General features: G+C 42.7%; 3 protein-coding genes across 5 annotated transcripts in view; 2 read left to right on the top strand and 1 right to left on the bottom strand.

Moving 5' to 3' along the window:
* The window catches only part of dmgdh (dimethylglycine dehydrogenase), a 106,791-nt gene extending 26,501 nt beyond the window's left edge, over positions 1-80,290 (bottom strand). Inside the window, exons 1-9 of one of the 2 annotated variants that reach the window (XM_067982658.1) lie at positions 79,975-80,290; positions 78,961-79,138; positions 75,003-75,101; positions 70,447-70,611; positions 66,668-66,872; positions 19,862-20,110; positions 14,075-14,273; positions 7,357-7,526; positions 4,580-4,733 (exon numbers count right to left, since the gene is read on the bottom strand). In XM_067982658.1, coding sequence (XP_067838759.1) covers positions 4,580-4,733; positions 7,357-7,526; positions 14,075-14,273; positions 19,862-20,110; positions 66,668-66,872; positions 70,447-70,611; positions 75,003-75,101; positions 78,961-79,138; positions 79,975-80,114 — 1,559 coding nt within the window. In that variant the 5' untranslated portion in view covers positions 80,115-80,290. Of the gene's footprint in view, positions 1-4,579; positions 4,734-7,356; positions 7,527-14,074; positions 14,274-19,861; positions 20,111-66,667; positions 66,873-70,446; positions 70,612-75,002; positions 75,102-76,658; positions 76,774-78,960; positions 79,139-79,974 lie in introns of those variants that run through there. The other variant, XM_067982659.1, reaches the window with a different exon arrangement.
* Positions 80,291-80,365: 75 nt separating this feature from the next.
* Positions 80,366-98,508, top strand: bhmt (betaine-homocysteine methyltransferase). Of its 2 annotated transcripts, XM_067982661.1 has the most exons (8): positions 80,369-80,474; positions 81,760-81,892; positions 84,580-84,698; positions 87,116-87,307; positions 92,432-92,579; positions 94,795-94,977; positions 96,767-96,995; positions 98,260-98,508. In XM_067982661.1, the coding sequence occupies exons 1-8, from the start codon at positions 80,433-80,435 to the stop codon at positions 98,450-98,452; spliced, it is 1,239 nt and encodes a 412-aa protein (XP_067838762.1). In that variant the 5' UTR covers positions 80,369-80,432; the 3' UTR covers positions 98,453-98,508. The 2 variants fall into 2 exon arrangements, with proteins under 2 accessions (XP_067838763.1, XP_067838762.1); XM_067982662.1 differs by lacking the exons at positions 96,767-96,995; positions 98,260-98,508 and adding an exon at positions 95,099-95,333 and having other exon boundaries at positions 80,366-80,474.
* A 38,764-nt stretch (positions 98,509-137,272) lies between these two features.
* Positions 137,273-270,770, top strand: jmy (junction mediating and regulatory protein, p53 cofactor). Its single transcript, XM_067982657.1, has 10 exons — positions 137,273-138,835; positions 145,234-145,407; positions 196,565-196,715; positions 211,354-211,523; positions 212,198-212,363; positions 214,980-215,167; positions 244,861-244,947; positions 250,470-250,559; positions 256,895-257,432; positions 261,087-270,770. The coding sequence occupies exons 1-10, from the start codon at positions 137,855-137,857 to the stop codon at positions 261,395-261,397; spliced, it is 2,856 nt and encodes a 951-aa protein (XP_067838758.1). The 5' UTR covers positions 137,273-137,854; the 3' UTR covers positions 261,398-270,770.
* The last annotated feature ends 17,588 nt before the right edge of the window (positions 270,771-288,358 follow it).

The raw sequence follows: 288,358 nt of genomic DNA, 5'->3' as shown, positions 1-288,358 counted from the left end.
AGACAAGGTTCCTGCTCATGATTGCTATCCAGCAACTCCTGGTGGAAGTGTACCTTCGTGGACTGCTGGTGAGGACAGGGCCAGGCAGTACTGCCATGTCGAAAACCTGTTGTCACTCAATGTCAAAGTTAATACAATGGCCACTTGAGCAAAGTGGATGACTGCCACCCATGGAACTGTTCCCTAGTAAGGGAGTCAGTGCCTTCAGGGCAGGAGAGAAGAAAACTGCAGAGGAAAAATAAATCTCTTTCCTGATGAAGAAGGATTAAAGGACCATTTACCCACACACGCAGGAATCTTAAAAGGAGAATTTCAAAGCCAACTTGACATTCACCAATTAATCATTAAACAGATAACACGGCTCAGCAAATTTATCAACTGATGTTTTCAAGCTCCCCATGCCAGCTTTGTTTTCTGATTTAACAGAAATGTATAACTGTTAATTACAATCCCAACTATTTGACAAAGACCTGTCACAAAAATCAAAGCAGATTAACGTGCTAATTTTATTTTTCCTCAACAAAACTTTGTTTCTCCAAAATTGCACTTGACAACAATCTAGAAATGGCTGAGTACCAACTTCTAATCCTGACTCTAATCTCACTACAATTCTTCCTTAAGCAAATAGTTCCAAAAAATAAAACAAATCAATGATGAAAGTCAAAGAGAGCATGGTGGAGGCATTAACTCATAATGGACTGAAAATCATGGGCAGCATGCCTGCGATTTCCTGATATTCACTGCTGGCGAGTGAGCTGCCCCACCATTAGCACAAACTCATAAAATTATGCCGTTTTCAGCCTCATTCTTAAGGGTCACACTAAATATGGTAACCTTACTATATATTTACAACTGCTAGTAATTAGTGAATTTTTGCACAAAACAAAAAATTGAGCTCGGCAAACCTGGGTCAGGGAGGGGAAAATCAGCCATTGATCGCACTCCTGATCGTGGATATCGAGTGATTGAGTGATGTCAGGCTTGGCTGTGATACCCTCTCCATAACTATATAGACAGCCAACACTCACAGTGAAAGTTCATGAATATTGACCATTTGGGAGAGGCCCGGTGCCTATGTAACCGAATCGTAGCAATGAGTTAATGATTTCAGGAGAGAATGGGAAGAAAAGGGGAAAACTTGGGGAGGAAAAAAAAAGAAAAACTCTAATTTATATTTATATTATACCCCCCCCCACCCCACCGAAGACTCCATCTAGTTGCACTGGATAGGGATCAAGAGCAGGAACCTCGCCTGATTCCCTCGCTAACCCAGGGGCACTGAGACCAATTACAGCATCCCTTCTACTGTCCCAGCTGAGGTCAGCTAGATCATTACATGCCAGAGATCAAGTTGGAACTTTCTTGGTCTGCATGACTGAAATCCATAACTGAGCTATCTGCTTTTTTTTAAATTGGAACCAGACATGCCAACTTTTGCATTAGGAAAACCTGGGCTCACAGGGTAAAAGACTGTTACATGCCACAGAACATTCCAGAAACTGAAAGCAGAGAACATAAATGGGAGAACATCATGCCTGTGTAGTACATGTAATATTGTGTTGATGTTATATATACTGGTGGATCTAGTCCAAACGTTGTGTTCTGCCCGAGGTCAGGTCTGAACTCAAGTCTCACACATTGGAGATTCTTGAGCCACTTACTAGGGAAGAGTAGCTGAGGTGGTTTCCTGTTGCCTTCCTTGCAGTTTTTATCTTCGAATCACCTTCTCCTAAGTGGGCTGCATCCAAGGCTAAAGAGCCCCACCTACACTTTACGATGGGGGGAGGGGACCACTCACACCCATTGGATGCAGGTTTTCTTGTTGGACGTCAACCCAGTATTCAGGACAGCGCTCTGTTCTCTGTTCAGTGGTGCTGTCTGAAGTGGGGCCTGAACCCAACCCTTGTGACTAAGAATCGGGAACGCTACCACTAAGACAAAGGATCACTCCCCTGTGGATCTGATAAGCCAGAGCAAATGCTGTTTCACAATCATTTACCCTTACAGCAATGATACCTTCCACTCCCTGCTCAACAAAGTCTCTCTATTCCCCCATCCACAACAGAGCCTTTATCCATCTCCTTGTAAAACTGTCTTCCCTCCCTCAACAGGATCTGTTCCAGCAACGACAACAGGGAATTTCGCCCCCATTCTTGTCCCCTGTTTAACAGGATCTCTCTCATTTTGTCTCTTCCCTCCTTCTCAAATCCAAATAGGGTATCCTTCACTCTTTCACTGCTACCCAACATAGTGGGGGTGAAATTCAACTTCGGCAGGGGGGGGAGGGGGGTGCAAAACTAGCAGTAGCAGTAGCCTGTTATACTCCCCACCCGATCTGAAGTCAATGGAAAGGGAAATCGGGCAAGGTGCTTAACGGCTACCACCCGTTTTGCGTCCTCACTGAAGTTGAATTTCACCCCTAGTGTCCCTTTCTTCCCCCTCTAAAGAACATGTCTCTTCCTTTCCCTCCCCTCCCCAAAATATCTGTCTCCTTTCTCCCTATTCCGCAGACCGCAGTATGGCTGAAATAAAGTTGGGAGTTCTTTCAACAGAGACAGACTTCCCCATATCCATATATTGTTCGCCATATCATTGGACTTCTTCAGGCCAGACCCCAACATTTTAAATTTTGTTGGATTCAGCCCCACCATAGTCTCTCACCCCCTTCTAACTATGGATACTGTTACTGCAAAAAAAAGGTCTCTCTCTCTCTCTTCTTTACTTCTGTTTCTTTCTTTCTCTCTCCTCCTCTTCTGTTTCTCTCTCTGTCCTCCTCAGAAACCACAGTGCGTACATCCCTGTCTTGGGATATAGCTAACTCATCTGTAAACATACAAATGTAGAAATAATGAATTTATAACCCTGAATGATCAGTTAAAAAAATTGTGTTTAAACTTGGTTAAAAATTCATATTCATGGACTGTAGATACAAGAACAATGAACAAATAACCCTACAAAAATACCATATGAAGTGACATTGCCTTCCATGTAATTTGAACCTAAGTTACATGTAGGGAGAAAGGTTTACATTTTATCATTCCCCTTCTCTCTTGAGGATGTTGACTCCTTGATAGGATTCAGTTCCACAAGCGCTAGGTTCCTTACCCAAGTGGCCATTATTCACGTGAGCCGATTGTAAGTGTTGTCAGTTCATTCATCCTTACCCAAAGTCCACACGCCCGTGCACTTCACTGGATTGAGATCAGAGATGGAGAACCTGGCCAACATTTTCCCTTCCTCGTCCACTGGTACTGAGGCCAACTGTAGTGCCTCTTTTGTTGTTTGGCTGAGATCAGCTAGTTCAACACAGGTTGGGGATTGAATGTAGTCCCTCCCTGATCTAGATAGCTCAACCGCCCATTAAATAAACTGGCTGAGCCATGGGAGAGCCTATTGCTTGGTGTTTAATTACATGTATATTGTGAAGAAACTTACCAGGATTGCAGCAGTCTGATGATTTATGTTCCCACCTCCCTAATAATGAAGAACTGATCATGTTTTAGGTTGACCACAGCTCCAGCCTACCCCCTTAACCTTTTAGCAAACTTCCATTTCCATGACTCAGGTCTCAGTATAACCCTCTGAGGTCTGAATGTTATTTGCAAGTTTCAAATGCACTCTTTTGGTCACATTCTAGGCGGGATTATTCTCTACACCTAAACCGTTTTCCTGGCGGTTCTGGGGGAGGTAGGTGAACAAAATGGATTCGTTATTCCAGAACCCTACCCATTTTTGAGTCTGATATATTTTCTGCCAGGAGGACAGCGGAAGCACCCGTCCAAATGGGAGCAGGTGCTTTCAAATGATGTTTTAATGATGGAGTGATGTCATAGGTCACATATACCGTCATTATTGTCCTAGCAACACTGCAGCAGCGGCAGCATTTCCTACCTTCCACCCAGTGGCGAACTCCCAGGCACACTTCCAGGAGCCTGCTTAAAAAAATTTAAATAAAACTGACCCCATCAAATTCTCCAGGATCAGCGCCAGGACACTCAAGTGGGTGGCAGTCCTGCTCTATGCCACTTTCAACAGCATTGCTGCCAGGGAGGAAAATCCCACCCACCCTCTGCAGAAATTACTGCACATTTTTCTCCCTGTTTAGATAATAGAATTCCAGATATGAATAACACTTTTCAGTTCACTGTACTCTCAAAGATAAATGAATACATCTTTATATTTTAAATTAAATTGCTGTTGAAATTCTCCTTCAGTTTCCAGACGATGAGTTTTTCTTATAGGACCATAGTAATTTGTTTCTACTTCACATCTAAAAACAGGGCAAGAAATTATCGCTATAAACAGTATTATGTACACGGCCTATAAGCACAGTTCTCATTATATTCAAATGGTTCTAGAGTATGATATTAAAAATCTTCATATATCATCAGCAACATACTGTGCTGAGATGTTCAAACTGGGCTGAGCTTTGCCAGTATATGTCAGCTTCATCCAATACATTTGTTTCCATGTGAATAGTACACATGGAAAAAACAGATCCCGAGACAAATCACTGGTTCTCCAGCCACATGTATGGTTTATTTTTTCATTGACACTCAGTCATAATGTTCCCTCTTACCTATATCCAGTGTCGTCTCCAGGTTTGTAGAACCAATGTGGCTGCTCCCAGCCGGCATGGAACCCCATGGATGCCTGGGTTTTCAATGTTTCATAAATTCCACTTACTCTTTCTGTTGGCCTTCCTCCAAACCTCTCTTCTTTGGGATATCCAACTAAGCAAGGAAAAAAGAAATATGTCAGGTAATTTGCAAATACAACTACCATTAAACCCATTAATGACAATCACTGCTCTCTTTTTAAGTTCTGATGAAAGGTCATCGACTTGAAACGTTAACCCTACTTTCCTCTCTCTACAAATGCTGCCTGACCTGCTGAGTGTTTCCAGCATTTTCAGATTTCCAGCATCTGCAGTATTTTGCTTTTTTTTCTCCCTTTTTGGTGACCATGCCTGTTTTGTTTGCTGAATTATGCAACTCTCTCTCATTGATCTGTTCTTCAATATCTCCTCACGTCTTTTCCATCCTTGATCTCTACTCTTCAATGATTTACAATTTCACACCTACTTTTTTTCAGTACCTATTTTGATAGACAGGATTGTGCGATATATCAGGCAAGCAGCAATCACTGAGTTATGCAGACCTGCAGAAATTTAATCAAAAGGAAGTTTATTTTCAAAATCCAGTTGAAGACAAACAAGTGGGAAAGTAGGGAAAACAGCAATTACCTACTACCCCCGTCCCACTGTGTACACTATCTACATCTGTAATAATCCTAATAATTATTGGTGGTTCCTAACTAGCTCTAGTTGTTAGTGTTGTCAAAAAGAAAGAGTTGCATTTATATAATGTCTTCTCACATCTCTCAGAAATATCTCAAAATATGTCACATATAATGATTTACTTTGAAGTGCAGTGACTATTATTATGTAAGCAAACATGACAGTCATTTTGCACACAGCAAGATCCCACAAACAGTAATGTTATTAATGACCAGTTAATCTATTTTTGTTGGTGTTGGTTGAAGAAGAAACTTTGGCCAGGACAACAGGATAACTCTCTGGACTCTAAAATGCCATGGGTTTTTTTAACAGCTACCAGTACATCAAAAAGGTGGTACCTCTGATAATGCAGTACTTGAGTATCAGTCTAGATTATATGCTGACATCCTGGAGTACGATTTAAACCTAAAACCTTCTGCCTCAGAAGCAAGAGTGCTACTAACTGAGCTAAACTAAAATGTCAATTATTAATCAAAACATAGACAAAGGAAGCTTTTAAAGGTCATTTTATCTCATCATGTACTGCACATGAAAAACCTCCAAACACATAATTTTTAATAGAGAATTTTGATAATCATATCCAAACTGCCACCAGAGAAATTGAGCAAAGTAGTAACTTAGGTGGAGCGCAGCAGCTTATTCCTATTGAGAAACCAAGGTCAAGAGCAATAGTGCAAGGCAGCAGAAAAGTGTAGAGCCTTTAAATCGTGGTAGAAGTAAATATGAAGAGAATTAAGGAATGCTACAGGTTTGAGATCCTAGGCAAGAATAAGTTGGAGGTTTTTGATTTTAATACAATGATGATGTAGACAAAAGGTAGAGCATGTAGGAAGGCATATTTGGAGCCTAGAAGAAACAAGACAGGAAAGTTTAAAGCAGCATTGACAATAGTATAAACAAAATAAAGAAGGACTACCAGGTTATGACAGAAAAAGAGGAGAAGGTTAGAGGTGAGAAAGACTGCAAGCTTTTTCTTGTATCCTGTCCAGGAGTTCACGAGAGTTGCCAGAATAGGCGCACCAGATATGGGAACAACATTTTTGGAACGATCTGGGCTTCATAGAAAGTTAAGAGTTGTTGAGGGGGAAAGTATGGAATAGAACAGGAAACTAAGCTTCTTGAGACAGTTTCAACAATGGAAGAGATGTGGCATTCTAATTGAGCTTACAGAAGATAGTACGGCCAAGGATGTCAATAGATTAAATGTGGTTGTTGTTGCTTAGACACAAAGAAATGGAGTTTTTAAAGAATTGAAAGAAACAAGATTTTCATCGCCTCTTCAAAGGGCATGGAGGAGGCTGTGAAAACTAATAGCATAGCAATAGGCCTGTTAAATAAAATTAAACACTTCAAGCCTAATTGATTAGTCATGGTATCAGCTCTTCAGAAATGCTACTGATTTCAGGAGTATACATATAGAAAGCTTCTAATCAGTTTTAAATTATGTTACAGATCACCAAAGAAGTCTGTTAAAATCCTTAGATTGTCCTCACATGTGCACTTTTCATAGTAGTCACTGGATATGGATTAGAAGTGTCCTGTCCCCTCCAAGCTCAGGGAGCAGAGGCCAATGTATTGTATTATTGCCCACTCTAACAGGTTTAAGATCAGCTAACTCAGCATAGGTCAGGGAACAAACTTGGGGCCTTACTGTGTGTCACAGTTTCACAATGGCAGCAAATTTACCAGCTGAGCTATTGGCAGTGTCCCAAAGAAGTTTAAAAGGGAACTGATATTGCATTGGGGATTCAGTTCTTGGAACAGATTGTTCTAAAAACTCCATTCATATAGCTCTAGAGCACAAATGCACGACAGCAGGGTGGCAAATCTGCTCCAGGATGGAGCTTTCATGTTTTCATTGAAATTACGACATGTAACCAATAGCAGATACGGTAACGTAATCACAACATAATATATTCCTCTATATGTAAACACAGTAAAGTTTTACATTAGAACTACTGACATCTACAAAATCACCTTGGATGAAATTTGAATCAGAAATGGTCAAAGATAAACTTATTAATTAAATCATACCCAATCTTTTTCATACTTCTTACCAACGTTGTTGAACCCATATGACTCTCTTGCTTTATCTATTGTGAATTTGGTTGTCGTCCATTTCCCATAGCGATTGGGATCCAGTTCAATTAGGTCAAAATCAGGTTCCCCATCCATGATCCAGTCACTGAGATACTTTCCAATCCCACCAGCATGAATGATTCCATACCTGAAAATACACATATCTTTTCATTCAGATAAAAACAATTATAAAATTATGGTCAATTGTTCACTGGGATTTTTTTTAATAAAAGCTCCAGCCACTTTAAAATTTTTCCATTTGACGTCTTCCTGTGCATGTACCATTCCGTTGGAAGGATATGTTTGAGACTTGCTTTGAACAGTTCACCAATGCTGCCCTGTAATCAGCCACAATCAGTTATGCAAGAGCATCTTAGGGTGATTTTCCTCCAATTATTTCTCCTTGTGGGGAAGTGCCTGGCCTCCAGTTGGTGCCTCCTTACGTGGGGAATCATGGATGGGAATCTGTGCTCTACCCCGCTGTGGTAAAGCCAGGTGGACACTCATAAGTTTAAATGCTGTCCATTTAAGTCAGCAAACAGTGAAAGGTGGAAGGGATGCAATGAGGCGACATCAACCCAAGGCTCCCACTGGAGCTCATCCATCCCATCAGAGTCAATCTGTTCAGAGGCCAACCATTGGCCATCTTCTCCCCCTCCTAGCAAAACTTTAGTAAATGTTGGGAGGAATGCTTCCCAATGACAAAGTCAGTAGGTACTAGAGAAAAAACATATTACAACAGACGGACCAATAGACTATGGTTGGTCTCTATTAGGAGCGGATATAAGAACATTAAAAAGTCGAGCATGAGAAAAGATCATCCAGCCCATCAAATACATTCCAGTCAGAGTCCATGCATGGTTATTTTGTCACGGACTCTTCCCCAATTTTCTGCTAATTTTCTACTTAAGGAACCGTGGTCTCAAAATTGTTTGTGGACGAGAACCTGGCAATTATACCAGGACTGCATATGCTGGTGCCCTCAGCGCTGACCCTACTAGAGTATGTGGGAACAGAGCATTTAATTAGCATGGTCCCACTATGGGTGCATCTCGCAGGTTTGACAGTCACACAGGCCGGAGGTTCTGTTGCCTGCTGCTGTCTGGGGTTGGGTGCCAGGTTTCTCCCCCCATCCCCCGACAAATGATTTCCCTTGCCCTTTCTACTCCCTTACAAGAGGACCGATAGTAATTATTTTTTTTTAAATTATCTTTTCTTCTAGGGGTTCAAATTCCTTCCCTAGCCTGGACAACCCCCTCCCCCTACCCCGTGGTGCCCACTTGGTCCCTTCAGGAACTGGCACACCTCATCTTACTGGGTGTACTTTCACCGGATCTCATTAAGGCTAGGGAAGCAGGAACTCCGAGGGTAGTGGGTCTCTGCCCCTAGGTCCGTTCTCTCTGATGTGATGATCCATTTTGGGGCAGATGTTCATTCTGCTCCAGACAAGAGCCTCCAGAAACTACCAGTGAAGGCCAGGACCAGGCATATCTGGGTCCAGGCCTATCTTGCAGCATTATGCTGCGTAGTAATGGCAGGAGTGCATTGGAAGGCATACGCAATTTTGAGGCCAGTAAGTTTTTATCCCCTTCCTCCCCTGAAAAACAAACAAACATTGCCATTAATATCTTTATAACCCTCAATCCCCCTTCTCAATAGACATATCAACTTTTTATGCTGCTCATAAGAAGCTCCCAGTATCTGCTGCCCACAAAGTGAGGACTCAAAAGCACACTTCTCAGATGTCTAATGACCAACTTGCATGTATTCTCTTTGGGGAGAAGGTAAGCATAGTATCTCTGGGGTTCCAGGATCCAGCTGGTAATGGTAGATAGGAACAAGTCAAACATTGGTCATAGATTTAACATTTGAACCAGGCAGGTCCACAGTACTCCAAGGCACTGCTGATGATTAACTGGCCAGCTTGGCTTATTAATTGGAGCTGGTTGGGTAGACCTGTCACTGGGGACTTGGGATTCTTCCTATGTGGCATCATATAACCCTGCAAGACAATACCTGATTGATATGGTGGTCCTAGCCAGACAAATAGTGGGAAGTTAACTGGGGTTCTGTACCAGTAAGCTGTGCAGGTTTAGTTAGTTAAACAGCATCAGTATCCCTGGGCACATTTGAGGTCCCTAAATCTTGGCTGTTGCCAATTTGCACATCCCTCTGGATTTAGGTAAGGGAGGGGCTTGTGTCCCAATGGAGAGAGTGTGCACTCCACATCAAGACAAACAGAAACTCTAGCCATGTAGATTTCTCAGTAGCTTGGTTTGGAGAATCTTAAGCATGGTGATGGGTATCTGCGCATATCAGATATGTGGCTGATCACTAAAAAAAATCCTGATCCAGCTCCCTTTTAAAGGTGTCAAATGACCCTCAATCACCTGTCATTGCTGGAAGTCTGTTTCATATGTCCATTATCTTCTGGGGAAATAAGTTTATTTTAATATAACTTTGCTAATTTTGTACTTGTCTCATCCAGTCCTAAGGCCATTGTTCAAGTTAAATAACTTGCTTACTTCAACACTTTCCATACCTTTTATTATTTTGAAGACCTGTATCATGTCTCCTCTCAGCCTTCTCTAACAAAAATAAGTTTGCTCACTTGAGCCTTTCTTCATAACCTAGTCCTCCAAGGCCTGGAATCACTTAGATCACTTGTCTCAAACTCTTTCTAATCCTTTTTGAGATAGGTGACCAAAACCACATCCCACAATCCAGAACTGATCTCATTGTTGATCTGTGCAGTGTCAGTATAAATTATTCTGACTTATGATCCAGTGATATCCAGATTGAATTCAGTGTCCAATTTGCTTTATTGTTAATTTTTGTTCACACTTCTGATCTCAATTTAATTTGTTATTTTTTTGTTTAAAAATCGGTTTGAGTGGACCAAAACGGTCTTGCCCATTCATGGGGAGGTATTTAAATGATTCCCTGAGGGGCTTTGCTTATCTGACTCTAAATTTGACTAACCTATCTCAGAATAGGACCCTATTTGTGTTGGTTGACAAATTTTGTTATTTTAGTTAAAAATCAGTTTGTGTGGGACAACACAATTCCGAATTGTTTTTTATTGGTGTGGTCTCTTCAAGAGGGGGCACTTAAGTTTTCCTGACCTGTTTGCGGGGTGTTTCCAGCATTTTCTGGTGTTATGTGGCCATGCTTGTCTGGCGCTTCATTGAGATGGATCTATCTGCAAATAGGACCCTTTTTAGTTTAAACTCTTTCAAATTATCAGTTTAGGTGGAGCAACCCTTCCTTGAATTTTTAATGATGTTGCTCTTTTAAAGGATGTACGTATCCCAGAGAGAATAGGTTTGTCTGGCCCCACAATTCCATTGCCTACTTAAATAGGACCCTGTCATTTATTGATTTTAGCTACTTTCGTTAGTTTGTTTTGTCTAAAATGCATTTTGGGTGAGCCATAAAACAGTCCTTGAGTTTTTAGTAGGGCTGCTCCTTCAAGGGAAATCACTTGACGTATCCCCATGCAGTTGGGCTCACTTGGCCCAATCCCACAATTCAAACTGGTCTATCTTCAGATGGGATCCTTTTGTGTTGCCACTTTGGGTGGGTCATCCCTTTCCTGAATTTTTAATTGTGTATCCCCTGCAAGGGGAGGCACCCCATGATGTATCCCATAAGATTGGGATGCACTTGGGGTGGAGGATATTACACAGCGCAGCAACCTAAAACAGACTGCTGAGATGTTTCACAGACTCGTCCCCTGATGGACCATTTTGGGCAATGATTAATCCATATTGCACCTTTACGTGCCATGCAAGAGATTGCATCCTCTCTTCCATTGTTTGAGAAAGTTCCTTTTAAATTTTTGGTTAGATTTTCCACTGACCCCCTGATACAAATGCTGCTGGATCTGGTTAAGTACTATCCACAAGTCCAGGATGGCAAAAGATTGCCAGGTAGGCTTCCTCTGAAAGCCTGCCCAGATCGAGCTACAGATCATGCATTGGTGACTCTCGAACGTCAACTTGCGGGGGCCAATAATCCGACAATGGGCATCCAATGCAGTAAAATGCATTGGGTGCCCGCTCCCATATTATCGGCCGTGGAAACCTGAGCCCTGCAATGGCCCAAGGCACCTAGCAAGCCCCCATGTGGGTGACCAGCACGAAGGGTGCTGGGAGTCCACACACAAGGCTCATTAGGCCACCAAAAAATATTAAAATTAGGAGTCCACCCCATAATGCAACTGGAGCATCTGAACGGCACTCCAGCTGCACAATGCCCATTTCAAATGGTGTGCTGAAAGGGAAGATCCAATGAAGAAAATCTCTAACGCCCCTGCCTGGTATCACCCTGCACTACCGCCCCCCACCCGCCCCCCACTCCCCCACCTTTACCTCATGCCTCTTCCCTTCACGCCAGAAATTTCCCCGGTGAAGAATGAGCAGCCAGCAACCCTTCACTGCTTCTCACTATAATAAGTTTGCTAGCCATCTCACGGGAGTTCAGGAATCAAAAGTCCTCTTCCATGTGTGTTTTCAGCCAGAATAACGTATTTAAGATTCATGTCATTTGATGTACTCTTCACTTCAAACTCTCTAGGCTTGTGAAGTCGTTCTGCTGATAAATCAAGATAAATAGAGATTTGCTTGACAGTATGGTAGATATCTTTCTGTTCAAACTTCAAACTGCAAAGCTTCCTGGAGGCCTTATTCTACAAATAGGGGTGACTACAAGTCTCTGTTTGCATTCTCAGGGATATCAGGCATGCTAAGATTATCATGCCATTCTCAATTATCAAGAATGTCAATCTGTGCTTCAGGGATTTCTCACTTTTAGGCATAAGAGTGAACGTGTCTTTGACTTCAACCAACTGGAATCTGTTGCCACGTAACAATTCCTCCACTTCAGTTCCTCATTTTTTCAGCTTGGGTAACCACTTCTGTCGCTTTGTTTATAGACTCTTGGAATCCTGACATTGACAACATAAGATTCCTCTGAGATTCACGATTTCGGTGAGTATCTCATGCATGAAGCTTGTCCAAGGATGTATCAGAGCCAGTTTATCTCTGTTGTTTTGAATGTCTCATGGTTGATTTGCAGGCATGCTAAAATTGGCTGAGTCTTTTTATGTACTCAGGTTTGGACGGGAGACTCTGTCCATTGCAGAGGAGACCCGGGAGTTAAAATCATAGAACCATAGAAAAGATACAGCACAGAAGGGGGCCATTCAGCCCATCGTGTCCAAGCCGGCTCGAAGAACAACCAGGTGCCCATTCTAATCCCACCTTCCAGCACCCGGCCCTTAGCCCTGCAGCTTACAGCACTTTAGGTGCAGGTCCAGGTACTTTTTAAAAGAGTTGAGGGTCCTTGCCTCTACCACCAATTCGGGCAGCGAATTCCATACACCCACCACCCTCTGGGTAAAAAGGTTTTTCCTCATGTCCCCTCTAATCCTTCCGCCAATCAGCTTAAATCTATGTCCTCTAGTTCTTGAACTCTCCGCTAGGGGAAACAGGTACTTTTTTGTACAGGTACAAATCGCCCGGTATATTGGGAGGCCGGCACCATGGCGGGAGTCATCGAAGAGGTCAAGGTAAGTACTTGAACTAATTTTCCTAAGGATTCCTTTGGACCAGGAGAAGCAACAGGAGTCTTCGGGCATTCCCAGCCACGGCCTTGCCTTGCATAAAAAGTTGCCTTGCTGAAATATTCAAATGAGGCCCGGGAGTTATAATGGCCCAGGCCTCATGCTCAACTCTCGCCAGGGGTTTCCTTTCTAACAAGTCCTGCCTGCCCTAAAATTGGCCCCAAAATTCCCTGAAAGTACGAGGCCAGATAGATAAAATCATAAAAAAGATCAATAGTATTCTGGGTTCTATAAACAGGGTAATGGTGTACATAAGCAAAGCGCTCATGACAAATTTGGTTAGGCCAGAGTTAGGGTAGCGTGTGCAGGTTTGAGCACTCCATTATGGAAAGGACAGTAAAGTCATAGGCAGTACAGCACAGATATCGGGATGAGGAATTATAATCAGAAGAGACTTGAGATACAGGGACTGGAGCAGAGAAGGCTAAGAGGAAATTTAAAAGACGTTTTTATAATTATAAAGGATTTTGATGAGATGAACAGGGAAAGGCTATGGCCCCAAGATGGCCTCCCTGGGAAATCAGTCGAGGAGCTGCAAGTGAGGGAGGAGGAAACTAAAATGTGCGGGCATATTCAAAGGGAATGCAAATGTCGTAAATATATAATCCAATATATTTCCTGTCATATGCACCCCAGCAACAGCGGCTGCTCAGAAGCCTGTGTATTCCTGGTGTGCTATGTCACGCATGGGGACGGGGAATTTAAATTTTAGAGAATCAAGCCCTGTAAAATGTCATTTTTTTCCCCCAAAAATTCATACTGTCCTCTTCAATGGCTCCACAGGCAAGTGGCCCTACGACCCTGCGGATGGGCCCGAGGCCTGCTGCAGTCACTTCCCACACCTGCCCCGCCACCCCCGCCCGTGTGGGCTACTACTGGGGGATCCTGACCCAGGAAAATCTTCCAGGATCAAGGAAAGGCCATTGGGACAGGTTGAATTCCTGCCCTGTTAAAGATGGGCCAGAATTTCCCCATAACGGGAAAATCCCTGTCATTGTGTCTGCAGTCACAGAAGAATGAATGAAACAATTAATGATGTTGGTTGAAAAGGAACAGAAAAATGTACATACCCAAAGCCAATAGCCACCCAGTAGTTCCGGACGCCCTGGTGTGGTCCAGCCATAGGAAGAATGTCTGGTGTGTACGTGATAGGACCTGATATTATGTTAATTATATCTGCTTTTTTCAAAACTGGGACCATATCCATAGCACTTTCAACATTGTCCATGATTCTATCCAAATCTGATTCAAAAAGTTCCTTCCCAAATCCTGGAACAGATAATAATACAGAAACCCCTGAGCACATACACAGCGTCTGGATTATGATACAGTATATCTGATATGTGAATAGTACCAGAGGGAGGACTGAATGTTGCTGACAGTCCACATGCTCATGGAAAAACAAAATGTCTTCATGCAGATTATACACTCTCATACTGATGGGTCCCAGCAGAAATCAATCCTCGAAATTAGTTAAGAAGTACATAGGATAAGCACAATCATTTCTCAGCAGAGTTCAGTGGCAAGTTAAAAGAACAATAACTCTGTGTACCCTCACTGAAAATTAAAATGATCTTACTCGTTAAATCATGCAGGAACATCAGTATTCGTATGGACTATCTGTAGCAGGGCCATAGAAATAGATGTGAGCAGCCACGATTCAGAAAACAATAAAAATAATGAATTCCAGGGCTTTTTAAAAATGAAATATAAGAACATACATCTTCCATATCTGCAAATAACCACACACAACTTAAAATGCCATTTCACGGGAGCTAATATTTTTTTTTATTCGTTCATGGGATGTGGGCGTTGCTTGCGAGGCCGGCATTTATTGCCCATCCCTAATTGCCCTTGAGAAGGTGGTGGTGAGCCGCCTTCTTGAACCGCTGCAGTCCGTGTGGTGAAGGTTCTCCCACAGTGCTGTTAGGAAGGGAGTTCCAGGATTTTGACCCAGTGATGATGAAGGAACGGCGATATATTTCCAAGTCGGGATGGTTGTGATTTGGAGGGGAACGTGCAGGTGGTATTGTTCCCATGTACCTGCTGCTCTTGTCCTTCTAGGCGGTAGAGGTCGCGGGTTTGGGAGGTGCTGTTGAATAAGCCTTGGTGAGTTGCTGCAGTGCACCCTGTGGATGGTGCACACTACAGCCACGGTGCGCTGGTGGTGAAGGGAGTGGATGTTTAGGGTGGTGGATGGGGTGCCAATCAAGCGGGCTGCTTTGTCCTGGATGGTGTCGAGCTTCTTGAGCTGCACTCATCCAGGCAAGTGGAGAGTATTCCATCACACTCCTGACTCGTGCCTTGTAGATGGTGGAAAGGCTTTGGGGAGTCAGGAGGTGAGTCACTCGCCACAGAATATCCAGCCTCTGACCTGCTCTTGTAGCCACAGTATTTATATGGCTGGTCCAGTTAAGTTTCTAGTCAATGGTGACCCCCAGGATGTTGATGGTGGGGGATTCGGCGATGGTAATGCCGTTGAATGTCAAGGGGAGATGGTTAGACTCTTTCTTGTTGGAGATGGTCATTGCCTGGCACTTGTCTGGCGTGAATGTTACTTGCCACTTATGAGCCCAAGCCTGGATGTTGTCCAGGTCTTGCTGCATGCGGGCTCGGACTGCTTTATTATCTGAGGCGTTGTGAATGGAACTGAACACTGTGCAACCATCAGCGAACATCCCCATTTCTGACCTTATGATGGAGGGAAGGTCATTGATGACGCAGCTGAAGATGGTTGGGCATAGGACACTGCCCTGAGGAACTCCTGCAGCTTCCGTGTCCCTGGGCTACTGCTCTTGATTATTATCCAGTGATTCCTGCATCTGTGTTGACAATGGATAAGGACAGGATCGGGCTCAACCGTGATGCTCTTTGCGAAGGAACGACCCACTGCCTAGATTCACACATGAAGAATGCCACTTGTGGAAAGATACCACAGGGCAGCCTGCATACATGGAACTGTGCACCAGGATAAGTAAGTGTTTTCAGAAGAGAAGGGGAGAATATTATACTACTAAAGCTGGTGGGAAATTGGTCAGGTTCAGGTGGGGGTGTCAAGGTCCCCACTCAGGAAACACAGAAATTCGCCCCCAAGTGGCCCCCTTTACAATTGGTTCTTCAGCCGGCTGTGCTGTCACCCGTTTTACACAAAGTCGAGATCTATCCCATGGAGTTGAATGTGTGAATGTGTAAGATCATCCACCTTGGATGTCAGCAAGATTTTTCCATTACTGCTGGCTGTCAAATTGAATAAGCCCAATTTACAGACATGAACATGGACATGGAAGGTGACTGTAGATTTTGCCATGGAGATTCTGTACTCACACTGACAAATGAAAAAACAATTAGCATGAATAGAAAATCACTTTTGGAGTGCCAGCGGGAATAGGGCCACTTTGGGATGTCAGAAGGCGTTGGGTTAAATCGGGATGCCAGCGAGATTAGGGTCGGGTTTGGGTTGACAGTGGAACTCAGTTAGTTCGAGTTAAGGCTGCCAACGAGAATCAGCTCAGGTCAGAGTGCCAGTGGGAGTTGGGTTGGATCAAGGATACCAGAAGGTGTCAGGTTGAGTCAGAGCTGCCAGCAGGAGCCTGGATGGGACTGCCAGTGGGATTCAGGCCAATAAAGGAAATATGGCTTCATCCTTCACATTTATCACAAATACCCCACCGATTATTTTTAAACTTAAGTACTAGCTGTGCTGAACTGACCTTCCTTCATACATGTAACCATTGTTTTGAAGGCACACTTATTTATATCTCTCCCATGCAAAACTGCACAACTTCATCATGAGTGACCTTGAATAAATCCTTCACAGTCCTTAATAAGCTCTTATTAAACACATACGAGCTGAATTAACAGGGACACCCTTGGCCGGATGCTGGACAAGTGGAGCGTATGTGGTGTATGCTCCCATCTAGGTCTAAGAATTACCGTATTGGTGGGCCAGGTCCTGGCCGCAGGCCCATGTCTCTGGCAGGACCTTACATCAGGAAGTGAGGGTGGAAACAGAATTGCAACCACAAGCTTATCTTCAGGCGCACTTATCTTCATGGTTTCCCTTGCATTCCTGCTTGTCCGACACCGTTACCTCTGGAGTCCCTCAAGAATCTATCCTTGGCCCTGTCCTGTTTCTCATCTGCATGCTGACTTCAATGGAAGTAAAAATCGAGAGAGATGTAAAACCGGCTGCTGACTTGCGATCACCCGTTTTACAGTAATGCACAAAGTCGGGATCTACCTCATGGAGTTTAATGTGGGGAAGTGTGAGGTTATCCACTTCGGATCTGAGAAAGACAAACTGGAATATTTTCTTAATGGTGAGAGACTAGAAGCTGTGAAGCACTAAAGGGATTTAGGTGTCCATGTATACAAATCACTAAAAGATAGTGCACAAGTACAAAAAAAATCAAAAAGGCTAAAGGAATGTTGGCCTTTATCTGAAGGGTGATTGGAATTCAAAAGCAAAGAGTTGATGCTTTAGGTGGAAAGAGCCTTGGTCAGACCCCATCTAGAGTACTGTGTTCAATTTTGAACACCAAATCTCAGGAGAGATATATTGGCCTTGAAAGGGGTACAGCACAGATTCATCAGAATGATACCAGGGTTTAAAGCCTTAAATTATGAGGACAAGTTGCATAAACCTGATTTGTATTCCCTTGGTTTAGAAGATTGAAGGATGGTCTAACTAAGGTATTTAAAATGATTAAGGGATTTAATAGAGTAGATACAGAGAAACTATTTCTTCTGGTGATGGAATCTAGAACGAGCATAATCTTATAATTAGAGCTAAACTATTTAGGAATGAAATTAGGAAGCACTTTTTTCACAGATAGGGTGGTGGAAATCTGGAACTCACTCCCCCAAACAGCTGTGGATGCTTAGTCAACTGAAACTTTCAAGGCTGAGATCGATAGATTTTTGTTAGGTAAGGGTATCAAGGGATATGGAAGAAAGGCGGGTAATTGGAGTTGAGGTACGGATCAACCATGATCTAATTGAATGGCAGAATAGGCTCGAGAAGCTGAATGGCCCACTCCTGTTCCTATGTTCCTATGATCTAACCGGGAAATGGAATTCAACCCAGGGGCCAGCAGAGCAATGGGGCTAGGCCATGGAAACTAGTGGAGTCTGGGGCGATGATTCCAGCCTGCTCTCTCCCATCGCCCTGTATCTTCTCCTGTTTCAAATATTTATCTTTAAAACTTGCAACAGTCTCTGTCCCAACCACTCCCTGTGGCAAAGTATCCCATGCTCTAAGAACATTCTGCACAAAAAATTAAATTTCTCCAAACCTCTCTCTTAGTAGCCCATCACAATTGTCAGTGCCTGAGGAAATAGATCCCAGAAGCAAGTAGAGCAGTGGTTCCCACTCAGAAGCCAGGAAGCAGCAGTCAATACAAGAGCCAGAAAAAACAGCATGCTTTGATGTTATGGTGGTAGGCTTTCAAGTCCCTGGGTGAGGGTTGGACAATAAGGCTGGGAAGGCAGCAGGGCAACGGACTAAAACTGAGTAGGGTCAAGACGATGGTGGGACATCAGCCGAAGAGGTGCCAACAGCAGTGGAAAGACCAGGAAGCTGATAAGCAGCAGTGGACAACAGTCCTTAGGTAGTTGATGTTGGGATTGGCATCAATCGCGCATCTAAGTCAGAGAGCCAACAAAAGTTGGAAAAACTGCTGCGCCAAGTCTAGGAGGAAAGATTTAACTTTTAAAAGGATGAAGATGCCTTGCACAGCTAGGGAATGGACAAAGAGAAAGAAAAAGCAGCGGACGGAGCTCATTATCGAGACAAGAGCATAGTTTTGGCAGCAGAGGGAGGGACAGAGGTGGGTGATGTTGCGGTGATGGAAGGAAGTAGTTTTGGTAGCAAAGTGGATGAGGGAAAGATGCTAATTTTGAGGTCGAGCAATATGTCAAGTTTCCACACTTCTTGACCCAACCTGATGTTGCAGCCAGGCTGATGGAATCAAAGCCAGAGGAATGTAGGTTTTGGCAAGAACCAAAAATGGCATTGTTTTTGCCAACATTAAGCTTTAGGAAGTTTGGGCTCATGCAGATTTTAAATGTTGATGGGCAGCTTAAAAGCATGCGTAGCCTTTGGATTAATGGAGGAGGCAGAAAAGCAGAACTTGGTGTCATCAGCATATATGTACAGGGCTCGACAGGGTAGATGCAGGGAGGATGTCTCTCCCGACTGGGGAGTCTAGAACCAGAGCTCACACTCTCAGAATAAGGGGTAGGCACTTTAGGACAGAGATGAGGAGGAATTTCTTCACTCAGAGGGTGGTGAATCTTTGGAATTCTCTACCCCAGAGGGGTGTGGAGGCTCAGTCATCAAGCACATTCAAAACAGAGATCAAAAGATTTCTAGATATTAAAAGCATCAAGGGATATGGGGATAGTGCAGGAAAATGACGTTGAGGTTGGAGATCAGCCATGATCCTGTTGAATGGCGGAGCAGGCTTGAGGGGCCAGATAGCCTTCTCCTGCTCCTATTTCTTATGTTTCTTAAGTGAAAGCTGACTCCATGCTTCCAGTGATAGTGCTAAGCAAATATATGTAAATGGTGAATCAATAGTACACTGAAGTGTCAGTCTAGATGATGTGCTCTCAAGCATTGGTCTGAGGTTTCTAAGAATGCTGCCAACTAAACCCAGCTGACACACAGAGGTGAGTAAGTAAATTTCCTTTGTAGGTTAACTGTAGCAAAATTGTAAACCGTTCTCTATAAACAGGTTTATGGTTTCACTCTATCTAGTGCAGAATTATCCTCTCCTTTAAGTGTACTTCAGCATTTGTAGGTAATACAATATAAAACGGATCTTTTAAATCAAATTACGATATCCTCTTTGTACCTGGTGGGACACCATCTGTTAACCAAGAGTCCTGAATCTTCATCTTCTCCTGATCTTCATAGGGACCAAACAGTAGACCATCACGCTCCTGGCGCAGGTAGTATGACCCTTCCATGTCACGGAGAACAGGAAGCTCTTGTTTCAGTGATTTCACCTCTGGGACTGTTGATGTGATGACATATTGATGGTGGACAGGGACAAGGGGGTGCTCCAAACCAATCATCTTTCCAACTTCACAAGCCCAGAATCCTGCAGCAAACACAGTAGGAAATATGAGCTTTATCTTTGTCTTCATCAGAAACCATTTGGCAAAAGGTTCTAAGCTACCACCAGCATTTATACAGTTTTATGAAAGGGAAATTGCGTTTGACAAATCTATTAGAGTTTTTTGAGGGTATAACCAGCAGGGCAGATAAAGGGGAACCAATGGATGTAGTATATTTGGATTTTCAAAAGGCATTCGATAAGGTGCCACACAAGAGGTTGTTACACAAGATTAAGGCTCATGGGATTGGGGGTAATATATTAGCATGGGTTGAGGATTGGTTAATGGACAGAAAACAGTGGGTAGGAATAAACGGGTCATTTTCGGGTTGGCAGATTGTAACTAGTGGGGTGCCACAAGGATCAGTGCTTGGGCCTCAGCTGTTTACAATCTCTATTAATGACTTAGATGAGGGGACCGAGTATAATGTATCCAAGTTTCCTGATGCCACAAAGCTAGGTGGGTAAGTAAGCTTTGAGGAGGATGCAAAGTGGCTGCAAATGGATATAGGCAGGTTAAGTGATTGGGCGAGAAGGTGGCAGAAGGAGTATAAAGTGGGGAAATGTGAAATTATCTACTTTAGTAGGAAGAATAGAAAAGCAGAATATTTTTTTAAAAGGTGAGGCACTAATAAATGTTGGTAGTCAGAGGGATTTGGGTGTCCTTGTACATGAATCACAGAAAGTTAACATGCAGATACAGCAAGCAATTAGGAAGACAAATGGTATGTTAGCCCTTATTGCAAGGGGATTGGAGTATAATAGTCAGGAGGTCTTACTGCAATTATATAGAACTCTAGTGAGACCACATCTGGAGTATTGTGCACAGTTTTGGTCTCCTTACCTAAGGAAGGAAATACGTGGCTTAGAGGGGGTGCAACAAAGGTTCACTCGATTGATTCCTGGGATGGGAGAGGGTTGTCCTATGAGGAGCGATTGAGTAAAATGGGCCCATATTCTCTGGAGTTTAGAAGAATGAGAGGTGATCTCATTGAAACGTATAAAATTCTTAGAGGGCTTGACAGGGTAGATGCTCAGAGGCTGTTTCCCCTGGCTGGAGAGTCTAGAACTAGAGCTCATAGTCTCAAGATAAGGGGTTGGCCATTTAAGACCGAGATGAGGAAAAATTTCTTCACTCAGAGGGTTGTGAATCTTTGGAATTCTCTACCCCAGAGGGCTCTGGATGCTCAGTCGTTGAGTATATTCAAGACTGAGATCAATGGATATTTGGACACTAAGGGAATCAAGGGATATGGGGATAGGGCGGGAAAGTTTAGTTGAGGTTGAAAATCAGCCAAGATCTTATCGAATGGTGGAGCAGGCTTGGAGGGCCAGATGGCCTACTCCTGCTCCTATTTCTTATGTTCTTATTTATAGTGTTTTTCACGACCTCAGGATGTCCCAAACAGCTTTACAAGCAATTAAGTACTTTTGAAGTGTTTTCACTGTTGTAATCTCTCTCCTTGGCCACTGTCAGAGGCTGAACCAGACCGTTCACAACCTTGGAGTCCTATTTCAGCATCCAAGCACATATCTGCTCCATCACCAAGACCGCCTACTCCACCTCCGTAACATCGCCTGTCTCCATCTTTGCCTCAGCTCATCTACTGCTGAAACACGTTTAACATAGCAAAACATCTCGCAACTCTGCCATCGATTGTAGAGCAGAGGGACAGTGGGGAACATACAGCAGGTTAAAATCAATAGCGTGGCGGGTGGAAGATCAGATTAATAGTGATACACTCCAGCAACAGCAGTGAATCTTGAGAACTAGGGTTTTTTTCCTGAAGATGAAGATGCTCCCTTTCACTGAAGAAATGAAAAGGAAAATCAGCTCAGGTTCTTGCCCCTATTCCAGCAATCCTTGCTGTAAGTGCACATGTATGAATAGAATCAGGCCTGGCTGAAATGGCTGCTATGGTCAAATGGCCTATCAACACTCACTGTCAAGCATCACACATGAATAATGACCACAGGAGTGAGGTACCGGGGGGGTGACTGGTACCTTTGGGACCACACCCTTACCCAGCATGGAGTTGACAATTAAAGGAAAGGAGAGCAGGGGTGATGATTGGTGAGAAAAATAGTACCAATTGCCAGCACTGGTCAAAATAATATCACTTTCAGGGAAGTGGAAATGGAGAGATGAAAAATAAATAATCTTAAGGGCACTAGAAGGCCCAGCAGGCCACAGACCCACATATGTACACTACATTGTTTTTAATAAACAGTGGCTTGCATGGATGGTTTAGAAAAGGAAGAGGCTTATTCAGCAACTTCAAGACATACAGCAGCAGCACACGGCATACCAGCAGCTGGCATTCCCTCTTAGCTGGACAGGCATAGAGCCAGGACATGTTCACAGAGCAGAAAAATAAATAAGTAGCCAAAAAAATGCATTTTCCAACATTTTTAGTGGCTGTTTTGTTACAAAAATAAGAATGATTTTATTTTTCTTCAGTTTACCTTATCAAAGAAAACAATGATGCATTGCGATCCTGTGTTCTCTGATAGGCCAAAATGAGTCAGAAAATTGTGGGTTCTAATTCCACTATGCATTTGAGCATATTATCTGGGCTGACACTTCAGTGCAGTACTGAGGGAATGACGCATTGTCAGAGGTGCCGTCTTTTGGATAAGATGTTAAACCGAGGTTTTGTCAGCTTACTGAGTGGATATAAAGGTACCCACGGCATTATTCAAAGAAGAGCATGGAACTCTCCTGATGTCCTGATAATTCCTCCATCCACAACTGATTAACTGGTCAATCATTTATTTGCTATTTGTGGTACCCCGCCGTGCACAAATTCGCTGCTGCAATTGCCTACATAACAACAGCAAATTTATGTAGTGCCTTTAGCGCAGAAAAAAAAATCCCAAGGGATTTCATAGAGACATACGGTAAAAATGGTGGGTTTTAAGGAGGGTGTTGAAGGAAGAGAGGGGGTGGAGAGGCAGAGGGGTTTAGGAAGGGAATTCCAAACCATGGAATCTCAGTGGCTACGCAACAACAGTGACTGCGCATCAAAAGTAATCCATTGGTTGTAAAGTACTTTGGGATGTCCTAAGGAGGTGAAAGCTCCAATATAAATCCAAGCTCTTTTCTTATTCCAATGCCTCTCTGAGCCATAACGACCCATTTCTATCACAAGGCTGAATGCATCCATTTGAGGAGGGGGAACAGGCAGCATCAACCCAACCTCTCCCTGAGTATGCCTTTGGCCAATGGTATGGCCTCATGGAAGAGGCTAACATCAAAGGATTGATGTGGTATTTTGGAAAGAACAAGAGATCCAGTGGAAAAAAGACAAGTTAGCAAGTCTGGGGCAGATGGGAATGAATTCCAGTCCAACACTGTTATAGAATTAATATTCCAGTTATTCCTGTGTACAAAACGTTCTTCCTTGAGCAAAACGCCAATAATCTTATCACCAACGCTGCTTCTGAAACACCTGGTAAATACTGTTCTTTTCAAAAACAATGTTTACTTTTGTCAAAGAACAGAATTTAAAGACACAAGAAAAAAAGAGAAAAACCAGACCGTTTACGCACATTCACCTGTCAGTTACTGTACACTGTGTTCACACAGTATTTGTAGAGACACATTCAATCGTATACATTGTATGTGGCGCTTCTTGGTAAAATTATATATTGTTGCATGATATCGCACACTGAAGTACCGGAGTCTGGCTATGGCCTGGGCAGCCAGGCGACAGAAGGAAAGTTGCCTTTGGTTAAATGGGTGTTGCTCTATTCAGTCGCTTCAGTATGCTTGTCAGCTCCTTTTTATGAGGGCAGTGAGACTCAGTATTGAGTGTGTCTCCAAGAAGGTGGGCCACATTGCCAGGTATTTCTTCAGTTCTAGGCAGAAGTTGCACATCACTTGTTCAGACACCATATATATTACAAGGCCCGGAAATTCTGCTGGGGTTCTACCGTAACTCTGGCAGGAGGCCAGTGGAACCCTAAAGGAAATGGTGTAAGGGCCACGTTCAGCCGTTTGAGCTGTTTTCTGAGGTTTGCGTGGATGTACCGCTGGAGGTACGGTGGGAGTACTCTTGCAGAATTTCAGAGCCCAGTGTTTTACCCATATATTCAGTATGGGGAAATCTGGGGTTGGGGGAAATGTCTTATTACTAACAGCAAGAGCTGGGTTGTTCTGTGTGCGAAGGAGCAGTCCCAGCAGGCAAGGAACTGGATCTGTGTGGATAATATGGTCGATTCCCTGCTCGTGGTGAGAATCAGAATACACTTTTTGCGTACTGCACTATTTGAGCGTCTCCGTATCTCAGTGGAAGGTGTGGGGCTGGGCCATTTAGATGATTTGCATATGTGCGAACGCGATTTGCCCGCTACATATGATGGCCAGTATAACGCGGTAGTGCTAATAAAATTAAAAATCATTCGTTAGTTGCCCTTGAGTTCTGCTGTTGCTGCTGAGCAGAATTTGTACCTAAGGAGTAATTTCAGAACTAAGACAAAAGTATCCTGGGAGAACAAACAGCTATTATCAGGCAGTTTTAGGGCTGCAGTTATCCCTTGGTCTCGAATCAGTGTATAGAATGCAATACTCATTTAGCAGACCATCCTTGGACACATGCACGGAACTCTACTCCCCAGACAATACTTTTTCCATGTTAGGAAAGCATAGACAAACTGTCCGATTTATTACAGCACTAAAACAATTCCATACAAAGTTTTATAAGTTTATAGATAATCCATTGGGTCTTAAAATGGAGCTTTGGGCTACAGTTTTACTAGACCAAACAGACACCAGAGCCTCCTGGCTTTAATGGGCTTGGGAGCCATACTGGGATTAGCTTCTCAAGTTACGATATACTTTTATTTAATTATACGAACGAGTGAGTAAACACAGCTGTTTCTGTTTGAAATAACTGAGCACTTAAGATGCTATAACGGGCAACTCTGAAATTGACATTAATGCAAATGAATAATGGTTATGGCTTTTTGGCCGATATATGCAACTGCCCATTTTAAACGTGGACGTTTTAAGTGGTGGGGACTGTAACAGATTTACAGCAGTGTCACAAAGTGTAGCCTGTCAACCTGTCCATGTTTATAACTTGACAATAGCCAGGCCTCACACAACTTTACAGCTCCTTCCTTGAGGGTGATTTTAACAGAGGGCTGAATCCATGCGGGTGGGGACGGAGAGTATGCGCACCCAGAAGACGTTATCGGAGCGAGGCCTGGCCGATTTTAATGGCCAGGACTCATTGTCATATGATTGGCTTGCTGACCGGCCAATTGCAACAGCAGCGGGCCACGCAATTTCCGGCGGGACTCCTGAGGCAGCATATTTAAAGGGTGAATGCACCATTTAAAGGGAGGCTGCATTCAATACATTTAATCACTGTATTGGGATCAGAGTTTCATTCTGTTGGATGTTGGAGAACGCAGCAATGAGAGGACAGGTTCTCAGAGGTGTTGTTGGCAGAGGTCAGGGCCAGAAGGGAAGTGCTTTTCTCACAAAGTGGGAAGAAGATGTCCAACAACCACACTGAGAAAGCCTGGAGAGAGGTGGTAGATCAGGTGAGTTCCACTAGCATCACCCCAAGGACTTGGATTTAGCACAGGAAGAGATTCAATGGGGGAGATTTTAACGGACAGCGGGATCGGTGTGTGAGGGCCCCGAGGCGGGCAAACAGCACACCCGAACCATGTCATCGGAGTGAGTCCCAGCCAATTTTAACATCCGAGCCTCATTATAATATGATTGGCAGGTGGCCTACCGATTGCTGCCCGTCCACCATTGTCGCGCACATTCCACGTAATCCCAATTCTGAAACTTTTAATTTTTACTTAGTTTCTCTGAATTCCATTTGATCTAAATATTATTTGCTCAAATCCTCTGCAAATACTGTGTTGTGATGGATGGCAAATATTGGGAGGTTAAAAACCTTGCGGTGGGTACTTCTGAAATTTGTCAAGGTAAATGGAAAAATGCCATAATGACAGAATCCCCTATAGGACACTTCAACAGACACTGTCACTGTATGATCCCAACATCAGCTTTGATCAAAATACTGCATATATTAAACTTATAAAGTATGTCAAAGTATTAGCAGGTTTTTCTTGTCACCTCAGGATTTTTAAAGAATGAATTAATTACGCTATGAACAGGGTTTGATGAGACTGCGATGTACTTGTTCCCATTAGCTGCCACTATGTCTGGAAGTGTAACACAAAGGAGTCATACTGGACTCTGATCAGTCTGTCTCTAAATGGATTGATTTTCTTTGTTTGCACAAACTGAGCTATAAGTTAGCTGCACCACTATTTTAAGAGAAACACCACTGTTAATTGAATAGTAACCAGCTAGGTAGGGATTACGTGACAAGGGTAAGAGTCCAACTCAGGTCAAGTTTTTAAACCAAGGTAAATGTAGTTGAGTGGCTTATATTTCAGTATATTTACTATTTTATTTTTAAGTTTTCTTAACTTAGAAAGCTATCCCCCACCCCCCCGCAAAGAATCTGTAGAAGTAAATTGTTTAAAGCTCTGAAAATGTGACATAAGTTTTTTGTTCCATTAGATTTCATTAATATTTTATTTAATTATACAAACTAGTGAGTAAACACACTAAACACAATAAACGGAGCACTTAAGACGTTATAACGGGCAACTCTGAAATTGACATTAATGCAAATGAATAATGGTTATGGCTTTTTGGCCGATATATGCAACTGCCCATTTTAAACGTGGACGTTTTAAGTGGTGGGGACTGTAACAGATTTACAGCAGTGTCACAAAGTGTAGCCTGTCAACCTGTCCATGTTTATAGCTTGACAATAGCCAGGCCTCACACAACTTTACAGCTCCTTCCTTGAGGGTGATTTTAACAGAGGGCTGAATCCATGCGGGTGGGGACGGAGAGTATGCGCACCCAAAAGACGTTATTGGAGCGAGGCCTGGCCGATTTTAATGGCCAGGACTCATTGTCATATGATTGGCTTGCTGACCGGCCAATTGCAACAGCAGCGGGCCACGCAATTTCCGGCGGGACTCCTGAGGCAGCATATTTAAAGGGTGAATGCACCATTTAAAGGGAGGCTGCATTCAATACATTTAATCACTGCATTGGGATCAGAGTTTCATTCTGTTGGATGTTGGAGAACGCAGCAATGAGAGGACAGGTTCTCAGTGGTGTTGTTGGCAGAGATCAGGGCCAGAAGGGAAGTGCTTTTCTCACAAAGTGGGAAGAAGATGTCCAACAGCCTCACTGAGAAAGCCTGGAGAGAGGTGGCAGATCAGGTGAGTTCCACTAGCATCACCCCAAGGACTTGGATTTAGCACAGGAAGAGATTCAATGGGGGAGATTTTAACGGACAGCGGGATCGGTGTGTGAGGGCCCCGAGGCGGGCAAACAGCACACCCGAACCATGTCATCGGAGTGAGTCCCAGCCAATTTTAACATCCGAGCCTCATTATAATATGATTGGCAGGTGGCCTACCGATTGCTGCCCGTCCACCATTGTCGCGCACATTCCACGTAATCCCAATTCTGAAACTTTTAATTTTTACTTAGTTTCTCTGAATTCCATTTGATCTAAATATTATTTGCTCAAATCCTCTGCAAATACTGTGTTGTGATGGATGGCAAATATTGGGAGGTTAAAAACCTTGCGGTGGGTACTTCTGAAATTTGTCAAGGTAAATGGAAAAATGCCATAATGACAGAATCCCCTATAGGACACTTCAACAGACACTGTCACTGTATGATCCCAACATCAGCTTTGATCAAAATACTGCATATATTAAACTTATAAAGTATGTCAAAGTATTAGCAGGTTTTCCTTGTCACCTCAGGATTTTTAAAAAATGAATTAATTACCCTATGAACAGAGCTTGATGAGACTGCGATGTACTTGTTCCCATTAGCTGCCACTATGTCTGGAAGTGTAACACAAAGGAGCATGATGTGGAGATGCCGGTGATGGACTGGGGTTGACAATTGTAAACAATTTTACAACACCAAGTTATAGTCCAGCAATTTTATTTTAAATTCACAAGCTTTCGGAGGCTTCCTCCTTACCTGAGGAAGGAGGAAGCCTCCGAAAGCTTGTGAATTTAAAATAAAATTGCTGGACTATAACTTGGTGTTGTAAAATTGTTTACAAAGGAGCATAGTGGACTCTGATCAGATTGTCTCTAAATGGATTGATTTTCTTTGTTTGCACAAACTGAGCTACAAATTGGCTGCACCACTAATTTAAGACAAACACCAAGCTGGACATGTTAATTGAAGAGTAACCAGCCAGGTAGGGGCTACATGACTTGGGTAGGAGTCTAACTCAGGTCAAGTTTTTAAACCAAGGTAAATGTAGTTGAGTGGCTGATATTTCAGTATATTTACTATTTTATTTTTAAGTTTTCTTAACTTAGAAAGCTATCCCCCACCGCCCCCCCGCAAGGAATTCATAAAAGTAAATTGTTTAAAGCTCTGAAAATGCGACGTAAGTGTTTTGTCCCATTAGATAACTAATTTACAACATGTTCTTGTTACTCTTGATTCACGAAATGCCATCTGATTCAAACTCCAAGAGGAGTTGCAGCTGTTGGCTCACTTTCTATTTACAGCTGAAGACTGCCGCAGTCCAAGAAACAGCCCTCAGCAACGTTCTACCCTTTCATCCTTACAGCCAAGGCACCCTTCCATCACATTTCTAAACGGACAGCATATTCCAGATAGCCTGCACTTGTACTTGTTTACTTCTGGTGCTGCATAAGTCACTAAATTGTGAGATGTGTTTATGGAAACTTTCCCTCACAGCTATTGGCACTGCCTCCTTGCTACAGTAACATATTCTTTTGTTCAATATTACACACAAGGATGGGAAACTAAAAGCCAAACCACACATATTCCCATAGAGACAACTTAATCCAGATCGCATAAATGCAGTGGAATGTCCTGAGGCTCAGTTTTAGCTTGTCATATCCTACAATCCTCACAATTCTTAGGTACTAAATCTGGAATAATGATTAGCAACAAAAGCTGAACAAGCCATAAAGAACAGCCATCACACCGCATTTGCCAAGAACAGGATAGTTTGCGGTTGCAAGGATAGCTTCAGAACTCATTATACATAAAGTCAATAGTTCAACTACTGTTAGGAGTTTTTCTAGTGGCCCAAAGAGTAACACAGACAGCAGCAGCAAAACAACGGGCTAGTAATTACTGCCCGTGATAAAAAAATTAATGCTTAACGCATTCATGTTACACTCCTTTATCTTCTACATTAGCCTAGGTATTAACCAGATTGGATTAAATGGGTTGATGCTTCTGTTAAAATAGTCGCCAGAATTACATAGAAATGATAACAAGGATGTCACCATCCGTTGCCGTAGAGAAATCGCCTCTCACTTGGTGACATCCCCCTTCGTCTGCCTCAGAGAGGCCACCCTAGCTTAGTAACATCATCACCTGGCACCTCCCAGTTAATGGCCGTCGCTCCACACTGCGCGTGCCCGCCTAGTGTTCATTCTGCTTGAAGAATATTGGGAGGGGTTAATAAGTGGACATAGAACGTTACACCCCAAAATTGGTCCTTTTTGCCCCCATATTCACCCAGAAAATGGGCACAATGAGAACCAATTTCTTTCCCTTAGTCTTTTACAACATCAGAGAATCATTTATCTGCACTAAGGTGAAATAATAGAGACTTTTTAGGATCTTGAAACAATCTATGATAAATAAAATCCACTAACAATGGGTACAGTTTCTGATCAGCTGTGTCAGTTGTGCAAGTGCTGGTCAAGTGAACAGCTTTGTCCTGCTTGGTGTCAAGCTTCTTGAGTGTTGTTGCAGCTGCACCCATCCAGATGAATGGAGAGCATTCCATCACACTTCTCAGTTGTGCCTTATATGCTGTGGAGAGGCTTTGGGGAGTCAGAAGGTGAGCCACTTACTGCACAATACCCAGTCTCTGAACTGCTCTAGTAGCCACAGCATTTATGAAGTTGGCCCAGTTGAGCTTCTGGTCAATGATGAGCTCCAGGATGTTGATGGCGGGGGACTCGATGATGGTAATGCCATTGAATGTCAATGGAAGATGGGCAAGATAATAGCCAGGAGAGGAGTTTGAGATAAATGGGGTTGCTGCTCTGGGAGAGCCAATTATGGTGCCATGGTAGGCAGAGCAGAGAATACCAAGAGAGGCTTAAAGGGAGGCTGTGGGATCATTCAATGAAGGCTCACGCCTGGGATTGTAGGAAGAGAAATGATAGGCTGAGGAATAGTGTCGAGTGGGAGGAACGAACAAGGGAGAACATGGTGCCGGAAGAAGAGAAGATGAGAAAGTGGGTACAGCTGGATGAGAAACAGAAGTGGAAAGCAGGGCCCAGAAATTTCTTGGACAGCACCTCACAAACCCACGACCTCCATCAACTGGAAGGACAAGGGCAGCAGATGCATGGGAACGCCATTACCTCCAAGTTCCCCTCCAAGTCACACACCATCCTGTTCTGGACATATATCGCTGTTCCTTCATTATCGTTGGGTCAAAAACCTGGAACTCCCTACCGAACAGCACTGTGGGAGTACCTTCACCACATAGACTGCAGCAGTTCAAGCAGAAGGCCCACCACCACCTTCTCAAGGGCAACTAGGGATGGGCAATAAATGCTTACTAGCAATGCCCATATCCTAAGAATGAACAAAAAAATGTCCACAGGAAATATGCGAGGTATGGGGTATAGGTCCGGAGTGGCAGCCAAAATGAGCATGCAAATGGACATTCAGGCAAGCCTTAAATTATATGAAACCCAAATTCCACTCTTTCAACATATCTTGGATAAATTCCACACAACAAAGAAGGAGCAGAAGCTAGAATTGTGTATTACAGAAAAATTGAAAGCAAGCATAATTGCTCCAGACAAGTTAATATTTCAGGTATAACTGTTCACAGATCATTCTACTTTGTGTGTGTGTGTGTGTTTTTTTCACTCTCTCTTCCTTTGCTCTGCTCCTTATTAAATGCTGTTCGTTTCTGATTTTTTTCCACCTCTGACTTCATTTAAATATGAGTGGTAGGCTGCCTGCGTGTTTTGAGTGCTGACCGGCAGCTCACTGATCTGGTGGGGGAGGGGCGGGAAGCCAGAGGGTTCCTCCACGGAGTCGAGCCAATGGTATTTAATTAAGGAGGAGGGGGCAGGGTGCAGAGGGTCCAGTACTGGGCAGGACAATTTCTGTGGCGCCAGGAGGAGCACTCATGCAAACAGTGCGTACACTGGCTAACCCTCATTCTTTTGAGTCTTATGTGACACTGCTGTCATTTCTCACAAACAGTCAAATTTGTTTTTTCTTTAAGTGGTAAGAATAATAACAGTAGCATTTGAGCACCAAAGTGTGAAGGAAACCCAACTACAGCTTTGTTACTGTAATGACAGGCATCGCCCGACAAAAAGGGAAGTTAGGAGCAAAGATGTCCCTAAGCCACTTTCACACACGTTCTTTGAGTCAGTCCTGGTCAATACTTATCCGTCAACCAACACCTAAAACAGATTATCTGGTCATTCAATTCATTGCTGTTTGTGGGACCTTGCTATGCACAATATCACTGCCACGTCTCCTATATTACAACAGTGATTACACTTCAAAAGTACTTAATTGGTTGTAAATTGCTTTGGAACGTCCTGAGGTCTTTCTTTCTTTCAGAGGTAAGAAAGCAGATTCACCTGCCCACTTGACTACAGTTGGTAACTGATAAGAAACCATGATGAAAAATTGAGAAAGTTTGCAACTGAAGTGTGAATTCTTTTATACAATGCTCTACAATTTTACTGTTGAGTGTGGCAAGGAATAGCATGGAAGTTATGGTACGTGCATCAACTTTAAAACAAAATTGCTTGTGTTGGTTAGTCAATCGTTGTAACACAACTGGCCATCATCACCATCATGTTCTCCTCGCTGCCACCTCCTGCAGATATCTGCCTGTTTCATTCTGGTCTTCCTGCACATAGCCCAGCCACCTCACTTTTGACCTTTCATCACCTCCAGCCATACAGCATACATGTATGCCAATTCCAATGGTTTTGCGATTCTCCAGTCCTCTGGCACCACCCCCGTATCTAGGGATGTCTGGAAGATTATGGCCAGTGCCTCTGCAATTTCCCCCCTTACTTCCCTCAGTATGCTAGAGTGCATTCCATCCGGATCAGATGACTTATCTATTTTAAGTAAAGCTATTTAAGGTGTAACTAGCAGGCTAAATAAGGGGGAACCAGTGGATGTACTACATATGAATTTTCAAAAGGCATTAGATGAGGTGCCACACAAGAGGTTGTTACACAAGATTAGGGCTCGTGGGATTGGGGGTAATATATTAGCGTGGATTGAGGATTGGTTAATGGACAGAAAACAGAGATTAGGAATAAACGGGTCATTTTCGTGTTGGCAGGTTGTAACTAGTGGGGTGCCGCAAGGATCAGTGCTTGGGCTTCAGCTGTTTACAATATATATCAATGACTTGGATTCATTACACTCGGTTCCCTCATCTAAGTTTGCTGATGATACAAAGCTAGGTGGGAAGGTAAGCTGTGAGGAGGATGCAAAGAGGCTGCAATGGGATATAGACAGAAGGTGGCAGATGGAGTATAACGTGGGGAAATGTGAAATTATCCACTTTGGTAGGAAGAACAGAAAAGTAGAATATTTTTTAAAAGGTGAGAGTCTAAGAAATGCTGGTATTCAGAGAAATTTGGATCGCCTTGTACACAAATCATAAAAAGTTAACATTCTGATACAGCAAGCAATTAGTACGTTAGCAAATGGTACGTTAGCTTTATTGTAAGGGGGTTGGAGTATAAGAGTAAGGAGGTCTTGCTGTAATTATATAGTGCTCTAGTGAGACTATATAACAAAGGTTCACTTGATTGATTCCTGGGATAAGAGGGTTGTGCTGGGATGAGAGGGTTGTCCTAAGAGGAGAGATTGAGTAAAATGGGCCTATATTCACAGGAGTTTAGAAAAATGACAGGTGACCTCATTGAAACATATAAAATTCTTAGAGAACTTGACAGGGTAGATGCTAAAAGGCTGTTTATCCTGGCTGGAGAGTCTAAAACTAGGGGTCACAGTCTCAAGATAAGGGGTCGGCCATTTAGGACTAAGATGAGTAAAAATGTCTTCACTCAGAGAGTTGTGAATCTTTGGAATTCTCTACCCCAGAGAGCTGTGGATGCTCAGTCATTGAGTATATTCAAGACTGAGATTGATAGATTTTTGGACACTAAGGGAATCAAGGGATATGGGGATAGGACGGGAAAGTGGAGTTGAGGTAGAAGATCAGCCATGATCTTATTGAATGGCGGAGCAGGCTCGAGGGGCCGTATGGCCTACTCCTGCTCCTATTTATTATGTTCTTATGTCTATAAACAAATTGTTTATGCTGTTTTCCCAGCTGGTACCGAAAATGCTTTAGTGGTATGTTAAACCAGACTTTTCACTCTACCTTCATGGCATGTCACAAGCGGAATATAGAATCATAGAATTTTACAACACGGATATAGGCTATTTGGCTCATCATACCTCTGCCAGCTCTCTGAAAGAACTATCTACATAGTCCGACACCCCTGACCTTTCTCCATACTCTTCTAAATTTTCCCTTTTCCAAACATTTATTCATTTCCCTTTTAAAAGCTATTATGGATTCTGCTTCCACCAACTGTTTCTGGTAGGACATTCCATATCCTAAAAAAAAATTCTCCATATTTTAAAAAATTTCTCCTGACCTCTCCCTTTATTCCTTTCATGACCATCTTAAATTTTTGCCCTCCAACTTTCTTTGTTCTAACAAAAAGAGAACCAGTTTCTCTAGTCTCTCCTTATAACTAAAGCCTCTAATTTCTGGTATCATCTTAGTGACTCTCTTCGACACCTTCACCAGGTCCTTGACTTAGGAACAGGAATAGGCTATTATACCCCTCAAGCCTGTTCTGCCATTCAGTTAGATCATGGCTAATCTGTATCTCAACTTCACTTACCTCCCTTTGTTCCATATTCCTTGATATCCTTAACTATTAAAAATCTGTCAATCTCAGCCTTGAAAATTTCAACTGACCCAGCATTTACAAACTCAAAGGCACTCAAAACTGAACACTATATTCAACTGCAGCCTAACCAATAATTTGCATGGGGCCAATTTTCCTAGACAGAGCTGCACCTGAATTTGGTTGGCTGGGTTATTTACATGGCCAGTCCTTGGCTGGGCCTTGCAGCACAAAATGGGGACAGAAACAGGCTGCAGGCTAGAACAGCTCCTTGTTGGAGAACTGCAGTCAGAAGATTTGAGGAGCCGAAAATTGATATGTTGCTGTTATAAAAATTAAGCCACCAACCTTCTGGCCTTTATTCACCTTGCTGCATGACCCCTCCAATTTGAGAGCACCAGCTTCTTGGCCACCACTAGAAATGGGTATTCCTGGGCCAAAGGAAATTGATTCAAGGGGGCTGGGAACCTGCTCTCCAACCACATTACTATAGGAACGCTGGTCCTGGTCCTATTACGGGCAAGAGCCCTGCTCTGCTCCTCAGGGGAAGCCCCAGAAATCCAAAGGCAGTGTAAAGGGGGTTGAGCGCTAGTATAATAGCCTTCCATACTTTTCAAAACCCTCTTTGCACCCAGGGGACAGGTGTTCCCCAGGGGCAAAGGTCAGGATAATCAGGCCCTGTAGTTTCACCATTATCTTTTTGCTTTTGTTCTCTCTGCCCCTGTTCATAAAACAAGGATTCCATATGCATTTTTTGTCCTCTCACTTTTAAAAATTGTTTATATGAACCCTTTAATCTCCTTATGCTTCTTTCCAAAATGTATGCCATTGCAAATGGAACAAGCAGAAACACAATGATTTTCATAATGCATCTGCATTGTCAAATTTTGTACAAATACATTTTAGCCACAAAGAATTCAGGCTGGTGTCTGCGAATCTATGTTCAAACATCAACCAGACTTTTCATCCACTGATCATGAATGGACAGAATTCAGTCCTACATTCTTCACTTATGCACAAGCATGATAGAAAACAGTTCAAGCAGATAGTTCCAAATTTGGTCCCTGTTTAGAAGACAGCCAATCACACATTACATACACGATAAAGTCACAAGTGTATTACAAAAGTTGGGCCATGAGTTTTGAAAGAAAGTGGTGGAATTGTAAGCCGTCACTTCCTTGGAGGTGTCATGGTATCGTGGTAGTTCCCTGAGAAGTGCAGTGTTGTCATGGTTTTATGCTAATACTATGCCCTCATCAAGTATGTTACTGTATGAGTTGCAGAACTCTTTTTCTTGTCATGAGGGAGTTGTCTTCAGTGAGTTATGTCACCAGGTGATATGTGTAAAATATTTTTAAAAACTACGGACCACTTATAACAGAAAGCAGACTACAGTCTGCATAAGTACATATCAAAATAAGTGGAAGCATTTATCATTTTAAAAAAACTTTGATCAACAGTCTATAGTAAAACCTTCTTATAATGAAACTTCTTTAATATTGAAATGTTTCAATGAAACTCTCCATTCTCAATATTCCAAGTTTGCTGTTGTGAAGATTGTATAAGGGATATATAATCTGCAATAAAACAACTATTATTTGCAATGTTTGAGCATCATCATCCTCACAATATCAGTTTATTTCAATAGCTTTAAATTACCACAATATGAAACCTTTTTCCAGGGACAGAAAACACTCTAATGAAAGGAAGTGAAAGTCTTCCCAAGGGATCAGAGGGTTAAACACTATTCATATTTGCATATTTAAGCAACAAGTATATCTCTATAATTTATGAACAAGCATTTCATAAAACACCAAGATTATGCAATCTCTCATGCATGGCAACGAAATGGTTTCTTCAGTTGTTTGCAAGAACCTTCTAAAGTACTCTGTCAATCGGTAAAGTAAACTCTCATTAATTGTCTTTGTTCATTGAGTGCCTCAATTCTGTATATGACAGTCAAAAGTCTGTTTTTAAATTGACTTGGACAATTAGGGATGGGCAATAAATGCTGGTCTTGCCAGCGATGCCCACATCCCATGAACGAATAATAAAAAATAATTACTAGCTATGAATACTGAGAAGATAATGTACAAGGGCCATATAATGGAATTTTCTAATGTATGAGAACACATGAATGCATTGTGGTCAGTTAATGAATGGATAAAAAGCCACATTATGCGGTTCCTTATCAATTATTCAGCATGGATTCCTAAAAGGAAGGTCATGTTTAATCAACCTTATTGAATTCTTTAAAGATTGAACAGAGAGAGTAGACAAGGGCAATGCAGTATCCATGGACTTTCAGAAGGCCTTCGATAAGGTGCCACATAAGACTCATGACAAAGGTCAGGCTGTGTGGAGTCAGGTAGCAGAAGAATGGATTGAAAGATGGCTACAAAACAGAAAACAGAAGGGTAGGAGTTAAGGGAAATTTCTCAGACTGGCAGAAAGTGGGAAATGTTGTCCCACAGGAATCCGTGCTTGGATCACTGTTTTTCACCACATACAGAAATGATTTGGACTCGGAAATTGGAGGTATGATGTTGAAATTTGCAGATGATATGAAATTGGGGTTATAGCTATTAATGTGGAGCAGTACACCAAAGTACAGGAAGATATAAACAGGCTTGCAGAGTTGGCAGATAAATGGCAAATGAAATTTAATATAGCTAAGTGTGTGGTGGTTCATTTTGGTAGGGAGAACAAGGAAACCACTTATTCCTTGGAAGGTAAGAAACTAAATGGGGTAGAAAAACAAAGAGATCAGTGAATGTTGATACATAAATCGCTAAAAGTAGCAACATATTAATAAGGCCAAAAAGAATGCAAACAAAGTACTGGGGTTCATTTCTGGATTTTCATTTAGTCACATATGGCCAGTGGCTAATGTATTGGACAACACTGTTCTACAGAAATAGAGTACAAAAGGAGGTAATATTAAATTTATATAGAACCTTGGTTGGAACCATATTTGTGGAGTACTGTGTGCAGTTCTGGTCTCCATACTACAAAAAGGTACTGGAGACAATGCAGAAAAAATTTAAAAGGATGTTACCAGAATTGAGTGGATACAACTATCAGGAAAGATTGAACAGGCTGGGACTCTATTCTCTGGAAAAGAGAAGACTAAGAGGAGACCTGATAGAGGTTTTTTAAATTCTGAAGAGGTTTGATATGGTGAATGTGGAGAAACTGTGGGTGAGTCCAGAACAAGTGGACATAAATATAAGATGGCCACTAACAGATCAAATAAAGAATTTTAGGAGGAATTTCTTTACACAGAGTGGTGAGAATGTGGAATTCGCTGCCACATGGAGTGGTTGAAGCAGATAGCATTGCTGCATTTAAGGGAGGAGGGAATTGAGTGAGATGGGGGCAGGGTGGGAAGAGGTATTTACAGTGGGAAGAGGCTTGTGTGAACTATGAACACTGGCATAGATCAATAGGGCCAAATGCCCTGTTTCTGTGCTGTAAATTCTATGTAATTATTCTGTATATATAAAAAAATGTTTTTTTATGGTTTGCAGGACAGAATTTAACCAGAATGGAGGAGGATGCATTTTGGATAAGTTTAGGGTAAAGCAGTTCTGCAATGTAGAGCTTGCATTCGTCAGTTGTACCCTGAATATAGTCACTTGCAGATGGAGTACCAGGGAAGGATGAAGAACAATGCGTGGAAAGGAACAAGAAGGTGGCCATCAATATGATCAGGGCACTGTTTCCCACATAGTTTGAAGCTGTGAACAATGCAAATTAGGGAAGAGTGTCAGGAGTATCAGAGACTGTTTGAGCATGTAAGGCTGCTTGGTGTTTTAGGATTTATCACGTTTTTGTGCAGTTCAGCTGTTAAGAGTAACAGTTGCCTGGGAAAATTAATGCTGGTAGAGCAATTACGTCAGAAATGTGGAAATATAAAAATGATTCTGTATTTATCACAGCATTATAAATTGGTCTGAACAGTCAACAGCAAGCGCTTTTTTTTCCACGTAAACACTGATCCTGATCACTAGTAGCTATGTGTTCTCAAGTCAACGTACTTCTGTGGAGTTGAATAAACAAGGTTTCCTGATAGCAAGTATTAAAAAAAATGAAGGTTGACATGAGCTACAATATGGGAACAAAAATGCAATAAGCAGCTGCTGTACCATTGGCTGGCTCATCCCTCTGATATCCTGTTGGGATAATTCTCTTGCTGAGTCAGGAAGGCCCATGTCATTCAATTGTAAACAATTTTACAACACCAAGTTATAGTCCAGCAATTTTATTTTAAATTCACAAGCTTTCGGAGGCTTCCTCCTTCGTCACCTGACGAAGGAGGAAGCCTCCGAAAGCTTGTGAATTTAAAATAAAATTGCTGGACTATAACTTGGTGTTGTAAAATTGTTTACAATTGTCAACCCCAGTCCATCACCGGCATCTCCACATCATGTCATTCAACACCAACAACAGTAACAAGTTCAGTATGTTTTGCTGAAAAAATAGTGGCAGCGTGGAGGGGAGAGGGCCTGTATGAGAACATCCATTTGATTCTAATCGAGTATATCATTAATAAGTAATTGAGTATATCATTCCAAAATGCTGCTCTTGAGAAATTTCAACCATTCGAGCAAACCTTGGGTATGAAATCTCAAGATGTCACTGAATATCAAGGAAAAAACAAAATCCTGCAATAACTTCAATGTTTTGCTATTTTTTTACTATTAGTCACAAAAGCAACAAAGTATTTTCCAAAGCTCTGTTGTAAATTATTATCTGCTTTGGTAATTTTCAATCCATTTAGAACACAGATCAGCTCCTAATGTAAATTATGTAACTGATACCTGGAAATGATTACAAGGCAGTAACATAATCAAGGAGTCCATATATATCCAAAGCCTTTTTGTGCTTCTGGCAATCACGAAGATCAGGTCCCTGAGATCTGCCTTGTTGCAGTTGTAACTGGCTTCAGCCTGCTCCAATGCCACCAAACAACACAAAAAAAACACCCCCACGAGCAGCTCTCATCAACCCTGAGTTGGGGTTACAGCCTTGACATTACTGAATCTGTTGTTTATTGTACTATGGACTGTAAACTTGGTGTATAGCTTTATTCGGTTGTGGACATGTTTTTTGCTGCCGGTGGTCAATGTGCTCCATGCCACTGATGCATGATTAACATCCAGACTGAAGGATTAATGACTGTAATTTAATCACTGCCTGTTTATATGGAAATAATTTATAGCTCATTCATTCTCAGCAAACATTTTCCCAGTATAAAAATAATCTCTAATCATGTAATTTTCACAGACTTTAAGTGGATTGTTCAATTCTCTAAAGTAGTAGAAATGTTTACTGTCGAGAAAGAAAATTATAACAGTAAAAACGTTTTGAATTTTAAATGGTGCAATTTGAAAAGTTGTTTTTTCTTCTGGAGTCTAAAGTTTTTTTGTTAAAGTTTAGTCTCTCTCACTATTCATTTCTGGCTTCAAGAACAAGGGGGTAGCTAATGTGGAGAGGGTGGGGTGGAAATGAGAGTTTACGGTTGGCTGAAATTGATACTGTAAGAGGCCAAAGTAACGTCCTTCAAGATTTCTGACCAAGAATCAATGGGCACTGTGACACAGACATTTAAAGGGGCATTGCCATAATGGGCTCGATTTTAGGAGGGAGGCGGGTTGGCAGTGGAGGGTCGACTGGGCGCGTGTGTAAAGTGCCCAGTAATTTCGGGGTGCTCCGCACGGGATCGCAGCCTGATTGAAGGTACTTACCTTGGCTTCCGGGTTTCGCGCTGGAAAGCTGCGCAGCGGGTGGACTGCGCAGCCGCATCATAGGCTATCAGCTGGAGGAGCCCTATTTAAAGGGGCAGTCCTCCACTGACTGATGCTGCAGAAAGGAGCCAAAATTACAGCACGCAGCAGCCCAGGGGAAAGGTTGCTCCCAGGTTTAATGATGCCTCACTCCAGGTCTTACTGGATGGGGTGAGGAAGAGGGGGAGGACAGAGATCTTCTCCCTGGCGGACGGGAGGAAGTGGCCTGCCTCTGCCACCATGGAGGCCTGGCTCGAGGTGGCAGAGGAGGTCACCAACACCAGCAACATATCGCGCACCTGCATACAGTGCAGGAAGCGCTTCAATGACCTAAGTAGGTCAGCCGAAGTGAGTACACTTACTCATTCCCCTACACTCCGTCTGCCACATCACCGCCCCCACCCCATATCTCCTTCTGCACTGCCAACACTACTCTATCACATCACTCCTCACACCCACTCAAAGCTCATCCTCATCTTACCTGCACTTACTCACCTCGCCAGTACTCATCCCACCACTACCACTCAACCCAATCCTCATACAATCTCATGGCTCTATCTCATACTCACCCTCTCATGCATCTCTTTCATGGTCAGCCTCACTCAACCTGCCACTACCTGTGCTGCGGCCACAGGGCATGCATCATATATGTGCAGTAGGAAGCGTAAGGCAAACGTGTCGTGAGCGTGAAGGGGATGCACAAGGGTGTTTGAGGGTTTGTCATGGTTTTTACTTATATTTGATTTCTGATCAACTCACATTACATATTATATTGTCACCACTACTGCCACGTCTTTGCAAATCTTGTCTGGTTTGTGCAATAATGCCCTTTCCTGAAGATCACAATGAAGACCCACAACTGATTGTGTCACTGCAGAGTGGGTGTAGGTGTATTTGCAGGGCTCTTTTGTGCAGACAACTGAGGGACATCGGCGATGCCCCCGGTGGCACCCTGGAAGGATGCGGAAGAGAAGTTGTTGAGGGCAGTGGTGACTTTGACAGCGACAGGTAAAAAGATGGTGCTCGAGCCAGCTGGGAGCAGCTCGGCATGAAGGAGGCTGCAGATGTCCACGACTACATGTCGAGTGACTCTGAGCCTCCATATGCACTGCTGCTCAGAGAGGTCCAGAAAGCTGAGCCTCGGTCTGTAGATCCTGTGGCGAGGGTAGTGCCTTCTGTGACGCATCTCTCTCTGCGGTTGCCCTCCCTCCTGCTGTGCAGGTGGATGTGTCACAGCACCATCTTGTGGAGCTCCACGTGTCACAGCTGGACGGTGTGGCTGGCGAGGCTGGTGATGCTGTTCGTCCTCCGAGGAGGTCATAACTGCAGCTATGGCGGCCCCCATCCGGAAGATGTACGTTTGAGGGGGTCCGCAAGGTAGGTAAATGTGTCTGCACACCGTGGTTGAGGTTCCAAGTTTGTGAATTTTATTGTTAGGAGGAGGGTGGTGGAGGCCAAACTTTGTTCAAAGTGACAGTGTGGCCTCCTGCAATGAGTGAGGGTCTCCCCCCACACCTGTCAAATGGACCTTTGCAGCTGCCACAGGCTGGTGGCTGCAACATGTCCATTTCAACTGGGAGTGTTTCCCCCAGTACGGGAAACAGTCTCAGTTGAGTTGAAAATCCCACCCCTCCTAAAATATCATGTCAATCAGGTCTGCTAACGACCTGAAGTATCTACTTAATTAGTTTAAGTGGCATCCCAGCAGCTTTAATTGCATCTAAGCGCGTCACTGGGGAACCTGGAAGTGGGCGGGTTGGAGCCGGGCTCCGGACCCGCCCCGAGAATCCCCGATTTTCGGAGTCCCCCCGCCACGAACCCACCGGCTCGGAGGTCCGAAAATCGAGCCCAATAGAACCATGTTTGGGAAATATGTTCTCCCCTCCCCTTATTTGCCAACACACTATACAGAGATAAAAGTTGCATGGAAGAAATATGCGCTGTAGTGTGAGAAAAACATCACTGTGCCTCTTGTGCTTGATGTCGTTGTAATAATAATGCCCAGGGCCATTGGTTTTCAGTGGCTGAAGAAGTCAAATTCCATTTCTATCACATGGAGTTTCAAAGCTTTTCCAGAGTGTTCTGGGAATTGTATTCTGTCCATTTATAATTAGGGCCACTAGTTTACATTCTGAAATTCCATCCGTTTTCCTCAAAACAGTAAACCAATGGTCTTCAAAATGTCACATGCATATTCTGGGTCTTCTTGCTCCCCTTCTATACCTAAGCTCATTCCAGGCACACAGAGAATGAAGTACTATAAACAATTTATTGGGTTCAAATGTTCTTCTGTTAACATTTAAAGAACTTTACTTGCCTTCAGCATGGAACTATTTTTTTCAAAGTTTTTCTTTTGATACATTTAAAACTCCACTGTAAAAATATGAAGAATGGAAAGGTTTCTTTTGAAACGGTATTCTGAATTAAGAGCAGATTTTGCTAGGGTTGTACAGCAACACTGTACATTGGGTTATCACTGTGCTGTGCTACATTGTAGTAAGATGTGGTTTTGTGTTTGTGTTCAACAAATTATGAATTCTTGATTCTCAATCGTGTTCTCAGGGGCCCACGCTAAGTGGAGATCAGGCACATTTCCATAGGAATGGCAGAAGCATCAAAAGGAAAGATCATGAGATAAATACAGATGAGGCAGGCCATTTGGTCCATTTCAACTCAACAATCCACGAAAAAAAATTACAGTTCTCCCCATCAAGTCAACTAACTGTACCTTGCATAAATCTAATGCTGTGGCTTCCACTATAGAAACTTGTAAACAATTTTACAACACCAAGTTATAGTCCAGCAATTTTATTTTAAATTCACAAGCTTTCGGAGGCTACCTCCTTCCTCAGGTGAACGATGTGGAATTCCACATCGTTCACCTGAGGAAGGAGGTAGCCTCCGAAAGCTTGTGAATTTAAAATAAAATTGCTGGACTATAACTTGGTGTTGTAAAATTGTTTACAATTGTCAACCCCAGTCCATCACCGGCATCTCCACACTATAGAAACTGGCAGACCATTGTAAATGTTTTTCACTCGTTGGATGAAGTTCTTCCTGATATCTATCCTAAATTGGCTTTTCATTAGTTTTAGCCACCCGTATCCTTGGTCTACCTTAAAGTAGTGTTGAGATGTGCTTTATCTACAGCATTTAAGATACCTGTCAATCACTTTCTTTCAAAGATTAAAGCCCCGATTTTAACTCTGCCTGCCTGGCAGGAATAGTGTGTGTGGGGATTAAAATTGCATTTGGGTACTCACCGTACTGTTCCCAAATCGTTTACACTGGTTGCCATTTTAACTGGCAATATTTTTTCCATTGGGGACTGGCACCCAAGCGAGTAGGGGCCTATTTAAAATATAAAAGTTGTGTTCCGATGACATCATCCAGATCTGCACGCCATTTTAATCTAAAATTGACGAATCACCACTCGGTCCCAGACCCGCCAGCAAAATCTGGCAGGGTTGGTGTGTGGGAGCTCCTGAAAGTGTTTAGAAAGAGGCTCTCAGCTGCAGCTCCCTGAATCAGAGGGTCTTTTGCTGTTTGGTTTGCTAGAAGATTTTCCAGATTGCAAATCACTTTTAAAAAAAACATTCTGCCCTTATCACCCTCAGTAAGCTTTACCTGTTTATTCTGGGGGCGATTGTTGCTTCTCTCGTCAGGAAAAGAAAGAAAGAGCTTACATTTATAAAGCACCTCAGGACACCCCAAAGTGCTTTACAGCCAATGAAGTACTTTTTAAGTGTAGTCACTGTTGTAATGTAGGAAACGCAGCAGCCGATTTGCACACAGCAAGGTTCCACAAACAACAATGTGATAATGACCAGATAATCTGTTTTAGTGATGTTGGTTGAGGGATAAATATTGGCCAGGACACTGGAGAGAACTCCCCTGCTCTTCTTCGAAATAGCACCATAGGATCTTTTATGTCCGCCTGAGAGGGCAAACGGGGCCTCGGTTTAACGTCTCATCCGAAGGATGGCACTTCCAACAGTGCAACATTCCCTCAGTCCTGCAATGGAATGTCAGCCTAGATTGTGTGCTCAAATCTCCAGAGGATGGAGGAACATGGAGCAGCAGCAGTTTAGCAGCCTCAGAAGACAGCAGGTGAGGGGGGCTGCTCATAGAAGGCCATAACCAGCACACAGGGTATACAGGTCAAGTTAACCTTTTTGGACCTAACTGAGGAGAAGTGCAGGGGGTGGCTGCGCTTCTCTAGGCAGGTTGTCGCAGACCTCTGCAGCCTCCTGTAACAGAACCTACTGCCTGCTGGACCAGGGACCACACTTTGCCAGTAACTCTCAAAGTCACCAAAGCCCTGAATTTTTTCACCATTGCATCCTTTCAGGCTGCTACAGGGGACGTCAGCCGTATATCACAGTCTGCAATACACAGCTGTATTAAGCAGGATACCAAAGTCCTGTTCACCAGGGTGGAGCAATACATCTCCTCGGATACATCTGTCAGATTGTCACAAAAACCCAACTAGTTCATTAATGTCCTTTAGGGAAGGAAATTTGCTGTCCTTATCCGATCTGGCCTAGTGACTCTGGTCCCACACCAATGTGGTTGACTCTTAAATGCCCTCTGAAGTGGCCTAGCAAGCCACTCAGTTGTATCAAACCACTACAAAATGCTTCTCCCATGGCATTATGCGTGGTCTGATCCTACGTACTTAAATTTCTCTGCACGTCATTGCTTCAGATGACTGCACTTCCCCTAGGAGGTTATTGGGGAGATGTCAGTTGCTGGCTGAAAACCTGCAGCCCACTTCTATCAAAGAATGGCACTGTCTATACCAGTCAAAGTCACCACTACCTTAAATTTCTTTGCCACTGCATCCCTCCCAGCAGCATTTAGTGACCTTTGCCACATTGGTCAGGCAGAAGCTCACCATTGCATTATGAAGGTCACAAATGCTATCTTCAGGCAGTTCACACAGTTCATTTCTTTCTCAATGGAAGCAGAAAAATAAAGAGAGCTATCCAATTTACAGACAAGTAGGGTTCCCAGAAGTGAAAGGAGCAATTGATGGAAGGCATGAGGCATTCAAAGCCCCATGTGGCAATCTTCTCAATTTCATAAATAGGAAAGGCTTTCAATCCACAAATGTGCAATTAGTGAGAGATGCCCATTAAAGACAGATGCAGGTGAGACTATAATTAACAATAAGGAAATGGCAGCCTTGTTAGCTGAATACTTTGTATCCAATTTGACAGTGGAGGAAGAGGACAAAATACCAGCAGTAGAAGGGAATCTAAAAGATTAAGTAAAAGGGAGGAACTTAGCGAATTTAATATAAGTTTTTAAAAAATGGTGAAGGGGAAAGTAATGGCATTTAATATAGACAAATCTCCAGACCTAATGGTTTCTACCCCAAGTTATTAAAGTAATAGGTGAGGAAATTGGAGATCCGTTAATCATAATTTTCGAATGCTCTTTAGATTGGGGAATTGTGCCTTTGGATGGAGTATTGCAAATGTCACTCCATTTCAGCTTTTGACCATGTATGTCAATGACCTGGATGAAGGAATAGAGAGTTGTCTATCCAATTTTGCAGATGACACTAAGTTAGGAGGCACAGTAAGCTGTGTAGATGGGAGCAGGTAGTTACAAAGGGACATAGACAGACTAAGTGTGTGGACAAAACTGTGGCAGATGGAGTTCAATGCGGGGAAGTGTGGGCTGATCCACTTTGGATTTGAGAAAGATAAATCATAGGCATGGTGGCGGGATGTCAGCGTTGGGGGGCGGGGGGGGTTCAATGGGCATATGGGAAACGCCCCGTGAAAAAAATTTCCTACTTTTTCTCAAGCGATCGCGGCTTCTGGATTTGGCGTCTCCAAGCTGCGCAGCGGCTGCACTACGCACCCGAATGACGTGCTGGAGTATTTAAAGGGCCATTGCATGAATTGCTTTCGTGGGAGAGAGAAGTCATTGATGAAAATGGAGCAGCAGAGGACTAAGCCGACGCCAAGGTTCAGTGACACCTCACTTGAGGTGCTGCTGGGGAGGAGGAGGGAGACGCTGTACCCGGCAGACAAGAGGAAGCACCCTGCCTCTGCCACCAAGAAGGCCTGGCTCGAGGTGGCAGGGGAGGTGACCAGCAGTGGCATCCTCTTCCGCAGTCGGGTACAGTGCAGGAATCGCTTCAATGACCTAACCAGGTCAGGAAAAGTGAGGACAGTTACTGATTCACCTGCATTCCATGGTGCTCATCATCCCCCTCACACTCTGCCCTGCAGAGCTTATTCCATCACACCCACTTAAGGCTCATCGTCAATTTACCCTCACTTTCTGTGCACTTCCTAACTTCCCCTTTTGTGTACCCACCACAGCCACTCACCCCAATCCTGATGCAATGTGATCAATCTGTCATGTAGTCACCCTGTGATGCATGACTTTCATGGGCAGCCTTACCCAAAGTAATTCATCCATCGGGTGACGCCGTCACCCTCATTTACTCACACGTCTGTACCTTCTCCCCTTGTAGGAGAAGAAAGCGCAGAGTGCCAGGGCGAGGACGAGGACTGGAGGGGTACCTCCACAAATCGTGGCCCTCACAGAGGCGGAGGAGGAGGTCTTGGACATCAGTTGCACGGTCGAGTGCCTGGCCGTCGCAGATGCCGAGACTGGCACCCCGCAAATGTCTGGTGACAGAACTTTAACATCCATCACACACAACATGCGCTGATATTATTAATGATTGGCCTGTTGCACACCTCAGTATGCTCATCATAACATTACTTCTGCGATGATTCTTAATATTGCTATATGTTCTCTTCCAGGCCCTTCAAGGAATGAAGAAGTGGTCAAGGGCGATTCCTCAGAGGAGCTCCCTGCCTCTGAGGGCGCACCGTCACATCTCAGCAAGCCATGCACCGGTGCAGATACTCACACCTTGGTGGATCCTATTAGTGAGTTAGTTGGGTTGTCACCTGGTGAGTCACCACACACAAGTGAGCACAAGCAGACACTGGTGGCAGGAGCAGTTGCGGAGAGTCCGTGTTGGTGGGCGCACTCCTCTCCAAACTCAGCTCAGCTGGACGCAGATGCTGAACCTCAGGGTCCATCCTTGAAAAGGAGAATGATCGAGGGACAGCGGCACATTTACGAGGTACTGGAAAACGTGCCACGCACACTCTTCACAATAGCGGAGAGGATGGAGGAGTCCACCTCCAGCATTAGTAGAATTGGGACACAGATAAGTGCAGGAATGTCTGCGATGAAGAGAATGGCAACCTCCATTAAGCTGCAAGCACGGCTCATAAATTAGTCCATTCAGGCCCTGACAACAGTCGTGCGGATTCTGGACACCAACACGTCTGCCGCCTTAAATGGGCAGACAGGTACTTTAGCCGTGGCCTTAGAACGCGTCACAGATTTGCTCCAAGCTGTTGTCCAGTGGAGTGGTAGGAGTGATGTGGCCCTGGCCCAGGAGAGGGATGATGGCAAAAGGAGACACAGAAGTGGGGATGCCACTCAAAGAGCTCCCATGTCTCACCCGTTGCCCCCCACAAAACCAGTACCTGCAATGCCACCTCCTCTCCAGATGGCTGAGTCACGCACAGGTGCAAGTGGAGCAATCTTTGGCTGGGTCCTTCACGGGCTCCAAAGCCCAGAGGGTGTAGGCCGAAAGCATCTAAGCAGTCAAGGCAGGGACCTGAGCAACCTGCCACTACCTCTGCTTCAGCCACAGGGGATGCACCCTGTAGTAGTAGGAAGTCAAAGGCTAAGGTTTTGTAATCACAAAGGGTATGCACAAGGGTGTCTGACAGAATGTCATGTTTTTCATTTTTTTTTGTTAGGTGCACATTAAATGTTATAATTCTCACCACCACTGCCAGGTCTTGCCCATTCTTGAGTCCCTTTGGTGAAAACGTCCTTTCATGTGCTTCATCATGAACAGCGAGCTTTGATGCCACCCATTGGGTGCGTTTACAGTGGGTTTATGTGTGGTTGTAGGAATGTTTTGTGCAAGGGGCAGTGGGGGGGGGGGGTGCTGGTGTTGGGGGTGTTCGTTCCAGGTGGTCTGAGAACTTGGCTATCTTCACTTTGCAGATCTCCTTATGAGAATCTATCAAATATGAATGAGCAGTGGCTCACCTGGCATCACGAGCAGCCAGTTGAGCCACTGCTCTGCCAATGGGTTGCCCATCGTCCTCCTCCTCGTCCTCCTCTTCAACGTTGATGGCAGATGCGAATGCTTCATGAGTGCATGGGACCACGTCCACCGGTAACCCTCTCTGTTGAGTGATGTTGTGCAAGACGCAACAGACGTCTATTATCCTACACACTCACTACTGAAGGGCTCCCCCGGATCGATCCAGGCACTGGAAGCACATCTCGAGCAGTCCTATGGCATGTTCAATGACAGGCCTGGTGGTGATGTGACTGTCGTTGTACCGGTGCTGTGCCTCGCTGGTGGGGTTTCTCAGAGGTGTCATGAGCCACCTCTGCAGGGGGCATCCCTTGTTTCCAAGAAGCCAGCCCTTAAGTCTGTTTTGTGCGTGGAAGAGAGCTGGGATGAAGGAATGATGGCAGCTGCCAGGGAATTTGGCACAAACCTGCAGAAATCTCTTCTGGTGGTCGCAAACCAGCTGTGCATTGGTGAAGTGATATCCCTTTCCGTTGATGAACAGTCCTGGCTCATGTGGAGATCCTCGGATTGCTGCATGTGTGTAATCAATTCCGCCCTGTACCCGTGGGAAGCCAGCCAGAGAGTGCCCTCTGAGACTGGCTGATGTCGTCGATGGAGAAATTGACGTAGTGGGATGTCCTGCAAAACAATCCATCCATAGCCTGTAGTGTACACTTACGAGCAAACGACTGAAAGACCCCGGCAATGTCACCTGTGATGCCTTGGAAGGATCCGGAGGTGAAGAAATTGAGGGCAGTAGTGACTTTAACTGCGACGGACAATGCGTTGCCACCAGGCCCAGCCGGGAGCAGCTCTGCATGAAGAAGCGTGCAGATGTCTGTGACCACCTGCCAACTCAATCTGAGCTCTCGTAGGCACTGCTCCTCAGAGAGGTCCAGGAAGCTCAGTCTCTGCCTGCAGACCCTCTCACGTGGGTAGTGCCTCGAGCGACGTCAGCCCCTCCGTTGTTCCCTCTCTCTGCTCTTCTGCATGTCATTATGGCGCACCCCTGTCTTGAGGAGGTGCAAGTCCCAGAATTGCACGCTGTGTCTGATGTGCCTCCTCCTCGGATGTACTGCTGATTACAATCATTGTGCCCCCCAATCCTGATGTTGTCAGTTTGAGGGGGTCCAAAATGTAGGTAAATGTGTGTGAACACAAGAATTCTGAGTGTGAACAAAGAAATCTGAGTCTAAACACAAAGAACTCCCCGCCAAAGGTTTGTCTGAGAGAACTGCTTGCCCTGCTGCAAAAACTCCCCTTTTATCTCCATCTTTCAAACACTGATTTAAATATCCAAATGGCTGCTGGCTGCAACTCGCTTCTGTTTCCATGGCGTCTTTCAGAGGCCATGGGAAACATGTTGAGGCAGAGTTAAAATCCTTTCCCTGCTTCAATACACATAAAATTAAACACTTCAACAAGTCTAATTCTCTTAATTACTGCTTTAAGTATTGGCCCGCCAGCTTTAATTGCCAGTGGGACCTCCGGCTTCCTGAAGCACGCGCGCACTCAGATGCGTCTGTGTTGAACGCAGAAGTCGACGGCTTGGAGCCAGGATTCATTCCCACTCCGGAATTCTACGATTTTATTTGCCCCCCAGACCCAACCCACCCGATCTTGGGGGCTAAAACTGTGCCTCATAATATTTTCTTAATGGTGAGGGACTAGGAACTGTGGAGGAACAAAGGGATTTATTTGGGTGTCCACATACACAAATCACTAAAAGCTAGTTCACAGGTAGAAAACTTATTCAAAAATGGAATGTTGGCTTTTATCTCAAGGGGGGTTGAAATACAAAAGTGAAGAAGTGATGCTTCAGTTGCACAGAACCTTAGTCAGACCCCATCTGGAGTACGGCAGTCAGTTTTGCTCACCTCACCTCAGGAAGGATATATTGGCCTTGGAGGGGGTACAGTGCAGATTTACCAGAATGATACCAAGCATTAGAGGTTTAAATTATGAAGACAGGTTGCATAAACCTAGTTTCTATTCCCTTGAGTTTAGATGGTTGAGGGGTGATCTATTTGAAGTTTTAAAATGATAAAGGGATTTGATAGGTTAGATACAGAGAAACTATTTCCTCTGGTGGGATAATCCAGAATAAGAGGGCATAATCTTAAAATTAGAGCTAGGCCATTTAGGAGCAAAATCAGGAAGCACTTTTTCAAGCAAAGGGTAGTGGAAATCTGGAACTCGCTCCTCCAACAGTCTGTGAATGCTGGGGCAATTGAAATTTTCAAGACTAAGATCAATAGATTTTTGTTAGGTAAGAGTGTCAAGGGATATGGAGCAAAGGTGGGTAATTGAAGTTGAGGTACAGATCAGCCATGATCTAATAGAATAGCAGAACAGGCTTGAGGGACTAAATAGCCTACTCCTGTTCCTACAATAACTCCTGAAACTCTTGCTCGGCCATTTGGCAGGGTTCCTATGTGTACCTTATCCTGTATGATAATGCCAGATACTCAAGAAACTGTCACGATGCTTTCATCACATGCCAATCCATCATACCATCCCTAATAATTCAAGCCATAATACAAATAAGGCTTCTGCAGAGAAAGGGATGCAACAGATATAATGAGGTTCATGGCATTACAAGAAGTGTGATAAAGCAGACTATAGACATTCGCCTGAATAAATCTTGGTGGAACCCTGCCAAATGGCCCAGCAAGAGTCTCAGGAGTTATTGGAGCTTGCTGCATATTACATAATCACAATGTAGGAAAGCTTTCTGCTTCCAGAATCTGAAGGGGATGATGATGGGGAGGAAGGACTTCCATTCCCACAGCATGAGGAGGGTGGACTGGAAGGGGAGGGCGTGGAACAGGAGAGCCATGACCCAGCAGCCATAGAAAGGAGAAAACAACTTATAACCCAGTGCTTTCAATGACTGAACATGAGTACACCAAATAAAGACACTTCACAGCTGCCTGCTCTTCCCTTCTCACCCTCACAAGTCCTTCACTTTAAAGACACTCCAAAAGTCTGTGGATGCTGGGGCAATTGAAATTTTCAAGACTATTTTCTTCATAAGACAGAAGTCTAAAATTCCCCTGTCATCATCCAACTCCAAAACATTGCAAACATACACTGAAATTTACTAGGATGCTACCGGGACTTGATGGTTTGACTTATAGGGAGAGGTTAGACAGACTGGGACTTTTTTCCCTGGAGAGTAGGAGGTTAAGGGGTGATCTTATAGAAGTCTATAAAATAATGAGGGGCATAGATAAGGTCGATAGTCAAAATCTTTTCCCAAAGGTAGGGGAGTCTATAACGAGTGGGCATAGATTTAAGGTGAGAGGGGAGAGATACAAAAGGGTCCAGAGGGGCAATTTTTTCACTCAAAGGGTGGTGAGTGTCTGGAACGAGCTGCCAGAGGCAGTAGTAGAGACGGGTACAATTTTGTCTTTTAAAAAGCATTTGGACAGTTACATGGGTAAGATGGGTATAGAGGGATATGGGCCAAGTGCAGGCAATTGGGACTAGCTTAGTGGTATAAACTGGGCGACATGGACATGTTGGGCCGAAGGGCCTGTTTCCATGTTGTAAATTCTATGATTCTATATTTACTTTACAGAACAACATTCACCAAAAGGTCATATGTTTTATCTAAAACTACTTCTTACCAGTTTCTACCCTTTACACCAGCCAACTTCAACTTCTAATCTTATGCTTCTACAAGGTGAGATAAGGTTAAGCAACGGGCAGTTGAGAAAGTTGCCCTGGAGCCTTAGAGGCTTGAGGTGACTTTTGCCTCAGTGAAGCAGCTATCCCAGAATGACCAGCTTCTGGTGCCCTTTTGCTTGCAGTAACAAGAGATACCAGGCCCATGTCCGAAGCTCCCTTATATCCAACCACTGGAGCAAGCTTAAGAACATAAGAACATAAGAAATAGGAGCAAGAGTCGGCCATATGCAATCAGATCATGGCTGATCTTCAACCTCAACTCCACTTGAGCTTAAAGCTGAAAGAAGCAGGCTCTGCCACTCTCTGGCAACATCTGTAACCAGTTCTTGCCATACACTGGTAAAGTGCACAAGCTCAGAGGTGCTACTGGTCACTGTCATTACAAGCAAAATATTCCCAATCAGATTTTGGAAGCCCTGTGATAGTGGTGCGTTCAGGGTGACTCTCAAAGCATCAATTGGAATAATGTTAGCTGCTACTCCAGAAGGCCACCAATGTCCTTAGAAGCACTTCCTGGCACTTTGCTGCCATAGAAATCTCCTAGACTGTCACTCTGCAGCTCACAAAAAACTCTTTTGCAATTTGTTACAGATGCACATAGTGGACTCCTCCCACATCTCCATCATTTCAACTCTATGCAGGAAAACCTATGGCCCCGAATCATTGTTCGTTTGAAGAATAGGTCCCTGAGATCTGGGTCCTTAGGTGCCTGAGCCGAGACCGGTCATTTCTCCACCCACCATGGAGAAAGGGCATTAATAGCCACTAATGGCAAGGTATGTATACGTAAATGTATATGAATGATAGAGGCTTCACTTGCCTCTTTTTCTCTCATGCTCTTTCTACGTCATCACCTGGGTGTCAGAGACTGAACCCCTTTCTATGTGGCAGTTTCTGGGATGGTGGAGGTTGCACTGACTGCTTCAGCAACCTCCCTTCATACAGCCTGAACCACTCTTATGGGGCTTCCTGACCTCATTGACCAACAGTCTTTTCCTTCTAGCCCTAACTTTAGCAAGTAAAACATGCACAAATGTATCTGAGAAATCTGGGATCCCTTCCTGATGCTGACACATCTGCCATCAAGGCTGCTGCTCTCTTAAGCCATTGTGGCCCCTGCTCTCCAAAAATACATGCCTCCCCACCCCCCCACCTAGATTCAGGAACTGTCTCTCTGGATTGGAAAATTGCACATGTCACTCTGCTTTTTAAGAAAGGAGAGAGAGGGAAACCAGGGAATTATAGACCAGTTAGCCTAACATCTGTTGTGGGGAAAATGCTGGAGTCTATAATTAAGGATAGGGTGACTGAACACCTCGAGAATTTTCAGTTAATCAGAGAGAGCCAGCATGGATTTGTGAAAGGTAGGTCGTGCCTGACAAACCTGATTGAATTTTTTGAAGAGGTGACTAAAGTAGTGGACAGGGGAATGTCAATGGATGTTATTTATATTTATATGGACTTCCAGAAGGCATTTGATAAGGTCCCACATAAAAGACTGTTAGCTAAGAAAGAAGCCCATGGAATCGAGGAAAAAGTACGGACTTGGCTAGGAAATTGGCTGAGCGAAAGGCGACAGAGAGTAGGGATAATGGGTAGGTACTCACATTGGCAGGATGTGACTAGTGGAGTCCCACAGGGATCTATCTTGGGGCCTCAGTTATTCACAATATTTATTAACGACTTAGATGAAGGCATAGAAAGTCTCATGTCTAAGTTTGCCGATGACACGAAGATTAGTGGCATTGTAAGCAGTGTAGATGAAAACATAAAATTACAAAGCGATATTGATAGATTAGGTGAATGGGCAAAACTGTGGCAAATGGAATTCAATGTAGACAAATGTGAGGTCATCCACTTTGGATCAAAAAAGGATAGAACATGGTACTTTCTAAATGGTAAAAAGTTAAAAACAGTGGATGTCCAAAGGGACTTAGGGGTTCAGGTACATAGATCATTGAAGTGTCATGAACAGATGCAGAAAATAATCAAAAAGGCTAATGGAATGCTGGCCTTTATATCTAGAGGACTAGAGTACAAGGGGGCAGAAGTTATGCTGCAGCTATACAAAACCCTGGTTAGATCGCACCTAGAGTACTGTGAGCAGTTCTGGGCACCGCACCTTCGGAAGGACATATTCGCTTTGGAGGGAGTACAGCGTAGGTTTACTAGAATGATACCCGGATTTCAAGGGTTAAGTTACGAGGAGAGATTACACAAATTGGGGTTGTATTCTCTGGAGTTTAGAAGGTTAAGGGGTGATCTGATGGAAGTTTATAAGATATTAAGGGGAACGGATAGGGTGGATAGAGAGAAACTATTTCCGCTGGTTGGGGATTTTAGGAGTAGGGGGCACAGTCTAAAAATTAGAGCCAGACCTTTCAGGAGCAAGATTAGAAAACATTTCTACACACAAAGGGTGGTAGAAGTTTGGAACTCTCTTCCGCAAACAGCAATTGATACTAGCTCAATTGCTAAAGTTAAATCTGAGATAGATAGCTTTTTGGCAATCAAAGGTATTAAGGAATATGGACCAAAGGCGGGTATATGGAGTTAGATCACAGATCAGCCATGATCTTATCAAATGGCAGAGCAGGCACGAGGGGCTGAATGGCCTACTCCTGTTCCTATGTTCCTAATTAGCTGCAATGTTATAAATGCTGCAGCACCACTCTATTTTCCTCCCTCCCATCAGCAGTAACTCAATGAGGAGCTCTGCCCTGCCACTAACCCAAAATCCAGCCAGTGGAAATATTAAAACCTTTGTGGTGTTGGCAATAGTGGGATACTATCAGATGTAAAGATAGGTAACCGCTGATACTACTGTCTTCTCCCATACAGCTTTAATACATTTTCACACAATGATACTCATAAACATAGCAATGTGCCCTGCAGCTAAGGCAAGGCAAATACAAGAAATTATATTATCATCTTACTAGGAGTGGCCAGAGCCTGAAGGCTACTAAGAAGAACAGAAGAATGTACAGCCCTGATATTTACGGGAAGGCGGGGATGAAGTGGGGGTGAGGTGCAGCAACCAGGAAACCAAGAAATATGGGTTTCTGGGAGGTCCTGCCAAATTTAAGGCAGGACCTGATTTAAATATTTGGACTCTGTTTCCCGGCCATAGCCAACCAGATTGAGAGTCAGGCTGGGGTCGGGTTTCCCATTTTTGAAATTTTAACCACCCCTCCACCCATCCTGGGGGGTTAAAATTAGCCCCTATGAGTTCAGGCATGCTCAATGTGTGTTATACAAAACTTGAAAAGCAGTTTCACCCATATTAAGGCTCACAAGAAAGAAATGCTAATTGGATTTGCTCCTCAGTGTAAGTGGAATAACTCTAAAGCAGAGCAGTTTCACCTGCACAAAGGACTACAAATAAAAACTGTGGTATTTGGAGCTCCACATAGTGACGGTGAAACCTGTCTATAATAGCGTGGGTTTTCCAGTGTTCCGGAGTAGGAATAGAGGAGGTGGTGCATTGGGTAAGACTTTCCCCTCCATGACCTGGGTTCAGACCAATGGAATGAAGGTCTCCACTTTCTACTGGTTATAAGGGTCCTATGATGGATGGGAGCAGTCTCAATCCAATTCCTAGCCGTTTGGGTCCACAGCATTAACTGCCCCAAAATTAATAATTTAATTTAGAGATGTCACAGGGCAGCTAGCATGGGAAATGAAAAAAAAAGACATTGGCACAGTAGGAAGAATTTTTCAGAGGGAGGGACTAAGGCAAATTGCCACAGCATTATAAAGGAAGCTTTACTCCACAACTAACTATGCTATATTTATCTGGGAATGCTTGATGCTGAAACTGGATACCGAAATGCTCCATTTTAATTTCCTATTCCATTTATATTTCAGAAATGAAACATGTTCCATTCCCCATTACTAACATCCCTCACATAAAAGATTACTGCACAAGATAAGAGCTTATGGTGTTGGGGGTAATATACTGGCATGGATAGAGGATTGGCTAACCAGCAGAAAACAAAGAGTTGGGATAAAAGGGTCATTTTCAAAATGGCAATCTGTAACCAGTGGGGTGCCACAGGGCTCAGTGCTGGAGCCTCAACTATTTACAATATATATCAATGACTTGGATGAAGGAACAGAGTGTCTTGTGGCCAAATTTGCTGATGATACAAAGATAGGTGGAAAAGCAAGTTGCGATGAGGACACAAAGGGCCTGGCGGCGGGTTCGCAGCAGGGGGGCGATTGGGCGCGTGGGTAACGCGCCCGGTGAAATCAGTCTGCCCCGAACGCAATCGCAAGCTAATTGGATCCACTTACCTGTTGTTCCGGGCTCCCTGCTGCTAAGCCCTCCACTGACTGATGCTGCAAGAAATAGGAAAAAGTACAGCATGGAGCAGCCCAGGGGGAAGGCTGCTCCCAGTTTAATGATGCCTCACTCCAGGTATCATTGGATGGGGTGAGGAGGAGGGAGAGGACAGAGATCTTCCCCCCGGGGGGCGGGAGGAAGCGGCCTGCCTCTGCCACTAAGAAGGCCTGGCTCAAGGTGGCAGAGGAGGTCACCTGCACCACCAACATATCGCCCACCTGCATACAGTGCAGGAGGCACTGCAATGACCTAAGTAGGTCAGCCAAAGTGACCTACACTCCGTCTGCCACGTAACCGCCCCCACCCCACATTTCCTTCTGCACTGCCAACACTACTCTGTCACATCACCCCTCACACCCACTCAAAGCTCATCCTCATCTTACCTGCACTTACTCACCTCGCCAGTACTCATCCCACCACTACCACTCAACCCAATCCTCATACAATCTCATGGCTCTATCTCATACTCACCCTCTCATGCATCTCTTTCACAGTCACTCAACCTGCCACTACCTGTGCTGCAGCCACAGGGCATGCATCACATATGTGCAGTAGGCAGCGTAAGGCGGACGTGTCGTGAGCATGAAGGGGATGCACAAGGATGTTTGAGGGTTTGTCATGGTTTTTACTTATATTTAATCTCTGATCAACTCACATTACATATTATATTGTCACCACTACTGCCACGTCTTTGCAAATCTTGTCTGGTTTTTGAAATAATGCCCTTTCCTGAGGATAACAATGAAGACCCACAACTGATGCCACCCATTGTGTCACTGCAGAGTGGCTGTAGGTGTATTTGCAGGGCTCTTTTGTGCAGACGACTGAGAGACGTCAGCAATGTTCCCGGTGGCACCCTGGAAGGATGCGGAGGAGAAGTTGTTGAGGGCAGTGGTGGCTTTAACAGCGACAGGTAAAAAGATGGTGCTGGGGCCAGCCGGGAGCAGCTCGGCGTGAAGGAGGCTGCAGATGTCCACGACTACATGTCGAGTGACTCTGAGCCTCCGTGTGCACTGCTGCTCAGAGAGGTCCAGGAAGCTGAGCCTCGGTCTGTGGACCCTGTGGCGAGGGTAGTGCCCTCTGCGACGCATCTCTCTCTGCAGTTGTCCTCCCTCCTGCTGTGCAGGTGGATGTGTCACAGCACTGTATTGTGGAGCTCCACGTGTCAGAGGTGGACGGCGTGTCCGTCGAGGCTGGTGATGCTGTTCGTCCTCCGAGGAGGTCATGACTGCAGCTAAGGCAACCCCCATCCGGAAGATATACATCTGAGGGGGTCCGCAAGATAGGTACATGTGTCTTGACCCCGGGGTAAGTGTGCAAGTTGGTGAATTTTATTGTTAGGAGGAGGGTGGTGGAGGCCAAAGTGACTGAGTGGCCTCCTGCAATGAGTGACCTGTCAAATGGACCTTTGCAGCTGCCACAGGCTGATGGCTGCAACACGTCCATTTGAACTGGGAGTGTTTCCCCCAGTACAGGAAACAGTCCCAGTTGTATGTAAAATCCCAACCCTCCTAAAATATCTTGTTAATCAGGTCCGTAAATGACCTGAAATACCAAAATAAATAGCTTAAGTGGCACCCCGCCCGCTTTAATTGCCGGCGGGAGTCCCACATGCGGGGGCTGCGCGCGCATGTCAGCGCGTTTGTGGGAAACCCGGAAGTGGGCGGGTTGGAGCCGGGCTCCCGCCCCGCCCCGGGAATCCCCGATTTTTGGAGTCCCCTCCCGCCAGGAACTCACCCGATCGCGGGTGCTAAAATCGACCCCAAAGTGTCTGCAAAGGGATATTGACAGGTTAAGCGAATGGGCAAAAATTTGGCAGATGGAATATAATGTGAAGTCATCCACTTTGGGAGGAAAAATAAAAAAGCAAAATACTATTTGAATGGAGAAATACTACAAAATGCTGCGGTACAGAGGGATCTGGGTGTCCTCGTACATGAAATACAAAAAGTCAACATACAGGTGCAGCAGGTAATCCGGAAGGCAAACGGAATATTGGCCTTTATTTCTAGGGGGATGGAGTGTAAAAGCAGGGAAGTCATGCTACAACTGTACAGGGTGCTGGTGAGACCACACCTGGAGTACTGCGTACAGTTCTGGTGCCCTTATTTAAGGAAGGACATACTTGCATTGGAGGCAGTTCAGAGAAGGTTCACCAGGTTGATTCCGAGTATGGAAGGGTTGTCCTATGGGGAAAGATTGAACAGGTTGGGTCTATACTCATTGGAGTTTAGAAGATTGAGAGGAGATCTTATTGAAACATACAAGATTCTGAGGGGAATCGATAGGGTAGATGCTGAGAGGATTTTACCCCTCATGGGGGAATCTAAAACTAGGGGGCATAGTCTCAGAATAAGGGGTCGCCCATTTAAGACAGAAATGGGGAGGAATTTCTTCTCCAAGAGGGTCGTGAATCTTTGGAATTCTTTACCCCAAAAAGCTGTGGAGGCTGAGTCATTGAATACATTCAAGGCTGAGTTAGACAAATTTTTGATCAGCAAGGGAGTCAAAGGATATGGGGAAAAGGCAGGAAAGTGGTGGTGAGGTAAAAATCAGATCAGCCATGATCTCATTGAATTGCGGAGCAGGCTCAAGGGGCCAAATGGCCTATTCCTGCTCCTATCTCTTATGGTCTTATGGTCTCACGTTGATGAGCACAAAAACATTTACATACAAAAAAAAGGTGCAAAAATAATTAAAATCATGGCTCAGGTGAGGCTAAAACCTAATGATGAACAGAATGGGCCAGGTTTCCACAAAACACAGAAGATAAGAATACAGACCACATCTGAAGCTATGGCCCTAAAATTCAGTGAGGGTTCTCACAATCCCCTGCCATAAGTACACTGGAAGACTGGTGGAAGCCCCAAGAAACAGCGTAGGTCCGACATGACCTAGTTACATAATTTTTCGAGAGTTCCACCCATCTCCCACCGGGAATTTCAGGGCCTATTGACTTATCAGGGCAAGACTGTGAAAATTCTGCCAGAGAGGACGCATCCACTTGAAGAAACATAAAAATAAGAAACATAAGAAATAGGAGCAGGAGTAGGCCATACGGACCCTCAAGCCTGCTCTGCCATTCATTAAGATCATGGAGAAGGGTCATGAAGAGTTCGTTAGTACAAATAAAAAGGAAACCATGTGCTGATTTGAAATTAGTTATTGCTTGAAAAGTTCCCATGTCAGTTAACCACTTAAATTCTGCACTAGCGTCATTCTTGGCTCAAGGGTAGTATTCTCGCCACTGAGTTAGCACATCATAGGTTCTAGATCCCATGCCAAAGACTTGAGTGCATAATCTTGGCTGACATTTGAGTGCAGTATCGAAGGAGCACTGTTGAGGGTGCCATCTTTCGGGTGAAATGTTAAACCGAAGCCCCAACTGCATGCTCAGGTGGATGTATTCAAAGAATAGCAAGGGAGTTCTCCTGATGTCCTGGCCAGCTAATGCTCGTGAAACAGATTAACTGGTTATTTATCTCATTGCTGTTTATGAGATCTTGCTGTGCACAAATTGCTGCTGCATTTGCCTACGTTACAACAGTGACTACACTTCAAAAGTACTTCAGTGATTATGAAATGTCTTAGGCTGTCCTGAGAACATGAAAGGCGTTATATAAATTCAAGATTTTCTTTTGTGACATTATTCTTAATTCTGAAGCATTGAAAGCACCACTGTAGGTTTAAAAGAGAAAATGAAAATGATTCACTGTATAAGTCTGCAATGAAGTAAGCCCATGCTCTGTATTGGAAAATATACAAAAAGCATTATTACAGTGAGGACTGTGTTAAGGGAACATTATTTTCTACATGTTCCCTATTAATAACATTGACAGTTTTTTTTCCTTTTTTACATATTCATGCTGGTTTTGATGAAAATTCTCTGCCTTCCCCCAGTCAAAAAAGTAATTTTTAATCGTAGGCAGATAAGTTGACAATATATGTGACTCTGTTATGCCTATCATTTATCATTGTCTGCATTAATGAGAGAATTGGATGCAGGCTGTTTGATCAATCCAAGTATGCCATCCTCTTGTAACATATTTTTGGGAAAGTGAGAGAAATCAGGAAAAATGAATTTACTGTTTCTGGAATCCTGTTTTCCTAGGGAAAGGAGAACACTTAGTTAAAACATTCAGCTTTGTGAGGAGAGAAAGTCAGCTTTTTACTGGTTTGTGCAGTGATTATGTGAAGTAGTGGGAGGGTTTTTTTTTATTGGCCATGACACAATAAAGATATATTTTTCATTTAGCATCCTTGGGAAGAGTACAAGAGCCTGAGACCATCATGTTGAAACTGTCCAGGTCACACAATTCTGTTTACTGAGGCACAAGATTAACAATCAAGCTCTGGAGGTGATGTAGAAAGGGCCACAAAGCTGAATTCTAGTATCAGAGGATTGATTTAGGAGGAAAGATTAGAAAAACTTGGACTCCTTAGTCTTAAATAGGATGAATGAGAGGGGACCTTACAGAGATGTGTAAGATATCAAGTAGAATAGAAAACAATAAGCCTGTAGTGCTATTTGAACTTAAACTGCAATCACAAGGGGAACATAGATATAAACTGGCAAGTTCAATCTGATATCAGCAAGCACTTCTTTACACAGAGAATGATTAATATCTGAATGGTCTTTGTTTAGAGTAGTGGAGGCAATAATTCAAGGAACAGTTCAAGATGAACGTAGGTGTTAATGGAAGGAAGAGCTAATTGTGTTGAATGGCCTCCCTCATATGTATTTATCTCTGTGATAATATTTTTTTAGGAATAGGAAAAGGCCACTAAGCCCAAACAAGTCTGTCCTTTTCTGATAGATCAACCCAGAAACCTGCCTTCTCATCATATTCTGCAATCCTTTCTCTCTCCAGAAACACATGCAATTGTCTCTTGATCTCATTTATTCCAACAGTTTCAATGACCTTCCCAGATAACATATTCAACAGCCTTTGGGTTAAATAGTTCTACTTGATTTCAAGCCTCCTCATTTTTAACTTATATTCTCTAGTATTTGAAAATAATATTTTGGGATACAGAATGTGAGTAATTTGAGAAATGACAAGTAGCAACTTGGGAGGAACAGGTGAACTTGGACCTATGGTTCCCAAAGCTCTCCATCACTGGGAGGTTTTCTCGACACATGTCTGGGTCTATTGTAGACTATTTGATAAAGATTGATTGCCATGATTAGTCAACTGCACATGGTACTCCAAGTATGGTCTAACCAAGGTTCTACAAAAAAATTAACATTACCTCCCTGCTTTTGTATTCTACTCCTCTAGAAATGAACTCCAGTACTTTGTTTGCACTCTTTATGGCCTCATCAACTTGTGTTGACACGGTTAGCTAGCCAGATCTGGCTGGATCGCATCAAGTGCTATCGAACTTCACTCTCCTCTGCCAACACTGCCCACTGCTCCAGGATCATTCTGGAGAGCAAACAAAACTCATGGCTTCTTGTCTATACTACCAACCATTTCTGTAAACTCCTCTCCCTTGCCCCATCCACATTCACCTCCAACGACATGTGCAAGGAACTCAAAGACTTCTTTGTCACTAAGATTGAGGCCATCAGTTCAGCTGCCTTTGCTGCTTCCCCCTCCCCTCCTAGCCCTGAACCCATGTCTTTCTCTAGTTTCTCTCCGATCGCCCCTCATCTTGTCCATGTGACATACTTCCTGCTCCCTTGACCACATTCCCACTAAACTGCTGACCATCCAACTTCCCTTCTTGACCCCATGCTAGCTGACATTGTAAATGGTTCCCTTTCCTCAGAAACTGTCCCCTACCTTTTCAAAACCACCGCCATCATCCTCCTCAAAAAACCTAACCTCAGCCGCTCTGTCCTTGCAAACTATGGCTCATCTCCAACCTCCCTTTCCTCTCCAAAGTCACTGAACGTGTTGTCACCTCCCAAATCCGTGCCACTGTTTCTCATAACTCTGTTTTTAAATCTCTGCGATCAGGTTTCTGCCCTTGTCACAACAATGAAACGGCATTAATCAAAGTTACAAATGACCATGGTGTATTATCCCTCCTCGGCATCCTTGACTTCTCTGCAGCTTTTAACACAGTCGACCACACCATCCTCCTCCAACACCTTTCCTTCATTACCACAAACTCTGTACCTTCACCACCGATTTCATCCCCCTCTTAGAATCATAGAATCATAGAAAGGTTGCAGCACGGAAGGAGGCCATTCCGCCCATCGAGTCCGCACCGGCTCTATGCAAGAGCAATCCAACTAGTCCCACTCCCCGCCCTTTCCCTGTAGCCCTGCAAATTTTTTCCTTTCAAGTACTTATCCAGTTCTCTTTTGAAGGCCATGATTGAATCTGCCTCCACCACCCCTTTGGGCAGTGCATTCCAGATCCTAACCACTCGCTGTGTAAAAAAGCTTTTCCTCATGTCACCTTTGGTTCCTTTGCCAATCAGCTTAAATCTATGTCCTCTGGTCCTTGACCCTTCCGCCAATGGGAACAGTTTCTCTCTAGCTACTCTGTCTAGATCCTTCATGATTTTGAATACCTCTATCAAATATGCTCGCAACTGTCTCTGTTCCAAGGAGAACAACCCCAGCTTCTCCAGTCTATCCAAGTAACTAAAGTCCCTCATCCCTGGAATCATTCTAGTAAATCTCTTCTGCACCCTTTCTAAGGCCTTCACATCTTTCCTAAAATGCGGTGCCCAGAACTGGACACAATACTCCAATTGTGGCCGAACCAGTGTTTTATAAAGGTTCATTGTGGCTTCCATACTTTTGTACTCCATGCCTCCATTTATAAAGCCCAGGATCCCGTATGCTTTTTTAACCACTTTCTCAATCTGCCCTGCCACCTTCAACGATTTGTGCACACATAACCCCAGATCTCTCTGTTCCTGTACCCCTTTTAGAGTTGTGCCCTCTAGTTTATATTCCCTCTCCTCGTTCTTCCTACCAAAATGTATCACTTCGCATTTTTCGCGTTAAATTTCATCTGCCACGTGTCCGCCCATGCCACCAGCCTGTCTATATCCTCTTGAAGTCTATCACTATCCTCCTCACTGTTTACTACCCTTCCAAGTTTTGTGTCATCTGCAAATTTCGAAATTGTGCCCTGTACACCCAAGTCCAAGTCGTTAATATATATCAAGAAAAGCAGTGACTCCTGGGGAACACCACTATACATCTCCCTCCAGTCCGAAAAACAACTGTTCACTCTGTTTCCAGTCCCTTAGCCAATTCTGTATCCTATTGCCCCCTTTATTCCATGACCCGTAATCTTGATGATAAGCCTACCATGTGGCACATAATCAAACGACTTTTGAAAGTCCATGTACACACATCAACTGCATTGTCCTAATCTACCCTCTCTGTTACCTCATCAAAAAACTCTATCAGGTTAGTTAGACATGATATGCCTTTAACAAATCCATGCCGGCTTTCCCTAATCAATCCACCCTTGTCCAAGTGACTGTTAACTCTGTCCCAGATTATCGTTTCTATAAGTTTCCCCACCACTGAGGTTAAACTGACTGGCCTATAGTTGCTGGGTTTATCCTTTCACCCTTTTTGAACAAGGGTGTAACATTTGCAATTCGGTCACTGTCTCAGGATAGATCAGGCTGTTCGCAATTTCGGCATCCTATTTGACCCTGAGCTGAGCCGCCGACCCCATATACTCTTTATTACAAGGACCGCGTACTTCCACCTCCATAACATCGCCTCAACCCATCCGTTGCTGTCATCTCCAGGCTCGACTATTCCAATGCTCTCCTTGTGACCTCCCAACCTCCACCCTTTATAAACCTCAGCTAACATCCTGGGGTCGTAAAAGACACTATATAAATGCAAGTTCGTTCTTTCTTTGTTTTCTTTCTTATTATTCCAGCCACAAATATTTTATCATAATCATTTTTTAGGTCCATAGCTGCCTCCTTGAACTCAACTGTCCCATCCCCACTAGTTTGACATTATCATTGATCATGATTCTATTGAAGCAAGCCTCTAGCCCATCGTCTTGGCGGTTGGTTGGGCAAGGTGAGTAGTACTGGACGATGAGACTGCCACTATGTTATATGCAAGCAAACTTTAGAAAAGTCGTTTATGGAAACAAATAATGACAACCTAGTTCAGAAAATAGTTAACATTATGTACTACATCCAGTGTTAAATAAAAAATGTTTTGTGTTCATGCTTTGTTGTTTTTGGATTTTGGTTGCCACAAGCACATTTTACTATAGATATGTGTGGTATTGCCGACATTTTTTTATAAACAAGATGGCAATGGAGTTGGAAGACTTTAAAAATGTGCTCTACGGTGCCACCTACTGGCCAGAGCCTAATTCTACATTGATACAGGCAACCGTTTACATACAGGATTTCCATTCAAAATGTTTACACAGGCAGCTTCAATGTTCGATGTTGACATAAAAGTGTGACCAAAAATTGTGACAACAGAAAGTTGAACAGTAACTGTGAACATTTACAAAATTTTGAATACTATACTAATTGATTTCCCGTGGCGTTGCCCACATAAAGTCAATACCAAATATAGCCTTCAGGTGCAGAAGGGTTAGAGGGTGGGGATAACTGGATAAAGACACACAGACGTAATTAAGTCTCCATTTTAAAATCATATATTCAGCCCTTATTTTTAATATATTCCATTCTAAGTTCCTATGTTATCATTTATAATGGAAACCGACTATGTAAACTTGTCAGGCTGTAATTATACTCTCCTCCAGTGGCAGCACTGCAGCACCTCCATTGGCGGAAGAGTGTAACTACAGCATCACAAGTTTACATACATAGTTTTCACTGTAAATATGGATATAGGATTTCACAATGGAAACAATTGACAGGAAGTGCGTGCAGTCTTAAGACTTTTAATATATAAATTATTGATGTATATCGCTCTTGTTAAAAAGTAGCACAAGGAGATCCAAGTTCCCCTCCAATTCACACACTATCTTGACTTGGACATATATCGCCATTGCTTCATTGTCATTTGGTCAAAATCCTGGAATGCCCTACCTAACAGCAAATGGGACTACATTCACCACACCGACTCAGTAGTTCGAGAAAAAGGCTCACCACCATCTTCTCAAGGGCAACTAGGGATGGGCAATAAATGCCGGCCTTGTCAGCAACGCCCACATCCCGAGAATTAATAATAAAAAAAAGTTGCCTTACATTGGATTTAGAAAAGTGGTCCTTGAGCGAGTATCGGCTTGTGACTGTGACCTTCTGTCAAAAATTAGAAATACTTCCCCATCAAGAAAAATATCTGTCTGGTGTTACGTTGCCATTAATATTGTCACAGAGTGAATTATCACCCTCTTGATATTTATCCCTATTTCTGTGTAATGGCCAATTTCATTCTGGACATCAAGATTCCTTCTTTTGGCACTGGAGATAATACTATTTACATCAATGAAAATTGCATTTGTGCCATTGTGCTGAAATAAAAATTAAGGGCCAGGGAGTAAGATACGAAAGATTGCTTTATAATTGTTGCAGAATAATCCATTTGTATAGGTGTACTAATATCCCATTAACAAGGTTACGTTTACTCATGCTCCACTGCAAATTGATGTCACTAAGCCAATAATGATGACTCTCTGTATCAATCTGCTCTGATTAGTGGATCAAAATGGTCACTGTTCACAACTCATTGTAAAATCGAACTTTTGAAATATTTTTTCATTCACCTTTCAGATTTCAGATCACGGTTAATGAAAGGGCTTCATTAGATATATCAACAAAGAACATCTGATTGAAAATTTTCTTCCAAAATATCTAATTTGAAGACATGAGGGTTGAAAATCCTTGGCATGTCTAACACACTCTTGCCATTACCTCCGACAGCAGTGGGCAGACGGGCCATAAACTAGGCCAGGATTGGATCCCAGCATTCCCCAGAGTTTCCTATGACATTTGTTTGGAGCAGAATCTCCGCCCGCCTCAAACGAGGGCACAGACATGGAGTGGGCAGGGCTAGGGACTCCCTACATTGGGGGTTCTCGTTTTCCTGCCCTAGAAGCAGGTTAGGACAGGGTTGGTGGCCGCTACATCTAATGAGAAGAGTTGAACGGCGATTGTGAAACCCACCTTGGAGATCCTGGCCAAGGATCATGCACTGAACCCCCAAAGAGGTAGGCTTTTTATTCATATTTCCCCCTTACAAAGGGGACTGGGGAAGCACATTCATCTTCTTTCCGATGGGGTATTGAACCAGCACCACAAATTGCAATTTGTGGACTCCAGCGGAAGGCAGGCACCCAAGATGCGCCCCTAGTGGTACTGGTGCCTTCCAGGAGCATACTCCAGTGAGATCAGAGACGGTGGTCCCTGGTGGGCGGAATCCTAGCACGAGTATCAAGATCACTGGCCTATAGGTTTTCAGGACCATGAGAACTTTGTTTACTGCCGGATCAGTATACAAACACGTGAGTAGACTGTGCACATTATTTCATGTTGCCATTTTAAACAAATGTGCGCTAAAATACTATGAAACACTGCAGTTTGTATGATTGCATTCTAGGTTGTACTTATTCTTTAATATGGAGACAGTACCATACCTGCACAGTTCACAATTCGGTTAGCTCGAATAACCCCATTTGGTGTTTCCACATCCCATGTCCCATCAGATCTTGGTGTAAGGCCTGTTACTGCAGCAGGATAATACAGCTCAGCTCCGTAGCGCCTTGCCCCAGCTGCCAGAGCCATGGTGAGAGAATAAGGATCAATGTGGCCATCTCCAGGGTTATATAATCCAGCCAGGACCTAGAGAAAAACATGTCACATATTCATATCAATCTAAAATATGTCACATATAAACATCATTCTAGCATTAGGATCTTGACACACTTTTGTGTCAATTTTTTCCTATTAAAAAATTTTCTGTCCACATTTGTAATGGGTTTTGTCTATGCAAACTCACCATCCTGTGATTGTACGATCTGGCAACTGGATTCCCACAATTTATGACATTTTTTTGAGCTGCCATTATTTTCTCACTAACTGAAATTTCTAATCTCCAACATAAGGAGTTAACAAAATAAAAAGAAATTACATATTTCACAATAACATGATTTATCAGCCAGTTCTGCTGAAACCACTGGGTGATTAACATGTAAGGGTGAAAGAGCCAGGGAACGTTCTGTGCAGAATGCAGCACACTACTACGATATGACCCACTTTGTTTGGGGCATATTTCATGGAGCCTTCAAATCGATCAAGGCACTGGAACCTTAGCTTCATGTCAATAATGTTCCTGTTGGCCCTATGGCTATTATTGTACCTGAGCTGCTTTGATGTGGTGGGTTTGCGGAGGGGTGTCATCAGTCAGGTTTGGAGAGGGTGTCCCTTGTACCCTAGCAGCCATCCTCTGACATTCTTGGAGGGATAGAATAGTGTGGGGTGGGGGGTGGTGGTAGATGAGTGTCTCCAGATGAAATCATCATGGCAGCTACCAAGGAAACTTGCATGATCCTTCGGTGGTGATCACACACCAGTTGGACATTAATGGAATGATAGCCCTTCCTGTTGAGAAAAGCTTCTGCTCATCCTCTGATGCCCTAATAGCGACATGCATGCAGTCAATGATGCCCTGTACACAAGGGAAGCCAGACACTCCTGCAAACCCCAGAGCTCTCTCATTCTGTATAGTGGGGAAAGAATATACTGATTGTCTCTGATTAAGAGGGCATTGGTGACGTGCTTAATGCAGATGTGTATCGCAGACTGGGAGATGTAGGTGATGTCTGTTGTAGCCTGGAAGGAGCCTGAGGTAAAAAAGTTCAGGGCAGTGGTGACTTTTACCATAAAGCTTGGGCCCCTGGTCCAGCAGGCAGCAGGTCCTGCTGCAGGAGACTCCACAGATCTGTAACAGCCTGACTGGTGAAGAGTAGCTTCCTGACACACTCCTCCTCTGAGTTGTCCAGACCTATTGGCCCTGTGGGCCAGATAAGGCCATCTATTAACAGCCCCTGCAGCCCACCCTCACCTGCTGTGCCCAATCTGTGCCAGCTGCTGCAGCTGCTCTTGTTCCAACTGTTCTTCCACCCAGAATAAGGAATAAAAATGGCTCTCGTAATAAGCTGAAAATGCTTAAATACTTACTCAGGATGAGTAAGGCAAACAAATGAAAAAGAAACAATCTCCAAGCTCTGAAATACATTTCGAAGGCATTAATCAGGAAAGCACAGAAATCACAATGATCCATATTAATGGAGTTGAGTGCCCCTTTAAATTTTCCAGCAGATTGTGTCAGTTTCTGAGACCAATACCTCACGGGTTGGACCCCAATTTGAATATATTCATTAGGCACCCAGAGTTTCCAGCGGGTGAGTATCGGAATGGAGACAGCCACTCTGTTAAAATTGGGCCTGGTCACTTGAGGACAGGAACGGGGCAGTAAGTAGATTTTGCTGATTTTAACCGCTCACACGCCCCATCCCCTCTGGGCGGGAGGGTTAAAACTGGGACCTTGTGAGTCCTGAGTACTGGCAGAGGGTAAGTCAATAATTCAGTCTTTTTGTGCCACGTTTGATTTCAAATTAACATCTCAGGCAGCAGCTGTCAGGTAGGGAGTTTCATTTCTTTTCAGATGGCTTTTTACCTAAAGCAGAGAGTCCTTTTGTCTGGTCAACTGTCAGAACTTCAGCAAAGAGCTGAAGAACTGCAGAATGCCCCTGTTACGATCTATCTAATTTGTTTGAAGTGCAGTTGAACGTTAGCATTTAAAGCTACACTAGGATGACACTTGGTGTATTTAGAACATTTAACAGCTGCTTTCCGACATACCTGTCAGATACCTTTAACACTGAACAATAATGGCCCAGATTTTCCTGGTGACTTATCTCCGTCATCCGCACCCTTGCAGTAAATGACTTAAGCCTTCACTCATGGCGCTCCATATTTTCCTGTGACATTTGCCCCGCTCCACTGTTATCCCTCATCCATAACAGTTAGAAGCTCATTTGCATAGCCGAAAACAACAGCGATCACAATTTGGCTGGATTCTCGCCACTTTTCATGCCGCTGCCACTTAGATTTAAAAATAATGGCACTGTTGGCCTGGCATGTTCTACAGCTCGTAGTTCTTATATTTTTTTTTAAAAATTGCTCAAACAATTAAACATGGGCTGCAGAGCAGGCCGAGCACGCCCGTGGAATCTTCGCATTCAAATTCATGACGCGCTCTAAACGGAAGCGGGTCGACCGACTCCACCGAGAAGAGATTGGCCTGGTGGGAGTAGCACTTTGGATTTGCATTAAAAGACGATTTTTAAAAACTTAAAATTGCCACCTAGTTGATGTGTTCATGGAATGGCTGGGGCAAAACTGGCTGCACTGCTTTCGATATACGGCGTACTCCAATTACAAATACGGAGGGACTTATCGACAGCAAGGTTGACGTGCTAGACGGCGAAACTTACAGTCTCACCGTTGCAAGAAAATCTGGGCCAATGAAACCACACTGTAGATTGACATTACACAATGAAAAAAAATTCATCTAAATATAATTACCATCAACTGAATTGAATGGCCTGGTCACTTTACAAAGCAACACTGATAGATACAAAACATAGGAACAGGTATTTGTGCTGAAAGTTGCCATTAGCACTTTAAAATAGGTAATTTCATAGGAACAAAGCTAATTAACCTCCTTTGAAATGAAAAGCAAATACCAACATCTTTTTAGCCCTTGCGTGGAAGAATATTTTTGGAGTGTTTTGATATTAAAAGTAAACAGAACCAATTTCACAATTTGTGACCAATGATGTGATGGAGGAGGGCGGTGGATTTGTCTCAAATTCAGTAAAATATCAGAAATAAATATACCAAAACATTTTTTCTAATGCAATACAAATGCCAATAATTTAATAAACACATCAACAATTGTGAAGGAATATTTAAGAAAGCTGTGGTCACTTAAACAGACGTAAACTGGCAAAATGGCGTTTGAAAAAAGATTGGCACAAAAGATTGGCTTCCCAAAAAACGACTGTACCATACATGATTTATGAGCAAAATAAAAGTGATCACATGAGGGTATTCTGCTCATTTGGAAGATACTCAAAACTTCTCATGCAGCTAATCTCTGTATTAATGTAATAAACCTCAATTTTAGAAAAAAAGGAATTGACGAAAAAGATCACTGCTAGAAGGGTAGGTGAGAGATGTGCAAAGTAGTGCACTGACAGTTCTGAGTTCTAACGCTTTTTTACATATTGGCAATGATCTCCAAACTGGTTACATAACTTAAATAGTTCAAGGTAAAAGGGTTACAGAAAATAAATGATACGTCAACAAAATGATCGACTAATACGAAGTCAACCAAGTATCAGTTTACCTTGTCAATATTTATCAGAGGGAAGAGTTCCTGCACCTTCTCAGGACCAATCATAAACTGTGGTGTCACATTCCAACGTGTCCGGGTCATCTGGTAATGAAATTCATCCACTCGGGTAGGGGTGGTAGCAATTCGAATACTGCCAGGTTGATGAAAGCCAACTGCCTGTGGAATTGTTCCCAACATAACAGCCAAGAATGTCTCAGAGGTTAATTCTGCTATGTCACAAATCTTTTGAGGAGACTATTAACAAGACTTTTCTGTCCAAACTGGTCTTTCTCTTCTTTTTTATTAATTTAAAAAAACAGTTGGCTAAGCATGCGCAATATCAGTCTCTGCTGTATATTTTAAAAGTCCCCACAAAACTAGATGATAATTTACATGCTGTAAATGTAACAGATGGTTTCTTCACCAGTTCTACTGTTAGCCGGTTTACACTGTCAGAGGCAACCACTCTCATATTCCAAATGCAAACAAGCCTAAAGAATCCTGCATCTGAAAAGACATAAAGGAACTGATTTGCAGGATTGGTTTCATGTTTCATGGTAATACCAATTCAGGGGTGGTGCACTATAAAGGCATGTTTATATTTTGTGAAATTCTTCCACTGTTTCTGTAGTCTGTGAAGCTGCTGGTGCTCTGAATTTAGCCCGCTTACGTTGGATTCAGAGAATTGGCAGCAACACTGATGCAAATGCTCATTCATAAGATCACACAAATAAAGTTGCTCAAAAGTCACAATTGAGACTTTGAAGGCTTGAAATTCCATGGATCCTTTTGAAGGGCAGAAGTGCGATAGGGTGGGACCTCCACTCATAGGAACATAGGAACAGGAGTAGGCCATTCAGCCCCTCGTGCCTACTCCGCCATTTGATAAGATCATGGATGATCTGTGATCTAACTCCATATACCCGCCTTTGGCCCATATCCCTTAATACCTTTGGTTGCCAAAAAGCTATCTATCTCACATTTAAATTTAGCATTTGAGCTAGTATCAATTGCCGTTTGCGGAAGAGAATTCCAAACTTCTACCACCCTTTGTGTTTAGAAATGTTTTCTAATCTCGCCCCTGAAAGGTCTGGCTCTAATTTTTAGACTGTGCCCCATACTCCTAGAATCCCCAACCAGCGGAAATAGTTTCTCTCTATCCACCCTATCTGTTCCCCTTAATATCTTATAAACTTCCATCAGATCACCCCTTAACCTTCTAAACTCTGGAGAACACAACCCCAATTTGTGTAATCTCTCCTCGTAACTTAACCCTTGAAGTCCGGGTATCATTCTAGTAAACCTACGCTGCATTCCCTCCAAGGCCAATATGTCCTTCCGAAGGTGCGGTGCCCAGAACTGCTCACAGTACTCCAGGTGCGGTCTAACCAGGGTTTTGTATAGCTGCAGCATAACTTCTGCCCCCCTGTACTCTAGTCCTCTAGATATAAAGGCCAGCATTCCATTAGCCTTATTGATTACTTTCTGCACCTGTTCATGACACTTCAATGATCTATGTACCTGTACCCCTAAGTCCCTTTGGACATCCACTGTTTTTAACTTTTTACCATTTAGAAAGTGCCCTGTTCTATCCTTTTTTGATCCAAAGTGGATGACCTCACATTTGTCTACATTGAATTCCATTTGCCACAGTTTTGCCCATTCACCTAATCTATCAATATCGCTTTGTAATTTTATGTTTTCATCTACACTGCTTACAATGCCACCAATCTTTGTGTCACCACTTTGTCCTGCAGCAGACCCCATTCCAAATCCAGGGGATGGAGCTAACACCAGTGAAGAGGCAGACCTCAATCGGGCCGAAGTAAAATGACCACCAATTGTTTAACATTCCTCTCAGGGAAGAGAGGGGAGACTTTGAGGGACCAATTACCTTTCTTTTCGGCTTTGATGGGCCTACTATTTCAAAGGCACTTTGGGCAGAATTCCCAGACAAGCCTCGGAACACTCCCAGACAAGCTCCCAAAGTCTCAGGCCTGCCTGCCCAGAGTTAAAATTGATGCTTAAGTGTTTAAAAGTTTTAGCTTTTGGGGGAGGCAACAAATTTCTGACAAATTTGACTTGTTCCTAACAAAATGGTATTGCATGCATTTTTTATGTATGTTATTGCAAGGGGGTTGGAGTATAAAAGTAAAGAGGTCTTGCAGCAATTATAGGGCTCTGGTGAGACCACATCTGGAGTACTGTGTACAGTTTTGGTCTCCTTACCTAAGGAAGGATATACTTTCCTTAGAATGGGTGCAACAAAGGTTTACTAGATTAATTCCTGGGATGAGAGTGTTGTCCTGTAAGGAGAAATTGTGTAGAATGGGCCTATATTCACTGGAGTTTAGAAGAATGAGAGATGATCTCTTTGAAACATATAAAATTCTTAGAGGGCTTGACAGGGTAGATGCTGAGAGGCTGTTTCCCCTGGCTGGAGAGTCTAGAACTAGGGGGCATAGTCTCAAGATAAGGATCTCAAGATAGGACCGAGATGAGGAAAAATTTCTTCACTCAGACGTTGTGAATCTTTGGAATTCTCTATCCCAGAAGGCTGTGGATGCTTAGTCATTGCGTATATTGAAGACTGAAATCGATAGATTTTTGAACACTAAGGGAATCAAGGGATATGGGGATAGGGTGGGAAAGTGGAGTTGAGGTAGAAGATCAGCCATGATCTTATTGAATGGCGAAGCAGGCTCTATGGGCCATATGGCCTACTCCTGTTCCTATTTCTTATGTTCTTAATAAGCAGTAACCTACAATTAGCATATAACATATCAAATCCACCACTGCAACACTGCATAAGAAAGCTGACCAATGCCCTCTCAGATAGGCCACGCAGGAAAATTGGGCTAAGTGTATAATGGGCGGCCAATCCGATATCGCCTGTTTTATACCATTGCTCATGGTTAAAATTACCTCCTGTGAGTGGCATAAACAATGGTTTTCTCCCTTATGAGCGCATGCATTCTATAATGAGAGAGGTGCATTGTCCCTTTAAATGAACTGTCCTTCAAGACTAGTAGAATCCCTTGTGGCAGGCTATATGAGTTCAGAGAGTGGTTGTGAATTCACAAGATACGGAGGAGGATATGGCCTACTGCGCAGTGCCCTTCTCATCCTCCCTCTTGTGGCAGCTGCTCCTGCTCTCTGCTGTCATCCTTGCTGCTCCCCCTCCTCCTCCAGCCCCAAAGGCAGCAGTACAAGACCACCTATGACTGCAATCAAACTGTTTATAAGGCATCTTACAACACCAGGTTATAGTCCAACTGTTTTATTTGAAAATCACAAGCTTTCGGAGGCTTTCTCCTTCGTCAGGTGAGCGAGTGTGGGATTCCATGGAAGGTTACCGCATTTATAGTCAGAGAACAATACCTGGTAATTACAGATAATCTTTCCAACTGCCCATTGTCAAGGCAATCAAAGTGTTCAGAGTGATGTTACCTACAGGACCACCGAATACACAAACGGCCAGAACAAAAGACAGACAGAGAGAGAGAGAGAAACATCCGAAAGGAAGAGAAAGACAGAGCATGGCCCGTTGTGTTAAAAACAGATAACTTTTTTTCGCTGGTGGGGTTACGTGTAGTATGACATGAACCCAAGATCCCGGTTGTTATCTGTTAAAAAAAAGTTATCTGTTTTTAACACAACGGGTCATTCTCTGTCTTTCTCTTCCTTTCGGATGTTTCTCTCTCTCTCTCTGCCATATTGGAGGCTTACCCATAACTTATGGAAAGCTTTATGGCCTGTAATTTCCTTGATCATCCGAATGCTCCTTTCTAAATATTGGTGTTATGTTAACTATTTTCCAATTGTTTCTCATGACAGTGGTAAGGATATGATTAGTTTTGTGGTGACTTCTTACATTATTCTTATATGAAATCCATCCACACCTGGTGCCTTTACTTTCTTTAACGTCCTCAACCTATCAGTGATCCCCTTATTTTTCTATTTCCTTTACTACTTCCTCCACACTTGGAAATTCAACTTCTGTGCTGGAGAGAGCGCTCATGGTCTCCTCCATGAACATAAGCCAGAAGAATTAATTTAATTTATTTGTTATTTTACAAATGTTCACTTAATATGATGGCACCTCTGGAAATTGCACTACCCTTTCCTTTTTTACCTGCTTGCTGCAAATGAACTTAGATTTGCCTGACATTTCATCTAATTTCTCCTTCTATTCTAACCTCAATTTCTATTTCAGCTCTAGATTAAAAAAAAATAGAATTCTACTGGACCTTCTCCCTCCAAAAAAAAATTAAAATTTAGAACTTCATAAAGGCTGTAACCCCTTAAGTACTTCTGATGCAACTAAAATGGTTCTAAAATCACCATTTCCTGTAACAATGACAAGCTAGATCATTCCAAACACTGTGATTGAAGTTGACAATTTCGACCCACCATGACTTTCCATTTTTTTCTTAAGTGAAACTGTCCAGGATTTACTGGTTGATCTTTTGATGTGTCCCAGGTTGTGATCAACAATATGGTATGGATATAACACAAACACTGCAATGGATGGTGGAGTAAAGTTACAGGTTAGTAAAGCCACTTACCTGTCCGGTCTCTTCCTCCAAAGTTTCATACAGTTTGATGCTGTAGTGATGAATTTTCTTCAAATTGATCCCAGGGTGAAAGTATGTTGTTAAACCAGCCTGAAGGAAGATAAAATATTTGGATTCAAGACCCAAATAAGAATAAGCAGACATGAACAAAAAGTGACTAAAAATCTTAAGGGGCATGAACAAGCATCTAATTCAACAGGAGTGAACTACTGAAGTAATATTGATATTAAAATGAACTTTGCAACTGTTCCAACTTCTCTCTTTATTTTAGAATGCAGAAAATTTGGCAGAGGTTATAATTTATTACTCTAATCTAGAGATTCATTCTGTTTTGCGTCAATTTTTATTGACAGTGGTTTTCTCTAAAGGTGACTGTCCTCACCCTTGATGCATGATAATACCCACGTCAGGAAATTCATTATCGTGATGTACTTACTGCTTGTTTAAATTAGTTAAAGCTGAATGTTGAGAAATTCTGTATCAAAGATATTTGTTGGGACATCCTGAAAGTGTACCTACAGTGTTGTGAAATCCTTACTGAGAACTGTATCATGATTGTTTCTATCCCTATAAAATAACGCATAGTTTTGACTTGCCAGCAACTGGTAACGTTGCCAGTCTCAAAATCAAATGTGTACTGTAATTCTGTGTCAGCTTGGCCCAGTGGTGGCACGCTCACCTCTAAGTCCAACAGTTATAGCCTCAAGACTTACACCAGGACTTCAACATAATCTAGATTTATACTTCAGAGCAGTGCTGTGTTGTCGGAGGTGCCATCTTTTAGAAATGTTAAGTTGAGGCCCCATATGCCTATTCACATGGATGTAATAGAGCACATGATACTATTTGAAGAAGAGTAGGGGAGTTCTGCTGGCATCCATCCCTCAATCAATGTCCCCCAAAACAGATTATCTGGTTGTTTATCTCATTGGTGTTTGTGGGACCTTGCTGTGTTGAAATTGGCTGCTGCATTAGCCTACAAAACAGTTACTGTACTTCAAAACCAATTTATTGGCGTTAAAGCATTTCAGGACATCCTGTGGATGTGAAAGGCACTATATGAATACAAGTTCTTTCTTTCTTTTAACGTGTGAACAAAACAGAAAGCGCTATATATTAGTATCTGTAGATCACAATGATCCTGCAGTTCCAACCTCCTTACACTGTAAACTTTATAACAAAGATGAGACTTCATCAACATAAACCCTGTCAAAACTATTATTCGAGCTTGAAACTAATGTAAACTCATGCCAGGTACTTTGGGTTCAGTACAGCAGATTTAGGCAGCCTAAATAATTCAAACAAGATTCTAATTAATGTTATATCTAGCCATGCAAAGAGCTTAATGGACAGTTGAAACACATCATAGAGAGAATCAAAGGCCAAAAATAAAAAGGAAAAGTTCCTGGTGCATTGATGATTTGTCACTAGATGTCATTAGCACAATTAATAAACATTAAATCATCACATTTACACGTATGCTAAAAATACCTAAATTTCATTAGTGCACCAACTTTTCCTAATGCCTTGAGTCCAATATATATGATTCCTGAAAATTGGACATGGTTGGAATCCATTTTTAGAATCTGGATCTAATAATGACCTATACCTAATATTCAATATTACTACAGAATGATTGGCTCTCACCCTTTTAAAGTATTTTTGTTAATTTTCTCTCATTCCTTTCCTCTATGTCTCGCCATCATGTGGTGACCAAAGGGACATCTTGGTGACCTGTTCTTATGCGTCTTCCAATTCCATTCTATAGATGGTGATATGGAGTAATTCTAGCATTATTGGCATTCTGAGTTTCCCTCTCTCCTTGTGAGGAAGCTTGGGTCACATTCATTTCTTTATCTGAGCTGTCTCTCATTGTCATCACTTGTGTAAAAAAGTTAGGACTGTCTGGAGTTATAATTATCGGGGAAGATTTTCTCTGTTTACAATTTTTCTACAAATAGCAAACACAAATGCACTCTTTATGATTTTGCTACAAATGACAAATAAAAATTCTTTGCCTATGTTGGAACCTTGTTTAAACTCCCTATGTTGTGCTGTATTTGTAGAGTTTTAGGAAAGTACATTTTGGTAAACATTTTGTATTGTAGAACTGTCAATTTTCCAAGAAATAACCAAACACTTTTTTTCACTACCTGCAGCAGCCTTTATTTACATTTATTTATTTAACTGGCCACCGTACTGATGGCAAAAAAGTTTTAGGATACAACTAAATATATATTCAATTGTGTAGAGCATGGGAAAGAATCAAATACCAGGTAATATTTCAGCACAAATATATATTGCACTAATAATGATTTTCCAGAAGTAGTACAACTTATCTTGAAAAGGACCACATTTAACATATGCTGCAGTTGAAAAATTGCATTATTTAAAAAAATAACAATAATACAATTTAATTGATACATTTTATCTGAGTAATGAATGGATTAGTAATTGTAATGGAGAAATGGGGCATTTCATGTGTCATTGAGCCATGCAATGTGTACATACCGCAAAACTACAAAGAAATAAAAATGCCACTATACAATGTGCATTTGACATAGAAATCAATGGAGATATTTTAAGAAACTGTACATTTACAATAGGTCTACACTAAATGCAGTAAACTCGATTAACAAAATGCATCAAATTCAAGAGAATATATATATATACTCTTTTATATAATATAGTGGAATATAACAACTATCATATATATGTCAGTCAGTAAAATAACCAAATATCAATGTTTGTCAAATTGCATAATAGTAATGATCGTAAAATTATGTGATTCCATCGGGGGAGCCTGTTGTCTGCCGTCGTCCCCATGACACCCCCTCCAAAAAAAACAGAAAACAGTTTAACAGAAAACAACAAGAAATCACTGTTTCCATATATTATATAGAATACCACTCATTAAGTGTGCTTCAAAGCATATCTTCAGAACGAGATGACATTAAAACACAATTCAAGCTTTTCCATCGGGTTTATAACATAATTTCAACTCTTTGATATATCCCTGCAGCACTCTACAAAAATTTCCCTCATATCTCTGGTTCTTTCCTCCTAAGATGACTGTGATATAGGAGGGGGAGTTTTGTCATATATTATCCCTTCCTTCTGTCAAAATTTTTTTTGTCCCAAGTACAAAGCTCTGTGCCAGAACCAGAAGATAGGAAATTGGTTGTTAACAGTAGCACGAATGAAAGCTATGAACTGGTGAACCACTCAACCTCTACCCTCATGGTTTGTTGTATTATCTAAACCTCTTTGATAATTAGCACATTCCCAAGCATTATCCAGGATTCAAGCATTCCAGAATCCCTTCTCATCTGAAAAGGGCACACTGCAAAATGAGCTGCATATTACAGGGCAATATTTTCTGGATGTTAAACTGATGTTCTTTCTGTCAGGTGATATAAAAGATTTCATGGCACTTGTTCAAAAGAAAACTAGATTCACTAGGTTCTCCCAGTGTCCTGGCAAACATTTGCCTGTCAGCCAACACAACCAAAAAAAAATCAATCATCTCATAGCCTGAGGATCTTGCTGTAAAAAAAATTGGCTGCTCGTTTGCTTGCGCAACAGTGACTACAGTTCAACAGTAATTTATTGGCTGCAAGGCACTTTGGGATGTCCTGAGGATGTGAAATGCACTATTTGAATGCAACTTCTTTCTTACTTACAGCCCTGTCTATTGCACAGTCATCATTCTGACAGCCCAACAGATGTGCTCAATCATATTATCTTTAATAAGCACAAACAGCAATTATGTGACTTAAATTCTGTTACAATGCATACATCCCTAAACTGACACTGATTTGTAACTTATGCTAATTAAACTATTGTACTAATCACTTTACCTTGAGAACTTACATTTGTTTTTACAAGAAAAAAAGTCAGAAATGACAAAAGTCACTTTTCACAGCAAATTAATGAATAATGTCCTTACTGCATGCCATGTAGAGCCAGCTGTTAGCTCCGATTTTTCCAGCAAAACCACATCTTTCATCCCAGCTTTGGCGAGATGATAAGCCAGGCTCACTCCAACACAGCCACCTCCAATAATCACTGTTTCCGCACTCTCTTTCCACCTTTTCTCAGGGGATTGTGACCGTTCATTTTCTTTGCTAATATACAAAAGAACACAAAGAATTAATCTCTTTGTTTCAACTTTTGCCACTAGTTGTACATGTTCAGCATTGTATCACATGAAAGCATTTAAAGTATTAGGAAACTACATATATGTATGTATACACATAGAATATATTATACATGTCTTGTGCATAGCTCACACTTCCTTTAGTGTCACAACTGCTTCCTTTAATATGTTCTCAATCATACTTTGTTGATAACACCCCTATTGATATAAATATATATTCTCTGACTCACTGAAAGGAATGCCACTGCAGATCTGCTAGTCTGTACAGAAATGCACTTAGCATCTTATTGTAAAAATGTAAGCAAGTCCAAGGAATGCCTGAAGGCAATTGTCCATCTCTGATTGAGCTCAGAATCAAAGATATCTACACAATGAGAGTGGCTTGGATTTTCTCCCTCTCCTGTGAGTAAGCACCTAGTTTACACTCAGTACTTCCCCACAGTGGGCTTCCCATGACTTACCTGGCCATTTTCTGAACACATTCTAATGTTATAAAGTGAAATTAGAGGTGGTGGGGGAACAAGGATAAATAAAAATGTGATAAAATTCAGTCTTCAAACGATTAAACATGCACGAGTATAAATGATCAATAGTTCAACAAATGTACACAAGTTGTTTACATCCACAATACGGGCAAGTGGCTTCAGCACGGCCAGAATTTATTATAACACTGATTAAATATGCAGTTCTTTTTATTTGTACCGAATGAAATATGATCACGCCCGCAAGATTATACATCCAAATGTCAGAAATTGCATATTTTCAGACGTGCAAACACAAGGCTGGGTTTAGGAAAACACTCACCCCTCCTTGGATGGTTTGGTGGGTGACGCGCTGCCTAGAGGACGGATAGGAATCCAACGGGAGCGCTGTGCTAAAACAGGCAGTAATGCCAATTTTCGACGAAGAATATGAGACTGAAAAAGTTTTAGCAGCCGCGACATGGTCAGATCCTAAAATACTGTTAATTTTAAAATAAATAAATCTATTTGGTTGTCTCTCTCTCTCTCTCAGTGCCTTTGTAGCCTTAGCCCCCTTATCCCAAACTCTCCCACTCCCAGACACTTCGCAACTTTGCCCACTCTATCTCCACCCAAGAAAGCGACAGCCGGCGGAGACCAATGAAAGCGGAGGAGGCGGATACCTGCAGCCCTCCCCCTACTTCGCGGTCGGTATAAAAATGTGTGAAGAAGCGCGATCTGAGGAGGAGTTTGGTGAAAGCAGCGTAAAAAGCGAAGTCAGGTGCGAGTGCTGCTGTCAAAATGCCACACGCGGGGAAAGACGGAAAGGACGCTGCAAAAAAAGTAAAATTAAAATCCTTAATTACTTTTAAGATTTTTTTTTTGTTTGCAAACGGTTGTCACCAAGTAATGATTGGGTTTGTTGCAATTTTTTTTTGTTGCTTGCAGGAAGCAAAAAATGCAACAGGCCGCTGGCTTAACGGAGGTCTCTCGATCGATGGGTGCCAAGTCCTGTCATGTTTAGCTTTTTTTTCTCCTGCCTTGCCCGCGACGTCGTGGTTTGCAGGGTCTCCGAGTGGCACGTGCCGCCTTCCGGGGGACGGGAGCAGCACGAGGTGTGCCCTGGGCAGCCGCTTGCTCCGGCGCCCTGTCCACCGCAGCTGCTTTTGCAGCTGGCTGCTGCAACTCCCCCCCCCCCCCCCCCGCCCTCACACTCCAAGCCGTCGTCGTTGTCCTCGGCAAAAGGCAATGCACAGGGATCGGAGCAATGCAGTTGGGCCAGATCAGTGGGTGCGAGACAAATGTGGGCAGCAACGGGGGCGCCTCCCTGCCCTGGGAGTGCATGCTGTCTGTAAACTGGCACTCTTGCAAAAAAAAAATATCTTCGCACTGTACCACCACTCCTGCAGTTTTTTAAAATTAAATTCAATTTTTGATTGCGTTGGTCATTTGGTTCGATAATATCCCAGTTTCACCCCTTTTTCTTTACACAGGTCTAAATTTACTTACACCATGGCGTGATGCGGGTTAGGACAGAAAGCGAGTCTGCTCCAACAGCATTGGCCCGTTCCTAGTCCTCTAACAAGTCTACTCATGTTCCAAATTAAGTGTAGAGCTCCACCTGTAATATCTACATCAGTGTTCTTTATTCAGTCATAACCATGGAGCAATTTTTTTAAGTGTACATTATCCCCCATTGGAAAGGGGAAGAATGGCTCAATTAATTTAAATCAGTTGAGAAGCATGTTCAGTGTGAGATTCTCTCTGAAATGTTTGTTGGGCAAGGATTGTCGAACACTCTCAATGATGTTCACATACTTTTTAACCGAATGATTATTGATGTCTCCCATGCTTAAATATGGAATGAATGCATAAGGCAATTAGGTGACACATCACTTATTGACATGATTACTCAATGTGATCTACCCGAGAGCCTAAAACTTAGATTTTCTTGCTGTGGTACCTTTTTTTAAATTATGTGAGCTTAGGTATAAAGTATTGTTTTTATTCTTGGGTGCAGTGAACCTCATGATTAATGTTGGTTATTGTAACACTAACCTTTCCAATGATCTATATTACTGTTTACTATCTTGAATCTTTGTGGTTAAGATATGAAATTTTATTGCAGGGACTTCTGGAGCGTTTGGCTTCTGGGGAGGTCCTCATTGGAGATGGAGGATATGTTATTGCTCTTGAGAAGAGGGGATATGTCAAAGCTGGTCCCTGGACTCCAGAAGCAACAGAAGAGCATCCAGAGGCTGGTAAGGCCATAAAACAACTAGAAACTTAGGTGATGTATAAAGTCTTATGGACAACCTACACTCTGCTATTGCACAATATCTTTCCCACATAGCATGGTCCCTTACTATCATATGCAGTCCTAATAACTTCAGGACTGAAATCTAATAAAGTGAAAGGAAGTCACTGAAATCAGGGTAAAATACTATTTGAATTTAAAATAGCATTAGATTTTTTTTTTAAAAATGAAGCCACTGGATACCCCTGCCCCCCGCCCCCCCCCCCTACCAAGTAAAGTCGCCTCATAACTATTGACTTTCCACCTGTATAACATTGCACAGTTTACATTGTTGCAAAGTGAAAACCACTCACTTTTAAACTGTGTAGTGTTACTGGTCTATTAAATATTATATGATCAGACTCGCCCACACAAGATTGAAATGAATTGCTAATTCTAAACTTAGCAGCCTAGAACTCTGTATGATACTAATAAGCACGGTTGCTTGAAGCAATGAATGTTAACATGACCGTCTGTCTTCAAGGAAGAGGACACAAATAACTTCCCAGAAATGCTAGCGAACCAAGGGACTAGTGAGAAGGAGGAATTAAAGGAAATTAGTATTAGTTTTTTTTTAAAGTGTTGAAGAAATTAATGGAACTGAAAGCCGATAAATCCCCAGGGCCTGATAATCTGAATCCCAGAGTACGAAAAGAGGTAGCCATGGAAATAATGGATGCATTAGTTGACATCTTCCAAAATTCTATAGATTATGGAACAGTGCCTGCAGATTGGAGGGTTGCAAATGTAATCCTGCTATTTTTTTCTTAAAAAAGAAGGAGGGAGAGAGAAAACAGGGAACTACAGACAGGTTAGCCTAACATCAGTAGTAGGGAAAATGCTAGAATCTATTATAAAGGATGTGATATCAGGACACTTAGAAAATATCAACAGGATTAGACAAAGTCAACATGGATTTATGAAAGGGAAATCGTGTTTGACAAACCTACTGGAGTTTTTTGAGGATGTAACTGGTAGAATAGATAAGGGAGAACCAGTGGATGTGGTTTATTTGGATTTTCAGAAGGCCTTTGATAAAGTCTCAAGAGGTTAGTGTGCAAAATTAAAGCACATGGGATTGGCAGTAATATACTGGCATGGATTGAAAATTGGTTAACAGACAGGAAACAGAGAGTAGGAATAAATGGGTCTTTTTCAGGTTGGCAGGCAGTGACTAGTGGGGTACTGCAGGGATCCGTGCTTAGGCCCTAGCTATTCCCAATATATATCAATGATTTGGATGAGGGAACCAAATGTAATATTTCCAAGTTTGCTGACGACACAAAAATAGGTGGGATTGTGAGTTGTGAGGAGGATCCAAAGAGGCTTCAAGGCGATTTAGACAAGTTGAGTGAGTGGGCAAATATATGGCAGATGCAGTGTAACGTGGATAAATGTAAAGTTATCCACTTCGAAAGGAAAAATAGAAAGGCAGAGTATTATTTAAATGGTGATCGATTGGGAAATGTTAATGTACAAAGGGACCTGGGTGTCCTTGTACACCAGTCACTGAAAGCAAACAGTTAGGAAGGCAAATGGTCTGTTGGCCTTCATTGCAAGTGAATTTGAGTACAGGAGCAAGGATGTCTCACTGCAGTTATACAGGGCCTTGGTGAGGCCACACCTGGAGTATTGTGCGCAGTTTTGGTCTCTTACCTAAGAAAGGATATACTTGCCATAGAGGGAGTGCAGCGAAGGTTCACTGGGATGGCAAGACTGTCGTATGAGGTGAGATTGGGTCGACTCGGCCTGTATTCACTAGAGTTTAGAAGAATGAGAGGGGATCTCATTGAAACATACAAAATTCTGACAGGGCTAGACAGACTGGATGCAGGGAAGTTGTTTCCCCTGGCTGGGGGGGTCCAGAATGAGGGGTCACAGTCTCAGGATACAGGGTAGGACATTTAGTACTGAGACGAGGAGAAATTTCTTCACTCAGGGTGGTGAACCTGTCGAATTCTCTACCACAGAAAGCTGTGGAGGCCAAGTCACTAAATATATTTAAGAAGGCGCTAGATAGATTTCTAGACACAAAAGGCATCAAGCGGTATGGGGAGAGAGCGGGAATATGGTATTGAGATAGAGGATCAGCCATGATCATATTGAATGGCGGAGCCGGCTCGAATGGCCTACTCCTGCTCCTATTTTCTGTGCTTCTATGAATAAGCAGCAACATGTTACGCTTTCAATTAAAACTCCTTCAAACTCTAGACTGGAATTTTTAATTCCATCAAACCATTTCAGTAGATACATTTTGAAGCATACACCTAATTAAGCACAAGACTGTGAATTGCAGAATAAAGATTCTAGAGGGGTCTGCTCGTCTACTCAGTAAGATAACAGACTAACTCATTGATCCTGGTAAGGACTACTTTGTACTTGTGTTGTACTTCATTCCATGCTAATCTAGTACTGACAAGTGCTGTTTCTTTGTAATGTGCAGATGTGAACAACATTAAACATTATACAGTTTGGAGGGTATGATTTGACTGACAAATGTTTGTAGGGTATCTAAATACTAACAATACCAGAATGGCATTTGTGCTGTTCAAAAACTGAAATCCTATGCAATATCCAGCCAGTTGGTAGGTATCCTCAATATGGTCTAAGATTAAGTATTTTAAAGTTGTGATTTTGTTACTTTTCTTTCAGTTAGACAGCTGCACCGTGAGTTCCTCAGAGCAGGTTCCACAGTCTTGCAGACTTTCACTTTTTATGCAAGCGAAGACAAGTTGGAGAACAGGGGAAATTACATGAATCAAAAATTTACAGTAAGTCTCCACTTTGTACTATGATCCCATATTTTAGTTGTAAGTTTCTGTCCATTTCCACAGACAAGTAGAGAGCTCTTAACTGCTAAATAAATAGCTTAACTGCAAATAGTTTTGGACATTCCCAGTAAAATACAACTTTCTACAATAACTCACTTTTATATGTAAGGAATCTTACAACACCAGGTTATAGTCCAACAAATTTATTTTAAAATCACAAGCTTTCGGAGATTATCCCCTTTGTCAGGTGAATGAGTGAAAGGTTCTCAAATCGCATATCTTATATTAGGCTGAGACACCATCACACCAATCAGAAGGTGTCGTTGGTGTTCAGACAGATTAGCCACGGAGAACAGTATGTCCCAGTACACTGAATATACATTGTGTCAAATTACACAGACAGAGAAAGAGACCCAAATGGCAGAGAGAGAGAGAGAATATTAAAAACAGATAACTTTTTTTTCCCCCTTGCTGGTGGGGTTACGTGTAGCGTGACATGAACCCAAGATCCCGGTTGAGGCCGTCCTCATGAGTCTCTTTCTCTCTCTCTGTGTAATTTGACACAATGTATATTCAGTGTACTGGGACGTACTGTTCTCCGTGGCTAATCTGTCTGAACACCAACGACACCTTTTGATTGGTGTGATGGTGTCCCAGCCTAATATAAGATATGCGATTTGAGAACCTTTCACTCATTCACCTGACAAAGGGGATAATCTCCGAAAGCTTGTGATTTTAAAATAAATTTGTTGGACTATAACCTGGTGTTGTAAGATTCCTTACATTTGTCCACCCCAGTCCATCACCAGCATCTCCACATCATCTCTTTTATATGCTACCTGTAACAAAATGTCTGTATTTCAGGCATAATCAAAAAAAGTTCTATCAAAGAAAGATATTCGGATGGTGACCAAAACCTTGGTAAAGAGGTGGGGTTTAAGGAGGATCAAGGGAGGTGAGATGCAGAGTGGTTTAGGGAATTCCAGAGCATGGGCCTAGGCGGCTGAAAGCGCAGCAATGAAGAGTGAAATGAGGGAGGAGGGATGTACAAAAGGCCAGACTCAGGAAAGGAGAGTTCGGGGGGATTGTAGGGCTGAAGGAGGTTAGAGATAGGGAGGGGCAAAGGAATTAAAGACAAAGAAGAGAATTTTAAATTTAAGACTTTGGGGAACCCCGAGCCAATATAGGTCAGTCAGCAATGACCAGGGTGATGGGTAGGCGGGACTTGGTGCAGGATAGGAGAAGGCAGCAGAATTTTGAATTACCTGAAGTGTGCGGAAGATTGGAGGCCAGCTAAAGAAGCTTGGTCAGAAGTTCACTTCAAGGCTGTGACAAAAGTTTAGTGGGTAGAAGGAAGTTGGCAAATATAAACTTTAACTAGCTCACTGGCAGTAACACTCAAACAAAAGCAATGTTGATGTGACAATGGGGACTAGAAATGCATACTGACCAACTGAGACAAATGTGGCTACTTAGTTTGTGTAGACTGAAACTAAGTCATAATCTTCTCCTAGAATATGACCTTAAAGTTAACTTGACCCTAGTAACATTATTCCAGTTAGAAAATCTGTATTTGCATACTGAGTGGCAATATTATGCCTTTTGTATAAGCCAAAGGGTAGATTTTATTGAACTCTCACGCTTGACGTAGAGCTTCACAGGCTGGGAGAGCATAGTGCTGAATTTCCTTGGCCTTAAGAATAGACTCTCTCCATATCTCTGGCAGAACAGCTCAAACAGGCTGTTGTCCTGGATATCCTGGGTTCATCTCCAATTAGTGGCCAGAGCTTTGGGCTGCATGGGTCTGGCAGATGCCTGTAGTGGCTGTATGAAAATGATGTGGTCTCTCATTGACCCTGTATACTCTGGTAGTATCAATGCTGGAGGGCACCAGCAGGTGTGATACTAGCATCACTGCCGAGATCAAGACCTGCAGATTTTCAGGCTCCATATTGGGAATTCAGATGCAGAGATCAGTGGGCCCCTTTAGGATTTTCAATCCATCAATTTTAATGAAGAGTAAAACCCTGCAGGATCTACTGACTTCTGTGCCTTAATTCCCAACGTACACTTGCAGTCTGAAACTTCATGCAGGGTGTACAAATTCATAAATTGTACCTTTTGACTGTCTTGAAACAATGTTGGTGCGCAAACTTATGAAATTAGTTGGCCATTAAAGTTTTTCAGTTCATAGAAAATAGGAGCAAGAGTAGACCCTTTGGGCCTACTCTGCCATTCAAAATGATCATGGCTGATCGTCTCAGTACCCTGTTCCCACTTTTTCCCCATATCCCTTGATCCCATTAGCATTAAGAAATATAATATTTAAAGTTGTTTTTCAGTTCAGTAGTTGCAACATTTGTTCGTTCATTGTAGCTGGTCTACAAAATAGCGTAATTGGTTTTTTTTCCTTTCAGGGCGAGAAAGTGAATGAAGCTGCTTGTGACATTGCTAGGGAGGTGGCTAATGAAGGAGATGCCCTAGTCGCAGGAGGAGTCAGCCAAACCCCTTCGTACCTCAGCTGCAAAAGTGAGACTGATGTGAAGGCAATCTTCAAGAAACAACTGGATGTCTTTATCAAGAAGAATGTAGACTTCTTGATTGCTGAGGTATATGGTCTTTGCACTTAACTGGATTCTTAAATATTTATTGGCGTTATATTTTAAATGGTATGCATATTTAATTTGTCTGTATTTCTAAAATCTGGATTGCAACAATGCATTACAGCATAGTAAAACTATTCAGAATATATTGGGTGACTTGCTTTTGGCATGTTCAGTTGTTTTTAAGGTACTTATTTGCAGGAAGCTGCCTAACCAATCATAATTAGTTTACTAATTCATGTGAGTCATGCCAGCTGAACAACTGTAGGCTACTCTGCATTTTGCTTTTTTTCCCCCCTCATACTTTTTAAGTTTCCTAAGAAAACCAAGTTGCAATGCATTTCAACAATATCTAATGATCTTGTTCCCTTTTCTGGTAAGTGCGCATCAGTTTCCTTAGTTATTCTTGGCTTCAGCACACTTAACTATGCCAAATTCCAGATTTTTTTAGTACTCCTCATGGAGGTAGTTCTAGTTTAAAAACCAACAGCTATGTTTTCCTCTTTTTACTTGACAATTAGAAGTGCCCGTTTCTGTTTATTTTCAATCCACTAACAATCATAGAATTGTGTGGTTTGGAAGTGTGATTTTTGAATGCAGTTTCTTTTAGTAGTTTTAAAAAAAGCCAATCACCATACACCTTAACACTTCTTAAACAAGCTACTTAACCAGTATATAAATATTAAAGTTTCAGCTGTGAAGTGCACAATATTTGTGTAAAATGGCTTAACGAAGATTGAGAAGCACAATTTAGTGCCCAAGCCCTGCAGGTACTGGTAACCTCTGGATTGAAGCAAACCAATCAGATTTTTGGTGGGGGACGATGACCCCAAATATGCTGAGTAAACAAGTGGCAATTTCCCACTGAAGGAGAGCTCCATATCAACTACTCAAGGACCCAGCAGGAGGTCCAGAAGAATTTGCACAACTTAAAGAAGAGTACAAAGGTAAGGTGCAAATAATGCTGTAACATAGCACAGCACAGGACATAGATGGACATGAAGGAAAGCAGTTGTTCAAGATATGCTCCAAAATTGCTGCACTGATGCAGCAAATAGAGCAGTAGCTTTTTGCCTATGTGCATTATATGGCAGAGAATATATTTTTTATATTCCATTACCATCTCATGCTCTCATGTTTAAAGGCAAACCCCTACATTATAGGAGTGCATGGTATGGACCAATATGATCAGAAACCACTCGCTACACATGAGCAAGGTAATAACTGATTTATTCGGGAAGGTGAGTCTGGAGCGTGTTGGAACCATGGAGATTGGAGGGGTATGTACTAGATTAATATGATCATGATGTTACATTCACAGCTCTAGATATTGAGGGGCCAATGCCCCTCAGAGGACAAATCCTGTAATGGGACTTAAGTTCTCATTGAAGGGGTGATCTGCAGCAGTGAAGTTTTCATTGCTGTTGACACTACCAATGTGTGATGTATTGCACACTGAAAGAGCTGTCAAATTTTGTGAATGAGCAGACTTCATTATGGGAGACATGCACATTCAGATGCAGGCGTGACCAGCATCTCTGGAGCAACAGTCTTGTTCTGCAGCCAGGATTTCCCTTGATCGTGCACAACTGTATAGTAGTCCATGTAATGACAACACTATACTCAAATGGGCAGTTGTGTTTGTGTACTGAATGTCCCATCTTCTGCCTTTGGAGCAAGAAGAGCCCACTGGTTCAATAGGCATAACTGAAGAGCATTACTTAACCTGAGTGCCAACTATCACCTCTCATTTTGAAGAAGGCACCAGTATATGGTGGGAAAAATGCAGGGTGAGATATTGAGCAATGATAGATATAGCAGTGGTGTCAGCTGATGTGCCAGCTGATCTAAAAAGGAGGCCCAGCATGCTGAGTGTTTGCGACCTTAATGGCATCTTCAAACAAGATGCTGAACAGTCACTTGCCTCCATACAAATAACACTGGAAGATGGTATGATAAGGCTGAACCAGTAATTGTCTGCAACACCATTTCACATTGAGCATCTGACTAGACCAATAATGTTTGAAGTAGAAGCCTCAATTGTGCAGGCGTTGGCTAGTAGGAGCATCTCCCATGAATGGTCCCACTACTGTTATGGAGGTTTTGGATTTCAAACTCTAAAATGCAATCATGGCTAGCTTCAACTCACTTGGAGAACTGTTGCAGGCAGTCATACAGGCTGTAAATAATTCAGAAGACCTGGAAATCTGATCGGGCACAGCACAGGCAGGTCCCCCAGTGAGGGGGACTGATGCAGAACCTGATCTTCCATGTTTACTCTGCAAGAGAAATTTCTGTGGGTGAAGGGTGACTCCCCACCTTCATGTCTGGGGAACTCCTTGGGCTGTCCCAGGAATTCTGTCCATTACACCCTAGCTATGCCTCAATGGGACTCATCAGCTCAGCTGCCTAAAGTTCCATCGAGGCCCCAAAACTTTAGAAGACAAAGGTAATTGATCCTGGAAGGGATTCTTTACCTTTAATTTATAACCCAAGGACCTTTTTTAGTAAAATTTTGCTGACCTGCCCTTCCTGGACCAAAGAGAAAAAAGAAGTTCCCCCCCCCCCCCCCCCCACCCATTTATACCAAGGATGAAGATAGCTCCTGCTCTCGTCCCCTCACATGCGGGTTGCCTACCCTGACCATGCAAATGGATCTGTCCCCACAATGTAGGACGGGATGTTGGTCGCCCAACATCAGTGGACTTGAGGCCCACTCTACCACACTTCTGGCAATGAAGTGACCTAATTAAAATTTTGGGCTCACATGGTTCATGCTCACAAAGGTCTGATGGTATCATGAAGAGATGCCCTCCAAGAGTGGAAATTCATGGAGTAGCATAGGCATAACCAGTTGACATAAATATTGGTATTAATTCTGTGCCATCATAAAAAACGCAGTAGCTGCCACCTCCATAAGCAATGAGCTATCAGTGATTATAGCAGAGGAGCCCCTTGGCACTGATGCAGGCAGTGGGCCCTCTATTCACTGCAGCTCACTGGTTAGCAATACACCCATTCACTGGTAGTACTGCCTCACTTAGGGGAGCAATTAGTGGTTGGGTGCATTCAGAAGCAACACAAAGGACAAACAAGGTAACAAAATGCGTTTAAACCCCTACACCACTAGCATTGCACAATTTAATAAAATTCATTCACTTTTACTACATTGCAATCTGCTGTTTTTTCATTGTGCAGGAAAAAGAATTGTCAGATCTCCATGCAAAAAGTGACTGACTCCTGTGTTGTCCCTGTAGGTGATTGGAGACTCCCCGTGGCATACACGTCGAGAGATTCGTGGCCTTCATTGCTACAAATAGTGATTGGTGGTTGGTTAACTGTCAGTGCATATCTTTGTGACACACCTCTCTCACTGCCTCCCCAGTCAGTGTGAGCCTCCTTGAGCACTGCTCCTGTATCATGCCCAAAAGGCTCTATGTTGCAGTAGAGCTGCTGCATGAGGTAGTATCTCCCAATCCCTCTGCCCCTAGCAGCCATCTCTTCATCCTCCTTCTGCTGTTACCAAAGCAGCAGCTCCCATGCTCTTGCTATAAAATTCCTCTATTGGTCACTACTTTGATTGCTACAATGATGCTTTGAAATCTCCCTTTATTAAACTCCCTAATTGTTCAATCTGAAGTCCATTTGACTCCATGGCTATGAAATGCTGAACGGATTCATCACCAAGAAGCTCGTAAGGGCTGTGTTGCAATTTGAACTCGCTCGCTTTTGTGTATTCCTAATGCAAAATTCCAAGTAAGTCCACGGGCAATCTATGCTCCCAGTGAACCAAAACATGGCTTTATATGCTAAAATAATCTGAGAGCAGGCTGCAGGACAAATAATGATCTCTTGCCATTAAGATAGGTACTGGAAATTGTCTTGTATCACCATGCCTGCAATCTCTCTGACTGATGCACAGATAACATTGACTATATCTCAGGCTACAAATGCAAATCAAGTTTACTAAGTAAAAGTAAACAGAAGCATAGCAAACACAGTAGATTGCAAGAAATTCTCAGAAGTAATAGCCTTTGTTTAGACCAGGCTTTATATCGGGCTGGATGCTCACACAATGCTCTGCTGGTCTAACTTGTTAATCACCCGACAAAGTAATAATACTGAAAAAAGTAGTCGCACTCTGTGTCATATCCCTTTCTTGCCCTGTATAAATTGAAGATTAAAAAGATATCCAAATCAGCCCATTAAAGTAGGTTTCAAAGGCATGAGGATTACCTGATCTGTTTCTTGACTGGTTTTGTAACACCCTATAAGGTCTACTTTTCTTAATCAAATGATCTGTTGATTCAAATTGAAATCATTCCAAAACACCCCTCTGCGCTTTCTTAGTAAATTTGGTCAATTTCTGAATTTTTTTTTCAAGCAAATCATTTCAGCTTAACGGGAGAAGGCTGTAAGTAATGTCAAATAGACGAGAGTCTTTCCAATTCCCTGGGTGCACTAGCCAATACAGATAATGGATGTTATCTGCAATACTTGTGGATTAACATAAACCGAGGTTATACAAATCCCTGTTAAGTCGCATTTACCTACCCTGACTTTACATACTCAGCTACAGAATCAGTAGCTTATCCTAAAGAAATTTTGGGAATCCATTTTAGAAAAGCAACCAAAATTTGGACTAGTAAAAAAAATTAATTCAAAAATATAATATGGAGATTCTTAAGATTCTCTGATTTGTCACAAAGAGCTTGAGCAAAAATCAACCTTCTGCTCCAACATTTTTTGAACCAAGCTTTTGGTCACCTCTCCCAAACCACCCACTGTGTTTTCTGTTCTCTGAAGCGCCTTGGGTCATTCTACATGAAAAGCACTACATTTTTTCTTTCACACATTTCGGTAATCTATATTTGAAGGGGTAGAAATCCTTAAAGCAGTACTAAGCACGGATGCATAATCCACTAATTTCTATCAACGTTACACACTTTTTGCTTGTATCTAATTTTTAGCTAAAATTAGCAAAGAGGAAAATATGGGCCCACGGTTTTTGTTGGAAAAACTTTACGGAAAATGAATAGGCTGCCGTTTTATTTTGCAGGAAGCTTGTTAAAGACGAGCAGACTGATGATATTAGTCTTTGTATTTAAATACTGGTGCTCTCTCTTGCAGTACTTTGAACATGTGGAGGAAGCAGAATGGGCAGTTCAAGTTTTGAAGAAATCTGGCAAACCAGTTGGTGCCACCTTGTGCATTGGTCCAGAGGGTGATCTGACTGGAATATCGGCTGGGGACTGTGCAGTTAGACTCGTAAAGGCTGGTAAGGCAATTTCTTCCAACTTTTTTTGGCAGACAAAGCATTCCAGGGTTACAGTTAGTCAGAATATTTTCCTTGTTTTATATTTTTTTTGGTCTGGGTAAGAGAATTAAATTATGTATTGAAAGTGAGGAGCTTCACTGCTAGTTTTGGCACCCAGTGTCAACATTAAGCATGCCCAAGCCTGCGTGGACTAGATACGTAATACAGCTTCCCTCACTCTGCCTCCATAAGTGTTTTTAACCCAACCTCTGAATATTGCTATTCTGTGTTGCTCCGTACCAGGAAAAGTTTCTTCAAACTTAGTGTTGAGTTTGACACCTCCCTGCATTTTTAAAAAAACATTAATTAGCTAAATTAGTTTTCTGCAAATTCTTGGTATGGACAAGTTTTGTCACGGATACTTTGATTAAAGCACAAAAAGCCACACTTTCAAAGTTTTTTTTTATTTTGCCAGTTTAAAAACTTGGGCATACAATGTATGGATCTATGTCTAGCGCTCCTTCTAGATCTTCTCAAGTCCATTAGGTCAAGTTCATCCAAGTCATCAGATTAGTGGTAAAATAGGTGCAGCCCTTTAGAAGATTGTCAAGTTACCAAATTTACAACAGTTCATAGTAGACGCCTTTTTGAAGTGGGATGTGGATTACAGCTAAGATTATCTTGCACTCAATCAGGAGAAATCCCAGCTACAGTCATTTTAAGATCTGTCCTTCAAAGATGTTTGGTTTAATACATCACTGAACTGAATAATCCTAAAACTATGTCAAAACATCTTTAGTAAAATGATCTGGTCTTTATTATCTCAAATTGTGGTCCTTTAAGTTTCAACCATCCTTTTTGGGAGAAAATATAACTTGTGCTTGGACAGCCATGGCACTCCATATGGATACCATGAAGGTAACAGAACCAAAAGCGGGTAGTCTAATATCTTGTGTTCAGTTTCTCATGCTCCACTATGTAACATTAAAGCCCATTCTACTCTACTTTATGTTTATCCCTAAGCAATATCCTGAAGATTTTTCTTTTTGAACAGCAACTAAGTGAACTAATCTGCATTTGGAAAGCTCAGCCATTCCAAGGGACTCCTGCTGTAACTCTGGCTGGAGTCCGACAGAATGGCCGGAAATTCCACCGGGACACACATACATTGGGCCTCTTCGATCACAATGCCCTCCCACTCCTTCTCCCAACTGACTTAACTGATTGCCGGGGACTATTCCTTTGGGTTGGCGGCAGCCTTGTGCCGCCCAAAATCCCACTCCAGCCAGCTGACACTTCTCACTGGATTTTGGCGGGAGACAGTGGTGGCCTATGCAGTTAAAATCTCCCGGGCCTGACTCTGCATCAGGGCCTGGCTGCTGGGAGTTAAACCGGCCCTTATGTGTTTGTCTTTCTCCACACATCTAGAGAGGAATAGCTACTACTTGATGACTTCCCAGTGGCCCAGCTAAGATCAGAAGCCATTTCTGGTAAATCTAAGGGATGAATCATTGTCTAGTACAGTCAAAGTAATTTAATCAGGACACTTTGGTAGAAACTGTTTTCTCCCAATTAACCGATTGTTCTGCCTGACAGACATCACAGTTGACTGTTCTGCTTATGCAATTCCCTTTCCCCAGTTCACTGATACTTCAATTGGCTGTAAGATTCAGCTGTTTGTTTGCTGGTGGAACAGGTGAGTTTCACAGCTCACTGAAATGCTGAAAGACTGGAGAGATGGCTGAGAGTCATGCAAACTAAACCGTCAGCCATGAGCTTTAGTTCTGTTTCACAGTTGACTATTTGTATGCCTCTCCAACTCATTTGATTTCACTGTCATTTGTCAAGACTTGACAGCAGTTTTCCATCCCACTTAAGCAATTTGGAGGCCAAGGGTGGTTGGGGGGGTGGTGAGTTGAAGAATTCTGCCAAATGGAAGGTCAAAGGAATTGATTAAAAGTATTCAGTCCAAATAGATTATCCATATAGAGTAGACATCCTGCTTCTCTGTTTCTGGCTTAAGTGGTTTATGCTATACTGTGTGTGGTGCAGCACATTGGCAAAGCAGCTGGAATGGGCTTGAATGTCAGATTAAGGAACTACAATTTTTTTTCAGCCTGATATCTTGTATCAAAACAAAAAAATAGAAATTAAGAGAACTAGCTGATGTTGCAACCTGCAAGCTCCACTGTCTTTTTTTCCCCTGCTAAATGATGTTTAAATTCTTGTTTGATAGGTGCTGACATTGTTGGAGTGAACTGCCATTTTGACCCGACCATTAGCCTCCAAACTATGAAGCTTATGAAGGAAGGTTTAGAAGCTGCAAATCTAAAAGCACACTTAATGGTGCAGCCTCTTGCTTACCACACACCTGACTGCAACAAGCAGGGATTCATTGATCTACCAGAATTTCCATTTGGTAAAAGTTTAAATTTCTCTCTTCAATGCATTCTGATAAAATTCAATAGGCTTTATTTAGGCTGAGTTTTTTTGTTGCATTTATTGGAATTTTAGAATCTGTTTTTTCTATTTATATGTAGTTGCTGGTAGGCCTTGAGTCAAACCTAGGCCCTTCCTGCTTGTTACTCTGCATCTCTGACTTCAATTGCACATGTACAGTTAAGATGGGACAGAAAGCTGGAGAAAGATGAAGCAGGAAAATTTAAAAGATCTGTGCTAGCAAATGTAGAAATTCTGTGTTCTGTCAATTGGAAAACATCAACAAAATCATATTCTCACCCTGCTGCTGAGAAACTTCCTTGGCCTTAACCCTCTCTTACAAGGTGATCTTCAATAAATATCTAACTTTTTTTTGTGCATGAACTCTGGGCACATTAATTTTGGGTTAAGTTTCAGCAACCTTTTTTACAGTGCTGCAGCCTGTAATTCAAGAAGTAGCACAGTGAGGATTAACATTTTAAACCAAAAGTGGTCCTACCTACACATCGTTGGATTTGGTTGCTAGCTGGCGTCCTCACTCAGATCTAGCTGATCTGTGTGTGTGGCTTCTGCCTGGTCCCAATATGCTGAATCTACAATTGATCTTCTAGCTATAATCTTGGTGGCACAAGAACTGTCCAAGGGGAAAGTCTCTCCTGATGCTGCCCTATGGCTCCCTGCTGGTTTCTGAGGTCGGAGCCAAATCCGAACATATGCAGTGCCAGCCTGCTTAGTCTGGAGCACATTGTAAAGACTTCATTGCCCACTTCTAATGACCTGGATCATTCAGTAGGCAGCACTGAATTACAGAAAGGTTCAGATTAGTGTGATAGATGGGAACTGGAATTCCAGTCCCAGCGATTTTTGGAGAAGAAGGACCTAGAAGTGCTCCCAGATAGTTTTGCTGGAGTGAATGAGGGTATGTGTACTGGTTACATATGACCATCTTGGCCCTTTTCCATGAACATAAATTATTGAAGTTGACCAAGTATAGGAGGGCATGATTGGAGGTTAATGCAAATTTTGCAGCACAACCTGTTACTAAACGGAAGTGTAGAAGTGGAGACCCTGAAATTGTCTGGAACATGATCGGGTGTTTAAGCCAGGATTGCACCCTCCATTGCTGACCCTACAGCAGTTTGCAGGATCAATGGAAGGGCACCAAATTTGCGTGGAGTGGGTGGGTGCAAGAACCACTATGGGTTCACCTCAGCGATTGTTGTGGGGGGGTTGCGCAGACCTGTGTTTTGTTTTTGAAAAAAAAATTGGGTCATTGGGAGTCCAGGCCACTATCCGGGCTTAGACCCTACGAGTGGGGTACACCTCATCTTGGTGTACCGGCCTCCAGAATTACAGTACTGTAGGACCCTGCCCCTGATTCTGCCACACAACAACTTTTGGCCTTGCAAGAGACGGGTGGAGGTTCCCCCCCACCCCCCCCCCCCTTTCAAGGCAAGTCAGAAACTTCAGAGACCTGGCAGAACCGGGGTTACAGTGGGAGATTGGTGGATCCCCACCACCACCAAAAGGAATTTCAGTCCCCTTAGAAAGTTAGATTGCAGAATGGTGCAAAAATTAAGCTGAGGATTGCAAATTTATTCTACCTACGGCATTTTGTGTGGTTTATATTCAGGGCAGAAGCGGTCTGGGAAAGTTTAAAAATTGAGTTATAATAAACGTAGCATTTGTTTTTATTTTGAAAGCAACATAAAATGGTTTCATTGTAGTTGGATCATGTGATTTACTACCTGATTCTGTTCTCTTAAAAGCTCTGGAGCCACGAGTTCTCACCAGATGGGACATACATAAATTTGCAAGGAATGCATATGATCTGGGAATCCGGTACATTGGTGGCTGCTGTGGATTTGAGCCCTATCACATTAGGGCTATAGCAGAAGAGCTAGCTGCTGAGAGGGGCTTCCTTCCACAAGCCTCAGAGAAACATGATCCCTGGGGAGGTGGTCTTGCCATGCACACAAAGCCTTGGGTGCGAGCAAGGTATGAATAGGTAGAACATGTGTGCGATTGTATATAACGTAACCTATGGGGAGGCCATTATAAAACGGGCGATATCAGCCGCCCATTACACATCTCGTTTGTTTGTTTTTGTTCATTTCATTCCATTGAACACGTTTCCACCAAAGTCAAAACTACCCCCATTGAGTTTAATGTTTTTGAAGAACTGAGGAGCTAACTTTTTTTAGCTTCCCTGACTTTGGTACAAATTCCAAGCCAAAGTCAGATCACTTAAGATAAACTTTACAACAGCAGGACCCGAAAATAAATATCCAATTCACAACTAATTTAGTCAATACATTTCAATGCTTCGACTTCTTTTAAACAAATGTTAGTACACTTTCATAGTAAAACGTGGCAAAAGTCTTAACTACCTTTGCCTCTAAACTGAGTTACTTATATATGGAATTTAAAACCCAGAAGGCCATTACGCCAATTGTGTCTGTTCCAGTATCAGCTCTACAACTGGAGCTACCTATTCTGATCTCATTTCACTGCTCTTTATTTGTATCATTTTATATTTTTTTAAATGCTTACCCAATTCCCTTTAAATGTTATTAAAGGCTCTGGCCTCCTAAGTTCCTTTGATCACACCAGCTGGAGTTTGCATATTGGCATGGACCAGATGGGCACAAGTGCCACTCGTGTACATCGCTGACTCCAACCTATCTGAAACTCCAGCACACGCCCATTTGGGGGGGTGGGCAGACTCTATTCTGGCCATTGTCTCTGGCTACGCTGCCTGGCCTGGGCCCTACTAATGGAGCCCACATATTCCCATTCTGGAGGCCGTTACACCTACTTGGCATATCAGTTGCCACTGCAACGCCAGGTCACAACTGAATATCAGGAGTTGGGTCTCCATCTTGGGGAGTGCCTGTCATTTGCCTTGTAAGGGGTGGGCACAGGTTCCACCCATACAAGGCAGTGTTGAAACACCTGGAAATAGAAGATCTGCCAGTGTCCCTCTAGAGTTACAGTGGCAGACCAGCGGAACCCATGCAGAACTTAAAGGCTTCTATCTCAGAACGCTTTATCCAATGTGGCTACTATCAACCCTCTATGGAGGGGGGTGGGGGAAGAAACAGTTTTCAAAATCCCCATTGTTCTTCTGATGATGATCTGGGGTCAATACTGCTTGCTAACAATTCCATCAACCAGTGGAAACAATCATCAACAATAACTTTCACAGAAATTGTGCCCTGTTCCTCACAAAATAGAACATTTTCTTTGCCCTGTTTTGCAGAGCTCGGCGGGAGTATTGGGAGAAACTGGTGCCTGCATCCGGCCTACCCTATTCACCCTCCCTCTCAAAACCAGACAGCTGGGGCGTGACCAAAGGAGACAAGGAACTAATGCAACAAAAAGAAGTGACATCTGACCAACAATTGAAAGAGATGTTTGAGAGGCAGAAGAATGTTGGTGGATTGGTAGCGTAATGCACCATGCAAAAATTGTTAAAATGAGTGAATAAAGTTTGAGTCCAGTGAACAAATGGTCTCTTATTTACTTTTAAAGAGCTTGTATCAGTTGTTAAAATGTGGGAGTAAACTTCACTGTGGCTTCTCCCACTCCGCCACCTTAACTTCAGTGGAATTCAGCGGAAGCCCCACTTACGTACATAAACGAGAGTTTCTGCCAAAGTTATGGCAGAGGAGTGGGAGATACCGCAAAGAAATTCTCCACCTCCCCCTCCCCCAATCTGGTCTTTGGCAATCACATAATAAATAATTGCCTAAAGTTTAACCGGCTAATTTTCCTGGCCCTTGCCCCAGGGGAATGTTCAGGCCATCAAAAAGGGGCAGAGACCCAGCTTGCTGGGACTTTGCCACTTTAACATCGCCCTGGGTTTTGCTGAGCTTTCCTCAGGAGGCAGAGCTTGGCCTGCACTTTCAGTGGGCGTAGACCCAACAGTACTATTTAAATGAGGGGGGAAGGGAAGGGACGTTCCTGACCTGCCACATTCTGAAGAATCTCCTGCTTGCTGAGCACACCACTGCTCAGGCAGCCGACAAAGATGACACTGTGCCCTGGTCCCAAACTGCTACTAACTGGATTTTCTGCAGGGGTCCCAGAGGCTAGGTTGAAAATATTGCGGTGTGCCTCCACTAGTTTTTTTTTCTTTATCCCCTTCCTGGGTTTTTCAGGATTGTTTGATTGTCAATCACCATGGTCACACTTGCAACTGCAGGCCTGAGTCCCGAATCTGCCCTTGGTGTTCCTGCTATCAGTGCTCCTAGGTCCTGCCAAGGGGTGAGCTGGTAACAGATGCCTCCAGATCACTTAAATGTTCCAGAACAGGAAATCCTGGCTATCGCAGAAACTGGCTGCAGCAGGTGCATTGCACTATTGTTTAGTACCCAGGCAAGGGAGGGAGTGCCCTTAAATCTTTGTTTCCAATTCCCAGACCTAGACGAATGTCACATGTTTGTGAGTTTATTAGAGGAAAGAATGGGAAGATTCAGGACTGTTTGTTTTATAGTTTAAAAGCATATTCACATGTTCCAGAAACCTGAAAGTAATTGCTGCATGTTTTCAGTATTATGGAAAACTGCTGTACTTTTACTTGGTTTATTGATAGTTACTTTTAGTAATTATCCTTTCTAACCTCAACTGGGCCACTAGATGTCTGCTTCAATGTTATCCTTATTAACCTCACTCAAATTAAAAAACAAACTGCAGTAAATGATGGAATGGCAAAAAAAATGCATTAATATTTCAGCTATGCAATCATGGAAAGATACCAAGTGTTAATTGGACACAAGTTGCCCAAGCTTCCCTTTGGTGGACAATTTTAAAGTAACATTAATGAAAGCCTGGGAGTAGTGTAACAAATCTCAGGCCTACTCTAGATGTTTTCTTGGGTTCAGCATAATTGCTGACTTCCATAAGTGGATCCAAGCTCCCTTAAGATTAAGAGTTTGCCTTTACTACCCACATACAATAGCACACCCTTGGGGCTGTAGCAATAAAAGTCCCATGTTATATGCACTGGCCACTATAATCTCTCTTGCAACCACCTAATCTCTTGTGTAATCCCCTATGTTTCTCTCATCTTCCAAGAAACATAACTGGTGAGACAAAGCTAATAAAAAATCAAGCTGGTTTATTTTATGGATTACAACTGACCAAAGAGTAGCAAATCCAGAATTTTAATATTCTGTAATGTTCCTACAACATATAGAATAATACAACACAGAAAGAGCCTGTTCTGGCTCTTTGAAATTAGTCCCTTTCCCCATAGCTCTGTAAATTTTTCCCCTTCAAGTATCTATCTAATTGCCTTTTGAAAGTTATTATTGAATCTGCTTCCACCACCCTTTCAGGCAGTGCATTCCAGATCATAACAACTCACTGCGTAAAACAATTTTTCCTCATCTCACCTCTGGTTCTTTTGCCAATTACCTTAAATCTGTGTCCTCTGGTTACTGACCCTTCTGTCACTGGAAACAGTTTCTCCCTATTTATCATAACCCTTCATGGTTTTGAATACCTCTATTAAATCTCCCCTTAACCTTCTCTGCTCTAAGGAGAACAACCCCAGCTTCTCTAGTCTCTCCATGTAATTGAAGTCCTGCATCCCTGGTACCATTCTAGTAAATCTATTACGCACTTTCTCTAAGGCCTTGACATTCTTCCTAAATGCCCAGAATTGGATACAATACTCCAGCTGAGGCCTAATCAGTGTTTTATAAAGATTTAGCATAACTTCCTTACTTCTGTGCTCTGTGGAGGGTAATTTTAACCCCTCGGTGGGCGGATTAAAAATTTTAAAATGGGAAACGACCCCAACCCACCTCCAACACGCCCACTAACGGGGTTGGGGGTGGGCAACTAACCTGCTCTCCGGAGACAGATCCATAATTTAAATATTTTAATGAAGCGCCAGTCCTATCCCACTGCTTCCTTTCTGTGCACCCTCCTCATGCTGTGGGAAGGAACATCTTTCCATCCCCCTTCATCTTCATCGTCTTCAGGTTCCAGAAACAGCAAGTCTTTCTTCATTGCAAGATCATGCAGATGCAGCAAGCTATAATGATTCTTCAGACTCTCACTGGATTATATTGCAGGGCTCCATCAAATTTATCCAGGCACCTAAAACATTACATGATGATTCTTATAGTCTGTTCTATAACACTTGTACTGGCATAGATTTCATTATATGTTATCCCCCTCTGTCTGCAGAAGCCTTACTGAGTCATTCGCTATGACTGCAGGAAATACCCCTCATTACCAACCAACCATCCTGAGACATGGCTTTGAATCATGAGGATTGGCATGGTAGATTGTGTAAGAACACTGATTGATACCCTGACAAGAATATCCACCAAGAGCACCAGACAGTTACCTTCTTAACTCCTTGTGAATGATCTGTCAGGGGTTTACCACTACGTCTATGCCTAGGGGTTAATGATCCCTAAATTTGACTCAACCGAACTGTCTTACATGAATCAGTTTGGAACATATTAGCATTTGCACTATCAACATCCTATCACGATTTGCACAAGATACTGAGCGATTATTGCCAATCAAGAAATCAGACAAAAAAGACATGAACTAACAATTGTTTATTAACCTTAGAATCATAAAGCCCGGTTTTAAGCACCCACGCCCAACAAGAATGAGGCGTGCGGGAGTTTAAAATATTGGCAGCGTGGTACATACCTTGTTCGTGCACACTCATGCCCCATGCCATTTTAACAAGCGCATTTTGAGCAACGTAGAGGCCCTCAATGCAGTCAGGCTATGGGCAAACGCCTCATTAAAATGCAAAAATTCAGGGTCTGATGATATAATTTGGACCACTACAAAATTTTACCGTGCAGTCGCATGTTAGGCGCCACGCATGAACAGGCCCAGAAGAGAGCCGAGAAGGTGAGTAAATTTAATTTTTTATTGTTCTCTAGTAGGCCAGGAGGAACAGGAGTGCTCCTTCGGGCCCGACAAGGAAACCTTGGGCCTTCCCTGTCCCAGGCATATACCCCTCCCCCAGCTGTGTTCCCCTGCCAACCTCCTCCACCACCACAACCCCCCACGCCCACACCCTGATGCACTTACCTGACTGCCAGGACTGTTTCCATGGGTCCCTGGCAGCGGCCTTCTCCCGCCCGCTGGCCTCCAAGTCAGTCCTGCAAGGTTCGGGCAGAAGTCGGACCTTGTCTATGGTAATGAGGTCTGGGAGTTAACATGGCACGGACCTCATGTTGGCGGGTTGGAGCGAGGGCCTCAGTTAAAAAACTCATCAATCTTCAATCAGCAATGCAGTACTACCTCAGTACTACACTGAAGTGTCAATCTTGATCATGTCTTCAGAGGTGAGAGTGCTACAACTGAATCAAGCTGACACCATTAAAGAAAACCATTGTAGTCCATCTGGCCAGTGTGGTTTCCTCCGCATTAGGGGAACCAAACACAGATTAGGTGACAGCTTTGCAAAACCCTTCTGCTCTGTCCACAAGTGCTACCCTGAGCTTTCTGTCGCTTGTCACTTCAATTCTCCATCCCATTTCCAATCTGACGTCTATCTTTGCCCTTCTCACACAGCTCCAGTGAAGCTCAATACAAGTTCAAGGAACAGCACCTTGTTTTACTATTAGACACTTTTGCAGCCTTCTAGACTTAATAGTGACTTTAATAACTTCAGACCTTAACTTTAGCTCTGAATATCTTTATGGCAGGAGATGCTGGCGATATGGGACGAGTGTGTTGATGTTTTGGCAGGGGGAGTTGGGATGGTACTTAGAGTGGGGATCCTCTGTCAGAGCACTGTGCTGGTGGGGCAGTCTGCACCTGTATCAGCCTGCTTTGTTCTTAGGTTGCTGCATTCTGTTTGCCAACTTTTCTTATTTCCATTTCGGACCTGCCTTAACCCCATTGCCTTAACTATTCTCATTTTGTCTGTGTCTCTTAAATGTCTTTTATTTTTTATATTATGATTCTTCCTATTGTTACATGTTAGTATCACTTCAGCAATTTAGTCATCTCCTGTTTTCTTCTTAAGCATTTTACAGGCCATTCCATTTCCTCTCTCATATGTGTTTCTCTTCTTTCCTCTCCTTTCCCTTTATTCTTTTCCTTTTTAAAACCTGTTCATCTATAATTTTTTCCAGTTCTGTTGAAGGTTTACACCTGAAATGTTAACCTATCTACTCTGTCCACAGATACTGATGGACCTACTAAATGTTTCTAGCATTTTCTATTTGTCTTTCAGATTTCCCGGGCCTTCTCGTCATCAGTGTAAACATTCCCAGCCTCTGCAGCCTTTCTTCCTAACATTGGTGTCTAATCCTAGCTATCAATTTAGCTATGTAAGGAATCTTACAACACCAGGTTATAGTCCAACAGTTTTATTTGAAAATCACAAGCTTTCGGAGGCTTTCTCCTTCGTCAGGTGAGACTCACCTGACGAAGGAGAAAGCCTCCGAAAGCTTGTGATTTTCAAATAAAACTGTTGGACCATAACCTGGTGTTGTAAGATTCCTTACATTTCTACACCCCAGTCCATCACCGGCATCTCCACATCATCAATTTAGCTACCCTTTGCTGCAACCTGTCAATGTCTGAATGTCTTTCTTATACTGTAATACAATGACCAGAATTGTGCACAGTATTTCAGGTGGGGCCAGACCAGCACTCCGTACAAACTCAGAATCACTTCCTGACATTTGTGTTCTATTCCCCCGGCTTTACAGTCCAAGATCATACTTTGTCTCTTTACTGCTGCTGCACACTTTTTTAAAAGTTTGTTCTCAGGATGTGAGTGATTCTGGCAAGGCTGTATTTATTGCCCATCTCTAATTGCCCTGAGAAGGTGGTGGTGGGCCTTCTTTTTGAATTGCTGTGGTCCTTGTGATAATGGTACTCCCATAATGGTACTTGAAGGAATTCAGGATAATTAACCCAGCGACGTCGAAGGAGTGCTAATATATGTCTACAATAGAATAATGTGTGACTTGGTGGTGAACTTGGAGGTGAGAGTGTTCCTACGACATTGCTGCTCTTATTCTTCTTTGTGGTAGGGATCACAGTCAAAGTAACTTTGGTGAATTGCTACATTGAATTGCTACATCCTGTAGATAATATCTACTGCAGCCACATTGCGCCAGTGATGGAAGAAGTGGATATTGAGTACAAAGGCAGGAGCACCAATCAAGCAAGCTTTCTTTCTGTACTTGATTGGCCCATTCCCTGCTGTTTACAGTCATTCTCAGTTTGAGCGTTGTTGTGGCTGCACCCTTCCAGGCGAGTAGTGAGCATTCCATCACACTCTTGACTTGTAGATGGTGAAGAGGCTTTGAGGAGTCAGGAGGTGAGCTATTCATTACAGAGTACCCAGCTTCTGCCATGCTCTTGTAACCATGGTATTGATATAACTGGTCCAGTGAATTCTTCTGGTCAGCGGTGACCCCCAAGATATCTATGGTGGGAAACACAGTGATGGTGGTGCTATTGAAGGTCAGGGGAAGGTGGTTGGGCTTTACCTTGTTGGAGATGGTCATTGCCTGGCACTTATGTGGTGCAAATGTTACCTGCCACATGTCAACCCAAACCTGCTTTAGGCTAGCAGGTGCTGCTTCATTATGGTATTAGCAATCTATCCCCAGTACCCGAGTCCCTCTTATGTCCTGTAGCATAATACTATTTAGCTTATGTTGTGACTGTTTTGTATCCTTTTTCAATCTCATGATTTTGCCTTTATCCACATTAAGTGACATCAAACACTCACCAGCCCAGCTCCCCAATCTATCCGGGCCCTTCTGTACATGTTCCCTGTTGTTTGCAGTTACTCCCAGTTTGTAATCATCTCCAACTTTGGAAAGTTTTATTTTTGTCCCCACTTTCAAATCATTTATGTACATTGTAAACCACAATGTTCCCAGCAATGCTTCTTGAGCCACCCTGCTAATTACTTCCTTCCATGTCAATTCAGGTCCACATACAACCTTTTGTTTCCTCTGTTTCAACCAATTTTCAACATGTTTCAGCATCACTCCACTGGATTAGAGCTCCTTTCTGTTCATATTGGCCATTACATTGTGCGTAGGGCCCCAGATAGTGTCATCAATGACTCCTATACTTTGTAAAATACAGCTATACAGTGGAATATGGCAGCCCTGTGATGCTGCTGTTGTTATTTAGTGGGAAAGGAGATGAAGGTGTTGGTCCTGCTGAATAAACCATCAGACACTTGTTTGATACATTTATGGACAGCAACTTGGCTGATACTGCCGAAGTCCCTAGTTCGAGCCTGGAAGAAACTGGAGGCATAAAATTGAGGGCTGTGGTCTGCTTAATTGCTACCGGCAGTGCCACCCAATCGGGGTGGAGCTTGGATGCAGACTACTTGAAGCAGATAGCATTGCTCTGTAACTGCCTCCCTTTTAAACCAGAGCCTGAGGAAACCGTCCTCCTCTATCACTGTTAGGGAGTTGGGCCTGTAGATATGATGGTGGCATATCGGTAAGTGTGTGCCCTGGCATCCCTTTCTTCCTCTTCATCCTCTTCCATTAAATGAAGTGAGAGAGGAGCACTGAATGCAATCCTCATAACCTACAGGTGCAGCAGGAAAAAAGAATTACAGCCTGCTGTTGTTAAGCTTCAGTTCCCAGCATGTCCATTTGAAATAGGTGACAATGGTATACTGCACATGCAATGTGTGAAAACAGGAAAATTGCAGGCTCCCCATTAAGCAGTATTCAGTAGTAGATTTGCATTGCTAATGAGATCAATGCATGTTCTGTGCGAGAAGGTACACCACTGAGAAGGAAGCAGTGCAGAGATTTCAAGCACTGCAGGAAGCGAGTGGGTTCAGCAGCTTGCAATTTTATGACCCCAGCATACACAGGAAGCATGTATACCAATAAGAATTTCCAGGCTATATTTACAAACCTCAGATGTAATATCAATGAGGAGGGGGTTTGAGAGAGGCCGACTGTAGCATCGTAGATCAGTTACACACATTTAAGGATAGGAGTACTTGGAGCAACAATTAAAATGAGGATGTTTTAAGATATCTCGACAATTTTATGAAATCCCTGAAAATGATTATTTAAGTATTTTGAAGAAGAGTAACATTTTTTAAAAATTCCTCCCATTTTACACAATTCTTCCATGGCGAGTGAGTAGCCAGGACTGAAAATAATATTTCATAGCATGCTAACATGCATCTGCTGGTAGCCTGAATTGCTGTTTCTGCTCCTGCTGATTCAGCTGTAATTGGGAACTTTCCACATATTAACTCTGCCGTTTCCTGATCATTAAACTGTGCCTGTATATTTACTACAATGGCTCTGGATAATCCGTAGTTAACCCCAGATTGTAAATAGTTAACTGGTTCATAAAGGCTATTATACATGACTAGCCAGCTAACATTGTGGACTTTTCACAAAATGGAAGAGATAAGCAAGCAATTACCGTCACTTCAGGTGATCTTAATAGGGAAGCCAGAACTTGGGGAAAAATGTCACTTCAACTTGATAGGACTTGGATTCAAACCGGTTTGACCCAGTTTGATCCAGCCTGATCAAGTTAGGTTTCTGAAATGAACATGCAGTTCAGAGGTTCAGCATTGGCTCTATATTTAGCTTTTACATCAAAGGAACAAGTGTTTATGTCTCACTTGATGGAAGGAAGGCCTTTGGCCAAATCTGATGAAATGCATTCTGAGAACGTTAAGTACAACAGCCCAAATATAGCACCTCCATGGAGAGGTCTCTGTGTAAATCATGGGTAAGCAGAATTGAGAGGCTGTGATTGGTTAAAGGCCTTGTGAAACTCCAAAAAAATGCAATTTTATTTAGCTTCAGATAGTAAGTTCTGTCCTACAACTGCTGTACAACTTCAACCGAAAATATCAGTTTGAAAATACACTTCCATAATTTGACACAAAAGTTTTTCTGGGTTTTAGCTAGGACTCAACACTAGTGGGCGTCTTATAATCAATGGGCATGTGGATTGCTTCAGACACATACCTGATTGATCCTTATGAAACTGCGTTACTCCCTGTCGGTCTTGCAGTAAGATTTGGCAAATATTGCTGGAAGATAAGGTCATCTCATGCTCCCAAACTGATCTATCACTAACGGCCCAGCCTTACATTTTCTGAATATTTTGCTGTAAATAAATGCAAAGCACCGGCACATATTTACAAAGGGAAATAGCTCAGGGATTAGGAGAAAAAGAATATGTACCATTTTCCATTTTCCCAATGAACCATATTTAAGAGTTCAGACACTGTCTCGTGTCACTCTGCTACACAGTAAGTTTGTTGCCATTGGTTCATTCCTACCTTATGAAATGCTGCTCTTTTAAGGAAATATTCCAATCAAAATGAAAATTAATCCTCATTGTCTTAACTTTTAAAACTATTACTAATTAGCTGAGGACATTCAATGTTTTGATTTTTTTTTTAAATCACTACATTGAATGTTATTTTCAAAATTTTTCATTTATATATGGACAACTCGAATATTACATGTATACGTGAAAAGGGCCATTTAATGGTGATTCCTAAAAGAAGCTTAAAATTTAATTCTTCAGTGCACCTTCAAAAGGCTTATTTTAAAATGTTGCAGGAAAAAACCTTGGATGTTACACAAAAACTTAGATGATCTAAATTAAAATTATACTAGGGTGGAGATGTGAACTTTTAAAATGTTCATGCAATACTGTACCCGGCTCAGGCTGTTGCTAGCAATGTGAACCCACCAAAATAATTTTATCACATACTTGTAGAAATTTCATAACCTGACAAGATTATTAATAGCCTACAAATGCCTCATGATTAAGAACTTTAGCCTTTTCTGTGGAACTGTACACAACATTTTATATTTAGAGCTCTAAGGCATGTAGGATAATGTACCTCTCTAATAGCAGCTGCAAGATGGGACTGCAGACCAGTGCTTATCTCTAATCTGATCATACTAATCCATGTTGTTCCATTTGTGTATATATTTGAAAATAAAATAACATCAAATTCCTAATTATGAAGTAGTTCACTGTAACCCTATTCCTAAAGTACTCTTAAAATGATTAACATGTTGTTCAGATAACTTTGAATTCCAAGTGATTTATGTAACATCTAAGGGTTTAATTTGCTCTGAGTGTCAGAGCTAACACATTCACTAATTGCACACTGAGTTGTAATTTTGTTAGTGTTAATTCAATAGCCACTAATCTTTGCCCACTATCCTAAAATTGCTCCTGGGAATAAACAGGTATAATGCACATTCACCCAGGTAATGTTTTATTTTGCTTTTTAAATGCTTATGAAGCAATCATTTCCTTGATTCCCTCATCATCTTAATTTTACAAAATCGAAGCTGCCTTAAAAGTTAGAGTTCAAGAGAAGAACAAACCAGGAGATAGTTTATGGAAGTAGTCAAAGCTGAGTCTTTTGGCAAACAGCATGGCATAGCATTAAGTGTGCCTTTGCCTGACGCTTTAGAGGAACAGGAACCGAAGATGACCATCACCTGAAAGATTTGAGAGCATGGCAGGCAGACATTCAAATATAGCATGAGCATAATAGATCTATTACCTGGACCTTACTGAGAAACAGTGTGTAAGAAAGTAACACCCTTATCTGTGTTAGCTCTTGGAACCAACAACATTTGATTCCCTTCAATACTTGTGAGCAATCTAGGCCTATTCGCACGGCACTTTTATGTTAGCAACTGCCTGAGAATCCCAAACAGCACCTTGTGTTCTTCTACCAGATCTTCTCACATTAGCTTGTATGGTATTTTTTTTCCACTGCCAGTGTTCTTTTGCAGGTGGCCTATGTGCATGGTATTGTTCCCTATTGCAAGTGTGCTATGCAGCTTTTATTGAATAAAGGAGTGTTGGAAAAGGAGACTTATGTTGTGTCCATGCTTTGTAACTCATCTCCCCAGGGGTGCAACAGATGAACATTTAAATTGATTGCATGCTTGTGTAAGGGAGAGTACACATGTACGCAAAAGGCAGTTAAACTTAACTTGAAACTTTTCCTGAATTTCTTCATTTGCTCCCAGAGACAGCAAACTTGGGAGACTGCATACAACAAGTCAACAACCTCTGTCCAAGCAGCTTACACCTGGGATTTTTAGAAGTGGGTGTCCTTTGGCACGAATCAGGGCCAACCTCCTTTGCTGCATTTCCTGCAGTAACACCTCCAACAAGTCATTACTGAAGGCAGGAGTATTTTGTGCCACTTTTATCATGTACGTGATGATGAAAATCTGTTGCTCCCCTCAGCAATGCAATTGCAAGCAATTCCCCTTTAAGAGTGAAAAGCAGTCCTTTACGAGCTGCAGGTTTACCCAATTTTCCAATTTGCAGCTAACCAGTTTAAGGGTGTGCCTCTTTCCGCAGGGAGTCATTTTATCAACAAGACTCATGGCCTGGGCTAGGAATCTGCCAAGTTTGCAAACCTAGTTTTATTTACATTCCATGTTAGCTGTGAGGGGACATGTAGCTCTTCTTATGTCTGTCCAGTTACACAACCCTAACGAGAAATCCATTTTTTAGAAAAATGGTATTATTCCAGCCTGACAATTGTTGGATTCATAAGCCTTGATTCATTATAGTCTAGATTCCTGGATTAATCATACCAAAAAAAAACTTTCTTGTTGTTCTGTACCTGAGGCGTTGCTTTGTAGGATTTCCTTGGCAGCCTCCCGTAGCATATTTGAGGACATCGCTAATGTTCTTTTTATAGGAAGAATAAGGAGGCCACGTACTACTTGGATAAAAGTCTAAATGTGATAGAGGAGCAAAGGGATCTAGGGATACAGATACCCCTAAAAGTAGTGACGCAGGTTAATAAGGCCATAAAAAAGGCAAATCAAGCACTGTTGTTCATTTCCAGAGGGACAGAATTGAAAAGCAGAGAAGTTATGTTAAACTTGTACAGAACCTTGGTAAGGCAACACTTGAAGTACTGTGCACATTTCTGGTCTCCATATTATAGAAAGGATATAGAAGTAAAGAATCTTACAACACCAGGTTATAGTCCAACAAATTTATTTGAAAATCACAAGCTTTCGGCGGCTTTCTCCTTCGTCAGGTGAATGTGGAAATGAAATCCTTGAACGTTTCGCATTTATATTCAGAGAACAATACCTGGTGATTACAGATAATCTTTCCAACTGCCCGATTATCTGTAATCACCAGGTATTGTTCTCTGAATATAAATGCGAAAAGTTCAAGGATTTCATTTCCACATTCACCTGACGAAGGAGAAAGCCGCCGAAAGCTTGTGATTTTCAAATAAATTTGTTGGACTATAACCTGGTGTTGTAAGATTCTTTACATTTGCCAACCCCAGTCCATCACTGGCATCTCCACATCAAAGGATATAGAGGCATTGGAAAGGGTACAAAAAAGATTCACAAGGATGATACCAGAACTGAGAGGATATACTTATCAGGAAAGGCTGAACAGGCTGGGGCTCTTTTCTCTAGAAAAGGGAATGCTGAAGGGTGACTTGATAGAGGTCTTTAAGATAATGAAAGGGTTTGATAAGGTAGATGTAGAGAAAATGTTTCCAATTGTGATGGAGTCCAAAACTAGAGGTCATAAATATAAAATAATCGTTAATAAATCCAATAGGGAATTCAGGAAAAATTTCTTTACCCAAAGAGTGGTAAGAATGTGGAACGTGCTACCACAAGGAGTAGTTGAGGCAAATAGCATAGATGTGTTTAAGAGGCAGCTAGATAAGCACATGTCGGAGAAAGGAATAGACGAGTTAGATGAAGTAGGGAGGAAGGAGGCTCATGTGGAACATAAATGCCGCATTAACCAGTTGGGCCAAAGTTTTGATGTAACTCAATGCAAGAAGTTACTGCTTCCATTTTAGATAGTTAATCAACTGGATGAGTGTGTATGGTAAGATCCTTCCCTTCCTTTCCAGTAGACAGTTGAACATTTTAATGGTTATGACTGAGACAGCAGAGACTCCTGGGGCTCGATTTTAGGGTCGGGTTACCTGCGGGTTTCCAGCGGGGGGGCCCCGAAAATCCCGATCTCCGATCACGTGACCGGATTCGGACGAAATCCCGGCCACTTCCGGGTACCGCGCTGACGTGCGGGGCTGCGCGCGCAAGCCCCGCTGGTGGGAATCCCGCAGGCAATTAAAGCCAGCGGGGTTCCACTTGAGAGCACTTAACTTGCTCGTTGTGGTCAGTTAATGAGCTGAAGCAGCTGTCAAAAGAGGAAGTGTGGGATTTTACGTTCAAAGCAGTCAGTTTCCCACACTGGGGGAAACAGGACCCTTCAAACCAGGCGTGTTGCAGCCAGCAGCCTGTGGCAGGTGCCAAGGTGCGCTCCACGGGGGAGCGCCCTCACCCACGCAGGAGGCCACCGCGTCACATAGGGCAACCCCTGCCCCCCACCACCCCCCGGCCAAGCCAGAGGACAGACCGACATGAAACCGCAGCCCCAGTCCGAGGACCCACACACCTACCCTGCACAACCCCTCAGACCAACACCTGCCAGTTGGGTGGTGTGTAGACACCCTCGGAGGACGAAGAGCATGACCGCCACCAGCAGCCTCGCAGTCCACGCCGTCCGCCGCAGAGACGTGAATCCCCCCAACACGGTGTGGTTGCACGCCCACCTGCACAGCAGGAGGGAGGGCTACCGCAGAGAGAGACGCATCGCAGAGGGCACTACCCTCGCCACAGGGTCCACAGACCGAGGCGCAGCTCCCCGGACCTCTCCGAGCAGCAGTGCACAGGGAGGCACAGATTCGCTCGACATGTAGTCGTGGAGATCTGCAGCCTCTTTCATGCCGAGCTGCTCCTGGCTGGCCCCAGCACCAACTGCTTACCTGTCGCTGGCAAAGTCACCACTGTCCTCCACACCTTCTCCTCCGCATCCTTCCAGGGTGCAGCCGGCAACACCGCCGATGTCTCTCAGTTGTCTGCGCGGACGAGCCCTGCAAATACACCTGCACCTACTCTGCAGTAACACGATGGGTGGCATCAGTGGTGGGTCCTCATAGTGATACCCAGGAGCGGGCATTATTGGACACAATGGACAGGATTCGCGGAGACATGGCAGTGGTGGTGTCAATATAATGTGTATTGTTTGTGGCTCTGAAATTCAATATGGGTAACACCCATGACAAACCCTCAGACACCCTTGTGCACCCCCTTCATGCTGACGAGACGTTTGCCTTACCCTGCCTACTGCACATATGTGATGCATGCCCTGTGGCTGCAGCACAGGTGGTGGCAGGTTGAGTGAGGCTGGCCGTGAGGGAGATGCACGAGAGGGTGAGTATGGGATGGAGCCATGAGATTGTATGAGGATTGGGTCGCGTGTTAGTGGCAGGATGAGTACTGGCGAGGTGAGTAGGTGGAGGTAAGATGAGGATGGGGTGTGAGTGGGCATGAAGGGTGATGTGACAGAATAGTGTTGGCGGTGCCGAAGGAGATTTGGGGTGGGGGCAGTGTTGTGGCAGACGGAGTGTAGGGGAAAGACTTCGTGTTCTCACTGTGGCTGACCTACTGCGGTCATTGCAGCGCCTCCTGCACTGTATGCAGGTGGGCCATATGTTGGTGGCGCAGGTGACCCCCTCTGCCACCTCGAGCCAGGCCTTCTTGGTGGCAGAGGCAGGCCGCTTCCTCCCGCCCACCGGGGGGAAGATCTGTGTCCTCCCCCTCCTCCTCACCCCATCTGATGATACCTGGGGTGAGGCATCATTAAACTGGGAGCAGCCTTCCCCCTGGGCTGCTCCATGCTGCAATTTGTCCCATTGGTTGCAGCATCTGTCAGTGGAGGACTGCCCCTTTAACTAGAAAGCCTCCAGCTGACAGATCGTACTGCGCATGCGCAGCCCGCCCGACACGCAGGCCAGCGCTGTGGACCCCGGAGGAGCAGGTAATTGGATCCTATTAGTGGATTGCCTGCTACGATCGCGTGGGCAACCCACTAATTTCGCCGTTCGCGTTTTCGACGCTCCCGGAGGACCACCCGCTGGGAACCCGCAGGCCTGCTAAATTCGAGCCCCTGGTGTTTGTTTCCTATGTCCTTGGTGGGGACATTTCCCCCTCAAGGCATGACAAAGGTCATAAACTCATAGTATAGGGAGTTGCAGGTTTGATCTATTGCTGTGTGACCCACTAAAATTTTGCACCATTACACTGCCCTGTATATTCAGGGAAAGCTTTCTTGCTATTTTAATGATGAGAGCTAAAAGTTACAAGATCTGGAGCATGGATTGGAATGAGAAGAAGTCATCTAAAAAGTTGGAAAATGTGAAGCAGAAGATTTCAGATGGATGAGTTTCATAGACACTAGTTATACGCAATAAACTGCCACCAAGTGCAATGAACATTAAAATTATAGAGTCATTCAAAAACAACTGGGGATATGTATATTTTGGTAAGTTATTTTGTACTTTTTTCCATCTCCTTTTATCTGAACTCTGCGTCATGATGGGCAGGTGACTGTCTCCCAGACCTCTACCAAATGTGTTTATTTAAACAACTGCTGATTATTAGACAAGAGGAGCTATTTGGAGGGACCAGCAATATGCTGCCCACTATGGCAACTGAGCTGAACATATTTTAGAGAAAGCAGGAAATAGGAGGATATGGGCCTAGCATTGGAATAATATAAGGTTAGTCACGTGAACAATTGGGATGAAAGGGATTTACTTCTGCTGCATCAGAGATGCTTTGTTTAAAAGGTACAACATATCATTAATCTACCAACCTAGACTTAGATAATGAATTAAGACTTTATGTATTAGAAATAGATAGGAACTTAAATTGCCCCTTGTGTCTCAATTAAAAAACAACAGGTCCGATTTTAGTTTTGTCCACCAGGCGGGGATGGGGCAGTAGAGGCCCGAAAATAGAGTGCTGCACTTACCACCACATTCCCACTCGCCGCCATTTTGCAAAAGGCCTGTACAAGGCTCCAGATACCCACCTGAATCAAGCAGAAGCCTCAGTCAGTATCTGTAAAGAGAAAAAGACAGGTTAACATTTTGGGTAGAGCCAGAGTTCTGAAGTCGGTTATACACAAAACATTAACGTGTATTTTCGCTTTAAAGATGCAATGCTCACTGACCCATGGAGTATATCCAGTATTTTCTGTTTTATGCTTCATATAAATAATTTCTGAATTGAATGGCTAAGACCAATTTGCAGAGCCCCATCTTTCAAATTCCCAACTGTCTCGCCTTTGGCCCTCCATTCACCATGACATTTCTGCAGCTACCTATTTGTTCAATCACACCCTCACCTCCCACCTTTGATGCACGTCCCCATTAAAACCGTAACTCTCTCCCCCTGGTCATTCCCCTTGGTACTGCCCTCATCTCCGCTCCTTTAAATCCAAGGGACGCAAACTTGAACACTTATGGCGGACAACTGGTTTAGCCATTCATCGCCAGATCTAGCTGGACCACATAAAGCACTATCAAGTCCTGCTCTCCTCTACCAAAACTGCTCACTATTTCAGGATCATGCTGGAATGCAAAGGTAACCCCCAGCGTCTTTTCTCCACTACAAACCGTCTTCTTAAACCCCTCTCCCCGTCTCCTCCACCCTCACCTCCAACAACAAGTGTGAGCAGCTCATGGACATCTTTGTCACTAAGATTGAGACCATCTTAGTTCGGCTGCCTTTGCCGCTTCCCTCCCTTTCCCTAGCCCACCGAGCTAAACTTCCCCTTAGGTTCTCCCTTGTCCTAGCCCTGACCTCTTTCTCTAGTTTCTTTCCTATCTCCCCTCATGCCCTCTCTGAGCTCATCATGTCCATGAGACTCACCTCCTGCTCCCTTGACCCTATTCCCACCAAATTGCTGACCCCCCAACTTCTCTTCCTGACCCCCATGTTATTGTTAATGGTTATTGTTAATGATATTGTTAATGGTTCCCTCTCCTCCGGTACTGTCCCCCTCCCCTTTAAATCTGCCGCTATCACATCCCTCCTCATAAAACCCACCCTTGACCTCTCTGTCCTTGCAAACATCCACCCCATCTCCAACCTCCTTTTCCTCTCCAAAGTTCTCGAACGTGTTGTCGCCTCTCAAATCCGCGCCCATCTTTCCCGCAGCTCCATGCTTGAATCATTCCAATCAGATTTCCACACCTGCCACAGCACTGAAACGACCCTTATCAAATTCACAAATGACATTCTATGTGACTGTGACCGTGGTAAACTATCCCTCCTCATCCTTCTCGACCTGTCTGCAGCCTTTGACACGATTGACCACACCATCCTCCAATGCCTCTCCTCCATCGTCCAGCTGGGTGGGGCCCTCGCCTGGTTCCATTCTTATCTATCCAGTTGTAGCCAGAGAATCACCTGCAATGGCTTCTCTTCCAGCTCCCACATTATTACCTCTGGAGTCCCCCAAGGATCTATCCTTGACCCCCTCCTATTTCTCATCTACATGCTGCCACTTGGTGACATCATATGAAAGCAGATTCCACATGTACGCTGACGACACCTAGCTCTACCTCACCACCACCTCTCTCGACCCCTCCACTGTCTCTGATTTGTCACACTGCTTGTCCGACATCCAGTACTGGTTGAGCAGAAATTTCCTCTAACTAAATATTGGGAAGACCAAAGTCAGTGTCTTCAGTCCCCGCCACAAACTCCGTTCCCTAGTCACTGACTCCATCCCTCTCCCTGGCCACTGTCCGAGTTTGAACCAGACTGTTCGCAACCTTGGCGTCCTATTTGACCCTATTCGACCACATATTCACTCCATCACCGAGACCGCCTACTTCCACCCCCGTAACATCACCCGTCTCTGCCCCTGCCTCAACTCATCTGCTTCTGAGACCCTCATCCATGCCTTTGTTACCTCTGGACATGACTATTCCAATGATCCCCTGGCTGGCCTCCCATCTTCCGCCCTCCATAAACTAAACTTGAGTTCATCCAAAACTCTGCTGCCCGTTTCTTAACTCGCACCAATTCCCGTTCACCCATCATCCCTGTGTTCGCTGACTTACATTGGCTCCCGGTCCGGCAACACCTCGATCTTAAAATTCTCATCCTTGTTTTCAAATCCCTCCATGGCCTTGCCTCTCCCTATCTCTGTAACTGCCTCCAGCCTTACAACCACCTGAGATCTCTGCACTCCTCCAATTCCTGCCTCTTGCACATCCTCGATTTTAATAGAATCATAGAATCATATAAGTTTACAACACGGAAACAGGCCCTTCGGCCCAACATGTCCATGTCGCCCAGTTTATACCACTAAGCTAGTCCCAATTGCCTGCACTTGGCCCATATCCCTCTATACCCATCTTACCCATGTAACTGTCCAAATGCTTTTTAAAAGACAAAATTGTACCCGCCTCTACTACTGCCTCTGGCAGCTCGTTCCAGACACTCACCACCCTTTGAGTGAAAAAATTGCCCCTCTGGACCCTTTTGTATCTCTCCCCTCTCACCTTAAATCTATGTCCCCTCGTTATAGACTCCTCTACCTTTGGGAAAAGATTTTGACTATCTACCTTATCTATGCCCCTCATTATTTTATAGACTTGTATAAGATCACCCCTTAACCTCCTACTCTCCAGGGAAAAAAGACCCAGTCTATCTAATAGCTCCACCATTGGCAGCCGTGCTTTCAGCTGCCTAGGCCCTAAGCTCTGGAATTCCCTCCCTAAACCCCTCCACCTCTATCTTCTCCTTTAAGACACTCCTTAAAACCTAACTATTTGACCAAGCTTTTGGTCACCTGTTCTAATATCTCCTTATGTGGCTTGGTTTCAAATTTTGTTTGATAACACTCCTGTGAAGCAGCTTGGGACGTTTTACTACGTTAAAGGCACTATATAAATGCAAGTTGTTGTTGTAACATCAGCAAAACATAGGACCTGCCATTTACACTTAGCACTTTAAACTAACTAATAAAGCTAGTTCTCCAACAGGCAAGGAATGCTGTTTGAAATAAAATAAACTGTCACCTTTTTCGCCTTGTTTGGAAGTTTCCTGAAGATCTGCTTTTGTATAATACATATATTATATATAAAATCAAACAGCACAAGTTTGATAATTCTGTTCCTACCCTATCAATTCCTTTCAAAATCCAAAAAACCTCAATCAAATCATTCCTTAACCTAGAATTCCCTACCTGACACCATTGTGGTATCACCATCACCACAAGGACTGCAGTGGTTCAAGGTGAAGGCCCATTAACTCCCTCTCAGGCCAACCAAGGATGGACAATAAATGTGGCCCTGCCAGCATTGGCCAATTCCTGAGAACATATAAAAAAAACTCAATTGTAGCTACTGACCTTTATTGCCTACAGGTTATGAATTATCACAATGCAGCACATTTTAGGTGTGAGAAAAGAATGAGTTTCAGACTCACTGCAAGTTACTTCCACGCTCTCAGAAAGACTATGAAGTGAAATAAAGTTATTTTTTAATATTGCTTTCTTATTTTTACATGAAGTACCATAGAAAATAAATAAGGAGTTTTGAAGAAGAATATGCACCCAATTGGCTCCGATTTTAACCAGATGCGCATTTTTGGCGAGTGAGTTTTGATTTCAGGTCTTATTTAAATGGACACAAGGTTGCGTGGCCCGAAAACCACCCGCCAAGCAGGTGAGTTTAAGCAGGGTTGGCTTCCAGGCAGTCCTGCGGGTTCCCCGTGATGGAGATGGGGTGGGTTTGGAGGTGCGATCGCAGCAGGGGAGGCCTCTGATTTCCTTGCTCCTCCGGGCCTCACAAGGAAATAAAAAAAGATTTACAAAGTTACCTTTAGGGGCCTCTTCTGGCCCCGATCCTGTCGTGCACTGGGTAGGCCTGAGCTGGGAATCAGACTGCCATTTCCTGCTCAGGCCGCATAGTAAATATTGCAGTTGGATACGATGATATCATCAGGATCCAACTTGCATATACTAAAAAGGATCCTGCTGACTTTGGGTTTCTGCCAAGCATGTAGGGTTAAATCACCCCCATTGACTGGCTGTCCTTTCTGTACTTGCTAATTGACCTGCTGTGTGTTTACAGCTTTTTCTGTTTTTGTTTCAAATTTCCAACATCTGCAGTATTTTTCTTTTTACTACAAAATAAAAACAATGGGACAGATTTCCTTTGTTCATTATTTATAGTGAAATCATAACCACATTTGGGCAGATTTCCTCTTCTATTTGTAGTAAAAATGTGAGCACAAAGAAAATGTTTAGAATTTACTACAAATAGCAAACATAGGAAATTTCCACCTCTATTATTTAAATATTGTGTTCTTTTAACATTCTTGCATTCTTTTATCATTAACACAATGCAAACCCGATTACTCATGTAAGATGTGATAATTCACAAATTGTTCTTTCACAGTCCCGGAGTCTTTGATTAAAGCATTTTCCGGCACACACAATTCAACATTACACAACTTCCTTAAAGTTACAAAGATTTAAAAGTGATGATTGTCTTTTTCCAGAACCAGAATGCAGTATGTTTTTAAAATGTCTTGAGCACAAAGGCATCAACATCGTTAAAATAGGTTAAATTAGAGATACTGGTTCTGTTTTTATCTTAATTGCTTCCTGTTCATACCACATTGAGGACATTCGGAGCCAGCAGGGCTTCTAATTGCAGGAATTAAATAGGAGAAATGATTGTATCATTTGTATTACAGTCAGTTTACAAGTGAAGTCAAATACAGCATGGCAAAGATATGATCTGCTGCATATACGTGAATAAAATTCCCAGATCGTCACATCAAGATTGGCCATATAGTACACCCAGATCATGATCATATGTTTCCTTACAGCTCTGGCAGCTCGCTGTACTGCTGCGCCGTGCTCTTCTTCTGCATCATCTGCTCATCGTCCCGCTCCACTTCTTCCTCCTGAGGCCGATCGGCAAGCGCTGGCAATGGGCCAGACGCCAGCAGGCAGCAGGCAATATAGGACCCAGCACCAGGAATGGAACCACAGCTGCAGTCAGGCTGCGAGAGGTGGAAAAGATAAAGAGGAAATGTCTGTCTTAAAGGCTGGGGGGAAAGTATTGGCAGCTGGTTGGAGGCCTAGAGAGAAGAATCAAAAATAAATGTGCGGGAGAAATTTTCCCTGGAGAGGAAAAATGACAAAGATTGATATTATTTATGCAGTTAAACGTAAAAATAAAAAGTAAAAAATTAACAAAACTAAAGATCGCACCTGGTTACTCGCCTAGCAGAGCAGAAATTTATCATGGTAATGAGGTTCAGAGCTAAGAAAAGAACTTTCTAGCGCTCCATAGTGTCACCCAATAGCTACAAGCTAACCTGAAACAGTTTTTAATGTGGCACAGCTATCACATTAACGGGAAAATGTTATTAAAATTGTGACAGGACAGGCGTCACCAAATGTGGATACAATTAATAGTGAAAAACCCATAGGGCCCGATATTAGGAGGGAGGTGGGTTGGCACCAGGGGGTTGACTGGGTGCGTGGGTAACGCGCCCAGTGAAATCGGTGGGTTTGGCACGCGATCGTAAGTAAATTGAAGCCACTTATCTTGGCTTCCGGGTTTTGCGCTGGAAAGCTGTGCAGCAGGCGGACTGTGCACCCGCATCATAGGCTGTCAGCTGGAGGAGCCCTATTTAAAGGGGCAGTCCTCCACTGACTGATGCTGCAGAAAATAGGCAAAATTACAGCATGGAGCTGCCCAGGGGGAAGGCTGCTTCCAGGTTTAATGATGCTTCACTCCAGGTCTTACTGGATGGGGTGAGGAGGAGGAGGGAAATCTTCCAACTGGCGGACGGGAGGAAGCGGCCTGCCTCTGCCACCACGAAGGCCTGGCTCGAGGTGGCAGAGGAGGTCACCAGCACCGCCAACATATCGCTCCGTCTGCCACATCACCGCCACTTCCTCCCGTCCGCCGGTTGGAAGATTTCCCTCCTCCTCCTCACCCCATCCAGTAAGACCTGGAGTGAAGCATCATTAAACCTGGAAGCAGCCTTCCCCTGGGCTGCTCCATGCTGTAATTTTGCCTATTTTCTGCAGCATCAGTCAGTGCAGGAGGCGCTTCAATGACCTAACCAGTTCAGCCGAAGTGAGTACACTTACTCTTTCCCCTACACTCCGTCTGCCACATCACCGCCCCCACCCCACATCTCCTTCTGCATTGCCAACACAAGTCTATCACATCACTCCTCACACCCACTGAACCCTCATCCTCATCTTACCTGCGCTTCCTCACCTCGCCAGTACTCATCCCACCACTACCACTCAACCCAATCCTCATACAATCTCATGGCTCTGTCTCACACTCACCCTGTCATGCATCTCTTTCACGATCAGCCTCGCCCAACCTGCCACTACCTGTGCTGCAGCCACAGGGCATGCATCATATATGTGTAGTAGGAAGCGTAAGGCAAACGTGTCGTGAGCATGAAGAGGATGCACAAGGGTGATTGAGGGTTTGTCATGGTTTTCACTTATATTTGATTTCTGATCAACTCACATTACATATTATATTGTCACCAGTACTGCTACATCTTGGCCATTCTTGACTGGCTTGTGCAATAAGACCCTTTCATAAGGTTCTCCATGAACACCCTTGATGCCACCCATTGGGTCACCCTACAGTGGGTGTATGTGTTGTTGCATGTTTACTTTGTGCAGGTGCCTGTTCCGCAGCACTGTGCTGTGTAGCTCCACATGGCAGAGGTGGACGGTGTGCCTGGCGAGGCTGGTGATGTTGCTCGTCCTCCAGTGGAGTGATGAATGCAGCTATGGAACCCATCCCCCCATCATGCTTAACAAATCTACTGGAGTTTTTTGAGGATGTAACTAGTAGAATAGATAGGGGAGAACCAGTGGATGTAGTGTACTTGGATTTTCAGAAGGCTTTTGATAAGGTCCCACACAAGAGGTTAGTGTGCAAAATTAAAGCACGTGGGATTGAGGGGAATATACTGGCATGGATTGAGAATTGGTTGACAGACAGGAAACAGAGAGTAGGAATAAATGGGTCTTTTTCCGGGTGGCAGGCAGTGACTAGTGGGGTACCGCAGGGATCAGTACTTGGGCCCCAGCTATTCACAGCATATATCAATGATTTGGATGAGGGAACTAAATGTAACATTTCCAAGTTTGCAGACGACACAAAGCTGGGGTGCAATGTGAGCTGCGAGGAGGATGCAAAGAGGCTCCAATGTGATTTAGATAAGTTGGATGAGTGGGCAAGAACATGGCAGATGCAGTATAACGTGGATAAATGCGAGGTTATCCACTTTGGTTGTAAAAACAGGAAGACAGATTATTATCTGAATGGTGATAGATTGGGAAAAGGGGAGGTGCAACGAGTCCTTGTACACCAGTCGCTGAAAGCGAGCATTTAGGTGCAGCAAGCAGTTAGGAAGGCGAATGGTATGTTGGCCTTCATTGCAAGAAGATTTGAGTACAGGAGCAGGGATGTCTTACTGCAGTTATACAGGGCCTTGGTGAGACCACATCTGGAGTATTGTGTGCAGTTTTGGTCTCCTTATCTGAGGAAGGATGTCCTTGCCATGGAGGGAGTGCAACAAAGGTTTACCAGACTGATTCCTGGGATGGCAGGACTGACGTATGAGGAGAGATTGGGTCGACTAGGCTTATATTCACTAGAGTTTAGAAGAATGAGAGGTGATCTCATCGAAACATATAAAATTCTAACAGGACTAGACAGACTCGATGCAGGGAGGATGTTCCTGATGGATGGGGAATCCAGAACCAAGGGTCACAGTCTCAGGATACGGGGTATGCCATTTAGAACTGAGATGAGGGGAAATTTCTTCACTCAGAGGGTCGTGAACCAGTGGAATTCTCTACCACAGAAGGCAGTGGAGGCCAAGTCATTAGATGTATTCAAGAAGGAGATAGATATATCTCTTAATGCTAAAGGGATCAAGGGATATGGGGAAAAAGTGGGAACAGGGTACTGAGTTAGACGATCAGCCATGATCATTTTGAATGGTGGAGCAGGCCCGAAGGGCCGAATGGCCTACTCTTGCTTCTATTTTCTATGTTTCTATGTTTCTGACGGTGTGAGTGTGAGGGGGTCTGCAAAGTAGGTAAATGTGTTTGGACAGCAGAGTTTAGGGTATGATGTAATAATTTTGAGTGTGGAGACAACGGTGTGGCAGGCAAAACTTTGTCTGAGGTGACAGAGTGCCCTCCTGCAATGAATGAGGTATTCCCCCCAACTGCCAAGGAATCCTCTGCATCTCCCAATAGCTGCTGACTGAAACACGTCTGCAACAACAGGGAGTGTTTCCCACAGCATGGGAAACACGCTGAGGAGAGTCCAAAATCACATCCCTGCTGAAATCTCTTCCCAATGAGGTCTATTAACGACCTCAAATACCTCCCTAACTATCTAAACTGTCATCCCGCCGGCTTTAATTGCCGGTGGGAGTCCCGCATGCGGGGGTTGCGTGCGCACTGATTCGAGCCATTGGGGAACCCGGAAGTGGGCGAGTTGGAGCCGGGCTCCTGACTCGCTCCGGGATTCCCCAATTTTAGGAACCCCCCCCCGCCACGAACATACCTGTTCGGCCATCCTAAAATTGACCCCATAGACTCTGTTCATATAGAACTTTTGAATTCAAAGGAGGCAGGACATACATGCTCTATAACACATAGGGCTAGGCAGAACAGTTTTTGCAACAATGCTACAGTGGTGAAGCACAGACCCAGTTAATTATGTTTTGTAGGTTATAGATGAAATTATCTTATCAAAATAAAGTGCATTTTATATCTGTACCCAAAATAGGGAAATCACTGAAAGACTACATAGGATCAAATTTTCTCAACAGTTCCATGAGACACATATGTCCAGTGGGAGTTTGGCAGGACCACTTAGATCAGGACCTAGATATGTGAGTTCTAGACATTAGTTAGAAAATCCTGGTTGGCCTTGTAAAGGGCAAAGCCTCCACCCGCCCCTTACAAGGCCAGTTAGGCGGAAGGAAATGGACTGGTGATGGCGACTCCCAATGTTTGAGTTCTTGCTTCCTCTTTGGGACCCAATGTAAGATTGGAGGTTGGTATGCTGAGTGAGAGGAGTACCAGCCTCCAGCAGGGTGAAAGTGGGCCCCAGAGTAGAGGGGAGGGGCATGCCAGGGAAACGTCCTTAGGCCCTCTTACAGAGGGTTCCAAGGGAGGGAATGCATGGATGCTCCTGGTGAGGAAGGGGGCTTGGGCCCCGCCTCCCCTCTGATGGCCAGTGGCCAGGCATTGAGGTTTCCAGCAGCATGGGGCAGGCAGGCACCCGAGATATGCCCTTAGTGACATGGGGGCCATTGGTCACATACAAATGAGGTGCCCTTCCCTGACCCAATAAACTCCAGCGAGGACAACACTGAAGGAGATCAGCAGGCACGATCCTGGCCTAATTTGTATTCCATGGATTTTTTTTGGCTTGAATACTCGTTGAATCATAAAACAGGGAGATGATGAATGTTTTGTTAGTTACACCCATAGGGTGTTGTCATAATTTACACTAAGTGGAAGTAAGATACATAGAAAAGAAACTAATAAAATTCAATGAAGGATAGGTGAAAACATGCAGTATTTATGTTGACACTTGATCTGAAGCAAATCTAACATGTTGCTTTAACTTCTTGGTATTTTTGTTTTATTTGATTAACTTTTTTTTATTCTTTCCTTTTCTATCTTCCTTCACTTTTTCATTGGTTTGATAAATGAGATTTAGCTGTGAGCCTTGACAATAACAAGTTGTATTGATGTAGAACACTGCCCACTTAAAGCAGCAACTTTCACTTTATAATCAAGCTACCATCATCTAGTGGCAGGAATAGAGTACTACAAGAGTAAAATGGAAAACAAATCGTCATCTTGCCTTCACAGTACAGCGCTGAATCCAATTTTTCAACAACAACTTGCATTTATAAAGTGCCTTTAACATAGAAAAATGTTCAAAGGCGCTTCACAGAGTCATAAAGGAAAATAATGGGCTTCGAGCCACAAAAGGAAATACTACAAGGGCCGACCAAAAGTTTGGTCAAAGAGGTGGGTCTTAAGAGGAGAGAGAGGTGGAGTGATTTAGGAAAGATTTTTAAAATCAAAATGCTTATTTACCCTTATTTGGTTTGTGGGTTTTTTCACATTTTTAAAATTAAAGTATTTATTTACACTGAATAGGGAAGCAGGGATTAAGGTTACGCCCTCAATGCCCGTGAGCGTTCTGTTAATCCGACATTGCCCAGAGTCAGGTGTAGTACCAGATGCCATGTCAAGTCTATTGTATTTGATGCACTTGATCAGGGAGATTGACTCAGATTGCAGATTAAGGCTGGAAAAAAATGCCAACTATACAATTCAAATTAAATGGTACAAGTTGATCTCCCTAAAATGGGTCATGGGCAAAAATTGTATAAATTGTCTCTCTGCATCCCACTCTATTTATTTCTGTATGCCTCTGTGTTTCTGTTTCTCTTTCAATTTTTCTCTCTCTCTCTCTGGCTTTCACGCACTGTCATTGCAATCTCTATATTGCCATGTTTGTCTCTGACCCTTTTTAGCATTACTTCAGTCTCCTTCTTTACGGGGAGGGCTCAAACTAATTTGGCAGGGGGAGGGGCATCAGGATGAAGCATTAGAGAGGAGATACAAGTTGCACAGAGGACTGGGAGAGACAAACAGTATTAGAATAAAGAGTAGTTCAGAAATAGGAGTAATCGGACAGGGGGGAATGCAAGGCAGACTAAGTTGGGTTTGGAGTGCATGGCCCTGATATTTATTCGGAGCCAGGAAGAGAGTGGGGGGGGGGGAGGGAGGATTTTCAGATGGGAAACCATCTTTTCAATACTACCACCAACCCTCATTTTGTTCCTTCCCTATCTTTCCTGAATACATTGTAGCCAGGAATATTGGGGACGTCTTTTCAATTTTTTCAACAGGTTTCCCGCACGACAGCAAGCCAGATTGACAGGCTGACTGTCTGTCAGGCTGGAAAGCAGCCATGGAGAGGATGTCAGGTAAGTCTGACATCGCGGTGGGGGGGTCGGACATCGCGTGGGGGTCGAACATCATGAGGGGGAGGGGGAAGTGGGCACCTCGGGGGGGAATTCGGACATCGTCGGGGGGAATCAGACATTGTGGGGGTGCAGGGATACAGATGTCGTGGTGGGTGTTGGGGCGAATTGGACATCTCTGGAGATGGGGTTGGGGGTCATCAGACATTGTGGTGGGTGTTGGGGCGAATTGGACATCTCTGAGGATGGGGTTGGGGGTCATCAGATATCGTGGGAGTGGGGGAAGATCGGCTGATCGCAGGGGTCCGATGGTGTTGGCCGGGGGAAGCACACCTGCTCCTCCTGACACAAAAGCAGTGCAATAAAGGCACTTACCTCATGGATTTGGCTCTTCTCACCTTTGTTTACCTGCATGAATACCTCCATGCGTTAAAAATAAAAATTGAGTTAAAATGGGAGACACGCAGTCGCCTTAAAAGATTTTAGTGACCGACTGGCCTCCTGAGAACGGATTGGTCACCCGCCCCCCCACCTCCCCCCGCCAACCCACCTCCGTTAAAACCGGAAGTGGGTGGGTTGGGGTCGGGTTTGAGAATTTAAAACATTTTTACCTTCCCATCTGCCCCCAACCCACCAGCCCTTGGGGGTTAAAATTACCCCCCCATGTGTGTAAATGCATGGAGCATGGTAAACGAGGTTGGTGAGCTCCGGACATAAGTAGTCACATAGGATTATGATATAGTGACAATAATGGAGACCTGGCTCAAACAAGGGGTGGAATGGGCACTTAATATTCCTGGCTATAATGTATTCAGGAAAGATAGGGAAGGAACAAAATGAGGGTTGGTGGTAGTATTGATGAAAGATACTGTTACAGCACTAGAAAGGGATGATGTACTTGAGGGTTCAAAGACAGAATCTACTTAGTTAGAATCAAGGAACAATAGTGGGGCTATCACTCTGTGGGTAGTGGGAAGGAGATAGAGGAGCAAATTTGCAGGCAAATTGCAGAAAGATGCAAGCTCTTTAGAGTAGTGATAATAGGGGACTTCAATTATCCTAATATAGACTGGGGAAATAGCAGTATAAAGGGCAAAGAGGGGGAGAAGTTCCTGAAATGTGTACAACAGAACTTTCCTGATCAGTATGTTCCCAGCCCAATAAGGAAGGAAGCAATGCTGGATTTAGTTCAGGTGAATGAAGTGGGGCAAATAGAGCATGTTTCAGTTGGGGAGCATTTGGGAAACAGTGATCACAACATCATTAGGTTTAGAGTAGTTATGGAAAAGGAGAAGGAAAAATCAAATGTGAAAATACGCAATTGGAGGAGAGCTAATTTCAGTGAGTTGAAAAGGGATCTGGCCCAGGTGGATTGGAATCAAAGATTGGCAGGTAAAACAGTAAATGAGCAATGGGAGGCCTTCAAAAAGGAGATAGTTCGGGTACAGACTAGACACATTCCACTAGGGGGAAAGGAAGGGCATCCAAAGCTAGAGCTCCCTGGATGACTAAAGATATAGAGATTAAAATGAAACAGAAAAAGGAGGCTTATGATAAATGTCAGATTCATAATTCAGTAGAGAAGCAAGCTGAATACAAAAAATACAGAGAAGAACAGAAAAAGGAAATAAGAGGGGCAAAGGGAGTGTAAGAGAATAGATTATCAGGTAACATAAAAGAGAACCCAAAAGTCTTTTATAAACATATAAATAGTAAAAGGGTAGTCAAAGGAAGGGTGGAGCCGATTAGAGACCAAAAAGGAGATGATCTTGTGGAGGCAGAGGGCATGGCTGAGGTACTAAATCAATACTTCGCATCTGTCTTCACAAAAGAAGAGGATGTTGCCAAAATCATAGTAAAGGAGGAGGTAGTAGAGAAATTTGATAGGATAAAAATGGATAAAGAGGAGGTATTTATAAGGTTGGCAGCATTCAAAGTAAACCTGGCAACTACAAACCATTCAGCCTAACATCAGTGGTGGGAAACTTTTAGAGACAATAATCCGGGACAAAATTAATTGGCACTTGGAAAAATATGGATTAATAAATAAAAGCCAGCATGGATTTATTAAACGCAAATCATGTTTGACTAACTTAATTGAGTTCTTTGATGAAGTAATGGAGAAGGTTGATGAAGATAGTGCGATTGATGTGTAAATGGACTTTCAAAATTTGTTTGATAAAGTACCACATAAAAGACTTGTTAGCAAAATTAGCAATATAAACTAAATGATACAATTTTAAAGGGGGTGCAGGAACAGAGAGACCTGTGGGTGCACGTAAACAAGTCTTTGAAGATGGCGGGACAAGTTGAGAAAGCTGTTAAAAAGGCATAGGGGATCCTTGGCTTTATAAATAGAGGCATAGAGTACAAAAGCAAGGAAGTTATACTGAAACTTTATAAACATAGAACATAGAAACATAAAACAATGGTTAGGCCCCAGCTGGAGTATTGTGTCCAATTCTGGGCACCACACTTTAGGAAGAATGTCAAGGCCTTCGAGAGGGTGCAGAGGAGATTTACTAGAATGGTACCAGGGATAAAAAACTTCAATTACGTGGAGAGACTAGAGAAACTGGGGTGTTCTCCTTAGAGCAGAGATTTGATAGGGATGATCAAAATCACGAAAGGTTTTGATAGAGTAAATAAGGAGAAACTATTTCCAGTAGCAGAAGGATCGGTAACCAGAAGACACAGATTTAAGGTATTTGGCAAAAGAACCAGAGGCGACATGAGGAAAACATTTTTTACGCAGCGAGTTGTTATGATCTGGAATGCACTGCCTGAAATGGTGGTGGAAGCAGATTCAACAATAACTTTCGAAAGGGAATTGGATAAATACTTGAAGGGGGAAAATTTGCAGGGCTATGGGGAAACAGCAGAGGAGTGGGACTAATTGGATAGCTCTTTCAAAGAGCCAGTACAGGCACAATGGGCTGAATGGCGTCCTTCTGTCCTGTATCATTCCATGATTCTATGATTCTATATCGGTCTCCTTTCATTCATCTTCGCTCTCTTCTCTATGTGTCAGACTCTGTACATGTTTCATGTGTTTTTTAAACTGATTTATTCAATTTGTATCTGTTATTGTTTATGGAAGTTTAGGGCATGCAGCAAACCAGCCTCCAATATGCTGGGGATGTGTACTGGGACTGGGCAAGGAGAGGCTGGAGATCAAGGCTGGAAGAAGAGAGCTGTCCAGGAGCTGCTACGGGATAGAAACTGGCTGCTAGCGCTTGGGTAAGTGGAAGCATGAGGGAAAGGCTCAGAGCAGGGCATGAAGCTACTTGAAGGCATTGAAGTGGGCCTGAAGTTGTTAATGCAAAGCAATGACGAAGCTCAGTTGGAATATTGAGGCTGGGCCTTGGTGTGACGGAAGCAGTGGGATCAGAACTGGAGTACTCTGGGTGGGCCTAAGTGGGAACAGGAGAGTGGAGCCAGACCGAAAGCACAAAAGGAAGGATATTGAGATTTTAGAGAATGTACAATGCAGGTTCACTCGGATGTTGCCTGGTATGAGGAAATACAAATACGAAAGACTTGAAAAGTTGCGTCTTTTATCATTAGAACAATGCAGATTATGGAGCGATTTAATATGTCTTTAAAATTATGAAAGGATGGGACAGGAAAGATAGAAGCAGACTGTTTCCAATAGTTTAAGGGTCAAGAACGAAAGGCCATAGATACAAAATGTAAGAGATTTAGAACAGAGGGCAGGAGATATTTCTTCACGGAGAGAGTTGTAAGGCTGTGGAATTCATTTCTAGGGTTAGTGGTTGCAGCAGAAACTTTGTCAACATTCAATATTAGATTGGATAGATGGACAAAGGAAAAAGGGTTGAATGGATATGAGAACAAGGTGGGTAAATGTGATTAGAACTATTTGCTCATGTGGAGGGCAAATGCCGATTGCAGGCCTCAGGCTGATCGGGGTCGGGGTGGGGGAACCTGGAGGTCGAGGATCTTAGGGCTGGGTGGGGTGAGAGATCAGGGGTCGGGGCCGAGGAACCTGAAGATTGGAGGTTGGGGATCTCGAGACCGGGGGGGGTGGGAGGGAGATCAGGGGTCAGGGCCGGGAATCTGGAGGTCAGGGGTTGGGGATATCAGGGCAGGGGGGAGAGAGATCAGGAGTTAGGAATCTCGGGGCCGGGGTGGGAGGGAGATCAGGGGTTGGGATCGGGGAGCCTGGGCTACGGGATCTCGAGATCGGGGTTTGGGGCTGGGGAGCCTGGAGGTCAGGGGTTGAGGATCTCAGGGCTGGGAGTGCAGATGGGGGGTTGGGGATTTTGGGGATTTGGGGGGGGAGATGGGGGTCGGGGATCTCGGAGCCGGGGTGGTGAGGGAGATCAGGTGTTGGGATCAGAGATCCTGGGGGTTGAGGATCTTGAGATCAGGGATTGGGGCCGGGGAGCCTGGACATCTTGCGTCTGGGATCTTGGGGCTGGGGAGCGGCAGCGATCAGGAAGGTGGTGTGTGGTCGAGAGGAGCACTTCTGCTCTTCCCAGCTCCACATTCAGAGGTAAGTAACTTACTTTTTTTATTGCAGGTGGCCTCAGGACAAACCAATCTTGCAGCGGGGAACTCAAACAGGCATATGCAAAGGACCTAATGCCTGCTTCAGGCGTTGGTAAAGGCTGCCTCTTGTTTGTCCTTACCCAATATGGCGGGTGGCAGCTCGCACTTCCTGCCCAGCATTTTGGGGACTTAGGAAGCCACGTAGCACCTGAAAAACGGGCACTACACGAACCAATTTCTAGGCTGTTGAATCTTACCCGCCCTCTGAAGTGGCCTACCGACGGGCAATAAAAAAAATGTTTTAACAGTCTGGTGAATAGACAAATTAAATTACTCTGAATGCGAATTTACATTAAAGCGAGATGTTTCCAGGAAGATATCTTGACAGTACAACAATTTACATATCTATGGTGTTCCTAACACCTCAATGATTTACAGAGTGATGGACATTGTGTAGACAGGGGGGAGAACAGCAAGAGAGGCGTGGGGGGGGGGTGCAAAAGAACAGTTGAAGAGAAGTTGTCTTTAGGAATGTTTTGAAGGCAGGATGGAGGTCACAAATGAAAGATGCTGACAGTGTGATTTTCAGAGGGCTGGGGCATAGTGGCTGAAAGAGTGGCCACTGATGTTGTTGTGGAGGGAATGGGAAACAAGAAGTACACTGGTGTTGGTAGTTTGGAGAGTGTGCACAGGAATATATAACTGGAGGAGATTGTGAAGGTTGGGGAAACTGGCCATGGAGGGATCTGAAGCTGAAGATGAAATTATTAGATAACTCTCTCGGGCAAGAGAAACCAGTGAATAGGGAGGAGAGGATATGGGGTTGGAAGTTGAGGTTGTGAACAGCTTGAGACAATGGCAGGTGAGAGAAAATGAAGTCAGTGGCCAGGGTATAGAGCTTGTGGCAGGGAAAAAGATGATGGCCTGTACTGCCCAATATCTAATTACCTGATAGCATAATCCATGGCTGTAACAATAGGAACCCCTTGTGATCTGAACTGAATGTGTGTCTTTTGCACATGCCCTCTTTTTGAAGGTGAATTGAGAAACACTTAATGAGACAAGGCCAGATACGAATCATTAAACTGCTTTATTTCACAGAGAGCAAGTGAACGTACAGAGTAACAGTCAAAGCAAATTCCATTTACCCAAAACTCAACCTCACCTCTATTTGAAAAAATAATAAACCACCATTCTGATCCATTTGTGGGTTGACTTATTTGTTTTTGGACAACTTCCAACTGCAATAACTGGCCATCTGTATTTTATCTTCCAGTTCCGGGCCAAGGACTGTGCCTCGCAATCCTTTGTTCTAAACCCAACTGCCTATGTGTTCCTTTGTCCTTTTCTTTCTGTATTCCCAGCCAGTTTTCAGGAAAGGATATAATTTGTAAGAGGAAATTTTAAAAACATTTCATTTATAGCTCAGCGCTCTTTAAATGTAGTCTTTGATTAATTATTGCTACTTCTGGCTTTTATTCCTTCCTTAGCTTGGGTGGTGGGTGAGCAGCATTGTATTGGTGGGAGAGGTATGTACACTAAATCAGGTGATATCAAAAGGAATCAATTATTGTTGAACATGTTACTTATATTTGTTCTTTTCTTAAGTTACTCTTCTTCTTTTATTTAGGGGATGCATGAAGCAGCCTGAAGAGATTTTTCCATCCTTCCTATGAGGGAGTATGAAGTTGTGACTCCTTCTTGCTGAAGATTCAAGATTGGATGCTTCCTTCATGGAGAATTCTGGGGGAAAGCTCATATCTTATTGACTGCGTGTGAAGGTCATTAAAATATTCAGCACAATAAATTATTTTTCATTATATTGTTAACAGCAAAGGCTATGGGCCCCGACAACATCCTGGCTATAGTGCTGAAGACTTGTGCTCCAGAACTAGCCGCGCCTCTAGCCAAACTGTTCCAGTACAGCTACAACACTGGCATCTACCGACAATGTGGAAAATTGCCCAGGTATGTCCTGTCCACAAAAAGCAGGACAAATCCAATCCAGCCAATTACTCTCAATCATCAGCAAAGTGATGGAAGGTGGCGTCGACAGTGCTATCAAGCGGCACTTACACACCAATAACCTGCTCACTGATGCTCAGTTTGGGTTCCGCCAGGACCACTCGGCTCCAGACCTCATTACAGCCTTGGTCCAAACATGGACAAAAGAGCTGAATTCCAGAGGTGAGGTGAGAGTGACTGCCCTTGACATTAAGACAGCATTTGACCGAGTGTGGCACCAAGGAGCCCTAGTAAAATTGAAGTCAATGGGAATCAGGGGGAAAACTCTCCAGTGGCTGGAGTCATACCCAGAACAAAGGAAGATGGTAGGGGTTGTTGGAGGCTAATCATCTCAGCCCCAGGACATTGTTGTAGAAGTTCCTCAGGGCAGTGTCCTTGGCCCAACCATCTTCAGCTGCTTCATCAATGACCTTCCCTCCATCATAAGGTCAGAAATGAGGCTGTTTGCTGATGATTGCACAGTGTTCCATTCACAACCCCTCAAATAATGAAGCAGTCTGTGCCCGCATGCAGCAAGACCTGGACAACATTCAGGCTTGGGCTGATAAGTGGCAAGTAACATTCGCGCCAGACAAGTGCCAGGCAATGACCATCTCCAACAAGAGAAAGTCTAACCACCTCCCCTTGACATTCAACGGCATTACCATCGCCGAATCCCCCACCATCAACATCCTGGGGGTCACCATTGACCAGAAACTAAACTGGACCAGCCACATAAATACTGTGGCTACAAAAGCAGGTCAGAGGCTGGGTATTCTGCGGCGAGTAACTCACCTCCTGACTCCCCAAAGCCTTTCCACCATCTACAAGGCACAAGTCAGGAGTGTGATGGAATACTCTCCACTTGCCTGGATGAATGCAGCTCCAACAACACTCAAGAAGCTTGACACCATCCAGGACAAAGCAACCCGCTTGATTGGCACCCCATCCACCACCCTAAACATTCATTCCCTTCACCACCGACGCACAGTGGCTGCAGTGTGTACCATCCACAGGATGCACTGCGGCAACTTGCCAAGGCTTCTTCGACAGCACCACCCAAACCCGCGACCTCTACCACCTAGAAGGACAAGGGCAGCAGGCACATGGGAACAACACCACCTACACGTTCCCCTCCAAGTCACACACCATCCCGACTTGGAAATATATCGCCATTCCTTCATCGTCGCTGGGTCAAAATCCTGGAACTCCCTTCCTAACAGCACTGTGGGAGAACCTTCACCACACGGACTGCAGCGGTTCAAGAAGACGGCTCACCACCACCTCCTCAGCTGTCCTTGCCAGCGACACCCACATCCCATGAACGAATAAAAAAATTTTTTCCCATGTTACAATATCTATTGAGACCTAGCCAATATTTGTGTTCTTCCTATTTATGCAAAATGACTTTCTGATTTCCATGTGTAATTTTAGGGATATTATCATATTCAGCTAATTAAGCACTTTGTTGTCATAGCGTGTGTAGAGGAATTTAATTCCCTTTTTCCCACCTCCAGTTTTTCCACAATTGTCTCCCCTTACCCCTCCCTTCCTGGACAAGCTGACTTGTACTGAGGTACAATTTGATGGGTGCCAGTTGCGCTCCAAGACCTCGGCCAAATGGCATTCTTCATGTGTGTTCTGGGATGGTGAGCCCTGATGGCCTGGTCGATTATAGTCTATGGGGCCATCGGAGTTGACCCTAATCCTTTCTTTACTTGGTGTTATTCTATGCATTTGTTTCAGTGATGGTTGAATAGTGATCAGGGGAAGGAACTTTGGCCAATTCTTCTATTACTCCCAAATGTAACATCCCCAACATTGCCCAGATGCCTCAACACATACTAGGGATTGAATATGAGATCACCCTAGCCTCTAAGTGTCAGCCTTGGCGCAGTGGTAGCACTCTCATCTCTGAGTCAGAAGATTCTAGTTTCAAGTTCTATGTCAGCAACTTGACATGTAATCTAGGCTGACATTCCAATATACTCCGCTGAGGGAATGTGGGAGGTGCTGCCTTCAGATAAACTGAGGCCCCTTCTGCCCTTCCAGGTGGATGTAAAAGATCCCAAGGCACTATTTGAAGAAGAGTAGGTGAATTCTCCTGGTGTCCTGGCCAATATTCACCCCTCAACTAATACCACAAAACAGATTATTTGGTCATTTATCTTGCTGCTGTTTGTGGAACCTTACTATGTGCAAATTGACTGCTGAATTTCCCTACATTACAACAATGAATACAATTCGAAAGTACTTCATTTGCTGCGAATCACTTTGAGGCACCCTGAGGTCATGAAAGGTGCTATATATATATTTTATTCTTTCTATGGCTGAGACACACTGTGCAGATAGTGCAATTACTCACTGAGTAATGGATGGGGCCTTCAGAAACTTCACCCCTTATTAAATATTACACATGGACATGCTGGAAATGTCTATGTGTGGAGGTTGGATGAGCACAAGATGGGCATAGCTGTGATGCTTCCCATGTTGAATAGCCTGCTATTATCTAAGCTCACTATTGGGTGACAAACTGTGAAACCAGCTCCTGTGGAACTGTACCACAGAAAGGAGTCAGCACCTTCAGGATGTGAGGTGGGAGGGGAGAAGATTGGGGGAGAATGGGGGAGGAACCAGCAAAACAATCTAATTTCACTATTATAACATCATAACCTAATTCCATGCCAATAGCTAATGTGGTGATAGCTTTTAAGTACTTGGGCAGACGGAACATAGATTCCAAGTGATCTTTCATTTAGGGCCCACAATTAGTTTCAAAGTTAAAAAAAAATAATTGTTTTCACATCATGCCTTTAAGCAGTGAAGCATTGTTGGTTTAAAACTTTATTATAAGTATATATCTACAAAGCAGCATATAATACAAGCAGTATGATGAGGAGGAAGTTATTGAAATCTATTTTCTTTCAGTAGAGTTCATTTTCCTTTGACTATAACCTTTGAACACTCCTCTCACAACTCAGGGTGCAGCCTGCTTTGGGTGCCTGGAGGCATTTAGGCACACAGCTTTACCGGTTACATTCAATACAATTTTGCATAATATGTTTCTGAAATGTTCTTGTACTCTAAACTCTAGTAACAGTGAAGTACCCTACATTAAAGATTTGAATGGTTAAGAAAGAAGAAATAAAATAGTGCTTCATATTTACCTCGCCTTCTCTGTTTATCATTCGCTCCCCAGTACCAAAGCAATACCTTGCAGGCAGGGAGGATAATAGTCTATAATTATCATGATGGTTGCATGAATTGGCATAAAAATGTTCCCATCGCTACAGCAACAATAAAACCACCATCATCAAATTTGCCAAATAGTTAGTAACCTCAGACTGGGATCAAAAACTTAAATGAATAATGCTGAAAACAAGTGTGATCTGGTGATGGTCCATTTTGGTGTAATGTGCTGTCAGAATGTGGTTGCATTTTCTTCTGCACTTCCTTCAAACTACTTGGAGACATGCACTGGCACAAACCTGTGCTTAGCTAAGGTTGGGGGGGGAGGGCGGTCCTAAGGAAATTGGAGAAAATAACTTTCCAGACTGTCCACTAACGAGTGCATCAATATGATGGTATGCTCAAAAAGTACTTTATTCCAAATTAGAATATTTTTGTTGATTCTGAACTATCATGACTACATGTTTATATAACTAGAATCATAGAATCGTTACATCACAGAAGGACGCCATTCGACCCATCGAGCCTGTGCAGGCTCTTTGTAAGAGCAATCCAGTTAGTCCCATTCCCCCGCTCTTTCCCCGTAGCCAACTAACTAACCAAAAACATTCTTAAAACACACTTCAAATTAGAACATTTTAGGGACAGGTTCTGGTTAAACAGCAGTCAACTAGAGAACAGAGTTTGTCTCGTAGAAAAGGGATATTACTACAAAGTGAGACAATGGATGTGATATTGTAGATGAGGGCAATATGAAGGTGTTTGGAGCTAAAAATAATCGCCTGCAACCTCTAGATGCTGTTCCAGTACACATAAACTAATGTTTGTTAATGAATATGTGGGGAATTTTGTGCACAAGGGCCATTCAGAAAAAAATAACTTAATGCTAGCGATCCATAAAGTAATACAATGCATATCATAAGACAATGAATTCTGACCTCCTCTTTGTCTGCCCTAGAAATTTTCATAGATATAGCTCCTCAGCATAATATCATTATTGTGCTGTGTTGATGTTATCACAACCCATACCATATATATGCTCTTGTCTTTTGCTACTATATGATCAGCCCATCAAGGTCATCGTACTATTTAATTTCTGGGACCTGAACCCTTTTTTTCATCTTTTTCCTGCCTCAGTGCCAATAACTATGCCAAAAACTATGTCAAACTATGCCAGTCCATCACCGGCATCTCCACATTATGTCAATTTAGTTCATGTTGAATTAGGAATGTGTTTATTTATTTTTTGATTGATTCAGCCGAGTCTGCATTTACTACACTAGGTAGCAGTCCATTCCCTGTTAACAGTTCTCAGTATGAATAGTTTACTCTTATTCCAAAGAGACAAAAAGTTTAAAGGAAATACAAAGAAATAAATTTGGAAACATGGAAAAAAAGAAAAAAGATCAAGAAAAGGCACCAGTCTTTCTACATACTATGCCATTGTGTGATACAATGCTAGTTCATAACCCCAATTCCCAGTATTTGTTTCCTGTGTATCTTGGCCACTCATTTCATAAATACAACTTGTCATAAGTTTGGCCCTGGATATACCGGGATGTATACATTTCAGATCCAGCAGTTGAACAAGTTGTGCACTTCTCATTCCAAAAATAGAATAATTAATCAGAAAATAACCATTTTTAACAAGAGTTTGAAGTCAATGTTTTTAGGAAAGTGATAAAGGTTAAACATCACAGCACAAGGTTGAAGTCAACAAAAGAAAATCTGGTATTGCCAAAAGCAATAGAAGAGTTGATAACTTGTCATTGTATCTAAAGATGTTGTTTTGAAAGAAGTTAGATTTCACGCCCTTTTGTATTTACCTTGTAGGTTACTTTATTTTGCAGGAAGACACTTTATAAGTCTATAATGGAGTGCTGCAATTATGGCGAGATTCAAAATATCCAACATGACAAGTCCAATTAGGTAATGTCTTCATTTTTTGCAATGTTTTTGAACAGTTTCAAATATATGACCCATCTCGTATATGGAATCGTTCACAAATATCAACATTGTGCGAGCTTTTTAAAAATCCAGTAAATAAACAGAACACCCAATTGAGAACACTGGGGATATGAAGTTTATTCCACTTGCAAGGAAGACATTTAAAACCCACACGCAGAAATGGTAACTTTCTGACTGGATCATTCCAATCAGCTGATTAGAACAACCAAAAAAACGCCATTAATCGCCAGGGAACCAAATGGCTCTCCAAAATAAAATTTTAAAAAAGGCTACCTCTCTAAATCAGGAGACTCTCTCCTCCTCCTCCTCTCCAAAATAATAAAAACAAATTAAACTTTGCAAGTTTAATGAATCATCACACCGCAGTTTCTGTTTTCACTACCCGGCATTTTTGCATTGCATCGTGGGATGTTTTTTAAAAACTCCTATTAGACTTGCACCTGATGCCCCGGGACGCCTCTATTATTATTTTTAAACGGACATATAGTTCTGGTCAAGCCTAACAGGAAAGTGTGAGTCCTTTGCACTCCCCCCTGCGGCATTGCCACCCGCCACAGGGCGCCCCGCGAACCCCGCGCTCTTATTGTCACCAGAGAAGCCTCGTTCCTCCTTCTCATTGGAGCCTCCGACGCCCACGTCGACTTAGACCCTTACGCGATTACGTCACGAGAGTTAATGGCAACATTGTTGTGAGAGCGGTTTGTGTCAGGATCGCCTGCACGTTCGGCACCGTCCTCGGGCGGCACGAGACTGCAGACGGGCCGGCAAAGGGGTGGAGGTTGGCGCGAGAAGCCGGCGGCGAAGAAAGGTTCCGGAATCGAACGGGAAGGCGGACACGTTCCATTTCTGCTCAGCGTTGTCGCAGATGGGGTTCGACGTCGCGAGGAGCCGAGCGCTGCCGCGTCGGCTTGTAAACAGATGCTGACACGTGATGTGAAGAGTCCGCATTGTCTCGGAGATCTTTCTGGAGAACAGAAAAAAAAGAACATCGTCGTGTCAAGTAGTGGGGAGGGAGGGTGGGGGGAGGCGGGAGGGGGGGTCCGGAGGGCCAGAGAGAGTTGGAGCAGCCGGCGACCACGGGGCTGGATGGTGGGACACTTTCAGCTGGGGGGAGGAGGAGGGTGAACCGTTTAAACCAAGATGGCTGGTCCAGCTCTGAACTTATAACGGATGTGGGTGTTCTTGTCTTTGGGGTTGTTTATTTTCGAGCTTCGGAAAGAATAGATGATGTCATTCGCCGTGGAAGACAACTTGGAGTCGGACTGGGTGGCCGTGCGACCCAACGCCTTCGACGAGAAGGAAAAGCACAAGTTTGTTTTCATTGTAGCTTGGAATGAAGTGGAAGGAAAGTTTGCCATAACGTGTCACAACAGGACGGTTCAGAGGAAGAAAATTGGGGCAAGGGACCAGTGGTCAAAAGGAGAAGAGGGCGTCCAGAAGTCACAAATGGTTTTGGCCAGGAGTCCAGTTCGAGGGGATGCTGGGGTCAAGAGTCCAGTTCGAGGGGATGCTGGGGTCAAGAGTCCAGTTCGAGGGGATGCTGGGGTCAAGAGTCCAGCTCGAAGTGGGGCTGGGGTCAGAAGCCCACCTCGAGAAGGGACCAAAATCAAGAGTCCAACTCCAGGGAAGACTGGGATCAAGAGTCCATCTCGGGGAGAGACTTGGGCTAAGAGTCCAGCTCCAGGAGAGGCAGGGATCTCTGAGGTTACTTGGGGGGATGTCAAGGAGATGGGTTATGTTACAAGTGAGATTGGTGTTTCAGACCTAGTTCGAGATTCCACCCATGTTCAAGATTCTGATACAGCAGACGATAAGGACCAGGACCAAGATAAAGATATTGTGATACCAGATGATTGTAGTTGGGCTGGATTGTTCTCTTTCCAAGATTTGAGATCCATCCATCAGCAACTTTGTGCTGTAAATTCAGAGATAGAACCTTGTTTACCAGTGTTTCCTGAAGAGCCCTCGGGGATGTGGTCAGTACTATTTGGAGCTTCTGAAGTGATTGATGGAGAGATGGACTTGCTCTGTTTACAGCTTCAAGTTTACCTTGGCCATGCTTTGGATATTTGTGGATGGAAAATCCTCTCTCATCTCCTGTTCACTGAAAATGATAACCCCGATGAGTATTATGAGAGCTTGAGTGAGCTGAGGCAAAAAGGATATGAGGAGGTATTGCAAAGAGCCAAGAAACGATTGCACGAGGTGAGACTACTTGCTATTTTTTTCATATGACATAAGTAAACCTTATTTTATTTAATCTTTTAATAACATTGGTCTTACTATCCCTATACCATCAAACCTGACTTAATGGTTGGGTTAATAATGGCCACCTGAGTAGTTTAGCAATGATGGATATCCTTTTCTATTTGTTAAATGTAAGATTGTGTAACTTCTATTTGATGAATTACTAACGGGGTCAGAAGCAACCTGATATTATTATGTTTGCTGTTGGACTTGGAAAAAAACTACTTTTTACTTTGTTAATGTAGGTTATTAGTTGCCAATAAAGTGGCTATGGAACTTACAAATTGATATAATTAACAAAACCTAATTAACATTACAGTCTTATTCCTAATCAAAGAGGCCTCTTAATCCTACATTAAACCTCAGTCAGAGCACTGAATAGTAGAGCATAGTGTGGGACACTTGTGCACCTTTACATCTCTTTGTTTTAGACTTTTTCTAACTGCCATCTGTTGATTTACATGATGGAAATGTGATCTGCAACCGTGGGAGGTCAAGCACTTCCGCAAACATAAAATATATCATCATAGAATTGCCTGAGGCTGATAGTGACAAGTAAAACCAGCTGTTCTTACCGTCTGTGAAGTTTATAATGCCTTGGATTTTAACTTTTTTAGAGGCATCAAAAATCATATGTTCAACCTCATGTCCTGCACTTTGCACTTCAAACCTCTGCAAACCGATATTCACTGAATTGTTTCACTGTCCCATTGTGTTGACTTTATAGTTGTCAGTAAGGCATAGAGCTTTTCCTGTTGTAGAATTAAGTTGAAGTTTATCTCTGTGTATATTGTATGACAGATAAGATTTGTATAACAAATGCCACATCAAAAAAAAAATCCTGTATAGACACAATTGCTCCCTATCTTTCTGCTCCCCCACCCCCTGCCATGCGACACAAACAATTTTCTAACCAAGACAGCCAACAGATCTGCTCCTGTTCTATGGACATACATACCACTAGTAGAGAATTGTAGAAAGTTATGGCACAGAAGGAGGCCATTCGACCCATCGTGAATATGCTGGCCGAAAAAGAAGTATCCAGCCTAATCCCACTTTCCAGCTCCTGGGCCGTAGCCTTGAAGGTTACGGCACTTCGAGTGCACATCCAAGAACTTTTTAAATGCATTGAGGGTTTCTGCCTCTACCACCCTTTCAGGCAGTGAGTTCCAAACCCCTACCACCCTCTGGGTGAAAATATTTCTCCTCAGCTCCCCTCTAATCCTTCTACCAATTACTTTAAATCTATGCCCCCTGGGTATTGACCTCTTTGTTAAGGGAAATGGGTCCTTCCTATCCACTCTATCTAGGCCCCTCATAATTTTATACACTTCAATTAAATCTCCCCTCAGCCTCCTCTGTTCCAAAGAAAACAACCCCAGTCTATCCAATCTTTCCTCATAGCTAAAATTCTCCAGTCTTGCCAACATCCTCTGTACCTTTTCTAGTGCAGTCACACCTTTCCTGTACCACTAGCAGGTGAATAAATGTGGCTTGGTACATCCACTGATACACCTATATATTTACTACACGCTTCCATATGGGGAAGTGGCTTACCTTCATTGTCCACCTCTCCCTAAACTACCCCTTGAGAGGAAACTCACAGTGTAGACAATTGCCAGTGTCCACCTGGATTCTGTTGCCAGTTGCAGCATTTAGTGCAGACTTGGGTCATTTATCATTTTTGTTGAATTACATGCATCAAATTCATGCTTTTAAAAAAAAAAATTACTTTAAAATGCAGTCACAAAAGTGTAGTTTCCTCCCTCCTCTCGTACACATTGTCATTGCTGTTTTAGCAGATGTATCCTTGTATTTGTATATGCAACTTGTTTATTTTTGTTTTCCTAATTTTGATTCACACTGGAAAAGCATATGCATTATTTCTATTTCCATGGATGCCTGTGTCTGCAATCTTTTCTATTTGTCTGTTCCTTTCTCTTCACTCTCTTGGAAGTAGTCAAATGTGCAAGAACAAGAACCCCTTTAAGTCCAGCAGGATTTTTAAAAAAAATCTTTGCATTGATTCTGGTCTTGTTTACATGTGAGTGTACAAGTCATTTCCATAATTTTGGGAGGAATGTAAATGTATGACTTGTATACCAGACTTTACCAACGTAGGCTTAAAAACAAAATACAATGGTTGGTGCTTTATATTAACTGTAACTACAATAAAGGACACTTTTTGAAAAATGTGCCGTATATATTTAGTGTCTCTCTTCTTAAAAAAAAAATACCAAGTACCATCAGTGCATGACCCGAGGGCAGGGCAAAGGTTCCAGTTGAATAGCTAGTGGAGGCACAGTGAACCATATGATGGCTTTCTGTGCTGTAATTTCTATGATTCTGAAGCTCTATTTTGTTAATGAGAGCATTGACTGACTGTCAAATCCAACATTTTCTGTTTTTATTTTCAGATTTCCATGTTTGCAGTTTTTTTGACCGTCAATTCTTGTTACTTTTTTATATAATTTATGCTAACAAATTGGTTGGTAGAGTGTCTGTCCCTTTACATCTGTTTCATTTAAAAATCCACAAGTACAGTACCACATAGATATACTGAGTATGTTTCATACTTGATGGTCTTGCATGGTATGCAAGAGTTCAGAATCTATAAAATGCTGCTACTGTAATTTCATATTTCCGATTACTGACTCGGTATGCCAGTACAGTATGTGGCTTTTGCCATCAGAAGTGCCAAAAATCTGAGAGCGTAAAAGCTACCTCTCGGAACAATTTGTCGTGTCCTGTAGTGAACACATGTAAGAATGAAGAACCTACTGTTAAAGCTGAGCTTAAGTAAGACCACTGATAAATAAGGTCAACCTAAATTCCAGTGCATTAAGTTTTTGTCATTCTGCTTAATACTGCACAATTGATTTGAAGCAGACTAGGTTAAATGTCATGTGTTTATAAATTCATAAGCCCAAGTCATAGTCTTTCATGCATGTGTTACATTTCATTGCATGAAATCCAATACACAAACACAATGGGAAATGTATAATCTGCAATGCATGTCAGATCATGATCAGAGCATGTGAGCAAATAAATGCAAAAACATTTTACATGTTTTATTTAAACAATAATAGGCATTTCACCTTGGTTTTACTTCATGATAGTCCAACAGTTCTTCAGTTTTTAAACTGACAAATTTCTGGGTAGTAAATTCATATTCAGTTTTTACTATTTTTTACACTCCAGAAATAACACACATGCTAACCTGCACAATTTGCTCAAAGTTCACAATAAAAATCTAGGAGATTGTAAAATAATTATGTATGTTAAATAGCCCTAGCAAAACTGAAGTTAGTGGGGGTTAAAGGAAAAACCCTCCCATGGCTGGGGTCATATCTGACAAAAGGAAGGGGTCGTGGTTGTTGAAGGCGGATCACGACAGGTGCAGGACATCACTGAAGGAGTTCCTCAGGGAAATGTCCTTGGTCTGACCATCTTCAGTTGCTTCATTCATGAGTGTCCATCTGTCATTACGTTGGGAGTGGAGCTGTTTGCTGACGATTCATAGAATTCAACTGCATTCACAACTCTTCCAATAATGAAGCAGCTCATGCTAGCCTACAGAAGGACTTGGGCTGACAAGTGGCAGGTAATGTTCACGCCACATAAGTGCCAGGTAATGACCATATTGAACAAGAGAAAGCCCAGCCACCTTCAATGGTATCAGCATTGCTGAGTCCCCCACAAACAACATCCTGGGGGCCACCATTGACCAGAAGCCGAACTGAATCAGCCATTATGAACACTGTGGCTACAAGAGCGGGACAGAAACTGGGTACTCTGACATGTGGCTCACCTCCTGACCCTTCAAAGCCTCCCCACCATCTACAGTTCTAGTCAGGTGTGTGATGGAATACTCGTTACTCACCTCGATGGGTACAGCTTAAGAGCCAAGAAGCTCAACACCATTCAGAACAGAGCAGGTCACTTGATTGGTGCCCCTGCCACTGGACTTGATATTTACCTCCTCTGTCATTAGTGCACTGTGATTGTAGTATGTACAATCGAAAGGATCCACTGCAGCAACTCACCAAGGTTACTTCGACAGCATCTCCATCCCCAGCGTCCTTTACCACCAAGAAGAATGAGCAGCAATGTTGTGGGAACGCCATCACCTCCAAATTCCTCTCCCAGTCACACACCAAACCTGACTTGGACATATGTTGCTGTTCCTTTATCGTTGTTGAGTTAGAATCCTGGAATTCCTGACCTAACGCCATTGAGGGAGCACAAACTAACCCTACCTCCAATTTCCAGCTACAGCATCCAACAGGCTCTCCTTCCTACTCACATCTTTACTATATTGAAGTCCAAACTCCTCACACCTTCTTCTGCTCTTTTTTTTCTCAGGTAATCAAAATAATAGAACACCATGCCTCCCTCATATATTCCTTTCTCCTTCAGTCTTAAGGCATTTAATAACCAGATTGTTGTCACCCAATCGCTACTTCCTGATTTACCATATCTTTTAATTTTTTGAGCCCTGGTAATCTCCTGTACTATGAGTTTTGATCTTTCACCCTGGTTTCTCAATTTTAGCAAAAGAAAGATTTGGACTATTCAAAAGTTAAATAGAGAGATGGATAGAGGGCAGAAACAAAAGGGTAGAGATATAGGATGTTTCTTGACCTGGGAACATATGATGATTGGTATTCTAAAGGCATCATGTTGTGCCGCACTTGTTTACTGTATATACATAAATGATCTGAACTTAGGAAATGAGGGAACAGTATTGAAATTTGCTGATGACATCAGATTGGGGTTTATAGCAAATTGTGAAGAGGAGCCAGGGGAACAGCTGAATTACCCAGTCAATTAGAGATAAGAATATGCTGAAGGCCACATTGTTTGAGGTCCTTTTATGAAGACAAAGGATTTGTCTTTAGAGGTGGCCAGTTCAGCACAATAACTTGGTATGGTCTTGAAGAATTCTTCTGACCTTTCAGTGCCATTTCAGTAACTGATATTCTAGCTGGCATGAAAGGTTTAATACTTACAAATACATAGAAGTTAAAACACACAAACAGGCCATTCGGCTCAACCAGTCCATGTTGGCATTTACCCTCCACACGAGCAAATAGATCTAATCGCATTTACCCACCCTGTTCTCATATCCCTTTTAATCTGGTTTCCTTCATCCATCTATTCAATCTAATTTTGAACATTGACATAGTTTTTGCCTCAACCTCTAACCCTGGAAGTGAATTCCACAGCCTCTGTGTGACAAAGGGCTTGATTTTCCCGGAAAATTGCGGGTGCGTTGGGGTGGCGGGCTCCGAAAAGCGGGGAAATCCCGTTCGGGTTCGGAGCTTGGCTCCAACCCACCGGCGGGATGATAGTTAAAGAGCCAAATGTACCTCATTGAAGTACTTAAGGCACTTGTGACATATTACGTAGTTGGAACGATTTTTAACTTACCTGGGCGGATTTTCCACAGCTTCTGATTCACACCTGGTGAAACCAGGCGTGAAGGGCCGGATCAGGCAAAAAGAAACTAAATGAATTAAATTAAATAAAAACATTGCATGAAGTTAAAACACAAAATCAACCTACCTTTCCTCCCTGCTCCGATGTCTCCCTCTCCGATCTCCCCTTCGTCCCCCCCCCCCCCCCCCAACCTGATCTTCCGTTCCAGCGCCAAATGACTCCTCGCTCTCCCTCTTTCTCTTTGACCGCCCCCTCCCCCCACCTCCCGGCCCTGCATTGCAGCTCCTGATGGCAGCCGCCAGTCAATCAGGCTGACTGCTGGGCGCGAAACCCGGAGAGCACGTTAATCACCATCAATTACAATGCAATCATGTCGGAAACGGTAAGGTTTGTTTATTCGGGTTTGCCATGCGCACCTTCCCCCGCTGCCAACCCGCCACCATTTCAAAATTGAGCCCAAAGTTTCTCCTGCCCTCTGCTGTAAATCTCATACATTTAATCTTGTATTTATGGCCCCATATTCTTGTTCTTCATTTCATGTATGACTCTTTCATTTCTGTTCGATCTGGTACTAAATCTTGGTTAAACCATGCCTGCTGTTTCTCCTACAAAAAAAAAATTGGCATCCTGATTAGTCTGAAGCATCCCCAGCAAACAATGAAGTAGCCCACAACAGTAGCCTTTAGTGTTTGATGTTGAAGTTGAATGCAAAATACAAGTTTGTAATGAAGTATGGCATTCTGGGCATTACATGTTTTAGTGCTTGCATTTCTTATACTGAAAATTATATCCAAATATATTAATTTAATCTTCAGAGAGTTTACCAGGGTCAGTGCACAAACTAAAAAGAGTAGTCATGAATTGAGATTAACTGGAAAGTTCAAATGGTAAAACAAATTCTGATTTGCACATAGCTGCTGGAGAAACACAAGATTACAGAGAGTATGGTGGAGCTGCTGGAACTTTACCAGGAAGAAGATGATGCCTATACTGCTTTATCTGAAGCAACTACAGAACTCTACCAATACCTACTGCAGCCGTTCAGAGATATGAGAGAGTTGGCTATGCTGAGACGCCAGCAGATAAAGGTAAGAGACTGCAGTCTAATTCTGTCTTGGCATGTAACTGGAAGCAGTAGGCAGAGGGTTTGTAACGAAGTGAAATCCACAGCTTATTCCATAAAAAAGGAAAACCTATGCCTTTAACATAGAAAAATGTCCCAAGGCTGCTCTTAGGAGAAGAAAGAGAATGGATGCCGAGCCTTTGTGGAAGAAGTATGGGAGGTGACTGAAACTTGGTCAAAGAGATGGGTTTTGAAGATGGCTTTTAAAGGTATAGAGCGAGGTAGAAAGGCAGATCAGTTTAGGTAGTGAATTCCAGAGAGAAGTGCAGAGATGGCTTAAGTGATAAATACTGGAGCAGCGGGATGAGGGGATATATAGAAAGCCAGAGTTAAAATGCACGAATGGTTATGCAACATTGAAGATGGTTGTGAAGTAGGGTGGAACAAGGCTTTGGAAGAATTTATAGATGAGGGTGAGGATTTTAAATTCAACAATTGGTGGATAGAGAGCCAGTGTAAGTCAGGTGAAGACTGAATTAATGGACGAGCGTGGTCTAGTGTAGGACCGGATGCCAGCGGCAGAGTTTTTATTAATGGAGAATGGAGGCTAGCGAGTAGGACATTGGAGAAATTGAGTCTAGAGGTGACAAAGGCATGGATAAGGGTTCCGATAGCATTGGTGGTGATGTAAGGGTGGAGGTGGGTCACGTCGCAGAGGTGGATGTAAATTGGCCTTGGTGATGGATGGGATAGTGGTTTTTCAGCTCTGGGTCAAACAGAATGCTGAGGTTGTGCACGTTCTGGTTCAGCGAGATATTGTTAATTTTTTAAGAAATGCTGGATTCCAGCCATATCATGACTATTGGAATGGATGTGAAGAATTGGAGATCTAATCCACATTTTATGTTCCTTCTGTGGTTGTGTCATGCTGATGATCCTTAAAAGGAATTAAATCCAGATTTGGCATTATCCAAAATGTGATCATTGCATTTTAGGGTTATTGATCAAAGTTTCCTGGCTCAACTTTGGCATCTAGTGTCGGTCTTGAGCTCTTCTGGATCTCTACTCTGTCCAATAATATGTCTTACCTTGAACCTCCCAAGAGTATCCCATACTGTACCAACACAACAATTTTCCCACATCAGACCATAAGAGATAGGAGTCGGCCATTCAGCCCCATGAGTCTGCTCCGCCATTTAATGAGATCATGGCTGATCTGATTTTTACCTCAACTCCACTTTCCTGCCCTTTCCCCATATCCTTTGACTCCCTCGCTGATCAAAAATTTGTCTAACTCAGCCTTGAATGTATTCAATGACTCAGCCTCCACAGCTTTTTGGGGTAAAGAATTCCAAAGACTCACGACTCTCTGGGAGAAGAAATTCCTCCTCATTTCCGTCTTAAACGGGTAACATGCTATAGACAGAGCTAAACGATTCCACAACCAACGGATCAGATCAAAGCTCTGCAGTCCTGTCACATCCAGTTGTGAATGGTGGTGGACAATTAAACAACTAATGGGAAGAGGAGGCTCTGTAAACATCCCCATCCTCAACGATGGCGGAGTCCAGAACACGTGTGCAAAAGACAAGGCTGAAGCATTTGCAACCATCTTCAGCCAGAAGTGCCGAGTGGATGATCCATCTCTGCCTCCTCCCGATAGCCCCACCATCACAGAAGCCAGTCTTCAGCCAATTCGATTCACTCCACGTGATATCAAGAAACGGCTGAGTGCACTGGATACAGCAAAGGCTTTGGACCCCGACAACATCCCATCTGTAGTGCTGAAGACTTGTGCTCCAGAACTAGCTGCGCCTCTAGCCAACCTGTTCCAGTACAGCTACAACACAATGTGGAAAATTGCCCAGGTATGTCCTGCCCACAAAAGCAGGACAAATCCAATCCGGCCCATTACCGCCCTATCCGTCTACTCTCAATCATCAACAAAGTGATGGAACGTGTCGTCGACAGTGCTATCAAGCGGCACTTACTCACCAATAACCTCACCGATGTTCAGTTTGGGTTCCGCCAGGACCACTCGGCTCCAGACCTCATTACAGCCTTGGTCCAAACATGGACAAAAGAGCTGAATTCCAGAAGTGAGGTGAGAGTGACTGCCCTTGACATTAAGGCAGCATTTGACTGAGTGTGGCACCAAGGAGCCCTAGTAAAATTGAAGTCAATGGGAATCGGGGAAAACTCTCCAGTGGCTGGAATCATATCTAGCACAAAGGAAGATGGCAGTGGTTATTGGAGGCCAATCATCTCAGCCCCAGGACATTGCTGCAGGAGTTCCTCAGGGCAGTGTCCTAGGCCCAACCATCTTCAGCTGCATCATCAATGACCTTCCCTTCATCATAAGGTCAGAAATGGGGATGTTTGCTGATGATTGCACAGTGATCAGTTCCATTCGCAACCCCTCAAATAATGAAGCAGTCCGAGCCCGCCTGCAGCAAGACCTGGACGACATCCAGGCTTGGGCTGATAAGTGGCAAGTAACATTCGCGCCAGACAAGTGCCAGGCAATGACCATCTCCAACAAGAGAGAGTCTAACCACCTCCCCTTGACATTCAACGGCATTACCATCGCCAAATCTCCCACCATCAACATCCTGGGGGTAGGGGTCACCATTGACCAGAAACTTAACTGGACCAGCCATATAAATACTGTGGCTACAAGAGCAGGTCAGAGGCTGGGTATTCTGCAGCGAGTGACTCACCTCCTGACTCCCCAAAGCCTTTCCACCATCTATAAGGCACAAGTTAGGAGTGTGATGGAATACTCTCCACTTGCATGGATGAGTGCAGCTGCAACAACCCTCAAGAAGCTCGACACCATCCAGGACAAAGCAGCCCGCTTGATTGGCACCCCATCCACCGCCCTAAACATTCACTCCCTTTACCACCGGTGCACAGGGGCTGCAGTGTATACCATCCACAGGATGCACTGCAGCAACTCGCCAAGGCTTCTTCGACAGCACCTCCCAATCCTGCAACCTCTATCACCTAGAAGGACAAGGGCAGCAGGCACATGGGAACACCACCACCTGCACGTTCCCCTCCAAGTCACACACCATCCCGACTGGGAAATATATCACCGTTCCTTCATCGTCGCTGGGTCAAAATTCTGGAACTTCCTACCTAACAGCACTGTGGGAGAACCTTCACCACGTGGACTGCAGCGGTTCAAGGCGGCGGCTCACCACCACCTTCTCGAGGGCAATTAGGGATGGGCAATAAATGCTGGCATTGCCAACAACACCCACATCCCATGAACGAATTAAAAAAAAACCCTTATTCTGAAACTATGCCCCCTAGTTTTAGATTCCCCAATGAGGGGGTAACATCCTCTCAGCCTCCATTCTGTGACTTCTTAGTAAGATTACTGTTTAGTGCCAAATTGGGGCCAATTTTCTCCTGAGAGTCCATTAGGAATTTGGTTGAAACTGACCAACCTTGTAGGACACTTGGAGTTGGTAAAGAGAGAAAACTTTCATCTCATCAGCCTGGCTGGATGTAAATGCATGTCCGAGATTCACAAGATTAGTGTGACAACTCACTGTGTCACTTCAGGCCCTCTCCTGCCTCTTGTTTCAGTAGTGGTTCTGATTTCCTGTTTGGCTTACCTTCAATCACTTATACTCTTTATAATGGGCAGAAAAGCCACGGATTTAATAATTACTTTAGAATGGTGGCAGGTGATTGTAATAGGCTTCTCCTTACAATTCACAATTTATTTGGTGCAATTCTGTTTGTATTTTAGAACTGCCCAATTTGCACTTTGTAAATCTTTTTTACTTCGTTGCTAAACTTTAAAAAAAAATTACCAAGTTTATCAAATAAAACTTGTGGAAGGTGCTTTAATACTCCCCATTCTCCCATGTGAGTTGAGCTACCTCTGGTTAGATTCTGCTAATTGTCATTTTGTAACGTTCCTTCATGGGAGTGAGGTATTAAACTCACAGACCTGTTTTTGACCCTGGATACAGTGCTTCATGAACAAGTTGTTGAGCTAGTTTAAATATTTGGCTCCCAGACTGTCTGGAAAGACAAAACAAAACACCAGCTGTTGCTGTACAGAAAGCAAAAAATGCCGTTCTTTCCACTTCAGTCCGTTAGAACTGTTGTATGTGTGGTTCTGTTGCACAGAATGGTTGAAATTTATGTCTGAATGTGAAGAGTAACTTCATTTGTGATGCTATGACATTATATGTGGTTAGATTACCTGTATTGCAGAATGATATCTTTTTAATACAATTTGTCAAATACAATTTTAATACAATTTATAAATTAAAATTGTTAAAGGATAAATCTATCTAGTTTTAACTACAACTAATTTATTTAGGGGCAGTATTTTTAAGTGGCTTATTTGAGGTGCAAAATCTGTCATAGTTCTTAATGGGATTTAATATAGTAGTAATTTATTTCACATGCTTGTAATTATAGGTACAAAAGCAGAAGCTTTAATAATAAAAGAAAGCTATCAAAGTGGTCATTGACGGGGCACCTGATGTATCCTTTCTAGTCCAAGATCAAATATCTGGCCAGGCTATATTGCTTTCAGTTCTACCTATAGAGTGGGTGTTTGTTCAAATTAAATGTGAAATATGCTGTCCTGCCTAACTGGAAGTGAAGATGTTGGTGTCCAAGATGACTTTTGGGACTTGTCCTGTTACCAAATTCAGTAACACTGTGAGCAATAGTGAAGGGTCTCTTAAAGTATGATGATTAAGGTTGTTGACATATATTTCCCAGCAACAGTACTAAATGGGCATTCCAAGCATAATCTGTTTCCATGTCAGGAGGAAGCCCTTTCAGTATTGCTGATATCCATTCTTATTGGCTAGAGTTTTAAAAAAACTTGTCTGTTAGTGAATGACAATTCTGAACTGTAGTGTTATGTTTTTCTGGTTGTTTAAATAGTGGTAAATTGAAGATACCTTTTTTTGTTGCTGAAGATTGAGGAGTTATTTTAAATAGCAGTTCAGACATGAAGTGACTAAGATTAAATGGAGGCATGCAATACCACTATGAATTGAAGATAAATTATTTTATCAAAAACATTGTTGTCTTGTTAAAATGGTGTCTTCCTACTGCAGCTACTAATGGGTCTGCTACCTCCACAGTATTGATGTTCCTGAGGAGTTTCATTGTTGTCCAGATAATAGTGTGCTGGCTGAAGAACATCGAAAGTAGGGAACAAAGAAAGACCACTGAGTTAATTTCTTTGCAATGAACATGTATAATCTCTGCTGTCTTGGATCCGTCCCAATTTATTTAATCTCCTGAGAGAGAACAATAGCCACAGGTAAAATCATTCAAAAAAAATAAAACTGCATCTTATTTCCCTCACCCTCAAACAGAATTAAGTTTAAAAAAAACTGCGGCATATCAATTTGTATCATTCAACAGATGACACAAACCATTGTGTTCCAAAGTATTTGATCACCTTTGTCTACATTTCAGATATTGAGTTCAGTTTATTCACTGGCTGTTCGTCCTCCTGCTTTTTAAAGGAGGTAATCTATACAGTATTACCTAATGTTGATGAAAGTCTATTCCACCTATCTTCTAAATTACAGCCTCTCTTTAAGTTTGCTAATTCTGTACATTAGTTCTGTGCTCAATACTGGTTAAATATCCTTTTGCATCTACATTATTTATGTCTTTATTGTCCGATTTCAATCTTCTTTATCGAAGACAAGTTTAGTACGAACATAAGAATTACGAGCAGGAGTAGACCATTCGGCTCCTCGAGCGTGCTCTGCCATTTGATAAGATCATGGCTGATCTGATTGTGACCTCAACCCTACTTTCCCCGTCTACCTACTATGGCCTTTGACTCACTTGTTAATCAGGAATCTATCTAACTCAGCCTTAAAAATATTCAATGACCCTGCCTCCACCGCTCTCTGAGGAAGGGAGTTCCACAGACTCACGACCCTCTGAGAGAAAACATTTCTCCTCATCTCCGTCTTAAATGGGAGACCCCTTATTTCTAAACTGTGGCCCCTAGTTCTAGTCTCTCCCACAAGGGGAAACATCCCCTCAGCATCTACCACTTCTAGTCCCCTCAGGATCTTGTATATTTCAATAAGATCACCACTCATTCTTCTAAACTCCAATGTATATAGGCCCAACTTGTCCAACCTTTCCTCATAAGATAACCCCCTCATCCCAGGAATTAGTCAAGTGAACCTTCTCTGAACTGCCTCCAAAGCAATTATGTCCTTTCTTAAATAAGGAGACCAAAACTGCACACAGTATTCTAGATGTGGTCTCACCAATGTCCTGTACAATTGTAGCAAAACATCTCTACTTTTATATTCCATTCCCCGTGCAATAAATGATAACATTCCATTTGCCGCCGTAATCACTTGCTGTACCTGCGTACTAGCTTTGTGATTCATGTACTAGGACACCCAGATCCCTCTGTACCTCAGAGTTCTGCAATCTCTCCCCATTTAAATAATATACTGCTTTTCTATTCCTCCTGCCAAAGTGGATAAGTTCACATTTTCCCATGTTATACTCCATCTGCTAAATTTTTGCCCACTCACTTAACCTATCTATATCTGTTTGCAGACTCCATATGTCCTCTTCACAGCTTACTTTCCTACCTACCTTTTGTGTCATCAGCAAATTTAGCAACCATACATTCAGTCCTATCATCCAAGTCATTGATATAGATTGTATATAGTTGAGGCCCAAGCACTGATCCCTGTGGCACTCCACTTGTTATATCTTGCCAACCTGAAAATGACCCATTTGTGCCTACTCTCTGTTTCCCGTTAGCCAACCAATCCTTTATCCGTGCTAATATGTTACCCCCTACACCATGAGCTCTTATTTTGTGTAGTAGCCTTTGATGTGGCACCTTGTCAAAAACCTTCTGGAAATCCAAGTACACCACATCCACAGGATCCCCCTTATCCATGTTGCTTGTTACTTCCTCAAGAACTCTAATAAATTAGTTAAACACGATTTCCCTTTCACAAAGCTGTGTTGACTCTGCCTGATTGCAGGATTGGGATTGAGATTTTCTAAGTGCCATGCTATAACCTCCTTAATAATAATTCTAGCATTTTCCCTATGACAGATGTTAAGCTAACTGGCCTGTAGTTTCCTGCTTTCTGTCTCTGTCCTTTCTTGAATAGAGGAGTTACATTCACTATTTTCCAATTTGATGGGACCCTTCTAGAATCTAGGGACTTTTGGAAAATTAATACCAATGCATCTACTATCTCTGCAGCCACTTCTTTTAAGATTTGTAAACAATTTTACAACACCAAGTTATAGTCCCAACAATTTTATTTTAAAATTCACAAGCTTTCGGAGGCTTCCTCCTTCCTCAGGTGAATGTCAAGAAATCCTCGAACCTCTCGCATTTATAAATCACAGAACAATACCTGGTGATTACAGATAGTCTTTTCAACTGCCCGTTGCCAAGGCAACCAAAGTGTTCAGACAGATAGGTGTTACCAACACGATAACATTAACAAGTTCCATCCCACCATCAAGCTCACCATGGACTACTCCTCAGAATCAGTTTCTTTCTTGGACACACGAATCTCCATCAAAGACGGGCACCTCAGCACCTCACTCCACCGCAAGCCCACGGACAACCTCACGATGCTCCACTTTTCCAGCTTCTACCCTAACCACGTCAAAGAGGCCATCCCCTATGGACAGGCCCTGCGAATACACAGGGTCTGCTCAGACGAGGAGGAACGCGATAGGAGGAGCACCTACAGACGCTGAAAGACGCCCTAGTAAGAACGGGATATGACGCTCGACTCATCGATCGACAGTTCCGACGGGCCACAGCGAAAAATCGCATAGACCTCCTCAGAAGACTAACACGGGACGCAACCAACAGAGTACCCTTCGTCGTCCAGTACTTCCTCGGAGCGGAGAAACTACGCCATGTTCTCCGCAGCCTTCAACATGTCATCAATGACGACGAACATCTCGCTATGGCCATCCCCACACCTCCACTACTCACTTTAAACAGCCACCCAACCTCAAACAGACCATCGTTCGCAGCAAATTACCCAGCTTTCAGGAGAACAGCGTCCACGACACCACACAACCCTGCCGCGGTAACCTCTGCAAGACATGCCAGATCATCGACACAGATACCACCATCACACGAGAGGACACCACCCACCAGGTGCATGGTTCATACTCCTGTGACTCGGCCAACGTCGTCTACCTCATACGTTGCAGGAAAGGATGCCCCAAAGCATGGTACATTGGCGAGACCATGCAGACCCTGCGACAACGGATGAACGGACACCGCGCAACAATCGCCAGACAGGAGGGTTCCCTCCCAGTCGGGGAACACTTCATCAGTCAAGGACATTTAGCCACCGACCTTCGGGTAAGCGTACTCCAAGGCAGCCTTCGAGACACACGACAACGCAAAATCGTCGAGCAGAAATTAATAGCCAAGTTCCACACCCATGAGGACGGCCTCAACCGGGATCTTGGGTTCATGTCACGCTACACGTAACCCCACCAGCGAACAAAAGTTAACTTTTTAATATAACGGGTCAATTGCTGTCTTTTCCTTCTGGATGTTTCTATGTTTCTGCCTCTCTCTCATTTTTTTGTTCTGGCCGTTTGTATATTCGGTGGCCCTGTAGGTAACACCTATCTGTCTGAACACTTTGGTTGCCTTGGCAATGGGCAGTTGAAAAGACTATCTGTAATCACCAGGTATTGTTCTGTGATTTATAAATGCGAGAGGTTCGAGGATTTCTTGACATTCACCTGAGGAAGGAGGAAGCCTCTGAAAGCTTGTGAATTTTAAAATAAAATTGTTGGACTATAACTTGGTGTTGTAAAATTGTTTACAATTGTCAACCCCAGTCCATCACCGGCATCTCCACATCGTCACTTCTTTTAAGACCCTAGATGAAGTCTGTCAGGACCTGCGGACTTGTCAGCTTTTAGTTTTAGTAATTTTTTCAAAACCCTTTCCCTGGTGATTGTAAATGTTTTAAGTTCCTCCCTCCCTTTCACCCCTTGATTCACAATTATTTCTGGCATGTTATTTGTATCCTCGACAGTGAAGACGGACGCAAAATATCTGTTCAGTTCATCCGCCATTTCCTTATTCTCCATTATCAATTCCCCAGACTCACTCTCTAGAGGACCAACGCTCACTTTACTTACTCTTTTCCTTTTAAAATACCTGTAGAAACTCTTACTATCTGTTTTTACATTTCTAGCTAGTTTTCTCTCGTACTCTAATTTCTCCCTCCTTATTATTCTTTTAGTCATTCTTTGCTGTTTTTTATATTCTGACCAATCTTCTGACCTGCCACTAATCTTCGCGGAATTGAATGCTTTTTCTTTCAATTTGATACTATCTTTAACTTCCTTCGTTGGCCACGGATGTACGTCCTTCCCCTAGAGTCTTTCTTTCTCACTGGAATGTATCTTTGCTGAGTGTTATGAAATATCTCATTAAATGTCTGCCACTGCATCTTTTTTCCCTTAACCTAAGTTCCCAGTTCACTTTAGCCAGGTCTGTCTTCATGCCATCATAATTGCCCTTATTTAAGTTTAAAACACTAGTCTTAGACTTCCTTTTCTCTCCCTCAAACGGAATGTGAAATTCAATCATATTGTGATCACTGCTACCTAGAGGCTCCTTTACAAATGAGGTCATTAATTAATCCTGTCTCATTACAGATTACCAGATCTAGAATAGCCTGTTCTCAGGTTGGCTTTAGAACATGCTGCTCTAAGAAACTGTCCTGAAAGCACTCTATGAACTCATCTTCCAGGCTACCTTTGCCAATCAGATTCTTCCAATCTATATGTAGATTAAAATCACCCAAAATTATTGCTGTTCGTTTCTTACAAGCCCCCATTATTTCTTCCTGTATACCCTGTCCTACGGTGTGGTTACTGTTAGGGGGCCTATAAACTACTCCCACAAGTGACTTCTTGCCTTTATTATTTCTTATCCCTACCCAAACTGATTCTACATCTTGGCCTTTAGAACTAAGGTCATTTCTCTCTATTATACTTGTGTCATCCTTAATTAACAGAGCTACCCCTCCTCCTTTTCCTATCTACCTGTCCTTCTGAAATGTCAAGAACCCTTGAATATTCAGGTTTCAGCCTTTGTCATCTTGTGAGCTTGTCAGTTGTGAGCTTCTCCCCATAACTTGGGATTTTAGGTTTTAGAATGATCATTGCTGTCTTCCTCTGATTTCTCTCGAATGCATCAATGCCCTTTTGAAGGTAAGAGGCCCAAAATTGTATACAATATTCTAAATGTACCCTCATCAACACATTGTACAAGGTTAAGATAATCTGCTTAACCGCCAATAAATTGATTTTGAGAGATGCATCCCTGTATTTGATTAGGTTGTTGGAAGCATCTTCATACCCAAAATAATATCCATCATTGTATATGTTTCATATTCCAATATCCATTACATGATGTTTATTAACTAATGTAATTTTGCTCAATTCAAAGTAATGACATTCATGCTGTACTTCCATGAAGAGGAACGATGGGATTGGGTACGGGTACGGTAGCATAGTGGTTATGTTGCTGGACGAGTAATCCAGAGGCCTGGACTAATAATCTGGAGTCGAGTTCAAATCCTGCCACGGCAGCTGGGGCATTAAATTCAATTAATCAAATAAAATCTGGAATTTAAAAAAAACTGGTATCAGTAATGGTGGCCATGAAACTGCCGGATTCTCATAAAAACCTATCTGGTTCACTAATGTCCATTTAGGGAAGGAAACCTGCCATCCTTACCCGGTCTGGCCTATATGTGACTCCAGACCCACAGCAATGTGGTTGATTCTTAATCGCCACTCAGTTGTACAATCTCGCTACAGAAAGTCACAATAAGAATAAAACCGGATGAACCACCTAGCATCGGACCACTGGGCACCGGACACGACAAAGGCAAACCAAGCCCAGTCAACCCTGCAAAGTCCTCCTCACTAACGTCTGGGACTTGTGCCAAAATTGGGAGAGCTGTCTCACAGACTGGTCAAGCAACAGTCTGACATAGCCATACTCATGGAATCATACTTTTCAGCCAACGTCCCAGACTCTTCCATCACCATCCCTGGGTATGTCCAGTCCCACCGGCAGGACAGACCCACCAGAGGTGACGGTACAGTGATATACAGTCAGGAGGGAGTGGCCCTGGGAGTCCTCAACATTGACTCCGGACCCCATGAAATCTCATGGTATCAGCTTAAACGTGGACAAGGAAACCTCCTGCTGATTACCACCTACCATCCTCCCTCAGCTGATGAATCAGTCCTCCTCCATGTTGAGCACCACTTGGAGGAAGCACTGAGGGTAGCAAGGGCACAGAATGTACTCTGGGCGGGGGACTTCAAGAGTGGCTCAGTAGCACCACTACTGACCGAGCTGGCTGAGTCCTGAAGGACATAGCTGCCAGACTGGGCCTGCGGCAAGCGGTGAAAGAAAAACCGACTTCACCTCGTCTTCACCATTCTACCTGTTGCAGATGCATTGGTCTATGACAGTATTGGTAGGAGTGACCACCGCACAGTCCTCGTGGAGACGAAGTCCCACCTTCTCACTGAGGACACCATCCACCGTGCTAAATGGGATAGATTCAGAACAGATCTAGCAGTTCAAAACTGGGCATCCATGAGGCCCTTTGGGCCATCAGCAGCAGCAGAATCGTATTCCAGCACAATCTGTAACTTCATGGCCCGGCATATTCCTCGCACCACCATTACCGACAAGCCAGGTGATCAACCCTGGTTCAATGAGGAGTGTAGAAGAGCATGCCAGGAGTAGCACCAGGTGTACCTAAAAATGAGGTGCCAACCTGGTGAAGCTACAATACAGGACTACATGCATGCTAAACAGCAGAAGCAACATGCTATAGACAGAGCTAAGCGATTTCACAATCAACGGATCAGATCAAAGCTCTGCAATCCTGCCACATCCAATTGTGAATGGTGGTGGACAATTAAACAACTAACGGGAGGAGGAGGCTCCGTGAACATCCCCATCCTCAATGATGGCAGAGCCCAGCATGTGAGTGGGAAAGACAAGGCTGAAGTATTTGCAACCATCTTCAGCCAGAAGCGCTGACTGGACGATCCATCTCTGCCTCACCCAATATCCCCACCATCACAGAAGCCAGTCTTCAGCCAATTCGATTCACTCCACATGATATCAAGAAACGGCTGAGTGCACTGGATATGGCAAAGGCTATGGGCCCAGACAACATCCCTGCTGTAGTGCTGAAGACTTGTGCTCCAGAACTAGCCGTGCCTCTAGCAAAGCTGTTCCAGTACAGCGACAACACTGGCATCTACCCGACAATGTGGAAAATTGCCCAGGTATGTCCTGTCCACAAAAAGCAGGACAAATCCAATCCGGCCCATCACCACCCCATCAGTCTACTCTCAATCATCAGCAAATTGATGGAAGGTGTCGTCGACAGTGCTATCAAGTAGCACTTACCAATAACCTGCTCACCGATGCTCAGTTTGGGTTCCACCAGGACCACTCGGCTCCAGACCTCATTACAGCCTTGGTCCAAACATGGACAAAAGAGCTGAATTCCAGAAGTGAGGTGAGAGTGACTGCCCTTGACAACAAGGCAGCATTTGATCGAGTGTGGCACCAAGGAGCTCTAGTAAAGTTGAAGTCAATGGGAATCGGGGAAAACTCATACCTAGCACGTAGGAAGATGGTAGTGATTGTTGGAGACCAATCATCTCTGCCCTAGGACATTGCTGCAGGAGTTCCTCAGGGCAGTGCCCTAGGCCCAACCATCTTCAGCTGCTTCATCAATGACCTTCCCTCCATCATAAGATCAGAACTGGGGATGTACATTCATCAGTGAACAGCGTTCAGTTCCATTCGCAACCCCTCAGACAGTGAAGCAGTCCGTGCCCGCATGCAGCAACACTTGGACAACATCCAGGCTTGGGCTGATAAGTGGCAAGTAACATTTGCGCCAGGCAATGACCATCTCCAACAAGAGAGAGTCCAACCACCTCCCCTTGACATTCAACAGCATTACCATCACCGAATCCCCCACCATCAACATCCTGGGGATCACCATTGACCAGAAACTTAATTGGACCAGCCACATAAAAACTGTGGTTACAAGAGCAGGTCAGAGGCTGGGTATTCTGTGGCGAGTGACTCACCTCCTGGCACCCCAAAGCCTTTCCACCATCTACAAGGCACAAGTCAGGAGTTTGATGGACTACTCTCCACTTGCCTGGATGAGTGCAGCTCCAACAACACTCGAAGCTCGACACCATCCAGGACAAAGCAGCCCGCTTGATTGGCACCCCATCCACCACCCTAAACATTCACTCCCTTCACCACTGGCGCACAGTGGCTGCAGTGTGTACCATCTACAGGATGCACTGCGGCAACTCGCCAAGGCTTCTTCGACAGCACTTCCCAAACCCGTGACCTCTACCACCTAGAAGGACAAGGGCAGCAGGCACATGGGAACACCACCACCTGCACGTTCCCCTCCAAGTCTCACACCATCCCGACTTGGAAATATATCGCCGTTCCTTCATCGTCGCTGGGTCAAAATCCTGGAACTTCCTACCTAACAGCACTGTGGGAGAACCTTCACCACACGGACTGCAGCGGTTCAAAAAGGCGGCTCACCACCACCTTCTCAAGGGCAATTAGGGATGGGCAATAAATGCTGGCCTTGTCAGTGATGCCCACATCCCGTGAACGAATTAAAAAAAGTATATAATTTAGTAGCAGAATTTAACACACAGATATTCATGAATCCACAGCAGTAAGCCTAAGAATTGAGCTGAGATGGAAACATGTTGATGTACAGTACTGGCTTGGTACATTTGGCGAGTAGTGGGGAGAAAGCATTTGTTCTATCCCTTATGTTTTTATGTTCTGCTGGTAGTTTCAGAGACTTGTGTAAAGGTGTGCCTCTGCTGCTTGTAGCTGTACAGGAGTCGGGCTGTTCATGTAGCTGTACAGGAGTCGGGCTGTTCATGTTTAGAAATGTTGCCAGAAGAATCACATTTCTACTGATAACTGCACTCCATCAAGGTAAAAGTACCGTTAAAAATAAAATTGGCTGTCTGTTTGGCAGCATTTCTATTATAGCCAATTCACAACAGCAGTAGTACGAGATCACAATTGAGTTAGTTTTGGTACTGACACCAAACTGTTGGGTTCTGTGAAATTGTCAGCATTATAACGCACATTAGACAACAGTGGTGTGAAGCTTTGCATTGCACCAACGCCAAGTGTGCTGTGTAACTGGAACAAAGCGAAATGTACAGCTGGAGTATATTGTAAGATGAGTTTATTAGCATCCTTTTAATATGTTACATCCTTTAAACACTCCCAACTTTTTCTATTTTACATAATAGATACAGATGGTGTTTGTGATGGGAGGCGGAGACTGATATTCCATTTGCATTTGGCAATTCTTTTTGTTTCCTGTGGATGGGTGTAATGCCACATTGATACTGGAATTTATTTCTCTCCATTTTACAGGGGAATGGCACAGCATACAATATAAGCTCATTTTATAACAGTGATTATTGTTGGTTACAATTTAAGTGACTACTGTAGACATAGCACTAATCGTCTGACAATATACAAGATTTCGTGAAGATCTGCTTCAGAAATCTATATTTGATCCCAGTTATTTATAATTTGGGTCTGTAAGTTCCCGAAAAGTAAAATTATTGCTAAAAAATTCTTTTTAAGGAAGAATGGTTCAAAATTTGTGGTTCTGGTTATTATGTTTAAATGGTATGTAAATATGAACACTCCTCAAAACATCAAAATAGTTCTGTAAATAGTAGAGTCTCAAAAATAAGAATTCCTGCTTTGAATGTTTAATCTTCAAGATGTGCTGAGTAGCACATTGGGGTAATTTTTTGTTTGCATTGCATGGGAACCACCCTGGTTGCTGCTGAGTGGCCTGGGAAGGTTTATAATTTTATTTGGAGCTATATGGTTTAATCTTGATTGTATGCATCGATCATGATTTACATTAAATCCAGGTTTTTAATGTTTTTGTTTAAACAGTGCATGTTAATGACATCATGGCTGTGGGGAAGAGGAAGAAGTACCTTGGAATAATTGCAGAAACCTACAGTGAGAGTATGCTACATTTAGTAAGAAGTTAAGGCTGTTAGTGATACTGAGTTATTTGAGCTCTTTTGCAGTTGTGCCCTGTAATTTCTCCAAGCCACTACCCCGAATGATTTCAAGCAGCATCCGCTACTTTTTTTTTTGCTCAATTGGCAGAAAGGCAGAAATATTGAGAGGTAACTTATTCTTTGTTGCTCTGTATAATGTACGAAAACTTGTATGTACAGTGTGTTGGAACTAAATGTAAGTTTTTTTTTTAGTACTTTAAAACAGAATGTTGTCCTAATTGTTTTCCTGTTCAATACATTCTTGGGTGTATAGTAATCCACTAAGTGTTATATAAAACTCTATGATCAGTTAGGAGCTGTTTGCCATGACTAAAATAAAATTGTGAAAGTTAACAGCATTTTTCATACTTAGAGAAGCAATAGACAAGTAATGGTTAATTACACACAATGTACAGCACAGAAACAGGCCATTCGGCCCAAGAAGTCCATGTCGGTGTTTATGTTCCACACGAGCCTCCTTCCTCCCTACTTCATTTAACCCTATCAGTATATCCTTCTATTCCTTTCTCCCTCATGTGTTTATTTAACTTCCCCTTAAACGCATCTATGCTAGTCACCTCAACTACTCCTTGAGGTAGCGAGTTCCACATTCTCACCACTCTCTGGGTAAAAAAAGTTTCTCCTGAATTTCCTATTGGATTTATTAGTGAATATCTTATATTTTTGGCCCCTAGTTCTGGTCTCCCCCTCAAGTGGAAACATCTCTACATCTACCCGATCAAAGCCTTTCATAATCTTAAAGACTTCTATCAGGTCCCCCCTCAGCCTTTTCTAGAGAAAAGAGCCGCAGCCTGCTCAATCCTTCCTGATAGGTATAACCTCTCAGTTCTGGTATCATCCTAGTAAATCTTTTTTGCACCTTCTCCAGAGCCTCTATAATCTTTTCATAATATGGAGACCAGAACTGTGCACATTACTCCAGGTGTGGTCTAACCAAAGTTCTATACAAGTTTAACAAAATTTCTCTGCTTTTCAATTCTATCCCCATAGAAATGAACCCCAGTGCTTGGTTTGCTCTTTGTATGGCCTTATTAACCTGCGTCGCTACTTTTAGTGGTTTATGTATCTGTACCCCCAGATCCCTTTGCTCCTCTACCTTATCGAATCATAGAATGGTTAGCGCACTGGAGAAGGCCATTCGGTCCATCGAGCCCATGCTGGCTCTTTGTATGAGCAATTCAGTTAGTTCCATTCCCCCGCTCTTTCCCCACTGCCCTGCAAATTTTTTCCTTTCAAGTATTTATCCAATTCCTTTTGAACGCCACGCTTGAATCTGCTTCCACCACCATTTCAGGCAATGCATTCCAGATCGTAACTATTCTCTGCGTAAAAAAGTTTTTCCTCATGTCGCCTTCGCTTCTTTTGCCAATCACCTTAAATCTGTGTCCCCTGGTTCTCGACCCGTCTGCCAATGGGAACAGTTTCTCTTTTTATTTACTTTATCTAAACCCTTCTTCATTTTCAACACTTCTATCAAGTCTCCTCTCTACCTTCTCTGCTCTAAGGAGAACAATCCCTGTTTCTCCAATCTGTCCATGTAACTGAAGTCTCTCACCCTGGAACCCCATTCTAGTAAATCTTTTCTGCACCATCTCTAAGGCCTTTACATCCTTCCTAAAGTGCAGTGCCCAGAATTGGACACAATACTCCAGTTATGGCCGAACCAGTGTTTTATAAAGGTTCAACATAACTTCCTTGCTTTTGTACTGTATGCCTCTATTTATAAAGCCCAGGATCCCGTTTTGCTTTTTTAATCGCATTTTCAACCTGTCTTCCCACCTTCAAAGATTTGTGCGCATATACCCCAGCTTTCTTTGTTCCTGCAACCCCTTTAGAATTGTACCCTTTAGTTTAGATTGCCTCTCCTCGTTATTCCTACCAAAATGTATCAATTCGCACTTCTCTGCATTAAATTTCATCTGCCATGTGTCCGCCCATTCCACCAACCTGTCTATGTCCTCTTGAAGTCTATCATTATTCTTCTCCCTGTGTACTACACTTCCAAGTTTTGTCATCTGCAAATTTTGAAATTGTGCCCTGTACACCCAAGTCCAAGTCATTAATATATATCAAAAAAAGGACTGGTCCTAGTACTGTCCCCTGGGGGACACCACTGTATACCTTCCTCCAGTCTGAAAAATAATCATTCATCGCAACTCTCTGTTTCCTGTCAGTTAGCCAATTTTGTATCCACACTGCCAATGCCCCTTTTGTTCCACGGGCTTCAATTTTGCTGACAAGCCTATTATGTGCACTTTATCAAACGCCTTTTGAAAATCTATATACACAAGATCAACTGCATTGCCTTTATCAACCCTCTGTTACCTCATCAAAAAGCTCAATCAAGTTAGTTAAACATGATTTGCCTTTAACAAATCTGTGCTGGCTTTCCTTTATTAATCCACACTTGTCCAAGTGACTTATTAATTTTGTCCTGGATTATCGTTTCTAAAAGCTTCCCCACCACCGAGGTTAAACTGACTAGCCTGTAGATGCTGGGTTTATCCTTACACCCTTTTTTGAACAAGGGTGTAACATTTGCAATTCTCCAGTTCTCTGGCACCCCACCCATATCTAAGGTATGACTCTTATTAACCAAGCAGTATGTGGCCCCCGTATTCTTCCTACCAAAATATAATATCTCACACGTATCTATATTGAAATTCATTTGCCAATTTCCCACCCATTCTGCAAGTTTATTATTGTCATCCTGTATTTTATCGCAGTCCTCCTTGGTATTAACTATACCACCCAATTTGGTGCCGTCTGCAAATTTTGATGTTGTACTTCAGATTCCTGAGTCCAAATTATTTATGTAAATGGTGAACAACAGTGGTCCCAGCATCGATCCTTGTGGAACACCACTTTCCACCTTTTGCCAGCCTGAGTAACTACCTTTAACACCTACTTTCTTGTTTTCTGTTTTGTAGCCAGCTTGCTATCCATTCTGCTACTTGTCCCCTTGCTTTGACCTTAATCATGAGTCTACCATGTGGTACCTTATTGAAGACATTTTGAAAATCCAAATACATTACATCGACTGCATTACCCTTGTCTACCCTTTCTGTTACTTCAAAGAATTGAATAAGGTTGGCGAAGCATGAGCTTCCCTTTTGAAATCTGTTATTGCATGACTGGTTATCAATTGGGAAGATTGCAGAGGTGAAGATAAGCATAGCCACCAAACAGTCACATTAACTGTGGAATAGATTGCATCGCTCCACTGGTACTATAGATCACTAATCTCGCTTACTTCCAGTTCAAAAGCCTGGCTTGAAGACCACTTGTCCTATTCTTTCACCTGGATATCAGCTGATGCCATGATGGAACAAGGCAAGAGCTGGAAACTTCATTTAACTCCAAAAAAGCCTAAAATGTTATTTCATAATTTGTAGGATTTTACTTTTAATAACGTCAGATTATGCTTTTGAGTTTCCTCCAAATTAATTGGATAAAACAAGCATGAATCTGCAGCGTTATCAGTTTTGCAGTACAGGACACTTTTTAAAATTGCTTTCTGAGGATTGTAAGATTTAACTGCCGTTACAAATGCAAGTAGAAGTAATCATGATTAGAGTGATCTATAGTTGCACTGGGGAGACAATATAATCCACTGTTAATCTGTCTACTTCGTTGCCATGCTCATTGAGAATCTACAAGTATAGACACTGTAAACTAAAAATTCTACATATATCGTAACTTGGTGAATAAAGCCGGGGTGATTGTCTAAGCTCTGGGAAGGCCTGAATCGCTTAACTCTTGGATTGTCAGCAGCTTTGGGAAATTGCAGATTCCCTTGGCCAGCCATTTTTCGAAAAAGTTTTCCAGCTCACACCATGCTATGCTGAAACAAAGCCTAATATTACATTATTAAAGTCACTCTACTCAAATAAAAAATATACGCTTCTGGTAAGCCTACCTTTTGATTCTGTCCTGTAATTTAACTTAAGTTGGATATCATGTCCAACTTATCATTTTCTAACACTTTTCTCCCTATTTAAAATAAATTCCAAATACTTTCCTCATTTGATTTCTTCTGTCTCCTATGATCCAGGTCTGGGAGAGAGGTTGGAGTTCATATTGAAAAAGTAGGTTTAAAACTAGTCGCCGAGGCTGTTTTTCAGTCAGTTGAATGCTAAAAATGTAGAGATCGACATTGGTCAGGTTATGGATGCAACTAGGTCAACTTTGGTTATATAGAATCAAGCAGATGATTTTTGCTCATCTGGGATGCTGGGTTAAATATTTAAGCACAAGAATGGTTAGTTAAATGGGCACAGCCAACTCTGAATGGTGGATAACATCATTGTAAAGAAACAAGAGGCGCTGATTGAAAAACCATTGGTTTTCAATAAAATGGGGTTACAGCTTACCCTAGCAGCACTGTGACTTCAAGAAGAATTTACTTCGGACTGCCTCCTATTTCATTGCAAAGAACATATGAGGCATGATTTTAACATTGAAAAACGGATGGGTTGGGGGCGGGCGGCATTCAAAATCGCAACCATTTCAGACCTGCCTCCAACCCACCCATTTCCGGTTTTCACTAGGGCAGGATGAGGGGCAGGCGACCAACCCGCTCCCAGGAGGCAGGTTGGTCACTAAACTTTCAAGGAGGCTGTGGGCCTCCATTTTTGCAGATTTTGTAATTTCAACCCCTGGGGGCTGGGATTCCCGGACCTTCTCCTTCACGCTTCGTGAGAGAAGGCGAGAATGCCTGAAACTGCAGGTAAGTGCCTTTCTGGCGCAGCTTGCGGGCTTGGAGGAGCAGGAGTGCTTCCTCCAGGCCCAACAAGCCTACCTGCTGACCCCCCAATGATCTCTGACTCTTTTTCCCCCCCCCCCCCCCAAACGATCACAGACCCCCGCGATGACACCCGATCCTGACACCCTGACCTCCATGTCCATCGGTGCCCCATGCCTGCCCCCTCTCTTTTCCCCCCCCCCCCCCCCCCATCCTTACAATCAAGGACTCACCTGAACATGTCCTCTCCCTGGCTGCTCTCTCGTCAGACTGAGACCAGCCTGTCAATCAGGCCAGCCAGTCAGACGGCAAACCGACAAAAAAAAGACGTCCATAAGTCAAAATCGCAAGGACGTCCGGGAAACCCATACTTCTAGGTACAGCCAAACATTGCTCACATGATGTACAAGTAGCACCTCCAGGTTCATAGGTCATAAAAATCTGCACAAAGTTGTGACTTATGCAGAAAATATTACCGCAAATAGTTTGACAAGGTGCAGCTGGAACAAAAACAGCCCCCTCCTTGGCTTGGGGTAAAAATCATGCCCATGGCCTCTGCATTGGCTGCCCTCAATTCTTGTGATTTCTCCATTAGAGTTATCCTAGTTACCTAGTAACAGCTTATAAAATCTTTTTCTTGAAATTCTTTTCTTTCCAACAAAACCGCTTAAGGAGTGTCTAATTAGCCTTCAGTAAATCTGGATCTTTAGTTTATGCTAGATTGTAAATTTCTAAACTATTTTCTCGATGAAAAGTTGCAGGAAAATAAGCTGGAATTATTTCTACATAGCATTACCAGGACTGAGTGGATTTAAAAAGAAAGTTGCATAGAAATATACACAAAACAAATAATCCTTGTGAAACTTTGGGGTTACATTGCAGCCCAAGGACCGAACTTCATATTAATGTTTATACTGTAATATTTCTGGTGCAATGAAGCAGAGACCTAACCATGTGTAAGGATTTGGTGGGGGGGGGGGGGGGCGGAGAACATTAAGCGTAATTACATAGAAGTTATAACAAGGAAAAAGGCCTTTCGGCCCAACCAGTCCATGTCGGCCTTTATCCTCCACGCAAATAAATAGTTCTGATCACATTTACCCACCCTGTTCCCTTATCCCTACAACCCCATTTCCTTCATTCATCTATCCAATCTAATCTTGAATGTTAACATAGTTTCTGCTTCAACCACTAGCCTGGGAAGTAAATTCCTTTGCCTCGCAACACACTATGTGAAGAAGTTTCTCTTGCCCTCTGTTCTAAATGATTTATGCTTAATCTTGTATCTATGACCACTCCTTCTTGACCTTTCAACTACTGTAAACAGTCTTCTATCTACCCTGTCTTATCCTTTCATAATTTAAAGAACTTCTTTTATATTGTCCCGTAATTTCTGTTGTTCTAACGATAAAAGGCCAAAGTTTTAAAGTCTTTCTTTGTATCTGTATTTCCTCTCACCTAGTGAATCACTAAAGCCTCAATATCCATCCTATAGTGGAGCCAAATATTGTACTCATCTGTTTTCTTATCTTCTCACATTCTCCTTTAGTTTTCTTCATTATTATTATTTTTATAGTCCTCATAGACACTCCAATTTTAATTGGTTTCTAACCTCTTTATTTATCCATGGCATCCTAAACCTTGCCCCTCCCCTACTGGTTGTAACCAAGGTTTGAAGCATAGACAACAACAATTGAGCAGACATGTATTTTCAAGCTGCAGATTTTTTAATTGCAGTTTTCCACATGTGTGCTTGGATCATTGCAACAATTTTCTGAGGCTTTTTGTGTTGTCAGCAACTACCAGAACAAGTGTCAAGAGACAGCTGTTTTTGTTCCAGCTGCACCTTGTCAAACTATTTGTGGTAATATTTTCTGCATAAGTCACAACTTTGTGCAGATTTTTATGACCTATGAACCCGGAGGTGCTACTTGTACATCATGTAAGCAATGTTTGGCTGTCAGACATAAAAGTTGCAGATCAGGGCTTTTATTTGTTGTTACGGTAATGAACAAAAGTGAACTTCCATTGTAAATTGCTGTGTTTGAAACAAACTGGTGCAGTGGATTTGTACAGTGTTGTTTCACCTCTAGGACCTAGATTCAGATGCAGCCTGGACTAAAGAAATGAAAGCCATACATACTTCTCCACATGGAGTCAAGACCAAGTTCAGTATTCCAGTCTCACGGGTTAAAACATAGTGGGATCACTAAACCCAGCTGGGGAATGAGGGTGAAGGGAAGGAAATGGGGATAATGGGAGGTGGATGAGGAAAGGACTAGATAGAGAAGGCGGTGGGGGGAAGAGGTGGAGGAGAGAGTAACAGGAGACAATGACGGGATGAATAGCACCGGGTTTGGGCCTGTTTTTTCACAGTGGAGGGGGAAGGTGGGGAGGGGATTGAAGAGGGGGACAATGGGTGAAGGAGAGCGGGTTATAGTAGATGGAGAAGGGTTGGATGGCACTGGGCTGCAGTTTTCCTCACTTTGGGAGGGGTGAGCTGCACTGGGCCTGGGCCCAATTGCAACTCCTGGGAGGGGAAGAGTATTTTTCTTGAGTGGGGAGTGGGTGGGGGTAACATTACAGAGGGTAAGTTTTCATCTCAGAGTGCGGTGTAATGTTGAGTTGCTTCTGAGTAAGTGAAACAAATTGCACGAAAGGAAAAAAACTTTAATTTTTTTTTCTCTCTGGTAAAAGCTTAATTAGAATAATTTAGTTTCAATTGCTCTGTTTTAGTGGGTTCTTAACAGTCCGATTTTATTATTTCTTTTCCTTTGCCCAATACTTTTTACAGAGAATTGCTTTGAGCGACTGCTAGCTAATATCGCCAGCCATACTGTGAATAGCACCGTGCCGTGCGCTGCGCTTCCCTTTTATGTAATGAGTTGTTTTATGGAAATGTAATGAGTTGTTTCTCAGTGGGTATGTTTGGAATTCGCTTTTCAGTGAGTCACTGCTTACTGGGGCAATAATAGGCACCCCTGCTCCTCCTGGCCCACAAGGAAATCTAAAATAAAATTTTAAAACTTATCTGCCTGGGTGTCTCTGCCCACGATCCACCTCCTGGCAGGTCTTGCTGCCCTTATTTTAACTGCCTCCTCCGCCTGGATTCTGCCTGGTGGGGGGGGGGGGGATGGAAATTAAAATAGGGACCTGATCCCTCCCTAAACTGGAATTTTGACCTGGCACTGGAAAGCCTGGTGCCTGGCTTCTTTCATTCAGAAGTGTGAGGTAATGCATTTGGGGAGATCAAACAAGGCAAGGGAATACACAATAAATGGGAGGATACTGATAGGTGTACAGGAACAGAGAGAGAGACCTTGGAGTGCATGTCCACAGATCCCTGAAGGTAGCACTTCACCTTTTGAAAAACACTTCAAGACCTATTTTTCTGACTAAGCTTTTGATCATTCTTATTCATCTCTCACTTCTAGCTCAGCATCCATTTCTTCGCACCTGTTTGTGAAGCACCTTGGGCCATCTCTTGCATTGAATGTACTATATCAGTGCAAATTGTTGTTGTAGTAGTACATAATGCAAGTTTTTTTTCTTCTGTTGTTAATCACTTCCACTTGTGGTACTATGCTTAACAATTGTCTTGAAATTGCTGTGTGCAATAATAACATATGAACGCCATTGTCTTCGGTCCCCGTTCCCTAGCCACCGATTCCATCCCTCTCCCTGGCCAATGTCTGAGGTTGAACTGGACCGTTTGCAACCTTGGCATCCTATTTGACCCTGAGATGAGCTTCAGACCCCATATCCGCTCCATCACCAAGACCGTCTACTTCCACCTCCATAACATTGCCCATCTCCCCCCATGCCTCAGCTCATCTGCTGGTGAAACCCTCTCCCTTCCCTTTGTTACCTCTAGATTTGACTATATTCCACTGCTCTCCTGGCCGACCTCCCATCTTCGACCCTGCATAAACTTGAGTTCATCCAAAACTGCTGCCCGTATTATAACTCTCACCAAGTCCCACTTACCTATCACCCCTGTGCTCGCTGACCTACATTGGCTCCTGGTCCGGTAATCCCTTGCTTTTAAAATTCTCATCCTAGTTTTCAGATCCCTCCATGGCCTCGCCCCTCCTTATCTCTGTAACCTCCTCCTGTCCTATAGCCCTCCGAGATCTCTGCGCTCATGCAATTCTGGCCTCTTGTGCATCCCTGATTTTAATCGCTCCACCATTGGCGGCTGTGCCTTCAGTTGCCTAGGCCCTAGGCTCTGGAATTCCCTCCGTAAACCTCTCCGCCTCTCTACCTCTCTCCCCTCCTTTAAGACGCTCCTTAAAACCTACCTCTTTGATCAAGCTTTTGGTCACCTGTCCTAATATCTCATATGGCTTGGTGTCAAGTTTTGTTTGCTAACGCTCCTGTGAAGCGCCTTGGGACATTTTCCTACGTTAAAGGTGCTATATAGATGCAAGTTGTTGTTGCTTAACATAATGGTATGCTGGATCCCACAGCATCAGTCAAGTCTTATGTTATTCATAGAATGAGGAAAACAAATTTTATCTAAGAGATAGTTGGGAAAGAACTGTCAGGACAAGAAAAGAGAACATAGGTTTTAATTAACAACTTATCGTAATCTTTCCTTGCTTTTTATCACTGATGCCGGGTAGGACAACATTACATTTTGCTTGGCCCAATTTCTTACAGAATGTGTGTATTTTATCTTGAAAAAATTGGCAACCTCCTTGTAGGAATGAACCTGTTATGGGGATTGTGTGTGTGCGTGTGCATGTGTATGAGTGTTAAATGTGAGACAAATCTACTGTAAGCTGGAGTACGTGTTTTTGAAATGTATTTTTGGGGTACCACATGAGTATTTTGCTAATTTTTTTTTAAAAAGTTGTTAAATTTAGACTGTCATTGGGTCACTAATCAACTGATGAATGCTGTCTTTGTAATTGTCAGCTAAAAGAGATATCAGCTGACTTTTTAAAAAAAAACATAAAACAAAATGAAACCACTTAACCCATGTAGAAAGAACTTAGTCACAGGATTGGTACACACTACCCTTTGTTTAACACTGATTTCTTTTCACATAAAGAAGTATTTTTCCAAATGTTGTGGAAGGGCATTGAGCCAAGTTCCCTAATAGTGGCACAGAACACTCTAATGATGGAATGAAGGACAAGCAAACCGGTGGCAGGTACTAAACCAACTGGAGTGGGGGACGGGAGGGAAAGAAACTTACTATAGTTAAACATTATACATGTTTGGTCAATTTTGTGCTCATCAAGATGACATATAATCAATGCTGGGAATTGAATCCTTTTTTTTTGCTCCTTTTACCGTTTGGTGTCTACATGTTATTTTTAACCAAAAAGGAGGTCAGGTGACCTACTCCCAGGCCTTTGGCAGTGCCTTTGTAAAGCTACCCACTGCGAATTTGCATGAAGGCAGTTCAGGTGTAGATGTATCCCTCTGATATTTTCCTGCACAAGGATAAGTACTTGGCCCCTGCTTTGTATCTTACCACAATAGCACACTTGAGATTGTTAGCGTCCCCGGCACATATTGTGGGTGCAGTTTGTAATAAATGGTGGACGTGTCAGATTGTGGATGCAACAATAGAATGGACATATGCTGGAGGTGTAAAATTACAGAATAGCTGTCCTATCCTGATGCAAGAATGAACAGGCTGCAAGAACATAAATTCAGAAAATGAGACAAATAAATTTCTATTCATAATGGGAAGAAATAAGCTCAGTGAGCGGATATGCATTGCTTGAGTGGCTGTGCAAGATTATAATTCTGAAATAAGGAATATTCAATACAGATACAGCGCAAGAGCGATTAAGTTGCAATTTGGCTTCAAGTTCGTTTTGATTGGTACGTGTGTGAACTGCATAATAGCAGCAACCAGTTGAAAGATTGATCTACATTTTAGGGGGGATATTTGAGTTAAATATCTAAGTTTACTAACTGCAGAAGCTCTTCCCATATTATGTATTACATAATTGTAAACAATTTTACAACGCCAAGTTATAGTCCAACAAATTTATTTTAAATTTCACCAAGCTTTCGGAGGCTTCCTCCTTCCTCAGGTGAATGTTGTGGAAACCTGAGGAAGGAGGAAGCCTCCTGAGGAAGGAGGAAGCCTCCGAAAGCTTGTGAAATTTAAAATAAATTTGTTGGACTATAACTTGGTGTTGTAAAATTGTTTACAATTGTCAACCCTAGTCCATGACTGGCATCTCCACATCATGTATTACATAATGCACTGAGTACTTTTGGATGTAGTACACTAAGTGTGACCAAGTTCTGCAAGAGCCTAATCTCACCAGCAGATTGGCTCCGATTTTTTTTTTTTCTCTTCTGCCTCAAACATTTCTCCCTTGAAGACCGTGACTAATACCAGTGCCTGGTTCTTTCCGAATGGCCATTCCTCATATGTGAGCCTAGATGTTGAATGTTTGACATCATACCTCAGTTGGATCCTGTGCTCGACCATTTCGCATGTGATCTTTCCAACAATGGGTCACTAGATTGTCATTGGGTGCAGGAATCATGGCTGATTTCATCTTTCTTGCTACCCCTCCCTGAGTTGTCATGCCCCCACCCCCAAACTTCGGCTGAGATTAGGTAATGCAGCACAGAGTAGAAATTGACCTGGGCCTTTCCTGGTCTTATTTCCAGGACCCAGAGTTTCATTTTCTCCTTGAGCCATCAGAGGAACCATGTTACAATTTTTTTCACCTGGTCCACTTTCTCCCCTTCCTAACTTTCCAGAAAGCATTGAATCTCTTTGGAATATAATTCCATGGATAGCTGTCACCCTTTGGAGCTCTACCCAAGTGATCGTTATTCACGTGTGAAACTTGATGTTGAGTGTCAACAGATTAATTGATGGAAAACATCACAGCTGAGGCCAATCCTGTCCTCACATACATTGACATGCATGCAGTTCTAGAAGGGGGCGAGTATAGTGGTCAAGAGCAGGTTCTCTGGCCAATGGCCTTTCCCCTCCTTCACTAGAATTTCCTGATCTAGGGGACTCCGAGGTAGAGACCCTGAGCTATTGGGATGATTGTGTTATGATCTTGCAGGTTGTGTTTTTTCATAGTTGATTGTGAAGTGCAGTTTATTTTTCTGTGAGCTTAACATTCATGTACTTGAAACAATTTTGTCTTTTTAGTAAATAATATTCCACAATCTCCAGCCTACTGGATCCACAAGAAAATATATTTTAATATATTTTATGTCAGTTTTAGGGAAAATCTTGAAACCTCTAGAGGACAAACCCATTGAAAAGTATAACTTGTTAAAAGGGAGTCAGCATTGATTCAAGCAAGGGAGATTGTATTTAACGTGGTATAGTTTTTAATAGACTAGGTGGACCGGGGAAATGCAGTTAACAAATATTCAAATTTTCAAAAAGGACAGGAATCACTGCTAGATCTAGTAATGGGAAAGGAGCCAGAACCGATAAGAGAAGTAAGCTTACGGGAACATCTAGGCAATAGCGATCACAACATAATAAGGTTTAAAATAATGATTGAGAAGGACATAAGTAAGACAAAGACCAAAGTAGTAGATTGGAATAAAACCTAATTTTGAGGGGATGAGAATGGAACTAGGGAAGGTAAATTAGAAAAAAAAATTGACAATCAAAGAAATAGAACAGCAGTGGATAATATTCAAAACGGTGATCAATAGAGTTTAGGAGGAATATGTTCCTCTAAAAAGCAAGAACAAACTAGTCAATAATGAAACGCCATGGATGAATAAAGAGATACGGGTAAAATTGAAACTAAAAGAAAGGCATATTCTAAGTACATTGACAGTAAAGGAAAGGATGACAAAAGGGAATACGAAGAGGTTAGGAAAGAAGTCAAAAAGCAATTAGGAAAGCAAAGAGGAACTACAAGATTAAATTATCAAGAATATAAAAAGAAATAGTAAAGTATTCTACAGGCTCATAAATAACAGAAGAAAAATCAGAATAGAGATAGGGCCACTAAGGGATGCACAAGATAAACTCATAGATAATGACAGCGAAATGGCAGAACTATTGAATAGTTACTCTGCCTCCATATATACCAGGGAGACTAACAAGGTGGCAGGACATTAGAAGAAGAGGTCAAAAAAGATACTAAAACATTTAAGATAGAAAGGGGGGAGATAATAAACTAATCAAACTAAGAGAGGCTAAGACCTCTGGTCTGGATGGATTGCATCCGCGAATATGAAGTTCTGGGAGATAGCAGAGGCATTTTAAAAAAATATATAATATAATTCACTAGAAAACAGAAAAGTGCCAGAGGACTGGGAGACAGCTAATATTATTCCTATATTTAAAAAGGGAGCTAGAACATGTCCAGGGAACTATAGATCAATTAGCTTAACATCGGTGGTAGGAAAGATAATGGAATCTTTATTCAAAGATGTAATAAAAAGACATCTAGAGAACAAAAATATAATGAAGAATAGTCAGCACCAGAAGGGAAAGTCGTGCTTGACCAACCTTACTGAATTCTTTGAAGAAGTAACAGAAAGAGTAGACAAGGGGAATGCAGTAGATGTAATATAGTTGGATTTCCAAAAGGCCTTCGATAAGGTACTGAATTGTTGACTCATGGCTAAAGTCAGAGCATGTGGAGTAAGGGGACGGGTAGCACAAAGGAAGTTGGTGGTGGTTGTTAGAGGCCAATCATTTCAGCCCTAGGACATCGCTGCAGGAGTTCCTCAGGGCAGTGTCCTAGGCCCAACCATCTTCAGCTGCTTCATCAATGACCTTCCCTCCATCATTAGGTCAGAAGTGGGGATGTTCACTGATGATTGCACAATGTTCAGTTCCATTCACAACCCCCCAGATAATGAAACAGTCCATGCCCGCATGCAGCAAGACCTGCACAGCATCCAGGCTTCGGCTGATAAGTGGCAAGTAACATTCATGCCAGGCAATGACATCGCCAACAAGAGATAATCTAACCACCTCCCCCTGACATTCAACGGCATTACCATCGCCGAATCCTCCACCATCAACATCGTGGGGGTCACCATTGACCAGAAACTTAACTGGACCAGCTACATAAATACTGTGGCTACAAGAGCAGGTCAGAGGCTGGATATTCTGCAGCAAGTGACTCACCTACCGACTCCCCACAGCTTTTCCACCATCTACAAGGCACAAGTCAGGAGTGTGATGGAATACTCTCCGCTTGCCTGGATGAGTGCAGCTCAACAACACTCAAAAAGCTCGACACCATCCAGGACTAAGCAGCCCGCTTGATTGGCACCCCATCCACCACCCTAAACATTCACTCCCTTCACCACCGGCGCACTGTGGCTGCAGTGTTTACCATCCACAGGCTTCTTTGACAGCACCTCCCAAACCCGCGACCTCTACCACCTAGAAGGACAAGGGCAGCAGGCACATGGGAACAACACCACCTGAACGTTCCCCTCCAAGTCACATACATCCTGACTTGGAAATATATTGCCATTCCTTCATAGTCGCTGGGTCAAAATCCTGGAGCTCCCTACCTAACAGCACTGTGGGAGAACCTTTACCACATGGACTGCAGCGGTTCAAGAAGGCGGCTCACCACCACCTTCTCAAGGGCAATTAGGGATGGGCAATAATTGCTGGCCTTGCCAGCGACACCTACATCCCATGAACCAACAAAAAAAATGGAATTTAGCATTAAACAGATGATCTATGAAAGTAAATGCCAGTCTCCCCACTGCTATTCTCCATAAACCACAAGTTATCTAGAATACCCTGGTGACACTAAGACCTGTCGTGACAAAAATGAGGAATAGTTGTCTAATTTTGATTTAGTGGCTGCCCATTAAATTCAGTCACCGTACATAAGCAGTTTAAAAACTGACTACAGTTCAGATTCCTGTACCAACGTTACGTTAATGCATTGTTGCAGGTTTCATCTGTTACAGGCTAGATGGAGATTTTCCAAGAAACGGTATAGATAATTTAGGCTCCCACAATTGTGAGAAATTCAAAGAAAGGAGGCAGTATATTTGAAAGTTATTTATAAACAGTTAGCTTATTAGAATTGTGACCTGCTTGTTATTTTGTCCATTCCATGAGTTGGGTGGAAATGTGTGTACTGTAAATATATAACTATTATGACTATTATTTATCAGAGTGTTCATCTTTTGTTAATAAACTTGCTTAATATTTTAAATTTAAAACAAGGTCTGTTGTGATCCTTTACCATTTTCCAAGATTGGAGTAAGATCTTATGGAAATATGAGAAGTCTAGTAGCTAAAAATAATTACCAACAGGACTTGCTGCTTGTTTTCCTGGGCACATTACCAAAAATTTATCTAGACATTGTCAAAGGTATGGGGACTTAGGACTGAACCATGAGAGTGATCTAAGATATGAGAGATAAAATAATCTAGGACAAGTTGAGAATGATGTTAAAAAAAGCACATGGGATCCTGGGCTTTATTAGTAGAGGCATAGGGCAGCATTTTAGCACCCGCTATCGGGTGCGTTCCTGGCGGGGGGGGCCCCCGAAAATCGGGAAATCCCGTAGCGGGACCGGAGCCCGCCTCGAACCCGCGCGCTTCCGGGTTCCCCACTGACGCGCCGGCGTGCGCGCGCAGCCCCCACTGGTGGGAATCCCGCAGGCAATTAAAGCCAGCGGGATGCCACTTGAACGTATTTATTTTGCTTGTTCAGGTCATTAACTGACCTGATCAAGGGATTATGTGAGGGGGGGGGGGGGGGATTTTAAAGCAAACTGGGACTGTTTCCCACACTGGGGGAAACACTCCCAGTTCAAATGGACCTGTTGCAGCTGTCAGCCTGTGGCAGCTGCAAAGGTCCATTTGACGGGTGGGGGGGGGGGTGGGTGGAGACCCTCACTCATTACAGGAGGCCACTCTGTCACTTGGGACAAAGTTTGGCCTCCACCACCCTCCTCCTGACAATCAAAGTCACCAACTTGCACACTTACCACAGGTCCAGAGATATGTACCTACCTTGCGGACCCCCTCAGATGTACATCTTCCGGATGGGGGCTGCCGTGGCTGCAGTCATGACCTCCTCGGAGGGCGAACAGCATCACCAGCCTCGCCATCCACGCCGTCCACCTCTGACACGTGGAGCTCCACAACAGAGCGCTGTGACACATCCACCTGCACAGCAGGAGGGAGGGCTACCGCAGAGAGAGATGCGTTGCAGAGGGCACTACCCTCGCCACAGGGTCCACAGACCGAGGCTCAGCTTCCTGGACCTCTCTGAGCAGCAGTGCACACGGAGGCTCAGAGTCACTCGACATGTAGTCGTGGACATCTGCAGCCTCCTTCATGCCAAGCTGCTCCCGGCTGGCCCGAGGACCATCTTCTTACCTGTCGCTGTCAAAGTCACCACTGCCCTCAACAACTTCTCCTCCGTATCCTTCCAGGGTGCAACCGGGGACATCGCCGACGTCTTTCAGCCGTCTGCACAAAAGAGCCCTGCAAATACACCTACACCCACTCTGCAGTGACACAATGGGTGTCATCAGTTGTGGGTCTTCATAGTGATCCTCAGGAAAGGGAATTATTGCACAAACCAGACAAGATTCGCGAAGACATGGCAGTAGTGGTGCCAATATAATATGTGATGTGAGTTGCTTAGAAATTAAATATATGTAACAACCGTGACAAACCCTCAAACACCCTTGTGCATCCCCTTCATGCTCACGACACGCTTGCCTTACGCTGCCTACTGCACATATGTGATGCATGCCCTGTGGCTGCAGCACAGGTAGTGGCAGGTTGAGTGAGGCTGACCGTGAAAGAGATGCACGAGAGGGTGAGTATGAGATAGAGCCATGAGATTGTATGAGGATTGGGTTGAATGGTAGTGGCGTGATGAGTACTGGCGAGGTGAGTAGGTGCAGGTAAGATGAGGATGAGGTTTGAGTGGGTATGAGGGGTGATGTGACAGAGTAATGTTGGCAGTGCAGAAGGAGATGTGGGGTGGGGGCGGTGATGTGGCAGACGGAGCATAGGGGAAAGAGTAAGTGTACTCACTTCGGCTGACCTACTGAGGTCATTGGAGCGCCTCCTGCATTGTATGCAGGTGGGCGATATGTTGGTGGTGTAGGTGACCTCCTCTGCCACCTCGAGCCACGCCTTCCTGGTGGCAGAGACAGGCCGCTCCCTCCCGCCCTCCGGGGGGGGGGGGGGAAGATCTCTGTCCTCCCCCTCCTCCTCACCCCGTGTAGTGATACCTGGAGTGAGGCATCATTAAACTGGGAGCAACCTTCCCCCTGGGCTGCTCCATGCTGTAATTTTTTCTATTTGTTACAGCATCTGTCAGTGGAGGACTGCCCCTTTAAATAGAGCTCCTCCAGCTGACAGATCTTACTGCGCATGCGCAGCCCGCCCGACGCGCAGATCAGCAGTGGGGAACCCGGAAGACCAGGTAAGTGGATCCAATTATGCTACGATCGCGCGGGGAGCTGACTGATTTCGCCGGGCGCGTGGGCCCCCCCCCCCCCCCCCCCCCCGCCAAGAACCCGCAGCCCTGGTAACATCGGGCCCATAGAGTACAAAAGCAGGAAAGTTATGCTAAACCTTTTATAAAGCATTGGTTAGGCCTCAACTGGAGTATTGTTTTCAATTCTGGGCACACACGTTTTAGGAAGGATGTCAAGGCTGTAGAGAGGGTGCAGAAGAGATTTATTAGAATGGTGCCAGGGATGAGGGACTTCAGTTATGTGGAGAGACTGGAGAAGCTGGGGTTGTTCTCCTTAGAACAAAGAAGGTTAAGGGGAGATTTGATAGAGGTGTTCAAAATCATGAACAGTTTTGACAGAGTAAATAAGGAGAAACTGTTTCCAGTGGCAGAAGGGTCGGTAATCAGAGGACACAGATTTAAGGTGATCGGCAAAAGAGCCAGAGGTGACATGAGGAAACATTCATTTACCGCAGCGAGTTGTAATAAGAAATAGGAGCGGCAGTAGGTCAATCGGTAATGATCTGGGGTGCACTACCTGAAAGGGTGGTGGAAACAGATTCAATAGTAACTTTCAAAAGGAAATTGGATAAATATTTGGAGGGAAAACATCTACAGGGTTATGGGGAAAGAGCAGGGGAATGGGACTAAATGGATAGCTCTTTGAAAGAGCCAGCACAGACACGAGGGGCGGAATGGTCTCCTGTGCTGTACCTACTATGATAAGGTTAGAAAAGACCGAAAAGACTTAGTATCCATATTCCCATCAATCCTATCCTTGCCAGGATTCCTCTATCCCAGAGAATCGACATTAAGATTCTCCTCATCTTCAAATCTCTCCATGGTCTCATTATAGTCTCCTCTAGCCCGTGTTCCTGTGTGCCTACTTCTCATTTCCTGCTTACACGGTTCTACCAATGGCTGCTGCTCCTTCAGCCACTATGTTCTGCCCTTTGGCATTTCCTCAGCATTTCTGCCTTGTCACCATCCTCCCTATCTTCAAAAGCTTCCTTAAGATATTTCTCTTTGACCGTGTTTTTGCTATTATGACCCTCTTCACTTTCTTCCTCCGTGGCCTTTTTAAGTGCTCTTAGATATCTTTCTGTATGTAATGAGCACTGTGGAAATATTGTTGTGTAACTTTCCAGGGAATAGATGAAAAGTTTGGAGCATTGGGTTGATTTGAGTTCCAGATTTTATGCCTGCCTCTTCTGCGCCAGTTGAAAAATGTATCTGAATATTAGAAGTAAAACTCAAATCAGATAGTCTATCGCTGGAATGACACTGCATTACAATGGATGGTTGTAATGCATTGGTAAAAGACAGGAGACATGTAAAAGCTGAACAAGGCTGAAGAAGATCAAGCTGAATGAAACATCTTTGTTAGAGAATGTGTTGAGAATCAGCATACTGACATTAATGAAGAAGATGGGCTCTGAATTATTCCTTGTTCCTATTTCTGATGTTGTTGGATTGATTAGGGAAAGCCAGCATGGATTTGTTAAAGGCAAATTGTGTTTAACTAACTTGATAGAGTTTTTTGATGAGGTAACAGAGAGTAGATGAGCACTTGATGTGGTGAATATGGACTTTCAAAAGGCATTTGATAAAGTGCAACATAATAGGCTTGTCTTCAAGATTGAAGCCCATGGAGTAAAAGGGGCAGTAGCAGCGTGGATGCAGAATTGGCTAAGTAACAGGAAATAGAGAGTAGTGGTGAACAGTTGTTTTTCGGACTGGAGGGAGGTGTACAGTGATGTTCCCCAGGGTCGGTACTAAGACCACTGCTTTTCTTGATATATATTAATGACTTGGACTTGGGTGTATAGGACACAATTTCCAAATTTGTAGATGACACACAACTTGGAAGTGCAGTGAACAATGAGGAGGATAGTGATAGACTCCAAGAGGATACAGACAGGCTGGTGGTATGGGCGGGCACGTGGCAGATGAAATTTAACACAGAAAAATGCGAGTTGATACATTTCGGTAGGAAGAACGAGGAGAGGCAATATAAACTAGAGGGCACAATTCTAAAAGGGGTACAGGAACAGAGAGATCTGGGGGTATATGTACACAAATCATTGAAGGTGGCAGGGCAGGTTGAGAAAGCGGTTTTAAAAAAAAGCATACAGGATCCTGGGCTTTATAAATAGAGGCATAGAGTACAAAAGCAAGGAAGTCATGATGAACTTTTATAAAATACTAGGCTGGACACAACTGGAGTATTGTGTCCAGTTCTGGGCACCGCACTTTAGGAAAGATGCGAAGAGAGATTTACTAGAATGGTTCCAGGGATGAGGGACTTTAGTTACGTGGATAGACTGGAGAAGCTTGGGTTATTCTCCTTGGAACAGAGAATGTTGCAAGGAGATTTGATAGAGGTATTCAAAATCATGAAGGGTTTAGATAGAGAGAAACTGTTCCCATTGGCGGAAGGGTCAAGAACCAGAGGACATAGTTTTAAGGTGATTGGCAAAAGAACCAAAGGTGACATGAGGGAAAAACTTTTTTACTCGGCGAGTGATTAGGATCTGGAATGCACTGCCAGAGGGGGTGGTGGAGGCAGATTCAATCATGGCTTTCAAAAGGGAAAGTACTTGAAAGGAAAAAATTTGCAGGGCTCCGGGGATAAAGCGGGGTACCAGCTGGATTACTCTTGCATAGAGCCGGTATGGACTCGATGGGCCGAATGACCTCCTTCCGTGCTGTAATCTTTCTATGATTCTATTGTAGTTGTACATGATATCCATTCTCTGATTTGAAAAAAATGAGAAAGGTTGTCGGTCTTTCTAACAAGGCTCATGTTAAAATTGATATGCTTCAGACATATCTCAAAAGAGGAACAAGAATGAAAACAATGTAGTTTTGGATTGTAGAACACAGTGGAACAGCTTGCTACATATACTTGAGCACATTTGTTCACAAGATCACCATTCAGCAGAGTGTTATAGATCTGATATGCACCTTCTGAAGTTTTATCAGATTAAAGAAATCATGGCTGCACCTCAACCAATTTAGAAGCTTTATGATTTCGAAGTGCCAATTATCTCATGGCGGATGCTGCCATGAAATCAGTTGGTTGCTCTGAGCACAGATATTGGCAAAGCGCTAGCTTCATCCATGAGAAATAGAGTAAAGGAGTGTCGATCCAATAATTTAAGTGACCTACTCCAATACAAGCAGAACCCAGAAATTTGTTTTTTCAAATACAGTACAGTTTCTTAATCCTGCACTTTTATCTTGAAACTGGTGTGTGTTTTGTATTGGGAAAGATTGGTGGAAAGGACTCCACCATGTGACTAATTCTCACTCTGGGACAATATTTGCAGGCACTGAAATTGTAGCGGTGCTATCATCAATGAGACCCAACAGAAACATTGTCACTGAAGCAGCAATTAGAGCTGGCATTAGACGCATCTGTTTCACTGCCACCTGCCTCTGCCATGCCTAATATCAACAATCTTCAGGCAGCGATGAAGTGAGAAATATCACTTTTTGCAGCAAAGAATGACCAGGATCCTATCAACAGAGATGGTATAATTATCTCATGTCTGTAATGCCAACGTATGTAGAGACTGAGTGTTTTTTTGGTAGCTAGAATTATTTCTACGAAATTCTGTTCACATTTTGGTAATGACATTCTGCCTTTTTGGAAGCTCTTACACTATTGCAAAACACCCTGTTTGTTGATGTTTGGATCTTTTATAAGTACATAAGAAATAGGAGCTGGAGTAGGCCATCTGGCCCCTTGAGCCTGCTCTGCAATTCAACAAGATCATGGCTGATCTTCTACCTCAACACCATTTTCCTGCACCATCCCCATATCTCTTGATGCCTTTAATATCTAGAAATCTATTAATCTCTGTTTTGAATGTACTCAGTGAGCCTCCACAGCCCCCTGGGGAAGAGAATTCCAAAGATTCACCTCCCTCTGAGTGAAGAAATTTCTCCTCATCTCCTAAATGGCTTACCCTTTATCCTGAGACTGTGACCCCTGGTTCTAGATTCCCCAGCCAGGGGAAACATTTACTTTGCATCTACCCTGTCGAGCCCTGTAAACATTTTGTATGTTTCAATGAGATCACCTCTCATTCTTCTAAACTCCAGAGAATATAGGGCCATTCTACTCAATCTCTCCTCATACGACAATCCTGCCATCCCAGGAATCAGTCTGGTGAACCTTTGTTGCACACCCTCTAATGGCAAGTATATCCTTTTTTAGGTAACAGTATAGACTGTTTCAAGGTTGTAAAGCTGGGGGTGTACTGGGTGTGATCCAGTGTTGATGTGTGTGGTATGTTGATGATTGGGTCTTTCTTTAATAGTCTTGTTAGAGGCACTGGTGATGGTGTTTTGTTTACTGGTTGTGAAAGGATGTCACGGAGTAATCTCTCTCTCATCTAATTGTTTTGATCAGCTGTGCTTAATCTAAATTATACTGCTGAAGCGGAAGGCGAGCTAGGCAGGGCTAACTAGAGAGGCATCATGATACCACGTTTATGTTTTTAAGATGTTGTGTTAACTATGTGAAAAAAGATGTTTTGATCCATCTTAAGATTTAAGAATTTGCATTTGTATAGTGCATTATGCACCCAGGATTTCAAACTCTTAAACCAAGCTGTCACCTAGGTTCTGTATTTTATAAGGTCAGGAAAGAGGTCACTTGGTACTAGGGAGATAAGTCTCCGAAAAAGTCAGTCTATTGTTTGTAATGACCCCTGATTGATTCAAAGAATGAGGATAAAGATACTTTGAGTAATTTACCTATACAGGCTGTAATCTAATCTAGGGTTCAAACAATGTTCATAAACTACTCGTGCATCTCTCTCAGTTTATGATTCAAGCCCTTCAATTAGTCTTGTACCTTTTTTGCAGGGATCCATTTCAAGTTTTAAAAAATTGATTTATCGAGCTAGATAGATGATACAGTATTGGAGACACAGTCAGTTCCTGTTCTACAGAAGACTAATGACATTGATAGAATTTAATTAAAATTTTTTTGGGCAGTTGATCAACTAATCGATTGACCATTTATTATTTCATTCATTGTGAAAATAATGCATTATCGTGCAAGGCATGGGGAGTAAAGGTGCGTTTATATTACAAGTTTAGCAAAAGGTTTCCATTTCACACTGCTAAGCCTGCAGTATAAATCTGGAGTTTGGGCATGACCTGACTCTAGAATAAACAGAGTGAGTCTCCCCGGAGATGGAAGTTTGACACTGCCGGGGTATTGGCATTGCATGGGGTGCAAATCCAGGAAGTGCAGTGTCAAACCTGGTTTACAAAGTGTGTAGGGGGTATGATGTACCCCATGGCTGATTTTTTAATCCATACATTAATGAATATCTCTGGTGGGCAGGACTGTTAGAGTTACAGCAGGCAGGAGCCAAGCAATGTAAATGGGATACTGTCTGGCTAGAACCCAAGTTGGAGCGACAGTGTAAGTGCACCCCTAAACAAGAAGGGTTATACTTTATGGCAGTTTTATAATAGCTTTTAGTGTAGCTGAATATTCACAAGTCCTTCCAGTGTAATCAGAATATTCCATTGCTAAAATAATTAGTTACAGCAGCCTTGGCTGTGTTGTCACATTCATCAGCTTAAACCTACAGACTGCTGAACAGTATGATTTAAATTTTAACAACACATTAAAGAATCAGTATCCCACTTTAATGACTTTTGAAAACAAAGGCAGTTCTGATCAAAGTTAATGTAAAAAAAAAGAATTGTCTAATAATTTGAATCAAGCAACTTAAATAACACAGCAAAGTAGAAATTTAGTGCTAAGAAAAAATTGAATTTTTAGTTAATTTGAATTATGCAACTTTGCATTAAGAGTGGACTGTAGTCCCTTATCACATCTCTCAGAAATGTTTTTTTTAGCACTTAATTCCCACTGCTGTGTTATTTATGTTGCTTAATTTGAATTATTGTGCAATTCTATTTTCAGTGTAACTAACAACTTTGAATTATTAGTGGACAGTATGGAAGAGATTTTCAAGTTTGCCGCCTGGGCGGTAACTTGCTGGAGTGGATCGGCCACTTGTTGTACGATCTGCCTAATTTTAATCCTGGTGGCTGCCTCAGTATATGTGTAGAGCCCCAGCACGCAAACACCAAGTGTCACTACGTGCAGAATTTTTACCTGTCCAACATACTGAGAAGACTGGGTCTGGCCACGCTGGCCGAGCAGGTGCAGGATATCCCGTCCAGTTGGACCGTCCATTCCCCCCCCCCCCCCCCCCCAACCTGTCCCAGGTGGAGAAGTTCCTGAGGAGGAACCCCTTTGACCACAAAGCCGTCAGACAGTGGTCGACACAAAATATTCTCAGAGTCCCGCAAGGAACTGAGAGGGTGGACTCGATCGATTCCTTCCCCGACCAGACGGTCGAGGCCATTTGGCAGAATGTCTCGTTGCCGTGACTGACCAACATGCACCAGGGTGTAGCCTGGATGGTGTTCAGAAGGGCCCTCCCAGTGCGGTCCTTCTAACAGACATGGGACCTCAGCGCCACCGCGAGCTGCCCTCGAGGCTGTGGCAGGGAGGAGACCGTTCTCCACCTCCTGATGGGCTGCCCCTTTGTGCAGAGGGTGTGGAGAGAGATGCGTTGGTATCTGTCCCGGTTCATCCCAAACAGTTTGGTAACACAGGACGCTGTGCTCTACGGACTGTTCCCCGGGAAGCACACCGAGACAGATATCACCTGCGGCTGGAAGACCATCACTCGGTGAAGGAGGCCCTTGGTCCACCCAAAATCTACTGGTCTTCCAGCTGAAGGAACTGCCCACGACAGTGTTGCCACCTGGTACACTCCATGGTGCAGGAGTATGTGCTGCGGGATGCACTGAAGCGAGGTGCGACCTACACAAGGGCTCTGTGGGGAAAGGCCACCATTTAGAGCCCTCCTGCTATTGTATACCAATGGGCTGGAATTAGGAAAAACCCCCTTGGGCAGAATGTAAAATGAAAAATGAACGTAACGAAATGTGCTGTATCGGTAACCAGTAATGACTGTAATGCAATGAGGCACCCTAGGGTGCCATGAAATGTATTTACAATGTATGGTGTGTAACTTGATTGTACTGGGACCGTTGCAAATTGTATGACCTGTATTGTATTGTTTGAAGTGTGACTTGAATTGCATTGTATGTACCTTTTATAAATTTTATAAATAAAGTTTATTTTGAAATAGAATTTTTTTTTTAATTCCATTGATTTCTGTGGGCCAAAAATTGGATCGCTCCTGTAGGTTACTGCCTAGGCATGAAGTTGAAAAATACCCCCATATGAAGGCAGATCTCTTTTTTGTTTGACTAAATTAAAAATGGTTTTATTATTTACATTTATGTTTTGTCTCCGCCTGCAGATGAGGAGAGCCTTACCGCTGATCTCAATAATAATCACTGGGCAATGTCACAATCACCTTTGGAATTGGGTCAAACCAATTTTTTTTGGGTAATATTCTGTTAAAACCATTAATCAGCTATTCCGATATATTAAAGCTGCATGACATAGCCCATAATTCTTAATATTTGGAATATCTATTAAAATTGTGGACTTGCTTCTCTAAATTTAAAAAAATTTTTGAATGTACAATTTACAGATTAAGATTTATTGTTTATGACCTGCTCATAGAGTTTAACATAAGGCATGTTTGCCAGCATCTCCTTTGCAGATTCTTCCGCATTCATTGTTGTCTGAATTTAGTTTGAGGACACAGGTATACTTCCTCTAGTTGGATTTATGCCTGCCTAGCCTGTAATATGCATTTGGGGTGACATTCAACTTGTAGAAATTTAAGTGTCTTTTGTAATTTTTTTTTTTGCGTTTTGATCCTCCCTCTCTTATTAAGTGGATTCTTCAGTACAAATGCAGAACTAATTTGACAGTCGGACACACAAACATTTTGCTTCCTCTCCCAGTTCTGTGTAACTGATATAAAGTTGTTCTGCCTTTGTCGAGGCAGGGATGATTAATTGGCTGCTAGCTGTGAGATCTTACGAGACCGTCTGTATTGAGCATCTTGGCATAGGAGCAGGAGCAGGTGTTGGTATACTTCAATGAGGCAAGGATAAGAAAACAATGAAGAATCTTTTTTGAAAGAATCATTTTTGAAAATGTGGGGAGAAACTCCCATTAGTAATTCCTTAGAAGTAATTAACAATGATTTTTCACACCTCAAACTGAAACTTGAAAGGATAATATTGTACATCAAAATATTATTTATTTAATATGTGTAATCTTTGTGTGTATGGATGGGTGGGGGGTTGGGGGCTGGGAGACTAAGGATAGATGTGGAAGAAGATGCTACAGTTAGAACAGTTTTGCTTCCAATGTTCTTTTCTTTAGCAATTTGTTCAAATCCTAAATGCTGCAGTTTTAAAGTAGCTTGTTCTGCACCTATTTTGTTTTTGGTAAAATTAGTTAGGGGTTTGCAACAGCGAATGTATATGTATATATGCAGTAATTAAAGATTTTTAGTCAAGACTTTTTAAATAATTTTGCATTGTAGAACTATATATTATAACTGTGAAATATGCTGTATAATTATCTGTTTGCAGTGTTGAAAACTGACATTTTTCTTAGATTTTCAGAAACTTTAAAAAGGTCTTTCTAGCTCTTTGTTTCTGTCTATGTGTGTGCGCCTTTCTCTCTCCTCTCTGCGCCGCTTTGTTTCTTTTTTATACATGACTCCTGGTACTGCCATTGAGTAAAATTGCAATGGCCTATCACGCTGCCGGCTGCCACCGGGAAGTGGATGAACTAGTTTACTTTAGCGAAAGTTGTAAGGGATTTACAGAAGATCACTGTGACCATTTCTGTACATAGAAAGGTGCCCCTACATTGGCAATCTCAGAAATGCTATAAGTGTGGGAAATTTTGAGATTGGTACAGAATCGGGAGTGCTTTATTCTGTATGAACCTACGCCATGTGTGACCCGAGTGTGCAAACAGTGGAATAATTTTCTGTTCTCCAGTACTTATTAACACCGAGTATAAATAGTCAAGATTAACCAAAGATATTTCGCTAGTTGGCACAGCTGAAAACCTCAAAATGGTATTCGTGACTAGGGTAAAACCAATATTGAAGGACCATGCCTAGTCTGCAAAGACCAATGCTGCTCTTCTGGGGCAAGAGGACCATCATTTGTGAGAGCAGTTGGCCAGGGTTGAATAATGGAGATGTTGGAATCAATAGGTATTTTGGAGTTTTGTTCTATTAGCTTCAGGGATCAGGAGGTATTTATGCAGCGCTTTCCATGTGGAGATTAGTAGGTGAAGTAGAGTCCTAGGCGGACTGTAAATGGGGGAGGCTTGATGGCATTTTCTTCCACGCTTTCTTACATTATGGTAATATGTTACCAAATCATATTCAGTAAATCTGATTCCAACTTGGGTAATACGTAGTAAATCAAAATGAAAGTGAAAACCAAAAGCCAGTTGATCCCAATTTAAAATTTGCTTAAATTAACAGCTAATTTGTCAACTAGGGATGTTGAACGCTTTGTAAGATTTCCGCCTTTACATGTCTAAATCCAGCTAATAATGCACAGTATTCATTGGAAAAAATTTTGCACCTGTATGAAACTGTAAAAGTTGGTAAAGGATAAAGTAAGTGAATCTGTTAATATTCACATGAAGCAACTGAAAACCACTGTAGTTTTATTGAATGAGTGGAATGGAGCTGTACTTTATAATTGGTGTGAACAAGATGACCATACTTTTGAATTTAAAAAAGGGTGGGGATTTATGGCATGACATTGATCTACAATTTGCTAAAATGTGCCAATTCCTCTGTAGAAAACCAATGAAGTTTGAAAAAAGAAACAAGTGAAAACAAGGGAGGAATAAATGCAGGAAAGTTTGGCTTCAATTGATGTGACTGGGTGAAAACTTACTTCAGACAGCTGATGGCTGCAACAAAAATTAGTCAACAACAGCCGTTGGCTTTCTGAAGACAATGTATTCTCTGGGTGAACCCTCTGGGGATCTTTAGATGTTGACTGCAGTATCTGGTGGTCTGTGTCTGGGATTATTCCTCAGTAAGTTTATCCTTTAATGATTGAGTAATTATTCTGTGGAATCAATAGTGTATTACTCAAAGACAACAGATGCAATGCCACGACTGTCATATATGCTTTTGCAGTGCCTCTCAGAATAATTTTTACAGCAATGAAAGGAACTGATGACATTTAACTTGCAAAATTATAAATGCAGTGTGTCCTTTGCTTTGAAGAGATCATTTTTTTTTGTATTTTTCTGTTAAGGGGGAACCTAACTGTAACTTTTGTGAAGAACCAAGGCAAATGTTCACGTAGTAATACAAAGAGCCAATGTTCAAGGAAAACTTACTTTGTTTCTAGAGTGGAGATAGATTGTGACCATCAGAAAAATAATGGTTTTTTTTGTTTATCCAAACCTTTCTCCCTCCCCCGCCCCCCCCCCCCCCCCCCCCCACCCTGAGGTTTTCAGCCCATATACTACTGACAGTCTGGAATAAAAATATCTCCCAACCCTTCTTGCCTCAACAACATCCGTTATCACAATCTCCTGACTCTGTAAACTAGTGTATGTACCGAATGCATCATGATTAATTGTTTATCTATGACTTGTTTTGTTTTCTTTTAAATAGGAAACTTGCATCATTTAAAGCATTGATAAATGCAAGTTATATTTACATTGAGTGTCCTATAATTTGATAAGTGGTATGCAAAGAGATGGACCCAACAATATCTATTTGTAATAGACATGTTCATGCTGCAAGCTGTACTCTTCTGTGTTTATGCAGTTCTGTCTATTTAAAAAATGACTTCCCACACTATGAACAGTCCTTGACTGACAGAACAAGCAGGTGACTGCTTCCTGGCCTGCCCCTCTGTCAGTGCTGCTCCATAGTCAGTGTCAGATTATGCAGAGTATGAGAATGGAACATAGCTTTCAGAAAATGAGATGCAATTAAGCTAGTATTTATAATGTTGTAGATGTGCTGTTTAGAAAATAAATCAAATGTTGAGTTATCAGTGAAGACAGTTAGTAGCAGTGGTTTATATCCAAAATAGTAGAGTTAAGCAAGTGGAAATGTTGCATAAAAGTATCTCACATAATGAAATCTACAGTTTTTGAAATGCCCACGCATAATGAGAACCCAACTTCAAGTGTCTGTATGCCAAATGAATTCCTGTTGTATTCCTCTATGACACAAAACATAAAAAAATAATCTTGGTCCATCATAAATTTCATTTTTCTCTATTTCTAATAGCTCAGTTTTAATTTGTATTCCCAGTGTACTGAAATTGAGTCTCTCGCTCTTACTCTAACTTATTTCCCAGAACCTTCACTCAGTCTTCTGTTTTACAACCTAGAGGTTTTGAAAAACCCAAGCTATATGTCATTAAATCTTTACTACTTGATTTACCATTTCTTTCCTCTTCTCTTCAGCCAGGGTGGTGTGCTTCACTACATGCTTTGCCCCCTCTAGGCTACATAGTTATTTTTAAAAAACCTATTATTGGTTAGCCATTGTGTGTATAAAGAATATACCAAACAGATTCGAGGACCAGTTTGACATAACTTGTGACTTGACCACTTGTCTCATGGTTTGAACCACACATTTAATGTTGGTGTCACATTGGGACCCATTTTGTACAATTTGTGACCTTGAATGAGGAAGTAATAGCAGGATATTGCGAGCAAAGGATCGGGAAATGAGACGAGCATAGAAGATGCTGAACAGTAACTGTTCAAATTCTTGTGTGTTAAATTATTTTGCAAATTGTAATCTAGGTCAGTGAGTGTTTTATTATTCTTTCAAAGATCGTTGGAGGTAGAATGAGTTTTTTTAATTCGTTCTCGGGATGTGTGTGTCTCTGGAAAGACTGGCTTTTGTTGCCCATCTCTAGTTGCCGTGAGTAGGTGGTGATGGTCCGAGTTCTTGATTCACTTCAGTCCATGTGGCGATGGGTGCTGCATGTTATTTTGTGCTAGTTAGGAATCAACCATAATTGTTTTTTTACACTAGTACAAAGAGTAAATGAGTTAAAGGTCCATGTACAGCACTAAAAACTTTTTTTTGCAATATGCTCTTTGGAAGAGTAAGCAAAAGAACACTCTGTACAGTTGTGAAAAATGCCACATTATTCTATAGCTCCATATATCCATTGTAAAACTTAATGCCAACGTTGTCAACATTGTGATGGTACACTAACGTGGGAAGGAAGACAGCGAGAGGGAGATGCATACATTACAACTGTCAGCTTTTGGAGGGTCTATTTGTTTGCTGACAAAAACCAGCAAAGACTGGGTCCTTATCTCTCAACGCAAATCCTTGAGTTCTTTTAATGGAAGTGTTTCAGCCACTGCATGATGTGGGCAGAATTCTCGTGAGAATAGGGATTCAGTATGCAGAGGTCAGAATCTCATTAGCAGTGGCACTGAGCAGAGAGGGAAGGGAGGAATGGATGGAAATGAACAGGAATGGATATCAGGGTACGGTAGGCAGCCTAGTGGTTATAGCACTGAGCTGACAATCCAGGGGACATAAGTTCGAATCTTATTATGGAAAGTTGTGAAATTGAATTTTGTAAATCTGGTAAACTGTGGGCCAGCACCAGAAAATTGAGAGGGGCAAAAAAAAAGTGGTAGCTTGAAATCATGCAGTTGATTTGGGGGGTGGGGGGGCGGAGATGGCTGCTTGAATGGGGCAAGGGGAATGAAAAGAAGACTGCTGAACGGGAGAGGTGGCAGAATAATACTAGTTTGAATGAGGAGAGGAAGAAGAGTATCAGCTTCAACTGAATTGGAGGGGTGGAAGAGTGCCAGGATAAATTGAGGAGGGGAGAGAGATAAGAGCTTCAGTATGAACTGAGAGGGTTGGAAGAGGAGAGTGTCTCTGAACAGGTGGGGAGTTGGATGGGTGCAGTGTCTTTGAACTGGGGCTGGGTGTGGAAAAGTGACTTTTGAGGAAGTGTTGGTCTGTTGAAAGTTCAAATGTCACTAAAGGCATAATCATTAGGCATACAATGCACTTCGAAATATTTATTGTTTTTGGATTGTAGCAACTTCTTCAAAGTAAATGTGCTGGTTTGAAAATAATACGCATTGTGTTCCTATTTGTCAAACCTCACCTATTTTCAGTCATACTTTACAATCACTCTCTCAGGTAATCTTTTTTGAAATTCTGGCTCATTACTGACCATCTTTCGCGACAGTTCTTCCAAACAGAATTGTGTTGCTCTTATAAGAGGAAGGATTTTAAGTAAGTGGACCGCCAAAAATCTATCTTTGTTTAAGAAGCTAAATGACTGGGCTGGTGGTGAGGGACATTTGCTAGTATGCTGTACCATTGAGTGGTAGTATACTGGGCATCGCCTCTGGTTATTCAGATTCAAATACACCACCTGCACGTTCCCCTCCAAGTCACACACCATTCCAACTTGGAAATATATAGCCGTTCCTTCATTGTCGCTGGGTCAAAATCCTGGAACTCCCTTCCTAACAGCACTGTGGGAGAACCTTCACCACACGGACTGCAGCGGTTCAAGAAGGCGGCTCACCACCACCTTCTCAAGGGCAATTAGGGATGGGCAATAAATGCTGGCCTTGCCAGCGATGCCCACATCCCATGAACAAATAAAAAAAATAGTTGCTCCAAAAGTACCTGAACCTTGAGTGGGATAGATTTATATATAAATATGAAACCAGTTTTCTCTTAGTCCATTTAGCCAGTGAATTATCTTCCTGCCACCATAGAATTCAGATAGTTCATTAGTGATCTCTACATGGAGAAATTTACAGTTTGACCTAAACATTTTGTCTTTTGAAAGGAATATTTTGAAACTAAGGTCAGAACAAAGTGCCAACAACATTTTAAAAAATTGTTTTGTGAATTACAGTACTGTTGACATAATTGCTTACTATGTAACCACTTCATTCTCAAGTATGAAGTCTAGCTTTTTTTTTTGCTTTAAAGAGAGGAATAATTCTGTTATCCCTAGGTACAATAAACTTTTTTAATAAATTCTTATATACTGTATTCTATACATATTTGGCTCCAATCTCACTCATTTTATTTGATTATTTTGTGACAGTTGTTTCCTGATCTCGCTAGTACCAATCACACTCCCTGCTTATTAGCTGACAGAACAGCAGAACGTACCATTTAGTGATGTGAACATGTAGTCATAAAAATTAGCTGAGAACTGAAGTACTTAATTGTTTCCACACTTGTGTTATTTAGTCTGACATTTCTCAAAGTGTATATTTATATATAAATCTATCCCACGCAAGCTTTTACAAATTGTAAAAACAGGAAACGTAATTAATGGTGTTGAATTGCACTGGGAGAGGCTAAAAGAGATCTGGGAGTGGCGGTAGATGCTACAATGACGTGTCCAGAGACTGCAGAATAACAACTAACGAAGCAAATATAATGCTGAAATAAAAACAGAAAATGCTGGAAATACTCAGCAAGTCAGGCAGCATCTGTGGAGAAAGAAACAGAGCTAACATTTCAGGTCGATGACCTTTTGTCAGACCTGGAAGAAGTTGAGGATTTAACTGTTTTTAAGCAACTACAGAGCAAGGCAAGGGGAGGAAAGAACAAAAGGGAAGGTCTCTGATAGCATGGAGCGCAGGAGTGATTAAATAACAAAAGGGATGATGGTGTAAGGCAAGGAGGGTGGTAATGGGACAAGTAAAGAAACAAAAGATGTGTCTAGAGGAGCTGTAAATGGCAACAGCAGAACCATTACCAGCACCTGCTGCCTGAAAAAATAGGCCACGGACAACCTCACGATGCTCCACTTTTCCAGCTTCCACCCTAACCACGTCAAAGAGGCCATCCCCTATGGACAGGCCCTGCGAATACACAGGATCTGCTCAGACGAGGAGGAACGCGATGGACACCTACAGACGCTGAAAGACGCCCTAGTAAGAACGGGATATGACGCTCGACTCGTCGATCGACAGTTCCGACGGGCCACAGCGAAAAATCGCATAGACCTCCTCAGAAGACTAACACGGGACGCAACCAACAGAGTACCCTTCGTCGTCCAGTACTTTCCCGGAGCGGAGAAACTACACCATGTTCTCCGCAGCCTTCAACATGTCATCGATGACGACAAACACCTCGCTAAGGCCATCCCCACACCTCCACTACTCGCCTTTAAACAGCCACCCAACCTCAAACAGACCATCGTTCGCAGCAAATTACCCAGCTTTCAGGAGAACAGCGTCCACGACACCACACAACCCTGCCACGGCAACCTCTGCAAGACATGCCACATCATCGACACAGATACCACCATCACACGAGAGGACACCACCCACCAGGTACATGGTTCATACTCCTGTGACTCGGCCAACGTCGTCTACCTCATACGTTGCAGGAAAGGATGCCCCGGAGCATGGTACATTGGCGAGAACATGCAGACACTGCGACAACGGATGAACGGACACCGCGCAACAATCGCCAGACAGGAGGGTTCCCTCCCAGTCGGGGAACACTTCAGCAGTCAAGGACATTCAGCCACCGATCTTCGGGTAAGCATACTCCAAGGCGGCCTTCGAGACACACGACAACGCAAAATCGTCGAGCAGAAATTGATAACCAAGTTCAGCACCCATGAGGACGGCCTCAACCGGGATCTTGGGTTCATGTCACGCTACACGTAACCCCATCAGCGAATAAAAGTTATCTGTTTTTAATTCAACGGGCCATTTTCAGTCTTTCTCTTCCTTTCAGATGTTTCTCCCTCTCTCTGTTTTGTGTTCTGGCCGTTTGTATATTTGGTGGTCCTGTAGGTAACACCTCTCTGTCTGAACACTTTGATTGCCTTGACAACGGGCAGTTGGAATGATTATCTGTAATCACCAGGTATTGTTCTCTGAATATAAATGCGAAAGGTTCAAGGATTTCCTGACATTCACCTGACGAAGGAGGAAGCCTCCGAAAGCTTGTGATTTTCAAATAAAATTTTTGGACTATAACTTGGTGTTGTAAGATTGTTTACATTTGAAAAAATAGGAGCAGTGGTTATGATCTGAAGTTATTGAAATTATTGTTGAGTCCAGAAGGTTGTAAAGTGCCTAAATTGAAAGATGAGGTGCTGTTCCTCGAGATTCCGTTGAGCTTCATTGGAACAGTGTAGGAGGCTGAGGTCAGAGTGGGATGGGGAATTAAAATGGCAAGCGACCGGAAAGTCAGGGTCATGCTTGTTGACTGAGTGGAGGTGTTCAGCAAAGTGATCACCCAGTCTGTACTTGGTCTCCCCAATGTACAGGAGACCACATCGTGAGCAGTGAATATAGTATATAAATTGAAAGAAGTACATGTGTTTGGGGCCATGGACGGTGGGAAGGGAGGAGGTGAAAGGGCAGGTGTTGCATCTCCTGCGCTCACACGAGAAGGTGCTATGGGGAAGAGAGCAATTGTTGGGGGTGTTGGAAGAGTGGACTAGGGTGCCGTGGAGGGAATGGTTCCTTTGGAATGCTGAAAGGGGAAGGAAGGGGAAGATGTGCTTGGTGGTAGGATCGTGCTGGAGATGGCGGAGGATGATCTGTTGAATGTGGAGGCTGGTGGGTTGAAAGGTGAGAACAGGGGGGACCCCAGCACGGCTTGGGGAGGAGGGGAGGGCAGAAGTGCAGGAAATGGGACGGACATGGTCAAGGGCCCTGTCAACTACAGTGGAGGGGAATCCTTGGTTGAGGAAAAAGGAAGACATATTGGAAGCACTTGTGTGGAAGGCAGCATTGTTAGAATAGATGTGACGGAGACAGAGAAACTGGGAGAAAAGAAGAGAGTCCTGGAAGGAAGTGTAATCAAGGTAGCTGTGGGGGTCGATGGGCTTATAGTAGATGTTGGTAGACAGCCTATCCCCAGGAATGGAGATAGAGAGGTCGAGGAAGGGAAGAGTCGGAGATGGACCATGTAAAGGCGAGGGAAAGGTGGAAATTGGAAGCAAAGTTGATGAAATTTCCCAGTTCGGGGCGAGAGCAGGAAATGGCACTGATACAGTCATCATTGTACCAGGAAAAGAGGTGAGGGAGGGGACCTGAATAGGAATGGAACAAAGAATGTTCCACATATCCCCCAAAAAGGCAGGCATAGCTAGGACCCATACGGGTACCCATAGTGACACCTTTTGTTTGGAGGAAGTGAGTAGAGTCAAAAGAGAAGTTGTTCAATGTAAGAACAAGTTCAGCCAGGCTGAGGAGGATGGTGCTGGATGGGTACTGGTTGGGCCTCTGTTCAAGAAAAGTGGAGGGCCTGCAGGCCGTCCTGGTGGGGGATGGAGGTGTAGAGGGACTGGACGTCCACGGTGAAAAGGAGACTGCTACGACAGGGGAACTGGAAACTATTAAAGTGGTGGAGGGAGTTGGAAGAGTCACGGATGTAAGACGGAAGAGACTAGACAAGGGGAGAAAAAATAGAGTCGAGATAGGAAGAAATAGGTTCCGTGGGGCAAGAGCAGGCTAAAACGATAGGTCTTACCGGGGCAATCCTGTTTGTGGATCTTGGAAAGGAGGTAGAAGCGGGTTATGCGGGGTTGGGGGACTATGAGGCTGGAGGCCGTTGCGGGAGGATCTCCAGAGGAGATGAGGTCAGTGACAGTCTGGGAAACTATGGCCTGATGTTTGGCGGTGGGGTCATTCATGGTCCAGGGGGAAGTAGGAGGAGGTGTCAGAGAGTTGGCGTTCAGCCTCCACAAGGTAGAGATCTGTTCACCAACATCAACAGCACCGCCCTTGTCAGCAGGTTTAATGATATTGTCAGGGTTGGACCTGAGAGAACGGAGTGCTGCATGTTCAGAGGGAGGTAGGTTAGAGTGAGTGAGGGGAGTAGAGAAATTGAGATGGCTGATGTTACATCAGCAGTTCCCAACGAAAAGATCAAGAGAGGGTAAGCCAGAGGGAGGGGTCCAGGTAGGATGAGAATTCTGAAGATGGGAGAAAGGGTCCGCTGTGCAGGGGAAGACTCCTGGCCAAAGAAATGGGCATGGAGGCGAAGGCGACGGAAGAAGAGTTCAGCATCATGTCAAGCTCGAAATTCATTGAGGTGGGGGCGTAGGGGGATGTGGTGCCGCATGGCGTTGGATTTCAGGAAGCAGCGAGAGCTTGTCTTCAATAGTTTCTCCTCCCTGAAAGAAAGCTACTTCTTCCCTTGGCCTATCTAGCAATTTAACTGAGAGCCGACAGTATTCAAATTAATCAAAGCAGTCCTGCAGCTCCAGCCCTCAACCTTCTGATTGGGATTTGAGTGCTTCTGCTACTGACCTACCAGGCCTCTTAAAATATTGTATGAATTCTGAGTTTGGGCCATTGTTCAAAATTAAATATTTGCAGTTTTGTCGCTGCAATGTCAGTTAAGTTTAATAGTGTACATGTGTGAAATTTTCCTACTCTGTCCACTTGAACTTTGAAAAACATCCAGCAGTATAATTATAGATTTTTGCCTTTCCCAACTTGACTTGTACCTGTTCTTTTTTTAAAAAAAAGTGTTTTGAGCTATAGAACACTAGGGCGAGGTACCGTTGATTAGAGAACTTTAACTGGTGATGGTGATGGGATCAATTTGAGATGCCACTCATTTGTACATGCAGTTCTGTCTTTCTACAGTGAGATTTGAAATGCCAAAGTTCAAGTGAACAGTTTAGAATTTTATAGGCGTTCTTAACAAATTACTTGTAGCTCATCCTAATGTTTAATTCAATGCAAAATTATGCTGCTAAGCTATGCTTGGCACTGTTGTCCATTTTGTCTTTTAAAATAGAAATACATTTGTTTTATTGTACAGATCTCGATGGAGAATGATTACCTTGGCCCTCGCAGAATTGAAAGTCTGAAGAAAGAAGATTCTGATTGGCAAAGGAAAGCCCATAGAGCTGTACTATCCATACAGGATTTGACAGTGAAGTACTTTGAGATCACAGCCAAAGCACAGAAAGGTGATGTACCTGGATTCTCCATTTAGCAATCGCAGGCCTTGTCCTCTAATTCAGTGGAAATACTCATGTGTAATCTGCATGTAGTTGGGATTTTATAGCTATGTTATAAAACAGATGACATAAGAAATAGGAGCAGGAGTAGGCCATACGGTCCCTCAAGCCTGTTCCTCCATTCAGTAAGATCACGGCTGATCTTCGATCTCAACTCTACATAGATAATTGAAGTGTCATGAACAGGTGCAGAAAATAATCAATAAGGCTAATGGAATGCTGGCCTTTATATCTAGAGGACTAGAGTACAAGGGGGCAGAAGATATGCTGCAGCTATACAAAACCCTGGTTAGACCGCACCTGGAATATTGTGAGCAGTTCTGGGCACCGCACCTTCAGAAGGACATATTGGCTTTGGAGGGAGTGCAGCGTAGGTTTACTAGAATGATACCCAGACTTCGAGGGTTAAGTTAGGAGGAGAGATTACACAAATTGGGGTTGTATTCTCGAGTTTCGAAGGTTAAGGGGTGATCTGATGGAAGTTTATAAGATATTAAGGGGAACAGATAGGGTGGATAGGGAGAAACTATTTCCGCTGGTTGGGGATTTTAGGAGTATGGGGCACAGTCTAAAAATTAGAGCCAGACCTTTCAGGAGTGAGATTAGAAAACATTTTTACACACAAAGGGTGGTAGAAGTTTGGAACTCTCTTCCGTAAACGGCAATTGATACTAGCTCAATTGCTAAATTTAAATGTGAGATAGATAGCTTTTTGTCAACCAGAGGTATTAAGGGATATGGGCTAAAGGCAGGTATATGGAGTTAGATCACAGATCAGCCATGATCTTATCAAATGGCGGAGCAGGCACGAGGGGCTGAATGGCCTACTCCTGTTCCTATGTTCCTATGATTCCCCTAATACCCCTTGATTAACCTTCACATGACAAACTTCAGACACATCAACTGATTCTAGACGTTTAGATATGGAATTTTGGGCTCATCAGATATTTCATCAAGGACTTTTAAAACCCAGGTTTTGGTGCCATATTTCTCTGTAAACTTTTTTCCCCTTTTTTTTAAAAAAACAATTATATTGGTGGGCGAATCTTGTGTTGATCAAGGTGAGGGATGCAAATGCGTATATGGACATGCCATACTTATTGCAGCCAGTGCTGGATTCAGACACTCAAGTCAAAGCTTACTTTACACTGCTCCAACAAGTTCTCCCTGCAGTAGGAGCAATACAACACATTCATTTTCCGCACCGACCATCCTTGTGGTTTCTGGGAAATGAGGCTACCGACTAAAGTTGATCCCATCAGTTCAGGCTAGATCTTAATGCACCATAGTAACTGCATAGTTTCTTCGCTAACCAAACTAAGATAAATGCTATGTGCTTTCTATTATTTCAAATTTTCAATTCTCAGACATGACAGAAGGGGTGGCCTTACTCAATGAGTAGGCTTTGTATTTATAATCCTTTAAGAACTGAAAGGCCGTTACAACTTTAAAAATGCCCGGCCTATATCTATGCTGGAACATCTGCTAAGATTACAGCTGTAAATGCCTGTTGCTAAATATTGTACAATAGAGAGTTAAAGAAACGGGTGATATTTCTAAATTGAGACTTTTCTAGTTTTAAACCAAATGATTGTAAAGATCAACCTCTGCACAAAATGCCTTCATTTGGTTGCATAATTCTACTTTGGTTGTGATAAGATTAAACTCCTTTACCTCCTCTCCCCACAAACATCTTGACTATATGGTTTCCACTAATACTATTTAATGACTGATACTGCAATATGGCCGGAATCAGCTGTTTCTCCCATTAGTGAAAATCGGCAAACAGCGAATATGGTGAGCATTAATATTGGTATTCAGAACGTGTTATTCCAAGTGCTGGTCCTTAAAATACGTCTACATTTTTTTTTATCAGCAGAAGATTTTTTTAAAGCACCTTGTCTTTATTTTAATAATTTGTGCTATTTATTAGTGGTACAAACAATTATTTGTGCAAAATTTTGGGAAACATGATCAAATAGATTTTTTAAAGATGTTATCAGTAGAGAAATGTTCAGACAAGATCATTTTGGACAGTGGGTCTTAATCATCTTTCTGTTCTCTTTCAAATTTAATTTTCAACTGGAAAAATTACATTCTTTGTAAAAAAAAATACAAACTAGTACTTTCCATGCAAGCCACTGCACGGTGCAACCTAGAAAATATGCAGAGGGTGATTTTTAATGGGCACCCATCCATTTTACATCGATAAAAGGGCAGCAGGACCCAGAAATTTGGGTGGCAGTCTCGCCCGCCCGTTTGATGCTAGAAGTGCACCAGATTTTGAGTCGACCACACCTGCCTGAAATCGACGGGTGTCAATTTAATAATGCAAATGAGGGTGTTGGCCTTGTTTAAGGACCTCAATGCCATTTTCAACAGTTCTGGTGTCCTATTCATCAGTTCTACAATAAACTCACAAATCACAAGCAGGAATAGCCAGAGAGTACCACTTCTAGCGTTACTTAAGGGATCATCAGGTGTTCTCGAGTAAATCACCTTTTTTTCCCTTTTTGACTATTAGTGCGCTACTTTTGCTTTTTTGGCTGTGTTGGCTACTGGAGCCGACATTAACCTTTCCAAAAAGTTAGCTGGCTGAGTCTATTGTGAAATTTTGACCAGAGGCTTCTGGCAAACTTATGGTTGGCATAATAGGTGTGGTGATTGGGATGCCATTGTGGCGGGAAACATTTAAAAAAAAAATTTCATAATTCTCAACGAACATACATTCTATTCAGAAATAAAAACTCCAGGGGAAAAGTGATCCATCTGTGGCCAACTAAAGAAGTTAAGGATAGTATTAGATTGAAAGAAAAGGCTTATAATATTGCCAGGAAGAGTAGTAAGCCTGAGGATTGGGAGAGTTTTAGAAACAGCAAAGGTTGACCAAAAAATTGATAGAGGGACGAAATAGAATATGACAGTAAACTAGCAAGAAATATAAAAACAGATTGTAAGAGCTTCTACAAGCATGCAAAAAGGAAGAGAGTAGCGAAAGTAAACGTGGGTCCCTTAGAGGCTGAGACAGGAGAAATTATAACGGAGAATAAGGAAATGGCAGAGACGTTAAACAAATATTTTGTATCTGTCTTCACAGTGGACGACACAAAAAAAATACCAAAAATAGTGGGGAACCAAGGGTCTAATGAGTGAGGAACTTAAAGTAATTAATATTAGTAAAGAAAAAGTACTGGAGAAATTAATGGGTCTAAAAGCCGACAGATCCCCTGGACCTGATGGCCTATGTCCTAGGGTTCGAAAAGAGGTGGCTGCAGAAATAGTGGATGCATTGGTTGTGATCTTCCAAAATTCCCTAGATTCTATAACGGTCCCAGCGGTTGGAAGGTAGCAAGTGTAACCCTGCTATTCAAGAAAGAAGGGAGAGAGAAAGTTAACCTGACGTCAGTCATCGGGAAAATGCTGGAATCCATTATTAAAGAAGTGGTAACAGGACACTTAGAAAATCATAATATGATTAGACAGAGTCAACACAGTTTTATGAAAGGGAAATAGTGTTTGACAAACCTATTGGAGTTTTTTGAGGATTTAACTAGCAGGATAGATAAAGGGGAACCAGTGGATGTAGTATATTTGGATTTTCAAATATATTACCGCCAATCCCGTGATAAGGACTCACGGGATTGGCAGTAATATATTAGCATGGATAGAGGATTGGTTAACGGACAGAAAACAGAGAGTTGGGATAAACGGGTCATTTTCAGGTTGGCAGGCTGTAACTAGTGGGATGCTGCAAGGATCAGTGATTGGGCCTCAGCTATTTACAATCGATATTTTTAACTTAGATGAAGGGACCAAGTGTAATGTATCCAAGTTTGCTTTCGATACAAAGCTAGGTGTGAAAGTAAGCTGTAAGGAGGACACAAGGAGACTGCAATGGGATATAGACAGGTTAAGTGGGTGGGCAAGAAAGCAGCAGATGGAGGAAATGTGAGGTTATTCACTTTGGTAGGAAGAATAGAAGAACGGAATATTTTTTAAATGGTGAGAAACTATTAAATGTTGGTGTCCTTGTACACGAAACTTGCCAAAAGTTAATATGCAGGTACAGCAAGCAATTAGGAAGGCAAATGGAATGTTGGCCTTTATTGCAAGGGGGTTGGAGTACAAGAGTAAGGAAGTCTTCCTACAATTGTACAGGACTTTGGTGAGACCACATCTGGAGCACTGTGTACAGTTTTGGTCTCCTTACCTAAGGAAGGATATACTTGCCTTAGAGATGGTGCAATGAAGGTTTACTAGATTGATTCCTGGGATGAGAGGATTGCCCTATGAGGAGAGATTGAGTAAAATGGGCCTATATTCTCTGGTGTTTAGAAGAATGAGAGGGGATCTCATTGAAACGTATAAAATTCTTAGAGGGCTTGACAGGGTAGGTGCCGAGAGGCTGTTTCCCCTGGCTGGAGAGTCTAGGACGAGGGGGCATAGTCTCAGGATAAGGGGTAGGCCATTTAGGACTGAGATGAGGAGGAATTTCTTCACTCAGAGGGTGGTGAACCTTTGGAACTCTTTACCCCAGATGGCTGTGGATGCTCAGAAATTGAGTATATTCAAAGCTGAGATCGATAGATTTTTGGACTCTACACCAGGGATATGGGGATCGGGCGGGAAAGTGATGCTGAGGTCGAAGATCAGCCATGATCTTATTGAAGGCTCGAGGGGCCGTTTGGCCTACTCGTGCTCCTGTTTCTTATGTTCTTATGGAAGAGGAGGAGGGGGAGGAATAGCAGGCAAGAGTCTAGCGACTTTATATCTAGAGGACTGGAGTACAAGGGGACAGAAGTTATGCTGCAGCTATACAAAACCCTGGTTAGACCGCACCTGGAGTACTGTGAGCAGTTCTGGGCACCGCACCTTCGGAAGGACATATTGGCCTTGGAGGGAGTGCAGCATTGGTTTACTAGAATGATACCCGGACTTCAAGGATTAAGTTACGAGGAGAGATTACACAAATTGGGGTTGTATTCTCTGGAGTTTTGAAGGCTAAGGGGTGATCTGATGGAAGTTTATAAGATATTAAGGGGAACAGATAGGGTGGATAGAGAGAAACTATTTCCACTGGTTGGGGATTCTAGGAGTAGGGGGCACAGTCTAAAAATTAGAGCCAGACCTTTCAGGAGTGAGATTAGAAAACATTTCTACACACAAAGGGTGGTAGAAGTTTGGAACTCTCTTCCGCAAACGGCAATTGATATTAGCTCAATTGCTAAATTTAAATGTGAGATAGATAGCTTTTTGGCATCCAAAGGTATTAAGGGATATGGGCCAAAGGCAGGTATATGGAGTTAGATCACAGATCAGCCATGATCTTATCAAATGGCGGAGCAGGCACGAGGGGCTGAATGGCCTACTCCTGTTCCGATGTTCCTATGACCTGCAGCTGCAGAGACATGAGGCAGAAGGAGTGAAACTTGCAGGAGGCCTTACCCCACTAGAGGCCAAGAACTTCATACCTACGGATGAACGAGGAACAATATGTCAGGAGGCTCAGCTTTACTAGGGAGGTTATCACAGAACAATATTACCGGTAGCCCAGCACCAGATCACACTTATCCTTGCCTGTGGCTCTGAAAGTCACTGTGGTTCTGAATTTTTATGCCTTGGGGTCATTCCAGGCTGCAGCAGGTGACATTTGTGACATTTGCAACATTAGTGAATCAGCTGTGCATGCCTGGATCAAACAGGTGACAGAACAAAAAAAGGTCATGTCTTACAAATTTGTTTGTATTTTTTGAAGAAATCAATAAGATGGTGGTTGAGGGAAGCCCAGTAGACATTGTCTACTTAGACATCCAAAAAACTTTTGATAAGGTATTGCACAACAGGCTTCTCTGCAAGATCGAAACCTCCAGTATTGGTGGTAATATATTGTGCTGGATTGAGAACTAGTTGGAAAGTCATGGGCAAAACTCTGCTGCTCGTATCCTAACTTGCACCAAGTCCCATTCACCCATCACCCCTGTGCTAGCTGACCTACGTTGGCTCTCGTTCTGGGAATGCCTCAATTTTAAAATTTTCATCCTTGTTTTCAAATCGATCCATGACCTCGCCCCTCCCTATATCCAGCCCAACAACCCTCCGAGATCTCTGCACTCCTCCAATTCTGGCCTCTTGAGCATTCCTGATTTTCTTCGCTCCACCATTGGTGGCGGTGCCTGCAGCTGCCTAGTCTCTAAGCTCTGGAATTCCCACTCTAAACCTCTGTGTTTCTCTACCTCTCTCCTCCTTTAGGATGCTCCTTAAATAAACCTCATTGACCAAGCTTTTGGTCACCTGTCTCCTTTTGTGGCTTGATGTCAAATTTTGTTTGAGAATTGTTCCTGTGAAGCGCCTTGGGAAGTTTTACTACATTAAAGGCATTATATAAATGCAAGTTGTTGTTGTAGATGGATTTGGATTTGCTTGGAGACTGGTCACCAGTGGTGTCCCACTGGGAATGGTGATAGGACCATTGCTCTTTACTATTTTTATTAATGATCTAGATGTAGGTGTTGGGGGCACAATCTGCAAGTTGGCAGATGATACTAAAATTTTGCGAGTGTCAAGACTGTAAACAATGCTCGACTGCTTCAGACGGATCTTGATGCATTGGGGGAATTAGGCTCATGACTGGCAAATGATATTTAAATTAGAAAAGTGCAGTATTATGCATGTGAGCGGGGCGAATGATGAACATGCATGCACCCTTCAGGGAAAAGTGCTAATGCAGGTGGAGAAATAAAGAGATCTGGGTGTTCTAGAACATGGATCTTTAAAGATCCATGAGTAATGCCGTGAAGTGATAGCTACAGCGAATAAGGTGGTGGGGTGCATTTATAGGACAATTGACTGTAAGACAAAGCGTACTATTTTGTCCTTGTTCAAGAGCTTAGTCAAGGCTCAATTAGAATACTGTGTCAAGTTTTGATCTCCTCACATGGTAGCTAATATTGAGGCTTTGAAAAGGGTGCAGAGGAGGGCCACTAGATTGATTTCCAATTTGAAGCATCTTGGTTATCAAGATAGGCGTAAAGAGCTGGGACTCTACACTTTAGAGAAGCATAGACTCGGGGGTGATTTGATTGAGGTTTATAGATGACTAAGGGAATAGATTGTGTTTGAGTAGACAAGTTGTTCCAATTAAATAGGTTAGGGAGAAGCTGGGATCACAATTTTAAGTTGTATAAAGCCAGATCTAGGTTAGATGTCAGGAGGTGGCTCTTTTCCCAGAGAATAGTGGACATATGGAACAGGCTGCCAGCTCGTGCGGTTGATGCCAGTTCGCTGAGTTCCTTCAAACGAGAGCTGGACCTGTTTCTGGCTGAGGCGGAGATTAAGTCATACAAAAGGTAGGTACTGCATAGTATTATCAAGGCCAGAGTGATCTGGTCAGCTTCAATTGCCTAAGGTGGGGGCGGGGTCAGAGAGGAATTTCCCAGATTTTTCCCCCCAAATTGGCACGTGGCATCACAATTTTAATGGACCAGAGGATCTTTTCTTGTCCATCATTGTTCGTATGTTCGTAGATATGTTCTTCACCAGAGCCTGTGACTTTGTCTCCTTCCTCGTGGAGGCTACAAAGCAGCAAACCAGGAACCTGGGCTTTGCCAGAATTGCAGACTTTCCCCCAGGTGCAGGGAATCATCAACTGCACACACATAGCCTTCTGTGCTCCAACACAAGACTCTGAAGTATATGTCAGCAGGGATGGTTTCCGCTCGCTGAACATGCAGCTGGTGTGCGATGACATGGACTGCATCATGCAGGTCTGGCAGCTGTCATGATGCCATCATCCTACACCAATTCTCAATTCCCCCTCTCTTTCACCCATGCCATTGGATCAGAGAGGGCTCTTGATGTGACTCATGACACCTGTCAAGATGCAGGGATAAGATAACAGATTCAGGCCTCCACCGCAGCCCAGGCACATCAGTATCCTTAAGCATAGCTTCTGCTGCATGTATAGGTCTGGAGTTGTCATGCAGTACTGCGCACAGAGAGTATCTAGGATCGCCGTCGTATGCTGCGTGCTCCATAACTTTCAGATGCAGAGGGGTTATGGAGGACGACGTGGAGGTCACAATATATCCTTTGTTTTCGTGCCCATTTTTTCCTGAAGCCTCTTTAAAGTGCCTAAATGCAAGTTAATTGTTTTTGTTGATGAAGACTATCATTATCCTATGGAAAGTGGAAAGCTACACAATCAGCTACTCTGGTTAGATATCTCTAATGAGGAAAATAACAAAGCTAACATTAGGAGTATGCTACAGATCACCAGGTCAGCATAAGAATCTTTGAAGGGATAGGAAGTGTCTGTGAGAACAAGAAAATTATTTTAATGGGCAACTTCAATTAATCAAATATAAATTTGGAAAACCCAAATGGTTTAGACTCCGAGTTGGTAAATGTAATGCATAATTGGTTAGTGACTGTGCACTAGCCATCTTGCCCTGGCACTCATAAATGATCCAGACAACATGCAGGAAATGAAAGTCAAGGCACCTTTGGACAGCAACCACAGATGATCAAGTTCAACATGATCTGGGATTCAAATATATGAAAGTCAGGAGTCAACTTTTAATACTACTAATAATAATAACAACAACAACTTACAGTTATATAGCACTTTTAACGTAGAAAAAAATGTTTCATGTCAATTCACAGAAATAAGTATGATGTGGAGATGCCGGTGATGGACTGGGGTTGACAATTGTAAACAATTTTACAACACCAAGTTATAGTCCAGCAATTTTATTTTAAATTCACAAGCTTTCGGAGATTTTCTCCTTCCTCAGGCAAATGTTTTGCCTGAGGAAGGAGAAAATCTCCGAAAGCTTGTGAATTTAAAATAAAATTGCTGGACTATAACTTGGTGTTGTAAAATTGTTTACAGAAATAAGTAGACACTGAACCACTGAGGATAAATTTCTTCACTCAGAGGATTTGTGAATCTTGGAATTCTCTACCCCAGAGAGCTGTGGATGCTCAGTTGTTGAGTATATTCAAGACTGAAATCGATAGATTTTTGGACTCTAAGGGAATCATGGGGATCGGGCGAGAAAGTGGAGTTGAGGTTGAAGATCAGCCATGATCTTATTGAATGGCAGAGCAGGCTCAAGAGGCCGTATGGTCTACTTCTGCTCCTATTTCTTGTGTTCTTTATGTTCAAAGATGAATACATTAGGTGGGGTAACCTAAAACTTGGTCATAGAAGTGAGTTTCAAGCAGGCTTTTAAAGAAGGGAGGAAGGTGGAGAGGCAGAGGTGGCTTAGGCAAGGAACTCCAGAGAGTAAGGTCTAGGTAGCTAATGGTACAGCCACCAAAAGTGAGGGTGGGGGGGTCCGGGGGTGTTGCACAAAAGACCAGAATCGGAGGAACAGAGAGCTCGGGGACAACTTTGTTGCTGAAGGATAATGAGGGGTGAAGCTATGAAGGGATTTAAACACAATAATCTCAAAGAAATGAGGCAGTGACGTTACAAATTAATTGGGAGGCCGTTCAACAACAATTAAGTAGAGGACATGTCTTATGCAAGATAAATACATACCTAGAACTAGCAAGTATGAGCTTGCGTGATCTTAAATCGATTAACAAATTAATCAGAAGAGAAATAAAGATGAAAAGCAAGCTGTACAAATCCTTCAGGCAGAAAGGAGAAGGGGTTCACTGCGATGAATATAAGAACATGCAGAAATTCATTAAAAAGGTGGTCGGAGGGGAAAGAGACTTGGGGGCCGATTTTTATCTCAGTTTTAGAGCACGAACAGGGTGATTGTGGCCTGAAAATTGCACAACATCCTGCCGACGTCCAGCCTGCTGCAATTATGGAGCAGTCTGGGAAATTGACGAGCAGCGCTCCCATCCGAAACAGGTGGGGGCCAACTAACATATGCAAATTGGGGTTCTATATGGTCCATAGAACCCCAATGCAATTTTGTTGTTCCACTGGCCGGGCTGCTGGGTCGCTCTGTAAAGCCCCAAAAATGTGAATGCTCCTGGCCTCACAACAATCTTCCCAACCACTTCTGGTTCCTCTGTGGCCCCCTCAACCTTTAGGGGTCTAATTCCATCTTGATTCCTCAGAAGAGTTACTGGAGTTCACGTCCACCTCCTCCTGCCTCCCCTTTCAGTCAGCAAACTGTCTGCCTATGCTTGTTGAAAGTATTCTAATGAGACCCAACTGTGAAAATGATTTGGGCCTCTTGCCAGTGCAATTGGGCGGGTGGAGCAATTGCCGCACCCAGCACCCACCCGATGTGTACCCAAAACGCTAATCGGTCCCTTAGAGAAAATCATAGCTACAGAGGTAGAACAGAACAGTAAGAAATTCTTTCAGTACTTCAACAGTAAGAGAGCAGTCAGAGAGGAAATGAGAACCATAAAAGATACAAACAGGCTTGGAACAGAATCAACATGAGATATTCCGAATGATTACTTCCTCCAAAAATAGAAGAAATAATTTGTTACTTTCATGTCCTCTGAGCATCCCAAAGTGCTTCACAACCAATTAATTTTGTTGAGATGTCGACATTTTTATTATGTAGGGAAATGTGCAGCCAATTTGTGCACAGCAAAGTTGCATGACAGCAATGAGATTTTTGGTGGTGTTCATTGAGAGATACATGTTGGCCAGGACGCTAGGAGACCATGATCGTCTTTGAATAGTACATGGGATTTGTTATGTCTACTTGAACAGGCAGACAGGGCATTGGTTTAATGTCTCATTTGACTGATCACACCTATGACAATGGTACTCTCAGTACTGCACTGAAGTGTCTGCCTAAAAATGTACTCAAGTCCTAGAAATAGGGCTTGAACCCACAACCTTCTAACTCCGAGACGAAAGTGTGACCACTGAGCCAAGATAACATTTGTATTCAAAGGGGAAAAACTCGCATTCTCTGGATTATTAGTCCAGGCCGCTGGACTACTAGTTCAGTAACATAACCACTACACTACTAGACCCAAGGTGTCAGAGGTGTCTGAGAAGTGACATTATAGAGATAGATGGGATAGTTCATGGTACAGAAGAAGTAAATTTTTAAAAATGACTTTAAACTAAATTGTGAGAGGACAAGTTGCCTGGGTAAGGGATATCTCAATGATACTACTTTAGAGATCAACAGTTCAAATGCATAGTTCAGAGCACTGATGAAAAACCCATTTTAAAAAAAGTCTAAAGCAACCACCATTTTTCTCTTTATTTGCTCAGGGATTGGTGTTGGGATACTTGTGATTTTTAAATTACTTTAACGACCTGGGTTCAGAAACACATTGTAAACTGGTGAAATTCGCAAACCAGGAGGGGCGGAGGAATCTGAAGAGGCAGGTTAACAACTACAAAATGAGATAGCCAAAGTAACGTTGGCAGATGAAATTTAATATGGACAAGTGTTAAGTACTCCACATAGGAAGAAAAAAAATGGATGACATAAATACTTGATAATTGGTGTGGAAATAGCTCAGATTGGAGTTGAAAGTGATTTAAATAGTCTCAACATTGCTGCTCTAAAGTGATCAGACATCAACAAATAGAACGCTGAGCTTCAGCAAAATCAATTATGCTTGAGAAAGTCATAATCAAACTGTAAAGTGCTCCGTTCAGACCATACCTTGAATAAGTACTGCAACCAGTTTTGGTTGCCAAGATACAAAGCACAGAGGAGAACTGAAAAAGAAAAGAAGAGACGCAAAGAGAGTGTATGAGAAGGGTGGCATTCAAACCCAGAGGCAGCTCAAAGAAGCCTGATCCTTCGTGTCAGAGGTATGAGGAAACAATGGATAAACTTGAGCTTTTAAGCCTTGAAAATTTGATTAGAATTAAGAAACAGTAGAGGAGTTATTATGCTGCTGGGTGTGTACTATAGGCCACCAAATAGTGGAAAGGAGATAAAGAAGCAAATTTGCAGGCAAATTTAGGAAAGATGCAAGGACTATAGAGCAATGATAATGGGGCACTTCAATTATCCCAATATAGACTGGGAAAATAACAGTGTTAAGGGCAAAAAGGGGGAGGAATTCCTGAAATATGTAGGAGAACGTTCTTGATCTAGTTATGGGGAATGAAGTGGGGCAAATGGAGCATGTTTCAGTGGGAGAGCATTTGGGAAACAGTGATCACAATATCATTAGATTTAGAGTAGTTATGGAAAAGGACAAGGAAAAATCAAATGTGAAAATACTCAACTGGAGGAGGGCTAATTTCAGTGAGTTGAAAAGGGATCTGGCCCACATGGATTGGAATCAAAGATTGGCAGGTAAAACAGTAAATGAGCAATGGGAGGCCTTCAAAGTAGAGATAGTTGGGGTACAGACTGGACACATTCCCACGAGGGGGAAAGGAAGGGCATCCAAAGCTAGAGCTCCCTAGATGACTAGACATATAGTTGTAAACAATTTTACAACACCAAGTTATAGTCCAGCAATTTTATTTTAAATTCACAAGCTTTCGAAGGCTTCCTCCTTCCTCAGGTGAACGATGTCGAAATGAAATCCTCCTAGACATATAGAGATTAAAATGAAACAGAAAAAGTAGGCTTATGCTAAATGTCAGGTTCATAATACAGTAGAAAACCAAGCAGAATACAGAAAGCACAGAGAACTGAAAAAGAAAATAAGAGACGCAAAGAGAGTGTATGAAAATAGATTAGCGAGTAACATAAAGGGCAACCCAAAAGTCTTTTATCAACATAAATAGTAAAAGGATAGCTAAAGGAAGGGTGGGGCTGAATAGAAACCTAAAAGGAGATCATCTTGTGGAGGCAGAGGGTGTGGTAAGGTACTACATGAATACTTTGCATCTGCCCTCGCTAAAGAAGAGAATGCTGCTAACATCACAGAAAAGGAGGAGCTAGTAGAGAAATTGGATAGGATACAAATAGATAAAGATAGATAAAGGTACATAAAAGGTTGGCAGCACTTGAAGTATAAAAGTCACCCAGTCTGGATAGGAAGTATCCTAGGTTGCTGAAGGAAGTGAGGGTGGTGATAGCAGAGGCTCTGGCCACAATCTTCCAATCCTCCGTCAATATAAGGACTGGAGGATTGTAAATGTTTACACCCTTGTTCAAAAAGGTGGAGAGCGATAAACCCGCCAATTACAGGCCAGTCAACCCAACGTCGGTGGTGGGGAAACTTTTAGAGACAATAATCCGAGACAAAATTAATTGTCTCTTGGAAAAATATATTTTAATAAATGACAACCAGCACAGATTTGTTAAAGGCAAATTGTGTTTGTGTAACTTGATAGAGTTCTTTGTTGAAGTAACAGAGAGGGTTGATGAAGGTACTGCGGTTGATGATGTTTTTATGAACATAATCATAAAAGGTGTTTGATAAAGTACCACATAATAGACTTGTTAGCAAAATTGAAGCCCTTGGGATAAAAGGGGTAGTGGCAGCCTGGATACGAAATTGGCTAAGAGTCAGAAAGCAGAGTGTAGTGGTGAACGGTTGTTTTTCAGACAGGAGGGAAGTATTCAGTGATGACCCCCAGGGATCAATATTAGGATCACTGCTCTTTTTGATATACATGAATGACCTGGACTTGGGTATGCAGGGCATAATTTCAACGTTCGCAGATGACACAAAACTCAGAAGTGTAGTGAACAAGAGGATAGTAACAGACTTCAGAAGGTCTTGGACAGACTGGTGAAAATGCACAGACACATGGCAGATGGGAATGGGACTAATTGGATAGCTTTTTCAAAGGCACAGGCACGATGGGCTGAATGACCCCCTTCTGTGCTTTATCATTCTATGATTCTAAAAGACGCAACTGAGAAGTGACCTTATAGAGATGTATAAGTTAGAAATGGTGTAGAAAAGGTAGATTTCAAACTTAACTTCAAACTAAACCATGACAGTGGAACGGGAGTGCAGGTTAAAACCAGTAAAAGGCAAATTTAGAATTGATGTCAGGAAGTTCTTTTTCACAAAAAGTGTAATCAACACATGGAATGGACTTGCAGCTTGGATGGTGGAGGCAAAAAAGCTTGGAATCATTTAAAGAACAGTTGGATACCATGATGGGGGACATATAAAGCCTTTTTGAATGGATGAGGCAAAATGCCTTCCTAATCTGAATATAAGTTGTGACCTTGTGTCCCTTGCAGCCAGCAGACGGAGTAGACTTTCTTTATTATTTTTAATCCCTGATTCAGCATATGCAAATATATATCTATACTTATGTGGGCTAGTGATCGTTCTAGGAGGAGAATGAGAACTGAAATGGAGTGTAGGAAATTGGAATATCTGCATTTCATGAAACAGTTTGTCAAAACTGTTAAATGGGTAATGCTTTATAGTTCATAAACTTAAGACCACATTGGACTATTCTTTGTAAACCTGCTGAGCTGGCAACAGTAGGACACTTGTGATATCTACTGCGAAGACTACAGGAGGTATATGAAAATCACCAAAGCTGCTGCTGTGGGATAAAGAGCGTTCTGACAAATACAATGAAAAGAGACTAATAAAAATAGAGTAGAGCTGATATTTTAGGCTGCACCCCAATAGAGAGGCACAAGTGATAGTAGTTTGTCTACTTTTATTTGTCTTATTTTGACAGATCTTATTTGTTTTCTTTTAGCTGTGTATGATCGGATGCGTGCCGATCAGAAGAAGTGTGGGAAGGCAGCCTGGGCGACGGCAATAGAGAGGATGGAAAAACTTCGGTATGCAGTTGCAAAGGAAACACTACAGCTGATGCGAGCGAAAGAGATCTGCCTGGAGCAGAAAAAACGGGCACTTAAGGATGAAGTAAGTTTGTAGCATTACAACATTAAAGTACATCAAAGTAAATGAATATTGTGGATAAAATGTAAGGAAGGAAATTAGATTTTCCTGAGCTCTATATTCAGTGATTCTCCAGTCTGTCTACCTTGGAGGCATATTTTTGGTCTAATAATAGAACCGTGTCACTCTTAAAATACAGAGGGTTGTGAAGCTTTGAAATGAGTGACGTAAAGGATGCAACTATGTCAAACAATGATACATAGCATCAGGGATGTAATCATGATCAGAGGTATCAATATGACTGGTTGAAACCAGCTCTGTCTGATCAGTGGGGAAATGCAGTAAAATCTGACTAAAACTGGGAGAACTTGATGCAAATTTATATTTAGAAACCAATGATTTTACCATTTGAAGTGAACATACATTTGTAATTTTACTAGAATGTACATTGTTCAATTCAACTGTAATTGTTAACCTCGATATTATTAGCATGATGGCTGATATGTTCAACAATTATTCATTCTCAATACATTTGTGATGCTTTTTTATTCAGTCTTTCCCTAAAACATAAAAGTGTACGTCTGGAAACTGTTGTGCATTTGTCCCCTGTTTACTTGCTGAGTTGTGGTAGTATGGTTGAGCACAGTAATGTAAGATAGAGTCTATAGTTCTTGTTTACTTTTTCCCTTTTGAAACAGATGCAGAGCCTTCAGAGTGGCGCAGATGCCATATCACGGCTGGACCGGCTGGAGGCTGATTATTACGACATGCAACTTCAGTTGTATGAGGTGCAGTTTGAGATCCTGAAATGTGAGGAGCTACTGTTAACAGCACAACTTGAAAGCATTAAGAGGCTCATTGCAGGTGCGGTGGAAAGTGGCTTTAACCCAGTTTGGTTCAGTAGAAATGAAGTGATTCAAATAGGGTGGGAGCCATCATGATGTATATCCTTTGGTTCTGTTCGTACTGACACTGCTTTTTCCAATAATTATATTCAATTTGAATTAGCATGTTGGAGCACAAATTTCATGAAGTGTAAGGACATGGATTTGTTTTCTCCAAGCCCCACACTTCTCAATTCCTCATCACAGTTGCTTTGCTGTGGAGAAAATGCTTCCCCTCAGTGCAGAGAACAAGTATGAAGGGTAGTTATTACCACATCGCTATTGTCTAAGTCGTGAAGGCCAACATTAACAGAGGCTTGGGAGCCGGCTGCTTGCCTGCATATCTCCAGCCACTGAAAATACAAGACATATATGGGGTGATAAAAGAGAGGACAATGCAAAGTTTTTCTACCTTGAAAAATAAATCAAATTTTTGTTTTAGCAAATATAACAATGAGGATGTAGCATATAAAATAATGCATGTTCTCTATTCTGTGAGTTACAATGCGTGACCTGTAACACATAATCTCCATTGAATAGTGCAGGTGATCAATATAAATAGAATATATGATCTGTCAAAATTATTACACTTGCTATCTTCTATTGATATTTGTATAATATTTGAAAAATAAATTACGCAGCTTTAAAAGTATAATGTGTATATTTAAATATGCCAGATGTGCCATTTTTAGATAGATATTTTTTCTAGGTTAGTGGAATCAACCTTTTTTTGAAGGGAAGCTAAAGGGGGTTGGAAGATTGAATTTAAAAAATGGGCCCTGGAAATGGTTTTACAATTTTGGCAGGAGAATCTGGTTTTCAGGCCAACCTCAAGATTTATAAAGAACAGTCCTGCTAGTATTCTGCATTGTGCAACTTTGGCTGTTATACTTGGAAGTCCTTTAGCTTGCTGAAGCAGGACTGGTTTCCCTTCTTTCTTTGGAGTTTTTTTCCTCTCTCCGCCATAAGATTGTACACATAACAATGCAAGAAAATAATAGGAAAAAGTATTTTTTCAGTTCCTTGATAGCTTGTTGGGAAGAGCTGTGAAGCAGCAGACAGTAGGGGATCCTGTTAGGAGAGTGTGAAGTCATGGTGGAAAAAACTGCTACAACAACAACAACTTAATATAGTAAAATGACTCAAAGCACTTCACAGAAGCATAATCAGACAAAAATTGACACCGAGCCAAAGAATGCGACATTAGGATAGGTGACCGTAAGCTTGATCAAAGAAGTAGGTTTTAATGAGCATCTTAAAGGAAGAGAGAGAGGTGGAAAGGTTTAGGGAGGAAACTGGGGCCTAGACAGCTGAAGGCACAACCAACACTGCTAGAGCGAAGGAAGTCGGGGATGCACAAGAGGCCGGAATTGGAGGAACGCAGTTCTCGGAAGGTTGTAGGGCTGGAGGAGGTTACAGAGATAGGGAGGGGTGAGGCCATGGAGGGATTTGAAAACAAGGATGAGAATTTTAAATTTGACCTGCGAGCACAGGGGTGATGGGTAAACGGGACTTGTGTGAGTTTTGGATAAGCTCAAGTTTATGGAGGATGGGAGGCTGACCAGGAGAGCATTGGAACAGTCGAGACTGGATGAGGGTTTCAGCAGCAAGTGGACTGAGGCAGGGACAGAGATGGGTGATGATGTGGAAGTAGGTGGTCCTGGTAAAGGAGAGGATATGGGGTCGGAAGCTCAGCTAAGGGTCAAAGGTTTGCCGAGGCTGCGAGCATTCTAGTTCAGCCAGAGACTATGGCCCGGGAGGGAGATGGAATCGGTATATAGGGAACGGCATTTGTGGCGGGGGCCGTAGACAATGGCTTCGATCTTCCCAGTGAAATTTCAGCTTATCCAGTACCGGATGTCAGACAAGCAGTGTGACAATACAGCAGCAGTGGAGGGGTCGAGAGAGTTGTTGGAAAAGTACAGCTGTGTGTCGTCAGCGTACATGTGGGACCTGACGCCATGTTTTTGGATGGCGTCGCGAAGGGGCATAATGTGGGTGAGGTATAGGGAGCCAAGGATAGATCCTAGGGGGACTCCAACGGTAATGGTGTGGGGGGCAGGAAGAGAAGCCATTGTTAGAGATGCTCTGGCTATGATTGAATAGGTAAGAGTTGGAATCAAGTGAAGGCAGTCCCACTGAGATGAACAATGGGGAAGAGGTGTTGGAGGAGGCTGCAGTAGTCGACCGTTTCAAAGGCTGCAGAGAGGATGAAGGGGGATAGTGCACTACAGTCAGTCATATATGATGTCATTTGTGACTTTGATTATGGCCGTTTCAGTACTATGGCAAGGGGAGAAACCTGATTGGGGAGATTCAAACATGGAGTTGCAGAAAAGTTGGGCACGGATTTGGGAAGGGACAAAATGTTCAAGGACTTTGGAAAGGAAAGGGAGATTGGAGATGGGGTGGTAGTGTGCAAGGAAAGAAGGGTTGAGGGTGGATATTTTGAGGAAGGGGTGAAAAGGGTAGTTTTGAAAGGGAAGGAGACAGTGCCTAGTTAATTTCCCTTTACTGTTCAAGTATCTCTATCCCAGGCTGAAAGAGTAAACCATTTTTAATGGTTTGATTATTGGCATTTATTTACCTTAAACAGAGAAACGAGAAGAAGTTGTTTACTATGACACTTATGAAAGTATGGAAGCCATGCCGGCATCAGAAAGTATGACGTCGTCAATGACCCCACAGAGAATGGAATTGCTGAAGCTGCAGCAGAAAGTGCGCCAGCTAGAGGCCCGACGTAGTCGCATTTCAGCCAAGAAGGCCTACCTCAGAAACAAGAAGGTAAATATACCATCTGTAACAACATTGGTTTCTTTCACTGCAAATTGAATTTGATTGTTTTAATACAGTCCAGGTTTCATTTAATGTTTTTATTTAAGAACATAAGAAATAGGAGCAGGAGTAGGCCAATCGGCCCCTCGAGCCTGCTCCGCCATTCAATAAGATCATGGCTGATCTGATCCTAACCTCAAATCTAAATTCATGTCCAATTTCCTGCCCGCTCCCCGTAACCCCTAATTCCCTTTACTTCTAGGAAACTGTTGATTTCTGTTTTAAATTTATTTAATGATGTAGCTTCCACAGCTTCCTGGGGCAGCAAATTCCACAGACCTACTACCCTCTGAGTGAAGAAGTTTCTCCTCATCTCAGTTTTGAAAGAGCAGCCCCTTATTCTATGATTATGCCCCCTCGTTCTAGTTTCACCCATCCTTGGGAACATCCTTACCGCATCCACCCGATCAAGCCCCTTCACAATCTTTTTGTTTCAATAAGATCGCCTCTCATTCTTCTGAACTCCAATGAGTAGAGTCCCAATCTACTCAACCTCTCCTCATATGTCCGCCCCCTCATCCCCGGGATTAACCGAGTGAACCTTCTTTGTACTGCCTCGAGAGCAAGTATGTCTTTTCTTAAGTATGGAGACCAAAACTGTATGTAGTATTCCAGGTGCGGTCTCACCAATACCTTATATAACTGCAGCAATACCTCCCTGTTTTTATATTTTACCCCCCTAGCAATAAAAGCCAACATTCCGTTGGCCTTCTTGATCACCTGCTGCACCTGCATACTAACCTTTTGATTTTCTTGCACTAGGACCCCCAGATCCCTTTGAACTGCAGTACTTTCCAGTTTCTCGCCATTAAGATAATAACTTGCTCTCTGATTTTTCCTGCCAAAGTGCATAACCTCACATTTTCCAATATTGTATTGCATCTGCCAAATCTCCGCCCACTCACCCAGCCTGTCTATATCCCCTTGTAGGTTTTTTATGTCCTCCTCACTCTCTACTTTCCCTCCCATCTTTGTATCATCTGCAAACTTTGATATGTTAAACTCGGTCCCCTCCTCCAAATCGTTAATATAGATTGTAAAGAGTTGGGGACCCAGCACCAACCCCTGCGGAACACCACTGGCTACTGGTTGCCAGTCCGAGAATGAACCATTTATCCCAACTCTCTGCTTCCTGTTAGATAACCAATCCTCCACCCATGCCAGAATATTAAAAGTAGTCGTAAAATGCAAAAGAGAGTGGGCATTTATGCATTCCTAAGAGTGGCTTAAACTTTGGTGGTTATAAGTACACTTTTTTTGTTGCCAAAACATGATCCATTTCAATTCTAGCCGTTGCATTTTTGTTTTAAGATTGTCCTGATCTTTGTTCTGTGCAGTTAGTTTCTGTCAGTCATTCACTTGAGACTTAGTGACACAATATACAGACTAGAACCACCTGTAAACTAAATGCATGGATCAGGATCAGAAACTCCTCTACAGAGGTGCAAAAATCTCAAACTAATTGAATTTGAAATGCAATCTCTTGTGAGAAAGATATTTTAATGAACTTTTAAATTACAGAATTAAATTTTAGGGTAACTAAAGTCTAATCTGTACAGGAAAACTGCAAAAAAAGATTATGTTTTAGACCTTTAGTAAGGCTGTAAAATAAAACTTTGCAATGTTTTAAAAATGTTTTTACACTGGACTTGAATGTTTTTTTCATTTGGCACATTTTGCTTATAGAAAAAGGATGCTGGGACTTGGCAGAACATTAGGTTAGAACCATCTGCTTTCATCTCTGGGACATGAGCTTGAATCTATCCCAGACTGATGGGACAAAACTTTCCTCTCTATGACTTTAAGGGTCATACATGTAACTGGCTCAGGCAGTCTCAACTCGGTTCCCAGTGAGCGCAGGCCCATGGTACATTTTGGCACAGATTGATGCTAAATTTGCAACTTCATGCAGAGAAACTGAAGGAGTTGTTGGTTTGGAAATTACGGTGGGAGCATTTTTCTGAGGCTGAGTTAAAGCAATTTACCGGAGCAAGATAGAGGATGCTTTACTCCGTCTCTGTGGTGTCTGATCTAGGTTGATATTGACACTGGATTTTCAAAGTGCAAGGACAAAAATTCACCAAAAACACAATCAGAATTTGAAATAGCATGCTTTACTGAGTTGGTCACAAACTCTGAATTGCGTGGTGTTGGAGCAAGCAATTATTTTCTCTCTTTTTTTTCCTGATTCAGGTTTTTGCTTCTCCCAGTAGCAGGAGACACCAGTAACAAATTATCATAGGCAGTTGGAGTCAGTGGCATGGTCAAAATGATGATGACACCCAGGTTTTCATCTGTTCTCTTATTCAGTGCTTTAGTAAACATCCATTTGAGATTTATGGGTTTTTTTCCTGCTGGATTATCTAAAGAAAATGAAAACTGTTTTAAATTAACATGGAAGGAAAATATTTTAATGATGAGGAAAATGAACATGAAGTATTATATGGAAGTTCCATGTGTGTTTTTAAAAATCCTAGCTTGTATTACTGGCTTATTTTGCTGTTCTATTTGGCTAGTTAATATTTGTCTAGTTTATGGTTTCAGGGTTTGCATCGTTCCCGCCTCTCTCTCTCCCTTTCCCTTCCTTGCTGCTTTCCTGCCTTCAATTCCTGCTGGTAGATACATCAGAGCAACAGGTGAGGTAAATTTGTCCCTGCTTACTACTAAATTGAAAGCAATAAATGGCAGATAGGGGCTCTTAACTGCCAAGAGTGTCACTAAACCCAGGTTTTCAACAGTTGTATCCAATTCAACTGATCAGATGCCTCAAATTAGGTGCTCACTTGTTAACTTTGCCCTTGTATTTTTTACTTATTGTGTTATTTTTAAGCTGCTTGCAAGGTATTGTACAATAAATTTAATGAAAAAATATTACTGTGGCTGAACCAGAATTTAAAAAAAGCAAACAATTACATATTTAAGATCACTGATCTTAGTGGTGAGCATAGTGAGACCTCCCAGAGCAGCATTAGCTGAGATTAGTAATTTAAAAAAAAATACTCCCTGCCTAATGTAAAGCACATCTCAAATGCAGTAAAATTAAGTTTTAAATAAAGTTTTTTTTAAAAAAATTACTATTTGAAAATACTGTGTTTAAAAAGAAATTGTGGGTTCATTATGACTATTGATCCTAAATGTTTTCTCAACATTCCAAACACTCATAGCAATTGGAAATTGTGGGATGCCATTATTTAATAGTTTGATTTTGATGTTTGCTTTTTTATTAAACCAGTGATGAAAAAGTGATGGAATGATGCCTGTTGAGGAAAAAAATTTTGGTTAGAATGTTTTTTGGTCATTTGGGTATCTTCTGCATGATCTTGTAGCCAAATAGGCTCCAAAGAAATACAACTAGCCTCACTCTCAATGTCTTGTCCTCTTAATACCCGTTTCCAAAGGAGGATAGTTACTAGTTGGTCATTAGATAACTGACAAGCATGTGTTTGAGCTGTTGCAAGTTAGACGGCAGTTCCCAAAAAACAAATATCCAGGTGAGCAGCAGAATTCAGCATAAAGAGCAACTTGCATTTATTATAGTGCCTTTAACCCAAAGAACGTCCCAAGGTAATTCAGAGATAAATGTAAGGAAAATGGCCACTTAGCCAGGAAAGGTGAGTTTAGGAGGGCTGACCTGAGGGTTGGTTGAAGAAAGAGGTTTTGAGAAAGCTTTTTTTAAAGGAGGAGAGGGAGATGGAAAAAAATTAAGGAGGGAATTCCTAGTAGGACCCAAGAAGCGGGAGACTTTTACGCCAGTAGAGGGCCGTAAGGAGGGGGATGCACAAAAGGCCAGAGTCTAAGAAACAGTGTGTTCAGGGGGCATATCGGGCTGGTAGAGTTTGCAGAGATAGGAAGGGATGAGGCCGTGGAGGAATTTAAAGATTAGGATAAGTATTTAATATGTAATGCATTGGGGGGATGTTGGAGTAGTCAAGTCTGGAGAAGATAACAGCCTGGATGAGGGTTTGCAGGGCAGGGGTAAGGGCAGAAGCAAGCAATATTTTTCCTGTTTTGCCACAAACCATCTCGCAACTTGGTTCTGGTTCTTGCACCTGGGTGGAAGAAAACTCTTCCATTGCATGCACAATAGTTCCAAACCATGAAGGAGAACTCTTTGGCACTTGACTTATTTGACACAAACTGCAAAAAGAACGCCACAGTTCTTTTCAAAATGCCTAGAACAGACACTCTGGGCTCAATTTTAGGGGGAAATTGCGGGTGCGTTGGGGGCGGGGGGGTCTCCGAAAATCACGGAAATCCCGTTCAGGTTCGGAAGCCGGCTCCAACCCGCTGACTTCTGAGTTTCCCAAGGACGCACCTGTGTGCCCGCGGGCGACCCAAAACCGGAAGGCAGGATGACAGTTAAAGAGCCAAATGTACCTCATTGAGGTTCTTAAGGCACTTTACTTGTGACAGATTAAGCGATTGTAATGATTTTTAACTTACCTGGGCGGCTTGCCCACCGCTTCTGATTCACGCCTGGTGAATCAATCTAAAATCAATCTACATTTCCACCATGCTCTGATGTCCAATGTCTCCCTCTCCGATGTCCCCCTCTTCACCCGCCCCCCCCCCCCCCCGACCCCGATCATCCCCCCTCTCCCACCCCCCCCCTCCGCCCCACCGATCTTCCATTCCAGCGCTGGATGACGTCTCACTCTCACTCTCTTGCCCCGACCCCCACCCCTCGCGTTGCAGCTCCTGATGGCACCCAGTCTGTCAATCAGGCTGGCTGCCGGGCACAAAACCCGGAGAGCACGTTTATCATCAGCAATCAGCAATCACCATGTGATTGCGTCGGAAACGTTAAGTTTTGTTTATACGGGTTTGCCACGTGCACCTTCACCCCCCCGCCGGCTGCCAACCCGCCACCATTGCAAAATTGACCCTTCTGAGACTGTCTCTTACGATGTCATCCAACATAGACGTAGAATCATAGAATGCTATAGTAAAGAAACCAGTCATTTGATCTATCAAATCTGTGTCAGTGTTTTTTCCACATGAGCCACCAAATCTAATCCCATTCTCCTGCTCACCCCATACCGTTTAATATTCATTTTTTTCAAGCAACTCTAATTCCTCTTAAAAGAAATTTGAACTCTGCTTCAACAATGGCTTCTGATAGGGAATGTAAAATTCTAACAACATTTGGTAAAATTTTTTTTTTCAATTCTTTCTCTTTATAATTACAGTGATTTATGCCCTCTTCATGCTTTCACATTGATTAATTGAAAAAATATATCACTATTCAGTTTATCATGACCCTTCATAATCTTGAAGACCTCCTTTCAGATTTTATCTTAACTTTCTCAGTTTGTGAAGAAGCCTTAATTTCTTGACATAGATACGTAGAAAATAGGAGCAAGAGTAGGCCATTCGGCCCTTCGGGCCTGCTCCGCCATTCAAAATGATCATGGCTGATCGTTTAACTCAGTACTCTGTTCCTGCTTTTTTCCCCATATCCCTTGATCCCTTTAGCATTAAGAAATATATCTATCTCCTCCTTGAATACATCTAATGACTTGGCCTTCACTGCCTTCTGTGGTAGAGAATTCCACAGGTTCACCACCCTCTGAGTGAAGAAATTTCTCCTCATCTCGGTTCTAAATGGCATACCCCGTATCCTGAGACTGTGACCCCTGGTTCTGGACTCCCCAGCCATCGGGAACATCCTCCCTGCATCTAGTCTTGTCTCATCCCTGTTAACATCCCAGTGAATCTACACTGCACCTTTTCTGTGCATTTATATCTTTCCTATAATGGGGTGCCCAAAACAGTACACAACGCTCCTAGTTCAGCCTAACTAACTACAAGTTAAACATTGAAAATAATTTGTCACAGTGGAAAGTCTGGTCGTACTCCTCTTTCAAGCGAGTTGAGTAAGTTTCCTATCATGAGTATATGGACTTGGAGTACACACTCCAAGGTCCATAAGGTCCAAGATTTCATAATGTACCTGTAACTTCAAACTCCTTCATGAGAACCACATGAGGCACTAGATCGAATGCTGTACAAAAATCAATGAAAACAATCCAAGTAAATCTTTCCGTGAGCCATATGATATTCAATGATCTTAAATAATACCACTGTCCCTCACGTTTCTTGTGAAAATGTAATCCAGCCTGTTCCTTTCTGTTTACTCTGTGGGCCTCCAATGCATCTGCATATATGTATATTATTATAATCCAAGGTGCAATCTTAAGAGTCGCTGATCTCAGCAAGATTCCTCAGTAGTTTTCAGTCTCACTAGGGTCCCTTTTCTTGAGGATAGAAACCACAGTTGCACTCAGAAATAATGGTGTTATGCGTGTCTGAAACAGAATCCTTTTCAGATTCAGAAGAGCAGCTCCAAGACAAGTCAATGATTCTTGGCACTGTTTGCATGCCTGCCTCTTCACCAATAACAGCTCTCAGGAATTTGGATTTAATACCATCCACCTCTATCACCACAAAACTAGTTGGTGACAATGAGCTGATTCATTAAGGCCTTCCGTCTCTGCAGCACACTCTACAGGCTTAACCAACATTCATGCAGTTTTCTACTATGGCCCATTGGGTTAGACACCAAGTCAGTATAACACTCCCTTCAAAGTCCAAGGAGTTGTTTGCTGAAGAGCAAGAGACTCGTCCGTCATTGGCATAATGACTCATTATTGAGTCCTGCTCCTCTTATGTTCTTATAACCAATCATAGAATCTTACAGCACAGAAGGAGGCCATTAGACACATCGTGCTTGTGCCAGCTCTTTGAAAGAGCTAACCAACTAAGAACATAAGAAATAGGAACAGGAGTAGGCCATACGGCCCCTCGAGCCTGCTCCATCATTCAATAAGATCATGGTTGATCATCTACCTCAATTTCACTTTCCTGCCCTATCCCCATATCCCTTGATTCCCTTAGTGTCCAGAAATCTATCGATCTCAGTCTTGAATGTATTCAACGACTGAGCATTCACAGCCCTCTGGGGTAGAGAATTCCAAAGATTCACAACCCTCTGAGTGAAGAAATTTTTCCTCATCTCGGTCCTAAATGGCCCTTGAGACTATGACTTCTAGTTCTAGACTCTCCAGCCAAGGAAAACAGCCTCTCAGCATAGAACAGGTGACCAAAAGCTGCTCTGTATCTTAGCTCCAACTACCAGCCTTGGTTTTGTAACCCTAAATACCCTTGCCTAACAAAAATCTATCAGTCTCAGTTTTGAAATTTTCAATGACATAGCCCCAACAGATTTTTTGGGGGGGGAGAGTTCCATATTTCCACTGTGTGTGAAGAAGTGCTTCCTGACATCACCCCTGAACAGCCCTAGCTCTAATTTTAAGATTATGCCCCCTTGTTCTGGACTCCACCACCAGAGGAAGTAGTTAGAATCATAGAAAGGTTACAGCACGGAAGGAGGCCATTCAGCCCATCGAGTCCATGCCAGCTCTATGCAATAGCATTCCAGCTAGTCCCACTCCCCCGCCCTATCCCCATAGCCCTACAATGTTTTTTCTTTCAAGTGCTTACCCAGTTCTCTTTTGAAAGCCACAATTGAATCTGCGTCAACCACCTCCCCTGGCAGTGCATTCCAGATCATAACCACTCGCTGTGTAAAATAGTTTTTCCTCATGTCACCTTTGGTTCTTTCGTCAATCACCTTAAATCTATGCCCTCAGGTTCTTGACCCTTCCGCCAATGGGAACAGTTTATCTCTATTATGTCTAGACCCTTCATGATTTTAAATACCTTTATCAAATCTCCTCTCAATCTTCTCTGTTCCAAGGAGAACAACCCAGCATCTCCAATCTATCCATGTAACTGAAGTCCCTCATCCCTGGAATCATTCTAGTCAATCTTTTCTGCACCCTCTCTAAGGCCTTCACATCTTTCCTAAAGTGCAGTGCCCAGAACTGGACACAGTACTCCAGTTTCTCCATTATCTACCCCATTCACTCCTTTTAATCATCTTAAACGCCCCAATTAGATCACCTCTTAATCTTCTATACTCAGTGGAATACAAACCTAGTCTATTGTCCTCATAATTTAACCCTTTTAGCCCAGGTATCATTCTGGTGAATTGTGCTGCACTCTCCCAATGCCAATGTATCCTTCCTGAGGTGCAGTGCCCAGAACTGAACGGAGTACTCTAAATGGGGTCTAACCAGAGCTTTACATAATTGTGACATAACATCCACTCCTTTCTATTCCTGCTCTCTGGAGATAATGGCCAACGTTCCATTAGCCTTTTAAATTATTTTTTGTACCTGTTCATTAGCTTTTAGTGATTTCTGTATTGGACCCCTAAATCTAAATAGAGAGCCACATATCCAAATTTGCTGATGACACAAAGATTGGTGGCATAGTAAGTAGTACAGACGGGAGCATAAAATTACAAAGAGACATTGATAAATCAAGTGAGCGGGCAAAACTGTGGCAGATGGATTTCATCGTATGTAAGTGTGAGGTCATCCATTTTGGACCAAAAAGGGATCGATCCAAATGGTGAAAAGATATGAACGATGAAGGTTCAAAGAGATTTAGGGGTCCTTGTACACAGATCACTAAAATGTAGTGGTCAGGTACAAAAAACAATCAGAAAGCCTAATGGAATGTCAGCCTTTAGAACTAGAGGGCTAGAAAATAAAGGGGAGGAAGTTTTGCTACAGCTATATTAAGGCTTGGTTAAACCACACCTGGAGTACTGTGTGCAGTTCTGGGCACCGCACCTTAGAAATGATATATTGATCGTGGAAGAAGTGCAGCGCAGATTTACCAGGGCTCCAAGGGTTAGATTACGAGGAGAGATTACATAAATTAGGCTTATATTCCCTGGAATATAGAAGATTAAGGGTGATTTGATTGAGGCTTTTAGGATTTTGAAAGGAATTGCTAGGGTAGATAGAGAGAAACTTTTTCCGCTGGTGGGGGAGTCTAGGACAAGGGGGCACAACCTTAAAATCAGAGCCAGGCCATTCAGGAGAGAAGTTAGGAAACACTTCTTCACACAAAGGGTGGTAGAAGTGTGGAACTCTCTCCCACAAAAAGCAGTAGATGCTAGCTCAATTAATAATTTTAAATCTGAGATCGAAAGCTTTTTGCTAGCCGAGGGTATTAAGGGATATGGAGCCAAGGCGGGTAAATGGAGTTAGGATACAGATCAGCCATGAGCGCATTGAATGGCAGAACAAGCTCAAAGGGCTGAACGGCCTACTCCTGTTACTATGTTCCTATCTCTGCTCCTCCACAGTTCCTAGCTTCTCACCATTTAGAAAATATTGTGCTTTATCTTTTTTAGGTCCAAAGTGGATGATCGCTAGTATTGGCCAAACAATCTGATTGGAAGAAATAGTCAGTCTATGCTTTTGCCTTGGATGGCAGGCTTTACTTTGATGGTTAATATAAATTGTGCTGAGATATAACAATATGCAGTAAATTTGAAAAAGTGACAGGTTTTGTTTTGCTCAATACATCGACAAGAATGGACACCTGGCAGTGTGTTGAAATCTAACCAGAGTTTAGCTTGTACACTTAATCTGACCCTGAGATTAGATTGCAGACTTTCAACTCAAATGCAGGTTTTAAAAAATATATTAATTATTGCTTGCTTTATGATGAGACAGAATTGCTATCTCCCTTTGCAGCCCAAGATTGCATTTAAAAAGAAAAATATTCATCTGTAAGAAGTAATTCCACATCTTGAGAATTATGGGTCAGTCTAATGGAGACCAGTTACTTTGCTCTTCCACACAGTAGAAAGCCACTCCTCTGTAATGTGAAAGGGATCCGTCAGCAGGTGGTTCCCACTGTGTTGAGCAGGGACTGGATAGTAATCTTGACGTTCCAATTGCCATTTTAAAAGTACTGGACTTGTGTCTTCAGCAGAATCGCTGTGACACCCAAGTGGCTTTTTTCATTAAAAGCAGATGAAATTAATTTTTTGTGCAAAATACTTGCTTAGGCTGTTCAGAAAGATCTTTTTTTTTGCGATTTTCATTTACCTATATGGACCTGTGTTATGTATGTAGGTACACAGATGTTCCAATGATTCATGAACCTGGACAATAGTTAAAGAAAGTCACACGTACGCGGTAGGTTCATTAATCAAAGTGATTATTTAATGATTTAAACAATTAACACAAGCATCAAGCAAATCAAGCAATACATACAACTATAAAAACCAAGGATTTCAGCATCAAGGCATTTAAGAGTGATCAGCGCTCTCGTAGCACTTGAGGTTGTTCTTACCAATTGGGGTGTGAGTGAAAGTTAAGAGAAGTCCCATTTTGGCCACTCACCCACCATTGCTTTAACGATCGGTTGGCTGGACCACTCAAAACCCTTTTCACCATGTGTGTATCTTCTTGTCCGTGTGAACCCAGGTGCAGTAATTTCTAACCGTCTCAGCACTGTTTTTCCAAGTCACTTGTTTTGAGAGTAAAGTTGTTTTGAGAACCGAAGTAGTTTGATTAGATTTAGTAATGAGTAATGAGCCAGATTTAATTAACAGCCTAACGTGTGTGAACATTTATCTAAAAGCGATCATAATATAATCGAGTTCAGTGTTGTGTTTGAAAGGGAGAAACCCATATCCGCTACTAAAATTCTAAATTCTAAATTTAGGTAAGGCCGACTTCAAGGGGATGAGACAGAGACACAGTAAACTGGGCAAATCACTCAATGGGTAAAATGACAGAAGATTAGTGAGAGGTGTTCAAAAATTAATTTTAACTTGATACAGAACCAGTTTATACCCCAAAGGGGCAAGAGCTTTACATACCAAAAAAACCAGCCATGGACAACAAAAGATGTAAGAGACAACATTAAAAGAAAAAGCATACAAAAATGCAAAAAAAAAAGCACAGATCCTGGCGACTGGGGGAGATACAAAGAACAACAAAGGGTGACAAAACAGATAGTAAGAGCTGCAAAAAAGGGAGTATGAAAAGAAACTTGCAAGAGATCAAAATCAACACAATTTTTTTACAATTATATTAGAAAAAAAGAGGGTGGTCAAGAGCAATGTGGGCCCCTTAAAAACTGATAATGGTGATATTCAAATGAAAATAAGGAAATGGCGGACATGTTAAATAATTACTTTGCGTCAGTATTTAGAGTTGTGGAAGAGGATAGCATGCCGAACATCCCAAAGAAACTAATTTTGAATCAGGCACGGGGACTCACCATAATTAACGTAAACAAATTAACAGTAATGAAGAAAATAATGATACTAAAGAGTGACAAATCCCCAGGACCAGATGGTTTCCATCCCAGGGTTTTAAAGAAAGTAGGTGAGAACATTGCAAAAACCCTAACTATAATCTTCCAAAGTTCTCTCGATTCAGGAACCGTTCCTTTAGATTGGAAAATTGGACATCACTCCGCTATTTAAGAAAGATGAAAGAGGGAATCCAGGAAATTATAGACCAGTTTTTTTTAATAGAACCATAGAAAAGATACAGCACAGAAGGGGGCCATTCGGTGTCCGCACCAGCGTGAAGAACAACCAGGTGCCCATTCTAATCCCACCTTCCAGCACCCGGTCCATAGCCCTGCAGCTTACAGCACTTTAGGTGCAGGTCCAGGTACTTTTTAAAAAGAGTTGAGGGTCCCTGCCTCTACCACCAATTCGGGCAGCGAATTCCATACACCCATTCCATCACTCTCTGGGTAAAAATGTTTTTCCTCATGTCCCCTCTAATCCTTCTTCCAATCAGCTTAAATCTATGTCCTCTAGTTCTTGAACTCCCTGCTAGGGGAAACAGGTACTACCTGTCTACTCTATCTGGGCCCCTCATAATTTGTACACCTCAATCAAGTCACCCCTCAGCCTCCTCTGCTCCAAGGAAAACAACCCCAGCCTGTCCAATCTCTCCTCGTAGCTGCAATTTTCAAGTCCTGGCAACATTCTTGTAAATCTTCTCTGCACTCTCTCCAGAGCAATTACGTCCTTCCTGTAATGTGGTGACCAGTACTGCGCACAATACTCCAGCTGTGGCCTTACTAGCGTTTTATACAGTTCCATCATTACATCCCTCCTTTTGTATTCTGTACCTCAGCTAATAATGGAGAGCATTCCGTATGCCTTCTTCAGGGACCTGTGCACATGCACTCCAAGGTCTCTCACTTCCTCTACCCCTCTCAATATATTCCCGTTTACTGCGTAATCCCTTTTACTGTTTGCCCTCCCTAAGTGCATTACCTCACACTTCTCCGGGTTGAACTCCATTTGCCACTTTTCCGCCCACTCCACCAACTCATTGATATCTTGGAGTCTACAGCTATCCTCTTCACTATCAACTACACGGCCAATTTTTGTATCGTCTGCAAATTTGCCAATCAAGCCCCCTACATACAAGCCCAAATCATTAATATATACCACAAACAACAAGGGACCCAACACTGAGCCCTGTGGCACACCACTGGAAACAGATTTCCATTCGCAAAGACAAGCATTGACTTTTACCCTTTGTTTCCTGTTACTGAGCCCATTTTGGATCCAATTCGCCACATTTCCCTGTATCCCATGGGCTTTTATCTTTCTGACCAGTCTGCCATGTGGGACCTTGTCAAATGCGTTACTAAAATCCATGTAGACAACATCCACTGCATTACCCTTATCAATCCCCCTTGTCACTTCCTCAAAGAATTTAATCAGATTTGTAAGGCATGACCTTCCCTGAACAAATCCATGCTGACTATCCCTGATTAAGAACATAAAAACATAATGCCATTAAACCATGCCTTTCCAAGTGACAGTTTATCCTAACTTTCAGTACTGATTCTAATAGTTTGCCCACCACCGAGGTAAGACTGAGTGGCCTATAATTGTTCGGCCTTTCCCTCGAACCCTTTTTAAACAATGGTACTACGTTTGCAGTCTTCCAGTCCTCTGGCACCTCCCCTGTATCTAGTGAGGATTGGAAAATGATCCTCAGCATCCACTATTTCCTCCCTGGCTTCCTTCAATAGCCTAGGAAACAATCCATCCGGCCCTGGTGACTTATTAACTTTCAAGGATTCCAGTCCCTCTAGTACTTCCTCTCTCGTTATGTTTACCTTATCCAATATTTCGCACCTCTTCTCTTTAACTACTACGTCTGGATCATCCCTTTCCTTTGTGAATACGGAGACAAAATATTCATTTAAAACCCTACCCACATCCTCTGCTTCTACACACAAGTTACCCTTATCATCCCTGATAGATCCTACCTTTTCCTTAGCAATCCTCTTGTTCTTAATGTACTGATAAAACATCTTTGGGTTTTCTTTAATCTTACTAGCTAATATTTTTCATGCCCTCTCTTTGCTTTCCTTATTTCTTTTTTTTACATCATCCCTGTACTTTGTATACTCCTCTAGGTTTTCTGCAGTATTTAGTTTTCTGTGACAGTCATAGGGCCTGATATTACCAGGGCGGCGGGTTCGCGGCGTGGGGGGCGATTGGGCACGTGGGTAATGCGCCCGGTGAAATCAGTCTGCCCCGAACGCAATCGCAGGCTAATTGGATCCACTTACCTCTTGTTCCGGGTTCCCCGCTGCTAAGCTGCGCGGCGGGCGGACTGCGCATGTGCAGTAAGGTCAGTCAGCTGGAGGAGCTCTATTTAAAGGGGCAGTCCTCCACTGACTGATGCTGCAAGAAATAGGAAAAAGTACAGCATGGAGCAGCCCAGGGGGAAGGCTGCTCCCAGGTTTAATGATGCCTCACTCCAGGTATCATTGGATGGGGTGAGGAGGAGGGGGTGGACAGAGATCTTCCCCCCCCCCCCCACCCCGGTGCGGGGGAGGAAGCGGCCTGTCTCTGCCACCAAGGAAGCCTGGCTCGAGGTGGCAGAGGAGGTCACCTACACCACCAACATATCACCCAACTGCATACAGTGCAGGAGGCGCTGCAATGACCTAAGTAGGTCAGCCAAAGTGAGTACGCTTACTCATTCCCCTACACTCCGTCCACCACATCACCGCCCCCACCCCACATCACCGCCCCCACCCCACATCTCCTTCTGCACTGCCAACATTACTCTCTCACATCACTCCTCACACCCACTCAAAGCTCATCCTCATCTTACCTGCACTTACTCACCTCGCCAGTACTCATCCCGCCACTACCACTCAACCCAATCCTCATACAATCTCATGGCTCTATCTCACACTCACCCTCTCATGCATCTCTTTCACAGTCAGCCTCACTCAACCTGCCACTACCTGTGCTGCAGCCACAGGGCATGCATCACATATGTACAGTAGGCAGCATAAGGCAAACATGTCGTGAGCATGAAGGGGATGCACAGGGGTGTTTGAGGGTTTGTCATGGTTTTTACTTATATTTAATTTCTGACCAACTCACATCACATATTATATTGGCACCACTACTGCCACATCTTTGCGAATCTTGTCTGGTTTGTGCAATAATGCCCTTTCCTGAGGATCACAATGAAGTACCACAACTGATGCCACCCATTGTGTCACTGCAGAGTGGGTGTAGGTGTATTTGCAGGGCTCTTTTGTGCAGACGACTGAGAGACGTCGGCGATGACCCCGGTGGCACGCTGGAAGGATGCGGAGGAGAAGTTGAGGGAAGTGGTGACTTTGACAGCGACAGGTGAGAAGATATGGGTTGGGCCAGCCGGGAGCAGCTTGGCATGAAGGAGGCTGCAGATGTCCACGACTACATGTCAAGTGACTCTGAGCCTCCGTGTGCACTGCTGCTCAGAGAGGTCCCGGAAGCTGAGCCTCGGTCTGTGGACCCTGTGGTGAGGGTAGTGCCCTCTGCGACGCATCTCTCTCCGCGGTTGCCCTCCGTCCTGCTGTGCAGGTGGAAGTGTCACAGCACTGTGTTGTGGAGCTCCACGTGTCAGAGGTGGACAGCGAGGCTGGTGATGCTGTTCGCCCTCCGAGGAGGTCATGACTGCAGCTACGGCGGCCCCCATCCGGAAGATGTACATCTGAGGGGGTCCGCAAGGTAGGTACATGTGTCTGGACACCGGTGTAAGTGTGCAAGTTGGTGAATTTGATTTTTAGGAGGACGGTGGTGGAGGCCAAACTTTGTCCAGAGTGGCCTCCTGCAATGAGTGAGGGTCTTCCCCCCACCAACCTGTCAAATGGACCTTTGCAGCTGCCACAGGCTGATAGCTGCAACATGTCCATTTGAACTGGGAGTGTTCCCCAGTACGGGAAACAGTCCCAGTTGTATGTAAAATCCCAACCCTCCTCAAATATCTCGTTAATCAGGTCTGTAAACGACCTGAAATACCAAAATTAATAGCTTAGGTGGCACCCCGCTGGCTTTAATTGCCGGCGGGAGTCCCACATGCGGGGGCTGCGCGCACATGTCAGCGCGTCTATGGGAAACCCGGACGTGGGCGGGTTGGAGCCGGGCTCATACCTGCCCCGGGAATCCCCAATTTTCGGAGCCCCCTGCCAGGAACGCACCCGATCGCGGGTGCTAAAATCGACCCCATGAGCTTTCTTTTTCTGCTTTATCTTGCCCCGTATACTTCTAGACAACCAGGTGCCTCTAAATTTGGCAGTGCCACCCTTTTTCTTTGAGGGATATGTCTGCATTATACCCGTAGAATTTCACTTTTTAGTGCTTGCCACTGATTTCTCCTCAAGTAGTTGTGTCCTGTCCACTTCTGCCAAATCACCTCTTAGTTCTGTAAAATTTGCCTTCCCCCAATTTAAAAAGTTTACTCCTGATTTACCTCTGTCCTTTTCCATAATAATGCTAAAACTAACTGAATTGTGGTTACTATCCCCATTATGGTCACCCACTGTCACTTCACCCACTTGCCCATCTTCATTTCCCAGGACTAAATCTAGAATTGCATCCCCTCTTGTTGGGCTTGTCACGTACTGGCTAAAAAAGTTCTCCTGGACACCGATCAAGAATTTTGTGCCCTCTGTGCCCCTCACGCTGTTTGAATCCCAGTTGATTTTAGGGTAGTTGAAGTCCCCAACTATTATTGCCTCCTTATTTTTGCACCCAGAAATTTGCCTACATATTTGTTCTCTAAATTACTATAGTCTATAATTAAGGATAGAGTGACTGAACACCTTGAAAATCTTCAACTGATCAGAGAGCCAGCATGGATTTGTAAAGGGTAGGTCATGCCTGATGAACCTGATTGAATTTTTTGAAGAGGTGACTAAAGTAGTGGACATGGGAATGTCTATGGATGTTGTTTATATGGACTTCCAGAAGGCATTTGATAAAGTCCCTCATAAGAGACTGTTGGCCAAAGTTGAAGCTCATGGAATTGAGGGCAAATTATTGACCTGGTTAAGAATTTGGCTGAGCAGCAGGAGATAGAGAGTAGCGATAATGGGCAGGCACTCAAATTGGCAGGATGTGACTAGTGGTGTCCCACTGGGATATGTGTTGGGGCTTGAGCCATTCATTGTATTTATTAACGACTTAGATGACGGGATAGAGAGCCACATATCCAAGTTTGCCGATGACGCAATGTAAGCAGTGTAGATGGACGCATAAAATTAGAGATATTAATTGATTAAGTGAATGGGCAAAACTGTGGCAGATGGATTTCAATGTAGGCAAGTGTGAGGTCATCCACTTTGGACCTAAAAAGGATCGATTAGAGCACTTTCTAAATGGTGAAAAGCTCGAAACAGTGGAGGTCCAAAGAGACTTGGGGGGCAATGTACATTGATCATTAAAATGTCATCGACAGGTACAGAAAATCATCAAAAAGGCTACTGGAATTCTGGCCTTTATATCTAAAGGACTAGAATACAAGGGGTATAAGTTATGCTACAGCTATACAAAGCCCTGGTTAGACCACACCTGGAGTACTGTGTTCAGTTCTGGGCACCATACCTTAGGAAGGATATATTGGCCTTAGAAGTAGTGCAGTGTAGATTTACTAGAATGATACTTGGACTTCAAGGGTTAAATTACAAGGAGAGATTTCACAAACTTGGGTTGTGTTCCCTGGAATTTAGACTATTAAGGGGTGATCTGATCGAAGCTTTCAAGGTATTAAGGGGAACTGATTGAGTAGATAGAGAGAAACTATTTCCGCTGGTTAGCGTGTATAGGACCAGGGGACATAGCCTAAAAATTAGAGCCAGGACTTTCAGGAATGAAGTTAGGAAACACTCTTACACGCAAAGGGTGGCAGAAGTTTGGAACTCTCTTCCGCAAACGCCAATTGATGCTAACTCAATTGTTAATTTTAAATTTGGGCTTGATAGATTTTTGGTAACTAAATGTATTAGGGGATATGGAGTTAGGTCACAGATCAGCCATGATCTCAATGAATGGCGGAACAGGCTCGATGGGCGAAATGGCCTACTTATGTTCCTGTGAATCTTCTGCACATTGTCGCTGTTGTTCTTATCAGTTGTTGTTAAAACTTCTCGAAGTGTCTGCACATTGTGGCCTTTACAATTTCAAACTTACAATGTCTCAATGTCTGAATGTAATTTCCAAAGGGACAAAGTTAACCCTTTCCTTCAAATGTAATGTCCAAAGGTTTTGAATGCACAATATCCAAGGTGTTTTAACCTCTGCCATTCATGTATGTATGTGTAAGTGTAATTTCTGCATGCACACAGGAAAAGTGGTGTATAAGTTGCATCCATGCCTTTTGTCTTTTGAGCAACAAGAATTCCCCAACCATTGCCCCCAACAGTATCATCTTGTTTATATTAAATGAAAACTATTTGCTAAGAATCCTGTGCTTTATCAGCCTATTTTACGGTTTATCTTGTTACGCAATAAGGTTTATCACATTGCTGTATTGGAATTTATAATTCATAATTGAACACATCCACTTGTCAGATCCTCCAGTGAAAAGGTCATGGGCAATTTAATTCTTAAGTGCTGCAGCATTATAACTTCAGGACATTAGCTGGAACTACTTATATTCATATTTGTTGATTAATTTCAAGCTCCTTGAAGGCAACATACATAGAATTACAAAGAATGTACAGCACAGAAACAGAAGTTTTCCCTGAATTCTCTATTGGATTTATTAGTGACTATCTTATGTTTATGGCCCCGGTTCTGGTCTCCCTGGCAAGTGGAAACATCTTCTCTGCGTGTACTCTATTAAACCCTTTCATAATCTTAAAGACATACGAACATAGGAACAGGAGTAGGCCATTCAGCCCCTCGTGCCTGCGCCACCATTTGATAAGATCATGGCTGATCTGTGATCTAGCTCCATATCCCTTAATACCTTTGGTTCCCAAAAAGCTATCTATCTCACATTTAAATTTAGCAATTGAGCTAGTATCAATTGCCGTTTGCGGAAGAGAGTTCCAAACTTCTACCACCCTTTGTGTGTAGAAATGTTTTCTAATCTCGCTCCTGAAAGGTCTGGCTCTAATTTTTAGACTGTGCCCCTACTCCTAGAATCCCCAACCAGCGGAAATAGTTTCTCTCTATCCACCCTATCCGTTCCCCTTAATATCTTATAAACTTCGATCAGATCACCCCTTAACCTTCTAAACTCCAGAGACTACAACCCCAATTTGTGTAATCTCTCCTCTTAACTTAACCCTTGAAGTCCGGGAATCATTCTAGTAAACCTACGCTGCACTCCCTCCAAGGCCAATATGTCCTTCCGAAGGTGCGGTGCCCAGAACTGTTCACAGTACTCCAGGTGCGGTCTAACCAGGGTTTTGTATAGCTGCAGCATAACTTCTGCCCCATTGTACTCTAGTCCTCTAGATATAAAGGCCATGCATTCCATTTGCCTTCTTGATTATTTTTTGCACTTGTTCATGACACTTCAATGATCTATGTACCTGAACCCCTCAGTCCCTTTGGACATCCACAGTTTTTAACTTTTTACCATTTAGAAAGTGCCCTGTTCTATCCTTTTTTGATCCAAAGTGGATGACCTCACATTTGTCTACATTGAATTCCATTTGCCACAATTTTGCCCATTCACCTAATCTATCAATATCCCTTTGTAATTTTATGTTTTCATCTACACTGCTTACAATGCCACCAATCTTTGTGTCATCGGCAAACTTAGATATGAGACTTTCTATGCCTTCATCTAAGTCGTTAATAAATATCGTTAATAATTGAGGCCCCAAGACAGATCCCTGCGGGACTCCACTATTCACATCCTGCCAATGTGAGTACCTACCCATTATCCCTACTCTCTGTCGCCTTTCGCTCAGCCAATTTCCGAACCAAGTCCGTACTTTTCCCTCGATTCCATGGGCTTCTAACTTAGCTAACAGTCTCTTATGTGGGACCTTATCAAATGCCTTCTGGAAGTCCATATAAATGACATCCATTGACATTCCCCTGTCCACTACTTTAGTTACCTCTTCAAAAAATTCAATCAGGTTTGTCAGGCACGACCTACCTTTCACAAATCCATGCTGGCTCTCCCTGATTAACTGAAAATTCTCGAGGTGTTCAGTCACCCTATCCTTAATTATAGACTCCAGCAATTTCCCCACAACAGATGTTAGGCTAACTGGTCTATAATTCCCCGGTTTCCCTCTCTCTCCTTTCTTAAAAAGCGGAGTGTCATGTGCAATTTTCCAATCCAGAGAGACAGTTCCTGAATCTAGAGAACTTTGAAAGATTATAGTTAGGGCATCTGCAATGTGCTCACCTACTTCCTTTAAAACCCTGGGATGGAAACCATCTGGTCCTGGGGATTTGTCACTCTTCAGTGCTATTATTTTCTTCATTACTGTTGCTTTACTTATGTTAATTTTATCGAGTCCCTGTCCCCGATTCAATATTAGTTTTCTTGGGATTTCCGGCATGCTGTCCTCTTTTTCTATTGTAAATATTGACGCAAAGTAATTATTCAACATGTCCGCCATTTCCCCATTGTCAATGACAATATCCCCACTTTCAGTTTTTAAGGGGCCAACACTGCTCCTGACCACCCTCTTTTTCCTAATAAAGCTATAAAAGTTCTTTGTATTGGTTTTGATATCTCTTGCAAGTTTCTTTTCATACTCTCTTTTTGTAGCTCTTACTATCTGTTTTCTGACCCTTTGTTGATCTTTGTATCTTTCCCATTCACCAGGATCTGTGCTATTTTTTGCCTTTTTGTATGCCCTTTCCTTTCGTCTTATACTGTCCCTTAACTCTTTAGTTGTCCATGGCTGTTTTTTTTGGCAAGTAGAGTTCTTGCCCCTCAGGGGTATAAACTGATTCTGTATCACGTTAAATGTTTCTTTAAACATTTCCCACTGATCATCAGTCGTTTTCCCCATTAACAGATTTGCCCAGTTTACTGTGGACAGTCTCTGTCTCATCCCATTGAAGTCGGCCTTGCCCAAGTCTAGAATCTTAGCAGCTGACTCACTTTTTTCCCTTTCAAACACTACATTGAACTCGATCATGTTATGATCGCTATTGGATAGATGTTCACGCACAGTTAAGCTGTTAACTAAATCTGGTTCATTACTCATTACTAAATCTAGTATGGCTTGCCCCCTTGTTGCCTCTAGGACATACTGCTGTAGAAAACTATCCCGGACACACTCAAGAAATTCACTACCTTTCTGACAGTTGCCAGTCTGCTTTCCCCAATCTATGTGAAGGTTAAAGTCTCCCATTAAGACCACTATGCCTTTGTTACACGCTTGTCTAATCTCTGCATTTATACAATCTAGCACTTCAGAGCTGCTGCCAGGGGTCCTATACACAACTCCCACTATAGTCTGAGATCATTTCCTATTTCTCAATTCAACCCATAAGGCCTCAGTTGGCTGCTTACCTCTCGTTATATCCTCCTTTATCATTGAATTGATTTCATCTCTAATCACTAAGGCTACCCCTCCCCCTCTTCCATTTTCCCTATCTCTCCTGTAGACCTTATAACCCGGTATATTTAGTTCCCAATCCTGACCATCCTGCAGCCATGTCTTAGTAATAGCTATCATGTCATACCCTCCAATTTGAATTTGAACCTGTAGTTCATTTAATTTATTCCTTATACTCCGTGCATTTGTATATAGAACTTTTAGTTGGGCGACACACCCTAGTCTGACCTTCAGCTTTGATGCTGGGATAATCGCCTTACGCCTTCTAGTTTTCACTTTATCTGTCGTGCCTAAAGTACACTTTCTTTCCGCTGCTCTACGCTTTTCCCTTTCACTTGTTCTTGAACAACTGTTTGTACTATTTGTATTGTAGATTTCCCCTGGGTCTTCCCCTCTCTTGCTGCTCTCAACTTTACTCCCTTCTGACTCCCCGCTCAGGTTCCCATCCCCCTGCCACTCTAGTTTAAACCTTCCCCAACAGCACTAGCAAATACCCCCGCGAGGACATTGGTCCTGGCCCTGCTTGGGTGTAACCCGTCACACTTGTCCAGGTCCCACCTTCTCCAGAACCGGTCCCAATGTCCCAGGCATCTCAATACCTCCCTCCTACACCATCCCTGCAGCCACGCATTCATCCGGTCTGTTCTCCTGTTCCTATACTCACCGGCATGTGGCACTGGTAGTAACCCTGACATCACTATCTTTGAAGTCCTGCTTTTTAATTTATCTCCTAACTCCTTGAATTCAGCTTGCAGGACCTCATCCCTTTTTTTACTTATGTTGTTGGTACCGATATGGACCACGACTACTGGCTGTTCACCCTCCCCCTCCAGAATGCCCTGCAGCCGTTCCGTGACATCCTTGACCCTAGCACCAGGGAGGCAACATACCATCCTGGAGTCACGTTTACGGCCGCAGAAACGCCTATCTGTTCCCTCTATCAAGTCACCCCTCTGTCTTCTCTTTTCTGGAGAAAAGAACCCCAGCCTGTTCAATCTTTCCTGATAGGTATAACCTCTCAGTTCTGGTATCATCCTAGTAAATCTTCTTTGCACCTTCTCCAGTGCCTCTGTATCCTTTTTAATGATGTGGAGACCAGAATTGTTCACTCCAAATGTGGTCTAACCAAGATCCTATAGCTTCTCTGCTTTTCAATTCTTTCCCTCCAGAAATGAACCCCAGTCCTTCATTGGCTTTTGTATGGCCTTATTAACCCGCGTTGCTACTTTTGATGATTTGTGTATCTGTACCCCCAGATCCCTCTGCTCCTCTACCCCATTTCGACTCTTAATTTTCCTAGGAGTACATGGCCTCCTTATTGTTCCTAGCAAAATGTACCACCTCACACTTATCTGTATTGAAATTGATTTGCCAATTATATGCCCATTCTGCAAGTTTATTAATGTCTTCCTGTATTTTGTCGCTGTCCTCCTCAGTATTAACTAAACCCTCCAATTTTGAAATTGTGCTTCCGATTCCGTTTATGTAAATGGTGAACAACAGTGGTTCCAACATCGATCCTTGTGGAAACCACTTCCCACCTTTTGCCAGTCGGAGTAACTACCTTTAACCCCTACTCTCTCTCCTGTTTTGTAACCAGCTTGCTATCCATTCTGCTACCTGTCCCCTGACTCCACATGCTCTGACCTTAATGAAGGCCTTTTGAAAATCCAAATTTATTACAAATATATTACCCTTGTCTACCCTTTGTGTTACTTCAAAGAATTCAATAAGGTTGGTCAAGCATGACTTTCTCTTTTGAAATCCTTGCTGACTATTCTTTATTATCTTTTTGGTTTCTAGATGTTTTTCTATTACATCTTAGAGTAAGGATTCTATTATTTTTCCTATCAAGGATTTTAAGCTAATTGGTCTATAGTTCCCTGGACTTGTTCTATCTCCCTTTTTAAATGTAGGAATCACATTAGCTGTCCGCCAGTCTTCTGGCACTGTTTCCTTATGTAATGAATTTTTATATATATGTAATAGTGCCTCTGCTATTTCTTCCCTAACTTTTTTTAATATGCACAGGTGCAATCCATCCGTTTTTCACTTTTAAAATTGAGCCCATTGTGTTATTCTATAATATAACTGCATCATGCAAATGACAAATAAATAAATCAATGGCAAAAAATCTGAATGTCCAAATGATGTGATTCATGCCTCAGTAATACTTGTATGTAACTGGTTTGAGACCAGTAGCTACTTAAAATGCTACATAGCTGACAGAGCCAAGTTGCAGTGTGGGCTCAGTTCTCTAACCACAATAGGCATGCACTCACTGGTGTCCCAAGTGGTGTTTGAATTTTAATCTTAATGATGAGCCAACTGAACAATCAGCTCTTTGCCAACACTAAATAATTTAAAAATATAACTTAAAACATTCCTGATTCAATCTGGAAACTTTTTAAATTCTGCATAACGCCGTGTGCAGTTATACTGAATCAAATGCAACACTAAAGTGGTTCAAGGCTGCCTCCTCATGATGCGCTCACACTATTCCTGAGTAATACTACAAGGTTTTCACAGATTTGAAGCTGAAATGCCTCCCACTGACAAACTGGCCTGTAAGCTTTAAGTTCCAGGCAATTTAAAGTCCAGCGTACTTTGACAATAGGAAAGTATCAGGAGAGTTGTGATTGCTCATAAAGCATGTCCTTTCAATTTGTACCTTTTTGTTTTTTTCTTGTCAGTCACTATTGCTGACTGGCAGCAAAATGAGCTGACCAGAAAGCGCAACTGAAAGCAAATACTTAAAAAATATAGCAGTTTTGAAATCTTGGTGTTTTGATTGGGATTTTTTCCCAAAGAAACCAACCCCCTGTAGGGGTCTCAGTCAACTGAACTCATCCACTTGCCAGATCCTCGGTAACTAAGTAAAGCTGTATTTTCTTTGCTGCTTCGTTAGGCACAGATTCATGTTTAACAACAAGCAATTTAAATAAAAATCTTTTGTCGAGCTATATGTACTTCAGAACTTGAGTCCTTGATAAAGTCTTCATTCATTAACTAATTGAATTTAGCTGCCTGTAAACAAAACTGTCAAATGTAGGGATTCAAATAAAACTTTTGATGTATGTCCTCCCATGAAGACATTTCTATAAAAGTTTCTTCTCTCTGTGCAGCCAAGTAGAGATGAGTTTGGAATTAGAAACATAAATCCATGTTGAGTGGTAGTGGTGGGATGAGTACTGGGGAGGTGAATAAGTGCAGGTAAGTTGAGGATGAGCTTTGAGTGGGTGTGAGGAGTAATATGATAGAGTAGTGTTGGCATGTACAGAATGAGTTGGGGGGGGGGGGGTGGGGGCAGTGATGTGGAAGACGGAGTGTAGGAGAATGAGTAAGTGTACTCACTTTGGCTGACCTAGTTAGGTCATTGAAGCGCTTCCTGCACTGGATCCATGTGTGGGAGACGTTGCTGCTGCTGCTGGTGACCTCCTCTGCCACCTCGAGCCAGGCCTTCTTGGTGGCAGAGACAGGCCACTTCCTCCCGTCCACCAGTTAGAAAATATCCCTCCTCCTCCTCACCTCATCCAGTAAGACCTGGAGTGAGGCATCAGTAAATCTGGAGCAGCCTTTCCCCTGGGCTGCTCCATTCTATAATTTTGGTTCTTTGCTGCAGGCGCAGCATTGGAGTACTGCCCCTTTAAGTAGAGCTCCTCCAGCTGACAGCCTGTGATGCGGGTGCGCAGTCTGCCCGCTGCGCAGGTTACCGACGGGAAACCTGGAAGCCACATTAAGTGTGGGGAATGGACAGATTTCACTAGGCGGGTTACCCACGCGCCCAGTTGTCCCCCCGCTGCCATCCCGCCTCCCTGGTAATAGAGTCATAGAGTTATACAGCACGGATAGAGGCCCTTCAGCCCATCGTGTCCGCGCCGGCCATCAAGCCCTGTCTACTCTAATCCCATATTCCAGCATTTGGTCCGTAGCCTTGTATGCTATGGCATTTCAAGTGCTCATCCAAATGCTTCTTGAATGTTGTGAGGGTTCCTGCCTCCACAACCCTTTCAGGCAGTGAGTTCCAGACTCCAACCACCCTCTGGGTGAAAAAGTTCTTTCTCAAATCCCCTCTAAACCTCCCGCCTTTTACCTTGAATCTATGTCCCCTTGTTATAGAACCCTCAACGAAGGGAAAAAGCTCCTTAGTATCCATCCTATCTGTGCCCCTCATAATTTTGTACACCTCAATCATGTCCCCCCTCAGCCTCCTCTGCTCCAAGGAAAACAAACCCAATCTTCCCAGTCTCTCTTCATAGCTGAAAATATCGGGGCTATTGTGTTTCCACTAAAACTATAAATAAACTGTTCTCTCCTGCTTATAGATAGAATTTATTTCACTTGCATGTGATTTTATTATGACTAAGACTATCTGTGCTTGTATTGTTTCCAACCATTGGACCTTGTATATGATGTATTTTAATTTTACTACAGAGGATGTGGAATGATAGATCTTCTGTGTATAATTATCCCTGTAACCTCCAGTCCCATTTATGACCATCTATTTATTCTTTTTCTTGACATGTTAACTGCTTTTGCCAGGAGTCTGTTCCACGTATCCATTACTCTATGGAGAAAAGGTGGAAGAGTTTTTTCTTATTTTTAGTGTTGCTTGAGCTTTTTAATTTTGTACTGATATCTTTTGGTAGTTTTTTTAAAAGTATTTTGTTTTGTATTTTACATAGAATTACACAGGTAAAAATGTTTCTTTCATTTGTGATTTAGCACTTTAAACATGATGGGAGATTAGGAGACAGTAGTTTAATGGTTATGTTACTGGACTAGTAATCAAGAGGCCTGAACTAGTAATTCAGAAATTTGAGTTCAAATCCTACCTTGGCAGTTTGAAAATTTGAATTAATTTTTTTTTTTAAAACTGGAAATAAAAAGCTAGTATCAGTAAAAGGGACCCATGAAGTTGACGGATTGTCACAAAAATCCAACTGGTTCATTAATTTCCTTTTAGGGAAGGAAACCTGCTGTCCTTACCCAGTCTAGACCATGTGTGACTCCAGTCCCACACCAAAGTGCCTGACCCTGAACTGCCCTCTGAAGTGGCCTAGTAAGCCACTCAGTTGTATCAAGCTGCTCAGTGGTTCAAGAAGAAGGCCCACCACCATGGGCAATAAATGCTGGCCGTGCCAGCAACATCCATAGCCTGAGAATAAAAATTTAAAAATGGAAGCTTTAGAGTGCATGCCTGTAAGGATGCCTGCTTGATTTCCTATCCGAAATTTAAAGGGAAGGAAAAATCAGATGAGCTCCATGACCGGTGTGCACTCCAAACTGCCTGATTATCCTGTATTTGCTGCTCCAGTTTACCCAGGTGTAGGATCAGGAAAATGTTTCCTGTTTTGTTTTGAGACTGCCCTATGAATCTAATTTTTCATTCTTCAAGATTAATGTCACCTATTTTTTTATTCGTTCATGGGATGTGGGCATCGCTGGCAAGGCCAGCATTTATTGCCCATCCCTAATTGCCCTTGAGAAGGTGGTGGTGAGCAGCCGCCTTGAACCGCTGCAGTCCGTGTGGTGAAGGTTCTCCCACAGTGCTATTAGGTAGGGTGTTCTAGGATTTTGACACAGCGATGATGAAGGAACAGCGATATATTTCCAAGTCAGGATGGTGTGTGACTTGGAAGGGAACGTTCTGGTGGTGTTGTTCCCATGTGCCTGCTGCCCTTGTCCTTCTAGGTGGTAGAGGTCGTGGGTTTGGGAGGTGCTGTCGAAGAAGCCTTGGCAAGTTGCTGCAGTGCATCCTGTGGATGGTACACACACTGCAGCCACGGTGTGCCGGTGGTGGATGGGGTGCCAATCAAGCGGGCTGCTTTGTCCTGGATGGTGTTGAGCTGCTTGGTGTTGTCCAGGTCTTGCTGCATGTGGGCATGGACTGCTTCGTTATCTGAGGGCTTGCGAATGGAACTGAACACTGTGCAATCATCAGCGAATATCCCCATTTCTGACCTTATGACGGAGGGAAGGTCACTGATGAAGCAGCTGAAGATGGTTGGGCCTAGGACACTGCCCTGAGGAACTCCTGCAGCAGTGTTCTGGGGCTGAGATGATTGGCCTCCTAGAACCACTACCATCTTCCTTTGTGCGAGGTATGACTCCAGCCACTGGAGAGTTTTCCCCCTGCTCCATCTCCCCTTGACTTCAATTTTCCTAGGACTCCTTGGTGTCACACTCTGTCAAATGATACCTTGATGTCAAGGGCAGGTACTCTCACCTCATCTCTGGAATTCAGCTCTTTTGTCCATGTTTAGACCAAGGCTGTAATGAGGTCTGGAGCCGAGTGGTCCTGGCGGGACCCAAACTGAGCATCGGTGAACAGGTTATTGTTGAGTAAGTGCCGCTTGATAGCACTGTCGACAACACCTTCCATCACTTTGCTAATGATTGAAAGTGGAATGGTGGGGCGGTAATTGGCTGGATTGGATTTGTCCTGCTTTTTGTGGACAAGACATGCCTGGGCAATTTTCCACATTGTTGGGTAGATGCCAGTGTTGTAGCTATACTGGAACAGTTTGGCTAGAGGTGCGGCTAGTTCTAGAGCACAAGTCTTCAGCTGGGATGTTGTAGGGGCCCATAGCCTTTGTTGTATCCAGTGCACTCAGCCATTTCTTGATATCACGTGGAGTGAATGGAATTGACTGAAGACTGGCTTCTGTGATGCTGAGGATATCGGGAGGAGGCCGAGATGGATCATCTACTTGGCACTTCTGGCTGAAGATGGTTGCAAACGCTTCAGCCTTGTCTCTTGCACTCACGTGCTGGACTCTGCCATCATTGAGGATGGGGATGTTTACAGAGCCTCCTCCTCCCGTTAGTTGTTTAATTGTCCACCACCGTTCATGACTGGATGTGGCAGGACTGCAGAGCTTTGATCTGATCCGTTGGTTGTGGAATTGCTTAGCTCTGTCTATAGCATGTTGCTTCCGCTGTTTAGCATGCATGTAGTCCTGTGTTGTAGCTTCACCAGGTTGGCACCTCATTTTTAGGTATGCCTGGTGCTGCCCCTGGCATCCTCTTCTACACTCCTCATTGAACCAGGGTTGATCCCCTGGCTTGTTGGCAATGGTAGAGTGAGGAATATGCCGGGCCATGAGGTTACAGATTGTGCTGGAATACAAATCTGCTGCTGCTGATGGCCCACAGCGCCTCATGGATGCCCAGTTTTGAGCTGCTAGATGTGTTCTGAATCTATCCCATTTAGCATGGTGGTAGTTTTGGATAGCAGTGAGAGAGAAAGCTCAGATTAACCTTTTGATGCCTGATAATAGTCCTCATTAAAAACATTAATTTTTTAAAAAATCACATGCTATGTACACAGAAGATTCTGTGGGACATGGTGAAATACAGCATGAAATTACATAGAAATTAGAAGACAGAAACAGGTTGTTTAGCCCAACCAGTCCGTGTTTGAGTTTATCCTCCATATGAGTAGTCCTAATCCTAGTTGCCTGCTGTGATGCCATATTCCTTTATTCCCTCTTCCTTCAACCACATACCTAATCTATTCTTAAATGTTGATTTGGTCTCTGCTTCAATCACTAACATTCCATAGTCTCAACCCTCTTTGTTAAAAAAAAAAGTTGCTCCTGCTCTCCTAATTTTCTGGCATTTAATTTTGTACCTATGTCCCCTCCTTCTTGTCTGTCAACTACTGGAAACAGTCTGTTTCTATCTTCTCTGTCTTAATTTTGAACACCACCCGAAATCTCCTTTGTTCTAACACAAGAAAGTCCCAATAGAAATGGAAATGTTACATTGGTGGAGTTAGGGTTCTTCTGAGGTTGGGGTTGAGGGACCGTTGGTTTTACTTATCTTGAAGATCTTGACAAAATACTTCTGACTTAGTTATTATGTTTTTCTCCCTTATGAAATAAATTCTACATTCCACTGTTCTCCACTTTAGGTTTTGCGTTACTCCCATTATCATTGCAAGTTTTCCTGTACATCACACTTTATTTCTGGCTTCCAGCATCCATAAAATGTGAATACAGCAACAAACAATGTGAAATAGTCTCCTGTAATTTTATGTTGTCACTTTCATACATACAGGAATAAATTGATCTGAGATTCTGTTTACTCTCTTTATTTCTCCTTGATGCTGTTTTTTTTCAATTGTTTTTCTTGTTTCTGGTTTTTTTTTGTATTGTTTCTCTAATTCATTTTTCTCATTTTTTTCCTTCCCCATTGTTTTCTTTCTTTTCTGTCACTTAGTTCCTGAAACAAATTTTCAGAGACAAAAAAAAATAATGTGCCGAAACCTTTTGTTTTCAGGATGAGGGGACATTGCCAACAAAAAGACTGTTAATGATAAGTCCTGTGTGTCATCCTTTGGAGATGGGAATACTGATACCTTTGTGTTGCTGGTCAACATGGAAATGGGCTGCAAGTTAAATGAATTTGGCACCTTGCTTTAGATTTTCAGATGTGCTGATTTCTGAAATTTTCACATTGCTCCATTATCTGTTCCTACTAGGAGTCTGTCCTATTGCTCCATGAAGGGGGGAAAGTTTCTTCTCAACTGTAGTTTTGCTTGAACCTTGTTAATTTTATAATTGTGTCCTCCAGTGTTTTTTTTTAAAACTTTGCCCTTTACATAGAGGTAAAAGTTTATCTTTCCTTTGTGACTTGTTGCTGTAAACATTGCTGGTTTTGAGATTGCCCCATGCATCTCAGTTTTCATTCTTCATTCCTGCTAAAGAAATTTTCAAGATAAGGACCATTATTGCTGGACAGAGAAGTTGTTGCTCATTTTTCAGATCCCTCTCACTAATTTAATGATTGTACAACAGAACACTTTTGAAGATATTAGTTCAGTCTGATTGGGATCAGGTTTTCTTTAGTTTTGTATTAATTTTCCTTCTAATGTTTACTTATTTTTACAGGAAATCTGTATTGAAAACCACAATGACAAAATGAAGCAGCACAAACAAAGTGAAGAGGAGTACAGAACACATCATGGTGTACAGCTGGTGTGTTAAATTTCCATTTGTAATATTCTCTGTGTCCTTTTATTTGTGGTCCTCTGGTAGCTAGGTCTCACCATTCTCACTGCTGCTCTCTGGTACTGAAGAGATGTACTGTTAAGCTGCGCAGTGATACTGTGGCACTACAGTCATTTATATGAATGGTAGAGATATTTATATTTGAATGGTTTTAAAGGAATTCTCATTTCTTAAAAATAGCCATAACATTGTGTGTCTTTTCATAGAATCATAGAAAGGGTTACAGCACAGAAGGAGGCCATTTGGCCCATCGAATCCATGCCGGCTCTATGCAAGAGCAATCCAGCTAGTCGCACTCCCCCTCCCCCCCCACCCCCCATCCCCATCCTCTAGCCCTGCAAATTTTTTCCTTTCAAGTACTTATCCAGTTCCCTTTTGAAAGCCACGATTGAATCTGCCTCCACCACCCACCCTGGCAATGCAATCCAGATCATAACCACTCACTGCGTAAAAAAAATTTTCCTCATGTCACCTTTGATTCTTTTGCCAGTCATCTTAAATCTGTCCTCTGGTTCTTGACCCTTCCGCCAATGGGAAGTTTCTCTCTCTCTCTGTTCTGTCTAGACCCTTCATGATTTTAAATACCTTCATCAAATCTCCTCTCAATCTTTTCTGTTCCAAGGAGAGCAATGCCAGCTTCTCCAGTCTATCCATGTAACTAAAGTCCCTCATCCCTGGAATCATTCTCGTAAAACTTCTGTACCCTCTCAAAGGCCTTCACATCTTTCCTAAAGTACGCTGCCCAGAACTGGACACAATACTCCAGTTGTGGTCAAACCAGTGTTTTATAAAGATTTATCATGACTTCCTTGTTTTTGTACTCTCTGCCTCTATTTATAAAGCCCAGGATCCGTATGCTTTTTTAACCACTTTCGCAACCTGCCCTGCCTTCAACAATATGTGCACATGTACCCCCAGATCTCTCTGTTCCTGTACCCCTTTTAGAATTGTGCCCTCTAGTTTATATTGCCTCTCCTCGTTCTTCCTACCGAAATGTATCACTTCGCATTTTTCTGCGTTAAATTTTATCTGCCACGTGTCCGCCCATTTCACCAGCCTGTCTATATCCTCTTGGAGTCTATCACTATCCTCCTCACTGTTCACTATTCTTCCAAATTTTGTGTCATCTGCAAATTTTGAAATTGTGCCCTGTACACCCAAGTCCAAGTCATTATTATATATCAAGAAAAGCAGTGGCCCTAGTACCGATCCCTGGGGAACACCACAGTACACCTCCCTGCAAGGGATTAGGGCATATAAGATTAGGGCATAAATTCTTCAGAACTCTCTCCTTTTCAGATTATTCCTTGAAGCTGCAATAAGTTACGTCTTTGAAATTGGCAGTCTTGCTCAAAAGTTGACGTGGGAAATGGAAATGTCACACTGCTGGTATGGGGGTCATATGTGGATCGGTGTCAAATTTTGTTTGGTAATCGCTCCAGTGAAAAGTGTCTTGGGACGTTTTACTACATTAAAAGCACTATATAAATGAAAGTTGTTCTACCCAGGAGGAGAGCAGTGCAGGGGGAGTCTTACTCTGCATTCAATCCATGTTGTACCTGGCCTGGATTGCTTGAAATAAAAACAAATTCCGAGAAGTGCTCAACTTAATCAGCATCTGAAAGAGAAAAGACGGATTGCTTGACTTTGACGCTGAGAGAAAAATCTTCCATAACACATGTGTTGATGAGAACATAAATTCACCCCAAAAATAACATTTAAAAAAACTGAATTGCTGCTAAATGGACCAGATGAATGCGTGGCTTGAGAGATGGTGTAGGATGGAGGGTTTAAATTCCTGAGGCATTGAGACCGGTTCTGGGAAAGGCGGGACCTGTACAAGCTGGATGGGTTGCACCCAAGCAGAACCAGGACCAATATCCTCTCGGGGGCATTTGCTAGTTCTGTTGGGGAGGGTATAATCTAGTATGGCAGGGGGATGGGAACCAAAGGGCAGGTACAGATAGGACAAATTCAGACCAGAAAATGGGAAGTAGAAAAGCAGTTAGTGACATAGTTGGTGACTCAGAAAGGCAAAAGAAGCAAAGGTTAAATGGTGTTCAGCACAGGAATTTGACGGGGTTAAAGGGTATATACTTCAATGCAAGGAGTATTACAAACAAAGCAAATGAGTGAAGGGCACAGATAGACACATGGCAGCATGATATCATTGCTGTAACAGAAACCTGGCTTAAAGAGGGGGATAATTGGCAGCACAATATCGCTGGATATAGAGTTTTCAGGCAGGATAAAGTGGGTGATTAAAAAAAGGAGGGGGAATAGCATTATTGGTTAAAGAATCAATTACAGTTGTGAGAAGGGATGATATTCTAAATGGATCATCAATCGAGGCCATATGGGTTGAGCTAAGAAATAAAAAAGGGGAGTCACATTACTAGGAGTGTACTATAGACCCCCGAATAGCGAAAGGGAGATAGAAGAACAAATATATAAGCACATTTCTGAGTGCAAAAATAAGAGGGCAATAATAGTAGGGGACTTCAACTACCCTAACATGAACTGGGATTCAAACAGTGTGAGGGACACAGAGGGCGCAAAATTCTTGATCGGTGTCCAGGAGAACTTTTTTAGCCAGTACGTGACAAACCCAACAAGAGGGGATGCAATTCTAGATTTAGTCCTGGGAAATGAAGATGGGCAAGTGGGTGAAGTGACAGTGGGTGACCATAATGGGGATAGTGACCACAATTCAGTTAGTTTTAGCATTATTATGGAAAAGGACATAGTTAAATCAGGAGTAAACGTTTTAAATTGGGGGAAGGCAAATTTTACAGAACTAAGAGGTGATTTGGCAGAAGTGGACAGGACACAACTACTTGAGGAGGAATCAGTGGCAAGCCAGTGGGAGGCACCAAAAAGTGAAATTCTACGGGTATAATGCAGACACATCCCTCAAAGAAAAAGGGCGGCACTGCCAAATTTAGAGCCCGCTGGTTGTCCAGATGTATACAGGGCAAGAAAAAGCAGAAAAGGAAAGCTTATGATTGTCACAGAAAACTAAATACTGCAGAAAGCCTAGAGGAGTATAGAAAGTACAGGGATGACGTAAAAAAGGAAATAAGGAAAGCAAAGAGAGGGCATGAAAAATATTAGCTAGTAAGATTAAAGAAAACCCAAAGGTGTTTTATCAGTACATTAAGAACAAGAGGATAGCTTAGGAAAAGGTGGGACCTATCAGGGATGATAAGGGTGACTTGTGTATAGAAGCAGAGGATGTGGGTAGGGTTTTAAATGAATATTTTCTCTCTGTATTCACAAAGGAATGGGATGATCCGAACGTAGTAGTTAAAACAGGAGAGGTGCGAAATATTGGATAAGGTAAACATAACGAGAGAGGAAGTACTAGAGGGACTGGAATCCTTGAAAGTTGATAAGTCACCAGGGCCAGATGGATTGTTTCCTAGGCTATTGAAGGAAGCCAGGGAGGAAATAGCGGATGCTCTGAGGATCATTTTCCAATCCTCACTAGATACAGGGGAGGTGCCAGAGGTCTGGAAGACTGCAAACGTATTACCATTGTTTAAAAAGGGTACAAGGGAAAGGCCGAACAATTACAGGCCAGTCAGCCTTACCTCGGTGGTGGGCAAACTATTAGTATCAATACTGAGAGATAGGATAAACTGTCACTTGGAAAGGCATGGTTTAATCAGGGATAGTCAGCATGGATTTGTTCAGGGAAGGTCATGCATTACAAATCTGATTAAATTCTTTGAGGAAGTGACAAGGAGGATTGATGAAGGTAGTGCAGTGGATGTTGTCCACATGGATTTTAGTAAGGCATTTGACAAGGACTGGTCAGAAAGGTAAAAGCCCATGGGATACAGGGAAATGTGGCGAATTGGATCCAAAATGGGCTCAGTAACAGGAAACAAAGGGTAAAAGTCGATGGATGTCTTTGCGAATGGAAATCCGTTTACATTGGTGTGCCACAGGGCTCAGTATTGGGTCTCTTGCTGTTTGTGGTATATATTAATGATTTGGACTTGAATGTAGGGGGCATGATTGGCAAATTTGCAGATGACACAAAAATTGGCCGTGTAGTTGATAGTGAAGAGGATAGCTGTCGACTCCAAGAAGGTATCAATTGGTTGGTGGAGTGGGCAGAAAAGTGGCAAATGGGGTTCAACCCGGAGAAGTGTGAGGTCCCCAGGTAGATAAGGTTGTGAAGAAGGCATACGGAATGCTCTCCGTTATTAGCCGAGGTATAGAATACAAAAGTAGGGATGTAATAATGGAACTGTATAAAACACTGGTAAGGCCACACGTGGAGTGTTGTACGCAGTTCTGGTCACCACATTACAGGAAGGACGTAATTGCTCTGGAGAGAATGCTGTTGGACTGGAAAAATAGGCTTGTGAACAGAAATCCAAATCCATCTCCGTCTGGTCTTGCTCCAAAGATTCGAGTCTAACAGTGCAGAGAAGATTTACAAGAATATTTCCAGGGCTTGAAAATTGCAGCTATGAGGAGAGATTGGATAGGCTGGGGTTGTTTTCCTTGGAACAGAGAAGGCTGAGGGGTGACTTGATTGAGGTGTACAAAATTATGAGGGGCCCAGATAAGTAGACAGGAAGTACCTGTTTCCCCTAGTGGAGAGTTCAAGAACTAGAGTACATAGATTTAAGCTGATTGGCGGAAGGATTAGAGGGGACATGAGGAAAAACTTTTTTACCCAGAGGGTGATGGGTGTATGGAATTCGCTGCCCGAATTGGTGGTGGAAGCAAGGACCCTCAACTCTTTTTTAAAAAGTACCTGGACCTGCACCTAAAGTGTGCTGTAAGCTGCAGGGATACAGACTGGGTGCTGGAAGGTTGGATTAGAATGGGCACCTGGTTGTTCTTCGAGCCGGCGCGGACACGATGGGCCGAATGGCCCCCTTCTGTGCTGTATCTTTTCTATGGTTCTATGTTTTTTGATGGGACTGGGTAGCAAACTGACTTTTCAAATCCAGCCCAGACCGATGGAATAAAGTCTCCTCTGTCTACTGACTAAAAAGGTATTGCAGAAGAATTCCCCTAATTGAATCCTAATTGTGCTAAATTGGCAGTTTCATTCAGGAAGGCTGTGTTTAAAATGGAAAAATGTCCCATTGGTGCTGTTCTGAGTTCGGACTGAGGCATATTGTTTGGGCAGAGTGGAGGAAGCTTTACTCTGCATCAAAAACTGCTTTACCTGACTTGAGAGTGCTTGATGCTGATACTGAATGCTGAAAATGAACACTTTCTACTTCATATAAAGGCAAGTTCTTTCTTTCAGGCACAAACGTTCTTCACCTTAAGCATAAAATTTCATTCAAAAAATTTTTTTGGAACGGTTTTTCAGTACTTAATGTGATCAGTAACACAAATATCCAACTGAAGGGCTTTTTGGTCTGTCATGAAATGTAATATAATGACGAGTTGAGATGTGCTTGTTCTGTATAATCTATATTGTACACCATTGTAGATTGTACGTCGGTTTGTTTCAGATGCATGATCAACAGGAGGATGAGAAAAATAGTAAATGGGTTAGCCAGGAGCGGCAGAAAACACTGGATAGACTCCGTAATTTTAAACAGGTGAGGAGTGTCTGAATTCAGAGAATCATTGACTACATTGTACTCTTGTACCTGGATTAACTGAATATCCACTAAGACATCTTTAATTTCCAAATTCTCGTGTGGTAACACAGCTGATAAAAAGGTTATTAACTCTGAAGTTCTTATTTAATATCACATATCCTTCACACACCGTTGAAGTGGACCAACATCATCCCATTGTTCATCTGGTTTTAAAAAACATAAAGAGATGACTCCATTTGTTGTGTTTTGTGATGTCACAACGTCAGAGGCATCCTCGTGTGACTCTCACTCCTGCACAGTGCAAAAGGGCCAGCCTTCTCGGCTGGTAACACTTTCAACCCTGAGTCAGAAAGTTGTGGCTTCAAGCCCCACTCCGGGGCTTGGGGAATATCTAGGCTGACATTCTGTTGCAGTACTGAGGGAATGTTGCATTGTTGGAGGTACTGTCCTTTATTGGCTAACTGGTTATGTCCAAAGATAAATTAGATTAAAACAGAAATAATTTTACAGGTTTAAGAAAAATGACTCTGGAAAACCAGGAAAGGTATTGAACTCAGTTGAAGGCAACAAAACCTTCTATCAGGAGAAGGAGATAGTGGATAGGTGAGGTAGTAATAGCAAAGTTTTTTTTGGCTAGTTTAGGAGTTAGAGGACCATTAAGGATTGAATAGGGCTATCAAATGATTCTACAGGGAAGATTCAGGTGGAGACCCAGGATATGGATACAGAGGTTTTAAATGGCTACTTTGCATCAGTCTTCACTATTGAGATAATGCTGGGTTACCAATAATAACAACATAGGGTTGATGCTAAAATTGAAATGTTAGAGTAGATGTGGATATAGTCTTTGCTAGAAGTCAGAACCAGGAAACTATAAGCCCATCAGTTTGACCAGTAATAGGCAAATTACTAGAAGGGATCATTAGCGATGAACTATATGATTACCTTGAAAGAGATGGGTTATTTGGAGGTTTTAGCATGACTTCTGCAAAAGAAGTTCCTATCACCCAACGTAGTTACATTTTTTGATGAAGTTACAAAGTTGGTGGATGTTGGAAGCCTGGTCGACATCACGTATCTGGGTTTTCAAAAAGCTTCTGTCCACGTGCCGCACAAAAAGCCACTAAGCAAGGTTGAATATTGCGAGATTGGCGGGCAAGTTTTGGGTAGGATAAAGAACTGCTTGCATGTGTGTGGACAGACGGTGGTTCTGCTAATGGAGTCCATCAGGGATTGGTGTTAGGACCGTTGCTGTCCACCATCTTTATTATGATTTTGATGAAGGCATTGGGAGAATTAGCCGCAAGTTTGTGGGTGACACAGATGCAAAAAATAGATTGCAGATGGAGCTGGATGCAATGGGGGAATGAGCCCATGTCTGGCAGATGTTTTAATATAGACAAATGTAGCATGATGCACTAGATTAGTGGCAACTGCAAGCATGCGTAATTCAGAGTTATGTGCTCAAGGATATTGAGTGGGAGAAGAACCTGGAGATTATAGTGCACAAGTCATTGAAGATTGATGACCAATGCCATGAGCCGATAGTGAAAGCGAGAAAGTGTTGGAATGTATTGTCAGGACAATTAAATGGTGGAGCAAGAAATACTATCCTTTCTTTATATTAGACATTATTTAGGCTGTATCTAGAATACTATATCCAGTTTTGGTCTCCTCATATGGGGGTATCGAGGCCCAAGCAAAGGCTCAAAGAAAGGCCACTAGATTGATACCTGGGTATTAGGACTGGTTTAGGGAGCTGGGACTTTTTTTTACTCTGGCAACCTGTAGACTTTGACGGGATATGATTACAGTCTATAAAATAATGGAAGGACTAGATTTGGTTCAGTTAGATAAGCTATTTGAACTAGATAGGTTAGCGAGGATCAAGGGATATGAGTATAAGTTAAGTAAGCATAAAATTAGGTTTGGTTCCAGGAGGTACTTGCTTTGTCAGAAAGTCGACTACCTCTAATAAGTTGCCAGTACGTGCAGTAAGAGTGGATTTGCTGCAAGCATTCAAGAGAGAGCAGGACGAGTTCCTGAGAGTGACAAATGACTCTTATGTATAGAAGGAAGGTGAGTCACTGGGGGTTGTGTTACCCAGTCACCTTGGTCTTTTGGAACTTACTTAATTGCCCTCAGGCATTGAGAGGTTTTTCCTAAATTGACGAGATTTTCTTTATATTTTTGCCTCTTCCAGGAGATTGTGTGACTGCGTGGAGGGGGAAGGGGCGGTGATGGGTGGGTGTAATGGTATGTGGAAGTTATATCATGCCAGGATGGGACAGGCTTGATGGACCAGCTGGTCTTTTCCTTTCCTTTTTTGTATGTTCAGATAGTGCATTGCCCTGAATTCACCTCAGTTTAATGTTAAAAGATCCCATAGCACATTTCAAAGAAGAGCCAGTAATTGTCCTGCCCAACTGTCTTCCCTCAATCAACACCATAAAAAAGGTAGATTAACTGGACATTCATTGCTGTTCACAGGAGCTTGCTGTGATTGCTGTTTTTGAGACCTTGCTGTGTGCAAAATGACTACTACGTTCACCTACATAGCTGTAAACAATTTTACAACACCAAGTTATAGTCCAGCAATTTTATTTTAAATTCACAAGCTTTCGGAGGCTACCTCCTTCCTCAGGTGAACGATGTGGAAATGAAATCCTCGAAATGAAGTCGCATTTATAATTCACAGAACAATGCTTGGTGATTACAGACAGTTTTTTCAACTGCCCGTTGCCAAGGCAATCAGTGTGCAGACAGACAGGTGTTACCTGCCAGGTCTCAGAATATACAAATCACCAAAAAAAAACAACAAACAAAAAAAACAGAGATAGAGAGGTAGAAACATAGAAAAGACAGCAACTGACCCGTTATATTAAAAACAGATAACATTTGTTCGCTGGTGGGGTAACGTGTAGCGTGACATGAACCCAAGATCCCGGTTGAGGCCGTCCTCATGGGTGCGGAACTTGGCAATCAATTTCTGCTCGACGATTTTGCGTTGTCGTGTGTCTCGAAGGCCGCCTTGGAGTACGCTTACCCGAAGGTCGGTGGCTGAATGTCCTTGACTGCTGAAGTGTTCCCCGACTGGGAGGGAACCCTCCTGTTTGGCGATTGTTGCGCGGTGTCTGTTCATCCGTTGTCGCAGTGTCTGCATGGTCTCGCCAATGTACCATGCTCTGGGGCATCCTTTCCTGCAACGTATGAGGTAGACAACGTTGGCCGAGTCACAGGAGTATGAACCATGCACCTGGTGGGTGGTGTCCTCTCGTGTGATGGTGGTATCTGTGTCGATGATCTGGCATGTCTTGCAGAGGTTACCGCGGCAGGGTTGTGTGGTGTCGTGGACGCTGTTCTCTTGAAAGCTAGGTAATTTGCTGCGAACGATGGTCTGTTTGAGGTTGGGTGGCTGTTTAAAGGCGAGTAGTGGAGGTGTGGGGATGGCCATAGCGAGGTGTTCGTCGTCATTGATGACATGTTGAAGGCTGCGGAGAACATGGCGTAGTTTCTCCGCTCCGGGGAAGTACTGGACGACAAAGGGTACTCTGTTAGTTGCGTCCCGTGTTAGTCTCCTGAGGAGGTCTATGCGATTTTTTGCTGTGGCCCGTCGGAACTGTCGATCGATGAGTCGAGCGTCATATCCCGTTCTTACTAGGGCGTCTTTCAGCGTCTGTAGGTGTCCATCGCGTTCCTCCTTGTCTGAGCAGACCCTGTGTATTCGCAGGGCCTGTCCATAGGGGATGGCCTCTTTGACGCGGTTAGGGTGGAAGCTGGAAAAGTGGAGCATCGTGAGGTTGTCCGTGGGCTTGCGGTAGAGTGAGGTGCTGAGGTGTCCGTCTTTGATGGAGATTCGTGTGTCCAAGAAAGAAACTGATTCTGAGGAGTAGTCCATGGTGAGCTTGATGGTGGGATGGAACTTGTTGATGTTATCGTGTAGTCTCTTCAGTGATTCTTCGCCGTGGGTCCATAGAAAGAAAATGTCATCGATGTATCTGGTGTATAGTGTTGGTTGGAGGTCTTGTGCAGTGAAGAAGTCCTGCTCGAACTTGTGCATGAAAATGTTGGCGTATTGGGGTGCGAATTTGGTCCCCATGGCTGTTCCGTGTGTTTGGGTAAAGAACTGGTTATTGAAGGTGAAGACATTGTGATCCAGGATGAAGCGGATGAGTTGTAGGATGGCGTCCGGAGATTGGCTGTTGTTGGTGTTGAGTATTGATGCTGTCGCAGCGATGCCGTCATCGTGGGGGATACTGGTGTATAGTGCCGAGACGTCCATCGTGGTGAGAAGTGTTCCTGGTTCAACTGGTCCGTGGGTACTGAGTTTTTGTAGGAAGTCTGTAGTGTCGCGACAGAAGCTGGGGGTTCCCTGTACGATGGGTTTCAGGATGCCCTCGATGTATCCAGAGAGGTTCTCACACAGGGTTCCGTTGCCTGATACGATAGGACGTCCGGGTGTGTTGGCTTTGTGTATCTTTGGGAGGCAGTAGAAGTCTCCCACGCGGGGAGTACGTGGGATGAGAGTGCGTAGGATGCTTTGAAGGTCTGGATCGAAGGTCTTGATCAGTTTGTTGAGCTGGTGGGTGTGTTCTTTGGTCGGGTCTGCGGGTAACCGTCTGTAGTGTTCCTGGTTGTCCAGTTGTCGGTATGCTTCTTTGATTCGTCAGCTGAGTGAGGGCACTGGGTAGTAATCAGCAGGAGGTTTGCTTGCCCGTGTTTGACCTGAAGCCATGAGACTTCATGGGGTCCGGAGTCAATTTTGAGGACTTGCAGGACCACTCGCTCCTGACTGTATACCACTGTGCCGCCATTTCTGGTGGGTCTGTCCTGCCGGTGGGACAGGACATATCCAGGAATGGTGATGAAGTCTGGGATGTTGGCTAATGGGTATGAATCTGTGAGTATAACTGTCAGGCTTTTGCTTGACTGGTCAGTGGGACAGCTCTCCCAACAGTCCCCAGATGTTAGCGAGGAGGACATTGCAGGATCGACTGGGCTGGGTGTGACTTAGTTGTGATTCGATGCCTAGGTCGCAGCGGAGTGACCTGTCTGGTTTTATTCTTGTTATTCTTTCTGGTGGTTTGATACAACCGAGTGGCTTACTAGGCTACTTCAAAGGGCAGTTAGTAGTCAACCACATTGGTGTGGGACTGGAGTCACATATAGGCCAGATCGGGTAAGGATGGCAGGTTTCCTTCCCTAAGGACATTAGTGAACCAGTTGGATTTATACAATAATCTGACAGCTTCACGGTCACTTCTACTGATAACAGCTTTTTCTTGATACTGATGCCATCTTAAAGGAACTGCTGGAGGCTGCTCAAGTACAGTATTTTGCAAACTTAATAATGAATGTTATCCCCTTCCTATTTTGTAGATTATTTTGTGAGGCTATCTCCTTTTGCTTTATTGCATTTAACCCATAATCTATGAGGCTGACCTGTTTGCAAGACTGCCATTACATTTTTTTTGTGAATTTTGTCATCACAGGGTGAGGAATGAAAGTACTGGGGAGCCATACATATTGGACTTTGGGTGTCCATTGTCAGCATCTCCTGTGTACAGTTAGATGCAGATCGAAGGCCCCTATACTCTGCCCCAATAATGTGCTTTAACTCCACTCTTCAAAGAGCATCTATTATTGCAGCAGTTTGAACTTTGTCGGCTTCTCATACCATTCATCCTTGGGGCCTATCTGATTTTGTCAGTTAGTTCAAAATCATGAAGTTGTAGGACAGGATTCGCAGGACCACTCGCTCCTGACTGTATACCATTGTGCCGCCATTTCTGGTGGGTCTGTCCTGCCGGTGGGACAGGACATATCCAGGAATGGTGATGAAGTCTGGGATGTTGGCTAATGGGTATGAATCTGTGAGTATAACTGTCAGGCTTTTGCTTGACTGGTCTGTGGGACAGCTCTCCCAACAGTCCCCAGATGTTAGCGAGGAGCTATTATCAATGCAAAAAATGATGAAAATAAACAGATTTAGCTTTTCACTTTGGTATATTTTAACTTTTGATATTTTTCAGGGATCACAAGTCCCACCGGGACTGCTTATAGATTGAAATAAAACTTGTATTAACTGCATTCCCATTTACTGTGACAGTGGCAATCTGTATTTCTGAATGCACATTATTAAAACCTAGGAATTGAAAAAGCACTATATAGGTCTTGTTGGAGGATTTGCAATTTTTTGTAATATCGAGGTTGAATCAGCTTGGTATACCAAAGCAGCGTGGAGCAGGAAATGCATTTGTGTTTTCTTGTGTATCATAAAACTCTATATTACAGATATTTCATGTATCCCTTTTCATTCATCTTTCTTTCAGAGGTACCCTGGGCAAGTTGTACTTAAATCCACAAGACTACGTTTCACAAATGGCAGAAGAAAAGATAGTACAGGTTCAGTGGCCTGTGCTGGCAAAGACCAAACGCAGTCTCTTCCAGGAACAGCTGAGAAAACCTCACCAGTAAAGAAGGGAACAAAATCCACTGGAGCAACAGAATTGAGAAGCACAGCACAAGAACAGAAGTATGTTTCTTTCCAGGCAGGAGATGATGCCATTCCTGAACTGTTGCAACCCATTTCACTTTCATGCCCTTGCAGTGAAGAATTCAGCAACATTGCTGTGGTACCTCCACCACCCCCACCTCCTCTACCCCCTCCTCCTCCACCAATACCCGTTTGTGAGGAATCACCTGATGCTCAGCAGCAAGCAGAGAAATCTACTCAGTCAGGTGACTGCAAAGAAATATTGCAATCTGTCAGTTTACCCACACCTCAGTTATTTGACAGCAAGCAGCTATTAAATGCCAGAAAAAAATTAAAGAAAACTGCATCAAGTGATGAGCTGAAAAAACAAAAGGGTAAATATTTGCTTTTACTGTTTAAAATGTTGACTGCCTTCTTTTGTTTGTACTTTGTAACTGTTCTTGCAATATTTTTAGGATGAGTAGTACATGCTTTTTCAGATCATAGTAGAATGCCTCATATGTTGCAGGCCATATGCCACTTACACATATGTACATTGAAAAGTACCAGTTTCTGACAGGACTGGGGTCATTCCCGTTGGGTGGCTTGGGACAGGAGGCTTATTGGGTGCTCGAATTGGGTAGCACATGGGCCGGGAGGGAGTTTAGGAGGGTAACGGATTGCATGGGACCTCCCATTCAATGAGATGATGGTGCGGGGAGGGGGTTCCTACCTCCCCACATTTGGTACAATTTGAGGGAGTTTGTGGTAGGGGAAAGGTGCCCAGACATCAAGGTGCTTCCCTAGCTCCAACCGCAGCTTGTATATCAGCAAAGTCCTACAGGTGCATGTTCGTTCACTGGGTATTGGTTGTGTCACAGCATTGGATGCATCTTCTTTAGGTTGGGAATATATGCCAAGTAGACAAGAGGTTTGGTTCAAGGGGATGATGAGGCCAGTCATGGCTCCTGTGACTGCAGTACTGCATATTACTACAGTATTCACAAGTATTTGAGCTGGGTTTAAATGACCAGAGCTCCACACGGTAGTTCAGATGTTTCAGATTTTGAACTAATGAAAAATGTAGGATAAAAATTGTGGGACTCCTCACCATTTGTTACTATACTCACACATACTGCTTAGATTATTTTTCCATAAAATGTCCCTCAATTCCAGAGTCCTCTGAAAATGGGTGAAGGGTATTTATTTAAATTTATGCCAGATTTGCTTGTGGGTACAAGATGTGCTTGCAGATAAGCGGTGATGCTCTAATAGCTGATGTTCACACCAACAGCTGCTGTCAGCACAATAAAAATTGACCAGAAACAGAATAAACTGCTCGCTCAAAGTTGAACCATTATATATGTTTGAAATCAACAGCAATTTGGGCTAGGGAGGGTGAAAATCATTTAGAATTGTCTCTCCTGATCACTGTCCAATGACAACGCCCCTGGATAGTAGACATGTATACGTATTGGATGAGCATATGATCAGGTTTAGCTGTGATGCTCTCTTTCTTCACTGTCACGTAACCTACCAACACCGCCTAGACTTTTACACAAAGAAAAGGTAACTTTGATGAGGTACAGGAAGATGGACAGTGCTTGTGGGTCTGTACCACAATATGAGTCAGTGCCTTCGGGAGAAGAGAGAAAAATCAGCAAAAGAAAATCTATGATACTAAATTTTTAAACAATATAATAGTGTTTAAATATTTGATATAAACAGAATAAATTGCTGGGGCCATAGAAATTCTCTGTGAATGTGACCATAGTTATTATTTGTCCTCAACCTCCCATTGACATGGTCAACCGCATCACACCATCATCCTCCAGTGCCTCTCCTCCGTTGCCCAGCTCGGTGGAACTACCCTTGCTTGGTATCACTCTTATCTATCCGAGTGTAGCTAGAGCATCTCTAGCAATGGCTTCTTTTCCCACCCCTGCGCCATCAAGGTTTCCATCCTTCCCCCTCCTCTTCCTAATCTACATGCTGCCCCTTAGTGACATCATCTGCAGATTTAGGATCAGCTTCCACGTGTACGCTGATGACACCCAGCATCTCTCTCGACCATTGTATCTGTGCTGTCAAACTGCTTGTCCAGTCTGGGTTAAGCCACAATTTCCACCAACTAAACATTGGGAAGACCGAAGCCATCATCTTCAGCTCCCGCCATTAACCATCATCGCTATAGAGTCGATCACCCTTCCTGGCCACTTATTTCAGGCTTAACCAGACTGTTTGCAACTTCGGCATCCTATTTGATCCCGAGCTGAGCTTCTAACCCCATATCTATCCAGCACAAAGACCACCTGCCTCTAGCTCAGTAACATTGCCCATCTCTGCCTCTACATCAGCCCATTTGCTGCTGAGATACTCATTCATGCCTTTATCACCTCCAGACTCAACTCTTCTGACTGGCTTCCTGTTCTTCAGCTCGTCCAAAACTCTGCTGATTCTGCAGCCAAATCCTATTCCCCACCAAGCCCCATTCTTCCATCACCTCCGTCCTCGCTGACCTACATTGTTGTCAGTCTCCCAAAGTCTCAAACTTAAAATTCTCATCCTCATGTTTAAATCCCTCCATGGCCCTCACCCCTTTCTATCTCTGTAACCTCCTCAGCGCTACACCACTCTATTCTCTCCATGCCTCTTGTGAATCCCCTCTTCCCTTTGCCCCACGATTGGCAGGTGTGCTTTTAGCCACCATGGCCCCACTCTCTGGAATTTTCTTCCGAAACCACTTCATTTCCCCATCCTCTTTTAAGGCCCTCTTTAAAACCTGTCTCTTTGACCAGGATTTTGGTCACCCTCTTAATACCATCTTCTTTGGCTCAGGTTTTTTTTTAATTACAGCTCTATGAAACGCTTTGGGACTTTTTCGGCATTAAGGGTGCTCTATATAAACACAAGTTCTTCTTGTTATGTGCAATAAGTATCTTTTAATCTGGTATTTTGGATGATATCATGATATATACCAGTAGTTGTTTATTTCCTAATTGTGATCAGATCAAATTGTCACTGTGGGGCCAATGATATGAAATCATACTCCCGGCAGGGGGGCTTCACTCACTGGGAGCACATATTGGGAATTCAAGTATGCACTCCCCACAATTTTTCATCCGTTAATTTTAATCGATGGAGATTCAAGGAGACTGCATGACCAAATTCCCACTATGTGCTCGTAGTGGGTGAGGTTCCCTGCAAGTGTGCAATTTCGTAAAATCGTCCCTTGTACACTTGATTAAGCGCAATCACCCACTTTCCAAGTTCAGTGCTGGTGGCTTATCATGTCAGTTAATAGATAATTCAGAAATTATAAATCAGTTATTTTCTTAAATGGCTTAGTCACAACTGCTAGACTACAGTGTTATGGAGGTTATGAATATGTGCAGAAGAGTAATTACTATATGTAGGTTCTTTCTTTAAAAGGACAGCTCCCTGGAGTGAGTTAGAGGCACATAAAGATACTTTCAATACCATTGTACAAGTTGGAGGTATCTTAAAGGACAAAAAGCATGCGAAATTGAAAGCATTGTCCATATTTACTTAGCTAACTTGCATATGTAGTGCATGTTAAAAGTTTACATAATTATTTAGGGGATGCGAAAGAAGAGCTGAGTAGAGGCCAGACATCTCCACAGAAAGGGGTGGAAAATACCTTGGGTTACAGCCACAAACTTCCAACTGGCAGGTTATAGAGTCGTATTAACACGGGCCTGGGAGTACATCTGCCCTCCGTCTTGGCTGAGTTTACTGTTGGCCCATAGAATCCTAAATTATTTTCAAAAGTAAATCTAAGAATGGTTAAGAGAGTGGAAGGGAGATGAAATGATCGAACTGGGTTCTGTACATGAACCTGAATAACCGGCTGAGCTGAATGAGTAGAACAGGCTTTTCTCAAGCATACCTTCTTATGTTTTTCTATTTCTTATAATTAGTGCATTGTTTAAAAATTCAAACTCGATGAGGCTGTATGTTAGAAGATAGTCATATAACTTCAAATGATTCTGTTTCTGTACTAATGTCTGAACTTTACCCCATTATAGTGAGCTCGCCAATGGATGAAGTTCTAGCTTCTCTGAAGCGTGGTAGCTTCCACTTGCGAAAAGTTGAGCTGCGTTCTCTGCCTCCATTTCCAGATGAAGATGACAGCAATAATATACTTGCACAAATTAGGAAAGGAGTAATGTTGAAGAAGGTTCAGAAAGAGGCCCTGAGGGAGTCCTCCATAGATTTGCATGATGCTGATCCTCTAACACGCAGCATCCACGAAGCTTTAAGGAGAATTAAAGAGGCGTCGCCAGAATCCGAGGATGATGAGGATGAAGGCTTGCCGTACACTGACTGGGACAACTAACTATTGTAGGTCAAGGCTATACAGCTTACATGTTGTAAACATAACCTTGCCTTTCCCTCCACTGTGCTATTAACTGTTAATGGTCCTGTAGAGGAGTGGGTGGTCCCTGTGTGATAGGGAGGTGTTTCCCTTGAAGCTGTGCCTAAAATGAAGTCATTTAATATCTAAACTAACAGATGTGTATACTATATGATGTTTAAAATTTCCACAAGCCCTCTCCTTAAGCTGATTGGTTTTGTGGTACTAAGCAATTTTCTGGTCAAAAGTTGCTTTTGTGATCATGGTTGAGTTGTATTATCAGTAAGTTTATTCAGATATCACTTAAACATGATCAACATGCACTTTTTTGCCATTAATAACTGATATGTTAACTGAGTGTCATTACAATCAGCTCCAGTTTTCCTTCTGTAGGTTGGTGGAGGGTGGAGTTTGAACAGGGAAATTTGGTTTAACTGTAATTTGATGCTCAGTGGCTCCCTCTACCAAACTAGTTTTGTCTTCATCGAAATTCAAAAGATTTCTATATATTCAACAGAAGTGTAGAAGAATAAAAGAGTACAGATGCCTTAATAAATGGACACAAAGTATACATGTAGGTCAGTTTTAGCTCTTCGGTCTACAAATTATTGGAGTCTTTCATCTTGTGTACTGTAAAATTAGACATTTTTTGCATTAATATTTTGTTTTGTATCCCCAGTCGACCTTGACTAAAGTATATTTGTATGAGTAGCCTACCGTTTGATGTAATGTTAATTACTTTAGTTGGTATTTTTAAATTTTAGCAGTTAATAAAATGGGCCAATAGGGATAGCAGGTAAAATAATTTACTGCAAAATATTAGTTTTACAATACTTAACAAGATTATATAGAATTATATAGCAAGTTGAATTTTTAAAACCTATTTATATAGAAAAGTCAAGTAAATTGGTTCAATTAAGTTGTAAGTTGACTGACTTACATTTGTTCAAATTATCTGTATGTGCAGAAACAGATTGCCTTATATGTGTCTAAAAGATATTTTTTAAGAAGTTCTGGATAAAAGTTTATCCACATGTCAATTTGACTGTGACAAAATTCAGATATTTCCCGAGTCTTTTAAAACCTAAGCTTGGTGTCACTTAACCATTGCATCTTGATTTATCTTGTCTTCTCTCCGACTTTTTCAAAATTGGCAACGTCCTGTACTACGGGTCTCGGCCCTTCACCTAGGCTTCTAGGTACATACAAAACAAAAGCATGGCTCTGAAACATTCAGTCACCTGTCTAGAGTCAAAATGCACTGTCTACGTGGATATTTTAAATGCAGAATTTTGGTTCCTACTGTGAGCTTAACTTTGCTACAGAGGAGAATTGCACTTAAATAGCATATCTAGTATTGCACTGCACTTGTATACGGATGCGTGCTAACTCACGAAATCAGTTTACTTGGCATAGGTTTAATGATCTAAATGCCTATTCAGAGGGCTGCCTTCTTGATGGTCTCCTTGTGGCTGTAACCCATTTACTTGAGGGTTGAAGCTGTGGGCGGATCCTACATGAATGGCTTTGTTACCTTTACATTTGGGACCAGAGGGAGCAAGAACATGGTACAACCAGAATGAGGAGAACATTCAAATGGTTACACTGTAAAACGTCCGGTGTTAAATAAATCAATCTTTGGGGGAAGCAAAGCCTTGTCACAGCCCTAATTCAAATGGCACAGAATTAAATCCTTTCAGAAAACTTACATATGTGTGGAAAATTTCATTTAGATTCAACAGGAATTGTTGGTCTAAAATCTAGGTTTTAAGTAACTGAACTGACTTGATTTGTATTTATTTTATTTATTACAAGTGTATATCATAGACTGTAGAACTACTTTGCTGTTCAGGAAGGAAAACTGGGATCAGTATTGGGCAGATGGAAATGTTTTTCAATCATATTTAGCTGTCTTTTTCCTTGGATCAAGATAATTTGAGAGTTTTATATACCTGCAGTGGATAATGAACCCTGATGTGATCAGCAGTGAAGAACAGGATAATCTAACTCTCCTGCAAATAAACTGCTTCACAGTCGGTTTAATATATAATCGTTATATTTTTAACAAAAGGCATGATTCCAGGATTATCTATTGGTTATACATGTAGAAATACAATATAGAAAATAATGTGTTTATAAATGATTGTTATCCATTAAAGTAGCATCAACAACCAATTGGGGAGGAAGTGAGCAAGCAAAACCTTGTCAGGACATTGCTGAACAGAGTTGCTATGAATTCTGAATCTGAACATCATAGCTGTTGTGCCACATTGTACCTTTTAAGTGCACTGATCAAACACATCCTAAACTGAAAATGAAGAAAATGTAACGACCTCCTCTGAAACAGCATGTGGATATGGAAGCATCACTTGCTTTGGCTGTTGATTTCATCTGCTCTGTTGTAGCTTCTTACATGTTTATAATTTAATAATATGCTTTTTGAATTAGGCAGTAGCGCTGAGAGCGCATTTAAGGATTGTTTTATATTTTTGATCTTTGTGCATGTGTGTGTGAAGCATTTGATTATTTAGCTGCATAAAACTGACTTATTTATTTTCACAAGCATTCTGTATGTATTAGAAAAAAAACACTATATAGATTTGCTTGTTAATCAGGTTTTATTTACTTATTCATGACAAAGCCAGTTTAAAATATTAGTTTTTAATAAGAATTTTTAAATACTAGACTTTTTTAAACCGTCCCTGGCACTATGGTAATTTTAAGTGTATCTATATATATCTATATATATATATATAGATATAGATAGATATATATAATATAAAAACACCTTCTGGAGGACTTGGTGAGTTTTGTTTTTTAAGCCCCTGTTTAGATAAACCCAGGGCAATCCTTTTTTTAAAAAAAAACTGACTCAGTTCTGAGGCTGATGATGAGTACTGTGCATAGGGTTGTTTCCCAAAGAATGAAATTGTTTCATTCATGTTAATAAAAATCAGTTTGAGAATACCTAAGTGAGCACAAGTTGGCAGATTCAGCACAAACATAGCAACATTATAAAAAGAAAGCCACAAGTTGCTTTGTTCATTCTGTCAACATGAAGCATTATGCCATTTTTTGCACGCTTTATAATACTATACTAGATTTTGTAGAAGAGTTTGTGCAATTATCTAGGGTTAAAGGAAACAAAAACCCTACAGTGTTTGAAATGTCATCTAAACTTGGGATTAAGAATACAATACCGGCATGCAGTGTGCATGTGTTGCTTTGGACGGCATGGGGAAAGGAAGAAAATCAGCAAATTAAATTCCATGATTAAGCCTTGGTTATGCATTAGATAATTTGGAATGATCTATCTGACCTCCTAGATTCAAGACGTAACTGTAATGACTACATAATGTGGCTACAGGCAGCACATAATGTTGACCTTGCATTTGTTAGGCTGCTGTTATAGATTCTTATGTAATATTTATAAGCATTTTGAAGTTGTGCAGTGGTGTGCTTCATTTGTATGATCTTTTCCAGTACAGTATTCATTGGTTGTTTTAATTTAAATTAAGGAGTCTTTTAGGGCTATGGGCTGTCCGGCAGATCAACTCATTTTTTGTGACATTAACATTTTTAATAGTTATAATTTCTTTTAGCTGGTTAGTAATCACTTGCTCTTCTGTGGTTTCTGATATAAAAGTTGAGTTTAGTTCCTGTTAATAATCCAAAGTGTTGCATATTAACTACAGCTAATTGCGAAGAGAGAAAATGCTTAAATAAATGTTATCCCTGTTCACTTAATATTTTGTTCATGCTAGTGCTTATTTTTCTAATGTTGATTATAAACTGTTTGAGCTGTAGTTTTCTTAGAAAGACTACAATTAGGTTTAATCTTTGTGCCTGTTTCACATCCATTCCCTATTTTGAAATGCCACATAAAGATAAAATTCAAACTTGCATAAAACATGAATTTAACTAGTTAGTTATTTAGGAAGTAAAATTCCAAACATGCATCTAATTCCTGTAAAAAATCAATATAGTGGAAAATGAATCAAAGGGAGATAGGGACATAGGAATTGCTGGACGAAGAAACAAGGTCTATCTAGTTCACCTTCTGCCATGCTGGTAATCACATAATATAACTAGAAGGGAGTTGTTGACTGATCATAGCAATCAATCTCTATCAGTTAGTCTACAACAGACCCAGACATGATGTGAGGAAAATTCCAGTGGTGGAGAGCTTTGGGAACCATAGGTCCAAAGTCACCTGTTCCTCCCATGCTTGCTACACTTACCACATGTCATGTCTCAAATTACTCATATAGTGTATCCCAAAATGTTGTTTCCTGAAAGAAATCTATCTAATTTGCATTTGAATGAATCAATACTAACTGCTTCCACCATCTCCTTAGGGAGCCTGTTCCATAGATGTACCACCCGCTCACTGAAATAATGTTTCTGCAGATTAGTCTGAATTTACCCCCTTTAAGCGCAGGCCATGTCTTCTGGTTCTTCTGTTCTGGACAAGATTGAATAGACGTATCTCCCAACAGATTTTTGCATCTTTACCTTTACTATTTCTTTGTTTTTTCTGAACCCATAATTGCTTGATAACAGTTCAGGATGTAGAAAACCTAACTTCTAATCTGTTAACTGCAAGCAGTGATACTGGTGGAAGCAGTTTTGTTATTTCGCTGATAACAGCCTTCCTTTGACAATAATATTACAAAATTTTAATAAATGCTGTGCCACCTCTGAAAATAATTAGTAGTAAATGAGCAAAAAAAGTAAGTGGCTTTGAAAGGAGTTTGTTCTGATGTGCATGTGTGTGATTTGATCAATGATATGAATTGGATACAGTTCAGTGTTTACAAAGTTTTAAAAGTAATTCAAGTACAACGTTAGCCAATGATAATTTATTACTCTAACAACAACTAGCATGAATATAATAAATTAACTGGATTAGGGTTCTGAATCTGGCCCCATCTCTATTAATCTCTTGGGTTGGACTAGTTCAGAATTCTATTTTTATATGTAGAAAAATATTTCCATAAAGGGGTGGGGCACAAATGGACAGGAAACATCAATTAAATAATTTGATTTTTATTTTCTCAATCTAATTACAACAAAATCCAGTTTCCTTTTAAATTTTTAAAACCTACTTTTTAAACAAAGAATTGTGAGCTTTTAGTAAGTGTGAAATAAGAAGGAGTTTAATGTTTATAGTAATGGCTACATGGGCTTTATTACGAATACCCTTGGGATAACCCATAAATAGCTGACATGATAACCCTGAGCGGCAAAGTCTCAAATGAATCATAGCTTGTGCCATGAGTGGGATATAATTCCTATTCCTCATAAATATTCTGTTTATATCATATGTTTATTAGAATATTCCCTTTATGGTTTTGTTTCACTGTACAACTGGATGAGTGCAACTGGTACTGAGGTTTATTTTGTATGATGGTTTAGAGTGTTTGTTTCGGGTGGTGCTTTAAAATGAATTTTGAAAGGAGACGTAATTATAGTATACATTTTCTATGAAATGCCTTTATGGCAGTGCTGAGAAGAGCTACAAGGCTGCTTCATAGTAACGAAGGATTGAGTTGTGAAGAAAATCTGTTGAAACATGGGCTTTTCAGCCTTGAAAAAATTGAGCTAAGAGGGGGCCACATAAGCTATGAAACTGTATACATATTTGGGTCAGTAGGAAGAGGGGCACAGGTTCAAGCTGGGAAAAGCCAAATTTAGGATTGATGTCAGGAAATTCTTTAAACAAAGAATGATCAACATATGGATTGTTCTTATGGGTAGTGTAGTGAAAAATTTGGAATCATTTAAGAAATGGTTGGATTCAGTGATGGAAGGAACTGTTATGTTCTTTATGGATAATGAGCTAGGAGAGAATGAATGACATTCCTCATCCATAACTATCTTATTATCTAATGAAACATGACATCACGTATGGTATAAAATACTAGTGAACCTAATTAAATATTGACAAGATGATAGATACCATGTCCCATTCTGGGCTATTGAGTTATCCTGCTTTTGAATTTTCACTTTTAAGATCTCCCTATATGAAGATGTTCCTTTCTTTTTCTCAAAAAGATGAAATGGGATAATTCAGTTACACATGCATCTCAATTGCATGTAGCAAACCATTTGGGCACTGAAGTATTTGTGTTGTAAAAATAGAACAAAACTAGTTATTGATTAATCTTTCACGTAATAACCCTTTGTGAATCACTAGTATTTTGGCACAAAATAAAATCTTTATCACCGGGTCACCTTGCTTATTCAGCAAGTACTGTGAATTCATGCATTTCACAGTATTAGAAACCTGCAAAAATGATTGGAGGTAACACAAGCTCATATCTGTATTTTTCTGCATTGTATATGCAGTGTTCTCCAAGTAAAATGATTTTGCAATGTCTCCTAAGGCAGCCCATTAGACAGAAGTTTAGGAAATCTTCCACTTTGATGCTGTTTGGTGCTTAATTATGAAAATATCACCTAGATATCTTGATCCAGGTTATTTTTTTTTAAAGTTTACCTGTTTGGACTTTGGAATTGTACATCTGTACAATTGTGTTCCAATACATTAAAAAAGCTGGGGCAACACATAATATTTCATTTTGGGGAGAGGGAGGGGGAAGGGAATGGAAACTCAACCACATGCTTGAAATCATACCAAGTTCACAGACTTGCTTCACACTTGCTGTTAAGTCTGACACTGCTTTTGGTAACATATTGACATCTGGACATTCTGTATTTATTACCACCTTTTTACCAGAGAGCAGACAACAGGACTTGACTTTAGAACTATGTTCATGGTATTCTTTAAGTTTGTGACAGAAACTATAATTTTTGTCTAATAACTAGAGCTTAAAGGCACTTATTAGTATCACTGCTATTTAACCAATATATACTGATACCTTCAAATTATAGTTAGTAAAATAATTTGTAGAAACAAACTATGGAGTGCATTTACGGGGTTTCAGATAAGACTACATTGTTGCAAACTATGAACTAATCCAGCTGTATGTGGCATTTAGCAGTAGAACTAAACCGCTGCAAAAATATATAAAGGGATCAAAGATTTTCTTTTTCCGAAAATCAAAAACTCTAATTTTTTTCTTCTGTACAGACTGACATTTATTTCATGTATTCAGGTCATTTAAGTAAAATGACCTTTATGCAATTAGTGGAAAGTTGAGACCATTGGGAGGTTCTTGTGATTGGCATGCTCTTATTAATCCATCAATAAGTAGAGATCTCCCCCGAAACCTGAATGATCCCTTGCTTCTGATTGTCTAGCTGGAATAGCTTGTATCCTAATTGGCCTGACAAATTGTAGGAGTTGGGAAATGTTATGGAGTCTTAATTTAGCTAAATTAAGTTCATTTTCTCTTAATTGTTTGAAAAACAAATCATGGCCCACTGAACAGCAAAAAAAATTAGGAAGCTTATATATCAATGTGAGTTTAATACAAATATTTTGCTTCAAGATATGAGTACAGAAATGTTATTTTTTGCAGCATTGAGGGTAGTTGTTTATTTGCTTGAGACTGATCTCTGGAGACTTGAGACAGAATGGTAGTTTGAGACTCTATATGCTTCATGTTATGCATTTAAAACTTGGATCTTGCATACTGTGCAGTGGTTTGGAAGAAAGGCTGGTTGATGCACATTTATATAGTGGGCACTGAATATACTTTATGCTAAGAACACTGTAGTAAGGGTAGATGTTGGTTGGTGTTTTCGTACCTTAACACTTCCAGATAGATGTTGGTTTGGTGTTGAACAGATTTAATGTGTTAGGATAAAATGCAATGACAAATCCTTGTGATATCCCCCTTTTCATATACCATAATATTTTAAAATTCAATTCCATAGAAGCTACATGTATGTAAATATGATTTTAATTGTGTTTTTTTAAAGTTGCTTGCTTGAAGTAATGTTCCTAAATGATGATTTGATATTTTTCCGTAGCTGTGTTATCTAATTGAAACCAGTTTTAAGAGCTGATGAGACTTCTAGGACGTGTAGAGTAATTCAAATTTAATTCTTCAAAAGTAAATTTATAGTTAGAAATCTTGGAGTCTCTTGAAAAGAGCTGGAATGTAAGGGATAATTCAGTGACCCTGCAGTGCCGGAGGGGAGCTGTGCTTGCAGGGAGTGAGAGTCGTAGAATCTGAGCACAATCTTGTAGCTCCATCTCTGACCCACGTACCCTGCAACAATTTACTGGGCGTGCATGAACATGGCAGTTCCCCCAAAAGAAAGAAAATTCTTTTGGCACTTTCTGTACTCATCACTGGTACATATCATGCTCTGTCAAGTTTGTCGGATCACAAAGTAACACAAAATGTGTGGTGCTTTGACTGGCAATTAAAATAATTTGTAAACAATTAACCTGGGTAACATCCAAAATACTGTAATGCAGCAATTCTGCTAAATTGTGGCATTTTTGCGTTCATGTTACAGCACTGTCTTTTTGACATAATTGAAAAATCCATTGGAAAAAATGGTCATTGTTTGATACAAAGTCTACATTTTATTGTTTTTGCTTTTAATGGTGGCTGGGTAGGTAGCTTGGCGTGCTTTCTTTATTCCTTTATTGTGCTGTTCTGTTGTTGATACATTCACAATAAAGCAGATACTGTATTCTCGTGGTGTTAACCTCGCAACAGAATTAGAAGACCTGTCAGCTTTATGATTTAATATATTTTTATTTTGCACCTATTGTATAAATATCTGTCTCCAAGAAATAAAATAGCAGTCCTCTTGTATGATATAGTTCTACACCATGCTTGTAATACCCAAGCTACAGCATTTCCAAATCCAGCCAATCAGAAGCTGCCTAATGCTGTTGTTTTCAGACGCTAACGGGGTGAAGAAAAGACTGATGAGCGACTGGCCTTGTGCAATATTTTAGAACTCACTCGAAGGAGAAAGACTAGCACAATATTTTAACTTTATGGCATTTAACATCATATTTAAAAAGCAAATTGTATTCTGAACGGTTATAATTAAAACATCCACAGTGCACAAAACAGTTGCTTTTAATAATAATCCAGAAAAATAAAGTATTTATTGAGCAACAAATAAGTATAAAATGAATTTTTAAACTTAAGGAAGCATTTATATAGCAATATTATGAAATGTAAAATACCTGCTCTGACTGTCTTTTTCTGCCTGTTTTATTTAGCTTATCTATCCTATAAGATCTTGACTTCTATCATTTAATCTTGGCAGTATATTCTGTTTTATTAATTTTTACTGACATGTTTAAGGCTGAAAGCCTCATAAGTACTGCAATCACCTCTTTTAACATTGTATTCACGGTTTTGGTGCTGAAAGAAATTACTTTTGTTTTATTCAATAAAGTATGATATTTAATTTATTTTCTGTTTTTTGTTGTGTATCTGTATCACTGATTGCTTTTGCATGTTGGAGATGAGTATTTATCTAGTGATTTCAAGGTGCTGCAAAAGCCTGTTCCAGAATGTTATGGTCATGAGTTCAGTCCTTAGCAAGTAAAGCACTGAAATCCATTTAACGAGAATACAGGTAAAACTGATGGCTAAAATGCAGACAGTTTAAGTTACATACAAACATATAAAAAAGACTGTCAGAGAAAGACAAGCTGGTACATAGAACCTGCCCTGGCTGTCAATGCTCCCCACCCACCTACAGTCACGTAATAATCTGGGAGAGGCAAAAAAACATTTTTTTAAAAAGCCCTAAGGTAATTAAAGGGAAAAAAAAGAATTCTGGGAGCTCCTCTCCAACCCCAAAGGCGATCAAAAACAAATTCCAGGATATAAGTGGCCACGAGGTATGTCACCCAACATCCCAGCTACCTTTTGTACGCAGTGATATCAGCCTCTTCCAGGAACTCGCCCAGCTCCTTTTTGAATATTTGCATCAAATCCACATTCACTGTACGAGCTGGCAACTTACTGACCATCCGCAAAAAGATAAACCTCCTGACATCTAACCTAGTCTATGCTTCTGTAACTTGTACGCAGGTCCTCTGGGTCTTCCTAACCTATGTAATTCAAATAAACTATCCATGTGCACAGGTCTTGTCCCTTCATCATTTTAAATACTCAAATCAAATTTCTCCAAACTCCATGCTTTTCTAAAGTTAAAGATCCAGCTCTTTGAACATATTGTGATAATTAAGGGTTTTTAAAGTAAGTATTAATCTAGTGGCCCTCCTCTGAATTTTTTCTAGAGCCTCTATATCTTCCACCAAATTTGGAGTATCCTTTTCAGGATGTTCACATGACCAATTGGAGAAGGAATTGAAGAAGAGGAGTGATATCAAATCATTTTAGGCCAGCAGGGTAATATGGGTGATGTATTTTGCTGGGTGGAGCAGGTAACTGTCCTGCCAGGAAGTAGAGCTTGTAAATTCTGTGCTATAAACAAGAAGCAAAAAATCTGCAAATACTGGAAATCTGAAACAAAAACCGAAAATGTTGCAAACACTCAACAGATCAGTCAGTATCTGTGAAGATGTGGCGATGCCGGTGATGGACTGGGGTTGACAATTGTAAACAATTTTACAACACCAAGTTATAGTCCAGCAATTTTATTTTAAATTCACAAGCTTTCGGAGGCTACCTCCTTCCTCAGGTGAATTTTCCACATCGTTCACCTGAGGAAGGAGGTAGCCTCCGAAAGCTTGTGAATTTAAAATAAAATTGCTGGACTATAACTTGGTGTTGTAAAATTGTTTACAAGTATCTGTGAAGAGAGCAGACAGGTTAATTGTTCTGACAAAGGGTCTACTCCAGAAATGTTAACTCATCTATTCTCTCCAATGATGCTGACTGAAATTCTGTAATATATAAGCAGATATTGAAACCTAAATATGGCTATGAATGGGTCAGAGACCAAAAAGTTCATTTAAGTGCCACATATATATAATAAACAAGTAGGAAAGTACTTTTATGACTCCTTTCTCAAAATAGAAATGAGATAACTGATGGCTACAGTATAACATAGTAACAGGCAATGTTGTGACTTAAGGTGGGAGAGATATATGTAAGTACCTATAGAATGAAGCAACTACTAGACCCTGAACTAATATTTTGTAAATTTATAAAATTCAGGGATAATTAATAGACAATGGGTCTGAAAGGTAGAAAATGGACTGCAGTTGGCTTGGCATAACTGAACTGATGGATAACTGTCTAAAGTGCCTTTATGGCTAATAATCTGAAATTTGTTCCAAATCCAGTTTAGGAATTGCATATTAGTATGTGTTACCTATCAGTCCCTGACAACATTAATCAGCATTCCTCCAGGGCCTCAGCCACTTCGGGAGCTAGTCTACACTACATAAACCTGTAAGCAACTTTGAGTAATTCATACACCCTTGTTTACAGTAGGCCTTACTGCCAAGTATCATATGCAATGTTAATTATAGCTCCAAACATGAGTTAACCATAGCAGCTCATTTATTGTGATATCACCACAGGTGTGACACTCTGAACAGCCTATCCAATTGTTGACTACAAAACCTAAAGGCAAAAATACCTTTGGAGTATTGGCGATGTAATATCAAACCTCTGACCTAAAAAATACTCAAGTTCATCTCTCAGATGTGTAATATTTACCTTTTAGGCTTCCTTTGAAAGTCTGGGCTTGGTTGTATGATGGAAAACTCAAATCTCTTTCATGCACCACTCAAGTTCCTCCTGCCAAGTTATTCAAGGTGCGGGCATTGATGCTGTATCCAAGGAGATAACTAATTTTTTTGTGACTGGAATTATGGATTTCAAGAACAAATCAGCAGACCAATGGAAGTCACTTTTCATAACACCAAAAAGATGTTTATTTTTAGCATGTAAGCACTCCTAACGGACAGTTTGTTATCCAATTTAAGCTTCTAAAGAGGTCTTTTAACAGTTTGACTTTTCCAACTTCATTCTTTTATTTTTAAAACCTACAGCCGATATTACATGGTCATTCCAGCAGACTCTTGCCAAACCTTCAGAAGGACCCAGACTGAAGTTTGCAGGATGGATTTATGAGGGCTTAGGAACTGGCCATTCAGCCCCTTGAGCCTGTTCTACCATTCAATGAGATCATGGCTAATCTGTATCCTAACTCCATTTACTCACCTTGGCTCCATATCCCTTAATACCCCTGGCTAGCAAACATCTATCGATCTCAGATTTAAAATGATTAATTGTGCTAACATCTACTGCTTTTTGTGGGAAAGTTCCACACTTCCACCACCCTTTGCTTGAAGTGTTTTCTAACTTCTCTCCTGAATGGGTTGCACTGATTTTAAGGTTCTGTCCCCTTGTCCTCGACTCCCCCACCAGTGGAAAAAGTTTCTCTCTACCTTAACAATTCTTTTCAAAATCAAATCACCCCTTAACCTTCTATATTCCATGGAATACAAGCTGAATTTATGTAATCACTCATAATTTAACCCTTGAAGCCCTGGTAACATGATTAAGAAGTTTGCAGACGATACAGAAATTGGCCATGTGGTTGATATTGAGGAGGAAAGCTGCCGACTGAGGGAAGATATCAATGGGCTGGTCAGGTGGGCAGAAAAGTGGCAAATAGAATTCAAACCAGACAAGTGTGAAGTAATGCATTTAAGAACATAAGAACTGGGAGCAGGAGTAGGCCAAATGCCCCCTCGAGCCTGCTCCGCCATTCAATCAGATCATGGCTGATCTTCGACCTCAACTCGACTTTCCTGCCCAATCCCCATGTCCCTTGATTCCGCTAGAATCCAAAAATCTATTGATCTCAGTCTTGAATATATTCAAGGATTTGGGGAGGGCAAATTTTGGTGCCTTGAGCTGAGCTTTAAACCCTACACCTATCCACTACAAAGACCACTTATTCGCACCCATGCCCCACCTCAGCCCCTACACTGCTGGAACCCTTATACCTGCCTTCATCACCTCTAGACTCAAAGCTTCTACCTGGCCTCCCATCCGTTTCCCTCCATAAGCTCCAAATACCCTTTCCTGCATTGTCCCCCACCCCCACCCTTATCCTCACTGACCACATTCCCCATCCCTCAACACTAAAGTTCAAAATCCTAGTCTATGAAGCCCTTCATGGCCATGCCCCATCCTATTTCTACATGTTTCAATCCCAATTGCCCTCCAAAATGCTCTGTTCCTCTGACTCCGACCATCTCCCTTGGTGGCAGATCCTTCGAGTACTTCATCCTAATCTTTGGAACTCGCTCCCTAAAGTTCGCCATCGCTCTCTACTTTTAATAACAGCATGTCTCTGAATTGTTCAGTTTAATTGGGATGTTCCAATATTACACAGGGTTGCCAAGAAAAGCAGAAGCATTGTGCAAAGTTGCCCAGCTGGAAAAATCAGGTAGACAATACCATACTCCTGTCCCACCAGTTACCTGAATTACACCCTTTCAACAGAATGTAGGTTCAGAGATATGTGAGCCAGTGCTTGTAGTTTGAGCTCATAGTTTAGGTTGATACTGCTACTAAAGAAATGCTACCTTGGTGGAAGTGACATTCTATGGATGAGGTGAAACTGAAGTCCTGTCTACCTAGTGTGTTGGATGGTGAAGAGTGTATTGCATTATTTGAAGATCAGGGAATTTGCTGCTCGCCAAGCCACCATTCCTCCTTCAACTAATACCACTGAAAATAAAAAAACAAATTAGAATTCATCTCACGGCTCTTTGTGGGATGTTGCTGGCACAGAATGTGTTGCATTTGTCTAGGTAGCAGACACTGCATTTCAAAAGTAATTTGTGTGAAGCACTTGGAGACATGTTTTAATGCTATAAGGTATATGAATGCAAGTATTACTATTGCCTGTTACTGAATATTTATATAAAAATAGATTTATAATATATTAAAACTATAGTATTTGTTGTAAGGCAAAATCTCCAGCATGTGGCAATTGTATTGAAAGCATTAATAGCTTTTAAAGCCACCATCTTTGTAAATGCATTAACTTACTCCAACACTTACACTGATATATGGGGAAAAAGATCAAGGTACCCATACACTTCAGTAGCAGATTCTAAAATATGCGTCCTAGACTGCACATGTCCAGAACTAGACTTTCTGAAATATCCTCTACGCAGCACAGCGCTGTGTTTTAGCCTGCTTCAGATGTCATCTTAACTCTCAACTGCACAGTTTAAAACTAATGGAATAGCGTACACAATTATGACTTACAATGGACCGTTGCTAGGTTGTTTTGGGCTAGTCTAACTTTAAGGAAATATGTTCTCACATTAACATCTGTCTTACGGAAATGTGTTAGAAATACATGTTTCTTTCAAGGCATTGGGTTCCTTTAACTATAAGATATTTTGAAAACCAACAACAACTTGCATTTATATAGCACCTTTAACGTAGTAAAATGTCCCAAGGCGCTTCACAGGAGCGATTATCAAACAAAATTTGACACCAAGCCACATAAGGATATATTAGGACAGGTGACCAAAAGCTTAGTCAAAGAGGTAGGTTTTAAGGAGCACCTTAAAGGAGAGATAGGTAGAGAGGCGGAGAGGTTTAAGGAGGGAATTCCAGAGCTTAAGGCCTAGGAAGCTGAAGGCACGGCCGCTAATGGTGGAGCGATTAAAATCGGGGATGTGCATGAGGCAAGAATTGGAGGAGCGCAGAGATATCGGAGGGTTGAAGGGTTGTAGGAGGTTACAGAGGTAGGGAGGGGCGAGGCTATAGAGGGATTTGGAAACAAGGATGAGAATTTTAAAATCGAGGCATTCTTGGACTGGGAGCCAGTGTAGGTCAGCAAGCACAGGGGTGATGGGTGAACGGGACTTGGTGCGAGTTAGGATACAGGCAGCAGAGTTTTGGATGAGCTCAAGTTTATGAAGGGTGGAAGATAGGAGGCCAGCCAAGACAGCATTGGAATAGTGAAGTCTAGAGGTAACAAAGGCATGGATGAGGGTTTCAGCAGCAGCTGAGGCAGGGTCAGAGACGAGCGATGTTACAGAGGTGGAAGTAGGCAGTCCTAGTGATGGAGTGGGTATGTGGTTGGAAACTCATCTCAGGTTCAAATAGGATGCCAAGGTTGCAAATGTTCTGGTTCAGTCTCAGACAGTGGCCATGGAGAGGGATGGAGTCGGTGGCTAGGGAACAGAGTTTGTGGTGAGGACCAAAGGCAATGGTTTCAGTCTTCCCAATACATAGTTGGAGGAAATTTTTGCTCATCCAGTACTGGATGTCGGACAGTAGTGTGACAAATCAGAGACAGTGGAGGGGACAGTTGAGGAGAAATCAGTGGCAAGCCAGTGGGAGGTACTAAAAAGTGAAATTCTACGGGTACAATGCAGACACATCCCTCAAAGACAAAGGGTGGCACTGCCAAATTTAGAGCCCCATAGTTGTCTAGAAGTATATGGGGCAAGATAAATCAGAAAAAGAAAGCTTATGACTGTCACAGAAAACTAAATACTGCAGAAAGCCTAGAGGGGTATAGAAAGTACAGGGATGACGTAAAAAAGGAAATAAGGAAAGCAAAGAGAGGGCATGAAAAAATATTAGCTAGTAAGATTAAGAAAACCCAAAGATGTTTTATCAGTACATTAAGAACAAGAGGATAGCTAAGGAAAAGGTGGGACCTATCAGGGATGATAAGGGTAACTTGTGTGTAGAAGCAGAGGATGTGGGTAGGGTTTTAAATGAATATTTTGTCTCCGTATTCACAAAGGAAAGGGATGATCCGGATACAGCAGTTAAAGAAAGTACAAGAGAGGAAGTACTAGAGGGACTGGAATCCTTGAAAGTTGATAAGTCACCAGGGCCGGATGGGTTGGTGGAGTGGGCGGAAAAGTGTCAAATGGAGTTCAACCCGGAGAAGTGTGAGGTAATGTACTTAGGGAGGGCAAACAGTAAAAGGGAATACGCAGCGAACGGGAATATATTGAGAGGGGTAGAGGAAGTGAGAGACCTTGGAGTGTATGTGCACAGGTCCCTGAAGGTGTCAGTACAGGTAGGTAAGGTTGTGAAGAAGGCATACGGAATGCTCTCCGTTATTAGCCGAGGTATAGAATACAAAAGCAGGGATGTAATGATGGAACTGTATAAAACATTGGTAAGGCCACAGCTGGAGTATTGTGCACAGTTCTGATCACCACATTACAGGAAATTGTTCTGGAGAGAGTGCAGAGAAGATTTACAAAATGTTGCCAGGGCTTGAAAATTGCAGCTATGAGGAGAGATTGGACAGGCTGGGGTTGTTTTCCTTGGAGCAGAGGAGGCTGAGGGGTGACTTGATTGAGGTGTACAAATTATGAGGGGGCCTAGATAGAGTAGATGGGGAGTACCTGTTTCCCCTAGCAGAGAGTTCAAGAACTAGAGGACATAGATTTAAACTGATTGGTGGAAGGATTAGGGGGGACATGAGGAAAAACTTTTTTACCCAGAGGGTGATGGGTGTATGGAATTCGCCGCCCAAATTGGTGGTAGAGGCAAGGACCCTCAACTCTTTTAAAAAGTACCTGGACCTGCACCTAAAGTGCTGTAAGCTGCTGGGCTACGGACCGGGTGTTGGAAGGTGGAATTAGAACAGGCACCTGGTTGTTCTTCGAGCTGGCGCGGACACGATGGGCCGAATGGCCCCCTTCTGTGCTGTATATTTTCTATGGGTCTAGGGAGGTGGTGATGAGGTAGAGCTCGGTGTCATCAGCGTACATGTGGAATTTGACTTTGTCTTTTCGGATGATGTTGTCGAGGGGCAGGATGTAGTTGAGAAATAGGAAGGGGCTGAGAATAGATCCTTGGGGGACTCCAGAGGTAACAGTGTGGGAACTAGAAGAGAAGCCATTGCAGGTGATTCTCTGGCTATGACTGGATAGATAGGAATGGAACCAGGCGAGGTCCCACCCAGCTGGACGACGGAGGAGAGGCATTGGAGGATGGTGTGGTCAACCTTGTCAAAGGCTGCAGACAGGTTGAGAAGGATGAGGAGGGATAATTTACCACGGTCACAGTTACATAGGATGTGATTTGTAACTTTGATAAGGGCCGTTTCAGTACCGTGGCAGGGGTGGAAACCTGATTGGAGGGATTCAAACATGGAGTTGCAGGAAAGATGGGCACGGATTTGGGAAGCGACAACATGTTCAAAGACTTTGGAGAAGAAAGAGAATTTGGAGATGGGGGCGGTAGTTTGCAAGGACAGAGGGGTCAAGGGTGAGTTTTTTGAGGAGGGATGTGATGATGGCAGATTTGAAGGGGAAAGGGACAGTACCTGAGGAGAGGGAACCATTAGCAATATCAGCTAATATGGGAGCCAGGAAGGGTGGTCTGCAGTTTGGTGGGAATAGGGTCAAGGGAGCAGGAGGTGGGTCTCATTGTCAAGATAAGCTTGGAGATGAGGTCGGTACCAGGGGGTTGACCAGGGTGAAAGAGAGTAATGATTTTAATGGGGACAAGGGCATCAAAGGTGGAGGTGAAGATATATGTAAGGAATCTTACAACACCAGGTTATTGTCCAACTGTTTTATTTAAAAATCACAAGCTTTCGGAGGCTTTCTCCTTCGTCAGGTGAGCGAGTGTGGACGAAGGAGAAAGCCTCCGAAAGCTTGTGATTTTTAAATAAAGCAGTTGGACTATAACCTGGTGTTGCAAGATTCCTTACATTTGTCAACCCCAGTCCATCACCGGCATCTCCACATCAGAGGTGAAGGTATGATTGAGCAGATCGGTATTTGCGGAAATGTTGTGGTGAATGGAAGGTCAAAGGCTAGACAATAGGGAATTTGAAAGTGCCATTGTAAATGACTTAGTGGAGGGTTTTTTCCGGGGGCTAAATTGTAATCAAGTATAACAACACCCTGTACTAGAGTGATTACCATCCTTAGGGCCCTGGAATTCTGTGGAGGTTGTCCCACTGTAACTCTATCAGGAGACTAGCAGAACCCCTCATAGAATCATAGAATCTTACAGCATAGAAGGAGGACATTCGGCCCGTCGTGCCCAAGCCGGCTCTTTTAAAGAGTTGTCCAATTTAGTCCCACACCCAAGATTTTTCCCCATAACCCTGCAAATTAGTCCTCTTCAAGTACATGTTCAATTGCCTTTCGGGAGCTCCTATGGAATCCGATTCCACCACCCTTTCAGATAGTGCATTCCAGATCATAACAACCCTCTGTGTGAAAAAATTTCTCCTCATTTCCCCTCTAGTTCTTTTGTCAATTATTTTAAATCTATGACCTCTGGTTACCGACCCACTTGCCAGAGGAAACAGTTTCTCCCATTTGTTCTATCAAAACCCCGTATCATTTTGAATACCTCTATTATGTCTCCCCTTAACCTTCTCTGCTCTAAGAAGAACAATCCCAGCTTCTCCAATCTCTCCTCATAACTGAAGTCCCTCATCCCTGGTGTCATCCTGGTTAACTTCTTCTGTACCCTCTCCAAGGCCCTGACATCCTTCCTAAAATGTGGTGCCCAGTACTCCAGCTGAGGCCTAACCAGTGATTTGTAAAGGTTTAGCATGACTTCCTTGTTTTTGTAGTCAATGCCCCTATTTACAAAGCCAGGTATCTCATACACTTTCTTAACTGCCTTATCAACTTGCCCTGCCACCTTCAAAGATTTGTGAATGTGCAGCCCCAAGTCCCTCTGCTCTTACACCCCCCTCAAAACAGTACTATTTAGATTATACTGCCTCTCCATGTTGTTCCTCCCAAAGTGCATCACTTCACACTTACTTACATTAAATTGCACCTACCATGTTTCACCTCTGCTGGAATTTCAGGGCCTATACGCTTTAGGCCTTTATCTGTATTGTTTCATATTCTTTATTCTGTGATTCTATCCTTTTTATTTTTGTGCAGGCTTTTGTCTCACGGGGCTCGATTTTCGCACCCCCGAGCGGGTGCATTCGTGGCGGGGGGGTTGTAAAAATCCTGGATTCCCAGAGCGGGCCTGGAGCCCGGTTCCAACCCGCCCACTTCCGGGTTCCCCAGTGACGCGCTGACATGCGCGCGCAGCCCCCGCATGTGGGACTCCCGCCGGTGCCACTCAAACTACTTAAACAGGTACTTCAGGTTGTTTACAGACCTGATATTTTAGGAGGGATGGGATTTTGAAATGAACTGAGACTGTTTCCTGTACTGGGGGAAATACTCCCAGTTCAAATGGACGTGTTGCAGCCATCAGCCTGTGGCAGCTGCAAAGGTCCATTTGACAGGTGGTGGGGAGGGGAGACCCTCACTCATTGCAGGAGGTCACTCTGTCATTTTGGACAAAGTTTGGCCTCCACCACCCTCCTCCTAACAATAAAATTCACAAACTTCCACACTTACCCCTGTGTCCAGACACATGTACCTATCTTGCGGACCCCCTCAAATGTACATCTTGCGGATGGGGGCCGCCGTAGCTGCAGTCATGACCTCCTCGGAGGACGAACAGCATCACCAGCCTCGCCGGCCACCTCTGACACGTGGAGCTGCACAACACAGTGCTGTGACACATCCACCTGCACAGCAGGAGGGAGGGCAACCACAGAGAGAGATGCGTCGCAGAAGGCACTACCCTTGCCACAGGGTCTACAGACCGAGGCTCAGCTTCCTGGACCTCTCTGAGCAGCAGTGCACACGGAGGCTCAGAGTCACTCGACATGTAGTCATGGACATCTGCAGCCTCCTTCATGCCGAGCTGCTCCCGGCTGGCCTGAGCACCATCTTCTCACCTGTCGCTGTCAAAGTCACCACTTCCCTCAACAACTTCTCCTCCGCATCCTTCCAGGGTGCCACCGGGGACATCGCCGACGTCTCTGAGTCGTCTGCACAAAAGAGCCCTGCAAATACACCTACACCCACTCTGCAGTGACACAATGGGTGGCATCAGTTGTGGGTCTTCATAGTGATCCTCAGGAAAGGGCATTATTGCACAAACTGGACAAGATTCGCAAAGACGTGGCAGTAGTGGTGACAATATAATATGTTATGTGAGTTGATCAGAAATTAAATATAGGTAAACACCATGACAAACCCTCAAACACCCTTGTGCATCCCCTTCATGCTCATGACACGTTTGCCTTACGCTGCCTACTGCACATATGTGATGCATGCCCTGTGGCTGCAGCACAGGTAGTGGCAGGTTGAGTGAGGATGACCGTGAAAGAGATGCATGAGAGGGTGAGTATGAGATAGAGCCATGAGATTGTATGAGGATTGGGTTGAGTGGTAGTGGTGGGATGAGTACTGGCGAGGTGAGTAAGTGCAGGTAAGATGAGGATGAGCTTTGAGTGGGTGTGAGGAGTGATGTGAGAGAGTAGTGTTGGCAGTGCAGAAGAAGATGTGGGGTGGGGGCGGTGATGTGGCAGACGGAGGGGAGGGGAATGAGTAAGTGTACTCACTTTGGCTGACCTACTTAGGTGATTGAAGCGCCTCCTGCACTGTATGCAGGTGCGCGATATGTTGGTGGTGCTGGTGACCTCCTCTGCCACCTCGAGCCAGGCTTTCTTAGTGGCAGAGGCAGGCCACTTCCTCCCGCCCACCGGGGGGCAAGATCTCTGTCCTCCCCCTCCTCCTCACCCCATCCAATAATACCTGGAGTGAGGCATCATTAAACCTGGGAGCAGCCTTCCCCCTGGGCTACTCCATGCTGTAATTTTTCCTATTTCCTGCAGCATCGGTCAGTGGAGGACTGACCCTTTAAATAGAGCTCCTCCAGCTGACAGACCTTACTGCGCATGCGCAGTCCGCCCGCCGCGCAGCTTACCAGCGGGAAACCCGGAAGCAAAGGTAAGTGGCTCCAATTAGCCTGCGATTCCGTGCGGAGCACACTGATTTCACCAGGTGCGTTACCCACCTGCCCGCCGCCCTGCTAATATCGAGCCCATGGTCTCCCTTTTATCACAATTAAAAATTCACCCCATATTCATGCTATGTTCCCTGTTTTTACCCCCTTTTTCATTCTATTTACTTTACTTCTAGATATATAATCATATATTCTACTTATGTTCTGCTTCTCACTCCTTCGCTGGTTTCTGTCGTTCCATTCTCTAATCTAAATCAAGGTTGACTGAATACCAAAACTATGACCATGACTAATTGAGATCACACGTATATTCTAATGAAGTGCATTGTGTTTGGGACAGGAAGTTATATTAGAGCACACAAGCAGAGCAAATTAACGAAAGCAAAGTCAATTTCAAAAAATATCTGTTGAATGGGCAAAGTATCACACAAAATTTTAACATTAAAATCCAGTCAATTCCAGATGAGAGAAGACAAAACAATTATTAGTGTCACATTTTAAAAATTACTAGTAGAAAAATGGGGATAGACAGATTAAATTTTGCATTGATGGCAGGAAAGCTACACAATAATGCCATTTAATATGTTTGCTAAAGTGAAACATTTCTGTGTTACTGTATAGTTGACAGAACCTAATCAACAGTAAATTAACAAAAATAACCACCGTGTCCTTAATCATTAAATTCCTTTACAGGGGAATATAGGAGCTAATAATACGATGGTAGGCACACCAGCCATCATTTCCCCATTTCATTGGATGGGCGGATCACCTGCCCATTGTAGATCCATTGGTTTCAATGGGATGAAGTAAGGACAGGTTCTACAATGCGCGGGAGCTTCCCTCTACAGGATTACCACCGAGGTGGTAAAGATGAAAATTACTCCTATATTCTTGCTCCAGCAACATAGCTTAGAATTCTATCAGCGTGATGAGGCTGCATTTTACACTGCAGGTTTAGCATAGGCGTGAAGTAGCTTTGGCTTCGCACCAATGCAAAACTTGTGCAGAGTAAACTAGATTTTAAGGATCAACTAATTCCAAGTCACATTCCACTTTGCTCCAGTGTCAGATTAGACTTTAACTCTGTATTCAGGTTGCATTTATACTACAACCTTAGCATCCATGTAAAACGGTTTCACTTTGCACCAACATTGCAGTTATAGGTCTCAAAATTCTGCGGGGAATTCTTCCGGACTCATGCTGTAACAAGGGAAACTGGTGGAAAGTCAAAGAAGCGGCCTGAACAGTATCCTATTTGAATATAGATACTACATTTTTCCATTTCCAGTCCTCACCAGTGCTCCAACAGTTCTCCAATGATGAAAGCTAGAGCCTCACAAATTTCTTGCCTGATCTCCTTCACTAGGCTATCAGTCCCAGGGGATCAGGTAGTCTTACAGTCCTCCTACGTCACCAAAATCCTCTAGAATACTGGGTGCACTACAGTGATTGGATAGCAAGTTAGTGCAATCTCCTTAATGAATACTTCTAGAAATACTAATTTAATATTTCCACTATTTCATCCAATTCAACTCTTTTCAGAAGGACACATCTGCAATCTCCAGTAGATAGCATTGTTTGGATATTTTTTACAATTTAAAGGAAACACTTGCAATTACATAGCCCTGCAAAACCTCTGGATGTCTCACAGCACTTCACAGCCAATGAAGCAATTTTGAAGTGCAGTCCCTGTTGTAATTTAGGCAAACTTAGGAGCCAAATTGCGCACAGCAAGGCCTCACCAGCATCAATTAAATAAATTACCAGATAATCTATTTTAGTGGTGTTGGTTAAGGGATAAATATTGGCCAGGTCACCAGGAAAATTCCTCTGCTTTTCTTCAGATAATGTCATGGGATCTTTTACATCCACTTGAGGGCAGACAATGTCTCAGTTTAATGTCTCATTCGAAAGACAGTGCAGCACTCCCTCAGTATTGCACTGAAGTGACAGCCTAGATTATGCGCTCAAGTCTCTGGCGTGGGGCTTAGATCTTCTGACTCAAGCAAGGTTCCAACAGTGAACCAAGGCTAACACCTTTAGAGCATTAAGGTTTTGTATAATGATGGATATGTGTATGATGGAAACAGATTAGATCCCATTTAAAACTAAAAAAACTAAATTAATTCAGTTCAGTCATCATCTTTCACATATTTGGACACTTTTAGCATTTATATTGAGATGTGCAGCTGTGTTTTAGTGATGTAGTCACCACAGTACAAGAGGCTCTTTCTAAGTATGATCTAACAAATTACAAGTTTTATTGTAGATCGTCATGTATAAAAGTGCTGCAAGTTTTTAAAATTCAGATTTACGTAAAAATAAATATCAGCATTTTAAAATGTGAATGGAAGTGCTCTCGAGCTACAGTACAAAACAATTATTACTACTAATATAAAGGAACATTTTGGGAGGGGGAGGAGCAAGAAAGAGGAGGAAAGGTGAGGTTAATTGTATTTCAACAAGATATTCTGAAATTGTAAAACCTCATAAATTCGAATGACATCAGGGTGTAAACCTAAATTCTGAATCCCTGCAAACTGTAAAAACATTGATGGAAATTTGTAATTGAAATCCAATTGCAGATAAAACAGCAAAAACAATTTTCAGAAATCACATTTTAAAAACATAGGCATAGAGCATCATAAGAACACAATACACTCCTCAGTGAATTGCACTGAATGACAAATTAACAAGTTTAATTGATGTAACAAGCTTCCTGTTGGTACATTTCTCCTAGTCCCAGCTGCAGCTCTATTATGTTCCACAAAAGTGCTCGAACCTCAGTAAAATTACCTCTGATGAGAACAACTTCATCAGTCTTCATAAGTTGAGGTTGTATTATGCAGGCATCTATAAAAGGTGCGGAAAATGGATCCTATGTAGTACCGACGTTTAGCTGCATCCCGACATCTTCTGATGCTCACCCTAACAATCCACACAAATGTGAACATCACTACACACTGATGACAACAACAACTTGCATTGATATAGTGTCTTTAACTTAGAAAAAATATCCCAAGGCACAACTCAAAAGCATGTGTAAAAATGGATGCTGAGCTCAAGAAGGAAAGATTAGGAGGAGTGACATAAAGCTTGGTTAAAGAGGTGGGTTTTAAGGAGGGTCTCAAAAGGAGGAAGGACAGAGGGATTTAGGGAAGGAATTCCAGAAACCATGAACTAGGCGGCTGAAGGCTGCCAATGGTGGGGAGGGGGGGGAAGCACGAGACCAGAGTCGGAGGAATAGCGATTTCTCGGAGTGGGGGGGGGGGGGGTGGGGGTGGTATCAGTGGCAGATGGGCTGAGATGGGGCGGAAATGGGCTAGATTATGGAGGTGGAAGTATGTGGCCTTGGTAATGGAGAGGATATGGGGTCAGAAGTTCAGCTCAGAGTTGAACAGGATGCCGAGGTTGCGAGCGATCTGGTTCAGTCTGAGGCAGTGACCAGGGTGGAGGGTGTAGACAGTGGTAAGGGTACAGGGTTTGCGGTAGAGGATGACTTTAGTCTTCCCAATATTTATCTGGATGTCACACTAGCAATCTGACACCACAGGGGAAGTGGAAAGGTAGAGCTGGATGTCATCAGTGCACATGTAAAAGTTATCCCTATCTCTGCAAATGATGTTGTCAAGGGCAGTGTGTAGATAAGGAAAAGGGGAATAAATGTTATTAAGAAACGGGTTTACTTATAAATGACCCTTCAATTTCCAAAAGGTAAAATCCATCATGTTTAATCCAATAAAGCTCAATGTTATAACCTTTGAAAAAATATTGGTTGGTATTTTGCTTTACAGTTACAGTGTGCTTCATATTAGTCTAATCAAAAGAAAAAACAAAAATCAATTTAGTTAAGCCTATACTTACTGAAGACCTTCTGCAAATGGGACAACAACAGCTACCTTTATGGTTTCATCAACTTGTAGCTCAGTAACAAAAAAAAAGCCTCATCATTGCCAACTTTGTACCACTTCTTATACAGTTTTATACATTACAATACCTTGCAGTTTGGATTACATTATCCTGTGTTTTGGAAACATTTAGGAGCAAATCATTCATATTTGCAAGGGAACAGGAAATCCTAACCAGCTAAATAGAATACTGTAAGCATGCTTATAGCAACAACTTGCATTTATATAGTGCCTTGGACGTAATAAGATGTCCCAAAGCGCTTCACAGGCACGATTATCAAACAAAATTTGACACCGAGCCACATAAGGAGATATTAGGACAGGTGACCAAAAGCTTAGTCAAAGAGGTAGGTTTTAAGGAGCATCTTAAAGGAGGAGAGATAGGTAGAGAGGCTGAGAGGTTTAAGGAGGGAATTCCAGAGCTTAGGGCCTAGCAGCTGAAGGTACGGCCGCCAATGGTGGAGTAATTAAAATCGGGGATACGCAAGAGGCAAGAATTGGAGGAGCGCAGAGATCTCAGAGGGTTGTAGGGCTGGAGGAGGTTATAGAGATAGGGAGGGGCGAGATTGTGGAGGGATTTGAAAACAAGGATGAGAATTTTAAAATCGAAGAGTTCCCAGACCGATAGCCAATGTAGGTCAGTGAGCACAGGGGTGATGGGAGAACGGGACTTGGTGCGAGTTACAATACGGACAGCAGAGTTTTGGATGAGCTCAAGTTTATGGAGGGCGGAAGATGGGAGCCCAGCCAGGAGAGCATTGGAATTGCCAAGTCTAGAGGTAACAAAGGCATGGATAAGGGTTTCAGCAGCATATGAACTGAGGCAGGGGCAGAGATGGGCGATGTTACAGAGGTGGAAGTAGGCGGTCTTGGTGATGGAGCGGATATGTGGTTGGAAGCTCAGCTCAGGGTCAAATAGGACGCCAAGATTGCGAATGGTCTTTTTCAGCCTCAGAGAGTGGCCAAGGAGAGGGATGGAGTCAGTGGCTAGGGAATGGATTTTGTGGCAGGGACTGAAGACAATGGCTTTGGTCTTCCCAATATTTAGTTGGGGAAAATTTTTGTTCATCCAGTACTGGATGTCAGACAAGCAGTGTATAAGGGACCGTAATGGCAATAACACTTACAGATATCCTATATCATGGGTTGTGTGGATTGTTTCAGTTGGTATACAATATATTGTATATGTTTCATTGTTTTCACTTTGTAGGCATCTCTATTAAATTTTACATCATTTTTGGAGGCAGCTTTATTCACTTTACTATGGTAAGTGTATCCTGTACAATTTCAGCACAAAGAAAAAAATTGTATTATAATTGGAAAATGACATTAAAGGCACCAACTAAGTTAGTTGACATTTCTTTCAAACCATATAAAATTTCCTCCAGGGTTACGCAACCCAGGTTGGCATTAACTGCAAGCTGTAGTTATTAAAAATCATAGTTTGCATATTTAACATAAGATCAATTTAAAAGTCAAGTGTAGTAATGTCTCTTCATCATGTAAATGTATACTTTCAAGATTGCTATGATCTCAAAAACAAGAATGTGCCAATTTCTTCTGATTATTCAAAATGGCTAAACATTTGTAAAACTTAGAGTAAACAAATGAAATAACTAATTGAATACAGTTTAAACAATTATGTTGCACAGGCTGAAACGGTTACCTATGTGGTCATGTTACATTAAATAGCATCACCCGTTAATCCTATAAATTATTTTTAAATTAATTGCTGAGCGAATATCTTTCATCATTAGTCTGCCAGTGCTTAATGATTTTACTAAATCTACACAGTAACAAGTTCAGCATTTTTCTGTGAACCAAAGCCACACACTTACAGTTTAGGTGTCAGTCTTGGCTCAGTCGTAGCACTCGCGCCTCTGAGTCAGAAAGTAATGTGTTCAAGTCCCACCCTACAGACTTGAGCACATAATATAGACTGACACTTCAGAGAACAGCAGGTGAGCTCTCCCAGTGTTGTGGCTACCATTCCTCTTTAAGGGTATGAATGGGTTAAAATGTGTTAAAATGTGTGGTACTAACTTCAGCATACAGTGAATCTCAGCATTCCCTCTCTGCCAAAGCACTAGAGAGAGAGAGAGAGAGATATCGATCTGGAACAGAGAGAGGTCTTAACTAAAATAAACACCTGCAGGTATATAAACCAACTGAATTGTAATAGAAATTTGGATTCAACCCAAGACAATTGAGCTCAAGAACTGTAAACTCAAGAGAAATTGTTTTCCCAACTAAGCTTTGTTTGGTTGTAAGTACTTTACTTTATTTGAAGCATTAAACTTTGAGTAAGTGACATT

The sequence above is a fragment of the Heptranchias perlo genome, chromosome 4 (genome assembly GCF_035084215.1).
Source record: "Heptranchias perlo isolate sHepPer1 chromosome 4, sHepPer1.hap1, whole genome shotgun sequence".
NCBI classification, from domain to species: domain Eukaryota; kingdom Metazoa; phylum Chordata; class Chondrichthyes; order Hexanchiformes; family Hexanchidae; genus Heptranchias; species Heptranchias perlo.
The sequence above is the reverse complement of the archived record's forward strand: the minus strand, read 5'-3'. Positions and strand labels throughout refer to the sequence as shown.

Excerpts from the sequence above, each read along its gene's own strand:
- bhmt (XM_067982661.1), top strand. The coding sequence starts at position 80,433 with ATGCCACACGCGGGGAAAGACGGAAAGGACGCTGCAAAAAAA. Across the intron at positions 80,475-81,759 it reads GAAAGGACGCTGCAAAAAAA|GGACTTCTGGAGCGTTTGGC; the intron begins GTAAAATTAAAA and ends ATTTTATTGCAG. Across the intron at positions 92,580-94,794 it reads AGTTAGACTCGTAAAGGCTG|GTGCTGACATTGTTGGAGTG; the intron begins GTAAGGCAATTT and ends CTTGTTTGATAG.
- jmy (XM_067982657.1), top strand. The coding sequence starts at position 137,855 with ATGATGTCATTCGCCGTGGAAGACAACTTGGAGTCGGACTGGGTGGCC. Across the intron at positions 215,168-244,860 it reads CCTACCTCAGAAACAAGAAG|GAAATCTGTATTGAAAACCA; the intron begins GTAAATATACCA and ends TTATTTTTACAG. Across the intron at positions 244,948-250,469 it reads CACATCATGGTGTACAGCTG|ATGCATGATCAACAGGAGGA; the intron begins GTGTGTTAAATT and ends GGTTTGTTTCAG.